The 288,358-nt window shown below is 37.2% G+C and overlaps 3 protein-coding genes across 7 annotated transcripts; all 3 read right to left on the reverse strand.

Annotated features, from left to right (window-relative positions):
• Positions 1–104,707: 104,707 nt before the first annotated feature.
• IFI44 (interferon induced protein 44) lies at positions 104,708–142,767 on the reverse strand. Of its 4 annotated transcripts, none has more exons than XR_012079006.1 (10): positions 142,682–142,767; positions 141,995–142,428; positions 137,986–138,022; positions 137,073–137,268; positions 136,768–136,917; positions 133,326–133,497; positions 132,136–132,236; positions 124,426–124,529; positions 124,252–124,303; positions 104,708–104,729 (listed from the first exon to the last, which is right to left on the reverse strand). XR_012079006.1 is itself a non-coding variant. In XM_072974143.1 (9 exons), exons 2-8 carry the CDS (start codon positions 142,416–142,418, stop codon positions 124,443–124,445), a joined length of 1,167 nt encoding a protein of 388 aa, XP_072830244.1. In that variant the 5' UTR covers positions 142,419–142,428; positions 142,682–142,767; the 3' UTR covers positions 123,345–124,303; positions 124,426–124,442. The 4 variants fall into 4 exon arrangements, 2 of the variants coding, with proteins under 2 accessions (XP_072830244.1, XP_006206041.1); XR_012079007.1 differs by lacking the exon at positions 104,708–104,729 and adding an exon at positions 121,288–121,305; XM_072974143.1 differs by lacking the exon at positions 104,708–104,729 and having other exon boundaries at positions 123,345–124,303.
• A 5,564-nt stretch (positions 142,768–148,331) lies between these two features.
• On the reverse strand, positions 148,332–170,325 carry IFI44L (interferon induced protein 44 like). 2 transcript variants are annotated; one of them, XM_031683528.2, is made up of 9 exons: positions 170,208–170,325; positions 162,055–162,542; positions 161,489–161,537; positions 160,567–160,762; positions 157,176–157,328; positions 155,470–155,641; positions 150,932–151,032; positions 150,437–150,611; positions 148,332–149,741 (listed from the first exon to the last, which is right to left on the reverse strand). In XM_031683528.2, exons 2-8 carry the CDS (start codon positions 162,530–162,532, stop codon positions 150,441–150,443), a joined length of 1,320 nt encoding a protein of 439 aa, XP_031539388.1. In that variant the 5' UTR covers positions 162,533–162,542; positions 170,208–170,325; the 3' UTR covers positions 148,332–149,741; positions 150,437–150,440. The 2 variants fall into 2 exon arrangements, with proteins under 2 accessions (XP_031539388.1, XP_006206042.2); XM_006205980.4 differs by lacking the exon at positions 148,332–149,741 and adding an exon at positions 149,760–150,273.
• Positions 170,326–195,440: 25,115 nt separating this feature from the next.
• PTGFR (prostaglandin F receptor) lies at positions 195,441–239,041 on the reverse strand. The gene is made up of 3 exons (XM_006205953.4): positions 238,733–239,041; positions 236,421–237,290; positions 195,441–199,182 (listed from the first exon to the last, which is right to left on the reverse strand). Exons 2-3 carry the CDS (start codon positions 237,216–237,218, stop codon positions 198,880–198,882), a joined length of 1,101 nt encoding a protein of 366 aa, XP_006206015.2. The 5' UTR covers positions 237,219–237,290; positions 238,733–239,041; the 3' UTR covers positions 195,441–198,879.
• Positions 239,042–288,358: the final 49,317 nt, after the last annotated feature.

Here is a 288,358-nt window from a genome sequence, read left to right on the forward strand (position 1 = left end):
CTTTTGTTATGCCATGTAAATTCCCTTCTTTTTCATCTGATTAAAGAAAGGTTGTGATAAAATGATTAGTTCATTTACATTCACTTGTAGCAATTACATAAGAATCTGAATTTTGTCATGTTTGGGCTTGTTCATTCCTGTGAATGATAGTACAGTTGGGCGAGATTTTCTGTTATGGTGCCCAAACTCACCATTTGGTCCCCTTTAATCTTTGAGGGTTTCAATAAAAATTGGTCATTCAAAAAAAAAAAAGAAGAAGAAAGAAAGAAAAGGAGTATTTCTTATTCTGGGCCTCTTTTACAGGGACAGATCCAGCAGACATCAGCTCAAATCTCACTGACCATAACTGAGTCATATGATCTTGGCTTAGCTGCAGGGATGCTCCAAAGCCTGGTTTGGGAGACAATTCAGTCTCTATGCTGGGAACTTGACTACAGTGACAAAGAGGAAATGAGGGGAGAGAGCGATGACTAACGGAGGGGCCGCCAGTCTGCATTAAGAAGGGTCAGCGTGCTCTTACTGAAATGTAAGTGGTGTGTGTGTATAAATACATCTCTAAACACATTACAGCTGTTTCATAAATGTTTGCAGTTCGTGAGATGGCTCTTACTTTTGTTTATGACATTACCATTGCCAATAGAAACTGAATGTTTTTGTAGGCATCTTTGTCAACCGTTTGCTTTCTAGTTTCTGGCTTTATGTCATGCTTAGAAAAGTCATCCTCTGTCAAAGATTCTGGAATAGTCACTTCTATTTTCTTCAACTGTTGTCAAAATTTACTTTTTAATATTACGTGCATTGCTCTATCTGAAATTGATTTCAGTGAGGTATGGATTTTCATTACATTTTTCCCCCCAAAGGCTAACTAGTTTTCTCAGCACCATTTGTTGAATAGGCCAATTCGCTATCCATGAATTTGAAAGACTACATTAACAAAATGCTAAAAATCCATAAAACTCAGACAGGTCCCAAATTCTAATTTTTTTTTAAATTCACCTATTTCAGTAATGTTGCTTTAGTCTTTGAATTTTAAAATATGAGTGGAAAGCAGAGAAATGATGGAGATTAACTGCTGAGTTCAGTCCAAACTATATGTGGAGGGTTACAGGTTTGCATCTACTTTTCAGATGACCCAAAACCACCTCATGAATAGCCAGGAGACATCTGCAGAAGTGAGAAGACCTGGAGATGCCTTCCTCTGACCATGTCAGCCCCATTCAGCCACAGGCACTGAAGATATTCTGCCTGTAAATTGCAGCCCCCTTCTGCTGAGCAGCCAGAATATTTTTCATCCATAACAAATAGTTATTGATCTCCTACTGTATGCCGCACACTGTTCCAGAAACAGAAGAAAAATAATGGTTGAGACAAAGTCTATGCTTTTACTACACAAGGAAGCAAGTACACAGTACAATTTTACAGGGTGCTAAGTACAAAGAAGAAAAGAAAACAAGTGGGAAGATTGAAAGTGTTGAGAGTCTACTGGGGACTTTTACGTCCGTGTTCAGGGAAAGCTGATCTGAGTGACGGGCTGAAGCCAGCCGGGGAGCCCAGAGGCGGAGCATCTCAGTCAGACGGAGGCAATTTCAAGTGCAAAAGTCTGGGGCTGGAATGAGTTTAGAACTGGGGATACTTGAGCAGAAGGAAAAGCGGGAGTGCAGTGAGAGGGCGTGACGGGGAGAGTGGGAAGCGAGGTTGGAGAGCTAGGCAGGCAAGCACATCAAATAGGACATCGGAGACCATGGTAAGGAGACGATTTCAGACCCACCAGCGGGGAAGGCTTGAAGTGAGCATCTCATACATGTGGGAGGTCCTTGTAACCTCACTGCTGCCATCACGGCCCTCCCGCTAACCTTCCCCTGCATCTGGTCCCACCACATCGTTGGTCGCGATGATCATTGGAGAAATGACTCTGCCAACAAATTTTTTACAGAAAATGCAAACCTGACTTCGTCGCTCTCCTGTTACTTCTGTGGAAGTTTTCCTGATGCTGTTTCTTGTTCTGGTGTCTTGTTTGCACTGTTGTCCTGTTAACAGCAGTGCTTACTATCTATTAAGGTCTACGAGGCACCAGGCAATGCTCTGGGGGTTTCCCATTAGTAACACACTGAATCTTCATAATGATGCTGTGGAGCATGAGCTATCATCATTCCCACTGACAGATGATGGACCTGGAGTGTGGACTCTGCCCTCGGTCACACAGCTAATGTGTAGAGGACCTGGGGTTTGAACACTAGGAGAATGTCTCCAGAGCCCAAAAGCCGAGCTGTTACGTTGTGCTGCGTCCCACAAGCCCTTGTCAGAGGTGCTGTGTATTTGATGGATGCTGAATGTCTTAGAGAACAAGCAGAGGAGAAATAGTTAAGAAGTGCAACTTCCTAGTAACAGAAGCCTATCACTAGGCTTTGTACACATGTTTCTTTCTTAAATACTCACAATGACCCTATGATGCAGGGCTTTCTTCGGTGTGGTGGCATGGCCCGTTTCTGATATCACTGCGCTACTGCTTCTCGGTACCTAGCCGTGCCCTTAGCATCCTCGGACGGGGACTGGGGACAGCGCCTTTATGATCATTCCTTAGGACAGAGGACTGCATGTTTTCACCTTGATGGGTAAATATTCAGTCTGGTCATCAGTCCAGACAGAGGATTACCAGTCCAGTGGTAATTCTTCTGATTAATGGAAAACAATAGATGTCCAGCACCCCTCTCTGATTGGCTCACCTCTTGCTGAAGCTTATTGCTTGAAGGCAACTGTCTGACACACAGGAGATGTTCAATCACATTCACCGAGTAGATGAATAGAGCCCCTCAAACGCTAACAAATTCAGGCTCTCAACCTGTTATTGTTATTTTTTTAGAAACCCAAATATAATTGTGCTCGTTCTCTTCCATTTCCTTGGTTGACTCTTATCTAACTACACATATAGCACGTGCTGTGGGCCGAGCACTGCGTTAGGTACCTAACACGTAATTTGAATCTCTGAAACTCACAACAATCTAATGAGGGAGGCACCACTGTGCCGCCCTTTTGCAGATAAGGAAAATGTGGCATGGAGAGGTTAATTTATGTTTCGAAAGAAACAAAGACGAAACTGGTACATAGTACAGACAGGCTTCCAACACAAGAAGCCTGTTTCCAGCTTCTGAGCTGTCAACCACCTTGGCACTACCTTCATAAGGGCTGCTTTGTCACTGAGAACCTCCTCGTGCCTCACCAGCCCACAGCAAAAGAGAGAGGCCATTTATAGTTATGCTTAGATTATAGTATCTTGAAGCCACTATCCCTTTACTTGTGGTAATTTCCATTTTTTTCCAGAATTCACTCTCCACGTAAGTATTTACACACATCCTCAGAGTGTGTAAATACTTACACTCTGTCCATACATCAGTCCTTTTCAGAGCTCCCCATTTCCACCGGCATCTCTCAAGTCTGAACTCCACAACCAACAGTGTCCCACGCTCGTTCTGGTGGTATCAGTTGTCCCCAGCCTGATAGTTGGCCGCCACAACTGTGGGCCGTCAGTGCTGACAAGAGAGTCAGATATTTAGCGTCTTTGAGAGCCCATTTAAAAGTGCCAGCAGTTATCTCAGATGGCAAACATTCTGTCTCCAAGGATTCATAGGTCAAAGGAAGGGCGTGCTCTCCTCACTCACCTCCAATCAGAGACTAATCACAACAGACTGACCTGGATCTGAAATTATTCTTATTAGTGCATAACATTTTCAATTCACACACCTGTCCATTTCCTTGGAGAAGAACTTGGATCTGAATAGGCTCCCACATCAGCCACACCCCGTGCCCCACACCAGAGCACCCCTCTGATGGGTCAGACCTTGATGGGTCATCCCACATTCTTCCTCTCTTGTGACTGGGCCCTTCTTAGAGCCTTCTTTTGTTCTTTCCAATCCAGGCATTGTCTGGTTTCACCCTAATAGATCAGACTTTTCTTTATACGCTAAACATCAGTGGGGCAAAAGAGGTCAGGGTTCTAGTGATTCCCCATGCTCCACTTTCAGAAGACTTCTTTGACATTTCATGTAAATCCACAGCTCTGTACAGTGGAAAGTGATTCCCCTTTTTATCAAGCAGTTATTCAGAGAAAACTATTGTCATCCAGAGAAGTACTCTTGAAAATTGTCAGTCATCAAAATAAAGAACATCTCAGAAACTCTAACAACCAAGAATGTCCTAAGTAGGCATGGTCACCAAATGTAATGAGGTATTTTGAGGGGGATCTTAGAGGAGAAAAAGAGAAAACTATGGAAAAAATGGATTGTGGTTAATAATAATGTATCATCATTGGTTCATTAATTGTGACAATGAGCATGTGTGATATGAGATGGTGATAAGACAAAAAAACACTGATCTGGGCCACTTGTGAAATCCTGCAGTATCTTTGCACATTCTCTATAAATCTGAAGCAATTTAAAATAAGAATGTATTGAATAACATTTTTATATTTTAACATATGTTATTTTTAAATGGTCTTACTAGAAATGACTAACTTCACCTGTCACCTTGTTCTGTTTTGTTTTTAAAATATAGGATTATGACATAGAGAATAAATAACCCAGAATAATACATAATTTCCAACTTTATAACAACACTTATTTTATATATTTTGTATTAAATGAAAGCACGTATATACTTACTTATTTTATATTATGTTATTTAGAAGTTTGGCGGCATTTTGTGGTGGTGGTTTCACTGGATGGCTGTGTTTGGTGTTCACTCTCTAAAAAGCTTGTCCCCATAGACGTAGGTGAGGATTCAGGCTTTAGTGAGTCTATTTCATTTCATGGTTAAATATATTCAAAACACTGGTTTGTTAAATAATAATAATAATAACAACAACAACATTATAACTAATGTTTAAAAAAAAGAAGTTTATCGCTTAACATTACCGCATAATGGACTCATGGCCATGGCCTTGCCCGTCTGGAACAATTTACTACTACCTTTCGCTTTGAGATTTCCCTGCTCTGCCATGGTGAGTGTTGTCCATCCTCGCTATACTCCAAAATTCAAGATATCAACCAACACAGATATTTTGAAGTATTATGTTCAAATCTATAATTCAATGTCCATAAATTATAGATCTTTTCCCTCAGCCCCTAAGGAAAATCCTTCATTTTTTCAAAATCTTTTTAAGTTCCGATTGTTCCAAAGCCAGTTTCTTATACTTTACTCTTATTATAGCCAAGAACTAACACGATAAATAAAAGATGTGCAAAGCTACCTTTTGTAGCAGTATATATGTGTTTATTCCACCCCAATTATGAAAAGTATACAAGGCAACATTTCCTATAAATAACACTTAGCATTTTAATTATTCACCAGGAAGAGAAAAACTCAACAAGTCTCAATATTACAGTTTCCTCCAACACTCATTGCTTAAGTTTGAGGTTCATATGTACTAGATTCTACATTAAGTCTGAAATTCTAATTCTAAATTAACTCTGAAATTATTTCTCTTCCAGCCACAAACATAGCTCTAAATCTTACAATCGCTTCTTTAAAAGACAGGAACTTTGAAAGAAGTTAATTTCTTGTTTGTGGGGGAAAAGATAGAATTCAGCCGATACCTACAAAACAGCTAATCCAGATGGAGGAAGAGAGAGAGGAGAATGGCTTGCTTACAACTGTCCCTTTCCTGGTTTCCTAAAGGGAAGATTTCATGTGTTTTTTTAACTCTATATCTAGGCTTCCTAGAGATCTGGTGATGGGTCAGCTAGGGTCCCTCCAAATTCATGTCCAACCAGAACCTCATAACGTGACCTTATTTGGAAATAGTGTCTTTGAAGATGTAACTAAATTCAGATAAAGTAATACTGGATTAGGGTGGACCCCAAAGCCAATGACTGGTGTCTCAGTAACAAGAGGAGAGGACACACAGAAGAGCATATGAGATCACATGAAACCAGAGTTATGCGGCTGCAAGTCAAGGTCACCAGAAGCTGGAGAAGACAAGGAAGAATTCTTCCCTGGAGCCTTCAGAGGAATCATGGCCCTGTGACAACTTGATTCCAGACTTCTAGCCTCCAAAAATGTGAAAGAATGCATTTCTTTGATTTTAAGCTACCCAGTTCATGATGCTCTGTTATGGTGGCCCTGGGAAACTGACACACACGGGAGCACTCCTTTAACGCTGCTGCCCTGGATGCTGTGGAACACGAGGTTGAGAAGGCTTGGATAAGTCATTATTGCATCTGGAGCTTTTATCAGTAAGAAGCACAGACTCTGTGCCAGATTTGCCTGGTGGACCAGTCAGCTCAGGCTGCCCTAACAGAACAGAATTCCATAGACTGGGTGGCTTAAGCCACAGAAATGTACCTCTCACAAGCTGGAGACTCAGAAGTCTAAGATCAAGGTGCTGGTGAATTGGTTCCCGGTGACAGCTCTCTTCCTGGCTTGCAGAAGACCACCTTCTTGCTATGTCCTCACGTGGCAGAGAGAAAGAGTGAGAGACAATGCTCTCTGGTGTCTCCTCATGTAAGGACGACAGTCCCATCAGATTAGGGCCCTACTCTTAAGATTTCATTGAACCTCAATTACCTCCTAAAGGACTTACATCCAAATATGGTCACATCGGGGGTTAGGGCTGCAACATCTGAATTTGGGGAAGACACAATTCAGTATGGATGTGTATTAAGCCTCAAGGTTTAGTACAAGTCTTCCACATCTCAGCCATGTAATCCTATATGTATTATTCAACTTCTCTGGCTGTCAGTTTTCTTCTTTGTAAGTGGTAATAATAATAACACCCACTTCACAGGATTGTTGCAATAATTATCCGTATTAATACATCTAATTTATTTTGAATGGTGCCTGACACACACTAAATGCTGCATAAGAATGAGCTATAATTATAATTATCAGGGCATACATAAACCATGATTTGACTCTGTTTTTTTGTTTTTTGGTTTTTTTATTCATCAACCCAATAGAATAAATTGGTTCTTCTTATAATTACAGCCTTTTAGAAGAACAAGGTATTCAACAAAGCCACATTTTTAGATCTTAAGCATGACGTTTCCTTTAGACATTTGTTCATAAACTGACTTCTGCTATCCCTGAAGCTCCCACACTTACAAACATTTGTAATATTTGTACAGCAACCCTGCTTTTATTGCTATTCATCAATATTTTCCATCTTCCATGGGGGCCATAATATCACTGACCACAAGAATATCAGAGGAAAATTCTGCTGGAGATCCTTTCTTTAAAGATAAGTGTTTTTCTTTTCTGAAAAAAACTACACACAAGATGATGATTTAGTGCTTCTAACTGCAGAAGATTCATTTACATGTCCCTCTAAGTGTGGCTTTTCTTTTAGATCCAAGTTTCTTATAAATTATTTACTTCTCTTGTGCACACATGAAGGGCAGAGGGATAGATGCTAATGCTGCCTTTAGTAGAGGAATTTGAGGAATAGTTAAATACTCCAGTTTCATGTTAATGTCATCTGATGCTTTTAACTCCAACAATGATTTGAATTTTTTGTATAATTCAGGATGTAAAAATAAATTTGTTGAAAGTTGGTTATGTAGAAAATTAAATATCTGACTTTTTTATGAATACTTTTCTTCATTCAGTGAGAAAGTTTAGCACTACAGCAACAAAACAAGTACAAATATTGAAGAAGAATAGCATAATTGTACCAATATTCTTATTAAGTTAAAAACAGAGAGATTGTTAAGTTGGTTTATCATGCACATACTATTTTATTTGCATTTAAACAGACAACATTGTTCTTCTATAAATAAAAGCAATAGCTATAATCGGCAAAATTTACAAACATACACACATATACATGTAGAATAACCACAGAATTTTTTTCTGATTAAGCTAATGTTAAGTACAACAAAATGCGTTTCTCTCTGAGACTGTGTAACATTATTTTTGCTACCCACATCAATATTTTGGAAGTGATTGAGTTTTTAAAAAACTACTCTGTCAATCAAGCTAAATGTCCTACAATGGTGTTGAACATTTTTTAAAAGACTCTCTAATGTTGATTTTTTTTCAAAACAAGAAATTAGAAATACGTAAAGTGTTCAACAAGTGAAGCCCCTTCCAAATTTCAGATCTGAAAATTCTAGCAAATTGAAATTATTGACAGCTTGCAAACAAGAACACATTGAAAGTGTCACCACTTTCAAATTAACCATATAGTGCAAATATGAAGAGTTTTTGGAAAAAATTTAAAAATAAAATTAATAAACCTATGGTAAAAGTATATACTTCAAAAAAGTACCAGTAGCATAGTATTAGAAATAAATTTGACTAAACCATAGCTAAAGTATGTGAAAATGTATCAAAAATAATTATTCAAGTTATGTTAACTTTTTAAGTAAGATATTTATTTTTTAAATTTTGCTTTAACAAACATTGTTTTGGAAGAAAATTTTGGTTTTGAAATAATTCTTGAATATGATTATCTTATGTCTACAAATAAAATTAATTTAATTTGTTCATTCACAGTGCATATTTTAAAGTCATATTATCTTGATTAGTTTGAATGTCCTCCTTCACACCTCAAAGTGTTTGGTTTGGAAGATAAATGTATGCTCACCTTACTTATAAACCTTGTAAGGTTTTGGCTTTTACTTTCTGATGAGAATAAAAAAAAAAACATATAGAGCTAAGGAGTGGTATGATACAGCTTACTGATTATTTAGAGAGAACACACACGTTCTTCTATATTCTAGGATCATTTTGTCAGCTACCGTGATCGATTTTAGAAGATGAGGTTTGCTCACAGGAGGTAAAAAGATTGTGAGTCCAGTTTGGAACATTAAAGTTGAGATGCCTATTAAACATCTTAGTGATACTGGCAAGAAAGTAGCTGAATATGTATGAGTGAGGTACAGAAAAGTACTCATCTGGAGATGTAACTGTGAAAATCATTAGGTATTTAGACAGCACTTAAGCCCAGAATATTGGACTAGCTTATCCAGGAATGAATCTATGCAAAGAACAAAAGAAGCTGAGAAACTAAATCTTAAGGCCTCTCCCATTTATAGATAGAAAAGCCAACAAATGAAACTGAAGAGGAGTGACCAGTGTTAACAGCAGGAAAACCAGAGCAGCAGGATGTACGGGAAAGCAAGCAAAGGAAACGTTTCAACGAGGCAAGTGATCAACTTTATGAAATGGCACTGATGAGCCAAGTAAGATGGGAAGTGAGAATTGACCTTGGACTTAGCCATGTAAAGGTCATAGTTGACCTTGACAATAGCTATCAGGGTGAAGTAGTGAAGGCAAAAGATTGACTAGAGAAATAAAATAATATGGTGTCTGAAATTTGCTTTTATGCACTTTAGCTGAAAAAAAAAAGAGAGAGAGAGAAGAGAATTGATGTAGATAGTATGGCAAGTAATTGTTCAATCTAGGTTATAGGAATATAGGATTTCATTATCCTATTCTCTCTACATTTATGTATGTTTCATTTTTTCAAAATAAAAACCTTAAAGGTGAAGGGTAAAAGCATAGAGTCGGAGAAGCAATTATATACAACCTTTCTGCATGTTTAGTTAGAAGCAGGAGACAAAAAACGGAGAGCTCTGGGGTGCTAGCTGGAGAAGTAGAGTCAGGAGAGATTTCTTTCCTAAAACACATGAAAAAATATTACTTATTTGTATAATGATAATAATGACTCAAAAGAGAGAGAAGACTGATGTTTGCAAAAGAAAAGGGGAAGAAAGGCTGGAAAGATACTAAGTGGATAAGATAGGAGGGGATCCAGTGGAGGGTTTAGCTTTAGATAGAAGCACAGCATAATTGTAGGAGGGATGTAGGACCTATGGACACAGTTTAAACTAACTGGTTATGGGGGTGGAAGACGTGTATCGTCTTTATTCCAGTTGTTTCTCTTTTCCTAGAGAAGTAAGCAAGGCTATAGACTGAGAGTGAAGATGATAAGAGTGTTTTAAATTTAAGAAGCAGCGGGAAGTAGCTAGGAGAGCAGACGGCTGGAAGGATTACGAGTTCCGGTGGACTGGGCATATAGTTGTGAGCATTGTTTTCTCCACTGCGGACAGGAGCCCCAGTGTAGGGGATGAGCATGGAGAGAGTTGAATTCATCTAGGGTTCAGAGTTTTGGGACTTGCACCCTACAGGGCAAGACAATGAAGGCTACATGTAAGGCATAAGAAGAAGAGACAGTAAAAAAGGTTATAGATTAAACAGACTGTATGTCTCAGTAGGATGAACAGCATAACAGGGACGAGAATCTGGGTGATGAATGTATTTGTATGTTGACTGCATTACAGTGTAAAAGTCGGTCCATTAAAACATCACAAAAGTGGAAGGAGAGTCTAAAAATTGGAAAAAATATTTAATTTTTGTATTCATGTAGATTTACATACAACACACTGTACAGATGTCTAAAAAAACTCCTAAAAACTATAAGAAACAAGCACAATGCAGTAGCAGTTTATGAGAGGCCAAAAAAAATCACATGAAATGATGGTCCACTTTCCTAGTAATTAAGAAAAAGATTAGAATCACCATAAAATGCCATTTCATAATAGTGAAGTTGGCACAATGTTTAAAGCTGCTATATTAAGCTGTAATATTTCAAACATTGGAAAAGTAGAGAAGCCTCAGGTGCATTTATACATTACTGTAGAATTGGGAATTGGTGTGCTCTCTTGGAAGGATGTGTAAGATAGCATTTTTTGGAAAGAAAGGAAGGAAGAAAGGGAAGGAAGGAAGGAAGAAGGGAAGAGAAAGGAAGGAAAGGAAGGAAGGAAGGAAGAAATGAAGGAAGGAAGGAAGGAAGAAATGAAGGAAGGAAGGAAGGAGGGAAGGAAAGAAGGAAAGAAGGAAAGAAGGAAGGAAGAAAAGAGAAAAGAAGAAAAGAGAAAAAAAAAAAGAGAAGAGAAGAGAGAAAGGAAGGAGGGAAGGAAGGAAGGAAGAGAAACCATTTAAATATCTGTAGCAAGAGAATGGATAAACAAATGTTGGTATATTCATACCATAGAGGAAAGGAATGAATATAGATAAATCTCACAAACATAATGTTGGATAAAAAAAATGAAGTTGCGCATTGAAACCAATCATATAAAGATTGAATTATTCAAAACAACGCTATGTATTACTTAGGGAGACATACATAGTTGGAAAACTATAAAGAAATTCATTACAGTGCTCAATCACAGTGTTAGGATAATGGCTCCTTCTAGGGGAGAGAAGGGCTGTGAACAGGAAAGATCGGGGAAGGAGATGTAACTGTACTGGGAAAGTGTTTTCCTGAGCTTGGTGGTGCATGGGTACTTGACATAATATTCCTGGTATCTTTTTGGATGTATTAAATGTTAAATTTTAAACCTAAAAATCAATACTGTATTGTTCAGCAACATCAGAACTACCATAGTAAGAGAGTCTTTTTTCTTTCTGTTCTTTCTTTGTCTTACCCTCCTACCCCTTCAGCTTTTCCTTCTTGCTCCCTCACTCCGACATCTATGGCTCATTCTCTGCTGGGTTCCAGGTCCTGTGCTTCAGAAATGCACGCATTTCTTTCGTTTTTTTTTTTTAATTAAAGTTTAGTCAGTTTACAATGTTGTGTCAGTTTCTGGTGTACAGCAGGGTGTTTCAGTCATACATGTACATACATACATTCGTTTTTTTAATCTTTTTCATTATAGATTGCTACAAGATATTCAATATAGTTCTCTGTGCTATACAGAAGAGTCTTGTTTATCTATTTTACATATAGTAGTTAATATTTGCAAATCTCAAACTCCCAATTTCTCCTTTCCCTCCCCTTTTCCCTCCAGTAACTGTAAGTTTGCTTACTATGTCTGTGAGTCTGTTTCTGTTTTGTAAGTAAGTTCATTTATTTGTTCTTTTTTGAATGTGCAGCCTTTCACTAGTGTTCTAAATTTTTTAAAGGACCACAGTAAGGAACATGTATATATGGGTAGGTAATTTCCTTGATCTTCAGCATTGAAAAGGGTAAAAATATTAGAGCAATTATTCTCCTTCGAATTCATCTATTTCTATGAAATCTCATTAGTGAAACCCAATAGCCCTTCCATTCCCTGAGGCAAGCCAAAACTCTTACCTTAAATCATATATGAAGTTTGACAGACAGACCAATTTTCTAAAAGTTCAAGGTTTTCTATTAAAATTTCTACTCAGGTGATTTTTTGTTTATTTGTTTATTTCTCTATGAGAAAATGTGCCACTCTAGCTCACAAATATTTGTCATAGGGACCTTAAACTTTCCCTTTCTAATCTCAACTTACCTCCTTCCAAATTATTAGCCAGTGCCTGGGAATCATTTTAGTCACTTCTCTGAGGACCTGCTGGTAATTTTAGCAGCCATAATGGACAATAACACGTAGTTTCCACAAATTTCATTTTCACCTCTACTCTCCCTTTATTTAAACCATCTGTAGGGAGTTCTCTTCTCCTCAGATCAAGTTCATGAATGAATTTGCAGTTGTCATTTTGATTGGCAGTAGAGCCAGTGTTAGGTTATAAATGACTCAGAATAAAATAGATCTCAAATTTACAGAACTCAGGTTTGCTGCATACCCGTGGAAATTTATACAGCACATGTCCTTTGTACTTGATATGCCTCTGTTGCAATTTAAAATGAAAAATAATCATATTGACCTACTAATAAATGCATCTTTCTTTGCCCATTTAATCAGGGTAAGAGATCAGTGTTGCCTCTGTGTAATGTCTAGACATAAGTTTAAATAGGTTAGCAAGTGAATATTTTAAAAAAGAAAGTGTTGAGGTTAAAATTGAATCTCATTTAAGCCATGGAGACAGAGAAGTTTATTGAGAAAGTGCATGTTTTTTCATGAAATAAAATAATAAGATTAGGGCATGAAATCTATGCATAGTGTTCAGGTACAAAGCAATTTTAAACTTGATACTGTTGTGTTCCCGCACTGTGTATCCGCAGGGATTTTCGGGATAATGGTAGTAAATGCTAATGGCAAAGACATAAAGTTTCAAAATACTTTTTAATTGTAAACCAACTATACTTCATTAAAAAACAAACAAAAAACAAAACAAACAAAAATTCTTTTAATAAACTGGAATGAGCAAAAGACTAGAAGCCTAGATTCTAATTTCTTATTTATTTATTCATCGACTCATCAATCATTAATTACACATCTACCATGTGCCAGGAACTTGCTAGGCATTGGGGTGATCAAGGTAAGCAAGACACAGTTGTTGCCGGAAATTGCTGTCATTCGAGTGAAATAAATAAGGTTGCATGACTTTGCCCACAGCAATCTTTCAATGCCTTCTTTTGTAAAACAGAAAATGTAGGCCCTAAACTAGTCTCATTCGTGTGAGGATCACACATGCATGTGAAAGTTCTGCTTAAACTGTTAATCACAAATAGAAACTTCCTGGAAAGGAGACCATGACTTTTTGGATGCCTCCCACGTGGGCAATCCCTTGTAAGCAAAGTAGCTTTGTGCAAGTTAAGACACCCTTCCTGAGAAGGGTCACATGTATGCATAATCAGTGTGTTGCTGCTATTATTATTTTGAATAAACTGTTACTTTATAGATCGATTAAGTATGAGAAAAATCGAAGTGTTTATTCCTTTTCCTATGCTCTTTATGTAGTTATAAATTTTTAACCTATATCATTTTCCTTCTTTCTAAATAACTTATTTTAACATTTCCTGCGATGTCTACTAGCAACAAATTTCCTCAGTTTTTACTTGACAAAGTCTTTATTTATCCTTTACTTTTGAAGGATGATTTCACAGAGTACAGAATTCTAGATTGTATTTTTTCCTCTCAACACTTTCAATATTCCACCCCACTCTCTCCTTGCTTGCATGATTTCTGAGGAAAGCTCAGATGTAAGTCTCATCTTTGCTCCTCTGTAGGGAAGGTTTCTCCTCTGGCTTCTTTCAGGGTATTTTCTTTATCTTTGACTTTCCACCATTTGAAAATGTTGTGCCTATGTTTAGTTCTTCTGGCATTCATCCTGTTTAGTGATCTCTGTGTTTCCTGGATTTGCAGTCTTTTGTCTGATGTTAATTTTGAGAAATTCTGTTATTGTTATTTTAAATATTTCTTCTTCTCCTGCTGGGAAAGGCAGTCTCATGTGCCCAGTCTTCTGACTCCCACTTAGTCACATAAGCTTGGATCTGGGACCTGGAACACTTCCTGGCTGAGAGATAGAGAACCCCCATGGGCTGTGTTAGGCTTAACAGCTCATAGAAGAATATTTTTCCCTGCTTTATGTCAATGTGTGAGTACTTTGAAGGGTGTGAGTCTTACGGCATCTAGTCAACCCCACTGTTACACCTGTCCTCTGTAGAAAAACTGGGGTCCCTCTACTGTGTCATGAGAAGGGCGTGTGTAGGCAAATTGCCCTGAATCCGCTGACAGGAGAGACCAGCTGGTCATGGGGTACTGAAGCTCACTATTGAATCTTGTGCTGTGTCTTCTCTGTGTAAGCAAAGCTTTGTTCCATCCAGTGCTTAATTGTGTTGTGTCTTTCTCAGTGACTCTGATATCAAGATGCAGTGGGCAGAAGTGTTTAGACTTCTACTCCTTGTGGTTGGCATGGTGATGATCTTTGCTGTTCCCCATGTAGTTCGAATCCTCTCCTTGGATTAGTAGTTGGTTCATGATGTTCTGCTCAACATGTTCTTTCTCTGTTAAGACAGACACAGCTAAAATGGAGTAGAATTCTATTGTAAAGGAATATGGGCCTCTGCTAGACAACATTCTATGTGCCTGGCCCTGGACTATGTTATGTGGCATCTCCATGGTCTTATGCATGCCAGTAGCTGCTAGAATGTCTTTCTTTTAAAAGGGAGGAAAAGTTAAATGGCAGGCATTTGTACAATTTCCAGCCCAAGTTGTCTCTCAAATAATAATAAGCAATAGAAAGGGAAAGTAGGAATATAATGTAAGCAATAGAGGAAATACAAAATAAAATTTATTATATACTCTTCATCTTATAAAGAGTAATATATATGGTGCTAATGGACTTACTATAAGACCACGATTTATCATATGATCTCTAAATTTCTTTTAGCTTTTGTTTGTTTTTAAAACAACTTTATTATAGTATAATTTCCGTACAGTAAACTACACATATTTCAAATGTATAATATGATAAATTTTCATAATCAGACGCATACACCTGAGAAATCACCACAATCAAGATACCTATATTCAAATACATAATTTTTCTTGAATTAATTAGGCCTTTGTACTTTATTTGGGGGTCTGGTAGTTAGGTTTATTTATTTGTTTATTTTTAGAGGAGGTCCTGGGGATTGAACCCAGGATCTTGTGTATGCTAAGCATGTGCTCTACCACTTGAGCTATATCCTCCCCCTTTGTTAGCTTTTATTGAATTTTTAAAATCTAGATTTAGCATGGTAAATGTAAGTTTTTGCTAACAGATAAAAATCCCAAGAGAAGGATAAAGTCAGAATTTGTTATCCTCCTACTGAGAGCATTTTGGAAACACTTTTATTTCCATACATATACTAAAATAATTTACTTTCAAGTGAAGATATTTTTTTAAAAGAATAATGATGCCTCCATACTCCTGTAGCTGAGTTCTTACTCTCAGTTCTCTGAGAAAAGGTCATAGTTTCTCATTGAACTGTTAAGTCAATTAGAGAAAAGACAATTCTAAATTAGGTCTCCTCAGAAATGTAAAGGTTGCTGGAAGGAAAAGGATGGTTGTTGCACAGTAGGAGCTAAAGAGGGAGGGGAGGCTGGAGAGGTTCTCAAAAATTGGCTTAAAGTGTCATGATATACTGCAGTTCTAATACTGTTTTACTCTACATGGGAGACTGTCATTAGAGAGGTGATTGATTTGTCTTTAGAGATATATTCATAAGGAAGGGGGAGAAAAAAGGAAGAAAGGAAAGAAGAAAAGAAGAACAAAGGGGAGGGAAAGAAGGAGGGAGGGAGGAAGAGATGGAGGGGAGGGAGAAGAATTGGAAAGGGAAACGAGAGGAGGAACACCTGGAAAGGACTCGCCAGTCTCTGCACTTACCTTGGAGGCTCTGATAATAAGAATACCTTGCACTCAATTAACTCTCCTTCAACAGATTCTCTATTATCTCATTTTCCAATTTACACAGTAATTCAGACAAATAAACCAGGCAAATATATTCTCTGTGCTGAAGAGTTGCCTTGTCAAGCTATTTGCAAGTTAAGACAGAGTTTAGTCAAAGCCAGACAGAGGTCTAGATCTCCTAATCCTCCTTCATTTTTGCAAATTTTTCAAAGGCTTAATATGTAGCAGTTCAGATACATAGGGGTAACTGAATCACTACGCTGCACACCAGAAATGAACACAACACTGTAAGTCAACTATACTTCAAGAAGGAAAGAGAGACTGTGGCAATAATCCAGGAGGAAGATGGTGATGCTCAAACTACAGCAGTAGCAGTGGAGGGAGGGCAGTGCCCAACTTGGAACATATGTTGAAGGTATTTGCCAGAGAAGTCCTGACTGGGCAGAGTATAAACTGGGGGGTTATGTTACTTAAAATTGATGTAACTAAAATTTCCATGAATGAATCAGGAAACAAGGAGATAATTATTGGCTGACTCTAAATCAATAAAGTAAAATATCAACATAATATCTTGAGAGCAGATAAGTACATGTTAGCTATTTAATGAGCATCACTGTCTTGCAGATTTGTTGCACAGAAGCAAACCTTCTTCTGTAATTAAATAAGAATTGTCAATGACAAACACAAAATGACTCATTTTCATAAAAATTCAGCATGCACGTCCAGGGAGGGGGCAGTTGGGAAGGATCATTACTTTTCAGAGACATAAAAAATCGGTACAACAATTGTAAACAAGTTAGAGCTATGAAATAAGTGATAAACTGAAAGCTATATTCAAGGTATTATTGTTTTGGAGCCATGTAAATTTTTTCATCAAAAAAAGTAAATAAAAATTTTTAAAAAACTATTATGACTCTGATACACTCAAATGATAATGATACTTTAATCAAGCCATCTCTACCTGAAAGATGCTCTTTTTCATTCCCCTGAATCAGCTAATTTGCTACTATCTTCCCTGCCCTTTCCCTAATCTTGCATCACTCAATTACTCTCCTTCAAGGCTATGGTTAGCTGTGTTTTTCTTTAAAAACATGCCCTAAAAAAAGCTATTTTTATTACTGCTAGTGATGTTTCCATGACTACACTTTCCAACACTGCTTGTAATTTCTTTCTTTCTCTAACTGTACCTTTTCTCAATCTCATTAGGATTTATTCTTGCATCCAGTTTGGGATCTAAGGGAGAGATTTGAAAGCAGACATCAGTGTCCTTGGTTTAAGAGAAACATCCATAGCATAATTATTTTTCAGAGTCTTAGACAATAATCTTGACCTCAGAGGGTGATATTTAAGTAAAGCTATGTCTATACATATCTCAATTTTCACTGGCAGGCTAAACCTGATGTAAGCCATTAATGGGTCACATAATACAATTGGACAATCACTAGTTCCACTATACTACTTCCAATAGAACTGAATTATTTTCCCAGTTTTAATGCCAAATGCTTTCATGATACTTACCCCGATTCTTAAATCCCCTGTGTTTCTGTGAAAAGAAGCTTATAGTGCTCTCCTTAGATGTAAATAATACCATGTCTTTGAAGAAAACTTTAAAGGCTTAAAGTACATTGTTGATGCATTAAAAATTGCCTCTCTGTTTATTGCAAGAAACAATGGCCTACATACTTTTGTGGGATATTTAATGACATTGAATTTGGGATCATTATCTGTAGAATGAAGATAATAACACCTACCTTAAAGTGCTGTGTGATTATAGGAGATGATGTAGATGAAATCCCATGAATCACAAACATAGAGTAGTTATCATAATAACATGGATTAACTAACAATTGACAGAATAAATATATATACAAACGTTTCTACGGGGATACGTTTTATACAAGGCAGGCATTGGCCCAAGCTTAGGTGCAACATGAAAGCAGATTGAAATAATGAAACAGGCAAAAATGTATGACAATAAGGATAACTAACAAACAGACTGGATGTCATATAGTCTACCTAACAATATTGAAGTTAAAATGTTTTTCAGTTAACAATGCCTAATTAAGACACATACATGGGTCAAATTTGGCCAATGACCTAACAGTAATATCCGAATTAGAGAGATGCCTCTAATTTTGGTTTGGATACTGGTGCACATATAAAGAATGGGCATGGTTGGGATAGTTATTACAACACTTCAAGGTTACCAGAGTGGAAACGACTCAGACTCCAGCAGACAGGAGAGAGTGATGGTGGAGCACTAAGGGCAGAGATTCAGTTGGGCTCAGCAGGCGTCTTAAACAGAAGAGATTTAGTAGGAGGGATTAATTGCCCAAGTGTCAGGTAACTAAAAGAGCACCAAGGGAGTACGGCAGTAATTCGGTGGTTATTACTGCAGAAGCTACCACATTCAGGTCTGAAAGAGCAAAAGGGGAGGTGTGGGGTTACGAGATTCCAGAAGTTGGAGGAAAAGTGCCACAGAGGTGATGCTTAGTGTTTTGAGGAAGTAGGAATGTTTCATTCTTGATGGTACATGAGGTCACAAGGCTGTGTCGGAGTGAAGAAGAAGGCTAGAGGCTGGGAGCACCAACTACTGCTAGAGCAACGCTGATAGGGACAGGACAGCATGAAGAAGGCACCTTCTTCCTCTCTCTAACCTCCAGTCTCTCTCTAGCACCTCCTTCTGCCAAAGCTGAGAGAAAGCCAGGTAGCACGGAAGTCTGGAAATCTAGTTTGCAGAATCTCAGCCCTCCAGTCAGTGACCTTGGGTTGGCTTAGACTGGAACACAGTAGGTAAATAACTGGCCCATGATCTTTTTCTCTGCCAAACTTGATGACTCTTTTTTATGATAGTAGAAACAAATAATCTCACTGGTAAGTTGGGTTAAAGGCGACTGCTCACACTGGACCTGAAGTGTTATGAAGCTCTTTCCTCTGGAACAGCAAAGCTCTGGTTGAAGCACATCTCACTCTCACCCCTGTGGCCTTTTTCAAAAGTCAATTCACCTTGTGGTAAAACTAGAAGGAAACCGCATATACTAGTTTTCCATTGCTTTGGAACCACTTACCTCAAAACAAACTTAAAACCTTAGAACAACGTGAATTTATTGTCTCACAGTTTCCATGGCCAAAAAGTCTGGGTGCTAGTTAGCTGGGTCCTCTGCTCAGGAGCTGGTGAGGCTGAAATCAAGTTGTCAGACACTCTCTGATTCTCACCTGGGGCTCTAGATCCTCTTCCAAGCTCACTGGTTGTTGGAAAAGCTCATTTTCTTGTGATTATAGAGCTAAGGTTCCTGTTTTCTCGACAGCTATTGGCTAGGGACTTCTCTCTGCTGCCAGAACCCACTTCTCTCCGTCAGCAGGTCACAGCACAGCTGCCTGTTTTCTCTGAGTTAAGCTGGATCGTGTCTTTCTGACATCTTCCTCTAATCTTAGCTGGAGAAAGTCTGCCCTTTTGAAGTGCTTTCCTGGTTAGGTCAGGTCTACCCAGGATAATCTCCTTTATGCCATATAATGTTACATAACCAAGACAGTGATGTCTTATCATATTCACAGGTTGTACCCACACTCGAGGGAAGGAGATTATGCTGGACATGTACACCAAAGGGTGGGACTCTTGGGGGCCAACTTCGGATTCTCCCATCACACCCTATTACGATCTTAGGCAAAGACTTGTTCTTTTTAGAAAGTCTTATGATGGAACCCTATGTTTTGACTAACAAAGCTCTTATCCACTTTACATCTTGTGTTTGTTTGTTTGTTTGTTTTGACAGAATAAATTTCTCTTGTTTTAAACCACCTAGGTTGTGGTGACTTGTTTGTTTGTTTTTTAATTGAAGTGTAGTCAGTTTACAATGCTGTGTCAATTTCTGGTGTACAGCCCAATGTTTCAGTCATACATATGCATTCATACATATATCTGTTTTCATATTATTTTTTATTATAGGTTACTACAAGATATTGAATATAGTTCCCTGTGCTATCTTGTCTTTGTTCTTAATCATTCAAAAATATTTAGAAAAGAAGTGAGTGGTTAGACTACCTTGAATAAATAAACCCTACATCCTTAAAGTACACCCCAAACTGGTCTTTCAGGACCCAAATACCAGATTAAGATGTTAGAATTACTAATATGGCTACGACTGAAGATTTCTGTCCTGTGACCAGACTCCGAGCTGTGTAAGATATTAAAGCATTGTTTGTTTCCTCAGACACAAGGCTGTGGCTGTGTTTACAGTAGAAAAGATTCACCTTAACATTTCTCCACAATGTCAAATTATACAAGCAGACAATTAAGGCTTATAAAGATTTACATGCTGAGATCAGAATAGGTGCCCTCAGTTACCACAGAATGGCAGGCAACTTGAATTTCTGACTCCTCACTGCCCCACATAGAGAGGCTAAGCATTTTGCTAGATCCAAAAAAGAGTTGCTGCAAGTTGGACAGCGTCAGTGTACAGGTTCTTGAATTCCATTTGAAACTTTAGGCATAGATGTAATACACACATAAATGAAGCCACTGATTTTCAAAACTACAGAATGCACCATTCACATTGTATTCTATGGAGTTGTCGTCCAGGGGATCCATTCACATGGTAAACAGTGCACATGGCATCTTGGAGTTGGATAATGCAGTGGCCCCAATTTGAAAACATTCAAGCAATACATTTCTTTACAATTAATAATATTTCTCAGTCTCAACCTTCTTAAAGCCTTTGTAATTACTCTGTTATAATCAATTTGTTTAATACCATGAATATTTAAGAAGTATGGTTTAAATACTTTCACACCTTTTTCCTTGCTCATTCAAATACATGCAAACCTACACAAGTTTTAAAACTAATTCATACTGTATGAGCTGTACATATTGCTTTCACTTGCTATTTCCTCTTAATAAACTTTTAAATAACCCATTGGCAAAAAAAAAATCCCAATTAAAATTAGAAAATACTTAGAACCAAATGATAATGAAAATGCAACCTATCCAAAAAAAATGCAACCTACCACATCTTGCATTTATAGCTGCCTTTTTTTTTCCTGAGGTGGCATTCAAAGGGAAATTTATACCCTTAAAAGGATATATTGCAAAATTAAAAAGGCTCAAAATCAACCATTCAAGAAGCTAGAAAAAGAACAGAAAAAGAATTGCAAATTTAGCAGAAGAATAGAAATAATAAAGATTAGAGCAGAAGTTAAAAAAAAATAACAGAAAATAGAGAAACAATAGAAAAATGATTTCCTATCATAATATCTATGATAGTTTCTTTTGCCTAGTATTCACCTTATATGACTTCTTCCATCCTTTTTTAAATTTATTTTTTAATTGAATTATAGTTAATTTACCATATTGTGTTAGTTTCTGGTATATAGTGATCTGCACAGTGATTCAGTGTATGTATTTTTTCATATTATTTTTCAATATAGATTATTATAAGATATTAAATATAGTTCCTTGAGCTACTCAGTATGACCTTATTGTTTATCTATTTTATATGTAGCAGTTCCTTTTATATCCAACATTTTGGTGTCTTCATATTTTTGGTTTGTTGCTTATGAAGCATCTATTGCTGCAACTGTACTTATAAATTCCATCTGACAATTTCTGTATTATAAAAGAAACATTCAGCTTACTTACATTTGACTACTGATATGTTAGATCTTTTCACATCTTTTGTTTATGCTATTATTCTTGCTTTTATGTGTCTTATTTTTCTACTTGGCCTATTTTGGAAGGAATTTTTCAGTTATTTTCACTTGTTAATTATTCTCATTTTTAAAATATACACATATTTGGGTGCCATAATATTATTTTTATTCTTTTATGAGTAACAGTTAAGCACAAGTACCTAATGTAAAAAAAATTAAATATAATTAATATATTAATTCTCCTTTCAAACACCAAGAACTTTGAGTGCTGTATACACCCTAATTTATGAGGTAGTATAAGCCTCTTTTGCCTTTTCTGCTTCTCCCAAATTGTACATGAATATTATTACTATTTTTCACAATTGGCATGTGTGTAGCTTTGCACACATATTTACCAATTTATTTCCTCACTGTTTTTTCTTATATCTCGGACATCCTTCTAGGATCATATTCCTTTTTCTTGAGGTACATTAACTACTTGCAAGTTCTTTTAATAAGGATCTTTTGATAGTAAACTCCATTTGGTTACTCGCAAATTACTTTTATTTTCCTTCACTCATTAAAAAATAGTTGCTGAGTAGATAAACTCTCTTCACGCTTAGATAATCTCCATTATTGTCTGGATTACAGTGTTACTCTTGAAATAACAGTTGTCAGTATAATTACTGTTCATGAGAAGATAATCTGTGGCTTTTTAAAATACGTGGTGTAGTTTTTGTTTGTTTGAGTATGTTACAGTTATTTCACTTTGAAGTATCAAGTTGCGGACTTCTTTTCATTTATTCTATTAGTATTCATAAAGATTTTTGTATCATATAAAATCATGTAAATTTCTTAAAAATATCAAATACCATCTTTTCTAGCATGAACTCTTAGTCATTATTTTTATTTTTTATTTCTTGAACTCCAACTATATTCCTGTTGGATCATCTCCTTTATTCTACACCTACTTTACCTCTTAGTCATGCTAAACGTCTCCTTTTCTCTCTGCTACAAGCTAAGTAATTTCTTAATACATCTTTTAGTTCATGAATATTCTCTACAGATTTATTTAATCTGCTATTTAATCTTCCATTTATTTTAAATACAATTCATTATACTTTCTCACTTTTAATTCTCTTCTTTAATTCAATATCAAATATTTCTGGTGTTTTTGACAGCATCTTGCACATTGTTATTTTTAACACTTTCTAAAATAATTAGTGAATAATTATTGCATATTCTAAATTTTATATTTCTAATATTGGCAGTCCTTGGATGTCTTTATCTATTGTGTTATTTTGCTGGATCTCAAACATAATGTCTTCTTTCTTGAAGTACCCAGTATTTTTTTTAATCTGAGTTAATATTTGACAGAATTTAATCTGTTGGAATCCTGAGGACATTTTCTTGGGTCTGTTTTTCTCCTGATGGTATTTACATGTCATCAGGGGAACTACTAACTTGGGACCAACTTTAAGTTAATTTCTTGGCTTGATATTCTCAGTTGTCATGAGTTATAAACAGCTGAAGTCTGAAGTCACCTGGGACTTATGTTCATAAATTATCAGATAAGGTTATCATTTTGATGATTATCATTTTTATATCATTTTTTTTGTCCTTTTTGAGATGTAGACAAGTATCCTTGTCAGTTCCTTTTGCTATTCAGAAAATTCTTGGTGACCTACACTTTCACTAACATGGAGCATTTTTACTTTTTTGTAATTGAAATACAATCAATTACAATATGTCAACTTCTGGTGTACAGCATAATGTCCCAGTCATGCACATACATACAAATATTCATTTTCATATTCTTTTTTATTAAAAGTTATTACAATATATTGAACACAGTTCCTGTGCTATATTGAAGAAACTTTTTTTTAACATTTTTTATTGATTTATAACCATCCCACAATGTTGTGTCAAATCCCAGCGCCCAGCATGAAGAAACTTTTAAAATCTGTTTTTATATATAGTGGCCAACATTTGTAAATCTCAAACTCCTAAATTTATCCCTTTCCCACCCCCTTTCTCCAGTAACCATAAGATTGTTTACTATGTCTGTGAGTCTGTTTCTGTTTTGTAGATGAATTCATAGTGTCTTTTTTTTTTTTAGATTACACGTATGAGTGATATCATATGGTATTTTTCTTTCTCTTTCTGGCTTACTTCGCTAAAATGACCATCCCTAGGTCCATCCATGTTGCTGCAAATGGCATTATTTTATTCTTTTTTATGGCTGAGTAGTATTCCATTGTATAGGTATACCACAACTTCTTTATCCAGTCATCTGTCAATAGACATTTAGAGTAGGTAGCCCTTTACTCTGGATTTAGGCAGTGGCATCCCTTCATCTCTCTCTAATTCAGTGTGCCTAATTATAATGGCTAACTTCTTACATACTATATCATTTATTTTTAAGACCTACATACTTGATGTGCACATTGCTTTTAAGAACATCTCCAGGCTTTTATTGACTTAACACTCACTGCTTTCGTTTCATCAAACTATTCCTATTTGTGGATCCCTGTTAATTTTTCTTACTTCATCACAAGCTCAGCTGCTCATTTAAACACAAGCATGTTAAAATTTACCCAGGATCAAGTTGTACCAAAGAAAACAAGGGTGTTGATTTGTTTGTTTTCAGAATATCCAATCAATCAGAAAGCTGGAAGCAGGGGTCTCTAGTATAAATGTGGCTCTTTCTCATATTCTTTGATTTTAAATGATTTAAGAGAAGATAGTGTGAGGCCTGAAGTCAAAATTAGGGCAGGGTTTTGTTTTGTTTTCTTTTTTTAATGGAGGTACTGGGGATTGAACCCAGGACCTCCTGCATGCTAAGCATGAGTTCTGCCACTGTGTTATAACCCACTCCCCACTGAAGCCAAAATTAGGGATGATCAGGATATAAAACTGAATATTTTCCAAACTTGGCACTATCCATAATTTAAACATGTTTTATTCCACTTTTTGATTTCATGTCTTCATTCAGAACTAAGAGGCACATGATTTGCTAAATTGTTATTCTACCATAATCGGATTTCAAAGGTCACTAGAATAAGTTAATTCTGGCTTTTTAAATATCATTTCTCCTGAAGCTTAGTAATTAGAAATTGCTTCCAATCTTTGCATGATTAGTAGTCATCAAAATATTATTTAATAGTTATTATGTACATGCACACATGTGTGCATATATATAATTTCAACATGATTTGAAACAATGGAAAATTAACCACTTGTCTTGGTTCAGATGATGCTAAATTAGAAACACTGTCTACAAAGTAACCAATGATATTGGAAAACAGGTGAATATTCTGTCTTTGTGTAATCTCTTTCATTTTCTGAAAAACATTTACTCTTGAGATAAACTCATTCAGCTTAAAAACCCTGAGTGTGTAGTAAATATGGCCATGACTGACTGGAATGCCGAGTCAGGGGCTTACATGGGCTTCTTTTGCAGTTAATAATGCCCTTCTCCTAGGACTGTACGTAATCTCTCCTAGATCCATAGGAAAACTCTGTCCTGTCTCTAACTCAACATGGATAAAGGCAGAAGCAGATTGCTCTGTCACGTAGACAGTTGAGGTCATTGAAATCATTGCACCATTGAAGGATGTCTAAAATAAAAATATGAACAACATTTAACAAAATAGCAAAATAAACAAACTTCATGTTACATGAGCCAAAGAATACTTCAAACTATATGGAGTAATCAGTGATTGGCATTTTTATAATTATCAGATCAAAGGATGCTTTCACTTCTAAAGACATTTTACTTTTAGATGACTGGGTGACTTTGCACTTTCTAGAGTAAAATCAAGCTCTCTATTTGAGTTAGCACAAAGAGGTTTGATTTAGCACAAAGAAACCTCTGTGCTGTAAATTGCTTATCTCTCTTCTGACCTGGTGGCATCCTGACCATGGATCACAATGACCTGCAGATGACAAAAATCACATTCTACACATGTCAAATCTAATGACATATTCAACTGCTGCCTTATGTTTCATCCTTATTCCCAGATGTTATGAGGTTTTACAAAATATCAATTCTAGATAGAAAAATAAAATACTTCCAAAATAAAAACTATCCAAAAAGGTAAATCTTTGTGACATATCAAGTCCTTCAGAAAAAGAAAATGTATTTCTCTTTAAAATATACAACCATAGAAAAAGGAATGTTCTTTTTTTATTTAATGAAAATATAGATATGGGATAATTGTAATTAAATTTTAAGAAATAGCCTTGATTTCACTACACCAACAAAATGTTTATGAGCTCTCATTTTAAAATCACATGGTAATACAAAATTTCATGGTATATTTTCAATTAAATCTCCTACCTACACAAGTTCCTTGTTATAAGATTACGATTTTTCAGAACTAAATAAATCTTATCAATGATCTTACCCAACTCCTTCCTATAAACAAAGGTCTGGAAGCATTAATGTGATTTGACCAAGGTAACAAACTTACAAGGTGGCAAAGTCAAAACTAATATTCCAGTCTCCTGCTTTCCTAATGTCAAAATTTTAATGCAAAATTACTGGAAGAGAAATAAAGCTTCATGTATTGCATATTTCCATAATAGCAAAGGAATTGCACAATATTATAATATTCTAAGAGAAAACTCAGTAGACTATGATTATGGTTTATTTATTCTAGGCTGTATTTTGGCCTTTTGACATTAAAACCTGGCCACAAGATGAAATTATTTTTACCGTGAAATTTAAAGCACAATTATTCAGCAGGGTCCACTAAGAGAAGAAACCCAGAGAACAGCCTGAGGTGATGAACTTCATAGCAGACTGCAATCAGGACATTCACTGTAGACAAGGCATTTATTTTAACATACAAACTTCAAGCCAGTTGATTGTTGTTACAGTTTGGGTTCTGACATGATGGTTAGCAATACACTTTGCCTAAAAATATTTCCTCAAATGTTAAATGGATAAAATATGTGCATGGGATTAGTGACACATTTTATACTAAATTGAACTGGGCTTCCTTGTGGTCATGTAATCATTTCTCTACACTGTCAGCTGTCACTTTTAACTACAATTTCTGTTGATGAGTGATGTGGGGGAGTTGAAAAAAATATGGAATTGGCAGAGAACATGCAAAATTAAGTACAGAGATTAAAAATTATGTGTCACCTTTATCCTCACACAATGACAATTTAAATGCTAGCCACTTTATGAGTAAGTCTTTAACTGTGCACCAATGTCACCAAATACCAAAATCAAAAATAGAAGGTGTTAAAATTACTGATTTTTTAAGCTGTAGTATACTGTAACAAGATATGCTATGCTTAGGAAACATATCTCAGCATCAGAACATATACTTGAGGACATGACAGTAAGTCATTTCCATTCTAATGAGGTATTCAGAAGTCAAAGTAAAAGTCATCTACGATAGCTGCCTTCTTGATTGTTCTAGTGAAAATTTACTATGGTGGCTGGGAGCAATTTTCCTATTCCCATTTTTTGTCCCTAAACATGTGGTGTCACTAAACTATAACTCAGAGTCGTGAACACAGTGAGAGGAGTACCCAGCATTATCTGCTGAATTTTAACAGTCATTAATGTAACTCTATTACCTGAAGAGAATATGTCTGCAACAAATAATATCAGCACGAAAGCCACATTTCTAAAGTGATCATTAAAATGCATTTCCATTTCATATCTGGCAAATTTTGCAATTCAAAACATACTGCTTTCATTCTTACCCATTTATGCTCTGTTCACTCTTATTTTTACTTCTACCACCCCTGCCAAGTACCAGACGCACATTAAATTTATTAAAGTGGGTGATTCACAAATGCTAGCTTTCCTTATCACTAAGGAGAAGGAGCAAATTTTCCCTCACAAGTGTTAAAATAACATCTTGACTTCTAAACGTCTCACCTCAAGATCTTTTGTACTTTTACGGAACACGGTGCTTGCTGCCCTAGTGAGTTTCCTACTGAGGGATAGTCTACTGGGGAGGAGGGGTGCAAATTAATTGCTAATTTCATTTTTGTTTTTTGCTTTTGGATATAGCATATTGGAAAAAAATTAGAAAATATTTGCAAAGGCCTACATAGTTTCCCAGAGTTTGAGGAAGTTGGAGAGGACAGAGTAGCATCCAAGATGAAAGAGACACCGTTTTTGCAGTCTAGAGTTTTATGTTGACACATATCAACATGAGTCATTTGCTGGTTTTTCAAACACCACGGCAAAATGCTAGGACAAATAGGTCCTAATTAATTCCAGATCCATTTGCATAATGTTGCACATATTACTCAATCAAAAATGTTTCTAAATCCGCTCCCTGTAATCACCCCTGAGGTTTTATAAAATTGAAGAAATTAACAAGTCATTGTTTTCCTGGAAATATAGGAAAATGGGGAATCAGATGTGCCTCTGGGCTTTGGAGTCTCCTGTAGCCCATTAATACATAATAAGTGTGGTGTTTGTTGCATGCAAATCATGGGTTGCTGGATATATTTTAGCCTTATACAATCACCTCATTAAGTCAAATAAATAAGGCAAGACTGCAGTATTCCAAACAAATCCAACATTGCTGTGCCTTTTTATTCAGCTTCAGGTCCTGCTGCCGTATTTTGTGCTCAGGAGTGGTAAGGACTAAACATTTTTAATGCCTAAAATTTGACGTGGATATCTTGCTTCAAAAACTGATAGTAGATTCAATTCCACCAGAACTCACACTGTAAGAGGAAGATACGAGGTGACAGAAGTAGTCAAAAGGCAAATCATGGAAGTCATTATAGCCATGGTTTTATGGACTGAATGTGTCTCCACAACAAATTCATAAGTTGTGATCCTAATGCCCAATGTGATGATGTTTGGAGATACGGCCTTTGAGAGGTGATTAAGTCATGAGGGTGGAGCCCTCCTAAATGAGATAAGTGGCCTTATAAAAGGCCTCATTAAACTCTTACCCCTTTGGCCATCTGGGGACACAGCAAGAAGACTATGAACCAGGAAATGTGCCCTCAGTAGACACTGCTTATCTTAATCTTGAACTTCCCAACCTCCAAAACCATAAGAAATAAATTTCTGCTGCTTATAAACCACCCAGTCTGTGGTATTCTATTACTGCAGCCTGAATTGGCTAAGACATGGTAAAATGTTTCATTTTACCTATCAATTGAAAGGTTTTAAGTGGGAGTACGGTATTAGATCCTCACTTAGAAAAACTCTCGTTTCACTGTAAGACAAACATTTGCGGAAGGCAAGCTCATTGGCAGGGAGATCAGTTAAATAAACGCAACTATAGGTAAGAGAGATGGTGTTTGGTTAGAAGGTTAGTGAATGTTGTCAGATGGCCAAGCAGTTCCTGACAAGCAGCCTGGTGGCAGCTGCTAGGCTGTCTTGTCACATTGCTGTAGGTTCAGTCAGCAAAAGACAATGAACCTAAATAGATTCAGATAGTTTATTACTTACACAAAGTAAAGCAGAAGTGAGAACAGCATGGTTTCAGCTCCCTCTGAGTGTAATCCCACAGAATGACAGGAGTTGAGGGGCCAGATGATAACACAATTAGTACATCACTCTGCTGGGGAGGAGCCCCTAGATGTTGGGGTCAGGCAGGTCCCGCACCTCACCACCAACAGGAAGGTAAGTGAGAAGTTGCTTCGTGGTAGCCTCCCTCTAGACAGAGAGCCTCCCACAAGGTAGAAAGGTGGGTGGAAATAGTCTTGTGACCGTTCCTCACAAGACTGCCTATCTTGCTATATTATAGGGAGGATCACAAGGCATTCACTAAGACTTGGTCGGACTAAAAATGAAAAAAAAAATCCAATCATAAATGTGCAAAAGGCATGACAGAAATTTCACTGAAGAGGACGTACAGATCGCAAATAAACACAAAAAGTGCTCAACATCATTAGTCATTAGAAAAATACAAATTAAAGCCACAATGTGATAGACTACACACCTATTAGAATTGCTAAAATGTTTTTAAAGAAGCAATTTATTCGACATGCATAACGATTATAAGTGTGTATTTACCTGGTTATGATTTTAAAATAAATAAAGCAGAATTTTACAGAACTAAAGTAAAATAAAGTTATAATTATAGTTGAAGATTTTAACACCTCTACTTCCTCAGTAATTGATAGAATATATATAAAAGTATATATAAATACATGTAATTTATAAATTTATATAAATATAAAAATTATAAGTATAGAACTTAACGGTTCTTGCTCAAATTTCTCTTTTGGCTAGTCCTAACCAGAAACATAAAGGGAAGGGACTTTCGGAAAATGTTGTTGAGCTTAGTCAAGGTGACACATTACAAAACCCTGTGTTATTGAGATGGCTGTTTAGAGCAGCAATCAGTTTGGGGGAGCATCCTCCTGGAAGCTGTATAAAGTTCATGTCAGGTCAGAACATCTTTGGGGAGAAAGGAAGAAGAATTTACTCCCTGGATCTCACCAGACGTTGGTTGAATATTTGCCTCTCAGATAAACCTGTAGCCTCCATTTTAACTGGCTCCAAAATACATGATGGGGCTTCCCATTTTGTGAGAATACGGTGATCTTGATTCTTCCCACAAAGAGGTGATGCAAGTTTAATAAATTAGAGTTTCCTTCCAGGTAGAAGCCAGCCACACTCTGAAAAATCTTAATTTCCAGAGGATTAGTGAAACTTGCTACAAGCCCCACTGTCGCCACTGACCTTGAGTCTTAACTGAGGCGCCATCTCCCTCCTCCGCCTCCCACTCTTTCAGCCAAGCTGGTCTTGGACACCTGGCCTAGTAGGATGATATAGACCTTTAGTCCAGAGGCATAACTAAAAGGCCCTTAGTTACACTATCTTTGTTGGGTTATCACTGCTGAAACTGTCCACTTGCCACCATCATTGGGAATGAAAGTGCCAAGATGCTTGTGGACCCGTATACACTCACCCTACCCGCATTGTGTAGCAGTATCCCAACATTTTTAAAGTAATCAGAGTTGATTACTTGCACCAGGATTTATTTTTCTACCCTTCGGACTGTTGACATAAAGAGCTCAAAGTGGCCAAGTGGTAGCTGCAACTTCAAGTTCTATGGGCACATTGACCTTTATTATGTCTCCAAAAGAAATGTTCTCTCCCTGAAAACACAAATTCTGTAAGTGGAACACTTAAAGTGATGGCAAGGGGGTCCAATCATACTTCTGGTTCTTGATTTCCAAACTCGTGCATTTTAACTATTGAAACTCTTTACCATATGGAGGTCTTGTACTGCATCCTAAAGGACAGCTGCCCCTCCTCATATGTCATTGACCCCAAGTTGGAATAGTAGCTAAAGTTTCAATGGATATTCGACTGCTCTGGTAGGACCACAGCTCCTGGGTGTTTTTGTTGTCTAGTAGGGCCTTTAAGGTTCTCTCACTTCGTGCTCATCAGTTCCATAAAACATGGTGTCATTGAAATGTTACGGAAATGACAGGCCAGCCAAGAAACAAGCACCACTCGGAGGGTTGGAGTACTCAGATTTATTACACCGGCAGGCTCAGAGGGGCTTCTGCTCCAAAGCTCTGAGCACCTCCAAGACGTGTGCATGAGGTTTTATAGGGATAATTACAAGCTTGGGGTATTTGGCCAATAGGCATGGAACAGCTTTAGCAACATCATTATCACAAAAGTAGAGGCAGGGAGGCAGCAAACCAACATTTCAAGGCCAGATATGTCTCTTTGAAAATCCAGCTGGCTAGCAAAAAAAAAACATGAACAGGGAATCAGCAAACCAACAATAATTAACTCAGATTTACAAGTTAGCCCAGCAGAACTCAGATCAGTAATCCAACACTTGTTAACACTTAGATTTGTGAGTTAGCTTGTCAGCCCAGCTGGGCTTTTCCTTCACAAATAGAGAATACTCAGGGAACTTTTCCAGAAGAATAAAGGCAGTTGAAGTCTCTGAAGACTATTCCATGTTAGAGACCAAGACTGTTCACGTGATTCTAGAGGCCAGACAGCTGCTGTGGTTGATGAGATCCACTGATGAAGGTTATGCTCCTCTTCTGACTAGAAAAGGCTGCATCCAGTTTTCTTAAGGATGTCAACTGTCAGAATGATCTTGCCCACCCTTCTCCTGCATCAGTTTGTTCCAAACCATGCCTGGAGTGACGAGAAACTGTCACCTTTAACTCCCCTCTTTATCTGAAGGTCCTCCACTTTCTTAGGTCTCAAGAAGATATGAAACAAAAACGAGGTTTACTTGGCTTAATCCAACTCTATATTTCTGTATGATGTATCAATTATTTAGTAGAAAAATGGAGTTTCAAGCTGACAGACATAGAAAATAAGGGTTTAATCAGAGTAACATCAGTAGACCCAGCACACATGATCTGTCAAGTTGCCTCTGCTGTTGTAAGTGGAAGGAACAGTTTACAGGTGAGCACAAAAAGATTCGAAGTAGCCCATAATCCTGTGCCAAGGAATCACCACTTTGTTATGAGGTTTTTATCTCTTGGTCACAAAATGATCTTCTGTTAAATGCAAGTACTTTTTTTTTTAATTTCTTCAACATAAATAGTTGTGAATTTACCGCGCACTGGCCTGGACTAGGTGCTGAAGCTCAAAGAGTATCTTAACTGTCAGCCTTCACATGTGTGGCTACCTGTGGATATCTACACTGAAGTTTTAAGAATCGAGTCTTGTAGATACAATAATATTTATAAATATTCTCCATTATTTCCCATACTCTGCCCCTAACTGGCTGTATGACTTTGAGCAAGTTAATGAACATTCCTAGACTCATTATCTTCCATAAAAGGAGCTTTAAAAAGTACCTCTAATATAGGCTTCTGAGACAGTTTAACATACAGCAGTGTAACTGGCACGTGATGTTAGCATTTTCACCCCATTAATAAGGTTGTTTATGCTACTGTCATCCTGGCAAATAACACTTCATCTGGCTTACATAGTCACATTTGTGTGGCAAGATTTGGGAGTCCATTGATATCACTGGCTATAGTGACAGCCATTTTTCTTCTTTTGATTTTCTCTGTAAAGTATATTTATTATATTAAAACCTTGGCCTCATGTAGTTTATTAAATACAAACTAAAAAAGGGTAAAGATATGCGACTCTAAACTAAAAATGCATTTCTCATTTCTTTCTACTCAGAGTTCCCATATATATGCAACCCACAAGTGTGGGAACCTTAGAGCCCCACGGGACAATCCTTTGACAGATAAACTACAGGCGCTTGAGTTGAATGACGAAAACAAATAGAACATAAATGATCTAAGCATTCTTAGGGTGAGTTTATGTTTGAAAGTTCTTTTGCCTTTTTTTAAAGTGGAACAAAGCAGCAGTGTGTACATTGGCATCAGAAGTGAAGTAACCGAGATTCCTTAGGTTATTGGCAATACTATGTATTTTTAAAGTACGTAATGTTTAAAAGTTGACATTTTTTATTTCAAGTTATTTTGAATTCTGTTGATTTTAGAATCTTTAGAATCTTCATGAATTGTCGTTGAGATTTGTTTCTGAGTTAGAAAACAAGCTGAGTTTCAGTTATGTCCCTACAATGTATTGTCTATTTGACCCTTAGTTTTTCCAATCTTGGTTTACATTTCTTCATCTGAAATGGACGGTAATTGTACCTTCTTTACGGATTTTTTTATGATCATTAAATAATATATGCAAAGCACTCAGTAGTGTGTGCAGTCATAGGAAATACTCCATAAATGGTAGTTTTAATTTACTGGAGGACGCAAACTTTGATTTATGAATACTATGAATTTTCATGTATACATAGAGAGAATAAAGAACAGAAGCCATGTGTTATCTTAATTTATGTCAACATTAATTGCAATTTCCTAAGAAATATATATTTAATTAGATAAACTAAATAATATATATTTAATTAAAAAATAAACATGTCATTTATTCTCAGACCCAAATTGTGTCGTCTAATGGAAATTATGTAAGATTCGGAGTTGGAGACCTCCATCCTTGTGTCTGAACTAATGCCTGCTTGCTGAGAGAATTTGCCCAAGCAACTCCTTTTGCCCAAGCAACTCCTTTTGTCCCTCAGTTTCTTCATCTTTTCAGTAGAGACAGTGATCAGTGCTTTCATTTTTATCTCTTTGCCATTTATTAACTGAGTAAACTTAATCATAGAGCTTAACTTCTCTGTGCCTCAGTCTCAACATCTGTGAATTGGGGTAATAATTGTATTCATCATCATGTTATTGAAAGAATTCATTAGACAGAACAGTTGAACTCTTGGCACAGTGTCTGGAGGAAAGCGAGTATTGCATGTGAGCCATTGTGTTTTTTTTTATTACCTATTACACCCCCCAGGATTTCTGTGAGAATCAAATGTAGTTTGTAGGCTAGAAAGCATCTAAACAAATTTTGTTCCTATTTCAATGACACCTAGATCTCAATAATCTTTTGCTGGAATATTAAACAATCTAAATTTACATTAGAACCACTTTTGGAATAAAAGTATAATTTCCTTATTTTTTATACATAGTGTAGCCTTTAGTTTCCAATTCATACTAATAATTGTAGCATCAGAAAACTGTGACTGGAAATTTGTTTAAAAATGTATACATTACAGGTATATTTAATATTCAGAAAAAATGGAAATAATTTGGCTAAAGCAAATAGATACCTGCTTTCCTTGCAACTGTAAAACTATACTGACTTTTAAAAGATTCATATTTATTATAGTTAAGTTTCAAAACAATCATTTGACTGAATATTTCTTTTTAAAGTAAATTTAGACTATTCACAGTAAACTTCACTTTAAAGTAAGGTGATCTGTTTTATTTCTTCTTGTTCTTCTCTTGCTCTTCTGAGTAAACGTAAAATTGTTACAGTTTCCTGAGAAGTGCATGACAGATAACACATTAGAAAGACTGTTGGGTTTAGGAACATTTATAAACATAAAACCTTCAGCATCTTATATGAAAAACTAATAATAGATCTTTAGGAAATTCTTCATGGTAATAAAAATAATGAAATAAGAAACTCTTCTGATATGCTTCTTAAAGTAGAGACTATCAGTTAATGGAAGACAGAACTGACAAAATGGATGTATTACAAAAAATAAATGGCATTGCAATGTAGTGGAAAAGTGATTCTTTTTAATCTTAATTGCAGTTTTTTGGGGGTGTCCACAGAACCAAAAATTATATTAGAGTAAATACTATTTTATCTCTATTAATTATTATAGCTCATTATATTAGAATATATGATATATAATGTTTTCATTATTGAATCTAAAGTATAATGTATGTAGGCATTTTAATATAAGTACGGTTTTCACATTTGCATGTGCTCTTCAGGGAAACAAAAGCACATCCATTATTTAAATCCATACCTCATATTTCATTAAATAGAACTGAACATGCTTGTAATTCTGAAGTTGTATTTTATTTTTGAGAACTTAACTTCCAGAAAGGGACAATTTATGGTTGTAAATATGAAAAGATATTTCTAGTGGACTGCCTCAATAGTATTTGGAAAAGATGGGATGTAAATGAAAAGCAAAGTAGAAATCACTGGCACAGATCTAAAAGCCAGTCTTATTGGGGTGAGAAAACGCATTCAATTTGAAAACTGAAATTACCTTCCTGTACAACTTCTTCAAGCTTTGGAGAAATAATTAAGTTTCATCATACGTTTTGCTAACTCATGCAGACTGTAACTAAGACTGTTATTTTTATTTATTTATTATTTTTCCAATGCAATAGCCTAAATTCTATTTCACACTTTTGCCAGGTAATTCTCAGCTCAAGCCAACCTTGGGCTTGAGGGATTTCTTCTGCTTTGTGCTCAGGGAGACAGCAGAGCATAATTTTGAATGCACAGCAGTTCGTTGCAAGATCCATTCAGTTGTACAAAAACCATGTAACCTCTGATTATTTAATCAACGCATTTCACAAGCAGAAAACAAACACACACAAAAGCAAATAGTTTAGTGCTACTTGATACTTAACATAATTAATATAGTTTTCTGGTTTTGCATTTCCAAGGATTGATACTACATATATATATTCAACAAAGAACAATGATATTCTTATCGCATACTGATACCGATGTGTCCCATCTCGCATTTGCATACGTCTTCACTCACAATTCTGTACTGTGGAGAAATATATGAAAATAGCCCCCTCAGTTTTTGCACCACGAAAGCATTACTTGACTCCGGGAGATATGGAGGATCACAGAGTACTGGTGCCTTATGAACAGAATGTTTCGTGTCTCTATCTGCTCCTGTATCTGTATACAACTACAAGAATAGATCCTTCACTAAATCTTTAAAGAAATGTGTCCAGAGCTCAGGGTTCAATATTTTTCTATCATCCATAAGTCCTTGATGTGAAATAGGTCAGAGTTCCAATCAAGACCGGATCTTTAGAGATTACCTCTTGGGTTAATGTTCGCCTTCACTTGAACTGCTTTTTCTTCTTCTCTTACATCATCACTATAAGATGAAGTGAAATTGTTCAGTGAGTACATAAACAAAGTACTCAGTTAGAACCTAAAAGACCACTTGAAATTCCCTTCCCCCTTATTGGGGCCAGAAGGATCTACATGGGCAGCAGTTTGGTGGATACTCAGGGTTCTCAGGAAAAATTGTGTCAATGCTGCTGTACCACTCTGCAACCTCCAACTTTTATTTTATCGTTTTCCAACAGTATTGTCTTCTTCCTGACAATGCTTCACTTATAAATATCAGTTAATTACTAAATCTTCTATTTCCTGGTAGCAGTAGGGAGTCTGGTTGATTTCAGTGATAGGTTGAGGTGAAGTATCTGCTGAAATAATGGAATGTTGCAGTATTCCATATGGGAATGTCAGTTGTAGCCACAAGGGTTGCATGTATTTCTTGTTTTTCTTCAAAAATTTCATGTAAATTGGACAGTTTCCCACCAATCTCTCTGCTAAAGTACCACAATCAGCAATTTCGAGTTCCCATTGGTTTTCTCAAAAGAACATATTAATAATAATTTCCTCACCTGCTTATAATTCTATAAATTAGTCTGGAAAGATCTGTTACAGTAAGCTTTATTTAAATATATTTTAAAATCTTTGTATGTGTCATTCCAGAACTCTTTCTACAACTATATAAATTCACACCTTATTATTCACATAACTAGAGTCTTAAAAGACTAAGTTAATAGAGAATCCATTTTTCACTTATTGTATTTGAAGACATTAGTAGAGTTTACGGATTTTAGAAAGTACAATATGCATGTGGTCAGGAAATTAAAAATCTAAAAAAAGATCTCAGATTAAAAGGACAAGACTTTTTACCTCATATCAATTCCAGATTTTTTTCCAAAAGACAGCTACAGGTAGTTACTGTATGCCTCTCCAGATAAAGTAAAATGTTAATCTTCCATATACATACACGTCTTTGTTTATCCATGTGTATATCCATGTAATTATATTTTTAACAAATTTTATGAAATAGCTCACTCATGTACATTGTTCTATTCCTTAATTTTTTATATACTAACATTCTTTAGAGAGATGTCGTTCCAGCAAATGCACCACTTCTATCGCATCATCTACGCCCTTTTATGGTTCGCATCAATGGGCTGCCTTACCCTTTGGGTTTAGGTTGGATTTGGCCAATAGGGAACATGGAGAGGAAATCAGAGGGAGGAAGGAGAGTGAAGGGGAGGTATTTAATCTCCCAGACTCTCTGTGCATGGCTGCTTCAGCCTGGCTTTGCCTCTATGCTGAAGGTTGTGGGTTCGTCACCAGTTGTGGGTTCTGGCCAGCAGAAGTCCCACCGAAACGGAATGAATTACTCAAGACTCTGTGGAAAAGTCAAGAGAGCGAGAGGGAGTGGGGAGCCAACTCCAGGAGCCTCTCAAATCTCCCATATTTATTAAGTACAGTCAAAGTAGGAATGCAGAAGTTTAGGGAAGGACAGGGTGGAATCACAGTGAGTACAAAGGCTTTGTTTGTTGTTGGTGTTTGGCTCAAGGTCAGAAGACCCTTTCTGGTGAATCATGTTCATGCTGAGCCTTTCAGCTCATCAGGGCGGAACGTATGAGAATCAGCTGCTTAACAACTTGGACTCAGGCGGCTGTGCCTGTCTTAGGTTGCCCCCCTCTGGGGATCTTATCCGTACTTGGCTAACCAGCCTTCTCACCTCTGAGTCTGCAGCTTTTTTATAAGTTGTTTACCATTCCAGCCCAAGGCTGTTTTGGGGATAGAAGACTAAGAGCAGACACACCCAGCATTTATAGCTGGGGGCCTGGGTCATTGCTAAAACCTCCAGGCAGTTACTAAGCACATCTTCTTTAAGGAGATAAGCAGCTGGGATCTGTTACAATTTGTTAACCCAATCATGGGCTCCCACAGAAGGTCACAGCTCCTGACAGGTAGTCCTCTGTCTCCAGGTTCCAACAAGAGTTTCCTTCCCTCATCCCTTCAGGCTTAGGTATGTTACTGGCCTCTGTTGTCCTTAATCCCACAGGCTGGCTCTGTTCCCACTACACCTTGAAGTTTCTTTTTCACCTTGACCACATCTTTGTAAACAGACCCTTGATCATTTTCAAAAGTCACAAATTTGAATAAGTCATTTGTTTTTCTGTTGCGCTATATTCTACAAAGTAAGAATTTGGTTTTTATATGGATGGCCATGGAGCCTCTAGAGAATTTTGAGTATTTAGGTACTCAATTTTTAACAGCTGTACGGAGAATAAATGATAGAGAGACAAGGTTGGTAGCAGAGAAAGTATCTAGGACGGTATTACAACAGTCCAGATAAGGGATGATGGGGGCTTATATAAAATGGTAGCAGTAGACGGAGGGAAGTGCTTGAACACTAGGTACATTTTGAACAAGTCTGATAGGATCTGATGGATTGATTTTAGGATCTGAGAGAGAAAGAACTCCCCCCCCCAAAAAAAAACAAAAACTTCAGTGTTTTTGTCTGAGCAACTAGAAGAATGGAGGTACCTTTTACTAAAATAAAGAGCAGTAGGTTGTAGGAGAAAATCAAGAATTTGTATTTGGAAAAATTCAAATTGCAGTTATCAGCTAGGCAGCCTGCTAGAGAAATAGAAATCTGGGCTTCTAAGAAGAAAATATGTGAATCATCAATACAGAGATGGTATTTGCTGTAAAAGACAGGATAAGACTGATAACATTGTGTACAAAGAGGGAGAGAACTAAGTCTTGGGACAATGACGTTTGGGGGCAAAGATTGGAGGAAAAGTAAAATCTGGGAAAGAACAAAAAGTCAGAAGTCAATGGAGTGAGAGAATAATCAACAGATTTTAATAAGCTATGTAAAGAAAGTGCTTTGAGAGAGAGAATGATGATGGATTTTGTCAGATGCTGCTTAGAAGGCAAATTAGAATGGACCAATGAATTGGGTTGAAAAGAATCATCACTGGACTTGACAAAAAACTGTTGTTACTGAAATACTTAACTACGAAATGGAAGAAGTAGAAATATAGACAGAAAACGTAAATAGTTCTTTCAAGGGATTCGCATCAAGATCGGCAAGATCAAAAAGGAACAGAAATAGGAAATTGGATAGTGGCTGAAGGAAGATACATACTTGACGTTAGAAGAATGTGAAATTTTTCCTGTGCATTTTTCTACTCTGTTTTTGAAATAAAAAGCAAGATTTTCAGCTGAGAGTAAAGAGGAGAAGGAGTGTTGAAGTTTTGCAGACAGAGAAGAATGTACATAAGAGTTATCTAAGACAGAGGTCAGCAAACTTTTGTCACAAAGAGCCAGGTATTAAATATTTTAGGCTCTATGAAGCATACAGTGTCTATCACAGCCCCTCAAATTCTGTTTTCCAGTGCAAAAGTAGTCATAGACAACACATAGCAAATAAGCATGTCCATGTTTCAATACAATTCTACTTAACAATTGCAGGCAGAGCTGTATTTGTCTCCCAGGAGATAGTTTACTGATCCCCAGTCTAGGAGAGTGAAAAAAAAGTGAATGGACTAGAGAAATACAGTCTACTGTATTTCCAGGAAGCCCTCAGGGCTGATTTGAGGGTATAATCATAAATACAGAGTGGAACACAGTACGCACCCAAAACTACTTTGTTGTTTGTGTCTGTATTTTCAAAACTACTTTTTGAATAAATGAATGAGTTGCATCTGTATTCAGCGCTTTATCTTCCAGAGGAATCCCAATATTTGTGTGCTCCAACTAATTACACTGTCTTACGGGAAACATAATAATCCTTTAAAGACTTTTCACAGGAAGTCAATTTGGAGATTGAAAAAAAATTAAAAATTAAAATACAAAAGAGGAAGGGGGCTGTAGTTTATAAGTCTTAACACATAGATAGAAGCGAGATGTGTAAAGCTTGTTTTGATACTGATTTGAACAAAACCATAAAGCAGAAATTGGGGACACTAGGAGAAATGGCAACACAGACTGGATATTAGGTGATATGAACGATTTCAATTTTGTTAGGTCCATGAAAATGGCATCGTTTTTTTTCTTAAGTCCTTAGTTGTTAGAGAGAAGGTACTGACGTATTTATGGGTAAAATGATATGAGATATAATACCCGGGATTTACTTAAAATATTCCAGGGGAGAAAAAGTAGAGAGAGACCCAATGAGATGAACAAAGTGCTCCTATTTGTTGAAGCTGGGTGATGGTTCATTTATACTTTTCTTTCTCATTTTTATGCTTTTAAAATTTCTATAATAAAATTTTTAAAAACCAATGAAATGAAAGAAGTGCTATGCACAAACTTGTTTACTTTTTAAAAACACTTTCCATGCAAAATCAAAATTATAATAATTTGAAGGGGTGGTTAATTCAGTCATGGTGAGGAAGCATAATGGCAACTGGCCAAAAACTAACTTTGTTCTCTCGTGTAAACTCATCAAGTCACTGGCAACACAACTTGGCATCCCTGTCAACTTTCAGTATCCTGGAGGTCAAAAAAGAAGCAATGTATGTCCCATATTAAAAATTAAATAGTGTCCTGAATACATAAAAAGGCAACTTGGAAATTTTCTGAAAATACCGTCAAGAGCGAATACTTACAGTCTGAAAAATTATAGTGCTTTATATCGATTGTTGAAATTGCATGAAAGGGTGTAAAATCACCCCACTCATTCTTGAAGAGCAAGCTGTCTTGAAATCTGCCATGAAATAGAGGCCCTGTTGAATTGAGGAATTAATCTCTCAAATGACTGAGGTAATTGCGGTAGTAACATTGAGACAGCAAGACTCCTCCTTATGATGTCATGTTGAGCCATTTTATATTATCATTCATATTTTGTAGCTATAGTTTAGAAATGCTCAGAAATGCACCAGCCACAGGGGTCACATTCATTGTGCAATAAGCATAATTATTTAAAAATAAACTAGTAACCTGAGAGATAGAATAAAGGGAAGATACTTCTTATGGAGTGCTGACTTTTTAATATTAACTAATCAAGGGTAATATTCATTCTTTTATTTAACCTATAAATAATTTATTTACATTACAATCTATCAAGCAGAAATTATCCTATAGATAAATTGAGAACCAGAATGTTTCAGGCAATTGTCCCTAGGTTGCACAGTGAATAAGAGAAGGGCTCTGATTAAAGCCCAGATGTATGTGACTGCGAATCTGCTTGCTTAGCCACCGGGGCACATTATGCTACTACACTTACGGAATATCCACTGAGCACTGGAAGAGTTGTACATGTTTTGACAAAGCTGTAGCTTGAGGTTTTAAAAACAAATTTGATTTAGGAATGCTAGCTGTTTGTGTAGGCACAATCCTCAGTACTTTGGGGTATGACAACAAAAATACCATTGATGGGTGATTTAAACAACGAGCACTTACTTCTCACAGTTCTGGAGGCTGGGACATCCACGACCAAGGTGCCAGCAGACTCAGTGTCTGGCGAGAACCTGCTTTCTGATTTGCAGACATTACCTTCTCACTGGGTCCTCATGTGGCAGAGGGGCTACAGAGAGCGCTCTCTGGGGTCTCTTTTATAAAAGCCTTCATCCTATTCGTGAGAACTCCACACTCACAGCTGAGTCATCTCCCAAAGGCCCGTCTCCTAACATCATCGTACGGGGCACTGGGATTTCAACATGAAATCTGGAAAAACAAATATTCAGCCCACAACATAGAGTCAGACCTCATAATGATTCAGGGTTTAGCCCTTCATTGGAAGGTTCATAAAACTGTTTTGTCCCAGCCACCAGAGTTAGTTCGACTCAGGAATCTGGCTCACTGCTTCATGACCACAGACTCAATACCAGTTGGTCCTAGGTTAGCAAATAACTAAAAGATTTCAGACACATAAAATTCCCCACCACCAGTTTACACGAATTTAAATAATAGGATCAGGGACTCAGAACACAGCCAAATAGCAGTCAATTCATCACATGTAAGGCCCCATTTCCAGACCCCCCACCCCCACCCCCACCACCACACAGGCTATGCTCATTGCAAAAGATAAGGTCCAAGTGGCTGAGGGCCACTTCAGTATGGAAAAAAACACCCTCTCTGGTCTCCATCTAGCATTTGTTCTATACTTGTCCCCAGATCCCTTTAAGTGTATTAAAGACAGAATATCTAACTCTTTAGAAGAAAGATACTGCCACAGTCTCTGGATGAGTTCTAAGCTTGTGTTTATACTGAGCTTCATCTTTCCAGAACGAACAAAACACTCTCCAACCTCTGCTTCAATTTTATAATAAATTGTGTACATTTTTCTAAAATTTTGTATATCACATGACTGAAGATGTGCATGTATGAATGTGTATTATATGTATGTGTGTGTATGTATATATCTGTGTGTGTGTGTGTGTGTGTATACATATATATGAAAACCTGTGCCTTTCTGCAATGTAAACTATGGACCTTGGCTGATAATAATGTGTCAGTGTAGGTTCATTGATTTTAACAAAAGTATCACTATGGTGTGAGATGTCCATAGTGGGGAAGGTTGTGGGTGTGTGGAAGTAGGAAATACACGAATTCTCTGTACTTTCCATTCAATTTTGTTGTAAACTTAAAACTATTCTAAAAAAAAAAAAGCTTATTAATTTAAAAAAATCTGTCAATAGATTTTAATCTTTAAAACATAAATAATTAATTGTTAAATTTATTATTCTTCCCTATATTTAATGAACTATTTGTGTATAGATCTGGTCATAACAATAAATTAAAATGGAGTTTAAGGCACTTTACCAAATATTTCTCATCTTTATCAGAAGAAAATATTAATTCCTAAGCTTGTGCTGGTGAATTTTTGTTTCTGAGATAAATACAAATTTTTGTTCTTTCCAGCATAAAGAAACCACTAAAGGAGATGTTTTGACAGTTTTCAGCTTTCCTGTTGTCTCCATAGATTCTATCCAGATGAACTTGTGTAATTCAGAGCAAACCAATTATTTCAGTCTTTTCGTACGCTTCTATTTTAGAATCACATCAGTGAACTGAACTGATTAATGGGTAAGTTCAAAAAGAGATCAAAGTCTTTAATAGATTTCCCAATCAAGAAAACTTCCAGTAGGGTAGACCAAAGAGCTAGATTGAATGCAATTCTATTGAAATTAGTCAAATGCAACTGCAGTCAGTTTAAATAATAACACATCTATTAAACTATAATGCACAGAACAGTTTTATTTTAGCCTCTGTGAAAATAACAAAATTTTATTTAAACCACTTTGTGCTTTTAAGAAATACAAACAATATTGAAACTTTTAAAACATAGAAGTTTGAAATGGGTAGACCTAAGAGTTGCCCCTCTCCAGTTCCAAAATGTATTATTTTTATAACTGTTGGTTGATTTATTTTTCTTAACTAATGAATTGGAGGGCTCTTTGCCATAATTCTTCACCCACAATGGGAATTACTAACCTGTGGGGAACAGGGGTGAGCTGGTGGCAGGGAAGGGAATAGAAGTAAAGTACGTGATTAATTTCTTCTCAAGCCCGTCTCCCTCCCCATTTCCATGATAGAAGGTGGTGAGAATTGTGACTTTGCGTCTAAGCAGACTAAATTTCAAATATGTCACATCTCTTGTGATTTTCCCGGCAATATTGGAGATTATGAAGGATGTGAGTAAGTGCCAAGATTCCTGGTTTTGTGTTCAAGTTCCAAAATCTTTGAATATCAGTAAGCCCAAAAAAAAAACAAATCCTGGAATGTCTGATATATAGATTTTTGAGTTATCTCTTAGATAAAAAAACACATGTTATATTTTTTCTGGGTCAAATAACCACTTGATTTCCATGATCTCTGTCCCCACAGAAAACCAGCATCAGAATCAGTATTGTCTCTGAGATGAACAATTTTATAAAATTTTTAAGTATTTAATTCCACAGGTAAGCTACTTTATTTTTCACATACCTTTTAAGATATTGATATGTACATCATACAATTGAGTGATTATTATTCTCTACCCATTTAAGGTGCCATTCTTGGGAGTGAGCATATGGACTTCGTAAATTGTTTTCCTTATCAACACTGCCAGTTCCAGCGTGTTTTCCAATATTGCAGTAATTTAACAGCTGAGCTGGCAGCAAGACATGGGCCGGAGCTGTAAGGAAAGTGAGAGCCATGGTCTTTCTAGTGGAAGCTAAAATGCTGTTTTTGCATCTCACAATGGTTTTGCAGCTGACATTCATCTAATCCCAGCAGGATGCCTGTGATCAATTCAGCTATTGTCTATTTTTATACATAATCTGGAACCTTTTAACAAAATAAACAGGACTTTCCAATAAGGAGTCAACAATTTAATCTCATGCTAATGGCTCGTCCTACACCTATGTGTGTTCATTGGAATTAGGCAAAATTATTCTGTAGCTTACATAACAATCATTGTCTTAATGAGGCTGAAATAAGTATAGAGTAATCGTGGAGAATGCAAACCAAACAGGGATCTTAGATTGTCAAGATATTCCTTCTCCCCCGTATCCAGTGTAACCTTGTTTGACTGATTTATTTCTTTAAATTGATTTATACAACATAAAATCCACACAACAGGTATTTTCCAACATTGGTATGTTGTTCACAACATATTGCTAAAGAGATCATGAAAACAAAATTAAGTGGAAAGACATTGGATGTGGCCAACTTTTGATACATTAAATTGCTTCCAAATGGAAAACGATTCAGAATATCTTAAAATGCAGTAATTCCAATTAAACAGTCTACAGAGCTGTGCCAACTCCAGTAAAAAAAAGAATAACTTCCACCTGCAAATGTACGCATTTATTCTGTCTCAAAATATTGTTGGCTACACATTAGACATACTCTCAGAAGGGTATATTAGTTATCAGATCATGTAGAGCTTATAAACAGGCTACATCTTTGGACTTCATATTTTACGTTTATAATCTGTTGCTGCATAACCAATTATCTCAAAACCAACTGCTTAAAACAGAAAACATTAACAGTTGTTTCTCATTATTTACAGTAGTTATGTTTTATAAAGTCACTGCAAACACATGCATAGTGAACACTGAACCACTGCTTCCGGGGGAAAATACAGGCTTAGGCACCTGTGAGCCTCTGGTCACAAACTTTTCATCAACCAATCAATATGTAACTTTGTTTCATGTGTGTCACTGCTTAAAAACACCTTGTCTATTTTTTGTATTGAAGTATAGTTAGTTATAATGTGTCAGTTTCTGGTGTACAGCACAATGTTCCAGTCATGCATATACGTAAATATATTCACTTTCATATTCTTTTTCATTAAGGATTATTACAAGATATTGAATATGGTTCCCTGTGCTGTATTAATTCATTAACATTGAACTCGTGGCCAACAGCACTGTAATACATGCCTGAAAGAAGCATATCTAACACATATATTTCCTCCATAAAGCACATCACAGCCTTCTTGTGCTTAGGAACACTAGACAGCACTTCAGCACTTCACTTGGGGCCATTTAAACAGTGAAATCCTCATCAAAGGGCACCAAAATCCAAAAAATGCAGTACCAAAGAGACCATGAAAAGGACACTTGTTTACAGTATGAGAGCTGATACAAGTGGCAAAGCATCGTCTTGTTTGGTCTCAACTGGGAACAGGCACCTTGGGCCACTCAAAGATTTTGCCGCTCTACACATGTCCGTGAATGACTGTAAAAGGGCCATGAGAACTGGTTTTGTGGTTATGAATAATATTTTAGCAAGTAGGCGAGTATGCAAGTACAGAATCTGTGAATAAAGAGGGTAGATTGTATTTCTGCAGTCTCTGAGGGACAGAAATTTGGGAGCAGCTCAGTTAACTTTTATTCCTCAGAACTGAGTTTATATGACACATTCTCTTAGAAGCCTGTCCTAAATAAGCCTGGGATAAGTCCCCTCTTTATGCCTCTTATGTCTGCTTTTATCATCACTTATTAGACTAACCATAATGTGGTAGTAGCTCGTCTCCCTCAATACTCAATTGTAAGCTCCTTCAGGCAAGAACTGTGTCTTACTCATCACTGTGTTTCCAGCATCTTCCACAAGAGTTGGCTTAATGGGACTCTCAATAATTCTTGAACAGCTCAATAAATTAAAATCTAGTATTATGTAATAGTGCAGGTAATGTCAACATGGAAATACCAAAGTACCTCTCAATTAAAAAGAGATATTGTATATTTAATTTTTAGTTATCATTGAAATTAACACACTATGCTCCTTTAAATGCTTGCTCTGAAGATGAATTTGCAGCAAGCAATTTAAAAATACTGTACATGTATTAATAGACTGAGATAGCTGGAAAAGAAAAAAAGCTGGTAAAATAGAAAATGAAGCATTATTAATTTTAAATCAATCAAATTTTGAACTGCTGAAAAATTTGTCCAAGCAACTGTCAGGGACTGTGAGAGTTTTTATCCTTCTTGCAAGCTAACAAGTTAGTTTAAAAATAAATAAAACACATTAAAAATAGAAGTAAGTAAAACTGTCCTAATTTTGAAAATGTCATGATTATGTATGTATAAAACTCTATATAGCCTACCAAAAGTGATTAAGATTAATAAGTGAATTGGTTAGGGTCACAGGGTTCAAAGTAAATATATAAAAATAATTTGTCTTCCTATCTACTAGAATAAACAATGCCATTAAAAGTGGCATTTAAAGTATTAGGATTAACTCTACACTCTGTTTTCCCAATGAAAGATACGCATATCCTGTACACTGAAAAGTAGAAAACATTGTCTTAAGAAATTAATGAAGACCTAAAAGAATAGATTTGCCAAATTTTGTATTGGAAGGTTCAATACTTTTAAGATGTTCATTCTCTCTAAATTGCCCTTTGGATTCAATACAAACCCTAAAAAATTCTCAACAGGGTTTCTAGTAGACATTGGTGAGAAAATTCTGAAAGTCATATGAAAATGTAAGGAACCTAGAAAATCATCTTGAAAAAAAATGCAAGGTTGAAGAAATGACAAGAACTGATTTCAAAACTTGCAATAACGGAGACAGAGAGATTCATGAACAGAACAGAATCCAGAACGACTCACATATCTAGCCATTCGCTTAAAAAATGAAAAGATAAACCACCAGCAGGGAGAAATATTCATAAGGTATGAATATGTCAAAAGTACTGATGGTCAGATTATTTAAAAACTCCTACAATAAACAGTAAAGTTATGAATAATCTAATTTTTAAATGGATAAATTATCATAACAATTTCCAAAATAAGATATTCAAATGGACAGTAAGCACATGAAAAGACAATCAAAATCATTTGTGATAAGGGAAATACAAATTAAAGTGAAAAGCACAAAGAGATATCTTTTCATATATACTACAATGGCAAATAAACAAACTATACTCCATGTACGGCAGAATTTGGAGCAATTGAAACTCACAGTCTTTACTATTGAGAATACAAGTTGGAAACCACTTTGGAGAATTGTTTGCCAATTTCTTATTAAAATTAATATCTACTTTACAACCCATCAATTCCATTCTTTGGCATTTACATGAAAGAAATGAAAATATATATCTGCAAAAAGGCTTGCATAAGAATATTCATAGCAGTGTTATTCATAACACTCAAAACTAGGTAACAACCCAAAAGTCTATCTACAGGAGAGTGGATAAATGAGACAGTTTCATACAATGGAATACTATTCAGCAATGTAAAAGAATGTACTACCAATACACACAATATTCTAAAAAATATTTTGTTAAAGTGTAAACCTCAGACACAGATGAATATGTTTGGGCTGAGTCCATTTATATATAATCTGAGGATTCACAAAACTAACCTAAAGTTATAGAAGTCAGAAAATCATGATCTAGAGAAGGGAAGTTGAAATCAACTGGGAAGGGACATGAGGGAACTCCCTGAGGTGATAAAAATGCCCCAGATATTGTTTTGTGCTGTGAATGCACCTGTGCATAAAATAGCCAAAACATGTCAAATTGAACATTTAAGATTTGTGCATGTTATTATATGCCAATTATGTATCAGTTTAAAAAACACTGAATTTACTTTATCTTTGAACCTGGTTTTACTCTATTTATAGTTTTTCTTCCTTAGTTAATGACCCAACATTCGCTTCAGCCAAAAACCTAGGAATTTTCTTTGAATCTACCTTCCACAACCCTATACCTAGCATGAAATCTCCCTGAATAATCTTATAAATTGTTGTCACCATCATTTGGACTAGTAGCCTCCTAGCTGCCCCCATGCTTTCACTTTTGCCTTGCAGTCTGCTCACCACAATTTATATGATATTTTATAAATACAAGTATATATATACGGAAGCTTTTAAGATTTTCACATCAACCTTATGAAAAGTAAAAAATATTTAATATTGCTAATATTTTCTACAAAGTCATGTATACCTAGAGATTAAACTTGTGTCATAATACTTACTTCTTTGAAGATCAAGTAATAGCCTGACCTCACAGATATATAACAAAAATGTCAGCTTAACACTGACAATTTACTGTCAAAGATGTGTCAGGAGCTCTCCTAGGAGGCATGTACATAATCTCTAATTTCATCAACCTCCAATGAAGAAATGGAAGTTGAGACAGGTTAGTAACTTCCAGAAGGTTAAGTTCACATGTGGTGAAGCTGGAATTTAAACACAGGTCTGTCTGGTTCCAAAGACTGTCTGCTGAATTTCAATGATGTTACTGGGACTTGTGTTCATGGATCTTTGGCTGCATTTAGCTGTGATTTATATGGCTGAGAATGATAATTACAGGATAATTACAGTACTATCAGGGTCAATACCAACCAGTTTTCTTATGATTCTTAGTGATCAGTTCCCAGGAAATAACATGGGCACAGGAACTTCCCAATAACAGGGTCTCCAAGTGTGTCAGTTTATATGTTCTCTTTTGGAAATCAGCATCATAGTAGAAGTAATAATGTAGGGAGGTTGCCAAAGGACAGCAGTTCCACATAATTTATTAGAAGACCACAAAGGATTTTCTTTTCTAAAGTCAAGGAAGAGAGTATAGAAATAGTCCTAATGACCAATTTCTAAGGGAACAATGGGAAAATATTTTTAAAACCCTAAATGAGAATGTAGCATTTTGAGGTCATTGACAGATAAGCATCTGTAGTCCTTCTCTTTAATTCCATAAACTCTACAATAGCATTTAATCCCCACTTCAAGGAAAAAAAAACAAACAAATAGAAAAGAGACCACAATAACAACAGTAATATCCGATACCCATACTAGCAACGTGAGGACATTTGGCAAAATGTGCTTAAAGAAATGCAGTCAGCACCGTGCTCTAATAGTACAGAGAATGGTTTCGTTTTTCAGAACGTTCTGAAAGTAAGAAGCAATTTTCTAATAATAGCCAAATACATCTCCATTATTCAGGGCTTGGAAGGGGGCTTACTTATTTTTCTCATTTATGTTTAATATAAATCTTTGTGAAACGTGAAGTACGGGAAGGAAGAAGGTTAGTGAGATGAGGCTTGAGTTGAGTTGTTGCGTTTCATGTTGTGGCCAAGAGAATGTAGTCAGTCAGGAGACACCGAGGTGTAGAGGGTACCACCAGCAACATGATGATTCAGTGGATCCATGTGCAAACCCTGGAGAGAAATTCAATGTAATACATGTGAAAATAAATCCATTGATACAATCTCACTTTGGCAGACACATAGCCTATAATATCACCTACAATAACTACGCATCTCTACCAGTCCTGATGAGCAAATATTTTAAAGGGTAGATCACAGTAAATCAACAAATGTCTATTGGCACTAAGTTCCTGCCTAACTTCTTCCTTGCTATAATACCTTCAGCTGTGCTATTAGAGTCTTACACTGGTTATCACCAAAAAGTATTCTTCAAAGGGTTTTGTGACAAAAATGAGGAAATATCAACATATATTTTTTTTCAAAAGAAACTGTAATGTTAAACAAATATTATGTTTTTGTTCAAATGTGAGGTTCTATTTCAAGCTGAAGAAATAATTGGTCAGAATTCACCAATCGCATTCCACTGTGAAAGTGTATTTCATTAATAGGATGTAAATATGTCTAATTTTGCACTAAAGATGGTTTCACGAAGCTAGGGACTATTTCTCTGTAAGGTGTAAGTGTACTAGTATAAGCAAATACCATTCAAATTGAATAAACCATTCTCCCATTTATAACAAAATGTGTATACACACAGAGTCAAATGTTTTCAACAAGGTTGAACTATACGGTCTGTTATGGGCTGAATGTTTTTAGCCCCCTAAAATCATATGTTGAGGTCCTAACTCCCAATGTGACTGTATTTGGAGATGGGGCCTCTAAGGAAAAAATGAAGGTTAATGAAGACATAAGGATGAGGCCTTGATCCCATAGGATTAGTGTCCTTATAAGAAGAGACACCAGAGTTCACACTCTCTCTCTCTGCCCCCCCCCACTCCTTGCACACCAAGGAAAGGCCTTCTGAGGACATAGTAAGAAGAGAGTTGCCTATACAAGCCAGGAGGAGAGCCTCACCAGAAACTGAATTTACCAGCACCTTGATCTGGGACTTCGCAGCATCCCAAATGGGGAGAAAATAAACTCCAGTTGTTTACACCAACCAGTCCGTGGGGTTTCGTTAACAGCAGCCCCAACTGACTAAGACACGGTCCTCAATTTCAAGGTGCCACAGTGTTACACAGTGTTATGTATGCAAGAGAAGGTGCTTTCCTAGGAAAGTCGTAAGAAATTCCTTAGTGATGTAGGTCTTTTAAAAGTATTTATTTATTGTTTGTATTTAGTCAAGGTAATTATGAATATAAGCACTTCTTAAAAAGATTTTCAAACAATTGCAATTGAGCATGAAAAATATCACCTCAATTAGACGCCTGCATATGTAGTCTTACCTTCCTTAATGTAATAACTGGAATGCATCATTTCACTATGTCAACATGTTTTCCACTGGTAAATATTTTCTCTTCATTGTGCATAACTCCTTGGTGCTAATGAGGGCTTAAGGGACTGGCATGATCAGCTGAAAAATATCTAAGCTATAGGTAAAAACCAATTTATTTTTTGTAAGAAGGGACTGCTTTCTGGAAATACCCAGGAAAAATACTGATAATTGATCATCGCTTATACACAAATCTGAAAATTACCCTGTGATGATGAAATAGTTTCCCACAAGCATCTCAGAGAACTACACAAAATATATGTAATTTAGATAACAAGAATTTTTTTTTTAATTTAAAGCACCTCTTGGACACTTACAGTAGAGATATGTTGATGTGAATTGAACTAAGTTGATTTGAATTAAATTGAATATCTTATTTCTTCCTGTAAAAAATAAGGTACAGCGAGAACAAGATAGTCACCAAATGTGGTAATTATGTAGTTTTCTTTTTCATGTAATAAATGCCCCCTATAAACCAAATATTTAGTTTTTATCCTAAAAACTAAAGCATAATCACCTTAAGAAGTACAGGGGAAAAAATTATAAGAATGGAGCTCTATTACAAGTAATAGAATTTGCCATCATTTTCTTCCTTTTTTTTTTTTTTTTTTTTTGGCTTCTGTAATGTGACCCAGCCCGTGGGAGACTGCAACTATCTCTTACTTAAGAAGAGCCTCCAGGTGCTTTTGTGATATTAAATGATCTTAAAAGACCTGCATGTCTAGCATACAAATATCAAATGAACACATGTCAACATATGTTAACTGAGGTAATGGGTAAGATGTTATAACCAGTCCAAAGGAGACACCAAAGAACCACAAATTTATATGGAATAAAGAAGGGTTGAAATAACTTGAAGCTTGCGTTTTCCAGAGGGGTTACTTGAGGAGCAGAGAGTGAGGGAAATCAATAAAATTGCTACCTGACACAATGTATTTGTATGTTATTGACAAGAATTATTTCTCATTGTTAACTGTCACTTACAACTTGCAGAGTTCTAAACTGGCTCAAAGGCAAAAACAAAAACAAAAACAAAAACAAAAAACAAAAAATGAAAGACAAACAAAAAGCTAGAATTAGCAGCCCAGGAAGTATGATAGCCTAAATGATGCAAAGTTTCCCATTGCAGACGCCCAATTATTCTTTGTCGTTTATTTCAAATGTCCTAACCTGAGTCTTCCCATGCTATTTACCTGCTAAACTTATTCTGGAGATACGAGTCCAGACTACACCCACGTGCCAGCAATTGTAAGAGTGACTAGAGCAGCTTTGCATACTGGTCAGTGTTTGACCTGTCAGGACGGTAAACTCAATCCTAGAATTTTCCTTTGGAATTTCAGTTAAGGTCTACTGTCCTCATATTACCTAAATCATCAGAGACATGACTACTGTCCAAGAGGACAGATGAATCAAGCACATAATGTCTAGACAGTGTAGGAAAAATTTTGTGCTTTGATGGAAAACTACACATTTTCTCTAAGATGTCCTTCAGGGTTACCTGAATTTGATTCTATGGGAGTTATTGTACAAAACAGTTCTTACCTATCAACATGCAAATAAATTCTGGGAAGAGACAACCCTCTCCTGTGAAAACATAGCCTTCTCTGAAAAGCCAACTTTGCTTCCATTTGTCCATTCATTTCAACATTCCAAATTCAACATAAATTTGTGTTTCTTTGACTTCTCTGAACAGGCTGTAACATCTTCTTTTCCTTACTATTGAGTTAAGTAAAATCTTTACTATGTACTCATTCTTACATCTGTATGAGAATCCTGATTTTACTTTCCTTTGAAAATTATTATTTGACAACAGCAGTGGCAAAAATATATAGCATGATAGCCAACTGAAAACAATGCCTTAATTACAGTCAAAATATACCATATTGTCTTATATTCATTTCAACTAAGTCTAATAAATCACCATTCTCTTTAAAGACAGGAGAGTTGAGTTGGACACTGTCCAGGGAGGTTGACATAAAACTCTTGCTTTGAAATCAGACAACTGTCATAAGACATCTGTACATCTCAATAACTTTTTGAGATGTATAAATTATGTACTTCACCCAGTGTAATGAGGAAATTAACTCTAATTCACTCTATTATATGGGTTGGTAAAAATAAGTTTGCATCCGGATGATAGGGACAGAAGAACAAGAACATACACCAAAAGAAGAAGTTCGCTATTTTAGGAAGTGTGGTTTGTAAAGTATAGATTCAGAAGAAATAATGATGCAATAATAAATTAATTGCCTTTAAACTCTAGTTAATGCCACTATTAAAAATACTAATAACTACATATAATAATTAAGAGTTTTAAATACAGCATCTGTTTCAGCACAGGTTTTATGCACAGACAGTGGAATGTTGACTGCTTAATGGAATTAAATGACCGCTACTTGGTTCCCCAAGTCCAGAGAATTCCCCAACTAAGGCTTAAAATACTATTACGATTTAATTTTTTATTCTTTTAATTAGCCTACTCCTTAGAACTTTCAAAAATCTATTATTTAACTATAATTCTTAAAGAATAATATCTCAAGTCCTCTACGTATCATTACAAATGTATTTATCAGGTCATTTTCCTTCAGTAGCAACAGATACTGGAATAATGTTGATAACATTACACCCCAGTGGCAAAGGTGAGAGAGGAGAAAATGTATTTATGGGGCAATCCAAGAGAGATTAAGGTGTCTGAATCAGAAACAAATGTAAATTAAAAAGTTCTGACACCAATCAATACCAGCCAAATTTGAACAATTTGAAAATCTGTGTATTTATCTTTTAATCTGTTCTGTGAAGTGAAAACCCTTTTCTTGATATTCTACATACTCACAATGTTAAAGAAAATCAGAGCTGGTTGATCATTAAGTAGAAACAGATTTCATTCAAGAGTTATTATAATAGGAGAAAAAAAGATCTCAGTATAGAACTGGGCTCACTTACAAATACAGCACAGAAAAACTAAGAATTTATAGCTCAGGAGTAGGTTCGAGGTCAGTGGATGGGAAATTACGAGAAGGAAACTCAGGGATAATGGGGATTCTGGCTAACTCGACCTGATAGGATTCTTGCTGATGTCAGATCAGGCTAATCAGGTACTAGGAATGGGAGGTAAGGAATCTGACCAGATACTGAGAGTGGCTGGATATCAAGGACAGACATGGAAAGTGGAGGGCTAGAGAGGGACTAGAGGAGCCTGACTACCATTAGGTCAAGAAGACAGTCTGTGTCGACAAAGATGCATCCAATGCTCGTCTTTAAATGGAATATTATAATTGGGTCAAGAGAAAGGGGTTTGAGTGGGTGGGAGTTTCTCCAAATGGAATTTATACATGCTTTTAAATGATTCAATTTAAATAAACAGTTCCAGATGGCCAGGAAGTTCTTTCTATAAAGCTTGAGCAGAGGAGTCACTCACTAAGATGCCTAAGTTTGCTTCTGCCACGTAGTCTCTCTAGAGAATAGGGTTTTTTTTTTTTCTTTCTCTTTTTTTTTTTTTTTGGAATATGATACTGGCAAATTCTACTTCTACTGCCAATCCTGATGGAACTAGCTATTAATCTAACTCAAAGTGCAATGAGGGACATGTAAAGCCATATCTCATTCCTCAATTCTACCAGAGCAGAAAGAAGTAAGTTGAAAGAACATCCAACCTGAGGACAGGCAAGTGTTTCTGAGGTTAGATGTGACTTTATTGCATTTCACTTTAATGTTTTAGCAGCTATTACTGCATTCCTGGATATCATCTCGTTGTAACTTAGTCTCTGATAAAACACTTCACCATCTGCCCTAGTTCTTCCCAACACCTTTACCACTTTTGCCAAACTGAGAGCAGAAGAGAGTCACTGGTTTCATTTATTGATCTCCTTTTTCACATCACATTGAGTGATTCCAATTTAATACAGCTCATGAGCTGTTACTACAGAGTGTGAAGGAATGCAAATGATCTGGCTGGTACTGTCGGAGAAAACATTGTAATTGCCATGAAATGAACAAAGGGCCTCTAATTATACACGTTAATAGGACAAAGATGCACAGTGTTCTGTTTAATGATATCAGTTTTATGGTTGAGTTTTCCAGCACTTCTCATATTATGCTGTATGTCTTATTAGGCAATTAGTAAATTGATTCAAACTGCACAGGGTGGTTTTAAAATCCAACAATACTTGTGCTTATATATGTTTCCTTTTCTTTTTACACTTTCTCATGACAGGAGTTGCCCTTCAATACTTAGTAAATTAGTAAGACAGACAGGTATCAGTTTTCCATCAGAACACTCCTAACATCTTGGTATTGATGTGTTTCTCCTCAGATGACACTGGATTTAAAATATGGATTAAATCTTTTTGTTGCAGTCCATCCTCTAAAATAAATAGAGATACACACTTAACAAAGGCTAGAGATGCTTATGAAAATGTATCCAATCAAATGCGACATTTACAAGACACATATGAGAAATAATATCAAAAAATAGTAGGAAAAAAGTAAAGCAGGAAAATTTGTTTTGAGCTATTTATACTTAAAGTGAGAACAATGTTATGCCACTGCTATAACTGAGAAGCAATATCCACAAAATGACTGAAAAGTAATATCTACAAATAATAATTTCACAGCTGTATATGCAAAGTTATTTGGACAAAAACTTTTCTTTATTGTATTTGATAAACATTTATTCCAAAAGGAATAGAAATTTGAAAAACACATATGGCAATTTTTTCTGTCCCTTTTTAGATAGTTTGAGTCATGGCATAAGTTTTCTTTATGTTTTTTTTCCCCAAATAAAATTGTTTTATCTGCAAAACCAAGTGATTTTATGACCTCTAGAAGCATTTTCTCCAGGTGCAGTTCATAAGATAATCTCAATATTTCAGATTTTTCTTTTTTTATAATTTCAGGCATTTGGAGAACCTGAGGGGAATCTCTTAACAGTCAAGAAGGTCATTAGGAGTTGACAGTACAGCTTTATAGTCCAGTGATATAAACTATTATTCTTTTCAAGCATTCAAAAATCATGCCAACCTCCATTGGACTGCCATTAGAAAGGAGTGTCTGTTACACTTTTGCAAATTGGACACTGTAAGCATAGCTTACATGATTGTATCTTGTAGTACAGCATTTAAAGCACTGAATCATTGTGATTACTTTATTATAACTGAAGCCCAGATTTCGCCAGTGCTTGTGAGGTATTAGACTAAGTGCTGTGATGGATACAATGAATAAGGAGTATCTCTTTAGGACTGCATGTGAAAAGATAGTTGATGGTGGGAGGGAGAAAAAGACTTGAAATGGATTGGTGCTCTGCCACTAGCTGTGTGACATTGGCCAAATCCTCAACATTTCTGAATCCAAATTCCCCAGGTTAACAGAAAACCAAGTGCAACCAAGCAGGACACTATGGGACCTTCCCAGGACAGACCCCTCCCCCATACACTCTGCTGCAGCTCCCCTCTGAAGTACACAGATAATAGTATCTCATGCATATTTCCTGACTTCTTTAGATGCTAAAAAACACCACCAAAGTTAAGAAATTAACTACTTGATGATCATGAGCACGTAGCCCCCCAGACCTTCTAGTGCCTAGGGGCTGACAGTGTTGATGCCCTGTTACCTCAGCATCAACCAGCCAGGGAACTGTGCACGAGCCGATCACGTACCCTATGACCCCCACCTCACCTGGACCTTAAATGTGCTTTGCTGAAACCCTCTGGGGAGTTTGGGTTTTTTTCTTGGCACCACATACCCCTTTCTTGGCCCTGCAATAAAACTTTCTCTGCTCCAAACCCTGACGCTTCGGTTTGTTTGGCCTCGTGGTGCATCGGGCACACAAACTTTCATGAGGTAACACAGGGACCCACACAGGGCTGTGGTAAAGATACACTAATGCTATATAAGGTAGTGTGTTATCTGGGGACACATTTTTGCTTTTAATGTGATGGAAAGGGGTAATGTAAAGAGGCTGAAGAAACAAGAAATAAGAGAATGGATGAATCAACATTAAGGAAGATCTTAGAAAGGGTAGGCTTTAAGAACAAATTGGGGATCAGTCTCAGCCAAAGAGACTGAGGAAAAGAAAACGACTCTAGAAGCAAACACAGACATGCTTACAGGCAGACAGGGACTAGTATAAAAGTTCATGCTCAACACTGGTGTATACAGTTCTCTCTTTGAAACAAAAGTCGAGGTCATCTCTAAAGTTGCAGGAGAACACAGGCAGGTGCATGATGTACAGCGGAAGAACTGATGCAGGAAAAACCGACGTGGGGTGTGAGGAGGGCCGTGTCCCAGGCCTTGGTTGAGCCCCCGGCACGTGTCCTGCCATGTGGGTCCTTGGCTTCACACAGGAAAGAATTCAAGAGCGAGCCACAATTGAGTAAAGATAGATTTATTTAGAGAGATACATCGAAAGGCAAGAGAAAGGCCACAAGGTGTGGGGGTTGGGTGCTCAAATTAGAGTAAAAGTAGGTACACACTCCATAGATGCTGGTCTTCTCCAAAGAGGAGGGAGCAAGAGAGGCAGCCATGAGGTGGGCACACTGTTGCCAGTGTTTATGAGTTCCTTAGCTTCCTATGCTAATAAATGGAAGGACCAGTCTAACTAGCCTGGGGAAGGGACTGGGATTCCCAGGAAGTTGGCCATTTCCCACTCTTTGACCTTTTGTGGCTAGCCTTGGAGTTGTCATGGAGCCTGCGGGCATGTTATTCACCATGCTGATATGTTACAGTGAGCATATAATGAAGCTCAAAGAAGTTAAATCTCCCACCATCTTGAGCCTCAAGGCCTACTGGGGGTTGAATCTTTCGCCATTCTGGTGTTAACTGCTGTGTTATTCCTTGAATGGCTGTGCCCTGCCCCCTTCCTTTCTCAGAATCAGGAGAGTTGTTGAAATGAATCAGAGAACAGCTGTTGAATTGTGCGATGGCCTCCAGTCACACAGACATGTAGTGAAGGAGAAGGCAATTTTTACTGTTTTTTATTTACAAGAGGATTATAGTGGACCACAGAGGTCAGTCAGGCAAAGGAATTGAGGCTGTTAGCCAAAGGAGCCTGGATGTGAACTGAGAATTTAGAAAAGGAAGGACCACCTCAAGAAGCCCAGAGACTAGAAGAGTTGGATGTCAAGAAAATGAAAGTTTCAACAAGATCAAAAAGCAAGAGTGTGGAGAATACTGGCACAACGACTGAAAAGAAATGATGCTGGAATCAGAAAGGAAGACCATGGAGCCTAAGCTTCTGAAAAGGTTCAGAATAAGCCTCCCCAAAATGTGCCACTTTCACATGAAGATTATTTTGAGCTAAAAGCAGTCAAGACCCTGCGGACCCAAGAGAAACTTCTGCTCCTCCGTAACTACCTAGAAGAATTTAAATTGGTGCTCTTTCCAGAATGAAAATTATTATCAGAGAGAAATTTTATCTGAGTGACCCATCGGTATTGCAGAGCAAACATCTAATTACCGAACATCTGCTCTTCTTCTGGACGCCCCTGGCCCCTTTCCCAGTCCTCAGCGCTGGATGGCATCTCTGCCTCTCTTCAGCCTTCTGTCTTTGAACCTCTCATGTATGTGGGAGTTCCTGTACAACAGAATTAAAATTTGATTTTCTCCTGTTAATCTGGTCTCACGCCTGTTTGATTAAACCATCCAAGAACTGTTAAAGGGTAAAGGAAAAAGCTTCCTTCCTGACACTGTCTAATCCTAGCGTGTGGAGGCTCATTTCAGATGACGGCAAAGTCCAGGGTACGGTAATGGAGATAAGTTACTCAAAAGAAATACAAGAGAAAGACATGGATGTAGAGGACATAAGGGGCCAGGAGATTCAGGATATTTGGGGTGATTTAAACAGCGAAATCACAGGATAATAGAAGGTGAATGGGAGAGGATGACTGTGAGAGGAGCCATTGTCCCCAGTCAGTGTCTGAAATGTGAATGAAAATTGACATTTTTATATTTATGTAAATTTATGCAACTTTATATAAATGTAAATGAAAAGTAAATGAGGAAAAGAAGTATACCCGACAGGAGAGCAAATGGTTCCACTTTCATGTTGAAAGGTCTCTGAGTATTAAAGTCTTAGGAAAATGACAACAGTCACAGTCTCAGAAAACGTGAGAAGCCCTGGAGAATGAGACGTTCCACTGAACAGACCTACAGAAGACATTATGTTTCCTGGGGAATAAGCAGTTTTCTGATCGTTCCCAGAAATGGCCATCCTTTTACAATAAAATATAGATTATATAGATAGCCTTCTATAGTATGATATAATATAATATAATATAATATAATATAATATAATATAATATAATATAATACAATATAATATAATATTTGTAATTCTGAAAATCTTATTTCTAGTCATAGATAATTAAATATTATAGAGCCTGATAAAGTACTTGTTGACTTAGGAATTCAAATAAGTATTGAATCTCATCAAATTACAGTAACTAAACATTAATTGCATTAATTTTTAGCACTAATATTTGCCTTTTTTAAGTTCCCCCCCTTTGCCTAGTTGAGACATTTGTTCCATGAACTAAATTAATTCTTAAGTAATTTTTTTTGTTGTTTTGCATTAAGGCCCTTGTCAAACAGTTTTGCCTCTATTGTCCATCATGTTTTTGACATTTGGATTTGAAATGTACATTAGTATGATAGACTGTTGCCCCTGCCATTTTCCCATGAGCTGCTTCTCATTTAGTTAAATACCTCTTCAGGGGGCTGAGACTCCATTGATTTCAAAGTGAAATCAGCATGCAGATGAGAATTTTTTCAGACCATACTGAATAATGAAAAATTGGACTCTACATTATCTTCCCCAAGAGGGGAAGGCTGTATTCAGCAGAGCCAGGGAAAGAAAACACAAATGAGAAACTATAGAAAGCAAGGGAACAGCAGGTAGGAAAATTAGTCATGGTTTGCTCTGGAGTAAAAAATTTTACCTCCAATATACTGCCAAAAATACTGAATGATTTCATGCAACGTGTTATTCTAGCTTTTACAAAAAAAGGGTTTCTGAGATTTTCTTTCTTTTATGCCTTTATATTTTCTTGACTTTTTTTTTTTAACCTGGTTCCAGTTTCCTTGGATATTTTCAGAGGATAGCCTTCTTAGAGCAGTTGCCAAAACTTACCTACGTTGGCCTACTGACCTATTGACCTATTGATCTTGATCAAGGCCACAAGGCAAAATCCCCAGTCTTCCACTTTGCAAATTAACTTGGTATTTTTAGGCTTACTTTCATCTGGTTTTGCTATTCCACAGATGAGAATTATTTCTCTGAGAGGTTTGATTTACTTCTATTAATTATTATTCAAAAATATACTCTGTGAAACAATTGCAACCAAATACCAGACAAATGAAAACAGATGGCAGTGTAATAATCTAGAGAAAGAATTTTGCCCAGAGGTGGGGGGAGGAGTGGGGTGGAAGTTACAGTGTAGACAGACTTTCTTACATTGCTCTCAGAAAGGCAGCCTTAAAAGTGACTAAAACTAGTTTTACTGGTATCTCTTTCCATTTTAGACATGTTTATATTTCTAAGGTAAAGATCTGTCAGAACAATCCAGACCTTAAACAGCTAAAATAAATTACTTTGTTTCATGGTCCCTCAATTACAACTTTTGAGTTCATGTTAGATGAAAGACAAGATTTACCAACTAAATTTAGAAAATACCACATCTGAATGATAAAAGTCAGTTTGAGAATTACACAATAATTTGAATAACATTAAAAATTTCCCTCAGTCTTTAGGAAGTTTATGTCTCTTGTTGTTCTATTGTTATCATTGTAGACTTTATCCACCCAAGATCTAAACAGTTGGTCAGTTTCATCAGCTCCTTTAAACAGTGCTTCTGCACAGCGACCAGGTGTCTGAACATCTGAAGACAATACCTTTCACCAGGTGAGGAGGAGGTCCTTTGATCTCATTAACATCCACAAAAGGATGCTGAAGTGAGAGTCTGCTCTGGAAAAGCAGGCTTCCGGGGCACAAGATGAAGATGTGAAGTCAGGTTTACCAGATATTAATCAGCCAAAAGTGCTTCTGCCTGAAAAGCCTAGTCCAGGATCCCCATGAGGTGATGTACTTAACACCTCCCAAACTCCCTTTTCAGCACAGACTACCCACTACACTTACAGCGCCAGATGGAACCTTGAAAAAGTGTTGCAATGTAATCAGGCGTCAAAGTTAAAATGAATTTTACGAACAGCACTGAGGCTAACTACGTTTCCAAACCACTTTTGGCATGTTTCTTTGGTCTCCTCCATTCATTTTGCCAGCAGCCGTTGATTTAAAAGGTTATATGAATGTGTGTATTTTTTTTTCCTAATGTAACATTTACAGAGAAAGCACTTATGTAAATAAACCTTTGGAAAATGAGGCTGTTATGATTAAAGCACAAATGTAGGCATATGCCGTGGAAAATACTGTTCTTTTTCTTTAATACTATGTTAAGGAAAAGTTATTTAAATACATTTCAAGTAAACACTTTACACATACATTCACTATTATAGACACTCAATTTTCCACAATATTATAAAAGTGTATATGAGTGCTTTTAAACTGGAAACGTCTATCATACTTCTGGTGCGAAGACCTTAAGGAGCACGTGCGCTCATATCTTTGCGTTATAAATATATGTATATATACATTAACATATATATATATATATATATATATATATATATATATATATGTTAAAGCACCAGAGCCAACTCCGGCTGCCTATTTTTGCTACTCTGTATAATTCCACAGGTATTGACATATATCACCTGTGATGTGGCTACATTTGGCCAACGTTGCACTCACCAGGGAAGAATCAATCTCCAGCTTTCATTAAGTGGTGGAAATAGACCATTGGCATACAAAAATTGTTTTTAAAAATAAATAAGAGAATTTTCTGCCTAGGGACTACCCTACTACTGTTCTCCAGTAATTTGAATTATTGAATGGGCTAAATAAAAGACATTTCTTTTCTTCTTCTTTTGCCAGACGAACCACCTGAAATGTAAGTTGATTTTTTTTTTTAAATTCTTTCATCCCCTCAGCTTGGTAGGATTTATCCTTGAATGTTCTGTTCTGCACACTCTGCATGGGGTGCTGCCACGTACTTATCCAGCAATCTCTAAAAAATAAGAGAGCTTTAAAGAAAATAAAGACTATAAAGCCCATAATATTTGCCAAACTATTAACCATGATGTGCAATTGTGAGATTGCTTGACAGGGAACTCCACAGAAAGCTGAAACTTTTCATTTCTAGTAAATCCTTTTTAATCAATGGCTTCAAAGTTGTTCTCGCTGCATCTGCGTGAACACGGGAAAAATACATGTAGCGATTTTAATCCGATTGAATTCTACCAGTGTTTCTTAAGCGTCTACTATGTGCAGGAACATGGTTTGGTGGGACTGTGAACTACAATATCCATTTGCTCATCAGTCAGTGAGGTTTAGTCTCAACACTAAAACCTCAGCTCAGCATCAAGAATTCCTAAATGTTTTTCTTGTCTCCCACCTTCCCCGTCACCAAGTAGATTCAGTGCACTTTCTGGTTCTATGATGTTTGCTTCCATGTCATTGCACTGACCCCACAGGATTGTAATAGTTTGTTGTAATTATCTCCCACCCTAGAAGGTTTTTCCTGCGGTCAAGAACTCTCTTATTCAATGTTGTGCAGAGATTCACACAATGCCAGTGAGTTGAGTGAACAAATGAGAGAAATAAGAAACAGTCAAGAAGTTGATAATCCCATAATGCAGATAAGTACAAAGATTATAATAATATAAGGTAGAATTTAATAAATAGCTGAAAAGAGTGAACGTGCTATAGAGTAGTTTAGAGGAGTAAAAAAGGCCAACCTATAGTTCTGTGACCTGGGGCAAGTTGCCTAACGTCTCCATTACTTCCTTTTTTTTTTTTTCTTTTCTTCTGGTTATAAAATGAGGATAATATCTCACAGAGTTATTGTGAAAATTAAATGGGTCTATAAATGTGAAATGCTTGACACATTCGAAAAACTAATACTAATTTTAATTCATCACAAAGAGCCCCATCTCACTGTTGTGAAAACTTTCTGCAGGGAAACAAAGGGCAGTAGACCTTGAAGTGGCTGTGGTCACACTATGGAGAGTGTAAAACCCCAGAATTGAGTTTGCACTTCATTTGTAACACAATAGGGAGAGAAGTGGTTTTACTATGTCTCAATTTAGTGCAGTTACACATGCATACCTGACTCACAGATTGTGTCTTGTCTTTCAAATAAATAAGGAATCCCTGAAGACACAGACTACGTTACTTTGTGCACTACACAGCATAGCATCTAGAATTTTTTAAATGCCAAATAAATCATTAAGTAATTGATTCCCAGACCAAAGAGATATCTTTAGACTGCCACGCTGGAGAGTTAAACAGCTGATAAAACATTTCCGCCCCTTATTCAGAGGTATTAATAAAAAACACTCCCAGACTCAAACTTCGTTTTGCACTGGGAATTGACCAGAGCACTGGTAAAATCAAAAGACAAAACAAGAATTCCCAGAGAAATGCAAATCAAAACTACAATGAGGTATCACCTCACACCAGTCAGAATGGCCATCATTCAAAAGTCCACAAATGACAAATGCTAGGGAGGCTGTGGAGAAAGGGGAACCCTCCTACACTGCTGGTGGGAATGCAGTTTGGTGCAGCCACTATGGAAAACAGTGTGGAGATTCCTCAAAAGACTAGGAATAGACTTACCATATGACCCAGGAATCCCACTCCTGGGCTTGTATCCAGAAGGAAATCTACTTCAGGATGACACCTGCACCCCAATGTTCATAGCAGCACTATTTACAATAGCCAAGACATGGAAACAGCCTAAATGTCCATCAACAGATGACTGGATAAAGAAGAAGTGGTATATTTATACAATGGAATACTATTCAGCCATAAAAACCAACAACATAACGCCATTTGCAGCAACATGGATGCTCCTGGAGAATGTCATTCTAAGTGAAGTAAGCCAGAAAGAGAAAGAAAAATACCATATGAGATCGCTCATATGTGGAATCTAAAAAACAAAAACAAAAACAAAAGCATAAATACAAAACAGAATTAGACTCATAGACATAGAATACAAACTTGTGGTTGCCAAGGGGGTGGAGGGTGGGAAGGGATAGACAGGATTTCAAAATTGTAGAATAGATAAACAAGATTATACTGTATAGCACAGGGAAATATACACAAGCTCTTACGGTAGCTCACAGAGAAAAAAATGTGACAATGAATATATGCATGTTCATGTATAACTGAAAAATTGTGCTCTACGCTGGAATTTGACACAACATTGCAAAATGATTATAAATCAATAAAAAATGTAAAAAAAAAAGAAAAGAGACAAAACAAGAGCTTTCCGCTCAATGTTTTTACAGACAAATTTATTCCCGATAAAAGTGATGTGTAATAGATAACAGTCATCTATATGCATATATAAGGAATGTTATTTAACTGTAAATTAATCCATGATACATTTAACCCTATCTTAACAAGTTATTTGCCCTGAAGTATTTAAGTATATTCACATATTAAACCATTGAAGGCAGAGAAAAATCATTATAAAATATTTTAAAGTATCCAAAAAGTAACTAAATAAATAAGCAAAAAACACATATATATGAAATAAGAAATGACATAGCCAATTCAAATTAATTTCCAACATACACTGAGTTTGGATGGTGAGATATTTGCTGTTCTTTGGCAAGAGTGCTTGATAGCTGGTATTAACATCAATGCTGTAGGACTTAAGCATATCCTGCTCTCAAAATACTGCAACTTCATCATCTATCAACATGGCTAATTATTGAGACTACTGGAATTCAACTTCCTGAGAACAGTCTTCTATCTCCAATTAGAGGCATATTCGTAAACGAAAATATTAAAATAAATGTAATGGGATTTTATCGTACATATTCCTCTGGAAATGAACATAAGTATACATTCAAATGAGAAACAATATTGATCATTTTGGCACTTTGTTTTGGTCCTATTTTCTTTAATTTTTTTGCTTCGATTTTCAGAAATGAGAGTTTCAAAGTAGGGAAATCATATTCAGAAGTCGATGACTTTTACTAACTCATAGTAAAATCTACTTAATCACTGAAATTTAGTAAAAGCTTCCTTCCTCTCTGCTTGAATTATACTATTACCTGAAATAATTAGCGATACAAGATCTTTTGCATATTTGGCCCACAACTATTTGAAAAGCCACTTCAGTCATTATGAGACTTTTCTGTTTGGTTTAACACAAATTCCCAAGATGGCTTTAAAGTTGTTTGGAATTGTTCTTTTCAACATAATTGCAAGTTTGTTCATGGAAATGGGGATTATTTTTTTACTCTGCTTGGAAAAGGGACTTCTCAGAAACAGGATTTATCAGTAGAAAGAGCATTTATCGTACTTCCTCTCTGAAATATTCCAGGAATTCTTATCAGATCATAGAACAGGCAATTGAGGGCATTGAGTCTTGATGGGAGACTATGGGGATTAGTTGAAAGCATCAGTTTTTTATCTACTTTGAACCAAACTATCATCTAGTCCTAGACCCCTGAGTCTATTTTCCAAGTAACAGCTGTTACGAAGTTCTGTCCTCTTTCTTCACATGTGTGCATCTCTCCTACAACTATCAGTGTCACCATCCTCTTGAGCTAGTTGCTCAAGGTGAATTTAGACGTAGGCTATTAAAAGAAATTTTTTTTTTAATTTTGTTTTTTATTGAATTGTAATTGATTTACAGTGTTAGTTTCAGGTGTACAGCAAAGCAATTCAGTTATACACACACTTTTTTTTTCAGGTTCTTTTCCATTATATGTTATTACAAGAAATCGAATATAGTTCCCTGTGCTATACAGTAGGTGTTTGTTGTTTATCTTTTTTATATATAGTAATGTGTATCTGTTAATCCCAAACTCGTAATTTATCCTCCCCCCACCACCACCCTTTCCCCTTTGGTAACCATAGTTTGTTTCTTATGCCCATGAATCTGTTTTTGGTATGTAAATAAGATTTGTATCATTTCTTAAGTAAAGTAAGTCAGACAGAGAAAGACAAATATCATATGATATCACTTATATGTGGCATCTAAAAAGAATTGTATGAAAGAAATCTTCACTTTCTAGTCAATGTCCAGAGAGGATCCAGCACCTCCTCCTCTTACTTATTTTTATTGCCTCACATGTGCCCACTTTAAATGTAGAAGATGTACCACACACCAAAAATTGTCTAGAATTCTATTTAAATACAGAATGTACATGAACCGACTCCCCAAACTGACTCATGTTGCTTTCTTATTTGTGACTAACTAGAACAGATGTTAACAAGTTGAAGTGATTATCCAACAGGCCTAGTCAGATAAGCTAGGCGCTACCTTAGAATTATACAGTGCATTTATAAAAATTAGTTTTTGTTTTTAATCCCCCTAGGGAGAGGGTTACCAGATTTAGCAAACAAAACATAAGACACCCAGGTAAATTTAAATAAATTGAAAACTTGGAAAAATCAAATTTGAATATACAATTTTTGGGGGGTATCTGGCCCAAATATTATGTCTTATATTTTTATCTGGCAGTTCTACACAGAAAGGTGATCAATTTGCCGAAGAAACACAATGTCTTTGGATTTTTCAAACCCAGTGTCATTTTATAAAGCAAGTGTTTAACTCCATAATACTATGAAGAAAAAAATTAATCCATTTAAACAACTTCTTAATATTATGGAGTTGGTAGTTTAAATTTTCTTCTAAGTTGTTATTTTGAATTTTTCAGGACTAATCATTCATATTTATTTGACAACTCCTCTGGTCTGGAGAAAGCTAGGAATGATAACAAATGAAAGAACCTTACAGTTTAAAAAGATCTCTGACCTTAGGGTGAATTAGTCAAGTCACTATTTATAAGACTGTTAACTTGAAAGTGCTAATTAGATAACGCAGGCGTATGTGACAAGAGCCCAGATGGCTAGGGCAGAGGTCTGGGAGCCCATACATACACAAAACTTTTGCAAAAAAGAAAAAGAAAATCAAACAAACAAACCAAAATATCAAACAAAATAGTAGACACTTCACATAGTGATTCTAACTTAGTATGTTCAAAATACTGCATTCCTATAGCACTCAGTTTGCAACACCTCAGCCCTATAGAATAATCATTTCTGTGCCATTTATCTATAAACATAAGTTAATAGTCCTTTGTGCATTACAAAAGCATGATGGACCGAACATGTTGACCAAGTGTTGATTTCATTAGCTTAATCAAGTATTTGCTACCTTAAAATAACCACTCCAAACAGAAAATTTTGAATTGTATCAATATGTAGAAAATCCACTGGAGTAAGTTCTTAAAATATTATTCACTAACTTAGCGTGGATAAGTTCTGTAGAGTGGATTTGATAGCCAAGAACTAGAAATACCAGCATCATTTTTAACTAGAAAAAGATAATTTTATCAAGGAAAAATGCAGCTTTATCTCATTTATGAATATAGATGCAAATATTCAAACAACAAATATATAAACTGAATCCAAAATAACATTTAAAAGTACACCATGACCAAGTTGGACATATTTTAGGAATATAAATTTGCTTTAACATTGAAAATCTATTAAACCACAAACACATATGTATTACAGGGGGAAAAGCACAAGGTCATCTAAGAGATGTAGAAGTTTTATAAAATTCCACCTGTCTTCACTTAAAGAACCAACAGAAGACTAAGAATAAAAGGGAGCTTCTTAGCCTGATAAAAGATACGTTCCAAAAAGTCTGCCACACATATCCTGTAATGTTGAGTCATTAAAAGTATTCCCTTCAAAATCAGGAATGAATCAAGGATGCACATGTCACTACTTTTATTCCAATTTTATTGGGGATCGTTTCCAGTAGAGTAAGAAACTCAAAAATAAATTAAAGGCCTAAGTACTTGAAGAATACTTTAAGAAAGAAAATGTTAAATGGGTGATATATTTGAGCACACAAAATACCCAAAATGATCTATAAACAAATCACTAGAACTAATAAGAATTTAGCTGGGTGGCTTGTTATGAGTTTATTATAGAAAAATAAATAGTATCATGATACACAAGTAACCAACTGAAACAATGTTTAAAGCACAGAGAGCCAGTGCTAGAGAGAGAGAGAATATTTACAATAACAACAGAAATGAAATATGTAGAGATATGTGTGTAGAAAGTTTTAACATTACTGAGAGACATTAAAGAAGATCTAAACAGAGAGATATCCATGTTCAAGGATACACTCATCCAATCTTTTAAAAGTGTGTACTCTCCCCAGTTTTCACCACCTCCACTTATATCATGCTGGTCCAACCCCCATCATCTTTTCCCATTTTCCTAACCTCCAAACTGGCCTCCACCCTTCTATGTGTGGCCTCAGAACCTGTAAATTCTGTGCTCAAAAATCTTCACTAGATTCACATTTCATCATATAAATGCTAAAATCCCTGAAATCGCCTATGAGATACTTGGTGAGCTGGCCCCACACTTACCTTTCAATCTTTTCTATCACTCTCTTCACTCAACTTGCTCCCGATGTAAAGGCCTCCTGGCTATTCTTCAAACATCCCAGGATCCTTCCTGCCCTGGGTGTTCCCTCTGCATCACTAAGGGCCTCACCTATGTCAAGTCCTTGCTGAAATTCTCTCTCAGAGATATCCACCCTAGCTACCTTATTTAAAACTGCAGCCAGCCAGCCCTCTACCCCCAGATTACCCATCTCATTTTATTTTTCTCAGTGGCACTTGTTATCTCCTTATGGACTATATGTTTCACTTATTTATTATGCTCATTTTCAGTCTCTTCCCAGTTAAAACTTAACTTCCATGAGGGCAGGGATTTTTTTTTTTCCTGTTTTGTTTATTGCCACACCCCCAGCACAGTCAGCAGGTACTTAGCACTCAATACATTTTTGTTAAATGCTGCAATAAATGAAATGTAATTTTGACTGCAATAAGATAGGGATTCTTAACGGATTAACTTAATTATCTGTAATTATTACATATACCCATTAGAACACCAAAAAGTTAAGAAATATCACATTCTGGGAGGATGTAGATCAGCAGGAACTCTTACACATTTCTGGTGGGACAGCAATTTTGGACTCATTTCAGAAAACCTATTGACACTATCTTGCAAAGTTAAACAAACATCCATTTGTCCTGCAAACCAACTGTTCTGCCCTTATGTACAAGAAAATGTGTTTCATATGTGTTGGCAGATGCAAAATTACTCATAACAGCAATATTCCTATCAATAAAGTGCTGGAAGGTACCCGTGTCCTTTGACAAAGGAATGGATAAATAAATGATGTTATCACTACTGAATCAAAATATTACAAAGCAATTTAGATGTATGAAACACAACTATTCACATCTTAAAATATAATGCATCTTAAAATATAATGTTAACTAGAACTGTCCTATAAGACTACATCAAATATGGAACTATTTTTACAAATCTCAACACAAATACATCTAGACCATATATTGCCTTTGACTAACATACATATGTCAAAATAACTACATATATAGTTAGTTTTCTATACTAGTGTAGAAACCACTCGTCTAGAGCCACTGAAGCACTCTGCAGCAGTGTCCTCCAGCGGAAAGCAGGGGACAGTCAAGCGTACACAGGTAGATGCAAGCCGTGTTAGTATCTGCGTTCTTAGGTCGCATAATGGCTTCACCAGTGTTCATTACACTGTTTTGCTAGTGTACGTGTTACGTATATTTTAAATATCTCTACATATATTTTAAATATCTCAAATATAATTTATGCATACTTTAAAATATTTAATATAAAAGATAAATGGAAAAGGAATCATGAAGTGTCCATAGCACTGTATGGCTCGCTTTAAAAATGAATTTAGGCATTAGTGATATCAAACAATTGTCTGTTCAGCCACTGTTTCAACATTCTCAGAGATCCTTCGGCACCCAGCTTTATGGGCACTGATTAATCTTAAATTCTGCGCTTTGGAAGATGTTTTACTCCAAGTTTTGATCTTTCAAGCTTCTGAAAGAAGTCCTTCAATTCATCTTTGAAATCCAAATTTTCTACTTTGGTGTTTCATGTTTCCATTTTTATTCACTGACAGAACCTTTCTGAATTATCATGACATAGACAAAAGAGGAAAAAGGGAAAATTAACCTAAAGAGATGTTTTTCCTGACCAGCGCAACCCATGCCACAGTCTTACAAATAACTCAACTGGGTTTACTTTCAAACAAAACCTTTTTGTTATTCTAATAAGGGATAGCTGTTCTTTAAACTTATGTCATATTGTCTGATCCACATCAATTGCCTAGATGGGGCTAAGAATGCGGCTACAGTTATAGGTGGCCAGGAAGGTTTTGTGAGAAATGTTTTCTTCCCCAAGGCAGACAAAATGCTTGGATGAAGGTTTAAAAAAAAAGAAAAACTTATTTCCACTGCATTACATATTTTGATGTATGCTTAATGTATTCCTTTTCGAAATATTCCTTTGCTGAAGTGGAGGCAAAGACAGAATGAGCAACAGTTGTTGTTCTATGCACACCAAGTACCCATTTTTAAAACTCTTAAAAATGCAGCAGAGCAATTTAAAAGAGCAAGTGGCATGGTTACTTTTTTTAAAAATATATATTCTCTGTAGCTACATTTACCAGACTCAAAACATGCAAATTGTACAATGCCTGAATTTGGATATGGCTAGTTTCCCTCAAGACTGGTTAATACGGAGATATTAAATCCATCTATTTATGTCTTAAATGCAGATTTCTTAAAACAGAGCCAACATTTCTTTTGAAGCGATTCAACAGCATGGCATTTAACATCAAGACATACTTAAGATGTTGAAAAGATTCCACTCAACAATATTCCTTGAATCAACAATAGTTTTATTAATTATTAATCAGATACATTTTTCTTCACTTTAAGTCCTCTCCTTGACTTTCTGTAAGTACCTTATAAATTTCTGAGTAAAGTGTGAATTTACTTTGCCTGTTGAAGTCAAGTTATTTTGTGTGTTTGAATTACAAGTTGAAGGAGGCTGTGGTTTTGTTAACTCCATATTTATACTCAAATGCAAAGGATATTGAAATTATTCTATGCCTGTGTTCTGTGACTGTTTCCTTCGAGTCCCATTCACCTCTTCTTTTGAAGTCATTGTTACCTCGAGATGAAAAAACATATATGTTCTATTAGCTGAATCAATATTTCTATTCAAGAAAAAGGTTTAAATTAAAAAAAATAAAAAATAAAAAACTCTTCCAGCATAAAAATAAATCATCTCCAGCAATTTAGTTTCTAAATGAGTTTGCCTTTCATGCTTATGCAAGACTGACTTCTTGCTAATCCTTCACTCCAAGGCATTTCATAATGGAGATCCCTGGTGTTTGGCCTTGTCATTTTACAGGATTAATTTGATCCACTGTCATCCAGCTAAACTGCCTTGTGTCTCTTGTTAGTGTGCAGCCCATCACTAAGCCCTAGTATTTGTTCTTTAGACTTTATAGAATGACTCTTCGTTCACTTTCAGGATATACCATTCATCACATATTCAATGACTGCAGAAAATGTGCTGTCTCTTTATGGCATTTTTAATGCTCTAAAAAAATTATTTGTTAAAGGAGGGTTGAAGGAAGTATTGTCCTTCAAGCTGAAAGTTTATAGTTTTTCAACACTTAGTATGAAAAGAGCATATTCACACCCAGATTTTTTAAAAAGGTAAAAGAATAGAATAGCTAGTCTGAATACTTGAAAGGTAAATGAATACAATATTTAGTCTGAAAGCTTAAAAGGAAGTTGAGAGGTGGCAGCAGGAAGACAAAAGAAAAATGGGAAAGCCAAGGTAATAAGAAAGAAAAGAAAAACTCAAAGGTGAACTGCAGTAGAGAGAAGTGTTTATCATCTTTCTCAGAATATATACATTTCTCTTTTTGTACCAAAATATTAAGTCCTTTGAAATGTTCCAAAAAGACCAGAATCTAAAATGGATTCTCACTCTTGTATTCAAAGATTAGCATTTCATGAGCTTCTGCCCCCTCTTGTTGAAACTTTCCTTACTCACATTAGTTATCAAGACACTTGGCATTTTTTCACAGCATGCATGAGTCACAACACAGACACCTCTATCCTCAAAATAAATGGATGTTGAACTTTGAATAAAACATGCCTCTTTCATCTTAATCTCAAATTTGTGAGTGTGCGCCTCCTCCCTCTTAGTCTGTTGTTCGATTGCCTTGCAATAACACTTCTTTCTGTTGTACAATCGAGGTTGAAAAATGATGCTCCAAGGACGTACCTTGGGGATCAGCTGTCCGTGAATGGGAAAGAATTGAGGAAGGGGTAACATTTGATGCACTGGGGTTTTTCCAGGGCTTCAAGTCTCTCATTAGGCTATACTTCTAAGAGATACTAGGTTCTAAGAGTTTACAAAATATACTTGGCTGATGACAATAGAATTAAATTTTTTTAAATAAAATTATTTTTATCTCTAAAATTTTTTATTTCTAAAAGAGAATACAGAAATACCTTAGTCAAATAAAAAATATGCCTCATTTTTTAGTTTACCAGCTATTGTAATACATTAAAGTCTTACATATCTGCTGTCTTGTTTCTATACAAGAAAGTGTCTACACTGTAAGGTGGATAGAATGGGTATTTTCATCTCATTTTATAGATTAAGAAATTGAAATGGGGCATCATTTATTACATTACATTGAAAGTCACTGGAACAACCACAGCAAGGACGTGGGTCTTCTGACTTTTTGCCCTGGATTATGTTATTTATTTATTCATCCACTGATTGAGTTCCTATTATGTGCCGGATACTGCACTGGGCTCCAGGAATAACAACACCAGGCTGCCTTTTAACCTATTGCTATAGCTACATGTAAACGTATCTGTGTGTAATATAGAAATATTACATATATAAATTAAAAATATACTACTAGAAGGCAAAATATTGCAAGTGAATCTGAAGCTATCAATATTACAGACCCATTTTCATTATTGTCTATCATTATTGTTGACTCAATTTGCCAAAATAACAAATCCAATTTTAATTATAATTGACAATAAGCTCCACAAAAACTGGAACTACTATCCTCTTCTTCATTATCTGGCATCTCACAAAATTTCTAGCAAATAGTAGGCACCTCAAAAATGCATTTGGAGAGAATCAAGTAGTAGTTTTTCTGTACTCACTGATACTTACCTGCTGTACTCCAGATCAACACTCCACTCAGAGCTGACACTCGACGTGATTAAAAAATAGATAAAAATCCTCACTGGCATCTTCCTTCCATCTCCCGTCTGACACAGCCCTTATAGATCCCCCCTTCTTCAGGCCTGTATACTGAGTCCATGATCACTAGAGCCTTTCTCAGGCTAAATCTTAAATGACACTAGTACTTATAATACAGGACTATTTTAATTGTATTTTGTTGTATGGCTCTTAAAAAGTTCCAGGATCAATGGAGTAAATCCCTAAAGTCAATATTTCAAATAAAAGCTGAGTATATGTGTCTGAGAAAAGAACACCCACCCTCACCCCCTGTTCAATGGAAACCACAATTTACAACACACTGTCTTTTGATTCATCTGACTTCAGTCCTCTGCTGAACATCTGTGTGAGAAAACCATTTGGAAATCAATGCTGCACTAATTCTAAAATTAAATGGTCTCTTAAAAAACAAATCGATTTTTCAAAGAAAAAAATATTCCCTTAAAAGAATTAATTCTCACCTGGAAGCTCTCCTTATCAGATTGTTCCATAATTTTGAAAATTCTTAAAAGTAAAGACCTAATAAATTGGCTGTAAATGAGAACCCATCACTTCAGCATATGTCAAGGATGCTTGAGACATACAAATCTAATGGACAGCCAAACATTCCCTTCCATTGTGCAGAGTTGTTACTGGAATGACTGCCAGTCAATGGACTACATTTCCCAGGCCTCTTTGCACGTCACTGGAACCATGGGATGCTTCCTGTTGCTGGTGTCAGTAGAAGTACTATGAACCCCTTGTCAGCCAAACTGACAAAGAAGTGAGTAAGCCTTCTTCACTTTCTCCTAACCTATCTATGAGCAAAATTCACGAGCAAACCCGCAGCTCTAGAGGAGGACAGAGCCACAAGATGGAAGGTGCCTGGGTCCCTAAGTGTGGAAAGCTGCCTGCCAATCAAGAACACCCAAGTGGGATTCCACGCAACAGAAAGAAACCTCCATTTTTTTAACCCATTGAGATTTTAAGCTGATTCATTACAGCAGCTAGCATTTTCTTCAGTAACAAAACGCTCGACTATAAAACGAAATTGAAACAGATACTCATTTGTTAACGGTGCATCTTAGTCTGTTTGTAACATAATACCACAGACTGGGTGACTTATAAAAACAGAAATCTCTTCTTCACAATTCTGGAGGCTGGGAAGTCCAAGAGCAACGCTCCAGAAATTTGATGTCTGGTGAGAGCCTGCTTCCTGGTTCACAAAAGTCCATCTTTACACTGTCTCCTCACCTGGAAGGGACCCATCACAAGGGTTCCACCCTTGTTACCTAATCAGCTACCAAAGGCCACACCTCCTAGTACCACCACACTGGGGTTGGGATTTCAACGTGTGAATTTGGGAAGAACACAAACAGTAGTCTACAGCTCTGTGGAAGCAGGTGAGGTATCAGATGGGGTCTGCAAATGGCATTTTTCTTTCATCCATGTTGTCCTTTCTAAACATTAATAATGCTTAGTCTGGTGTTTGAACATTTATATAAAAGGAAATGTTACAGAGCAAATACACGAATGGAATCTTCCCAAGAATCAAAGGTGCGGCAGGCTGAATAGCAGCTCCAGGACATCCAGTCCAGCTCAGTAAGTTTTGCGAGGACTCCTACAGTCAGTTTGCAGTGTCTTAGTTTCTGTGGGTGCTATGGCGTTAAAGCCCAGAATACAGATGACGCTTTCCTGAGAAGATTTCATCAAATAGATTGACCATCCTCCAGAATGAAGAGAAGTCACATTTTAACTGGACCTCTTCCTTTGTGCCTCCAAGGGCAGCTACGCTTTAAATCTATCATCACTGTGGAACATTGCATGAGGGAGCATCAGCTTTTGTTGCCAAGAACGTACCGGCCACAAGTGCACAATTAAAACAAGGCTACACTAGCTGGTGTCCACAATGTGGGCCAAAAGGTATTTGGACTTAAAAATCTTTCAAATGAATTCAAGGTGAGCTGGAGAAGTTTACAAAGTCTTATTCATTCGGTTTTCGACACCGTTGAGGAAATAATTAAAATGTGTTTACTGAATCTCTGAAAGTGAATCTGTTTCTTAATTAATGGGAAAATGCTTTGCACCAAACAATGATGCAAATCTCTTGAGAAATTCTGTAATTTTATAAACTATGATAACAAAGCAATGGTTGTTTACCACTCCCCATGCTATGTACTTTCTTGTTTGATTACTCCGGTTCATAAACAAAGAATTAAAGAACAGAGAGATATGTCAGCCTTCTCAACCCTTGTAAACAACTCTTTTGATAAATGAAGGGCAAATTCAGTAGTAAGAAAATAACTCTGTCTGGTAGAAAGACAGGGTTTCTTTTATATTTTTCAAATGTGCTCTTTCTTGTTTTTAAAGCTACCTTATCAAAGGACCGTGAAAAAGGAAGATGTCTCTTTAGACAATTTGCTTGGAGCGTTTCTAATATTTAGTACACTCAAAGTAAAAAAGCCCTATCAAGACATTATGCTGAAAAAGGAGCAGGTCGATTGCTTTTGCCTACTGTGAGTATTAGAAATAGGATTTAGAATTCAGTCTGTTACAACGGCTTGAAGGAATTTTTTTTTTAACTTTGGTATTAAAAAGAAACAAAGATTCATTAAGAATGGCTGAATTCAAAGCAATAATTTAAAAATGTATACAGTTCTCTCAAGATTTAACTTAAATATTTTATATATTCATTAAGTTTCAAATAACATTTTTCTGGAATTAACTTCCTATCATGGGATAGGGTAAGACAGATCTAAATCTTTAATTTTGGGGAGGAGTGGAGCAAGGGTTGTCTGACTATGCCCTTGGCCTTTGACATTCACCTCATCTTCCTTGGAAAGTTTGCTTCCTTCCACAATTGCTTCAATTGTAAGTTATAAAGAATTCTTTCCCTCTGCGCATGGTAATTCAGGCATAGACTTTAGGTTAAATAGCTTTCTGACGTGCTGTGTGATCTAAATGTTCATCAGCATGGTCAGACATCAGTGCTCACAATGTGAAATCTCCTTAATGGTTTCTTCCCTTCTTCTCGACGTCTGATGTTGGCATGCCTGGGCATGGTTCCTTGACCTCTTCTCCTCCTATTTCCTCTACCTCTATCTGCCTTCCTTGATGATCACATCTGCCCACCTGGAGTTACATACCATCAAAAGGCAGAGGACTCCTAAATTCCTATCTCCAGTTCTTACAGAACTCCAGACACAAATGGCTAATACCTATTTGGAATCTCCACTTGAATGTCAAATAAGCTTCTCAAATTTTGCATGGTTGAAATACAACTTTTGATGTCTCCTGGGGCCAAAAAAGAGACCTCACTCAGACTCTTATCTCAGTTAATGGAGCCACCAATACTCACTCTCTCCTCATACATTGTAGACTTTCTGACTTTGCTTTAAAACATTTTCTAAATGTTAACTGTTTCTGAATGTATCCATGAATATCACCATAGTCCAATCATGTAATTTCTTCTAGAATGTTAAAAGAGCCTCTTCACATTATCCGTGCTATCACTCTGTGCCTCAGCACGCTGTAGTCTTCCCACAGTAGCCAGTGCACTCCAGCCAGACTTGCCTATCGCTGGTCCTCAAACACACGAAGCCCACTCTTTCCCCACGTCTCCACACTTCCGTCCCCTATGCCTGGAACGCTTATCACAGATCTTTGCATAACTGGCTCCTTCATTTTGTCCACTGCTGTCCAAATGTCACCTCTTTGAGGGACTGTCTTTGAATCATGCCTTCAAAACAGTTGTCACTGTATCTTCTTCCTCTGCTTTCCAGGCAGGGTTGGCCTCCACCTGCAGTTGTATTATTTATAATTTGTGTCCCTCACAAGAATGCAGGCACTTTGGCTTGTATTAGCTATCTGTGGTGCCCAGAACAGTGACTAACACTTGGACATTCAGTAATATTTGCTGAATGAATGAGTAAGTGATAAATAGCCTTCTTTGCTAAGATTTTAAGGACTTCACAAGACTGAGGCAGAAAACGCCCCTGGTCACCTACTCTGGCCCAACCTGTCTGCCTTGGAAAATTGCATGTGTGTGCATGCACACACGCATGTAAACTGAGATAGCTTTGTCTCTAAGGGGCTATGGCACCAGAAGTCCAGGTCAGGCTTTGTCAGACATGACCATGACTGATTTTAACACCAGAGGAGAGAGACTTCCCTTCTCTCTGCCAAAGCCCAGGTCTCTGGAAAAGCTGTTGGGCTGGCAGTGGTGGTTCAGGTTACGCTCCTGGGTGTTGAAACTGGAAGATGCCACTAAATGCAAGTCCACCAGGGATGCTGTGAACTTAGAAAGAGGTTAGCATAGCTTGTAAGCAACTAAATTTATCTTTTACAACACATATGATTCTAGCCCCTACATCCTCAAGTCCCACACTAGCCTACTGTTTGCAAGGATCCATGTTAACGAACACCCTGGGAGTGAGCTCAAACTACTGCTTCTGGTTAGACTGAAACCAAAACATTGCAGATAAAATTTAATCAGATTTTATTAGGGTTTTTGTTTATTCTAAATAGGGATGTTTCTTCTTCCCAACCACAGCTTCCAGGCTGAAAGCACTGCCTCGCAACTCAATGACCCCCAGCAACTATTTTCCATCCATGTGTTAATATAACCACAGTAACCAGCAAGGAGATTCTGCAAGGCCAAGTGTCATCTTCTTCACTTGAATGAAGAAGTTTGTGCATTGATTCAACTTTGTTCTGTTGCTGAGATGCCAAATGGGCTATTTGAGACAAAGAAATATGTGTGTTCGCTATAACATAAGATTTCAGTTTTGCATAATTTGCAGATGTAATCCAGTTCAGCGTGACTTTATAGGGTTCAGGGGAAGAAAACAGACACCAGACAGCATGGATGGTTGTAGCTGCAACAACAGTTTAACAACAGTGGCAGCGACACTGATAGCTCTGGTAACAATTTTACATGTGAAGTTATTACTTTTTTATTTTTTAATGAAACAGGAACGACCTTAGAGAAATGCATTTTCTGGAGTAAACAATGGAAAGGAGCTATTAACCTCACCCTATAGGAAATATATTGACCACCGTTACAAATATATTCTTTTCAGAATGCAACGCCCAGAGTTTACTTACTGGTCCTAGTATCTCTTTGTAAAGCTAAAGAGAGAAAAAAGTCTAGAAAACAAAAGGTCATGTTTGGATTGTTGATGGGCCTTGCAAAGACAGCAGACTGAAAATGCACTGAAAAGTATTCATCTGTGACTGTGGATTATGTGTGATTTTATATGATAAGGCTCCTAAATATCCTTGTCCTTTTTAGGTGTCTCAGAGTAGGTAAAGGGAGTAAAATATTCAATTACTATTTAATATCTCAAAATCACTCTCAGCAAAGTGAAATCAATGCAGTTGCCGAGAGCCCTCTTCATAGGATCAGCTGCATTAAGTCGAGATATGTCTCCCTCCCTCAGGTAGCGTTAGTTGGAACATTGTTTACTAAGCTGAAGCCTTGGTAGGGGCTGCCTACCATGCTTTGAAGAATGAATAAGAAATTGAACACTTAATGATGGGCAGCAGAGATGTATCAAGTTCTGCGACAGGCAGTTAAAAGGCTGCTACAAGATTATCAATTCAAGCTAAAAAGTGATATCCACAATTTCATATCCTCCAATCCTGCCTTAAGGTACAGGTAAAGTGATTCAGACCTAGAGGAGACCAGTTAGTGCTGGCGTACCCCAGTGGTCTAACACATCCACCTGGAGGCAGGAGAATAGAACAGAGCTGTGATCACCTTTTCATAAGATTCACTGTGAACTGATTTCACAGTAGATAAATTACGGCCAAAATAGTGGTCACGGTCAGGCTTGACTCAGGCGGGCACTGAATGGCTGGCCTATACAAAGTCTGTCCTCTAGGCGTTTTTTCCGGATTTAATTAGCGTGACGGGAGCTACCTCACTTCCGGGCATCACTGGCATTTTCTCAATACGCTTGTCAGAGGCACTCAGGCTCTGACAGTCCTTCAGAGCTGCACACGATCCAGATTACCTCAACTATACTGCCGTGTAGATCCAAGCTACCTCTTGGGCTGTATGTTGATTGGCAAGATACAGTAAAGAAGTTATTCAGATTGCACAATATAAAGGCCAGTTTTGCTTCAGCTCTTCATTTTGTATGTTTAATATCACCTTGAGGAGAAATCTGCCATCAGGACCCAGGGAGAAATTGAAATAAGCACATTCTCTATTTATGAGTTGCACAAAAGACCTTTCCAGTGAAGTTAGGTTAGCAGCTAGGATGACCTTCACGCGATGGAGAAAACTCCTTTGTGTATATTTTTTCAAAGGGGTCTCTTGCAGAACCAGCATAACACCAGACAAAGCGTACTCACCTAAAGGCAAACAATAACAACTTCCTGGTAATCACCAGATTTATGAACTTACTTGAAGAAAAAGAAAATAAAAATAGTTTTAACTGTCGTATAGTATTAAGCCAAAAAGTTTCTGGCACTATCTGCGGATTTTGACTTCAAGGTTTAATTCAAGGTGAAAATTGCACTGGGACACATCCTGGGAGAAGTAGTTATGGTTTCGTACATTCTTTCCCCCTAAACAGGAAATTGCTTTTCTGAGTCTACGCTATTTTAACAGCGGCATAAATGCAGCTCATTTCTCTGAATTCAGATGTCATAACCTCTAATGAAACGGGGGTGTGAGGGAGAAAGCAGGTCATACTCCAGACTGAGGTGAGTAAAATAGACAAACAATAGCAATGTATGCAAATCCATCCCTGAGTGATTAGATGCCATAAAAAATATCCAACAGTGCTTTTAAAAGTCAAGTGTTGGATTTAGAGGGCAAGCGATCGCTCTGCTATATGTCTTTCGGAGGGCATACTGAATGTGTTAACATGTTAGAGATACCTACGAATATTAGCTGTACACTGAAAAATCAAACAATTTTAATGGCTTCAAACGCATTTATACACTACTGGCCTGAAGTAGATATTTGAAATATCACCAGACTTTGCTGAATCTCAAAGATGATAAAAATTACAATTGTAACTAGAGACAGATACATTGATAACTCTGCATCTTTTTATTACAACCACTTTGGCGTGATTAACTTCTGCCTTAAACTACACACTCATGACAAGGAGAGTATTTTTTAAGTGAAACTGACCTGATCACTAGTAGAGGAATATAGCGCATTAATGAGGCTCATCTTTCCTCCCTAAATGGAAGATTGATTGTTTACGTCAATATTAACTCAACAGCAGTTTTCCTTCCCATTGTTGGCATGGGGAAGTTGAAGGACAACGATCTTTAGGGTCAGGTTCAAATCCAAACTCCATCATTCAGACCAAATATGTGCAGGTGGCTTATTTAACTCCTTCTGATCTCACTTCCATCCACTATAAAAGAGATACAATAATCTGTGTCTTTAGGGGCACCGGGAGGATTCAGTGACATGAACGTAAGTGAGGAGTTGACTGGTGAAGCCTACGGCACATAATAGGCACTCAGCAAGTGTCAGTTCTCTAGAAACACACGTCGGCTCTGTGGACTTAGGCTTGTTTTTATAGCAAGGGAAACTGAAGTGGATAGAGATTAAGTGGCTGATACAAAATCAGTGACCTATTTAGAGACAGAGCTGGACCTAGACTCTGATCTCCTAATACATTAGTTAACACATATGGTGGGTACCAGGAAGGCTGGAGATCGCAGGAATAACAACTTTGGGGTCAGACCTAAACTCTGACCCGATGCCTCAGACCAGCAAGTCTTTAACATCTCTGAGCCTCAGTTTCCCCAGCTAGAAAGTGGAGAAGATAGCTCCCTCACAAAGTTACCATCAGAATTAATTGACGTGTTAGATATGTATACAACGTAGCAGAATCTAGCAGGTAATACTTAAAGCTCAACAAATGATAGTTATCATTATTAAATTCTTATTGTGTGTTGGGCACCGTGGAAAATACTGTGAGATGCCCCGAAATGACAGATGTCTTGCCCTTGAAGAGCTGTTTGGGAAAATAACACAGGGAAAAACTATTATGGACATTAAGCCATGTTTAAATGATAAGTAAGTGATACATATAAAAGGCTAATGAGGTAAAATGGTGGAGAAATAGATCATTTTTTTGCTGATGTAGCCAGAGAAAGCCTCACAGAGGAGATGGAACTGAAGTCAAGGCCAAAAGTAGATCCACTGAACGAAAGTTTAGTTATCTTCCCTTCTTTTCCTGTAGGAAAGTTGAAAAATGGCATCGCATGTCAGAATTAAGGAAGAGAAGCCAAATTCTCATTGGGGAGTTGTTACAGAATACAATTTTCTGCTCAAGGCTGATAGACAAATATTCTATCATGAATATCAAAAAGGTAGTCACAGCTTAAGTTTCCTGTGTACGCAATTGTGCACACGCATGCATGTGGGGACACACAAGCTTGTTCACAAGTTTTCGTGAGTTTGTTCACTTAAGCTCTAAATACAGGCATTGTTTTCTAAACCAGCTGAATGTACATCTTAAGAGTTCGCTTTTCTGAAGCACAGCAGAAAAAGAGTCTCATCGAGTTATTTCTCAGAAGCGTCTCCACGGACAATGGACACGCCCATTAAAAACGCTGGCACTGTGTGTCTGGTTTGGTCACTGCTCTGATGTGCTTTCTAATAGTGCTGCTTGCCTTTGGCAATACTTGTAATTCAATTTGTGCATCTACAAAATCATCCAATCCTATTGCCTATGCAAGTTTCACAAACTATCCTTTCTGGCAAATCAGCCTTACACTGTATGTTTTCTATTACCTAGATTTCACTGCGTCGCCCAATAACTTTCAAGCTGAATGGATCTGCATTCCAGAAAGTAAACACATTAGAAATAAAGTGACCAACTTTGAGCAGATGGCAGGAGATGCCACTCATAAAAATGGTGATTTGGCTCTGCTATAAAAATTGATTGTGTGTGTGTGTGTGTGTGTGTGTGTGTGTATTGTTCTCTGGATAAAGAGGATATTTCAAATTTTTAACTCTATAAAAATATGTCTATGGTAACAGTCTAAAATAATTTTACTTTTATTTCATATATATATATGAATATATATATATATATTACTGGCAAATAAAAGCACAAATTAACCTCAAAAAATAATTTTATGCATTTTTATGCATATTATATTATATTAATAATTTTTATGCATATGTATTTCATTTTTATACAGACTTTGAAATGTGTTTGAAAATGTTTCTCAAGGCAAGTGGTACATACATAACCACTTTGTCGAGTAGGCTCAATATTGAGAAGTATAAACATGAAATAACTTTTTTCTCTCATCACTGCTCTCAGTTATGTTCTGTATAATCTTCCTGCATTTTGATGTTATCTTGGGCCAGTTCTAACTCTTTTGGTATTTAAAAGTTTAATTCAAACTCTTTTAGGATTTTATGTGTTGCCAACTGTTTGCCAGAAACTTGAGCTGGAATCCTGGCTTTTTAGCTTCAGCAGATAAAGACAGACATGATCCTTTTGAGTCATCTCTTCCCAGAACCCCTTTTAATACCAACTCCATCACGGTGGAAGCAGAGAGAAGGCAGAAGAAAAGAGACCAAGGTCTCTTTCCTTATCTGGGCTGTCTTGATATTTCTTCATTGGTTTTGCCCCTTCAGTAAATCTAACTTGTTGGTCATCAATGCCCAGAGTGTGTCTGAGTCCAAAAGGTAATTCTCCTGCGGCATAAAACATGGCTACACAAAATGCGGTCTTTTGGACTGGCAGCGCTGGCATCACCTAGAAGATTGTTAGAACCTCAGCGCCCATACCTGCTCAATCAGAATCTGAATTTTAACAAGATCCTCAGGTGATCTGTATGCACATTAAAGTTTAAGCTATTGTGGTTAAGAGCAGCTTTTTAAAATTTCCCTCCTGCCACAGACTGATAGACTTTTCAAGCATAATGAAGATAGATGGCTAAAGAAAATATTTTTTAAAATAGCAAAGACATGCAAAGCACAAGCCAAAGTTTTGTTATGCGATTCAACAGACAGACCATGATGGAATTAGCACTAGACCTGCCCTCACACCAGAAATACCTGTGAAGATTTAGACAACGGGCAGCACTGGACTTTGATCCTTAATAGAAGGAAAACAAACCCTATGAACCTTAGTAAGCTAGGGAGTTGCCAGCTTTTTGTCTAGAGGCATGGCGCAGGACGGAGGAGCCAAAGCAGAGAGCAGGCTGAGGAAACTGAGGAGTCAGACGCCACAGCTCAGCGAGGTTGGAGTGGCTTGGTTTTGTGGGCAAAGTCCCGGAAAGGAGGTGGTGAGGACGGGAAAGAGCACAGGAAATCTCCTTGACTTTGCTGCTGAATTCATAGCACGAACAGTGCATTAAGCTGGAACTCCATGAGGCTGGGGAAGACTCATCAGGGCCTATAAACTGAGCAAACCAGAAACTCACACAGGGCTGGGAGGCACTTCCTTTCCAATCTTTTCTAGATTTCCCCCCTTAAACTCAGACATACTATTTCCAGATTAACTCAGTGAAAATTAAGGGAAAAAAGCTTTCAAAAAATTCTAAAAGACAGGTTTCTCTCCTTCTAGACCAGGAACAATTGTATTTTAACCAAATGAAACCGTAAGAAATCATTAAAGTTTAGTTTAAACAATAGGAGAAAATAATTACCAATCAGATAGAATATAATGGAATTTGTATTAGAAGAGCTGAAAGCAGAAAGAGGTTATTTTGGAATGATCTTTTGGAATCTTTGTACCATCCTCCATAAACCACAGTTTTTATCCAGAAACCTGGGAAAATCCTATTCCCGGACAAGGCATTAGGTGTGGACGAGACCCTTCACTTCAGTGCGAGGGTCTCCTGGTACTGTTTGAAGTGATCTTCCCTAGCCTGGGTGACAGTTCTTCACCTGAACTATAAGTGACCAGGGGCCAGAAAAAACTTGTCAAAACTGGTCTCTAACTAGCCACTAAGAAGGTGAAAAGCCTGGCCAGGTCCCAGTCTCAGGCAGGGTGTACTTAAAGCACATGAAAGTGCTCTGTAAGTTAAAAACTTAAATATCAGAAAACCGATGTATACGTCACAAGACAATCCCAGGAGTAAAGTGAATCCAGCTATTGAGTTGGCAAACACAAAACAAAACAAAGCCTCTACATGTGGACCTCGAAAATTTGGATTTGAGTTGCAAAATGTCAGTTAATAGTTCTTTGATCTAGGAGGAGTAATGAGATGTATTTTCTTGAAATTTATATACTCTAAAATAATGAAAGCATTAAATAAAGTAGCTCGTATAAGAGTGGTATGTAAAATATAAAATGCCATGAGAGTGTTATATACACACTTATATAAATTTTTTTAAATAAGCACGCTCATATACAACTTAATACACACTCAGCACTGGTCTGTGCATCTCTTTATTTATTTATTTATTTATTTATTTATTTATTTATTTATGCAAGTATTAACTCATTTAAGTCCCATTTTACAGATAAGGAAATTGAGTCTGGGTCAGGAAGTTAAATAACTTGCCCAAGGTCACACAGAGTTAATGAATGGTAGAAGTGGGGTTAGAATCCAGAAAGCCTGATTGCAGAGTCTCTGTGCTAACCCGTATTTTCTCTGGCCTTTGAGAGCAGAGAAGTCAGCTTCATTGACAGGCTTTTGGATCTCCCCGGCTTGCACTTACCAATGACTTTCTTGAGTCATTATTTTGCTTGATGTGGCCTAAACATACCTTCAGGGTGCCAGTGAGGGATTGAAGAGAAAAAAGACCCATAGAAACTAAACCTTGGAGTCAAATTATTCTAAACTCATGGACTTAGTTGTAAAAGGTAACATTTACAAAGGGTTGTTTGGAAACCGGGCGGACCATCCATTACAACAGGCTAGTAATTTTCAAAGTTTATCCTGAGGTCCACTGTTTGGCTTTGATGGCCTCCGGCAAAGCCACGGATTGATCCAGAAATGTAAGACCTTTCTTTAATTCTTGAGAGTGGAAGACATAAAATCCTGAGGACTTTTATTTTCATATTATTAAAGGAATTTAGTAGAAACTGTACAATATGACATTTATATACCAACGTAAGTATATCCTTAAAATTTACTATTTATTATTTTAGGATTTTAATAAGAAATCCAAGTAAATTTTTCCTGTGCCTACACATGTGCACCTAATTAGAATTTCACAGAACCACTAGCACAGGGCAAGATATGCAAGCTACGGGATGGGGGGGTCTGCCCCACTGAAGTGTGCTATGATTAAAACATCTGAGATCCAGGCACTTCCAAACTGGGATATGTAAAAACTTTCCAAAGAGTAATATGCACAGAAAACTTGAAAGGAATCAATTTCTACATCTTTAATTTCTGTACAAAATGTTCCCTCCTAAAATTGCTTTTTCCCAAAAGAATGATTTTGGCCCAAGTTTTTCTTTCCTACTTTCCTTTCACAATTGTCTTCTCATTTTATAAAAGACCAGGGTTTACTTCACTTGTCTTATAATCAATGGGGAAAAGCCCCACCTTTCTCATTAAGAGATGTATTTTACTTTTATGCTTAATAGATATTCATATAATTTAAGCCTGTATCTGTAAGTTTTTTAATAGTCATTACCATAAAATCTCAATTTGGTAGAAAGTCTCACCATTTAAAGTTTATGATCAAGGAATTTAAAAAATAAAATTATCTGTATACATATTTTTGTTGTAGAGAAATATGAGTGATCATTAGAAACTTTCAGGGAAAAAAATTTGCTTTAGAATTAAATTCTATGGGAGAGGTGGAATAGAATTAAAAGTTCAAGGGTTATCAGTGTAAAATGATGTAAAATTTCTGTCAAAAGGAGCTTATATTGTTTGTATATTTGGATGATGGTATGTTTCATATTATTGTGAATAGATTCCAGTGAATAAATGTGAAAGGATAATGAAATATTTATTTTAAATGTCAACATTCACAGTAAATTTCAAATTAAAGAAATTTCGAACTTAGTAACAATTTAAACAAGAAGGAAAACTCAAATTCAACCTAAAGATGAGAAAGAAGGTAGATCTTTTTTTTCAACATTCTTCTAGGCTCAAAGACCCAGATGAGACCATCTTTTTGCTCTTCCTGAGCCACAAGGAGGTTGTACACTCAAAGCACGTTATTATGGCCTCTTGTAGAATTGCTTTCCCTGAATTTCATTTTAGCATTGTCTCAGCTTTTACAGAAAGTCATTACAGGAAACAGCCATGTGGAATCCATCACTCCAGAGCAATGCTATTAAAGGTAGTATATACCACGTCACAAAATGCCCTCTAAACAAAGTTCCACATGAAAAATTTCTTTTGGAATTCAGCTCTAGGAAAAGCTTCGCTTCCCTTGAGTAGTTGCTGTGCTTCTTCCTTTCCTGTCATAAGACTTACAACGGTGGTTATATCTTCCTTTTTCGCTTTGACTCCCTGGAAGTTTGCTACTCAGCCTGAGGTTAGAGCAAAAGAATCATTTCAGTCCTAACGGAGGGCACACGTTCTGTTGCAGTCCCGTCAATCTATTCTTACTTGTAACTTCTTCCTTCTAAGTTTTTCTTCTTAATTCTATTTGCTGTAATTTTTATGACGTGTATTTGTGAAACCACCCACCCATATCTTTGGTGGAGGCAGGACGTGAATAAATGTGAATGTAAATAGCAAAAGATAAAAAATTTAAAAATGTACTAGACATCAAGCTGCAGTGCTGGGAGTACAGACAATATGGTAGCAAACAAGATAGAAAAAATGCCTTCAAGGAGTTTATAATGGAGAATATTCCAGGGACAAGAAGAAGATTAATGAACATAGGAGGCATTTCCATCAGGAATTGAATTTGCTCCTCATTTCTCTCCCCACTGGTTTCTTCTGTAAGCCCTGTTTAATATTGTATCATATCACATCACTTCCCAGGCCTCACACTTTTCCTGCTGTTCTGGTATGTAAATAAACCTCATCATCTCACACACACACACACACACATACACACACACACCCCCCACAAACATGCAACATGGACTTGTATATAGGATCATACAAACAGCTTCTCTAAGGGGATATTCAATGTGACACATGTTTGTCACACAGAAATTTCTTACTTAAACTGGTAACGTAATTATTTGGGATTAGAGTTAAGTGATCACTTAGTCATAACAATAGTTCCTAACTAGGGGATCTTTTAGATCCATATGATTATGGTAAAGGGAACCCAAGCAGGTCCTTGAGATATATTCAGTAAGTAATAAAGTGGATGGAATTTAATACACCAAATTTTCTTCGACATTGAATTTTTGAAGATAAATGTATGAAAATATCACATTGGTGTGTTCCTCCAAAGGAAGGATTAGGTAATAAACAGTGACAGCTACTGCCTCCTAAGAGTGTGGGTCCAGGCAGCTGGTGGAATGATGGGTTTCATTGACTCCTGCGTGGAAGTTTGAGTAGATAAATTTAAACTCAGGGGCTGGGAAAAGCTGAATTGCTGTGCAATCCCAAAGGAAAGCATTGAACTGAAAAATAGTGAAGCCAGGAGTCTGTGTGGGTAATAGATGAGGGAAAGGGGCTACAGACAGCCCTCTGCCCCCATCTTCACCCCATTATTCTTCCCATTGGTTCACCTTGCCAAGCAGTGAATTTAGAAAGAATGGCTATTTAAAACTGTTTGCTTTATTGTGATGGATTTAAATCCACCACCATTGCATCTCCCCTACAAATAGTGGAGTTAATTCGCAATAGAAAATGGATGTACAGGGAAATATACACAAAATGTTATGATAACTCACAGAGAAAAAGATGTGACAATGAGTGTGTATATGTCCATGAATGACTGAAAAATTGTGCTAAACACTGGAATTTGACACAACATTGTAAAATGATTATAAATCAATAAAAAATGTTAAAAAAATTAAATTAAATTAAATTAAAAAAAAGAAAATGGATGTTAAATATCCTCGGAAAATAACAATCTTCAGAAAAAATAAAACCAAACTCCATCAATTTGTTTATAGCCCAATGATTTCGATAAATTAGGCAATGATATGATAAGAAATTAGAATGTTTAGTTCTTAAATCCTGTTACTGTTACTGTATTCTATATGTATCATGTCACACATTAAGAAGACCCAAAAGGTGCTAACCTTACAATCATAATGACCACTTGCATGTACACAAAAGCAAGTGGACAGGAAGACAGCGGACCTTTAGTATACTGACGGGGTTCAGAAAATACTACCCCAAAACATCGCACCTTGGCACAGTAAGTATCTTATGCTGTAGGAGTTTGAGAAAATAGCAGAAACAAAAAGTTTACTCTGACCTCCTGGCCTCACCCTTCTTCCCTGAAACAGATCTTCCAACTCTGTGTGAAAAATACCCTCCCTGTGCCTGGAGGAAAGAAGACATTCATTATCACCAAAGACGGAATTGGGGGCCAGGAAATCTGTACAAATGAAACTTGTTAAACTAAGCCTTGTCTTCCTAGTTTCTTCACCATATACCTTCACCTCTACCCCAAGCCCCTCTATCTTGTCAATTTTTCACAAATTTGTGTTTCTTTCTCTAAGAGATATAAAAGCTTCCTGTTCCGGTCACTCCTTGGGTCTTCATTCTCTTGGGAAGGCTCCCATGCACGTGTAAAAATGTAATAAAATCTGTATGCTTTTCTCCTATTTATCTGTCTTTGTCCATTTAATTCCCAGACCTAGCCAGGGACCCTAAGAGGGTCAAGAATACTTTTTCCCTCCTTACGGTATGAAAGTCAAAACTCTCAGTTGAACTGGCCCTCTGCCTTCATCCTAGCCTCATTTTAAAAGAAGATACATGAAAGTACTTTGCTGTGACTGGAGATGCATCAATTCACGGTAACCGTGTTATCTCTGACCGTTCAGATGGTCCGATCTGCAGGTGTCCACATACCTTTGCCTTTGCCTGGGCCGTCATCTCTTCTACTATTGCTCAGATGGCCTTCATCTCCTGGCTCCTGGGAGCATGCAAAGCAGTATCCATTTTTTCCCTGCCAGCCAACCCGGTCAATGCCAACACATTCGACAGGACGCAGCTTAAATACAATCTCCTTGTCAGGAGACTTTCTTCATCCTTCTAAGTTAAGGTGGTTAAAATATCGCTGTTGGTACATGTTTTTCTAATTACAAAATTACAAGATTTTAAGAAATTTTCAAATTGTCTCATCAATCTACCAGTCCTTTAGTTTCTTAAAGGATAAGTCCACTGCTTAGTTATTTCTTAGAGCTTGACAATTTTAGGAAGTATGCATTTGTTGAAAGAATATGAATAAATAGCAGGTGAACACCAACTGGGTTCAAAACAGAAGGACCAAGGTACTTACTTGATCCATCATAAACATTAAGCTGGTTTAATAATTACTTTAAAAAACCTGTTTATGGCCATAAATTTACATTTATTACCAGAGCTGTAAAATTCATAATATGAACACATGCATACATAATAGTAGAAATGAAAATCAACCACACTGCACCAGTCAAAAGCTATAGAGTCCGCTTTTCATTAATGAACTAAAACCCTTTATTCATTATTTTGCAGAGTTAATGATTATAAGCATTAATTTCAGTTCTATACCATTAAGCCTTTAAACCATACAATTTCCAGACAGTTGTAGAATGCTTTCATCAAGCATATTGATTTTATTCAGAATCTTGAGTGTAAAATTAAGCCCCCTAGCTCAAAGGCATTTATAAAATTTTTCTAGATGTTAAAAGTACAATTAGAACTATTTAATTTGTTGGAAATATAGTCTATGAACTAACATTAGTACTTCCTCTTATTTTAGAAAATAAAAATATATTTTGCTTCATTAAATCACCATTTAACTTTGAAATCACCATTTAACTTTGAATGTCAGTCTGGTATTGATTGGTGATTCTGAAGATGAAGATTGATGTATTTTTATTATATCTCCTACCAAAAAGGACTTTGAAGATACTTAATTAAACCATACATTACTATCATTTGTAAGGTAGTGAGAGTCTCTTAGACCATTCTATATTTATTTATAAATAATCTTCTCTTGCAAATAAAGGCTCACTTCTAAAATGTAATTATTTCCAAGTGTGTTTTCACATATTAATTCTCTATAATTCCACACTTAGTGCTTTAAAACTCTAAGGTCTTTTTTCTTTCCTTAGGACATGAGCTTCCTGTTGGTATGCTAGAGTCAATGTGCCATAAAAGGACAGAGTCCGTCTCTATCCACCTGAATTATAACACAAGACAACATCCATTTAAAATTTTAATGCACTTAAAGCTTCTCATATATATTCTGACTGGTATTGTCCATCTGTGTTTGTTCATAAATGTCAAAGAAAGGAAGTATATTCACTAGCTTGTAGTAACCTATAATGAAAAAGAATATGAAAATGAGTATATGTGTGTATATGTATGACTGAAACATTATGCTGTACACCAGAAAGTGACACAACATTGTACACTGACTAGACTTCAATAAAGAAGGAAAATCTAAAATTTTTTATCACATTGATTATTAATCATCTGCTAAATCACAAAAAAAAACCCAGCTGTGTGTGTGAGGTGAGAAAAGATATTGTTGCCCAACGATCTTAACAAGGGGAGATCATGAGAAAGATCTGTAACCATTTCTAAAAATACGGAGGTCCGCATCAACCCTCTGAAATTCAGTTATTCAGATATGAATTCACAGCTGAGAATCACTGTTTTAGGCAGAGACAATAGGAAATGCGAACATAGATGTAGAGTAAATAAAGGAAGGAATATGAATATGAATATACAAAAGGAATCAGTACATTTTTAGATTTTACTTCTATAATATGAGCAACTGAGATATTGAGTGATGTCCTAATAAACAATGATATAAATTTTAATTCTTCCTGATTGTTAATGTTGTTCTTCTGTATCCTTAATGTTTGTGCAAATGAATTTCATCATTAATTCTTCCATTAAGACTTCTGGATCTCCTACCGCATGCCAAGAACACCTTAGGTGCCGGGGTTTTAAAGAAAGACGAGATGAGGCTCCCCTTTCAAGGGGAGACATGTTTTTACTTGAGAAACATGAAGAACAATCATTTTAACTCCATGCTTTCATGATATGTTTGACTTAATTTGCCCAGAGTTTGTGTAGTTTTGAAATTCTTTTTTTTATTGAAATATAGTTGATTTACAATATTGTGTCACGGTCTCAAATAATAAGAAAGTAGATTCTGAATGATTTTATTTCATCTTCTCCACTCTTCTAAAAATAATCAAAAATTTAAAAATTTCAAGGTTAACAAAAGGTAAATAATCTTTTATCTTCCTAGAAACATAAAATAAGAAATTCATTCGCCAATGTTTTAAATGGTCTTGTAAAAATAATACGATTATTCAAATTTTTATTTATTCACTTAAGCTTTTTTTTTATTTCTAGAAAAGAGGAGTTTGTGAATTTCTGATTAAGCATCTTCCTAACTCTCCAAGTAAAATAAAAACACAAGTTTGAGAATTGTGACTGCTAGTATTTTTCCAAAAATGTCCGCACCCTTACATAGGACATTCCACGTACTCTTCTGAACAACCTGATGTTCACGCCCCTCCAGGGAGAGGTGAGGTCTATACATCTTCCCCTTTGATCTGGGTGGACCTCTGTAACTGCTTCCATCAACAGAGGGCAGCAGAAACGATGCTACGTGACTTCCTAAGCCAGTCTACAAAAGACAATTCAGCCTCTGTTTCTTTCTTGAGACTCACACCTTTGAAGCCCTGGACCACTCTGTAACAGACCAGCTATATTGAAGATTTAATTCAGCAGAGATCACATTGAGAGACGGAGGAACGCCCAAGGAGCCCCAGCTATGCTAGCAATCTGGGCAATCTGAGTCTTCTGAACGCAGCCTTCGGGTGCATGAGTCACAGGTCTTCAGAGGATTCCAGCTCCCAGACATTGGACTGCTTCAGCCATGCTGAGTGGAAAGGAAATTAGACGTCCTCACCAAGCCTGGCCCAGACTCCCGATGCTTGTTATGTAAGCAAAATAAAAGATGTTGTTTCAAATCATTAAGCTGTGGTTTTGTTATAGTCATAGTCCTGGAACAGAGATGTCCTCTCTACACAATCACCCTGGGTTGAGCAAACATAGCAAAGAACATCATGAATGTAGCAAAGCTACATCATTCATTCATTCACACGTTTCCATAAATGTACATTAACATGTGCCAGTCACTAGGCTAGGCACTGGCTGTATGTTAGTAAGTGAAGCACGTAGTATTGGCCCCCAAGGAATTCAGAGCATTGGAAATGTGCTGACAACAGGCAGGCTTATGAACAATCTGATGTCCTGTAACAGTGGGCATTATTAGAAGGATCTACAAAAAAATTATTGCTATAGAAGTGGTGATGGAAGTAGCTGACATCTTTCCTTGTCAATGGTGACATGTATGCGTACCTCCAACCTCAGTCAGAGCTGACACTGAATAATAGCAGTGAAGAAGAGCAGGTGGATGCAATCATTCAGAACCTGGCAATCAGGGTTTTCAAGACATCTCTTTCTTTGCATTGCATTGTGTGTAACAGACACCACATTGGGATAATATGACTTTCTATGGTGTTTTGAAACCTGTGGGTCAGATTGGTTAGAAAAGTGTAATTCTAAGATGACCTTAATATTGTCTGATTTCAGCAAATAGGTGGTACTGAGAGTTCCAACTCAAATTTACAGTGTAATTTGGATTGTTTTAAACTGTTTAAAACATTCTTTATATGCAATATACATCTCATAAATAGCAAAGCCAGGAAACAAAATTAGAGAAGCTTTGCACATTCCAGTTATGCAAACTTAATCCAAGTAGAGGTGCTAATACTCATCTCTGTACCGTGATAAACCCCCAACAGCTGAGAATTTTTATTGGGAGGATGAATCATATTATCCCATTTAGATTATTTCAGCATTAAAGGATATGGCTTGTTCCTGCCGCAGATGATAAAGCCGTGTGGTCAGGTTAATGCTAAAACCGACAAAAGCTATGCCAGCTTTGAGAATATATGGGAAATTTTAATTAGAAGTTTATAAAAGTCTGAAAAACCTCCAAAGGGTTTCTCCCTAAGAATGAACTTAAAACAAATTTAGAGCTAGTATATTAGCTAATATGCAGGCAGTGATTAAGGGAAAACAGGTGGCTGGTGCAAAATTTGCACAACGGTGTCCTTTTTAAGGTTGGCTCTGGTTGCTTGCCGAGTTTGTTTGTTCTCAGCAAAGAGCAATCAGGAGCGTGCTTCCCTTTGCAGAGAACATGACACACTCTCAAACTTCATGCTACCTTTGTTGGACTCTACCTTTAACTCTACCTCTGCAAACTATTTTTAGATCTGTTTATTTCTCTTACTATTAATTTATAAGCATTTTATTTTCTTTGCCTATTTTTCAGTGAACTCAACTGTCTAGGAGATTACAGGAGAAAAAGAAGCATTGTTCGAGGGAAAAGGGGGACATGGGGAGAACCAGAGATGCTGATTATTTTAATTGTGTGTGCTTCAGTGACCTTTTTCCCCTTGAATAGTATCTTACAAGTTACTCTAAGATGCTAAACCACTATTACCACCGACTAACACCCCAGCTATAAAGGGGTTATAACAGATGCAGTAAAACATTTTAAAAATATGTTCTAAAAGAAAGATAAATCCATTGCAATTCATATAAAGCCTAATGCATTATGTGCAGTCTTGCTTAATAAATGCATTACTCATAAAATATACATCCACACGTCCCCCTTTCTTATCAATAAAGCAATCAAGCTGAGCATAAGATTATCCAGGAATTCCGCTCCATCCTATCCAAAATTATAATCACATTATTCCCTTTTTAAATCATGCTTAGATGAAAAGAAACAAGAAATGGTTACCTTTAATATTTCATTGTATAAAGCATTTCATAGTTAGCCTGCTGAAAATACTGCATGCATTTTTTTTCTTTCATGTTTCCCAGCACAGAAGAGAAAAAAAAATTGATGCTTTTTACTCCTAACCCAGGAACTAATCTTAAAGTATAATACAGATCAGCAACTGAGACTGGTTAGAGTTACCCTGAAGCATTCAGGGACTTTCTGTACTACAAAGACCGTATTTTGATTATCCGTAAATGGACATAATGCTAGTTCCTGATCTCTAAAGGAATTTGGCTCTGTGTTTGTTTCTTTTAATATTCTTCTCCATTTGTCAGACTGAACAACCCAGAGCCCCTGTGTGATGTTAGGCATCCAAATCACATTTCTCCCGCAGAGTTTGCCCAAAGCATTTCTTCAGCTGAGATCAAGACTCTGTCTTCAGAATGAAGATTAAACTGGATGCTGGCAATGTGGTCCCCTCTGATCTACTACTCTTCATCTGGACAAATGACCCCTTAATTGCTAAGTGTCCTGTATTTTTATTTTTTATTTTCATTTTATTTTTTTATTGAAGTATATATATTCAGTGACAATGTGTCAATTTCTGATGTACAGCATAATGTCCCAGTCATGCATATATATGCATATATTCATTTTCATATTCTTATACCCCTGTATTTTGAAAGCCCAGTTCTATTAATAAACAATTAAAAAGCAAGTTAAGTCGACCATGGTTCACTCTAGTATATAGACAGACTCTATAGAATGCCTGAAATGTTGGTGGCATTCCTGCAGTCAAAATTATGGTTTATTACTGTGGGAATAAGACAATCTTTAGAAAGACAAAATAATGCACCATAGCTTTTAATTCCTTCTACCCCCATTTCACTGCACCCCAACTTCAGCTCTTTTATGATTATTTGCTACACACCAGCAGACCCTGTGTCTCTCTCCAGCACCTGCTAAAGCATCTTTGTACACTTTACTAGCAAACATGTCATTTGGAAAGGCAAGCACCAATTTACATGAGGCAGGACTTTGTGTATCTCTCCCATTCCTTTTTCTCTCTGACAAGCAAAAAAATCGTAGGTCTCATTTTCCATGCCTTATTAAAAAGTGTGATCGTGATTGTTTGGAAGGCTCGTTAGTGGCATTGCTCTGTGATGGACTGCACATCTTTATAAGAAAGACAGAATGCATGGACGCCTCAGTACGCAGGCATAATGAAACCCAAATGTGTCCTGCACAAGCCTCAAAATTTAGATCTTCATTTGCTTTTGTGAAAAATGAGAGTCAAGACCATGGGCATTTGAAAACACAGCTAGTTCCTTGTCTTCCCAGTAATAGGAGTGCCCCACTATTGCATACACGACCTTCAGGGAAAGTAAAAGAAACAGTTAACTATGCAATGCTTTGTGACTGGAGCTGAGACCAAGCAAAAAGCATGTTTGGCAGAGGGGCATTAGTGATGGATTAAGACCATACACAGGAATAAACTCAGAGACTTGCCCTCATCAGCAGTGAAGCGCTGGTCTTGGGTGATGGTGTCAAGGGCATTTAATTTTCTCTACTTTTCAACTTCCCTTCCAAAAATATTAGTCATAGAGTGTCTGTCTAGATCACAAACTGCCAGAAGTTAAGTTAAATGAAAGATTTTTTTACAAAGTGAAGAAAATCATGGACATAACCTTATCAATAATTAAACAATTATCACAGGTCTGAATCTTGGGGGAAATGAAGCAAAATGTTGATACGGCATGAGTAATCCAGAGCTCTTTTTGATTTTTTTTAAACAGATGTGTTTCTCCACTAGACTTTAATGAGCTCTGTGTATGTGTGCCCCCCATTCCTAACGTGCTCTCAGAGGAGGACACACTGTCTTGTAGGCCTAGAGCTTACTTTGCCTCAGAGCCTGTCTCTTACTCACTGGGTGACAAAGATGAATCATTAATCCCCAATGGGTGGTTTACCTACCCATTGGGTAGGAACTTTACCTACCTCATGGAGTTGCTATTTTAACAAATGTTTCAAAATAAAATATGGGCAGGGGATTTCTGGAAGTAATTGGACGTTAGAGACCATCTAAATCAATCTTTTTATTTTTTCATGAGCAAAGTTAAGCAAAAGGAAGGTGAGTAACTTTACCAAGGGCACCTGATATTTAAGTACGAAAAATTAAACTAATGATAAGTTATGATCTAATAAGATAACCTGTATATTATTTTATGATTCATGTAGTTACATAAATTAAGACTAAAAATTAGTATTTATCCCAATTAAACAAAAGTTCAAACACTTAAATGAGTGTATATAATAAATAGCATATATAACATATATCATCTATCTCCTGATAGTGACCTTGAAAGATCCTGACTAAATAAACAATGTTATTTTCTAGGATTACTCTATGTATTTTTTCCAATATTTTAGAAATACAAAAGAGGGTTGGGACATTATACATAAAGAATCCAGTTGGACTGATGAGATTTAAAATCAAAACTGTCTAATTTCTTATAATTTTATTACCTAATTTATCAAAATCTTGTGTTATAAGCAAATTGATAGAGTTTTGTTTTATTTTTTCTGGAAATTTATACTTCATGATGATTTTTTTAAAAAAATAGAAATAACTAAATGCAATATGGTATCTTTCTTTGGATCTTGTAATAGAAAAATTATACTTATGGAAAAACTGTGGGGGGGATCCAAATAGAGCCTTTAGTTTAGATAATAATGACATCCTAATGTTAATTTCTTAGTTTGAATAAATGTTCCATGATGAGGTAGGATGCAAACTTTAGGGAAAACTAGGTAAAGGGCAAGTGGGAAATTCTCTTTGCTATCTTTGCAACTTTTCTATAAATCTAAAATTATTCCAGAATAAAAAAGTTTATTTTTAATATAGAAATAAAATTGAGAACTATCAGTAATATTTGAGGGGCATACTGGGCCAATCAGAACAATCTTACAGTGAGATCACTCATATGTGAAATCTAAAAAAAACAAAACAAAAACAAAAATACAAAACAGAAACAGACTCATAGACATAGAATACAAACTTGTGGTTGCCAAGGGGGTGGGGGATGGGAAGGGACAGACTGGAATTTCCAAATGTAGAATAGATAAACAAGATTATACCGTATAGCACAGGGAAATATATACAAGATCTTGTGTAGCTCACAGCAAAAAAGAATGTGACAATGAATATATGCGTGTTCATGTATAACTGGAAAATTGTGCTCTACACTGGAATTTGACACAACATTGTAAAATGACTATAACTCAATAAAAAAATGTTAAAAAAAATAAAGATCATCTTTATTGGAAAAAAATCTTACAAATTGATCAGGAAAACTGATGGAAGATGGTAATTTCAAATAAAGGAAAGAACAAGGAAAGGAAGAAAGGAAGGAAGAAAAGAAGGAAGGAAGGAGGAAGAGAGGGAAGGAAGAAGAAGGAAAGTCGTTCTAACTCCTTATAACCATAGAAACACGGGGCCGTATTTTCCCTAAAACCACAGATGGCCCAGTTCCTACATTTACTAATTTAATCCCAACAAAACAATGAAGTAGTTGTCTTTACTACCCCATTTTAGAGATGAGTAAACTGAGTCGCAGAAATTTTAATTACTTGCCCAAGGTCACACAGCTAAACACATTGTGGGGATAGGACTTAAACTGGTGTCTCTTAAACACTTGTCTTAGCAAGAGAATGACTTACTTTCCTTTCTACAAAACTGATGGGCTTGTGCCTTGTGATGATTTACAGTGCTAAGAAACATTTTTCTTTCAGTTTTTCCTTGCAGCCTTTTTAGTCTCCATCTTCAGGCAAGAGGCAGAGCACAGGATGGACCTCCATGAAAACTGTTAAGTTTTACTCACAATTCTGGCTTTGAGCGTTGTCTAAGGTGAAGTTGGGCTGCTCCAGGCAGAAATTGAGAGACCACCCCTTTCTGCGTATTTTACCACCCAAGATCTAAAGCAAAAATCTCACAGAGTTCCTCCCAGGAGAAGCTCTCTCCAGTTTTTTCATTACAGCTCTCTTTTTCTACGGCTCAGAATTAGGCAAAGGGGCAGGACCAGGTAACAAACTACTTGATAATGAATTCTCTCCATCTTACTGTTTGCTTCATCCCGTTCCGTTTTCCTGTCTCTCCTACTTCTACCTCCAGATTTTTCACAAAGTTTCTTTCGCAGAAGCTGCCTGCTGTATCCTCTATCAACTCAGGCAACATGGAACCAGCCGAGGATGTGTGGACCAACATGGCAACTGACCAGCCACTCCAAATCTAGGATTTGGCTCCGCTGGGACACCCAGCTTTATAAACCAGTGGGCAAGCATAAAGTAGAGAAGAAAGGCTGTTATTCCTGTGAATTTAAATAGCTGTGCTTTTTACGTAGAATCCTTGAAGTTTTTTGAGAGGCTGTTTCTATGACTAGAAGCATCTTCCCATGCATTTGGCAAAGCTTCAGTAAATATCCACTGCTATTTAGCAATTTCAAATTTACAAATAAAAAAGAATTATGTTTGAAAAGGTGCAGCCTTTTCCCTTGGGTGGCTCCAGCTGCCTGGATACCCATACTTCCTAACCCTCCTAAAGTGACAGTCCCAGGAGACACAGCTCATTAAGTGACAAAATAAAGTCACACTTCCACAGCTGCAGATGAGCACAACCCCAGAGGGTCATTGTGAGCATTAAATGAGATGATGTTGTGAAAATACTGGAAAACCCTGAGAAATCTAACCACTGTAAACCATTATTGTTGTGAAAGTATAATTTTCTCATCTCCTAAAACCACTGCGATGGGATGATACAGTGAGGTAGTAACTGGCAGGTTTTTCTCTCCCTGCCTTTCTGCCTTGTGGTCACCTTTCTTTAAGTAGCTCATCATCTCCAGGGCAAGTAGTATTGGAGAAGAAAAACATCAAATTCTTAGCTTTAAAGATCAGAAAGCCCAGTCCTTTGATAAATTTGTGGAAAAGAGTAGAAACATTTAAAATAATATGGGGAAATATTTTTCCCTCGGCCTCCATTCCCCACTTAATAAAGATCACCTAAGCTTGGAAGAAACAAGAATTGGAGAAGAAAGGGCCTTAGTTACTAACCAGGTGGCCTATCCCCTTCCTCTTGCCTCAGAGTCCCTCGAGAGGGAGGAGCAAAGGCCAGGATAAAGTTGGGGACCTCTGGACTGAGAGCTATGTGTCTCGTTACCCTTCTGGAGTCGTGAGGGTTCCACAGGGGAATAGAGAGAGCAGCTCCACAGAAATGCCCAAAAAGAACACTCTCGACAGCCTCACAGAGCTCCAGCATGCCCCAGCAGGATGCTGAGAATTGCCTAAATCATTTGCTTGCTTTCATTTCTTCTGTGTGGCATGAATTTGCAGATATGAGCTACGTCAAACTAAGGATGCCCAGAGTTGAAATGGGAGAATTTATCTACAGACGAATATGGCACCCTTGAGTTCCAAACTCAGATTCCACAAAGGGATTAACACCATCTGAAGCCCCAGCAGATGGTTTGAACACTTCAATGGATGTCAGAACAGTTCAGGATCTCTGTCCACTGACACCACGGCAGCAGGTCATTGTCCCAGGACTGAGAACTATAATCAAAGAGAAGAAAGAGGAATAGGGGAAAAAACCCTTAATTTTCTTTTAATTTAAACTTGAAATGACCTTCAAAAAATTCCTGAGTTGGACTTACACCTGTAAGTGTGAGGTAGAAAATAAAAACCTTCCCTGCCTTCAGGTGGGAATATGGCTTGAAATAGAAATTAAGATCAGTTGTTGAAAAAGTTATATGTTTGGACAAATAATTGTATAGTTTGTGAAAATTAATATTTACTAGACTGTTATTTCTGATAAGCCCACATTATATAAAATGGGATGGTAAAGTTTCACTGAAAAGTTCTTGCATGCATCTGTCTTCTCTGGGCCCATGAGCACCACGTCAAATGCTTTACCTGAATACTATCAAGTCCATGAATATTATCAAATCAATTGATGAAATTTTAAAAAGAAAGAAACAATAAAATCATTATAGGGAAATTTTCCATGGTGTCTATTTAATTAATATTTTGAAAGCCTTGTTTTTCATTTATTCTCAGTACTCCATCTCCCCAGTTTTAAAAATTCCTCCCCAAATGAATTTATTGGAACTCTCCTTTCTGGAAGTACCAAAATATCAAATGGAAACATATATATATTAATTAATTTATATATCTATATTAATTAATTAATTCTGCTTTTAATCTTATCATTAACAGAGCTATTTTACTTCTCTGCCCCACTTCAGGAAAAGCCACACAGCCTGCTTTGACCAACAGGATGTTAGCAGCTGTGACAGAAAAGGAGGCTGGGCGGGCAGTCGGGAAATTGGTTTCACTCTCTCGTGCCTCTGACATCAGCATGTGAAGAGCTTCCCCAGAGTAGCTGCTGCCCCTTCAGCCTGGGCCCAGAGTAAACACGCAGGGAGCAGATCTGATCTCTCCAAGAGGAGCCAGCTCCAGCGGGATCCACCATTTGAAGCAGAGCCACCCTGTTGCAGTCACCCTAGATCCATCCACCCCAAACTGCCCAAGGGCACATGGGCAGGAATAAATCGGTTGTCGCCTTGGCACCCACATTTCGGATTGGTTTGTTGAGCAGCAATAACAAATGACATGAGACCTTAATGTTACTGGATTCTCAACCCTTGACTTGTACTAATAGTAACTTTGCCCAGAGTGGTTGGGGAACTTGTCCACATTCACCTGTCACGATAGTGGCAGAGCTAAACTCTTTGCACACACAGACCGATGTGTGCTCACGAAATCACATTGCCCTGAACTGCTTGGACATGCTTTGCTTTAGAAAATCATAAGCAATGGAGAATCATGTTTCATTTCCCCCCAACACTGTGCATGGGCCTGGAGCCAGCGCCCCTCCTAAAGATGGATCCACAGCCAACCACAATCCCTAGGGTCTTCCTATATGATGCTCAGCAACTGCCAGAGATGGGATACTTTCTCCTACAATGAAGACTATTCATGCCTTTGCTTTAACTAACAAGATGAGAGTGTCCAGTCCTCTCAATAGTGAGCACTGAGCCCTTACCAGGGGAATAAGGAAAGAGAGAGAGAGAAAGAGAAAGGAAGGAGGGAAGGAAAAGGGAAGGGGGAAAAAGGAAAGGAACAGAAAAGAAAAAAAGAAAGGAAAGGAAAGGAAGGAGGGAAGACACCTAAGGGATGCTGACAAGACATCTAATAAGTTACCATTCTCCAGCTCTACTGCTTTGATGGCAAATGAAATAGACCAAACCCAGGATGGTCATTATGGTATCTTGGCACCGTGCATGTGGTTGTGCCCATGTAACAGGAGCCATCTAGTTGCAAGGGTTCGTTAAGAGGAGTCAGGAGGTGGGGGTGTGGAAGGACGGGTGGCTGGAACAGTGAGTGGGTAGCTGGGAGGAGAAGGGATTTCACCTTCTTTCTAACATGTCTCATATCCCAGAGCCAAATGTGTCATGAAATGTGGGGAAAGAAATCTGTACATTCTGTGAAGATTATTCTCTTGAACTTAAATCTATCTTCAAACAGGCACAACTTATAATTCTCTTGGGAATATGATTCTATACTGACTTTTTTCAAAAATAATAAACGTTCTAAGCAGAGCTGTAGTAACTTTATGTATGCTTTCTAACAGAAAATAGAATATTAAGAATAGGAAGAAAATGTGTGTGATGCAGCATCCAGTCACACTATAAAGGATGGAAGTTTTAGAAACATTCAAGAAAATAGCAATTTTCCCTTTGCTATAGATAAGGAATTCCCATGGGTATCAGTGGAATTTTACATAAAAATCGATGGCAAATTACGGTCCTTAATGAAAGAGGAAATTATAATTACAGCGCTGCTGGTAGCATCACCAGAGTTAAGGCTGAGCAGTCTTCTCCATTATCACTTATCAGGATTTAATAGCTCAGCTGTTCCGAATTTTACTTGGCTGAAACGTGATACACAACTCACCAGGCTGGGTGGTGTAATTAGTTATTGTTATTGTTACTACACAAATCTTTTAGTTATTAAAGCATTTTTTTAAGTTATGAAGCTTAAAGAGAGTATTTTTTCCTAGTGACAGGTGCAGGGGTGGGGAAGGAGAGAGAAAAAGGGAAACATGCTTAAGAGGAGGTAAATCGAACGTTGGCAGGTCCCTCACCTGGAATAACTCACTTTCTGTGGCCTGCGGCATCCGTGGGACCTGCTATGAAACTGAATCCCTGGGGGAAGCAGCTCTGTAGAAAACTTGGGGAAGGCCATTCCCTGGCTTCTCACAACCCATCTTTCTGCCGTGGGGGTAAGCCCCTGTGCAATGCAGTTAAATAGCGACACACTACGGGCTTCTCAGATTCCCACTGGCCAATGCCAGTCTTACACTACTGGGTCAAAGGGCATCATCTTTGGCTTGTACATGCTCTCTTGTCATTCATTGTGGAAATGTGCGTCTTAGATATGTATAAACCTTAGGTCAGAACATTTTGATAGGTCCCAAGGAGTGTATTCAGGATATGATGCAAATATCCTCCCATTTAGGTGGGTGGCCCCCGGAGATCAAGAAAGAAACCTTTATGCTTATTGCCCATCAGGCACAGGTGAGGAAACTAGAGCCGCAAAGTCTTTCATTTTTTTTGCAGTTTCTGTACTCACAGCCCCAGAAGTTCCTGGAACTTGCAAAGGCCACGTGTGGTTCTTTACATCAGAAACGTTCATTCCCTGAAGAAGGGGTGAATCAAGGGAACAGAATGTGAGAGGGAAAAGTAAATGACACTTGTGTCTATTACATACGTAATGCACTCTGCATACATTGCTTCGTTCAATCCTCGTAACTACCCTCACGTGCAGCACTTTATCCCCGATTTACAGAAAAAAAAAAGAAATTCACAGAAATGATTTTTCCCAGGTGGTTCAGTGGTACTTGGCAGAGATCAACTTCAGTCTCAGGTCTTCTGAGGCAAGTGCAGTGCTCATCCTATGTTCCATACCTTCATTCTCTTCTCAATACTGTCCTCGGGGACTTCCAGCCTCTTCTCTTAGAGAAACTGCTCTTGGCAGGCCCATGGACCACCTCTGTTGCCAAATTCAGTGACCACTGTCTGTCTTCATTCTGCATGTCTTCTTGTCAGCATCCAAAGCAATCAGCCTCATTCCTCCTGGACACTGTCTCCGATCTCCACTTCCAAAATGACTGCTGTCCTGAGCCAAGTGTTCTTCCTACCTCCCTAGAAGCTTCTTCTTGGTGCACTTTGATGGCTCCTCGTCCTCTGCTCAGCCTCTAAATGTCCCAAGGCTGAATCCTGGGCCCTCTTCTTCTCTCTTCTCTTGCTCATTCTTACCCTAATAGCTTCTATTCAGCCCCATGGTTTTTCTTCCACCTCTATGCTGACGACACCACACCAACCTACATTCTCCACTGAGATGTGGGCTTGTGTCTATAACCACTTATTCAGTGATTCCATGCATTTCTAATAAGCATCTTGAACGCCTCAGTCCCAAAATAAACTCTTGCCTCCCTGCCCTCAGACAAAGACTCCATGCTTTCTCTATTTTTCCCACCTAAGTGAATTGCACCACGCCCTTGTTTTTATTGAAACTGAAAAATTTTGTGTCATCCTGTCTTTCTCTTGCCTTGTATTTATTATCTATCAACAAATCCTGACTATTCTGTGTCTAAATCACTTCTGAAATCTACTCACACTTTCCAGCATCGATATTACTGCTCTGCAATTGCCTACTGACTAGGTTTCCAGCTTCCACTCCATTTAGTAGCAATGTGATTGTTTTAAAACATAAATCAGATCAAGTTACTTTCAGGATTTAAGGTGTTCCAAAGAAATACAAAGTTACACACACACACACACACACACTCCAAAATCTTCCCACAACCCTTAGGATAAAATCCAAGTTCCTTTCCATATTCTTGCCATGACCTTACCCACCTCATTATCCCTCCTGATTTCCTACATCTCACACTCCCACACCAGACTCTGAACCAAACACACTGGGCTGTTGTTGGGTGCCCCCCGTCCCCCGCATGCTGGATCCCACCTCCACCACCTTGAGGACTTTGCACTTACTGTTTACTCTGCCAGGAACACCTTGAGTTTTGCATAATTGGATCTTGCTCATGATTGATTTCTCCGCCAACTGTCACCTCAGAAAGGCACTCCAGAATAAGCCCTGTAATGCTGGCCTGGCACACAAGCCTAAAATATTTATTATCTGCGTCTTTGCATTAGTCAGCTCGGGCTGCCATAACGAAGTATCGTGGACTGAATGCCTTAAACAACAGCTATGTGTTTTCTCACAGATCTGAAGGCTGGCAGTCTCAGATCAGGGTGCCAGGAGGTCAGGCTCCGGTGGGGGCCCTCCTCCTGGCTCGCAGAAGGCTGCCTTCCTGCCGGGTCCTCGCCTGCTGGAGAGTGCCCTCAGCTGTCTCCTCCTCTTCCAATAAGAGCACCAGTTCTAAAGAATCAGGATTCCACCTTTATGCTCTCTTTCAACTTTAATTATCTCCTTAAATCTCCTGTGTCCATGACAGTCACGTGGAGGGTTAGGGCTTCAACACAAATCTGGAGGAGACACAATTCAGTTCATAGCAGCCTTTATACCAAAGAATACAGTCTTTCCCCTCCACCATTTTGCCCATCTGTCTGGCAAAGGTACTTCACCAGTGTTTAATGCCGCAGAGTGCATACGCATTTCCATTAAAAATTGTTATATATTTAGAGCGGAGTAAGATTAGGCATAGCCATAATGTTGGTTATAAAACACCAACCAGTTATTTTAATTCTGTAACATCTTCATTTTTGTTCTGTCTTCAAAATACATTGTTGGAACAAGAGAAAGTAAATCTGAGTGGAATGAATGTAAATATCTCCTTGGTTTTTATACCTACACTTGGTAAAAATGGAAAAATTAGTCATCATGAGAATCAGAAAGCCCTTCTAGAAGCCTTAAAGAAACAGAGCTGATCTGCAGCGGAGGACCGATAATGCTTTTCCCAACACCTTGTTTCCTCAGTTTTATTCACTGCTTATCCCATTTTTAGAAGCTATTGTACAAAAATGTATGTTTTCTAAAGTTTGACCATGTCCTAAGAAAAAGAAAGAGAAAGTAGATTACCCCCAGATAAGCAAGGTTTAGCTTTGCCCATCACTAGAGGAATAGCCTGTCAAAATATAGCAGGTGCATGCCAAGGAATAATGACAGATAGCAGTTAGAAGTAACAGCAACTTGCACATTCCTTAGGAACATAGTATTGAGTGGAAAAAAATAAGAGACAAAAATCAATAGTGTAATACTATGCATAAAAATTAAAAATATGCACATGCACAAAACATACATATTTTACAAGTGTACATACACTGTCAAGGTAGACATCAAATACACGGGCCTGAGTACCTATGGAGAGACTGACTTGGAAGTCCAGGAAAAGAGGAAAGCATTCCGAAAAAAAGAACAAGAGAGGAGTTTGCAACCTGTGATGATGGTGAGCGGACTATGAGTGGCTCAGATATTCGTACTTGAGGTGCGGAAGGAGGGAAGGCGGAAAGAATAAAGATAGGGGAAAGGAGGGAGGAAGAGGGGGAAATGAGCATGGGGTGGAAGCAGGAAAAAAATAATGGTGAATAGAACTCTCTTCGGATCACGTCCGTTCATTGCGTTTTTGGTCCCAAGCCCCTCGGGGTGTACTCATGGACCGTTGCTGAGTGTGGACCAAAGTTGAAGTCGTAGCTCAGAGTGTCAAAGAGCATCAGAGAAGCAAATAATGCAAGCTCGGATAGAAGGGTTAGACATGAAAGGCGCTGCCAAATGGCCCTTTTTCTTTCCTTGAGCCTCCGAGTCTATCCTGACTTATGGGTGCCATCTGCTGGTCCTTTCAGTTAATCGCCTCTCCAAAACACTGCTTGACTTGGCCTTCACAGTTATTTGGAAGCCAGTACTGAGAGCCTTGTCACTCAGATACTCCATTTCTTGCTACAGGTGTCATCTCTGAGGCAACCTCTTTCCCCCATACTGGTAGGTTCCATCTTAAGCGTTTTCTTTGTTAGCAAACCTCCGCAGAGTTCATTCCTCTGTTAAAAGTACTTTTTCAGGGGGAAAACAGAATGTAGCTTCTGACAGAGGCAAGGAAACTATTTCCCAGTTTTCTCTAAACATCAGCTTTGATTTTCCTTTTCCAAAGCTGGAAACATGCCTTGGACCTGAGCTGTCCTTACATACACCTAAACTGCACTTGTAACACTTTCCCATTTGAATTAAAAAGATTTCCATAAACTGATTTGCATACAGTCCTGGAGAGAGATTTCTAAGGTTTTTTTTTTTAACTTCAGTGTAGATTTCCCAACTATCTTACTCACCGTTGGATGTGTATTATCAAATGCCCTTATTATCTTACTGTCATTTCCCATCTTTCTGTTTTAATTTTCTCATTTATCAGACTCTGGCTCGATTCAGAAAAAGGATAAATGTCAGCATGTGTAATGCTGTTTCAGCCAGACAGCCGGTCACTCACTTCATTACTGATGGTCTCTCTGAACATGTGGAGGAATCTAGTCAAGTCTTGTACTTGTTCATAAGTAGAAGCCGTTCGTTAACAATTGCAACATTTCGACAACAACCCCCAAAAATCCTGTCTCATTCCACATTCCCTTCTTGACAGAACAGTGCATCATGTTGAATCACTTCTCATTCATGTTTAGTCTTTGTTACTTGAAAAAGGAGGGAAAAACTCAAGCAAGTTATTTCTGGAGCAAACACCGAGAATAACCATGAAACTGACACGCCATCTTCCCTCCCTTGATGGTGTGGCTATTAAGCGGCAGGAGTTGATTCTAGGAACAGATTGTCCTCAGACTATTTCCCTCAAATCCCATATGACTATAATGCTGTTGTTATGGGGAAAGACGAGGGAATCTCCTGAGGATCTTGAACACCATGGAGGACATGAGGCCCTGAGACAGGGATCAGGACACAACCCACCCACCACTGTGCTCATATGGCCTGTAAGTGAAGAATGTTCTTCACGTTTTACATGGTGGAAGAAAATGTCAAAAGAAGAATAATATTTCATGATACATGAAAACTATATGAAATTTAAATTTCAGTATCCATAAATAAAATGCTATTGGAGCACAGCCATTCTCATGTATGCACTTCTTGTCCCTGGCTGCTTTTGTAATACAACAGTAGAGTTCTGTAGTTGAAACAGAGACCACATGATCCACTAAGCTGAACATATTTACCAACTGGTCTCTCCAGGAAAAGGTCACCAATTTTGACCTTAAGGCAGAATTCAGAATGAGAGTTGAGGGCTACAATGTCCTCTGTAGAGTCTCCAGCCAGAGACCCCAGTGAATGGGTTTCCAGGGAAAACATGGGAACCAGTGCAGCCAGCCCCTTACTCTCAGAATCTATTGCTCTTCTTTCCTCATCCATTTAGTCTTTTTATCGTCTGACACTGGTCTCAAGAATCTTGAGGTTACCCTGCCAAATTCAAAAGGTTCTAAACTCATTTGGCAAAAAGGGGTCCTTTTTTTTTTCTAGAGCCACTCCATTCCCATCCAGAGGGTTAGTCAAAATTCTCAAGTCTTTGTATATCCAACCAGAAGTGTCCCATGCATCTAAAAGCAAGTGTGCACTTTTTCAGAAATGCACTGAAGATTGCTAACTACAAAAAAAAAAAAAGAGAGAGAGAGAGAGAATATTGAGGTTCCCTTATCGCTGTGTCCAAGGTGTGCTAGTTCACCTTGGACTACACACGCACACAAAGGAAGGGCTTGTGCTGGGCAATTCCCTTAGAAACCTCAATTTCTGGTGGCCTGTGGAGACTAGGTATAAATAAAGAGTTAAAAAGCTCCAGGTATCTACACCAAAAACAGGTTCAGTTTCTCCAGAGTAGGGTCCTTCTTCATTTTATACTATAAAATGAGGGCAGAAGCCAAGCAGACAGATGGTCCACTTCCTTATGGTTCGTTTCCTTCAGGACCTTGCCCGTGAAGTGATGAGTTCTTTGGTACTGCTGAATTCCTATTTTATATCATTAGCCCAGTGAGACTAAAGCAAGTTTTAAGCCTCCGCTTTTGTTAGCTTTTAACCTTCAAGGCTGTGCCTTAAAGGGTAAAAGTTTCAGAGAAAGAAGAGCTCACCTTGGTATATATATTTTTTTCTTGTTTCTGGTTATCTTGGTTTCTCTCTAGTGCCCTTAAGTAGCTGTTATTACTGACTGATTCTTTTTTTTAAAAATTGAATCCTGTTTTTATTGTTTGTTCTGAGACAGGAAGTTTGTTCTGATGCAAGATACTCTCTTAAAACCAGAGATGGAACTATTTTTTTTCTTTCTTTTTATAGTAAATAGGGATGGCAAGTCTTTTTCTACTAGGATTGTCAGATGATAAAGTTGTCTGCTTCCTTCCAACAAAGAGTGACTTTAGGCTGGAAATCCTGGGAGATGCCTTTAGAGAATACAGTATATTTTCACCGAGTGTCCAAGGGATGCACTTTACAACAGGAGAGATAATGTAACTGTGCGCCACGGAAGAGTCCACACGATGACCTACAGAACAGAAATTTGTCCCAAGGACATCTTCAGAAGGTGAGATGCCATTGAGAGATTATAACTGTACGATGACTACTCATGTCTGTGCTGCCACTGGAAACCCCCACTTGTCCCTTCCGTCACGGTTTCATGCAGGTACTGAGCCCAAGACAGAGTGCTCAGAACTGAATTACCTCTGTCATTCTCTCTTCACTATTGCCTTGTCTCTCAGTGAACTTAAGTATTTATTTCCCCAAATTGTAGAAGTGGAGAATGACAACATGTGGTTAACTGATTTCTTAAAAGCAGGCCTTGCTGTAAGCTAGTCATAGGCAGTGCAGTGTTTTTCATTCATGGAAATTCTGGAAATGCTTTAATTAACCTTATAGAAACGTTGTTAACTTGAAACAGATTCTGCAACAAGTTATACTTCCTAGATTCACATTTTAAATGGTGGAAGAAAATATCAAAAGAACAGAGCATGAATCAATCAAACGGAAAACAGGAAAGCAATAGAGAAAATCAGTGGAACCAAAGTTTATTCTTTGTAATGATCAAGTAAGTTGATAAAATTGATTAAAACCTAGTTAGACTGATCAAAAAGAAAAGGAAAAATTTAAAAAGAGACATCACTGTAGATCTTACTTTCATTTAAAAAATAATAAGGAAATATTATGAACAGCTTTACGCTAATAAATTTGGCATATGGACAATATGCTTGAAAGATATGAATTATGAAAAGATATCCAAAATAAAATAGAAAATATAAATAGTCCTACAGCAATTACTGAATTAGAATTTCTAATCAAAATCTTTACCACAAAGAAATTTCCAGGCTCAGAAAGATTCAATGGTAAATTCCATCAAACATCTAAGGAAAAATAATATGAATCCTACACAAAGTATTTCAAAAAAATAAAAGAGGACACTTTCAATTCATGTAACCAAAATCAAAGACACCTCCAGGAAAAAAAAAAACTATACTAAATTCCCGTAAACACAGACACAACTTCATAAATATATAGACACAAAAACACATGAAGGCCAAGAATGGCTTATACAGATGATAAATGATCAGTTCAACATTCAAAAATAAATCATTCCCCATATAAATAAAACAGGAAAAACCCATATGATCATCACAATAGATGCAGAAGAAAAGTGAACAAAATTAAATTCCCATTTATGATAAAATCTTTGAAAACTAGGAATAAAAAGGAACTCTAACATGATGAAAGGCATCTGGAAAAACCTACAGCTAGATTGAAAAAGACAAATTTATTTTGTATCGCACAGGGAACTATACTCAATATCTTGTAATAACCTTAATGGTAAAGAATATGAAAACTTATATGGATGAGTGGGGCATTACAGGATACACCAGAAATTGATACACTGTAACTGACAGTACTTCAATTAAAAAAAAATTTTTAAAGAAAACCCCACAGCTAATATCACTCTTGAAAGTGAAAGGCTCAAAACTTTCTAACTAAGATCACAAATAAGAAAAGAATGTCTGTCTCGCTCCTTCTGTTCAACCTTGGGATGGAGGTCTTAACTAGCCAGTTTAACAAGGCAAATATAGATAGATAGATAGATAGATAGATAGATAGATAGATAGATAGATAGATAGATGATTGATAAAGTCAAGGAATAAATATTGGAAAGAAAAACTAACACTGACTTTGTCTTCCCAGGACATTGTCATGTGCACAGAAAATCCTAATGAATTTATACAAAATCTACTAGAACTAATAAAAAAAAATTCAGCAAGTTCACAGGATACAGTCAATAATACAAAAATCAATTCTACTGCTGTATCATCACAATTAAAATTTTAAAATAAATTTAGAAACTAACATCATTTATGAGAAAACCAAGAGATGAAATATTTAGGAATAAGTTTAGCAAAGAGGGGCCAAATTTGTGCAATGAAGACTAACACATTGCAAAGGAGAATTAAAGGAGATATAAATAGATACACTGAGATAGTGGCAAAATATTGCTCTTTAATTTTACTGTTTACCTTTGACAGATTTTGAAATTAATTTCGTGATGACCTCATGAAATAAGTTTGGAGGTGTTCTGGGTTCCCATTTTATCTATTCTGTGTGTAAAATATGTAAGATATTTTGAAGAATTTACTTGGGAATAAGCTTTTCTTTGTGGATGGGTTTATTTTTTAATTTGAATATTTCATAGCTTAATTAAGGATTCTGTTAGGCAGAGAGAGCAAATCCCTCCTTCTGCCATCTTTTTATTCTATTGAGGCCCTCAACAGATTGGGTGATGGCCACCCGTACTGGGGAGGGCAATGCACTTCATTCAATCTCTTGATTCAAATGCTGGAAACATCCTCACAGACGTAGCCGGAAATAATGCCTAACCAGACATCTGGACATTCCATGATCCAATCAGATCCTAAAATTAATTCTTAGATATGGCTATGCTATAAATACCACAATTTGTTTATTCATTCATCAGCTGGTGGGCATCTGGGTTATTTATAGGTTTTGCTATTATAAGTAATGCTGCAATAAGCATGAATGCACAAGTCTTTGAATGGATATATTTTGTCATTTCCATTAGATAAATACTTAGAGTGGGATTGCTGGATCAGATAATCTTAAGTTTGTAAGACACTGTCAAACTATCTTCCTAAATTAATGTGCTATTTTGAATTTCCACAGCAAAGTATGAGAGTTTCAGTTGCTTCACGTCTTGATCAGAAGTATTGTCCATCTTCCTGACTTGAGCCACTTGGGTGAGTGCCTATTGGTATCTCTTGGAAGTTATCGTCTGCATCTTCCTGATGACTACTGATGTCTAGCATCCTTTGTGATTATTGGCCACTTTTGTGAAGTGCCGGTCAAACTGTTGCCCATTAAAAAATGTTTTTTTCTTATCTTTGAGTAAGAGTCCTTTTTATGCTCTGGATAAGGTCTTTGTTTACTTTTCTGGATATCAGCTTTTTGTTGATCCAGTTTCAATTTTTTTCTCCCAGTCTGTGGCTTTCTTGACTATGTGTTTCAAAATGAAAATGTTTTAAATTTTCATCTAATCCATTTTCAATTTTTTTTCTTAGGTAGTTTTTAATATTAAGAAATCTACCTAACTCAATGTCAAAAAAAAACACCTTGTCTTAAGTTTGCGTTTAGAAATTTAATAATTTGAGCTCTTCTATTTAACTTTATGACATGTTTTGAGTTATTGTTTGTCTATGGGGTGAGGTAAGGGTTAGAGGGTTTTTTTACCCTATGCATTTGTTTATCTATTTGTTCCAGCACTTTTTAAAAGGTTATCTTTTCCTATTAAATGATTTTGTCACTTTGATTGGAAATCAATCGAACATTTAAGCATGAATGTCCCTTCTGATGCATTTTCACAGCCCCTGTAAGAAAACACCACATTAGAACAGAGTCACTTATTTGAGCCCCGGCGGGACCCCTCCTAATGAGTCATTTGTGGGAAGGACTCTCAAAGATGGAGTTAGTTTCTGTTAATGACTTGTACAGCCAAGATGCTACCTGATTCTCCACCTGCTTGCATATCCAGGTAATTTCTGGTAGGCACCTGAGAAGAGTGAAATAAACAACGTTTTTCTTTAGATATTTTAAACTTAGTCTTACTGTGCACTGAAGGCTTTCCTTCTTTTTGATTTTGGTGAGGGGATTTGATTATCCCTGAGGTGTCATACAAATTAATAAATAATGATGTAAAAGAGTGGATGGATGACAATTAGCCCTTGTGAGTCTTTGTCTCAAAATCCTGTATAATATCCTTAATTTCTGCAATATATTTGTAACAATTGGCATTAAGGGAAAGCAATAATAATAAATGTGCAGGGAAAATAGTGTAGTTAATATTTTGTGGTTTGATGATGTATACTGGTTCTAATGCAAGCGATTCATTTTGTGATGAATAGTAAAAAAGAGAAAACATGAAATTAGCAGGTGAACAGAACCACCTTGCCATCATCCTGGCCAGTGATCACTGCTGAAGCTCCCAGTGAGCTCCAAGATCATTCTTTCTCAGTGCAGTCATGTTCCCAGTTTATCCAGTCCTCTCTCCCACTGCTCTTCCTTCTTCTCACTATCTGCATGGACCGTCACTCTCCTCTCCTCCCCCTGCCCAGGTCTCATCGCCAGTTATGAACTTGTCTCTTCTTGGTCCCGGACTTAACCTGGTTGAAGTAATGAAGTGATATTCTCGCTTCTCTGGGCATACAGGGTAGTCATTTGAGCTCACAAATGGCAAACTGGGACCAATTACAGATATTTGGTGCATCATTTGGTAATTTTAAATGAAGTATGAAAACAGAATAAACATAGATTGATTTTTATATCTTACTTTGATTCTACTTGGGGGCGGATTGTGAAAAAACTTGTTATGAATAGAAAACTACGAAAAGGTGAGATAAAAGTCACAGAAAGAAAGTTTGTAACTTAAGGGCACCAGTGTCTTAAGGATTTATCCCACCGCTTGCACAACAAAGATACCTTTCAAAACTTAGTTCTATCACTTGGAATCTCATGTGTTAGAAGGATTTACTTCATAGAGTTTTTACTGCCTGTCCCATACATGCAAATATTTACATTGGGACTTTGATAGTTATAATATCCTAGAATTTCAGACCTGGAAATCAGCTTAATTAATCTTGTGAAGTCCAAGCTCCTAACTTTACAAATAAAACCCCTAAATCTTACAGAAGGAAAGAAATTAACCTCCAATCATAGTGCTACTTAGCAATAGAGCAAAATGTGGAATCTCTGCTGCCAGAGTCTCATTTAATGCTGTATCCCTCAGACTCTAGAATCTAGAACAATACCTTCCCTACACAGTGGACATTCCCATGAATAATAATCATAAAGGTTGGAAGGAATGCTTTTTCTTGAATGCAAAGAGGAGTTCATTGTTATAACTTAGGATTCACGTGACTTTCAGGATATACATTCTTTCCGTGCATATGGAATGCATAGAAAATGTAGCCCAGGTGAATGCTAAATGTTTTTAACAACAAAATATGCTTGGAAAAGGAGCAAAATTAGCACACTAAAGGAGTGAGTCTCAAAAACCCATATGCTGAGACTCTTGAAGAAAATCTCAAGTTTGTAGAGATTACAGAATAACTGCAAGTTTCTAGATATTGAGCTCTTGGAATGACTGACGACTGTATGTCGAAATGCATGCCCTTGGCCCTGCAATGATGCAGTTAGATTGTCTCATTGTAAACCAAGCTGGGCCCTCAACAGCCCCCATCCACATCCCTGAACGGAACTACCTCACCATCCAGTTCTCACTGTGACCAAACTTTGTGCAGAATGTCCTTCCTAAGACACTTGCATAGTTTGTGGCTCAATCAAGAATGTTGCTAAACAGGTGAATTATCTCCCCCCAGGATGCTGGGAAGTTTGTAGCTTGATGCACCACTGGGGAGTATGCTGTTTGAAGCTATAGGTACTGCACACACACTGACCAACCCTAACATTTGTGTTAATAAATCACAACCACTGGTAAAGGAAAAGCATGCTGGCCACAACTGTCACCCTCTGTAGCCTTGTCTTGCAAAAGAGATAGAAACCTTTTCTGTATTTAGAAGAACAAGACTATCTTTTAAAAAATTCAGTAGCTTTTCTTTTTTCTAAATGAATTAGACTCATGCCAATGATGGTGAATTCTCCAAAGAGTGAGGCGAAAATCTTGACATCTATTTTAGCTTCACCCTCCCCATGCCTCAGGGAGACAGTTCTTTCCTTACTATCTCTGAGCTAAAAGAAGTCCTCCCTGGTGTCCACAGAGAGATACTGTGCTCCACAGTCCCTGGGCTGTGAGTGGAGACTGACCATTCAGGTAATGACCTCACAGCGCACAGTCTACACTAATTATGGCACTAAAGAAAGTGTTAAATCTGTGGGGATTTTTAGTCAAGCAATAGCCAAATGTGTTTTTAATATTAGGAGAAAAGGACATATACATAAATCACTATACTGTAAGGCAAAAATTACTGCTACCAGAGACGCATGATCAAAGTACTATAAAGTACCGATGGAACACTTTACTTCACTGATAGTGTGGGAAAAGTTATAAAATGGCGTGGCATTCAAATTGGGCTTTGAACAATTGGTTAAATTCTAATAGGGAAAAAACGTAGAGACTGTGTTCTGTGCCGCAGGAGTAGTGAAGGCATGAACATTTATCCTATGTTCAGGAATGGACAGAAAACCGGAGGTTGTAATGTAAGTTGTGGGGAAGAGAAGAAGTTACGGGATGGTCGACTGGACTTTTGCCTTCAGACGTGTTTCTCAGGCTGGCATCCAATTCCATTCTATATCATAGCAAAGCCTGCCCCTACAGCTTGCTTTTTCCAGGCTCCCACCTCAGCCAGTTGGCGGCTGGGTTTGGCCAGTGGGAGATACCAGCTAGAGACTAGAGGGCAGTGGTGCGGAGATCCAGGGGCTGTCTGCTCCTCTCTCACTCTTGGGTGTGACTCCCAGCAGCAACTCTTGTCTTCTTCATGGCTCCACCGTCCACGGGCCACTCCCACCCTGTACGGTGTCACTGCGCACCAGGAAACCCCACCCCCCATACTTGGAGTTTCAGCCAAAGATCTCTGGCTTCTTGGTTCTGTTAACACCATCTCATCGCCTTTCTCTCTGCCTCAAGGGCAGTAGCAGCTTCCTCTTTCAGCTGAAGGAACTCAGAATGTGTCGCCCCAAAATACGCCTCCCTGATATAAAAATGATTTTGAACTGAAGACATCTAAGAAGAAGGACGAGCTCTCTCTACCTTCCCCTCTTCTGCCTAAAGGCTGGGTATAAATTCTCCCTTCACTGAAAATTCTTGTCAGCCCACAAATAGTGCCAGAACAACCTGCTGAAAACCTCATTCCATTAGTTCCTGCCCAAATATTTACTGTCCCACAGTTTGTCATCCTTGGAAGCCTAAAGCTGCTTTCCTTTGTCCTGTCATTTCTCTACAGATGCATTGTTCCTTGTTGAAGATGCTATATAAGCTGGAGTTCTAAGCCACAGCTTTGAGTTACTATTTGTTGAGGTTTCTCCTCCATGATGCACACTCCAAGTGTAAATAAATGATTTTTCTCTTGTTAATCTTTTTGTTAAAGAACCCCAGTTGACAGCTTAAGATTGGCAGAGATAGCGTTTTGGCTCCCCTACATAGCTAAACTACAACTTGCTTCTCTAGCTTTCATTTGGCTTCTCAGCTTTTCCACCACTTTGTTTAAAAGACCTGGAGTTGCTTCTGGTTTCTACCAGGAACCTGTGAGTACAGATGGCCATTAAGACTGACCAATAAAAGAAATAATGGCTTCAGATCCACCTCTCTTTGCCTTTTCCTACCTTAGTCCTCTATATTTGAAAATATAGTTGACCCTTGAACAATGCAGGGGTTAAGGGTACCTATCCTTTACGCACAATCAAAAATCAAGTACAATTTTTTTAACATTTTTTATTGATTTATAATCATTTTACAATGTTGTGTCAAATTCCAGTGTTCAGCACAATTTTTCAGTCATTCATGGACATATACACACTCATTGTCACATTTTTTTCTCTGTGATTTATCATAACATTTTGTGTATATTTCCCTGTGCTATACAGTGTAATCTTGTTTAAAAATCAAGTACAATTTTTGACTCAAAACTTAACTATTCATAGCTCACTGTTAGTGAGAAGTCTTACCAATAACATAAACAGCCAATAACACATATTTTGTATGTTATAGGTATTATATACTGTATTTGTACAATAAAGTAAGCCAGAGAGAAGGAAATTTTATGAAGAAAATCATAAGGAAGAAAAAATACACTTGCAGTACTGTTATTGTATTTATCAATACTGTAAGTTTACATCATGTGTTTACAAGATGAATCATCTGTCTGTCAGTATCTACATCAATATTGCCTCACATAATACAAAACACTATAGATGTTCTACATAGTACTAACACTAGACCAAAATGAAAAGATAATGTGAAAAATAAATTCATATGTATTTCCAAGTATGATGATTCATGCATTGATAATGGGAGGCAGCAATACAATTGATTCAGGGTAGCCTAGCCTATATACTAGTGAATGAATCAGTATAAAATTTTAGGGCATACAGTAAGTATGGCAGTCATATTAATAATATAGTATTAGAAACACTGCTGAATTTTTTAGAAACCACTTACCCATAATGATAGGCTGATACACAGTTTCTCCAGTTATGAAAGAGGTATACTGTACGGTAATGCAATTCTTTGAAAGCAAAGTTATAAAACAGTAAGGAAACTAACACATTATTAATTTTATATTAAATATCACTCACCTTATGCCTATATAAGATAGGCTGTCCATTTCAATACAAGCCTTGTGCACAATGTCTTACAAGATAAGCACCTCGGTGATGATGATGATGATGGCACAAGAATGTCTCCTATGGTTCTTGCCATACAGTTACTAGATTTTCACACAAAGACAGACATACACAAAAGATAAGTTTATCAACTATGGAGCATGATGATCATTTACTGTTTATTAAGTGGAAGTGGATCATCATAAAGGTCTTCGTCTTCATCTTCACATTGAGTAGGCTGCAGAGGAGGTGGAAGAGGATGGGTTGGTCTCACTGTCTCAGGGGTGGCAGAGGTGGACGAGGTGGAGGAGGCAGAAGGAAAGACAGGAGAGGCAGGCACACTCAGTGTGACTTCACAAAAACACATCATAATTTCTGTCTGACATTTTTGCTTTTCTTTCTCTAAAAACATTTCCATATGGAATTTCTTCTTCTACCGTTCACTTTAGTTTCAATGCTCCTATCATAGAAGGGTCCATCCTTGTCACAAAAGCAGTCTGGAAACTTTGGAACCTTTCTGTCAGATTATCTAATGTCAGTTTGTTTCTGGCACTGTTTCTCTACATCTTCTTCCTCACCCTCTGGCACTGGTTTGGAAGAACTCAGTCATCTTCTGTTAGTTCCTCTGGCGTAGTGTCTGTTAGCTCTTGAATTTCTCCAAGAGCCATAGATTGAAGCCCCTCACCCCCTACCTTTTTTGCCATACTCACAGTCTCTCTCATGATGTCCTTGATTGGCTCTGTGGTAAATCCTGTGAAGTCACGCACAACATCTGGACATAGTTTTCTCCAGGAGGAATTTCTTGTTTTAGGCTTGGTGACTTTCACAGGTTTTTCTATAATAATAATGGCATCTTCAGTGGTGTAACTCTTCCAGACTTTCATGATGTTCACTCTATCAGAGTTCTCTTCCATAGCGTTGACAATCATTTTTCTAGAGTACCGTGTGTGATGAGCCTTAAAGCTCTTTATGACCCCCTGATCTAGAGGCTGAATTAGAAGCATTATGTTTGGGGGCAAGGAGAGCATTTCAGTGCCTTTGGTGTTGAGCTCATGGAGTTCTGTGTGGCCAGAGACATTGTCCAATATCAAAAGAACCTTTAAAGTTTATCTGTTACTGGTGAGGTGTTTCCTGACTTCAGGGACAAAGCAGCAATGGAACCAGTCTAGAAAAAGAATTCTCATTGTCCAGGCCTTCTTGCTGTACAACCAGAAGACTGGCAGTTGGCGTTTATCTTTTCCCTTCAAGGCTCAGAGGTTAGCAGTTTTACAGATCATAAACCCAACTGCATTTGCACAAAACAGTGCAGTGAGCCTATCCCTTCCTGCTTTAAATCCTGGTGCTTGTTTCTCTTCCTTGCTAATGAATGTCCTTCGTGGCTTTTTATTTCCCCCAGAATAGGGCACTCTAATCTGCATTAAAAACCCGTTCAAGGGCTATCCTTTCTCCTCAATGATTTTGTTAATAGCATCTGGGAATTCATCTCCTGCCTCTTGGTGGCCAGAAGCTGCTTCTCCTATTACCTTGACCTTTTTTTAAGCCAAACCTCTTTGTGAAAGTATCAAACCATCCTTTGCTGGCATTGAATTCTCTGGCTTTAGGTCCTTCACCTTCCTTTTGCTTTAAGTTGACATATAATGACTTTGTTTTATTTTCTTCAAGTCATATTAAACCCTGAAGACATGCCCACACGCACATAAAAGCTGCATTTTCAATACAAGATAAAAAAGGATTTCACAAAACGTGCAAACTTTTCCTGCCTGCTGATGTAGCTGCAGCAATGGCTTCATGAATTTCCTTTTCTACTTTTCAGTGGTCCTTACGCTGGATTCATTTATCTTGAAATGGCAGGCAATAGCACTGCAAACCTCAGTCTAGGGGACATAACAAGCAATTCAACTTCTCCTTGTAACGCCGTGACTTTTCTCTGCTTCTTGGGAGCACTTCCAGCCCCACTAGTGGCACTTTATGTGGGTCCCATGGTGTTATTCAAGGTTTACAGTATTGCTCTAAGCATGACAAAGACCACACGAGACCTGGGAGAGTTTGCTTTTTACTGTGATACTCAGTTTACTGGAGAGAGGAACTGCTCACGCAGAGCTGATAAGCATCACTTGGCATTTTAAAGAGATACTCGCAACACTTGAGCTCACCACAACAGCAGCAGGGGGCGGCCGTGGCGTTATTGCAGTAGAACAGTATGTACTAAAGTTAATTTTATGCAGCTATGATTTAATATTGCATCTTTACATTTGTTTACGTTTCTCTCAGCTGTGCATGGCGCCAAGTACGGCCTTTAAGTGTTTGCATGCATAAGTCTTGATAAATTTTAACTTTTTATAATAAATTTGTGCATATTTTATAGTTATAAATGATCAGACTAGTATTTACATATGTTTTATGCATTCACCTAACTTTTTCTTCATTTTTTTGGATATTTTTAGACTATATGTTTGTCTGCAAGTTTTTTCAAATTGTTGCAAATCTCCAATCTATTTTTCCAACATATTTACTGAAAAAGATCTGCATATAAGTGAACTCATGCAGTTCAAACCCGTGTCATTAAAGGATCAACTGTAGTTGTTATGTTCTTGTCACAATTGGCTTTTCATGAATTGTGTTCACATCCTATCATATGTCTTCTTTTTTCTTTTTTTTTTTTTTTGCAAGTTCATGTTTTATTTCCAATACATTTGGAGATTTTTTTTAATTGAACTACAGTCAGTTACAATGTGTCAGTTTCTGGTGTACAGCACAATGTCCCAGTCATGCATATACATACACATATTCATTTTCATATTCTTTTTCATTATAGGTTATTACAAGATATTGAATATAGTTCCCTGTGCTATACAGAAGAAACTTGTTTTTTTAATCTATTTCTCATATGTTTTCTGATCACTTCATTTAATCTCCCAAAACATTATTGAACATCTATTATATGCAGAAACTTTACTAACTGAACTGCCCACGAAAAGCGGTATGCCAGGTACACAGCCATGCAGCTAAGTCGGTAACATACAGTGTGCTAATGCTGAAAGATCATCTACAAAGAGTCAGCAGAATGCAACTGACGGAGAAATCAACCCTTGATTGGCAGGTGATAGAGAGGTGCAGGGGAAAGAATGTTACCGAAGGAAGGTCAGGGAAAGACGAACAATAATAGGCATTTATTTACTGCCTACTGTGTTTCTGACACTTCTCAAAATGTACTTTATATATATGCTCTCATTTAATCCTCAAAACAGCTCTCAGTTGTTTCTGTACTATAATTATTCCCATTTACCAGATGAGAAAACAAGGTAAACAGAAATTTAGTAACTGCCCCAAAGTGTGAACAAAGGCATGGAGAAAGGACAATGCATAAAATAGTCAGAAAGAGGAAGTCATTCTGTGGCGCTCTTGTTTTATCATTTGAGATCAAACATGTCCAGATTAGGAAAACTGTCCCAAGAAGTTTGAACATAATACTATGTGGATGAAAGGAATTCATTGTCAGTCTTTGTGAAGGAAGCATCAGCAGAGAATCAGGACACAGTGTCGTGTTTCTATAGCAATGGACTATAGTAACTAATTTGCAAACTCTTGGTTCATTTAGAATAATTCTACTTCAAATATAAATTAAAATTGAAGGAACATGGCACTTTGAAGCATAATGTTTCTTCTGTTCTCCAGGAGTGTAATTTGTCTGCACAAATTAGCTCATGTATAAGTGAGGTTCAGACTTCATTATCCAAAAGTAATGTAATTGGGGATAACATTTATGAAAAGCAAAAAGCAAAAGGACCATTTTACATGTTCTTTGATCACCATAAACCTTGAGTACTATATATTAAAGTTTCTATTCTGTGGGTTGACAAACACACTAAAATAGATTCATTAATGATAGCTTAAAATGTAAATACGTACGAATACTGGGTCTGAGATGATGCCAGGAATAACAAAATGTAACACAGAACACAGCATTTCCAAATACTATCACATATTCAACATCAAAAGAAAATTATCTTTCAGTTAAATGTTGCAGACCTTCAATAAAATTACACTTTTTAAATGTTTTCTGTTGTAATCTTTTTTTTTAAGAATTAGAAGCCTGAATTTTCAACCTTCAGCGCCCTCTTCATTTAGTAGAGCATTGACCACAAGGGGGCAGACATCACCAAGCCATTTAATATGTTTCTATTTGCTAGTTTAGATTTTGAACCTGAGATAAAGTATGCTCTTGAAGCCAAAGGTTTATTTTCTTTAAAACTGTATATTCAAACAAGCAAAAAAAAAAAGAAACAATCTTATAGTTGAATTTTAAGTTTCTTTCATTTTCTTATGAGCTACCAAGTCCAAGTCTTACCTTTGTTTTCAACTACAAAAAATTAAATTTATAATAGACTGATAATTATCAGTTTGTTGTTGTCTAAGATTGACAATGTCCTTCAGAACCTGGATTTGTGTTTCCAAGTGCCTACACTAATAATTTAGTGATGTATATAATCTAATTTAATTTTTACGACGTGTCTGTGAATAAACTATTCTCATCCTCATCTGTAAGCTGGGGGAATTAAAGATTTTTAAAAAATCACCAATTATGTGGCATAATGGGGATTTAGACCCAGTTCTGTCTAACTCTGTTTATGTATGATATTACTTCTTTTGTTCTGTATGAGATATACAGTACATGTGAAAAAGTAAGTAAAATAAATGTATACAACTTAAAGATAATTATAAAGCAAATATCTAAACTGAATAAGGAAAAATAAATAACTTAAATAAAGCAAATACCCATCTCACTACCATCCTGACTGAAACAAAGGACATTTTGAGCTCCTGCAGTTGCAGCAAGTGAGCTGCTCACTCTCCACAAAGCCCCTCCACCTTGGAAGCTAATCACCATCTTCATTTTTATGGTCATCATTCCATAAAAAATTTCTTTTATTTAGAACATTTGTGAGTTTTATATAAGTCCATTCATAGTGTATAGATTCATTCATGTCCTTGTCCTTTTGGTCAATATCCTATTTGTAATATTTATCTATACTGTCATATATAGTTATTTTTCTTTAATTTTCATTGCTACATGAAATGAAATGCTCTATGCAATATACCACAATTTATTATCTGTTCTTCTATTTATAGGCATGGAGGTTGTTCCCAATTTGTTACTATTATAAACAATGCTACTCCAAAAATTTTCACACATTTATTTTGATGTACATATAAAAAATTGTCCCTAAGATATATATCTGAGAGTCAAATTGCTAGCTCTGTACATCTGTCTGCATATTTTCAACTTTATTGGAAACCATCCAAAAGTCTACTGACAGGTGAATAAAGAAAGAAATGTGGTACATCCATACAATGGAATACTACTCAGCAATAAAAGGAAGGAACTGTTGATACATGCGACAATATGGATGCACCAGGTGGACTATTTTATTCCTTCTTTATCCACTATTACTTGTAATACAATATTATTATATTGATAGATATTGCATATATAACTTTTCCAAAATGAAGTTTGCTTCTTCCTCTGGCCAGTTAGTTTCCATGGGTAATACACCACATTGGGGTGGGGGGATCATTTCGTCTTGGAGGTTTATTATTTTCATAAATTTATTTTCATTTACATCTATAAATGAGCCTGTAAATTCTTTATGACACTAAACAGTTATGGTAGAGTTTTAAATGATGCATAGCACACAACACCTCAGTAATACTACTGTGACATTTTACCACCTTTTCTAGTAAAAATGCCATTTTCTGTATGCCATATATTTTCCTGCAACTGGGGTAGTCACCAGAGGTTATTGCTCTGTAAATTTTGGGTGCCTTCCAATCTGGATGGTCAGCCATCAAAAACTAAGTTTTGGCTGATAGGGATTCCTAGGGACACAATGCTCCCCATAACGAGGGAGGGTTGATCCCAGACCTGCCCAATCTCAACCAGTTTTACTCAGGGCAATGTGATCTTGTTTTTAAGTTGGGCACTCCGGTTATGAGGAAGCAGCAATGAAAGACTGCATTCTCAGGGACGGCCTGCCGTATTAGGTTGACCTTAGTGTTTCCAGAGCCTAAGCCTCCATTTCACCCAGCACCTGCTTTCTCTCTCGCCCCCCCCCTTTTTCTTTCTCTTTCAATTTCAGGTAGCTTTCAAATAGCTGGAAAGATATTGTCTTTCCAGATGACCTACCAGCAAGACAAGCTTCCTGAGAGAGAACTCCAGTGTCCCTAACTGGGTTAAGATTCCTCTCAGCATGGTGGTGAGCCCCCTGAAAAGCCATCTGCATTTAACTGAACACACCAAGTCCAATCCCCAAGGCTCTCAGTCTCTCTTGTCATGCTGGGGCCAGTTTTAGTTAATCCACCACAAGCATTGTTGCCACGAACTGCTGGTGCTGTGAATGTTATTCACACAGGTAGTGGGCACCTAAAATATTGGTATTCCAGGAGATGGTCAGTTGAACATGTTGACCCCTCGATGCTGTTCGATTTAATAGGAATAGGCTTTTCATAATCATCCTTTTCAAAGTTTCAGAGGCAAACCCCATCAGTGATATTTGTTCACTGTATCAGGCATAATTCACTCTCTTGGACACCATTTTGATTTCCTGAATGCCCTGCTGACTTACTGTCCCTTCCACATGCATATGTGATTTAGTCCAAAGAGAAAAGGAGACTCCAGGACCTACTGGAAATGCTGTAGTGGCACCTCTCCCTTCATACTCATGCCCCGCTCAGAGGCACAGCACATCCCGCTCAGTTCAAAGGAAGGCTCTCTCTCCAGGTACAACAAAATCAGTATGATACATGTAGTCAACAAAATGTGACTCAGATGGAAATTCCAACCATCTAATATTGAGGTGGTTCATCAAGGGCAATTGACGTCTTTTCGGTAAGTAACTAAGTCAGGGTTCTTAGGTCAGTCTTGCAGTTTGACTTCAGTGTCATTCTCTTTCCCAGAAGAAAAAAAAAAAAAAGTCCAGGATCTTCTCTCTGAGTTAGCAATTACTTGGCATTATATCTGAGAGAAATAGTTAAGAGTGTTTTTCTCTGGCTCTGAAATACTCTCTCAGGAAAAGAGTGATGCATCATTACACATTGTCTGTGCTTTGTTTCCATCTGCCACGATCCCCCTTTTGCTCGCCATTTGTTCCTTGCTTATTACCAGATTATATTCCCTGGGTGTGTCTCCTTACTGTTTACCTGATTGGCAGGTAGCTGGAATAGTGGCCAAGGCTTCCCCTTCTGTTCACTCCTGGGAAGAAGGGAAGGCAAATAGTGATGGGACCATCCTATCTGTAGTCAACAGGGCAGCACTTAACAGTCCTAGGTAAGGGAACATGAGGGGAGTCACTATCAAGTCCATTGTTTTCTTACCAGTATGCAAGTCAAATTCAAAGAAACTGAAGTTGTTTCCCGAGTTGCAAATCCTCCCTCTGCTGGGAGAAGCTGTTGTAGTCTTGAACACAGCACAGTTGAATCTAGCAAGATAAAACAAATGTTCTTTTGGATGCTTGCTTCGGCAGCACATATACCAAAACTGGAACAAGACAGAGATTAATGTGGCCCCTGTGCAAACGCTAGTAGGCAAACAGGTGAAGCGCTCCATATTAAATAAAAGCAAAGGAAAGAAATCTTCAGAGAGTTGTGTGATCGCACCATCACTCATCTTTACCCCTACATCCACATACCAACCCTGCCAAATGATTTTTCTACTTTATGTTTCTACTTTATTGACCCAGTCAAGCCAGCCAGTCCTTGATGATCAATAGATATTTTAATTACCCATCTCAGGTCTTTATCAAACTGCTGCTACATGAGTGATATGGAATTTGGTAAGTCCACATGATGTTAAGTCTCTTAGCTCATTTTTGTACATAGGCAACAGTGAAATGTTTAATTTGATAAAATATAACCTAGGAGACTGAGTTACTTCACATTCTGCTATTCCAAATCTTTAATGTTATCTTCAGCCACAGCCAAAGGGTAAACAAAGTCAAAGTCTAACTTGAGTTTGTTCTAGTCAGGACCCAGTTGAAGCCACATGGGGCTATCAGTAAGGGTCCTACATTGTCGACCTGTCATTCCTTGCCCTTGAGGAACCTGACCCAAAATCATCTTTTGGCAATTATTTTCCCATTCACAATCCATATAGCATATTCTCACATAATCAATTTCCATAGCAGAGTATGTCATGGTTTCCACCCAATATTTAATTGGGAAGCTTAAGTAATAATATCCCCATTTATTTTATATATCCAAGTAGATACATCCAAGAAATAGACCAAAGCATAAGCCTTTGTCTTCTAATCCCAGGTTTTATCTGATGATTACTGACATGGCCCATTTTAATTCTTCTACAGAATTTCCACACATTTCCATAATTTACTTCTCCTCACACTAGTATTCTTAACTGTCCACTATAAAGTGTTATTTTATTAGGATGAAAATCACAGGTTCACACTTCACAATAACAGAAACTAACCATTCTTCTGGTGGTTCTTTCATCTGTCCCAAGGGCAGGGCTGCAACCTGCTCATGGATACAATGTACTTTCCCAGAGTCGCATCTGGTTACTATTCCATTTCTATGTTATCCGTCATTGGAGCTGATCTGTCATCATTGGAATAGCTCTCTGACATTACCTAATAATATAATACGTATTTTAGATCTTAGACTTACTTGATGTCTTTCTACAATGGGAGCTATCTCCACCAAAGCCCAGTTTCAGGACAACAGCGGTCTCTTGGAATGACTACATGTAGCTACTGCCATCAGGTTACTTGCAAATCTAAGTCTCCCAGTGGTCACCAAGTGGAAACAGTTGTAGACTTCTTCCAGGGAATTTAGCCTGCATATGTCCAGATAGTAAATACTTCCAAAACAATTTATGTAACAGCATCACATTGTCTTGATTTTGCTGCTTGAGCTATAGTGCTTCCTTTAAAATTCTAAGTCTCTTTTGTTCCAGATCCCATTCAAACTCACATTTCTCTTTGGTCACTTGATGTATAAAAGATAATAATACATTGGGTGCAATATATTTACCCTCCAAGATTCAAATAGCCCTAGAATCCACTGAGCCTCATTCTAATTAGTATGGTCTGGCAAATGTTATGTACTGTCTCTGGAAAGACTCCTATACTTCCAGCCCATGTTTTTCACTCAAAATTGACACGAATGAGTTATCACAATTCTCATTTTCCCCTGGCTTTGTTTTCTAATAAATTATCATAATGGTATCATTGTTATGAATCAGCTGACTTTTGATAATGATCAAGCATAAATCTGTCTTATTAGGTTATGACAGTGTACCAGAGAATGTAAGTATTTTTGAGGGTGGATGGAGAATGTATACTGTTGCTCCCATGAGAACGTAAGTTAAGCCTGGCTTTCTTTTGATATGGGAATGGAAAACAAAGCATAAGAAGGAAATTGTATAATTTGTTACTCTCTCTATGTAGTTTATTATAATATATATGTATATAATAGATAGACATATACATACATTATTATTGGTCTCAATTCTTCACTCCTTTCTGCAATCACTAACCCGCCATGACCTCATTGTTGCAGAGGCTGAATTTTTTAGCCCCTTGGTTTTGGTTTACCCATATGACTTGCTTTGGCCAATGGCAGGTGGGCAGAAGTGATGATGTGCTAGTTGCACACCTAGGCTTTAAGGCACATTGCATGACTCCCCCACCTTCCTGCAATTCTGCTGCACAAGAGGAACCTCCCCCAGGAGGCTCCTGTCTCAGCAGTTTCAGAAAGCACACACCTGGAGTAGAGCAGCCCTGTCAGCCTACCCCAATAGCCACAGCTTGAAGCATAGCCCTTCAGCTGAGCCCAAGCTGGGATAACAAAACTTCAGCCAACCCTCAGATGCAGGGAATAATAAATGATTCCTCTTCAAGGCACTAAATTTTGAAGTAGTTTCTCAGGCAGCAAGAGTTAACCAAACATGAAGTACTAATAGGTCAAATTTCTTGTATCTCTCATTTTAAATGCCCTAATCAAGTGCTTAATTTGAACTTGTGGATTTAAGTTGAAATCTTAGTAAATGTTTGTCATATATTGGGAAATGTAGAATAACTTTAGATTTACTATGATTTTAAGGTCAAGATATTAGATCTGTAAGAATCTTTTAGTACTTGGGAAGGTCTAGTCAAACAACTGAACTGCTAAAATAAGAAATTAAATATATTAAATTTTGAGATGGAGTTTTAAAATTTTGGAAGGTTTGAGTCACTGAATTTTTAAATAAAACCAAAATATATTTAAATGCCTTTAAAAAGGGATTAGTATTATCTATTAAAGCTAAGCATGTACATACATAGTAATTCTGTCCTAACTATATACACCCAATGGAAATATTTCCCTTTGTTCTCCAAAAGGCACATACTGGAATGCTTATACTAGCACTGTTTGTAATAGTCCCAAACTGAAAACTGCCCAACTGCCCATCAAATAGATGAGAATAAATGATCTTTATCTTTGTGCTATTATATGAATCAAACAAACAAATGCATTATCACATGAAAGAAGTCAGACCCAAAAGAGTAAATAGTTTATAAGACTAGTTATGTAAGGGATAAAAAAAGACCACTCTATGCAATTAAAAGTCAGAACAGTGGCTATCCTAGATAACTAGCCTGGGCGTAACGGGGACTTACAGGATACTGATGATGTTCTGTTTCTTATCTGAGTTCGAATTTCATGGGTTTGTAATGTTTGTCAAAATGTATCTCGCTATGTATTATACTTAAGAACCATGCACTTTTTAGGTGCATATGATACTTTAGCTTAAAAAGCTTTTTATTAAAGTTTAAAACCTTTTGTAAAGGTGAGCCAGTTTAAACTAATTAATAAGAATTTTAGCAAACTTTTTTATCTGAATGAGGAACTAGATATGAAACTTCCCAAATCTATAAGGGAACATATTATAGTGCCCCTCCAGCTCAGTTAATCCAATAGTAGTAGCCCTGTCCATGATTAACTTTCTTTTTCAAATAATAAATCACTCTTCCTGAGCAGATATGACCTACAATGTGCTGATCACCCTTCCTTGTTCTTCTAGATAAAGTAATTATTCCTGGGGGGTAGGGGTACGACTTGAGCTAGATCAATTGAGGTCCTTTTCTGTATTATTTCACAATGAAACTGGGAAATAAAAATCCTGTTTCACTTCAGGTCACAAGACTGAATTAATGTCAGCCTGAAGCTTGGACTCAGAAGATGTAGATTTATCATGATTGCTATCCTGAAAAATACAATATGATATCACTCATATGTGAAATCTGAAAAAAAAAAGACAAATGAACTCATAAATAAAACAGAAACAGACTCTCAGACATAGAATATAGACCTGTTACTGCCAGGACAGAGTGGGGTGGGAAGGGATAAACTGGGAGTTCGAGATTTGCAGATACTGACTGGTATATATAAAATAGGTAAACAAGTTTATGCTGTATAACACAGGGAAGTATATTCAATATCTTGTAGTAGCTCATGGTGAAAAAGAATATGAAAATGAATATATGTATATTCATGTATGACTGAAGCATTGTGCTGTGCACCGGAAGTTGACACAACATTGTAAGCTGACTATACCTCAATAAAAAGAAAAAGATTGCTAGCCTGAGAGAATGACAACAATATACAGAAAGAAGGGATCAAAAGGCTGTGTGTGTGTGTGTGTGTTTGTTTAAGGGAGAGAGAAAGAAACAGAATAGTTCTGGAATCCCTGAATTCAACCACTTATGAGGACAATTCAGTCCAATCCCAGCCTTTCCCATGGTATGATTACTTGGCCCATTACTACAGTCTTCTTTTCTAATCACGCAGTTCAGGTTGAGTTTTGTCACTTGTAACTAAAATAGTCGTAACTTACAGAGTAATCATACTACAGTCCCTTTCAATTTTGGTCTTCTGGAACTCACTAACTGCCACATCCTGGAAGAAGTGTTCAGATATTAAAGTAAAAATGGATTTAGGTTAAAGAATACAACATTAACTGGGACACAAAGAGAGCAAAATCAAGCACTTTAGAAATAAAATAAGAAGGCAAATTAAAATGACTTGAGTGAAGAGCAGAAGATGCTGGCAAATCATATTAAAATAAGCTTTGCCAAAATCACACACACACGCACCCATGTTAGACTCGGGTTTTATAAAAAGAAACTTTAATTTTTCACAGATACAAAACATAAATTCAAAAGGAATTACGATTGTTTTCACAATTAATGACTTTAAATTGTGCTGTTCTTATTTATAGGTGATATGATTTTGTATGTGTAACTTCATTCCAGATAAAAATAAAATAGGTTCAGTTTCCACTACTTCTCTCCTTCCTGTGTTTTCTCATGTCTTAATTTTCATTCCTCCATGATGAGATAAAAATACACATATATTAATGTAAAACATTCACTTACTCATTGTCTTTACTCATACACTTAATAATCCTTTCCTCTCATCTCTGAATAAAGAGAAAAAAAATATTCTTGATGGACTATTTAGGGAAAAGCAACTAGCAGGAGGAAAACCCACTGGGCTCCTGGAGGTCTAAGCCAACCCTGGCTTTGAGAGTGCCTGCACCATGAGGAAGAGAAAGAATGGAGAAACCAAGACTGCAGAGTCAGGACAGCAAAGGCAGTAGAATGAGGGTTTCCCAGTAGTTTGCAGTGAGAGAGAACTAGAGATGTTATGATACCCTAATTTGACTTCCCACAAACTAAAGTAAGATTTGAGTTTAGACTGAAACGTGTCTGATCTCTGGTTGGAACGGTAAAGCGAGTAGTGCGCACACGTTGACAACAGAAAATACATGGAACCCTAAAATCTGAGGCTGTCAACACCGCTACCCAGAACTGATCACACTGCCTTAAGAGAGACTCTGACGAGGAGAGGTGTCGAAAAGCCAAGCTAAAAAGGGCAAAGAAGCATCAGGTCCCAGAAAAGGACCAACAGTCAAAGACCATATCGGATCAGGAACAACGGCGAGCCAAGCCCTTTCTGGGTCTCACGCAATGAAGCCCATTTTGACAGAAGAGGGCAAAGATGCAGCTGGGAATGTTCAGTGGGAAAGGCACGGGTGGGTCATGTCAAGAATTTCATTTTAAAAAGAGACGAAGGGTTAGAGAAGTAGTGCAGATCCTCCAGGAGGGACACAAACCGGAAGTCCCCGCGGAGCTCACACGTTCGCGCTTCTGCGTCACCAAACACATCTGTCTGTTTCTTCAAAGGGCAGATCCTCTAAGAAGTCGTCTGCAGCCCACAGCATCTGCCTCAGCGCAGAGAGGACCAGAACGTCCACGACAGGCTCCAGCTCCCACTCTGAGGTGTAATTTCTAACCACGAAGATGTTAGAAGGAGGAAATCCAAGTTCTCGGTGAACTGCCTCCAACTGCAACACCGACATTAAAACCCAGAAATCTTAAGACAGTGAAAAATACAATTTTACGTCAACATGAATCATGAAAGCAGTAACAAAACGTAGGAGCTTGGCAGTACTTTCCCTGTTGGAGGACGGGGGACAGAGATTTAGCCCCATAAAGTTCTTTTCTTCAAGACCTTGGCAAGTCAAGATCTATTATCACTGCTCGTTTTCAACTTAGCATACATGTAGTAGATTCAATATGAATTAGAAATAAAAAAACAACTAATAGTTCCATATGAACTGCTTTGAAATTGAAGCATTTTTAATGCCCTTACACTAGAGTCCATAATTTGCCTGTTTCCTTTTAAAGGTTATTCTCAGGATAAGCCATTTTACTAGACTAGTTTAATGTCAATGCTTCATTCGTGCTTAGACTAGTTTATTCGTGGAGCCGCACTGCCTGGATTCAAAACAGGGCTCTGTCACTTCTTAGCACTATCAATAAACTGGCAAATGCTTTTACTCTGTCTCCTTTTGTTTCTGTATCTATCAAATGTGGTCGTAACAGTACCTGTCTCACAGGGTTGTAAGTATTCAGTAGGAAAATTTCTCACATACTTAGTGTTCAACAAATATTAGTTATCATTATGTCTTCCCAACTGGTGTTCCCACCTCCAGGTTCCTTTTGACTCCAATCTATTCTGCACGTGGGTGGCAGATTAATTTTTCTGAAGCTCAACTTTGGTCACGACAATATTCTTTCCAAAAATTTTTATGATTCCCCATATGCACCTAATGAATTAAATCACCTCATGCAAATGAAACTTTCTCACTTCCTCCCCCGCTCCAAGGATCCAAACCTCCACTAAATTAACGGCTCCATGATTCCCTCACATGCTGCCTTTTCCTTCACTGATGTATTATTGACTTATGCTGTTCCTAGAGCTTGAAATTGGTTTTTCCTCCCCATTTTTGTCCCTTCATTTCCTGAAATACTTTCTTCTCCTTGAAAGTCATCTCCCAGTGCCACCTCAGTAATAAAATCTTCCCCATCCCTGTAATACAATTTTGTCTTCTCTAAACATTAAATACTTTTCATTTTTAATCATTTCATGACACTTATCATACTCAATCACATCACATTCTTTTGTCAATTTCCTCTTATCTTACTTCCCCAACCTCTCACCTCTATTGATAAAATTATAAGCTTTTTAGTGCAGGGAACTTGTTTTCATCATCTGATAAATACTGGTTGAATTGAACCTAATTAAATTAAATTGTAATGGATGGAATTATCTGTATCAGCATAATGATGAACATATATTTAATTTTTAAAACTTGGGAAATGAGTCTGAATTATCCCAAGCAATGGTTTTAACTCTTCTTTTTTTTAACATTTTTTATTGAGTTATAGTCATTTTACAATGTTGTGTCAAATTCCAGTGTAGAGCACAACTTTTCAGTTATACATGAACATATGTATATTCATTGTCACTTTTTTTTTTACTGTGAGCTACCGCAAAATCTTGTATATATTTCCCTGTGCTATACAGTACAATCTTGTTTATTTATTCTACATTTTGAAATCCCAGTGGTTTTAATTCTTCTTAAACTCAGGAGATGTTTATTTTATTTTCATACACAGTAATATCATGTGAACATAGTGACGTACCCCAGAAAATGTGTTTATAAATGGCATCGCCCATTACCTTGAGTTTCACAGGCAGACAGCTGTATATGTCCACAAGGTCACCTTTCATAATCATATCCAAGGTATCCACATGAGTGAGCAAAACCACATGTACCACACCTATGCCAAACAGATAGATTTTTTTAACGTTTTTTCATTACATTTTTATGATGTATTTATCAGTCTAGACAACCTCAGGATTTCTCAGTTAATCAGCTAGCTCTCAGCTATGCAATAGGTTATCTATGGAGCAACTTCAGAGATTTGGGAAGGTTCCTACTCCCTCACAGTAAATCCCCCTTAACTACTCACTGGTGCCTGGAATTCCTCTGAAACAGGAAATTCCTTCATTGCCTTCCATGGTAAAAGAGGACGCTTCAAGTGAACCACCTCTTGGAAGAGGGAAGTCACATTTATGCTACAATTTTACTTAATGATTTCATATCCTGTCCAAACAGCTGTGTTTTTATGGAGACTAAAGAAAAGATCAAAAGGACTCTAACAAACAAGACGGGAGAGAAGAGGCCTCAGGAAGGAGATGGAATTTATCAAGGCATCACAAATACAGTGCTCCCATGTCACAGTGTTAACAAGCACCTCCCGGCACACCACCCTTGCAAGCTTTTAAATTTCAGCGAGACGGTCAGTAATCCCTCCCTGCTTCTAACTTAACCAGAGTGTGACAAACTGGCTCATTCCCAAACACGATGTGGATAACAAAGCCAAGAAAAGCCAGCGTGAGGCCCCCTGGTTCCCAACCCTATTTACCTTCGCCGAAGTCTTTATGCTACCTCTTCTATCCAAAATCTTACTTTGCTGCCTCTTTTTCATACTGAAATGTTCTTTCCCACTTTCTAATCCTTTAAGACTCAAGGGGAAATGTAAGAATCTTGATAAAAAAATGCATGCCAGGATGCCGTGGTAGCAGGTAGTGAGGACTGTATTAAGCTCTTCATCTCTATTAATTTGTTTAACCCTTACAATAAATCTCTGAGGTACATGCTGTTATGATGCTAAATTGAGGCTCAGAGAGTTTGAGTCACTTGCACAAAGTCACACAGCTAGTGAGTGCTCCGTTTGACTGAATAACATTAAGATGCCAGGGAATAGTCACAAATGCAGTTTCCTAAGTTCTTCCTCCTGTCCCGAAGCCACCCAACAATACAGTCAAATCAGTTGCCCTCAGTACTTAAGTGGAATGAGACTCACCACACTTTATCAACTCCCTTTGAATTCTTTTGATCTTTGACACCATTTCTTTAGAGAGATGTTCAACAGAGTTGGCATTGAACACGAATGCCACACAATGGATTCTGTCCTTCAGCAACGGGGAGCCTATATAGTTATCATGGCCTGGTGTGATTGGTTTCGTGCAATCAAACTGTAAGGTAAAAGTAAAGCAACATGTTAATTCGATGAATATTTATGAGTGCGCACATACGAGCACAGACCCTGTGTAAGTGACTGGAACGGTGAACAAAACAGGCAGGTCTCTAACATTAAGGGGACAGCAATCTGGTGGAGAAGACAGTCGGTATGCATGTAGCTAGCTGTCCCTTCACGTTGTCAGGTAAAGCTCTTGTAAGGAAGGGGCATATACTCTGAAAGCTGAAAAATAGGAGTTCATCTGATACAGGGAATGAGGAAATAGCAGAAAGTGTTCTAGATAAAAGAAGCAAAGTTAGCAAAGATGGAGGTGAGAGCATCCAGAAAGAAATCTGGTTATCATCAGGCAGAATGCAAAGGGCGAAAGCGGTTCTCAGTAGGATGCACTTACTCTTTTTTTTTTTTTAATTGAAGTCTAGTCAGTTTACAATGTTGTGTCAGTTTCTGGTGTACAGCATAGTGCATCAGTCATACATGAACATACATATGTTCGTTTTCATACTCTTTTCCACCATAGGCTACTACAAGATACTGAACATAGTTCCCTGTGCTATACTCTTAACTAGCAATCCTTCTGCTGGGAACCTGTCCCACTGAAGCACTAGCAAAAATACAAAACGGTGTATGGACAAGGCTATTAACTTCAGCACTACTTGCAGTGGCAAAAGTCCAATTTATCCATAATGTATAGTATTCTATCATTTCTCTAAGAAAATGAAGCACATATCTTGCCTTTCCTACATAAACTGTACCACTAAGTAATCAAGTAGGCAATAAGGGGAAGTTTCTCTTTCGTATGTGAAATGAAGAAGGAATGATAGAAATAGAATATTACTGCTTTTAGACTCTAATAAATAAATTGATCTAGTCATTGAACGTTAATGAATACTTACATTAGAAAAATGAGAAAACCCAAAGTTGTGTGGCTCTTCATGAAAGAACACGACACCATCTATGAAGCAAAAGCTGAATCTGAAGGTGACTCTAGGTTCAACTACCAATTTTTAGGATACACAGAAAACAGAGGACCATGGAAAACTACATCGAGTGATGACAACAGCAGAGCTCAGACTGTGGGGAAGTCTACAGGCCAAACAATCAGATTTCTGAAAGAAACGAATTTCAAGGAAAAATACCAGAAGACACAGAGGCAGAACATGCAAATTAAAAGAAGCTGGATAGATTTCTGGGTTCTCTATTCTGTTGTATTTGATCCATGTGTCTGTTTTTGTGCTAATATCACCTTGTTTTGATTACTGTAGCTCTGCAATATTGTTTGAAGCCCAGAAGGGTTATTCCTCCAGCTGTATATGTATGACTGACACATTATGCTGTACACCCCAAATTGGCACAACATTGTAAACTGACTATACTTCAATAAAGGAATGGAAAAAAATAAAATAAATTTTTTAAAAGTTACCACCAAAAAAAGAGACTGAATAGATTTATTTACTAATAAATAGATCTATTTATTAATGTTATAAAACATTATTTTATAATGTTTCAAACAGACTGTGATATTTAATAAATTAAGAGCAGCTAGTAATTTTAAATGTGATAAGCATATTATGGTTACATTTAATAAAAGACATATATGCCCCTGTGTGTGTGTGTGTGTGTGTGTGTGTGTGTATATATATTTAAATGCATATTCATTTATGTATGAAATGTTATGACTTCTTAGATTTTCTTCCAAATAATACGAGAGGAGAAAGTGGGTAGTCATAGATGAAACAAGTTTGTCTATCAGTCAAAAATTGTCAAAGCTATGTAAATACAAATTGATTAAATTGCTTTGTCTGCTTTTGCATAGATTTAACATGCTCTATAGTAAATGTTTCTTTTAAAGAATATTTTAAAATAAGCTTAATTACCTCTACAAGATAACTTTATACTAAAGAATGAAAGAACCTTGCATGAATAGAAAAATAAAACATGCTCTGTTTCTAAATAAAAACACTGGATATGTAAAGATGTATATCAACTTTTGATACAAAATTTTAATGTAATTTCCATCAAAGGACTAATAAATCAAGCACAAACACAAGCAATCAAAAAAAACACAAACAAGCTCATTTGAAAACGTGTATGTGTGAAATGGTCAAGAAAAACAAATGTCAGACATGAATAATGAATATGACTTGTCCAGTGGGTTATCAGGACATAATTGATTGCTATGGTAATAAAAACATTAAACAACATAGTAATGCAAACAATATCATAAAGGAGTTAATAAATACATTAATAGAATGAGTTATAGGATATAAAAATAAATCCCATACTTAGAAGGAAAAAGATGCAAAAGGCATTCAATGAAAGATATTGGCACATGGACTATTTATTAGGAACAAGGTAAATTAACAATTAATTTAAGATCTAAATGTTTATAAAAAGGAATAGCAAAGTTAAAAAAAGAAAGGCAGACTAATCTGCCTTCTCTGTAATCTCTTCCTTCCTCTGACAGTGCTTAGCATGAACATCTTAAGAACATAAAGATGAAAGACACATATCCTAGTCAGCTTGGGCTGTTATAATGCATTACCCTATTCGGTGATTTAAACAACAAACTTTTATTTATCATAGTTCTAGAAGCTAGGAAGTTCAAGATCAGGGTGCTGGTACATTTTGTGTATGGTGAGAGCCTTAGTCCTGGTCTGTAGACAGCACCTTCTTGTTGTGTCCTCATAGGGCTGAGAGAGAGGTCAGCTCTCTTGTGTCTTTTCTTACAAGGGCACTGATTGCATTCACGGGGGCTTCACCATCATGACCTAATCACCTCCTGCAGGCTCTACCTCCAAATATCATCACCTTGTGCACTGGGACTTCAACATCTGAATATGGAGGGGTGGGTGAGATTTCATCATAGCATCCCAGGCTGAGGGTCTCAGAACAGAAAGCCAGAAGGATCCTTGAAAATTGATAACCTGTCACACTGGCCCAAAGCTGCCTATCTTCAGACTTTCTGTTACATAGAAAAATTACCCATGTGAGTAAATTAACATAGTTGGATTTCTGTTTCACAGAGCCAAAAGCAATTGAATGTATAACAACATTCAGAGTTGCTATGACAGCTATGACAGAAGAATCCTTCAGGTGTTTTAATTCTCTGTAAAATAAAATATCAAAAAGCAGCAAAGGATTTTGAACAAGTGTAATTTAAAAAAAAATCAATGTCAATGCACTAGAGTCTGATATTGTTGAGAGTGGGCAAAAATAAACATTTTAAATATCAATTATACTTTCTCAATAAGTAACTAAATCATACCTTGTATCTGTCAGGAATGTGGCCTTTTAAGATGTAGGGTATGTCACCCATGCAGAGCCCTTCTTCTGTCTCACTCAGCCCCAATGAGTCACACAGAATAAATGGCAAGGTGTCAGCATTCTTTCCATCGTTTATAAAATATGTTCTGTACTGTATAGGGAAAAAAAAACTTGAAGAGTTCATTTTTTAAAAAACTGTAAATTGAAATAGAGTTTATCTGTAATGAAGTTGATCAGCAAAAGCCTGTTCAAATCTAAGTGACTTGAGCAAAGACACAAAGGCTGAGTGACCTAGAATGGACTCACCTTATCAGAGGTCCCACATGTATAAGAACCCACCAAAGCCTGGTTTGTTACATGACCTCGGAAAATAGACTTTACTGAGTTGAGAAAGCTGGACTTGCCAGCTCCAATTGGACCCAGAAGCAGAATTCGTGTTTGGTGAACCAAGTCTCCATATGGTTTGTAAGTTCTTATGGCAGACAACAACTTGTCCTTGAGCCTGTTTAGACAAGACAATTTTAAAAGTTGACTAAGGATAGGTCACAAGGCCTTACCATAAACTTTCCTAGAATTCAGTTTCTTTTCTTATAGGTTATTATTTATTTTTGATTAGCAACTCATGTAAAAAGACATGAAACTATCCTATCTCCAAATCCTATTGTTAAAGAAGTAAAAGCAAACATAGCACTTTTAACTAAAGCAAATCAGACATGAAACTTTTCAGATTTAAGCAACCAGGTCATATACACCCCTGAATAAATATCAACTATGTTGAACATGAAGATAAATTATCAGCAATAAACTTCAAAAACCACAACATAATATGTGACTTCTGAAGTATATGGAAGTAGACAATTTCTAACATGTTCTTGGAGTTCATGATGGGTGTTCCCTACCTGCCAACCACCCCTTCCCTAAAGTAGCTGGAACTGGAACTGTAAGAATTCTAAGTAAAAATGTAGACAGATGTATTCAGCCAAATAATCATTTTGCTTCAACTACATAAAAACATTAGAAATATCTTCCATCTACTCAGTGTCCTTTTTGTTTTAACACTACTATTACCAAATATTTTATGATTATAGATATAGTTTGTTCTGGATGATCCACAAGTTTTCTATGATAATTTGTACTACCAATTTTATTGACAGAAACTGTAACAGAATAAGCCTACGATAACGAACAGAATGATAGAACATTAAAAACATTGACTTACTCTATGACCCCTTCCATCCTCCTTTTGTCCAATAAATCTAGAGAAATAATCAAATAACAATGACGATTACAAGCTGTTGAATGATGGACACTAAATGAATGTCAATGAATTCACTATGGAAAAAATGCATAAATAGCCTTTCGGTAGGAATAGTGCAGGATAGTGAAAAGCAAATGTAGAAAGTTATGGGAAATCTTCTTAACATCATCACATTTGAAGAGTCTAGAGCTAGAGTCAAGGTGGGCACTGAAAGACTATAGTGTCAGCAGATTTTTCTCCCCAAATTACCGAGCAGTAGTGTGTGACTCACTCCAACATGGGAGATGAGGGCGGGGTCCTCTGTAAATCACAGAAGCAAGGTCTAGAAACATGGACAGACTAGGGAAAGACAGGAAATACTCTAAAATATTTTCTCCTCCATAATCCAACAGATCTGAAAGGGATAATGTGCAAAGACACACAAACAAAAACAATCACAAGCACTAGATTTTCTCCAAAATCTACTATTAATAATTGCGCCTCCTGGAACTTCCAATCCAATTGATATTCTTCTTGCTGCTTTCAAGAGAATGTAGAACTTCTGCCTAGCCAATCAAAGAGCAGTGAGCAATTCAGGGGTGGGCTTAGGTCTTCATTTGAACCAATGAGACTCAGGCCCAGAATTCTTTCCTTTCTTGAAAAGAGACACTCTTTTATGATGCATTTAAAACTGAAAGGATTAGGTGTAGTAATGCTGGTAATTCTCTAAACAACAAAAGAATAATAACTGTGTGTAACATTTATAAATATAGCTATCTGTATGATTACAAAGAAAGCCTCTTTAAATGACCAAAAGTAGAAATAGTCAAGACTATGTTCAATGACTACAATAAAGCTAGAAAAGGAGTGTAAACAAAGGGAAAGGCAACCTCTTAAATAGCTTTAACACCCAAAAGGAAATTAAAAAAATCACAATTGTAAATATACAGAAAATAACAATAATACAAATACTTTATACAAACCTTGTGATAAAAGTACCTTTCATGACAAACAAGAAAGAAGGAAATAGAAAACAGAAACAGAAAAGAATGAAAGGGAACAAACCTTAGAAATATCAGAATATAACAGAAATACAAATCCATAAATCGAAAAAAGGATAAATTAACATAGTAATTAATTAATTAAAAATGTGAAATAAATAAATTGCTAACTAGTCTAATGAAAGAAAGCCAAATTCACAAAAGGTCACACCATAGCTCACATACCAGAATGGTTACATATTGTAAAACCAGTAATAAAAAACGTGGGGAAAGATTCGGAGTGGCAGAAAGTCTCGTACACTGCTTGTGGTAGTGGAAATGGGTATGACAGTGTTGGAAAACTTTGTCAGTCTCCACTGAAGCTGAACATACACATACTCGATGACCCAGAAATTTCATACTTATATTCTTCAAAAAATATGAACATACATGAACCAAAAGACATGCACAAGAATATTTATAGCAATATTATTTGTGATAGTCCCAAACTGGAAGACCCAAATGTTCACCAAAAGTGATTTGATTTTTTCTTTTAATATGATAGAATCATTGCAATGGAATAGTATATGAAAGTTAACAGGAAAAAATACTACTACAGATAATACTATGGCTGAATCACTAAGGAGGTAGAAATTGAAACAACTGGTCTGTGATACATTCGCTCGCTTTACCAGGTAACACTTTCAGGGGAAAAAATGTGACTGGGCTCCATTTTCTTATAAATATGCTAATAATCTTATCTCCTGGTAAATAGACTAATGATATTTGCTACAAGGACAGTACTTATCTCTTGAATGTCCTTGGCAGGAGGTCCCTGGCTAAGTATTATTTATAGTAAATAAATCTAGATTCTCTGGGTTTATGGGGCATCACTTTCTAGAAATGTCACATAAGCTAATTGTGTCAGTCTGCTCAGGCTGCTGTGCAGATTAGCTTAGACTGGGTGATTTAAACAGCAGACATTTACTTCCCACAGTTCTGGAGGCGAAGTCCCACACCAAGATCAAGGTGTGGGCAAGGTGGATTTCCTTCTGAGGCCTTTTCTCTTGGCTTGCAGGTGGCTGCCATCTTGCTGTCTGCTCACAAGACCTCTTTTTGTGGATTCGAGGAGAGGGAAAAAGTTCCCTGTTGTCCCTTCTTATATAGAAATGTATCCTATCCCTATCAGATTACAGCGCCACTATTATGACCTCACTTAACCTTAATTATTTCCTTTGGGGGCCCCATCTCCATGTATAGTCACACTGGGTGTTAGGACTTTAACATATGAATTTGGGGAAGACACAATCCGGTCCATAGCACCAGCATGTAAATGTTCCATAACCTAACCACTCTTTGATATATAAGGCGGCCCACAAACTTAGTTTTGAATCCCTGCATGTTGTTCTTAGCCAGAAAGCATATGTCAAATACGGAAAGGAAGAACCTAGGAGCCACACAGAATATCCTAGTACTTTTTCTGCCTTCTCTGAGATTTTTGATTGGCTTTATTCTTGAAATTATTAGTAAAACTTGATTCTGGGTATGACATTTGATTTGTAGAGCTCTGGTTTTACAATCCAATCCCCTTATATTAGCCCAATCTTTCACACACAGTATTGAAGGAAAGAAGTCAGACATAAAAGAGCATATACTTTGCTGTGGTTCCATCTATATAAAATTCAAAAATAATAAGTATTAATGTTAATATGAGCCAGAAAGATGGTTACCTTTGGTTAGTAATAACTGAGAAGAGTCTTAAAGGAGTCTTCTGAAATGATGGTAATAATCTATTTCTTCATCCAGGCAGTGGTTATGTCAGTGTATCCAATTTATAAAAGTTTGTCATTTGATATACTGATCAATTATGCATTTCCTTTAATGTATTATACTTCAATAAACAGTTTACTTAACTGGTTGAGGATGGTCAACACCATGACATATCCAAGTAAATTTACCAGACTTCAACAACAAGAAGTTTTTAGTTGTTTGGGACAGTGAGGAAGAAAGATTAAATCACTCAAGGAGAAACAGTTAAAAATACTACAAATAAATACGCCTAACCTGAGGTTTTCGACAATTGTAATGTTTCCATCAGTGCTGTTGAAACATTACAATATTCCCCCAAATAAAGTGTGCTCCATGAAATATGTATTCTGATAGTCGTTTATGTATAAAAAGCACAATTAGTTTGGAACATGCAAATGCTCAGGGAATACTATTCCCAGGAGCCCTGCTTTTAAATGGATAGTTATAAGAAACTATTTCATAGAAGAAATATAAATGGCCAATACACAGAGACCTGTTAGTGATCAGGGATACGCAAATAAAATGAGAAACCATCTTTTGACCATGAAATTGATAAATATTCTAAATATTAATAATAGTAAAGACTGGCAAGGATACAGGGAAAGAGGTATTTCTGTAACAGTCCTGGGGATAACAAAGACCACTGAAGCTTTGTTGTCTAATGAAATGCAAAAGCACATAATTCTTAAAACAGCGATTCCACAACTGGGAAGTTACCAAAAAGAAGTAATTTTGTGCACAGATATATGCATGCATGTATCACAGAAGCATGGATTATAACAGCAAATATAGGAAACAATTGAAATGTCCTTTAATAGAAAAATAAGGAAATTAATTTTGGCCTTTTGATATAATGGATAGAATGGGAAACTGCAGTAGAAAGGGTCCAGTGCTAATCAAGAGAAGTTCAAACTCTGATTTCTTTCTGAGAATCTGACAATCTTCAAGTTGTTGCTTTCTCTCTCTTCCTTCCACCTTACCTCCTAATCTCCCACCCCTTCCCCAACAAACTCCAGAAAACCCTATATGCTTCTTTCGACTGTAGTTGTGTTATAGAAAACAGATTGTGGCCAGATTTCAGTCTGGGCCGGCTGGAGATGAGGACAAGTAAAAAAGTCACTGTTTCTTACAGGGATGAGCCAGCTAGAACCATTCACACATAAAGACAAAAATTCTGTGTAGGATGATCTGGGTAAACCTACCTTCACATCGAAAAACTTCACATTCCTGGAAGGAAATATATCCACATACTCCAAGTTTTTCCTTTGTTTCTGGGCTAATATACATCCTTTTTTTCTCTAGATTTACACAAAATTTACAATTATCTTGAAACACCATAGATAGCTGGAATGGTCCTATTTTGCATTCTGAAATTTCAGTCTCTTGAAAGACAAAAAGGGTGATGAAAACATATTCCTCTTTGTCGTTCTGCGCATACGCCCCAACAATGTAATCTCCAGTGTAAATCACTGTTATAGTAGGTCCTTGATTAGAGCATCTCTCAAGCAAGCCTTTACTGGAGAAGTCATGGACACTGGCCTTATAGAGAAGGCTAAACTGCTTTTCTCCAAAATAATTTTGCAGCACTTTTTCTTGCATCCACGTTAAACAAGTTGTCACTGCCATACTTCTCAATCTAGTGGAAAAGCAAACACAGTTTCCATTAAATATTGAAAAACAGATTACATGCACTGTCACAAAGCTTGCATTTATGCCCCTTATTTACCTCTCAATTGTACATGAAATGAGTAAACAGAGGGTGAATAGATAGCAAGAAAAATCATTAGCTAGTTTTTCATTCTAAATGATTACTTTCTGATTTAAAAAAAAGGAAGAAAAACCATTATTTGCAAGTGGCTAGGAAGAGGGGAAAGGAGCAAGTCATTTACCCGTTTGTAGAATCTCTACAAGGGCTGAAGCTGAGACTAGCTGCTGCGTCTGGACAGCGAGGCAGGCACAAAGTGAAAGCTGAAAATTTCTCAGCAATGAGGCTTCCAAGACTCAGGGAAGAGGAAACTGAAACTCAGTGTGACCCAGCCCAACTGGCTCTGTGCCAGCTTCCCTCCAGTGAGCAAGTAAAAACTGCTCCAGCTAATTTTAGATAGTCAAGTCACGTAAAAATAAGACGGCGAGAATCAAGGAATGGAAGTCCGAAGGAATCAAACTATGATAGAAGAAATTTTCCTGTATTGAGCTATAGGGAAGTTATTCTGGCTTATACATGAGTTAACTGGAATTTTATGCTAACTGAACAGCCTGTTTGCAGCCTATCAAACATGCATTGTACATCTGCTTTAATTATTAAAGAAAAGAGCACACTGACCAGAAGTAAAGAATGTTCATGTTAAAAATAAAGATTTAACGCCTCCGTTCCTGGGGCACCAATGCTGGTCCTCCCTAGAGGATAAGGCTCCCTTTCCAGGGCCAAGGCCGTGCTGACTCGCTCTGTACACGCTGATCTGTGTTTTTGTGTTTTTTTATTTTTTTTATTTTTTGAAACCTTGAAGAAATGTTTTCCTGACTTACTTAATGTTCTGTGTTCTGACAAGATACAAAACTGTGCTGGAATCCATGCTTCTCCAGAGCAGTGCCTCAGAGTCATGTGGGACGTGGGCTTCCAGGCTAGTCCTCAGTTTGGCTCAAATAAAACTCTTTTCTCTTCTTATTATTGATTATTGATTATTTTTGTTGACCAAAGCTTAGAGCTCACTACTGTCTTTAAGTGACTTTTAAAAAAATTTTTAAGAAAAATTCAGTTTCTGTGTATGTACAGTAAAAGTACAGTCCATTCTAATCCAGAATGCGTCTCAGATTCGTTCACTGCTCTTGATCCCGGCTATCGCTAAGTCCTAAACCAACGTCTGTCCTTCTGGAGACTGTTGACATAGTCTCCTAGTTGGTTCCTCTGCTTTTCTGCTTTCCTCTCTCCAGTTCTTTCTCTTCAGCACAGCCAGCATCAACTTGATTTGTAAAACGTTTACTAAATCACATCAATTTCACACTAAAACACACTTCTCTGACTTTATGTTGCTGGGAGCGAGGGGCACAAACGTGACCTACAGACTGAACACAACCTGCAGACTTAGAGGGCCAACATGATTCTTTTTCTTCTTTTTTTTCTTTCTTTCTTTTTGTTTTTTCTTTCTTTCTTTCTTTCTTTCTTTCTTTCTTTCTTTCTTTCTTTCTTTCTTTCTTTCTTTCCTTCTTTCTTTCTTCCCTTCTTTCTTCCTTTCTTTTCTTCCTTTCTTCCTTTCTACCTTCCTTTCTTTCTTTCTTGCTTGCTTGCTTGCTTGCTTGCTTTCATTTTTTCAGGGGGGAGTGTGGGCATTTTAAATTTGAGTGCTTTTATATCATTCCAGTTCCCAATTATCCTCACAAATCCCCTATTCTTGGTTCTGACAAATTTAAATTAGCTTCCTGGATCAGAAAGAAATTCAAGTTTTTGACACTATTAAAAAACAAAAGCAATATTGAATAAAAATATTTTAAGCAGTTTTAGGTATTATTTACTTAGTTAAAAAAGTGCCAGAACTTATTATATGCTTATTATTTGCCAAGCTGTTTCCATGTATCTCATTTATTCATTTCAATAACCTTATGAGAAAGATATTAATATTTCCTCCAGTTTTCAGATCAATAAACAAAATACTGGAATTAAATAATTTGCTAAACTTCATTCTGCTACTGAATTTAAAGCCAAGATTTGAGCTATAATCTAAGTGAAAATAGCATGATAATGGCTTCATAAGTACATATATTTACCCAAACTGGTCCAATTATATACTTTCAGTAATTTAATGATCTCGGTTATACCTCATTATAGTTATTTTTAAAAGTCCAAAATTTCCAAACAGTATATTACCTTGGTTTTCCCTGTTTTGTAAGAAAGTTTGTAGTACTATTAAACTGCCTGGCCACAGTTTAAGGGCAATGACATACATAAATATACTTAGATAATGCATTTCATTGATATGAAAATAAAAGTAAAAAAATAACATCTAAGAGATCACTGATCTTCCGCTGAATTGATGCTCTTTTCAAAAGTCATTCATTGTCTGCTTACTCTAATGTCTCTAGCTGTGCAAGGTAAGCTTCCTATTTGCGTTCTGAACTAAGAGTCTTTCCTTCATTCTTTCCTCCAGAAAATATTTACCAGACACCGACCATGTGCCCCCACTGTTCTGAAGCCTAAGGATGCAGCAGGCAAGACAGATGAAGTTCCTGCCCCCATAAAGCTACATTCTTCCCTGGAAGGCAGACAATCAACACAAGCGTCATCCAGAGAAAAGCACTGTGAGGAGAACAAATGAGAACAAGAGGAAAAGGAATGATGTGAGAAGGTGTCTGCCCTTTACACCACGTGATCAGGGAAGGTCTGAGGAGATGACCTTGAAAAAAAAAGACCTGAATGAAGGGGCCACAGTACCATGGACATGTCTAGAGGAAGGGCACTGTGGGCAGAGAAGGGCAAGCACAGACAAACTTGGGTGGCAGTAAGGCCAGTATGGCTGGAGTCAGGTAGATATGGAAGAGAAGGAAGTCAGTGATCACTCTGGTAAGAGAACGAGCGTAGGGCACCTAGGAGGCTATTGCAATATCAGGTGAAAGATCAAGGTCACGTAGACTAGTGGCAGTGGGGGAAGCAATGTAAAGTGGTCGGAATCTGGATGCCTTTAAGGATTAAAAAAAAAAAAAACAAGAGAACTTGTTGTTGGACTGGACACGGGGAGTAGGGAGTAGGAATGAAGGAAAAAGAAGAATTTAGTCTGATCCCAAGGATTTTGGCTTGAGCACTGAGTAGATGGTGGAAGCATTGATTGAGATGAATATACTAGAAGACTTCTTGAGGGGAAACTAGGTAGTCTGTCTTCCACTGAAACCTAGAATTGCATACGTAATATAGGGAGTTGGGTGCATGAGATCAGAGACCAGGAAAGTGGTCAAGGTTAGACTTTGAATTTGAGAATCATCAGCGTATAGATAAATTTAAAGCTAAGAGTGAGTTTAAATGAATAAGGGCAGCCCTATGGACCAAGACCTGCCCCTCTCCCCACCATCTACAGCTCATAATGATTAGAAGGGTCTATCCAAGAAAAGTAAAGAAAAGTAAAGAAAATCTAGAAGAGTAAGTTATCCCAGGAGCCATGTAAAGGAGAAAGTGATCAGCTGCATCCAATGGTGGAGCTCTTTCCTTCAAAGCCTCTTCCACTTATACATCAAGAAAGACTCATTCTCTTCCTGAGGAGCTGGGAGCTTGAGGGATGGTCTTGTCTCACTGTGGGGAGAGGGCATTTGGGTAGTGGTGACTACCTCCAGCTAGGGAAATCCTGGGCAGTGCTAGACATGAGAATGTGACTCGACTGTGAAAAAGAGAGTGAAGCTGCAGAGAAGCTGTCTCCACAGAGCTGAGCGATGCGCTGTGGTCCGTGCTAGCAACTGGGAGGGAGGTGTCCTGCCCTGGCCACCGTGAATGGACCTTCAAGGATGAGTGTTTTCCATTTCCCTATTTTCATGCTCAGTGAAGAGGGTCTCTTGCCAAATGGGCCAATCAACTGAGGGTCTTAATGTATTGGAGTCCACTGCTTTATGTGCTGCTGGTGACATAAGACTAAAGCTGATTCCAGCAAGGAAACATAGTAAGGTTTCTGAAAAGCTGTGATGGGAGGAGCAGCCTCAGGCAGAGAACATTGAGTAATACAAAAGGGTTTGTTGATGGGGATGGTATGTCTTAGAGGTAGAGCCCGTGCTTAGCATACACAAGGTCATGGGATCAATCCCCACTTTCTACAATCAGGTTCCACTGCTCCCTGGAAGGCTCAAAAGAGCAAGAGGTCTTTTTCCATTTTGAAGACAGCTTCAAGAACTCAGACTGGAGCCAGAGGGTCTAACATCACCTGAGAAACAGCTGTCAGTTCAATTAGAAAGTGGGAATCTTAGGGTAATATTTGACACAGTCTCTGTATCGTCAATAGAATGGAAATAAATAAGGCTTAGCTCCTTAATAATAAAGAAACAAGACATGCAGATGGGAAGAGAGATCATTTAGTAGTCTGGACTTACCTCAAATTCTTTTAAGAGATACTGTGCAATCAGCATTTATCAAGATGTAGTTTCAAACCTGCTCCCCACCTCCCCTCCAACATACATACAAATAACCCAAGACTTAGGTAGCTCTTAAATCATGTCATTTGAATGGACCAGCTCCTTCAAGAAATTGATATTCCCAGTTTTTCTATCCCAAAGTCTTTGGAAAACATAGATGCTCTCTAGGAGATCAGAGGTGTGATAAGCCCTATCTAAAATCCTGTGTTGGGGTTCCCTCTTGCACATCTCCACTGGACCTTTTAGTGTCAAGGATCCACTATATATGTTGGGAGCATTCCAAGTGTCTCAAGCCTTTATAAAGGGGATGCACTCCGACTGTTCAGACAGCCTCAGCTAAATTTCAGGACAGAGGTGTGTCCTTCTGTTATATAATCTGTAGATGACAGTCATGCCATTATTCTTGAAAGGCCCACAGGCCACATTGATAAGACTGACAGATAACATTTCTTCTTTATCATGTGAAGTATAGGGCTTTGTCAGATGGGAATGAAGACTTCGGACATGTTGCTTCCAGTCAGTGTCCTTGACCCTCACGTGGTACTGAGAAGCTCCCCTTTGCTGACCACACCCTTCCTCTTGGTCCCTCCAATTCTGTCCCTCTTTCATACTTCCCCCAGAGTTATGGCCAGTTTCTCTTCCCTCTTTCCTCTGGATGGGTGACCACCTTGTAGTTTCTACAGAACTGGGTTCCTCTATTACTTTTTTAATCCATAACGATTTCCTAAATTCTGTGTTCAGATTCTTTCATGGCCTGGACTCCCAAGGGTCCACTATGGATGTTAAAATATCTGAACATGGTTTTAGGATTTTTTTTTTCACTCTCCAGATTAAAAAATCTTAATTTTCAGGAGGACTCAGGAGTTACTCAGTGAGTAACTCTGGGAAATGGAGAAAGAACCATATACAAGGAAGTAAAGAAAAAAATTACAAAAGTTGCTATTTTAAGAGGTTATTTAGCTACACGTGGTGCCCATTTGAAATCTCTGACGTCCTATCATGTAGATGAATCACTTTTTTTTCCTCCCTGGACTCTTCAGTCTTAGGGACTTGACAATCTCCCCTCTCTAAGTCTACACTGAGAACAGAACCACCAATTTCCAACCAGGCAGAACAGGGTCTGACACACTCAGAATGCCACGAATGTATTTGTTTTAGTGCACTTATTTAAATTGTAGTAGTCCATTCACTTATGAATTACTTCCACAGCACCTCATCAAATGGGAGACAAATGAAGTCAAAAGCTTAAATATATTTCCTTGCATTTTTTTATTAATGTCAGACATGCACTGTGATGAAATATGCCAAAGAAATCAATTGTTCAAAAACCTATTAAACGTTACAATGATTTACCCCCCACTGCTGAGCACAGCTTGTTAGTCTTCTTCCCCACCCCCTCTCCAACTCCTGCAATCTGCCCTTGCAGTTTTGCTTACACTGACATTCCTGTCCTGGAGCCTGGAACAGCTTGCATCTACCTGTGTAAGGGACGTGACACGCAGCTGGATTTTGGCTATAATCCTAACTCTCTCTCCTGCTGACCCCAGTGGACTACATCTTCTCCAACATCAGAAAAAAACTGTGCAAGGGTTTGCAACTTGTAGGCAAGATTCCTGCTTGTTTAGATTGACAGCAAAAATCAGATGTACTTAACCTACTGTCCTCCATAAACTGGCCCAAAGACTCATCACATTAGGGATGGAATTTAGGGACCTCCAGATTCCCACAGTTTGGGGAATACCTGAAGACTTTGATCAGCCTTGCTATCAAGTGGCTACTTTAGCATCCGATGGGGTTTTGTCCCTACAAGATGCTTACTTATCTGCTGGTCTCTGAAGTACCTGGGACTTACTTGAGTCCCCCAGTCGATTTTATCAAATTAGTTATGAGCCTGCTTTTTTAATGAAGAAGCAACATGATAATCTTTAAAATTAGTTTTCTAGAGAAGACAAGGGCTTACACATCACCCTCCGTAACCACTCCTCTTTGGTATTTTATTAAGGTGGATTCTGGGTGAATTTGGACAATGCTACAAATTTCTCTCAGAAAGAGTCACTTTTGTTTTTACTTTTTGTCAAGCTTTATTAAGATATAATTAATATATAACATTATGTAATTTTAAGGTATTCAACATGATGACTTAATACACATATATGTTGTAAACTGATTACCATAATAAAGTAAGTTAACACTTCCATCCCCTCAAGCCATTACCTTTTTTTGTATGTGAGGTGAGAACATTTCAGAGCTACTCTCTTAGCAATTTTCAAGTATACAATACTGGACTGTTAACTATAGTCACCATGCTGTACATTAGATCCCCAGAGCTCATTCATCTTACAACTGGAAATTTGTACTCTTTAGCCAGCATCCCCTGTATTTTCCCCACCCCTCAGCCCCTGGCAACCACCATTCCACTATCTGTTTCTATGAGTTTGGCTTTTTTAGATCCCACGTATAAATGATATCATACAGTATTAGTCTTTCCTGTTTGACCCATTCCACTTAGCATAATGTCCTAGTCCATCCATTTTTGTCTAAAATGACAGGATTTCCTTCCTTTTAGGGCTGAATAATATTCCATTTTCTTTGACTTGCACTAGTAATCTTATTTGATCATTCTACTTTGGAAACATGGCTAGGATGGTTTGGAATTCAATTAATGAAAATCAGGCCTGAGTTCATTAAAGGAAAAACTATTTTTTTTTTGGAGAAACAAGATGTAAGTCCTTGAGAAATACTTGTTCTTTTCAATTAACTTCAATTCATATTTTCATCCAGAGATAAGTGAAACATTCTCCCTCCTTTATTTCTCTCCAGCATTTCATTCTGTCCAAGTCTTCTCTCCTATAAGGAGAAAACTTTAAATACATGTTATTGCTCTGGGAAGGTTGGGAGGGATGCTTAATAACAGGTGTGCTTACTCCCTGACAGGCACGGTGCTAATTTCTGTGAATACAAAGATAAGCCAAATCCAAATCCTGCTTCTCAAAAACACAATTTATTTAGAGCAACAGATATCTACGTTAATCGTTTTATAGTCAATGTGATTAGTGCTCACATAGATTTTTCATTGTAAGGGAATAGCTGATTTTGCTGAGGAGATTTAGAAAGGTGTCATAGGGATTAAACTGTAAATAGTGAAGAAATACAGAGAGTGGTTTGCAGTAGGGTCCACCACTGCTCAGGGTTGGCCTCTGCACCTGAGGTATGACTGATTTTAGAAGGAACCATCAGGAAGATATTGTCGGGGACAGAGGCGAAACTGTGAATGAAAGCAGAGTCTCAAGAAGATTGTCAGCAACCCCAGTTTGGGCCAAGTGTCTGAATCAAGGCAACTGATACTGCTTGCAGAGCTGGACCATTCCCACAACTGCATCTGAAAACAAAACATAAAAAGGGTAAAAACAAAGCACATATAGAAACATGGCTGACAGAACTGGAACAGGCAGATGGACGCCAGCCCTCCAACTGAGATATAGTTTAGAGTTTGTCAAAAAGCACCAGTGCTTTTGGAGAGGAGCAGAAAGGGGCCAGAGCACCTGTTTATTCAAGAGGCAGATCCTCTAAGAAGTCATCTGCAGCTCTCAACATCTGCTTCAGCGCAGACAGGATCAGAATGTCCTTTACGGGGTCCATCTCCTGCTCTGAAGCATAATTTTCAACCACGAAGATTTTAGAAACAGGAATGCCTAGCAGCTCGCTGGCAATTATTATCTGTGGAAAAAATGAATTTAATAAGCATAAGCCTTATATCTAAAATTTGGCTGAATTGAAATATAATTCAAGAAACAGAAAAAGTAATAGCTTAATAAATTATTTTCTGAGTATAATTATAATTCACATGATTCTTATTTTAAAGTGGGGTATAAACTTGAATCAACCAGGCAGTTGATCCATGTCTTCATTTACCTGTGAGTATACAGTGTGAGCACACACACACACACACACACACACACACACACACATATGAGTGCACGAGCACACGCACACACACACTATTTCAATATTGTCTAGTTGCAAAAAGTATTCTTTACCTGGCTTTGAGAAATCATAGATTTACTCATCTTTGAGAAGTTGTTTTCAAGAACTTCATTGCTGTTTTTCACTTTAGTAAGCAAGGCTACCTGTGCGACACCTAAATCAAGTAGATAAATCAGTTATTTTATGTCATGAAAGTGATGTGTCATTTTAATAGCTCTGTAACAATTTTCAGATTGAATTTGTGGTTTTAAAAACTCCTGAAAAAGAAATCTGCAGGCCCAGATGGTTTTATTGGAAAATTCTACCAGATATTCAAAGAGAAATTAATACCAATTTTACATCATTTCTTCCAGAAATGAAAGCAGAAGGAACATTCCCCAACTCATTTTACAAAACAAGTTCCTTCCTCTTTAACTGACAGCAGTGCAAGAGAAATTCAATGGACAAATGATGATCTTTTCAGCAAATGGTGCTGGAGCAATTGGATATTCACAGGCTAAAATAAAATAAAATAAATGAACATTGACCTATAACTCACGTCTCATATCAAAAGTGATTCAAAATGAGTCATATATTTAAATATAAAACGTAAGACTATAAAACTTTTTGAAGAAAACACAGAAAAAAATCTGGGGACCTAAAGCTTGGTGAAGAGTTTTAGACACAAAATGAAAAACATGACTCATAAAAGAAAAAATTGACAAACTGGAGCTCACCAAAATTTAAAAAATTTTTTTCTGTGAAAGGTTTTGTTAAGATAATGAGAAGACAACTGAGCAGTCGGAGAAACTATTTGCAAATCATGTATCTGAAAATTGACTCCTATCTAGAATGTGTAGATCTCTTAAAACTCAGCAGCAAAAAGCCAAAGAGTCAAAATAGAAAACAGGCCAATGACAGAAGAGATATTTCACTGAAGAAGACATACACAAACAAATAAGTACATTAAAAGATGTTCAGTGTATTTAGTCATCAGGGTAAAGCAAATAAAGGCCATGATTAGCTATCACTATATAACTATTAGAAAAGTTAAATTTTTAAAAAATATCAATAATGCCAAACAGTAGCAAGAATGCAGAGAAACTGGTACTCTCATATATTGCTGGTAAAAATATTAAATGTGTAGTAATGTTGAAGAATGGTTTGGTGATTCTTAAAAAATTAAACACATCTAGCATAGGAGCCAGCAATCACACTCTTGGGGAATTATCCCAGAAGAATAAAAATTTATGTCCACATAGAAACCTATTCATTAATATTTAAATGAACTTTATTTGCAGTACCCAAAAACAAGAAGTAATCAAAAAGTCCTTTGATAAAGAATGACTCAAGAAAACTATAGAGTATCTATACCATGGATATCACTGGGTATTTTTTACTCGACAATAAGGAGTGGACAATACCAAAACCAGGCAAAGGCACTACCAAAAAAGAGATTATAGGCCAATATCACTGATGAACATAGACGCCAAAATCCTCACCAAAATATCAGCAAATAGAATCCAACAACATATAAAAAAAGATTATACATCATGACCAAGTGGGGTTCATCCCAGGGACACAAGGGTGGTTCAACATACACAAATCAATCAATGTAATACATCACATCAACAAGAGAAAGGACAAAAACCACATGATCATCTCAATCGATGCAGAAAAAGCATTTGATAAAATTCAACACCCATTTATGATAAAAACTCTCACCAAAGTGGGTACAGAGGGAACGTATCTCAACATAATAAAAGCTATATATGACAAACCTACAGCCAGCATAGTTCTCAACGGTGAAAAACTCAAAAGCTTCCCTCTAAAATCTGGGACAAGACAAGGATGCCGACTATCACCACTCCTATTTAACATCGTCTTGGAAGTCCTAGCCACAGCAATCAGGCAAGAGAGAGAAATAAAAGGGATCCAAATTGGAAAAGAAGAGGTAAAAGTGTCATATATGCAGACGACATGTTACTATATATATAGAAGACCCTAAAAGGTCCACACAAAAACTACTAGAGCTGATTGAAGAATTCAGCAAGGTAACAGGTTACAAAATTAATGTTCAAAAATCAGTGGCATTTCTTTACACTAACGATGAATCAACAGAAAAAGAAAGTAAAGAAACAATCCCCTTTAAAATAGCACCCAAAGTAATAAAATATCTGGGAATAAATCTAACCAAGGAGGCGAAAGAATTATACACAGAAAACTATAAACCATTGATGAAGGAAATTAAAGAAAACTTTAAAAGATGGAAAGATATCCCATGCTCTTGGATTGGAAGAATCAATATTGTTAAAATGTTCACACTGCCCAAGGCAATCTACAGATTTAATGCAATCCCTATCCAATTACCCAGGACATATTTCACAGAACTAGAACAAACCATAATAAAATTTATATGGAACTATCAAAGACCTAGAATTGCCAAAGCATTACTGAAGAGAAAGAAAGAGGCTGGAGAAATCACTCTCCCAGACTTCAGGCAATACTATAAAGCTACAGTCATCAAGACAGCATGGTATTGGTACCAAAACAGACATACAGACCAATGGAACAGAATAGAGAGAACAGAAATGAACCCACAAACTTTTGGTCAACTCATCTTCGACAAAGGAGGCAAGAATATACAATGGAATATACAGTCTCTTCAGCAAATGCTGTTGGGAAAACTGGACAGCAGCATGTAAAACAATGAAGCTAGAACACTCCCTTACACCATATACAAAAATCAACTCAAAATGGATCAAAGACTTAAACATAAGTCTTTGATAACTTAACATAAACCTCCTAGAGGAAAATATAGGCAAAACATTATCTGACATACACCTCAAAAATTTTCTCCTAGAAGAAATAAAACCAAGAATAAACAAATGGGACCTAATGAAATTTACAAGCTTCTGCACAGCAAAGGAAACCAGAAGTAAAACAAAAAGACAACCTACGGAATGGGAAAAAATTTTTGCAAATGAAACCAACAAAGGCTTGATCTCCAGAATATACAAGCAGCTCATACGTCTCAATAAGGAAAAAATAAGCAACCCAAGCCAAAAATGGGCAGAAGACCTAAACAAGCAATTCTCCAAGGAAGACATACAAATGATCAATAGGCATATGAAAAAATGCTCAATATCACTAATTATCAGAGAAATGCAAATCAAAACTACAATGAGGTATCACCCCACACCGGTCAGAATGGCCATCGTTCAAAAATCCACAAATGACAAACGCTGGTGAGGCTGTGCAGAAAAGGGAACCCTCCTTCACTGCTGGTGGGAATGCAGTTTGGTGCAGCCACTGCAGAAAACAGTATGGAGATTCCTCAAAAGACTAGGAATAGACTTACTGTATGACCCAGGAATCCCACTCCTGGGCCTATATCCAGAAGGAACCCTACTTCAGGATGATACTTGCACCCCAATGTTCATAGCAGCATTATTTACAATAGCCAAGACATGGAAACAGCCTAAATGTCCATCAACAGATGACTGGATAAAGAAGAAGTGGTATATTTATACAATGGAATACTACTCAGCCATAAAAACTGACAACATAACGCCATTTGCAGCAACATGGATGCTCCTGGAGAATGTCATTCTAAGTGAAGTAAGCCAGAAAGAGGAAGAAAAATACCATAAGAGATCGCTCATATGTGGAATCTAAAACAAACAAACAAACAAAGCATAAATACAGGACAGAAATAGACTCACAGACATAGAATATAAACTTGTGGTTGCCAAGAGGGTGGGGGGTGGGAAGAGATAGACTGGGATTTCAAAATTGTAGAACAGATAAACAAGATTATACTGTATAGCACAGGGAAATATATACAAGATCTTATGGTAGCTCACAGAGAAAGGAATGTGACAATGAATATATATATGTTCATGTATAACTGAAAAATTGTGCTCTACACTGGAATTTGACACACATTGTAAAATGATTATAGATCAATAAAAAATGTTAAAAAAAAAAAAGAAGGAGTGGACAACTGATACCCATAACAACTTTGATGGAACTCGAAGGATATTAGACTGAAGGAAAAAAAGCCAGTCTCAAATCAGACATACTGTTTGACTCCATTTGTGTAACATTCTCAAAATAACAAAGTTATGGAGATGCAGAAGAGATTAGTTGCTGGCAAAAATTAAGCATTGTGAAGGATTAGCAGGTACCATGAGAAAAACTTTTGTGATGATGGAGTAGTTCTGTGTCTTGCTTCTAGTGGTTGTTACATGAATCTACACATGTGACAAAATGACAGAGCAAGACCCACCTTATAAGAGTATTAGTCTCCTGGTTTTAATTTTTCTGGTCTAGTCACATAATATGAGGCGGTGACTCCCTATCAAGCCACAGAAAAATCACACATGATGAAAATCTATGGCTACTCTAGTCTTCAATGACCAAAGACTAAGCTCTAGAGCCTTTCTTTGCGTAAAGCCTGTAGATGATCTCCGACTGCCGCTGCCAGCAACCAACCCAGGGCTCAGGAACTGGATGAAAAGGACATGAGACCTGTACTCTTTCTACAATGTCCTGGAAATATATTATCCTCTCAAAATGAATTTTTTTTGATAAGTACAGTGAGACTTACCGTGGTTCAATACTTCTTTCTGAACTTGTATGAGCTTTGCCCGCATTTCAAAGGAGAGATTGTCCATAGAGTTGATGTCAAAGACATAAGCCACACAGTGAATTCCGTCTTTTAGTGATGGAGAGGTGATGAATGCAGGATGCTTGGGTGTAATTGGTTTATGAGGACTAAACTGTTACAGAAACAAAAGGTAACATTTAGAGAGTCTACTGAATTCTTTCAGATACAATTCATGATTCAAACATGACCACCACTAACCTCCAAGCCAAAACTTTCACTTCTCTCAGATACTCCTTCCTCAGGTTAGTTAGCAGTATCTCTCTTTCATACTTCCTCTCCACTGTCAGCATAATGCCATTGTATCTTTTTAGAAAACCCCCACTTCATTGCTTTAGCAAAAATGACAACTATCCATAATTTACATTATTCATAATGAAAATATTTCAGAAAAGTATAAACAATGATTTTTGTAAAAAAGCTAATTTCCAATCCCAGTCTCTAGTACAAACTACTATTACTGTTTGTCACATACCATTTAAGACTCCTCCCCAAGCATTTTGTATACTTAGATGGACTAATGGATAGAGATAAAAGGAGAGAGAAAAACATATCGAAAGTATTATTTTAACTAAAATACTATAATTTAATTTTACAGAAGAAAAAAACTAAAATGAAACAGAAGGAATACTAAATTTCAAGTTAACATCTCCTTACTCAAGACAGTAATCTTTCCAGGATTAGTAAAATAATTACAAAACATAATACAAGGATGGATTCATTATATTTTTTAACTGTATGTTTCAGTGTTGGACTGAACTGATTGACTTTCTGCTGTGAAAAATGAATATGATCATATGTTCATGATTTTTCTTATTTTTCTGCCCAGCTCCTCCTCCCTGTATCTATGTCTTTTTTTTAGATTGTGAGCTCCTTGAGAATAAAGATTATGTTTATTCAACTGTATGTTTCCAGTAACTAGAATAGTATCTGGCTCAAATTAGGTTTTAAATAAATGAGTGCATAGTTAAGGTTTCTAATCAAGCACAATTGAGAGGCAAAGGAAGACACTCTTTAAAAATTGAGGCTGATTTTATCATACTCACTACCTAAGAGAAGGTTGATAATGATGGCTAAGTTTTTGAGAGCTTCAAGTATACTATCTTGTTTAATCTTCTTAGCCATCCTATGAGATGAGCATTATTATTAGCTACATTTCACACATGAAAAAACTAAGATTTACAGAGGCAAGATGTAACTTGCTTATGGATACACATCTAATTAGTGGCAGAGCCAACTTTGAATCTGGGTATTTAAGTAGTCAGTATTTAAGCAGTGAAGCCTACGCACTTTCAGTATAACCTCACACTTCCACAAAAAGTGGTTGTTTCAATGGTTTGTCTAAGGGATCAAAAAAGGGCAAGAGATTAAACTACTACTTTCCTAAGATTTTTACATCATTGCAAAGAGTGATATAAATAACTCCTCTTGACATTTTCCTGGAATCTACATGAGTAGAATCCTACCTTTAGGCTACATTTCTTAATGTATATACTTTCCTTACACGAATATGTATTCATCTAAAGTAAAAATGTTGGCTGGTGTTGAAGCCACTCTTCCACAGTGAAAAATGCCTCAAGGGGTCAAGATTCAACAAAAGGCATTAGTGAAAATGATTTGAAATATTTTAAAGATTGGAGAATTCTTACCTGATATCTGTCGGGCACGCAGCCTTTTAAGATGTGCGGTATGTCATCCACACACAATCCTACTCCCTCTTTCTCGCCCAGCCCCATGGAGTCACACAACTTAAATGGCAGAGATTCACCATCTATTCCATATTTAATAGAATATATCCTGTACTGTGAAACAAAACACATCAAGTTTAAAAATTCACTCTTCAAGGAGCCTTTAAGACATGATGATAGGAAAAACAGAGACTGGTTAATATTTTAAAACTGTGGTCCTCAAACATTTTGGTCTCAGGGTCAACTTACACTCTTAAAAATTATTGAGGATTCCAAAGATATTTTATTTATGTGGGTTATGTCCACAGATATCTAACATAGTAGAAAGTAAAGCAAAAAGTTTGAATATTCCTTAAATCATTTAAAAATACAATCATGAATCTGTTACATGTTAACCTAACTAACAACTTGATGAAAAAAAGATTTTCCAAAACAACTATAGGAAAGGGTGGGATTGATTTACTTTTTGTAATTCTCTTTAATGTCTAAATTAATAGAAAACAGCTGGATTCTTATATTTGCCTCTGCACTCAGTCGGTTGTGATGTTTTGGTTAAAGTATGAAGAAAATCTGGCCTCACACATATACATACAGTGGAATAGGAAGGAGTATTTAACATAACAGCTTTCACAGGATTGTGGACTTTCATCATTAATAATACATCAAAGCTGAACAAGTGATAATTTCTCAAAAGCTAGTGGCAATGTGAAATCTGTGACATTTTCATACTCTGTTGCATTAAACTCATTGATCTATCTTACAATTTGAAGATATCTTTTATCCATCCATGGTTTTGTAACCTGATGCAATAGTCATTTGAAAATATTGGTTCACTGGCTTATCTAGATCTTTCAGATACTGGCACATTTCATTATACAACATTAAAACATATTTGTTAAGATCAGCATTCATCACATCAGATAAGTCTTTAGGTACTGGAATGTTATCAAGCTCAAAGTGATGGCAACAAGTTTCCCAAAGTTCTCATTTTTTCTCAAAAAATCAGTGTTGTCATTGGCAACAAGCATTGTTGATTATTTCCCTTGGAGTAATAAGCTCACTTTGTGCATTTTCCAAAAAAAAAGGTCTACCAAATAGCCAAGAATGAAAAACTAAGTCTGTCCATTGTCTTCTCAATTAAAAATGATTTGATGTGAGTAAAGTTCAGCTCATGACTCAACCACACTGGAGGCTTTGCTGGACAACCATATTTGGACCTGCAGGAGGAGCACTTTATGTGCACTTCTCATTTCATCGCACAAAACTTCAAAATCGCATGTATTCAAAAGTTCAGTCTAAATAAAACCAATAATTGTTCTGAATTCATCAAGGACATTCTGAAGTGAAAATGGCATTTTTTTGTTTTGTTTTCACTGCGAGCTCATTGGCAAGGAACATTACAGTGAATATAGTAGTATTTGGTGTCACTGCCTGATTCACGCTAAGGTGTCAACAGATAAAAGTATGTTTGTCTGACCAGTCCAAATGTTAACACACGAGGAAGGGCAAAAAAGCATCTTAGTATTATTATAAAAATAGTTCTAAACTCACAGATCCCCTAGAAGAGTCTCAGGGATTCTCAGGGTCCACAAATCTCACTTAAGGTGCACTACTTTAACAAATCTTTTTTTTCTAGACACACTCAATCTGATCCCAAGAACATTTTTCAGGACAGCTTTGGAAAACATGTATTCATTGGTCAACTACACTTCCAACACAGGTACAACTATGGAAGATTTAGGAAACTCACAAAAAAAAAATCAGTTTCTCAGAAACACTAGACAATACTTTCATCACAATTTTCCCACTCCAAACCAGGAAGTGGAGGATCCATTTAAAATAACCTATTGTAATTTGTCATGGAGTCAAAAGCTCCCATCACTCCATAAAATGTCTTGGAGCAATCCTACTGGAGGTTTTGATTTAAGTGAATGAGGTTTACTGCTACCTCAATATAGAATGAATTACCTGAAATATTAGAGTTATATACTTAAGTATATAATAATAAAATATAAAATAATAAAATTTTAAGATCAATAGGCACATTCATAGTTCCATTAATCATTAACCTGTTTCCTTTACAACTTCATTTCCTCAAAGAGAGGGGTCTCTGAGCAATAAGGTATTCCATTTCCTTAAACAAATATTCTGTCTTGTTTTCCTTCAGTGTGTATAGTATTTACATTCCATTTGGAGTTCAAGATCTACATCTTCTCTTAAAACAATGCCTTTGGCATTTTCAACATGAAACAAAGGCAGAGAAAAACCTGTCCTGATCAGTACTTCTGGTATAGCGTCTTTCACACTGAATAGTACTTATTTGTTTATTGGTTTGTTTGTTGCAACACAATATTTAGCAAAGATAAACATTTCAATCAATTCTTAACATAGTGAATTGCTGTAGTATCTTGCCTTGGCTCCTAAGGCTAGGCTGATATATCATAATAAAGTCACTGAAGTGGAAAACTCCAGCCAACATCAAGAAATAAGATGTGACTCTTGAAAGTCCTAGAAAATACTTTCAGTTATTGAATGTGAACACAAAACTAAAATGAGCCATTACTGTCTTATGCTAAATTTTGCATTGATAATATACAGAATATTCCCAACCAGAAGATGACAGTATTAGATTGGGGCAATCATAGAAAAACATAGCTTGATTATGAAATTTTCTATTCATCCCCTTTTTTTGCTTTGTGTAATAACATTGACAGGCGGAGAATGGAAGAAAATTTCTAGATAAATATTGCACTGTAATTTGTAGATCTTTAGAGTAACAGTTTTAAAAATGGTATTAGTACTTATTTCCTTAAATATATTTGTTTACAAATAAGATACTCTTTATAGGAGCATTAATGGATTCACTTACACTTTGAAGGTTAACCCACCAAAGTGAATTGCTGTTTCACTTTTCATGGTCATTTCTAATAAAATGGTTTGTATGATGTAAAAGTATTGCAATACATAATTCTCATTATTTTATTACAAAAAAGAGTAAAGAATATCAATCCAGGCAAAACCATGTGGGACATGAGTAAAAATATATATCAAATAAAATAGACAAAGATTTCCACAAAGTTTTTAAAAATGTATTTTTTTTACAAATACCAAACAACATTCTTCTTATAACTGTTTTTTGCATCCATAAAAACTGAAATCCTCTCTGTATAATATAACTTAATGAAGACAATTCTGATTCAATTTTTATTCCTGTTTTACATTTATTTTGGCACTTAATTGTTCATAGATTAGGTGGCAGTTAATTTATTGAGAAAATAGCAAAGAAATGAGCAAACCTAATAATTTTGTAATCCAGAAAACAAAATCCTCAGGAAATCCTGAAATAACTTACCTGTTCAGTAATGCTAGTGATGTCAGAACCCACGATGGCTTGGCGACTCAAACGGCCTTGGAAAATAGACTTCACTGAATTGAAAAAACTAGATTTTCCAGACCCAACTGGACCCAACAAAAGAATACGGATTTCTGATACCAAGTCTGCATAGGGCTTGTAGTCTCTGAGGTCTTCTAGGAGACTATTTCTGTGCCTGTTAAAATACAGTAGTTAAAATACAACAGCCAGACATCCGTAAGGAACAATACCATTCGATTCACCTGGAGCCTCTTGTCTTTCCTCTAAAAAGTATAGTTTAATTACTTACTTATCATTTGATAGTAATGTCTTCTATCATATGACTTGAAAGGGTCTAAAGTTATACATTTTGTGCTTGAGAAAATGCACTTATCTATATGAGACTAATTTAACATTAGCCAGCAACCAAATCATTGTTAAACTATTAGCCTTAGACCATATAAATCTAATGAGAAGTAACAATAATAATGAAGATGAATTTTCAGAAATAATATATTAAGGAGAAATAAAAATAAAATATATGTAATGCAAGTATTTATCTGTAAACTTGGGGAAAAGTGACTTTGTTTTTAAAATTTTCTGAAGTTCCCCCAAAACTTTCTTCTCAAGAAAAAGATTCAGAGAAATTATCTGAAATGGTCTTCTCAACTCTGTCTGGAAAACTTTGAATCTAACAGGGCCAAAGTCAAATCGTCATTAGGTGGATCTTAAAAATTTCAGTTGGTAGTGGTTTTGTTTTTGTTGTTATTCTAACTTGTCGTGAACACATTATTTTAAGAACATTATAACTGATTTTTGACATTCCAAGTGGTATGATTTTTTAATCTTAATATTTGTCAGTGCCATTTATATGGTTAGTCTAAATGAAATGAGTAGCAAATAGTCCAAGAAACTAACTTACTGTGTGGCTTCTGTTATCCTGCTTATGTAGCCTGCATCATCCTTAATTCCTAAAGGAAACAAACATAGCATCATAATTTTTAAACTTGCCTGGTGAAGCGTGGCCAAGTCTACCTTCTAAACAGGGCATTGAGTCTGCTTGCATAACCCAGCTGAGCTACTCAGTAAGAGTTAGAGTTGGCAGCATAATGAGATGAAGGGGCGTGAGACATATCTTCTTTGCACTGTAACTCACTCTGGAAACGCTCACATAACTGTGCCCAAAGGTCCTAGGGCTGACGAAAGACGTGTCACGTGTCAAAGTAGGTCTGCTCTGATAGTGAGGCCTCTCTCTCTGTCTCTCTCTCTCTGTCTCTCTCTTTCCGTCACTTCACTTACACTTCTCAACTTACTTTGATCAAAGCTGCCTATTCTTTCTGGGTAATAACCTCATAACCTCTATGCCTCCCAGGTTTCACTCTGGAGTTTATGAAAGAGAAATTTGGTGGCATGAACCTCAATTGTTTGTCTCATTTTCCCAAACACAAAGACTAGAACCAGAATGTAGGATTATCTCATTTAACATACCTTCAACTCGAAAAACTTCACATTCCGAATATCTGCAGGAAAGGTCAGATGGAAGTCCTAATTCTTCCTCTAAAAACTTAGGTATACAAATATTTTTATTTCTTGATAATATATGCAAACTCCAAAATTCAGCAAAATCAAATCTCAGTTCTTCACTAGTAATTTTTAATGTTGAGTTTAAAAATGCAGTTGTCATTTTCATTGTTTCATTCTTTCGAAATGAAAAAAAGAAGGAATTATTTGGCTCTTTAAAGTTTTTACCCATTTCAGGATAATGCCCAAGAATAAAGATCCCAAAAGTATATTCAGGAAGATAAATCATTGTTATAGTGGGTCCTTGACCAATGCACTTATTATTCATATTTTGAATGTTATTTCCATGGACACTAGACTTATAAAGAAGTCTCAAGGAAATATTTCCAAGTAGCTTTTGCAGACTCCTTTCCTCCTTCCATGTCAGTTTGGTTGTCACTGCCATTGTTCTGTATCTAGGGGGAGAAAAAATAATCATTTGAGAGAGTAGTATCACATCACAGTTTAAAGCACGGATTTCTTCTTCTAGTTCCAGGGAGTTATTTTTATCTCTGGCCCAATTAAAACATGTTGCTTGGATTACAATGCTATATATATATATATATACACACACATATATACATATATATATACACACATATATACACATATATAAATGTGGCAATAATAAAGATGCTTAATGATCTCAGGAAAATTGTGCATGAACAAAATGAAAATTTCCACAAACAGAAATTATTCTTTTTTAAAATATAAATTTTAGAGCTAAAGAATATAATAACTGAACAGTAAATTTACTATGTTTCAACAGCAGACTTGATTAAGCAGAAGAATAAGTGAATTGAAGACAGTTCACTTGAAATTATCCAGTCAGAGGAACAAAAAGAAAAACAAATAATGAAAAGGAGGAAAGAAAGCCTGAGGGGGTTAAGAAACATCATAACATAAATCAATATATGCATTATGAGGGGCCCAGGAGCAGTGAAACGGGGTTACAAAAAGCTTATTTAGAGAAATAGTTGGCTTAAAACTTCCCAAATATGGGGAAGGAAACAGATACCCAGATTCAAAAAGGCCAAGAGTCTCCATATAGGATTTAAAAAATCCACACAAAGATGTAATAGTATTTAATTATCAAAAGTTAAAAACAAAAAGAGAATTTTGAAAGCAGCAATAAAGAAGTAATTCATCACATACAGGGAATCTCCCTAGGACAACTAATGGATTTCCTAGCAGAAACCTTGCAGGTCAGAAGGGAGTGGAATAACATACTCAACATGTTAAAAGAAAATAATGCCAATGAAGAATACTATTTCTGGCAAGATATTCCTTCAAAAATGAAGGAGGGATAAAGACTTTCCCAGATAAACAAAAGCTGAAAAAGTTTATCACTTCTAGACCTGGCAAAATAAATTATAATGAGAGTTCTTCAAGTTGAATGAAATGATACTAATGAGAAACAGGAAAGCTAAGAAAAGCATGAAGATCTCTGGTAAAAGTAAATATATATAAACAAATACATAATATTTTAATATTGTAGTGGTGATGTATAAGTCACTTCTAATTCAGGTACAGAAGTTAAAACAAGCAAAAGTATAAAAATAACTATGCAAAAATATTAGTGGATACACAATATATAAAGTTATGACAGAAATACTGTAAGTCAAGAAAGTAAAAGTATAGAGTTTTTGTATGTGATTGATGTTAAAATAGATCATTATAATTATAAAATGTGTAAGGTAACCACAAAGAAAATATCTGTAGAAGGTACACCAAAAAAATAAAAATAAAAAGGAATGAAAGCATGTGACTACAAAAAAAGCTAAAAAATCACAAAAGGAAACTGAAAGATATTAATTGAGGGACAAAAGAGCTAAAAGACAGACAGAAAAAAATTAACAAATGGTGGTAGTCAATCTTACCCTGTCAACAATTACTTTAAATGTAAATGGACTAAACTTCCCAATTAAAACACTGAGAGGCTAAATGGATAAAAAGATCAACTATATACTGTCTACAGGAGACTCATTTTAGATTTAAGGACATAGATAGAATGAAAGTAGAAAGATAGTAAAAAATAATTCCACTCAAATGTAAAATAAAAGGCAGCCTGATATTTATATCAGGCAAAATAGACTTTAAATCAAAATCTGTCCCAAGAGTCAAAGAAAGACATTATATTAACAATAAAAGGATCAACTCACCAAGAATATAACAATTAAAAATATATATGTATTCAAAATCAGAGCAGCTGAATAAATGAAACATTGACAGCAACACAATAATAATAGATTTAAACTTTCATTAGGAGAGTCAGTACTTTCAAAACATGGATAGCAACTTTGATATGCACTGAGAAACCAAAAAAATCCATGTGATTCACTTTATTGTGAGATTCACTTTATTGTATTGCTCTGGAACAAAACCTGCAATATATCCAAGGTATGCCTGTATAAATGTAATCTACCATATTAACAGATTCAAGGGAAAGAAAAACTTATGCTTCTCTCAGTAGAGAGATTTTCACATGACAGTACATGGATAACTTCCTGACAATTAATTTGATCTCCACAGAGGTGGAAACAATGAATTTTATGGCTCAGGAAAAAAAATGTATAGCATATCTAAAGAATAACAAGGAAACAGAGTACTTCAGCAACATTACAGATCAAATGAACCTGACAGAGATATACATAAGAGTCCATCCAACAACAACAGAAGATACATTTTTCTCAAGCACACAGGGAACATTCTCTATGACAGACCACAAGTCAGGTCACAAAACAAATATTAACAAATTTAAGAAGATTCAAATCATACTAAGTATCTTTTCTAAACACAATGATATGAAACTAGAAATCAACAGCAGAAGGAAATCCAGAAAACATGAGAATTAACCAAAACACTCTTGAATAACTAATAGGGCAAAGAAATAATCAAAAAAGGAAATTAGATAATATTTTGAAACAAATGAAAATTTAGAACACAACATACCAAAAATAATAGGATGCAGCAAAAGCAGTAACAAGAGGGAATTTTATCATGATAAGTGACTACATTAAAAAGAACACCTTAAGTAAATAATCTAGCTTTAAAGCTCAAGCAGCCAAAGAAGGGGGGGGAAACATACAAAGTTAGTGGGAGGCAGAAAATTTAAAAAGATTAGAAAAGAAATAAATGAAATAAAGGATAGACAAAAACAAATAAAACTGAGGGTCTTTTTAATTAACAAAATGACAAATGTCTAGCTAGACAAAAGACTAAAAGGAACAAAATCAGAAATGAAAGAAGAGATATTACAACTTATGCCACAGAAATAAAAAGGATTGAGACTATCATGAATAATTATACATCAACAAATTGGACAACCTAGAAGAAATGAATACATTCCTCAAAACATAGAACCTACCAAAACTGAATCATGAAGACAGAGAAAATCTAAAACAAATTAATAACCAATAAAGGGATTAAATCAGCCATCAAAACCTCCCAATAAACAAAAGCCCAGAATCAGATAGCTTCACTGGTAAATTCTATCAAATATTTAAAGAAGAATCAATCCCAATTGTTTAAATCTTCCAAAAACTTGAAATAGAGGTGGGAACACTTCCAAACTTACTTTATGAAGCCCATATTTCCCTTATACCAAAGACAGACAAAGATACTATAAGAAAAAAAAGAAAAAGATAGACCAATTTCCTTGATGATTATAAAGGCAAAAATCCTCAACAAAATACCATCAAACCAAATTCAGATCACATTAAAAGGATAATACACTGTGACCAAGTGGGATTTATCCCTGGGATGCAAAGATGGTTCAACATACAAAAATCAATAAATGTAATACAGCAATAACAGAATGAAGGATAAATATCACCTCATTATCTCAATAGATGCAGAGAAAGCATGTGACAAAATTCAACACCATTTTACCATAAAAATTCTCAACAAAGAACAGAAGGAAATTAGTTCAACATAGTAAGTTCATATATTAAAGCATATAACTCTTCCTCTCTTCCTCTGAGATCTGGAATAAGGCAAGATTGTTCACTCATACTACTTCTATTCAACACAGTACTACAAGTCCTAACCAGAGCAATTAGGCATGAAAAATAATAATAAAAACTATCCAAATCAGACAGGAAGAAATAAAATTATGTCTATTCACAGATGACATGATCTTCAATGTGAAAAGCCCTAAGGATTACACACACACACACACACACAAACTTGTTAGAACTAATAAGTAGGTTCAATCAAGTTGCAGGATACAAATCAACATACAAAAATCAGTTGCATTTCTGCACACTAAAAATATACTGACTGAAAATGTAATTAGGAAAACAATTCCCATTTACAATAGCACTAAAATTAATAAAACACTTAGAAACAATAAGGAGGCAAAAAGACTTGTACTGAAAACTATAAAACACTGTGGAAAGAAACTAACAAAGATAAAGGAAAGACATCATATGTTAATGGACTGGAAGACTTAAAATTGTTAAAATATCCATACTACCAAAAGTGATATACAGTTTCAATGTGAACTCTATCAAAATCCCAATAGCATAGAATAAACAATCTTAAAATTCATATGAGACCACAAAGGATCTCAAATAGACAAAACACACTTGAGAAAGAAGATAAAAGCCAGAATCCTCACATTTCTTATTTCTAAACATATTACAAAACTATAGCAATTCGAAAGGTATGATACTTGGCATAAAGACAAATATATAAATGAACAAAACAGAATAAAGATCCCCAAAGAAACCCATGCATATACACTCAATACTGATCTTTAACAAGGGTGCCAGGAATACAAAATTGAGAAAGGACAGTCCCTTTAACAAATGGTGTTAGGAAAACTAGACAGCCAGATGAAAAAGAATAAAATTGAATTCTTATCTTAGACCACACACAAATAGCTCAAAATTGATTAACGGCTTAAATGTAAGACCTAAAACTATAAAAATCCTAGAAGAAAACAGAGGAAGAAAGCTTCATAACACTGTTCTAAGCAATGGTTTCATAGATATGACACCAAAGCACAGGTAACAAAACCAGAAATAGACAAGAGGAACTAGATCAAAGTAAAAACTTTCTGCACAGCAAAGGAAACAATCAGTAGAGTGAAAAGTCAACCTAAGGAATCGGAGAATATATTTGCAAACCATGTATCCCATAAGGGCTTAATACCCAAAATATATAAAGAACTCATACAACTCAACAGCAAACAGAACGAAACCTGGTAAAAAAAAAAAAAAACAAGCAAAGGACTTGAATAGACATTTCTCCAAAGACATACAGATGGCCCACAGGTATATAAAGAGATGGTAAACATCACTAATCATCAGAGAAATGTAAATCAAACCACAGTAAGATATCGCCTCACATCTGTTAGGATGACTGTTGAAAGAAAGAAAGAGAGAGAAGAAAGAGAAAGAAAGAAAGAAAGAAAAGAAAGAAAGAAAAGAAAGAAGGAAAGAAAGAAAGAAAGAAAGAAAGAAAGAAAGAAAGAAAGAAAGAAAGAAAGAAAGAAAGAAAGAAAGAAAGAAAGAAAGAAAAAGGAAGGAAGGAAGGAAGGAAGGAAGGAAGGAAGGAAGGAAGGGAAAGGAAAGAAAGAAGGAAGAAAGAAAGAAAGGAAAGGAAAGGAAAGAAAGGAGGGAGGAAGAAAAAGGAAGGAGGGAGGAAGTAAAAGGAAGGAGGGGGGAAGGAAGGACATAAAATTTATTTGGGTTTTTTGTTTTTGTTTTTGTATTTCACAGTTGAGTTGTAGGAGTTCCTTATATATTTTGAGTATTAGCTCATTATCAGAAATATGCTTTGCAGTCAAGAATGCACAAGTGTTCCAAGGATGTGGAGAAATCAGAACACTGGTTCCCTGTTGGAGGGAAGGTAAAATGTTCCACTCACTTTGGAAATAGTATGGAAGTTCTGCAGAAAATTAAACTAACATATAATACAGCAACCCCACTTCTGGGTACTTATCCTTAAAAAATTAAGGTTTCCAAAGAGATATTTACACTTCCATGTTCACTGAAGTGCTATTCACAACAACCAAGATGTGGAAACAATCTATGTCCACAAATAGATCGATGGTTTTTTTCAATGTAAGAGAGACATAAAGATATATAGATAAAAAGATCGATATATACTTACACAAAGGGATGTTAGTCATTAAAAATAAAAAGAAATTCTGCCATTTGCAACAATATCAATGGACTTTGAGGATTTTATGATAAGTGAAATAAGTCATACAGAGAAAGACAAATACTACACGGTCTCATTCATATGTGGAATCTAGAAAAACCAAACTCACAGAAATAAAAAACAGGACAGAAATAGACTCATGGACAGAGAATACAGACTTGTGGTTGCCAGGGGGGTGGAGGGTGGGAAGGGATAGACTGGGATTTCAAAATAGATAAACAAAATTACACTGTATAACACAGGGAAATATACACAAAATGTTATGATAACTCACAGAGAAAAAAAGGGGACAATGAGTGTGTATATGTCCATGAATGACTGAAAAATTGTGCTGAACACTGGAATTTGACACAACATTGTTAAGTGATTATAAATCAATAAAAAATGTTAAAAAAAACAAAAAAACACAAAAATACTTCAGTAATACCATTTAGAAAATAGTTTTGTATGTTAATAGGAATACCTAGAGGATCTTAAAGAAAAATAAAATTTTTACAGAAGGGAAAAAAAAAGAAAGAAAAAACAGATGGTTGTTGCCAGAGTAGGGGGTGGGGGTGGTAAATGGTTGAAGGTGGTCAAAAGGTACAAACCTCCATTTGTAAGATAAGTAAGTTCTGATGCTGTAATGCACAGCCTGGTGACACAACTGATTACGCAGTCTTGAGGACAAGTGAATAGTGCTATAGAAAAATTTAATTAAATCATAACATCTTCATAATCTCATAATAGCCTCAAAACTAAATTCCAGTTGATGTGAAGCCCTAAATGTGAAAAGTATTAGAAGGAAATACTGAAGAGTATCATTATGACCTTTGAATTGGGAAAGATTTCTAAAATAAGATACTAAAAGTACAAACTATAAAGGAAAGAAGGATAAATTTGACTACATTAAGAAATTTAAGAAAACTTAAATTTTTCTTACAATAGAAGATACAACAAATGCATACAAATACAAATAAATGCAGTTTAAAAATCCATATATCCTACAAAGATTATCCAACATACGTAAAGAGTTTCTATTAAAAAATAAGGAAACCACAAACAACCTAATAGAAAAGTAGTCAAAGTATGTGCTGAGGAAATTCACAGATGAAGTAACTCAAATGTGCTATAAACATATGAAAAAATGTTCAACCATGCTAGTGACAAGGAACTGTATGTGAAACAATATTGGGGTATCATTTCATAACAAACAAAAATCCAGTGATACTAACAGTTGACTAGAACATAGAGATTCAAGAACATTTCCATTGTCCTGGTAGGCATGCATCATTTCGGAGCAAATATATTCATAACCTCATTGTTTATGGTGACATTAGAAGATTCGATACACAAATTTTGGCATATTACAATTTGTATATCATACAATGAAATACTAAAGAGCATTGAAATGGCTAAACTAGGCTTATTTGTATCAATGTGAATACAACTCAAAGAATTAATCTTGACTGGAAAAAAAGCAAGTTGAGAGTGAGACTCTTGGTGAAGTACCATTTATAAATAGTTAACACAGATAGCAACACTAGAGTTCATATTTAGAGACATACATAGAGTAAAAGCATAAAATAAGCATTTTCTGGATAGTGTTTCCCTCCAGAAAAGAAGGAAGAAAAGAGAAAAGAAGGTAAGAGAGACTCAGATCATTTCAACATTATCCAAAATGCTTTTGTTCTTAAGGAAAGAAATCATTTCAAAAATCTGATAGAACTGCATAAGATTACCCACAGTTCATTTATTCTCCATAGTTCCCTGTGAAATATTGAAATCCTCATTAAAAAACAAAACCAATGAAAGAGAGAAGTATGATCATTAGCAGGATTTGCACACTGCAACTCTTTTTAAGAGAAAGAAAACCAGGCAAGTTTCTTCACATGCAGCTAGGAAACACTGGATGGCAGGAAGTCACTTACCAGTTTTTAAGATTTGGATGGGACTTAAGTGGAGTATTCAGCTGCTCTGTCTGATTTGTGAAACAGCCACAGTTTGGAGACAGAAAGTTCTGCCGAGATCAGTGGCTTCCCATCAGAAAGAAAGGAAAGTGAAACTGAAATCCAAAGCCGCAATCAGGAAACAGCAATTTGATTGCTGTTAAGTTTCTTTTTCCTTACAGTCATTAAGTTTCTTTTTCCATAGGAAAAAAGAGAGAAAACAAGACAAGAGAGATTCCTGCTGAGCACATGAAAATCATCTTTGGTCTTCTCAATATCCGACATCTAGACACGTGTGAAATGGCAATTATTAATTTAAAATTACAATAAAACTAACAGCTAACATTTCTTGTGCAGTTAACTATGTATTTGGCACTGTGCAACTACATGCATTTTCCTAGTTTCTGCTCAAAGCAATCTCATACAGTCAACAGTATTAGTAAGTAGCCTTATTTCTCAAAGTGTGAAAATGAAACTTAAGGACATTAAGAGACTTTGCCCAGAGCAATTCAGCTGATAGAGTGATGTAGTTAGCTGCTATTCAAAACCCAGTCTTTCCACCCTGGAACAAACAGATGGTGATTTGACTTTTCCTGAAAGGGCAGTGCACAGCATCTTTCTCATTTATACATTCATTTATTCAACATTGGCTTAGACCCTGGGGAAGATAACACTGAGTAAGATAAAATCACTGCCCTCAGGGACCATGCCATGTACTCATGGAGACGATACACAGACATGTTAGTGTGCTAAGTGCTACAAGAGGAAGAATAACAAGATTCTCTGGGGACCAGGATAACTGTGACCTCACCCAAGCTTAGGGCACTTAGCTTGCCAAAAGATTGACATTTAGACTGAGACGTGAATTACAAGGAAGATGTGGAGCAGGAGAAAGTAGAGTGTTATCAGAGAACTTCCAAGAGTTTTAGTCTGACCGGAAGGGAGTGACAGTATCAGACTGGCAGGCAGTGAGGCTAGGGAGGTGACCAGGATTTTTTAAATCTTATTTAAGCTGGATTTGTATCAGGAAGACAATATTAACACTCTAAAAGCAGGGGAATGGCATGATCCAAACTGAATTATCTTAGAAAGAAAAGTACATTTGTATTTTCTTGTTTTGTAACAAATACCATAAACTTAGAGACTTTAAAACAACCCATATTTATTATTGCATAGTTTCCAGAAATCAGAAGACCAAGGGAGGGGGCAGGTAGGTATAGCTCAGTGGTAGAGTATGTGTTAGCATGTGTGAGGTCCTGGGTTCAATCCCCAGTACCTCCATTAAAAAAGAGAGAGAAAGGAGGCTAGCATGGCTCAACTGGATTCTCTGCTCAGGGAACCTTACTCAAGGGGGTTGGCCTGCGATGGTCTCATCCTTCTCTGGGAGAGCTCTTTCAAATAATGGCGAAATTCAGTTCCATGCAAGTATAACACTGAGGTCCCCACAGAATAGAGTGCCCAGGAATGAACCCACAAACTTCTGGTCAACTCATCTTCGACAAAGGAGGCAAGAACAGACAATGGAATAAAGACAGTCTCTTCAGCAAGTGGTGTTGGGAAAACTGGACAGCAGCATGTAAAGCAATGAAGTTAGAATGCTCCCTCACACCATACACAAAAGTAAACTCAGAAAGGCTTAAAGAGTTAAACGTAAGACAAGACGCTATAAACCTCTTAGAAGAAAACATAGGCAAACATTATCTGACATAAATCTCAACAGTGCTCTCCTAGGGCAGTCTACCCAGGCAATAGAAATAAAAGCAACAATTAACAGATGGGACCTAACTAAACTTATAAGGGATAAAATGAGAGTTCAAGATTTGCAGATACTGACTAACATATATAAAATAGATAAACAACAAATTCATACTGTACAGCACAGGGAACTGTATTCAATATCTTGTGGTAACTTATGGTGAAAAAGAATACGAAAACAAATAGATGTATGTTCATGTATGACTGATGCCTTACGCTGTACACCAGAAACTGACACAACATTGTAAACTGACTATACTTCAATAAATACATATTAAAAAAAAAAAAAAGACTGAGGTCCCCTTTCCTTTGCTGGCTGCCAGCTACTCTCAGCTCCAAGAACTGCTCCCCATTTCTTGCCCATAATCTTCTCACTCATCTGAGGCTTACACAACATGGCCACAAAAGAATCCTCCAAGACCAGCAGCAGAACCTCCCTTGTGCCAAATCTTCTTCAGAAAAAAGCCCCTTTCTTTTAAGGGTTTACTGGTTGCATCAAGCCCATTGAAGATAATCTCTCTTTTAAAGCCAATAAATTAATCATGGACGTGTTCTCTCATCATTTTCACTTGACGGGGGGGAGTTGCATAAGGATGTAGGTCATGGCAGTGGGGACGGGGTGACCATCATAGACTTCTATCACAAAGGGCAAGACTGAGATCAAAGAGACCACTTTTTAGCCTTTTCCATTTAGTTATTTATTCAGCCATTCACGTATCTATCCTTTCTTTCTTTCTTTGGACATATAGTTGATCTACAATACTGTGGTAGTTTCAGGTGCACAATATAGTGATTCAGTATTTTTACAAATTATAATCTATTGTAGGTTATTTTAAGATAATGGGCGTAATTCCCTGTGCTGTACAGTAAATCCTTGTTGTATATCTATTTGTTACATAGTAGTTTGTATCTGTTAATCCCATACCCTGAATTTGTCCGTCCCCCTACCCTCTCCCCTGTGGTCTCCTTTTTCACGCTTCCAGTTCGTCTGTAGCCTTTTCCTGGTACAGACACAGGAGGGACTCTTTTTTCGCTGTACTGTCTGGCTTTGAACACTTTATTTTCTTTCCACTCATTTTGCTTTTTCTCATCACATGTTTCCTTTCTTTTCGATTTTCTGTCTCCTCAACGTTTTTCCTTCCTTGACTTTCTTCCTTGCTCTCTGGGGTTTGCCTCCACTTTTGTTTGTTATTCCTTAGCTGCTTAATATACATTTGAAGAATGAATTAAATGAAACAGATGAATGGGGTCTTAGAAACCCCAGCATTAAAGAAGAGCCTGGTCATGACCATTTTGACCCATTTTCTAAAGAGAAAGTAGAACATATTCAAAGAAAAATGTCTCTGAGAAAATAAAAGTAACGCAAAAAAAATTTTCCTTATGATTAAGTAATTTTCTTTCCTTATGGTTAAACATTTAACTTCATTTATTGATTTCTTATTATCTTTATTGTAGATGAACAGTGAATTAATTTAAACATGATACTCAGGAAGAACAGCCTACAATACTGAATGTAATTCCAAATTTGGGCTACGATCCACTCCTCTAGGCATCTACCAGGAAGATATGCTTCCAACAGTGCAAAAATACACATCCACAGGGTTATTCACTGCAGCATTCTTTATAATTGTGAAATGTTGGAAACAACGTCAATGCCTATATATAGGAGATCAGCTGAAGAAACTGTACATTACACAATGGAGAAATACGCAGCTATAAAAAGATCTCTGTGAACCAATATAAAGTAATTTCCAGAATATACTATTATGTGAGGGAAGTAAGTGCAAAAGTGAGTATCTATAGTCATGTGCCTTTCATGTAAGAAAAAATATAAGAAAATATACATGTATCCACTCATTCACGCAAAAGAAATGCTGTCAGCCTTCCATATGCAGAGGTTCCACATCCGCAGATTCAACCAAATGCAGATTGAAAATATTCAGGAAAAAAATTCCAGAGAGTTCCAAAAAACAAAACTTGAATTCACCACACACCAGAAACATGGTGTTTACATTGTTATTTACTACTATTTACATAGCATTTACATGGTATTGGGTATTATAAAGAATCAAGATAAGATTAAAGTATTTGGGAGAATGTGCATAGGTAATATACAAATACTATTCCATTTTATATACGGGACATGAGCATCCGTGGATTTTGGTACCTACATGTGGTCTTGGAACCAATCCCCCCAGGGATACCAAGGGATGGCTGCACAAGAATGATAAACCAGAAACTCAAGTGATTGGTTACTGACTAGTGAGAAAGGAGTAGGGTAAAATGGGGACAGAGAAAGGAGGAGTAGGTTGAGGAGGGCACATCACTTCTCTAAGTATATCCTTTTGAATGGATAAAACATACTCTCAGAACTATAATGTTTCATGTACCAGAACAAATAAATAAACAATTCAAATCAATCAAGAGGCAGGAAGAACCCAGAATGCAGTACAGACAGCAGCAAATGAACCTAACCTAGCCGTGCGCCCAGAAACGATGCAACTACATTGAAGGTGAAGGATGGGGAAGAAAAGGACCAGCCTAAGTAATGAGTACTTTGACTACATTCTCCAAGGGTAAAGACAAAAAGAAGTGTAAAACACCATACTTTAGTTAAGAAATGTGTTCGCAATGGGGGTTGGATTAGCAATTTTGAAATAAATTCATGTTTGTTTCAACTGGAATTGAAGAAAAAAGCAAGTATATTTACATAATAAGAGTTAGGCTTCTCTTTGCTAAAGAAATTACAAATAAGAAGTGGAAGAGGGTTAGCAGGAATTTTGTAGTGCAGGATTGGAACTGCAGCAATTGGCCTGAGCACATATACAGATAGATGGATAAAGAAATAAATATAGATGTGTGTGTGTGTGGATTAGTATGCAAACATATATTCCTAGATCTGTCCAGTAAGAAAGGACTATCTTGTGATGTCAGAAAATAAGAAGGTGCTCAAAAAAATGTCTAAAAGATACAAGACGGCCAAAAGGGAAATAATTTGAAAAACAAAATAAATACTAGTATTAAATTACAACCTTAAGAATAAAATAAATAGCTGTGAGCCCATCCTGATATAAATAATTTAATAAGTAAATAAATGAGAAAGTACAGCTCTGAATTCCAATTCATAAATGTAGTAAATATAAGGGAAATAAAAAATCAATATTAGTTAAATTCCGTAAGATTCATCAACAATGTATGCTAAAATTAAAGAGTGTAAATTTAAGGAGAAATAGGATATTTACGAAGTTTCAAAATATCTCTCACAAGATATTTACTAATTTTGAAGGAAATGTTGCTCATGTAAAGAAGAGAAATTCGACAGACACCACCTTGACTAAGTAATTGAGGTTAACATGACCAGGATAGACATATTGATATTACGTACTCCTAGTTATCATGTCCTGAGGAAAACATAAATTTTGTGCTATTCTTGCTAAAATGTATAACTTTCATCTACTCATAAGAAAACATAAAACAAATGGATAGATATTTTATAAAAAGAAACTGAACAGAAATTTTCAAAAGTGTCAAGGTCATAAAAGACAAAGAAAGAATGAGGAACTGTCACAAACGGAAGGAGACTAAGACAACTAAATACAATATAGAATCTTGGATGGCTCCTGGGACAGAGGTATTAGCAGAAAAACTGATAAAAGTTTGAATGACGTCTGTAATTTAGTTAGTGGTATAACACCAATGTTAATTTCCTAGTTTTGATCATTGTATTATAGTTATGGAAGACGTTAATATTAAGTTAAGTTGGGTCAAGGGTATGTGGGAACTCTTTGTACTATGTCTGCAACTTTTCAGTAAGTCTAAAATTATTGCAAAATAAACATTTAAAGAAAAGCCTGCTTACAAAGAAAATCCTAAACACAGGTGGTACTGCTAGAATTTTTTTAAATATTAGAGAAACAAATAACACAAACCTCACACAAAATCTTCAAGAATACATCCCAAACCTTGAGATCAGTTAACCTGGGTACAAACCTTGAGATCAGGATAACCCACATGTAAAACTTGACAAGGACATTGTAAGACAAGAAAGGAAAACTACAAACCAATGTCAAGATATGTACAAAAATCTTAAATGGGATTTAGGAAATTGAATCTATCAGTGAATAAAAGGAATAGTACAGCCCAATGACTTCAGTTCATTGCAGTAATATACTGTGTCTTTACATTAGAAAAGCAACATAATTTGACATATAAATAAACAAAAAATTTAAAGTGATACAAGGAGAAAATACTGAATAAAATTTGACACCCACTCATGATTTTAAAAATAATAATAAAATCCTAATCCTTAGGAATAGAAGGAATCTTTCTTAATCTAATAAAGAGTCTCTGACAAATAAGTAAATAAATAAATACAGCATGCATCACTCTTAATGGTATAATACTAAAATTTTTTCTAAGAAAAAGAGTATTTGCTATTACCAGTTCATTTCAATCACATACTGAAAGTGTTAACTCTAAATATGCAATAGTTTAAGGCATAGAAATAAAAGGCATAAGAATTAGAAAGGAAAAAATAAACCCAGTAATTTGCATAAGTGTAAGTGTGTATGTGGAAAATACAGAAAACTATACAGGCACACTGTTAGCATTAATGTGTGAATTTAGCAAGTTCAGTGAATAAAAGGTAAATTGCCAAAAATCAGTTAGATTCTTATATAACAATAACAAAATTAATAATAAAACCTAAAAGGTACCATGTACAATAACATCAATGTATGGTTAGTCATAAATCTATCACATGAAGTACAGGAATAGAACTAACTAAATGGAAAAACATACCATGCTCAAACTGGAAGACTTCATTATAAAGATGTTATATCAGCCTGGCTATCAGAAGAAAGAAATCACATTGTAATTTAATCTGGGGAAGTTTAATATAAATAACTATGTATAGTAACAGAGGATTGGCACAATGAGAGACTGCCTAGAAGTAAAAACTAAAAACTATGTAAATAGCAGATATAAGGAGCAGTCATATCCTTAGGGCGAATTACAACACACAAGAAGAGGTCCCAGTAGGGTGAAGAACCAGACCTTAGGTATGGCCGTGGCTCACTAGATGGCAAAGAAATGTCTGTTGTGTGCACTGGTGAAAACTGCAAGACATTCGCTTTCTAGGGTGCTGGGGAGGGCTACTCAGAGAGCAGTGTCTTCCTAGAGTCATGCTGCTACAAAACTACTCAAGGAGGGATATTGCAGTGCTGCTGGCCGCCATGCACTGCAGGGGTCTGGTCCTGGAAAAGCTAGGCGTGCGTGCTGCAGGGCTGGACCCTGGAGGAGCCACAACACTTCAGAATTGGATGAACCAGGAAGCAAAGCCCTTCTCTTCCAATGTCTTTCTAGTGTTGTCTACTAACAAAGCTGAAAACTTCATGCCAGCTGGCAAAGGAAAACATTTAAAAGGATGATCTTCATTCAGAGACTGGGCAATAAGGAGTGAATTTAGAGCCAAGAGGCAATAAATTGATGACTGGAACAGGAGAAGAATAACAACAAAACTGGAGGAATCACTATGATAAATGTTGTTAAACCATCATAAATAAGATAGTGTTTGATTGATGAAAGATAGACAAACTGACCAGTCAAACAGAAGAGATTCCAGACAGATTCACACTTCCACAGTCACCTGATTAACCCCAAACACCTACCGCTATACAGTGAAGAAATGATGGCTCATTCAATAAATGATTTTGCATCAGCTGGACAGCCAAACAAAAAAATTAATTTTGATCCATATGCAAAAATTGATTCTAAATGGATGGCAAATCTGAATGTGAAAGATAAAACAATCATATTTTTGGAAGAAAATTAAACGGAACATTTCCGAATTTGGAGTCAATAAAGCATTCTTCAATAGGGTGCAGAGATCTGATAAGGTGAAAAATGTTAAAATTAAGGATTTCTTATCAAAAGACACACCACTAGGAATGAAAATACATCCCACAGATTTGGAGAGGAGATGGCCAATGTGTATATTCAACAGAGAACTCATATCCAGAATATTTCAAGAACACCTACAGATCAGGATAGACAGACCAACAGAAAAATGAGTACTTCATAAATGGTCACAGACACATGCAAAGGTATTCAACTTCATCAGTCATCAAGAAAATACAAATTAAAACTACAATGAGATATCCTATTGACCTACCAGGCTGACTAAAATGAAAAAGGCCAACCAAGTATTGGCTAGAATGCAGCACAATGGCCATTCTGGCTGTGGAATGATAAACTGGTACAACCACTTTAAAAACTAGTAGGTAATACCAACGAAAGCTGAGCTTAAGGGCATTTTACACTTAGCAATTTTACCACCTGTGCATTCCCATATGCATATTTATCATAGGACACGCACAAGAATGTTCTAGCAACACTGTTTGTAATAGTCCCAGACTGCAAAGTACTCAAACGCCTACTAGCAGTAGAATAAATAAATATGCTATGGTATAATCACAAACTGAAATGCTGTACCGCAGTGAGAGCAAAAGAATGACATCTTCAAAAAATTTAACTGGATGAATCCTACAAACAATGTTAAGTGAAAGATGCCAGGTAGAAAAAGAATACATAATGTATGATTTATCAATGTTCAAGCATAATCAAGACCTACCTATGGTGTTAAAAATCACAATAGTGGCTGTGCTGGCAAGAGTAATGACCAGAAGCAGGAACAGAAGAAGTGTTCTGGGTGCTAGTAACATATTTATTCATGATCTGGCTTCTGGTTACATAGGTATGTGCAATTAGTGATTTATTGGGCTATACACTTGTGATTTTTGTATACTTTTCTGTGTGCCGTAAACGTCAATAAGTTGCTTTTAAAAGGGAGAAAAGAAGGAAGGAAACAAAAACAAACATAAAGACATCAAATCAATGAATATGGTAAAAAAAAAAGTGACTCATAATTCAAATGTCTTGGGTATAAGATAAGAAAAACCTAACTAGTTCTAGTTATAATGTTCATTTAGGATAAATATTCTCCTGCCACAAGGGGGTTCCCTTGCTACACTCCTTTACTTAGGACACTATATTTTCCAGATTCTCTTGGTGTTCTGATGCATTTTACCTATTTATCTTTGAAGGATTCAAGAAGGTGCACTCTTTGCTGAAAATCTGTAAATCTGTAGAATATAATATAAAGCATGAAGCTTCTCCACAATTTACTCTCAAGTCGTCATCCAACTAGTGGAATATATTTCTTCAAACTCTTAAACCTGATTGCTAGAAAGTACATCCTAATCTAATATTTAAATCTATTCTTTGTCAATCCCAGCCTTTGGTCTTGCTCTGTTTCTCAGGACTGAATTTCCCTATTTGGGAGAGATGATATGCTTTTATTAAGGTAACTGAGGTATTTTTATCAGCCATGTCCTATCTCTAACTTCTTAAATGGACAGCTGGATAACACCCACAGATTTCTTTTTTTCTGGGTGTTGTCACGCTTAAATCTTTTATACAAGCCCATTGCAGGACTCTTGTTAATCCTTATATTAATCCTTATTAACTGTCTGTTAAGTTTTGACAATCATGTCAACCTATCATGATATTATTAATCTAATTTGGCTCTCAAACTAGATTCCACAAATCTTGTGTTATACACAAATGTACTGAATGCCTCATACCTCGTGAGGTGTCTAGCATATAGTAGTAATTCAGTAATATCCATTTAGTTCAATTTGGTGAAATAGCAGATTCAAGAAAAAAGCCACGTGAACCCAAATAATTATAAAGTAAACTTACATTTCTCTATCCTACCTACGTGTATTTTATATTTTTCTCTTTTCCCCAAAATCCATATATCCTATGTTTATAGCATTACCCAAGTTCTAGGTCAAGCAAACCTGCTTCACAAAGAGAATTAGGTTATTCTGCCAAGCTCTGCTTTTGACAAATTTATGATGGTACCTAATGTTCATTACTTCCCTCTATAATTTTGCTCATTCATGCATTCAATCATTCATTCACCAAGCACATATGGAGGGCCTGCAAGGTGCTAGGCACTTTCATGATTTGTTCATCCTTTTATCTCCCCCTCGCTTCTCTCTCTCTGTGAGCTGATTCGTGGGAAGTCCGGTAGAACTCCAGTAGGTTGTATTTAGAGAATGTTTAATGATTCATTCCTCTGCCCCACAGCTTAATATGCCCCCAAATAGCCGTCACTTAAAACAGAGTGCAGCTTAACTTCTGCCTTACATGTTGCAGAAAGTTGTTGGCAAACAAGAACTATTTCTTGTTGCTGGGGATCAGAAACTGGTTTTTGTCCTTTTTTGTATTACCTGAACCAGTGCGCTAGTGTTTATATAAAACAGATTACTTAATAGAAGTTATGTATACAAAATGGTATCACTTAAAAAACACTTTCTAAGCCAGCTCAAAGACCAGAACTTGGACTTTTTTTTTTAATAAGGCAGATACCCAATGTTTGTCTAACTTAAGTTTATTTTCTCCAGTAACCTGAGAGGTCAACCCAATCTTAGCACCCAAACCAGTTTGGCAAAATAGATGGAGATTTACCTAAACTGGAAGTAGACACTGTTAAATATCATTCTTACCAGATGATTTCACTTTCTGATTTAAATACTGCTTCTGAAAATCCACAGGGACTCCTTCCTCGTTGCCCTCTGAACACCAGTATCACTGAGTCCCGGTAACCTGCCTCCTAACGACTGGCTCTCTGTTCTGTCCCCTCTCCTTCGCAGCCCCGTCCCTGCTGGAATCACCGGCGGGCTCACTGCCGTTGACTACAGGAAGGCAACAGTCCCTCCGACACGTTCTGCTCACTGCCGTAGGAGGGTTCTTTCTAAAATGCAAATCTTACGTGACTTGCCATGTAGAATAGTTTGGTGACTCTTCACGGCTTTTAGGGCTCCAGTAAGGCTCAGGCGGTAGCGGACTCTCAGAGTCATCTCTGACATCTCACCCTCAGCTCCAATGATACACTACTTCAAACACACTCTGCTTTGACAAATGGGTTTAGCTTTGAATATACTGTCCCTCACACCTGGACTAAGCTTCCTCTATTGTTCATTCTGATCCTCTCCTGGACTACCAGACAACTGCAAGACTCAGTTCAGATGTCACCAATGGAAACGGTGGGCACATTAATGATGGTAATACATTATTATATTATTATCTATTAAAATATTAAGCAACCCCAGGAGACGAATAATGTAATTGACACTTTATATATGAGAAAAAAATGGTTCAGAAGAGTTAAATGATGTGCTTGAGCCGAGAATTCAAAGAAAGGTATAGTTGTATTATGTTCATTAATGAGCTTCATGTTTTATAAAAAGCCAAGGACTAATTCTCTTATGTTTATAACTACTAGGTGTTATTCAATTAATACCCAATATAGACTTCAAATTCCCATTGAGTTTTTCATTTTTATGAAAATAATATTGACCACTCAGTTCCACAAGCTTAATGATTAATATATAGTTTCAATACATGGCTTTTAAAATTAGGAGCTATTGAAAGGAGTTTAACAAATATTTGTTAAGATGGAAGGAAGGATCAGCATTCCCCATGAAGATGATATAATGTTACAGTGTACAGAGAGTTATTAGCACAGGAAAATTAAGCACCTGTTTTGAAGAACATAAAGTGCAGAGATGAGGATCCAACAGATGTTGCCTCTATTAATGTACAAAGAGCCTGATTATTTCCTAATGCTCCGCTCCACTGCCGTGCCTTTATTCCTGATGACTTCATTGGAAATACTAAGAAGGCACAGTTCATCTTTCATATTTATGACCTTAGGAAAGCTGAGATGAAATGAAGCAAGGGCTTCTCACTGAGCTTCTTTAGTTGAACCCAGATATCCAGCTGATGCACTGAGGCATCATGCATTTGGGGGAAGATGTATGAGCACACAAATTTATGCTGATGCTTTGGTACCTACTGGAAAAAGCATGTATTTTGGTGTTTAAAATGAGACTCCAAATTGTCTTCAACTTAGGAGCTAGTAAATTGCTTCTAGGAGATTTGCAAGATTTAACAAATATTGGAGGGTTTATGTATATAACATTCTATGAAAGAAAAGATTAATGATAGATGAAAATAAGAAAAAAAGGAAAAAACATAGATGAAAGATAGATAAATTATCCAATAGATAGGTAGCTAGAGATGTAGCATATAAAATTATTATTAGAGAAAGGGCATGGAGACAAAACAAGTGATAGATCAACGTTTTGACAACAGTAAAACAGCAATAGAAGTCTACAAGAGACTAACTGAATACTGTTCTTTTTATTTTTAGCTTCATTGAGGTATAATATATACACAAAAATACTACACACATTTGAAGTATGCAAACTCTTGATGCATTAGGAAATAATGCAAAGTTTCTGCTCTGCAAGATGAGTAAGTTGTAGAGATCTGCTACATAACATAGTACCTGTAGTTAACAAGGCTGTATCGTGCACTGAAAAATGCTGTTCATTTATTTACAATGTATGTTGAAGTGGGAGAAACAGGGATGAACAGAAATAACCAACTTTATCTAATTTTTTAATATTGTAAGCATGGAATTGTGTGTAATATTTCTTAAATTTTTAAAATAATTTAGACATGTGTTCCTATATTTAGTTTCTCATTATTGATTTTAGTAATTTCCTCTTTATTTCAATTACGTTTGCCAGGCTTATCAAGAACATTAGATTGTTGGGTTTGCACCTCTCAGATGAGAAACCAATTCTCAGGTTTTGTCGGTTTCCCTGTTGTTTTCTGAGTTACTAATTTCTTATTTGCTCCATACTCTGTATCATTTTTGATATTGGGATCATTCTCTGAGTTTTTAGTATGATATTAGTTTTACCTTCTCTACATATTTTCCCTTTAGTTCATAGTGCTTTCAAAACTTTTTTAATCTTCATCTTCAAATACACTGAATAAATGTTTAATTCAATTATTTTTAAATTTCATTGAGCAATGAAATATCTAAGGCTTCGAATTTGCTCTTGAGTAACTCTTTGGATGTATTTCATGTTTTAATATGAAAGAAAGGTCTCATTTTTACTTTCTCTAAATAGTATGAAGTTGAGTTTGGATTTTATTTTACATCCAATAGTAATTTATGTGATTGTGGATAATAATTTATTTTTATAATGTATACAAATTTTAAAATGATTGACTTTGTTATTGAAATATCTGGTCTCTGAGTATCATTTGTTTAGTTAGCTGAATGTTTTATAATACTCCAAAATTATTGATTCTATCCAGTTATCTGTATATTTCTAACACAATTTTATGTAAAATATTTCAAGGTTATTCACTGAAACATTCTTTGTAATTGTGATATGTTGGAAACAACATAAATGCCTATATATAGGAGATCAGTTGAAGAAATTGTACATTACACAATGGAGAAATATGCAGCTATAAAAAGATCTTTGTGAACCAATATAAAGTAATTTCCAGAATATACTATTATGTGAGAGAAGTAAGTGCAAAAGTGAGTATCTATAGTCATGTACCTTTCATGTAAGAAAGAATATAAGAAAATACAAAAGAAATGCTGTCGACCTTCCATATGCAGGGGTTCCACATCCACAGATTCAACCAAATGCAGATTGAAAATATTCAGGAAAAAAATTCCAGAGAGTTCCAAAAAACAAAACTTGAATTCACCACACACCAGAAACATGGTGTTTACATTGTTATTTACTACTATTTACATAGCATTTACATGGTATTGGGTATTATAAAGAATCAAGATATGATTAAAGTATTTGGGAGAATATGCATAGGTAATATACAAATACTACTCCATTTTATATACGGGACATGAGCATCCGTGGATTTTGGTACCTACATGTGGTCTTGGAACCAATCCCCCCAGGGATACCAAGGGATGGCTGCACAAGAATGATAAACCAGAAACTCAAGTGATTGGTTACTAACTAGTGAGAAAGGAGTAGGGTAAAATGGGGACAGAGAAAGGAGGAGTAGGTTGAGGAGGGCACATCACTTTTCTAAGTATATCCTTTTGAATGGATAAAACATACTCTCAGAACTATAATGTTTCATGTACCAGAACAAATAAATAAACAATTCAAATCAATCAAGATGTAGGAAGAACTCACGGCTGTTCTTGTCTACATTACTAGACAAGACACTCTAATGTCTACATTACAATAAATTATATAAAAGTCTATTTGTATTTATAGTCTGAAAAATACTCTGAACCAGATGAAACTTAGCTTTGCCTGTTCATTGTTAAATTTTATACTAGCTCTTATTGTAATATTTAATATTCACAATTTAAATTGAAGCAAAAGTCCATTCACACAGAATTAGTCTGGGACAGCTCATCCTATGAATCAGATAACATTAATAAACATACAAAGTCATTTTTAAAATTATTGTTTTAAAAAAAATTTTTACATCAATTTCTAAACTATGTTCTTCTTCTACAATGATATGGAATTATTTAAAGGTGCAAAATTTAGTTCAAAATGCATTTATATTTATTGCTTAATATTTGCCTTTAAGATTGCAAGATTTTACTTTAGCTAATAAACACTTTAAAATCTGTTTTCACTTGTGAAATTCTCTTTGATGTATGACTTAATAAAATATCCAATACACACGTACTTCTGCATATTAATTTTTTATATTGCAAGCTCTAAAAAACTGGCAAATTATATTTTATTTGGGGATTTTTTAAGGAATTTTCGCCATTCTCAAGTAGCCAACAAAGGGAATGTACAAATGTCGCCAATGGGTGAAACGTAGGATTCTTTCTATACTTTACAGTATGTATGGTATATGTGGCAAATCTATTATTCTTGATATAACAAACACCACGTTAGGTTTTTTTTTTAACATTTCACTAACTGATTGGTTTGTTTTATTTAACTCACATACTGGGCAAAGCTGAGGGTGAAATGTAATATTTTAATATCTCAACCCTTCATCCTCCCCAGAGGTGGATGCTTTATTAAGATTCTTCAAAGAAAGTGAATTATTTCATTAAAACTTGATGTACAGCAGGCCTTCCCTGAGGTTTACAAAGGTCCGCAGGGCAGAATGTAATCTACTACCATTTACAGGCTGCTGGATGTTCTCTAAAATCAAAACAGAGGGAGACAAGACAGTAATTGGTCATGTTATCAAACAATAAAACAAATTAGTTTTTTGTTGGTCTATTCCCTCTGTTAGAACTTCCCTAGATTTCAGAGTCAGGGGAAATAAAATCGCTCTAGCCATCAAACAAACAGCCTGTTGAGAAAAACAACTACTCATGACAGCAAAAAGCAAAATAAAAGGTTCTTCCAATTTGGAGAGACCTCTTCTCTGGGGACAGCGCTTCACCAAAACCATTCCTGATCAAAAGATAGCCCTTATGTTTTTAAAGATATTCACAGAAGTAAATTTCATCACTACTCTTGGGAAGACATTTTCTGTTAATAAAATACCAATCCAGCAATATTACTTCCTCTATCTAGTAAGGAGTGTTTTGTGTTCTCTGTCTTCTATTTCTGAAGTCGCTGTCTTCAGACAGTTGGAAAAAAACAAGCACAGGAATATGTAAGTGGAAAAGTATAAAATTGAAACTTACTCCAAATCCTGAAGATCTAACAAATTGCACATGTGTCTATTAGACAAATTCAATTGCTAGCATAGGTACAACTCTGGTAAGTACTCAAGCAGTATTTGTGAAAAATAAATGTCATAAAATCTTCATGACATGACCATAATATAGATATCAGCATTATTCTTCATATGAGAAAGTTATGTACAGCAACAAACCAGGATAGAAATTGTAAAGTGCAATCTATTTTACTTCACCTTATAATCAAAAAGGTACATTAAATCTGAAATAACTGCTATTTTTCATATTTTAAGCTTTTGGAAATGATGCATTAAGACAGTATAATTATTGCAACTGGTTTTTCTTTTGCCATTGAATTCTTTTTCAATTTTTAACTCAGTAAGTATTCAAAATAACAGTGTGGTAGACAACAAGGGCATAGAGTCTGAGGTGCCTGGAGCATGGGTGCTGATGAACTGTTGCTCTATGTGTGTATACATTCTTTTGGCAAAAAGTGCATAAGGATTAATAATGTATTAAAAATCAGTATTTGAGGTCTATTTCTGACTCTTAATAAACTTGCTATCATTTTGACCTCCTTGGACCTCCGTTTGTAAAATGCAGTAATAATAATACCACAGAACTCTTACGTTGATAAAATGAGATCATGTATGAAAACATAATTAGTGGTCATCATTAACATTAATTGAATGTGTGATATGTTCCAGGCACTATGCTGAATTCTTTTCATGCATTATCTCATTTTCAGTGTTTAAGAGACTATAAAGAGTAGTTATCATTTTTATTCTCCTGTGATATAGCACACCTTTTGCCTTACAGTAGCTTTACAGTAAGTCTTAAAGTAAATTTAAAATCTGCAAAATAGAAACTATTAATGATGTCCGGCTTATCAATTATTTCTTTCAAAGATTATGTCTTTCATGTTATATCTAAAAAGGCATCACCATCTTCAGGATTATGTAGGTTTTCATATATGTTACCCTCCAGAAGTTTTATAGTTTTCCGTTTTATATTTAGGTCTGTGATCCAATTTGTTAAAGGTATAAGGTCTATATCTAGATTCATTTGAGTGTTTGAATATCCGTTTTTCCAGCACCATTTGTTGAAAAGACTATCTTAACTTCATTGTATTGTTTTTGTTCCCTTGTCAAAGATCAGTTGACTATATTTGTGGGAATCTATTCCTGGGTTCTCTATTCTATTCTATTGGTCCATTTGTCTAGGCTTTTGCCAGTACCATACTGTCTTGATTACTATAGACTTATAGTAAATGCTGAAGTAAACATCAGTTCTCCAGCTTTGTTCTCCTTCAATTTTGTGTTGGCTATTCTGTATCTTTTCCCCTCTCCATATAAACTTCAGAATCAGTTTGTTAATATTCACAAAATAACTTGCTGGGATTTAGACTGAGATTGCACTGAATCTCTAGATCAAATTGGGAGGAACTAATATCTTGACCGTATTGAGTCTTCCTATCCATGAACATGGAATATCTCTCCATTTAATTAGTGCTTCTTTGATTTCAGTTGTCATAGTTTTGTAGTTTTCTTCATACAGAACTTGTTCATATTCTGTGAGTTGTATACCTAAGTATTTCATTTCGGAGGGCGTTAAAGTAAATAGTACTGTGTTTTTAATTTCAAATTACACGTGTTCATTGTTGGTTTAACATGCAAAAGAAATTGACTTTTGTATTATGTAACCTTGCAGCTTATTAGTTCCAGGAAGGTTTTTTGTTGTTGTTGTTGTTGTTTTTGTTGTTGTTGTTGTTGTTTTCTTTCATATCATCTAACATAGACAGCCATGTCATCTGTTAACAAAGACAGTTTTACATCTCCCTTCTCGATCTGTGTGTCTTTTACATCATTTTATTGCCTATTGCATTAGCAAGGACTTCCCGTATGAAGTCAGGCTCTTTGTCGGTTCTCTTTGAGTTTTCTTCCCCGATTTAGAAAAATAAGCACCTCAGGAAATGGAGAATAATCTTGGATTGGTTTACACTTTCCTCATTCCTGCCTTTCACTGTAGTCTTAAATATCACACAACTTGGCAAAAATCCTTGGATTAATATAACCCCTGACACTGGCTGGGAATGAAGTGCTCTCCTTCCCCGCTTCACTCCCATTTCTCCCACCTTCATTAATCTGGAAGGGTCTGGACTACCCTCCCAAAGAACAGCTACACTGACATATTTAACCTGTCCAATTTGTGGTCTCCTCCATGTGTTTGAATTTGGTAGATTTCTATGTTAATTTTCTCACATCAGAAGTAGCTCCAATTTTAGGTTCCCAGACTCAGGATTCTAAGCCAAAATGTCAAAACAGCTTGAGTTTATCTCAATTGCAACAGCATCCTTGACCTAATCTGTTAAATAATTATTATTCTTTACTTCTCACTTATTTTATCAATATGCAAGACTCCAGAATTATAAATAAAAAGCACATTTAAAATGTATTTGCTGCCTTCATGTCCACTTTTAAGGTTTCCCATGTTGACTTCTAAAGTGCTCAGTACAATATTCTTCACCTAGCAAGTTCTGTAATGCATGGATGATTAAGAGATATCAAAAAAGTACACACCAACAAGATTGAGTTTTATAAGTGATTGGTTTTATTAGTGATTAATGTATTTGAATACTGTATAAAGGGTAAGACTTTCGGGACCCTGGTTTTTTTAAAACATCATAGTCAATATCTCAAAAATATCAACCACTTTGATTCTAGAAATATATTACTAAAACATTCAAGAGATGAATGGCCAATGATTAAAACCCCTTAGCAAAAGATTTTCCATAATGGGTTTTATTTTGCCAATTCCAGGATGAGGTTGGGGAAGAGGGGGAGGAAATCCTCTATTTGCCAAAGGCATTTATAAAATCAGTTGCTTTACAGGCTAATGATAAAAACTATAATAGCAAAGCAGATCTCCTTGGAGTATTACTTGAAGGATAAATAAGCTATAGAGTAAAAAAAACATATTTAGCCACAGAATTCACCTTTTTTTTTTCTTCCAGCAGCATACATAATCTGAAAATTGAACCAAGATTAAAGAAAGGCATTTTAGCAAAAAAGAAGGAGAAAAAAGAGGAAAGACACAGAGAAAGAACAACAAAGCATTTTTGGTTTTCTTCCTAAAAGAGAGGAGGAGGCAAGAAACACCGACAAAGAGGGTGGAAACCTGGAAATCAGTAACGGACAGACCAAGGTCACTGGGTGGGAAAACTTTTCTCCATCTTCAGCTGTCGCTAGAGAAATGAACCCCCTTCTGATTGGAAACTCTTAGTGCCGTGGCCTCACCCATCAACATGACGATGACACTGCATTCATTCCTTTCTCTTTCTGCTTCAACTTCGTGAAGAAGAGTCAAAAGAAATGAGAAAAAGCGGCACCCGTTTCTAGAAAAGAGTGCAGATATTTATTTGTTAACTGCACAAATCAGATTTATTTATTTATTCCTTCAAAAACTTCAACTGGTGTAATAGTCTGAAATCAGCCATTCTGCTTCACCAAGTGGTTGGCAATAACAAGTCACCGAAACTATGACATTATAGTTGAGATGAAGATTTTATTTTGGCTGGTCTAGATTATTTTCACTTGCGTCTGACATCCTATTAATCATCAATTTGCAATATTTCCATATCCTAAAAGAAATCAAACAGGCAATGAAGAGAAGCCAACTAGTTAGTCTGAAAGAAACATACCCAAATTACTTTCCCCACTTTGTTTGATTTTCTATTTTATGGATAAATAAATAAATATCACTTAATACACTGCCTTTCCACCGGGTTACCTTTGAGAACAACTAATCCTGGGAAACTGATTTCATGGACTAATTGTACATATTTCTCACTACTAGCTAATCCTGGGATTTGCTTCATTTGCTGCAGGAAGAGCAATTGAAAGAATCGAGAATAGCTAAGAGAGGACCATGGACAGTACAAATTTGGTATTAGATAATGGTTTTCTCCAGGCCAGAAGAAATTTCCTAAATCCATGTCAGAGAATGGTAGTTTTCCTTCACAACTAGTTTCCATTTAACACCTTCTCACTGAGTTAACAACTGTCTCGGACATTCAAGGAGGAAACCACATCAAACACATCTTCGGAATGTGAGAACAAGAAAGAGATTTCTCTTAAGGAACGAATGACGAAACACTGGAAAATGAAGCAAAAATTGAAGTGTTACTTCATCTTGTCCCCTCAGTAACTTTATTTGAGCCTTCCTGTTTATCTTCCTTTTTGATGAATGTGAATGTTCAGGGGTCAGTAAGCCATCTTGATTTAGTCTCTCAAAGATCAAGTATACATAATAGTATTGATGATTCTTGGAATTTTTTGTTATTTTATGGCTTTCAGACCTATAGTTTTCCCTTAGCATCTAAAATAGTAGTACTCAGAAAAAAGGTCACAAATTATAGCTAAGAGCAACAGGAAACTGCTCTGCCTATCAAGAATTTCACTCCCCAAAATGATGTTAAGGGATTGCAGCAAGTACACCAAGCAAGAAGTTTTCACTCCAGCTAAGACATTTTTCAAACCATTAAACAAATTAAACAGGTTTTTATCCTCTTGTGAATTTAAACACGCCCTGGTAAAGACTTAGAATCAGTTTCTCAAATGTAATTTGACCAAGGAAGTCTTCGTTTAAACAACATCAATTAACAGTTAATCTTTGATGCCTTACCCTTTTGAACACGCTAGTATATGAATATAGAAACCCTGAAGGCACAGGGCACCAAAGTCAAAAAGAAACCATGAATGTTGCACCATAGCCTTTCCTAGTGCACGAGAAAGTTTCCAGATCTTTAGCACTGAGTGATTCCTTCAATGGTATCTTATGCTTCTGCCCCCAAATGCTGACCTAATCAATTCTTTGTGATTTTCCTTTAGGTAACCTTCATCTGCACCGGCGAAAGAAAGTGGTGCAAATAATTTTTAAAACTGGGGCCTTGCAAGCTCCCAGCATCACACTTGTCTGTCCTAGTTTAGTAATTCCAAAAGTAAAATCATTTAACATTCCCATGACAAAAATTAAACATAGATGAGATTGGCTATCTTAGATTTTCTCTTGTTCTGCTAACCACCACTTTATCAATGCAATTTTTCTAACAGTTTTTTGTTTTTGGTTTTGGTTTTGGTTTTGGTTTTGGTTTTGGTTTCTTGCAGAGGGGTAGGGGATTACTAACATAATTCTCTACACTATTACCTTTAATGGTAGTGTTATGATGTGATGTGATGAATGCACAAAGCCTTTTAGAAATCTACAAATTGCATTTTCTTAACTTCAGTTTCACTGAAAATAGTGACAATAATACATGTCTCATGGAGTTTTCTTGAAGATTAAGAAATGTGCATCAAATACAATGACTCAAAAAAGGTATGCCCCACCACTCTGCTCCCGACGCACACACGTTATTCCCCCTTTCCCAGCTGTCCTCTTGAAATTGGTGCAGAAGTATATGGACATTAGTAATGTCAAGGGACTTTATTGCCCCTCAAATTTCTAAGAACCAATTATCAACCAGAAATGAATATTTCTTTTTAAAAAGATACATTCTGTACATAAATTAAAAGAATTTATTCTACTTTTAAGAAGAATAAGTAATATTCATGTATTATATATACTTAACAATGCAGATTAAAAGTGGCCATGTGTATTTCTAGGAAAAAAACAAAAAAAGTAATGAGTAGTATTAAGAGTATATATGCTAAACAGAGAAACTTTTAATTACTTTTAGATAACATCAGACTAATGGAATTTTTATGGATGGTTCCAATGTCCAGTCCTATTAATTAGGTAATTCATGTTCCTCTTTAATTTTACCACCACGTTCAAAGTTATTTTTCACAGCAGCTGTGTGACCTTAATCTTAAAAGACTGGTGTTTTTAATCATTTCTCTGTGCTTTTAAACAAATAGTGTAAAAGTCTTCCCAAGTTTTCCCAAGAAATAAATTTTTGCCTATTTAAAGTGACATCATAGTATAGTGGAATAATAATACCAAGTAAGGATCAAATTAGATCACTGAGAAGCTTATGAATCCAAAATTCCAGGCAAGAGAATCTGATTTTCCCAACTTGACAAAGAGGCCTGCTTGTCATCGAATTCCGTTAGTTTACCAGAGTTATTGGTAAACACCTCTGAAAATGACAGGAGACTCAGTAATCTCAGAGAAGGGAGTGTAGTGTATAGAATTGCCCAGACTTTCCAGAAAGGATTCACTACAGACAAGATAATAAAGAGCTTTGTTTGTCACGCTAAGTAATTTGGACCAAATTTGAAGACAATGAAAAATGGAAATAATTTGCAAGCAGGTAGGTAAAATAGTCATAATTCTTCTTTAGGAAGAAAATTCCACATTCTAATGGTCAAAGTGGTGATTCTTGGGGAAACAAAGTAATTAAAAAAATTAATTAAAAAAAAAAGAAAGAAAGAAAACCCCAGCTAGGCAGCTATAGATGAGGTAAAACATGATACTTGACTTGCCATGGTGATTGCAATGGGGAGAAAAATTTAAAAGCTTTTATGTTGGGACTAAACAGCCATCTACCCTCTCTCAATCAACAGCACAAAGAATGACTTGTATCCATAAAGAAATGTGTCATTAGGCAAGTGAAGGTTGAACTACACAGGCTCAGATGATATTAATAGTTACAAATTTAATAATGACACTTACCTACTTGCAAAATTTACTCAAAATTACAACTGAAATGTTGAATTTCATGGGGTGGTCATAATCTTGTAATGAATTACTGGCAATGCTTATGAGAGCTGAAATACTTCCTTGAGCAGTGTTGTAATGTGATGGTAGATCATCGTCCATTCTTGAAATCTGCAGAAGTTTTTCTTCAGAGGCTAGAGACATTAAAATCATTCTCTTCCCCTCCGTGCTTACTCTGCACAAATCAAAATTCTGGCAAGTTTCTAAACACATACAGGTGAACGACAGCAATGCCAGCCCATAAGTAAGTGGTTCATGCTGCTTCATTAAGTCAGAATGAATTACCGTCTCAATTTTAAATGGAATCTCAACCCGTGACAGATTCTCTTGACATGTAAAGCCAAACTGGTCCAAAATATATATTTATATTTTAGTTGGTCATAAACTACAATGGGCTTAAACCAGTAGAGGATCAACAATTTATCATCAAAGGCATGGAGGATGGGGTAGCACATTTAGAAAAAGCCAGTTGATAATTTTATTTTGGCACAAAACCACAGCCACCACACAAATCCACACTCCTTTCACCTCAAGGGCTTGGCACATGGGGTTCTTCTTGGAAGACTCTTCCCGATCTTCGTAAGTTTCTGATTAGTGCAGTTAATAAGGGTTGGGAGGTGTGTACCACAAACCAAACAGAGGGTAAGATCGACAGCAGCCAGAGCTAAATCTTCTGGAGAATTCGACCTCATGGGAAATGCCGTTATTTCTTAAGCCATCGCTAAAAGCATCACTAAAGGACAATTTTAATATCTGCCTAACCACAATTTGGAAAGCAAATAGCTATATAGTGCTTCTAATTTTAGCTTCTTTAATTCTTGGGACATTTTTAAGCCCTTTGTTTTGCATTTTCTTTTGAGCATTGCTCTGAGGAAATCACTAATCTTATAAAACCCAAATCATAAAGTGATGACAAATGTCACAATCGTCAGGAAATTATGTCCAGTTGCTGTTTTCCATTCTTTTAATAGTTCAAGTTTTATGAATTAGTGTATTTGGCACTGAGACTTGAGAATAACTATTTAAAGAAGTGGCTACTTAAAATGTTTTTATCTGTGCTTACGTTTTATACAGTTTGTAAGTTTCCCCGTAGCCAACGATACATTATTCCTAAGAGGGAGAACTTTCATAGGTGGAGCTGTGTCTTAAAAGAGCACAGCCTGGGCTTTGGCGTCTGTGGCTTTTTTTCCCTTTACCATAGAAATACTGCTAATTTGAATGTTTATAAAAGTCCTCGTATTTCAGTGCCTTTAGGATGTCATTTTGTGTCCAAGTATTTTTATTTAGTTTTGGTCCATTTTATTGTCTACTGTTATTCTCATTGTTTTTAATAAAATCCACTATAATAATTGACTTGTCCCAAAAGTATTTGTATTATATTTTATTTGGAAACTGAAAAAGTTTCAGTGCCCCTCTGAAAAGCCAAAAACTGACTAAAGATTTATTTTACCGGAGCAGGAAATTATTTTACGATCAGCTGGATTCAAACAGGAGTGGAAAATGCAAGGATCAAAGAAGATTATAAACATTCAAAGTGTGGGGAAGAAAATGTAAAATTTATCCAAATAGCCTTGTAAAAGGCTTTTGGTTAGGATTATAAAATGAGAGCAATATTTTCAGACTACTGTGGGAGTTCTGCCTGCCTACAGCATTACACAAAAATCCTTTTGACACCAAGCAGAAATGTACAACCAGCTAAACCATGGCCTCACTTACGTCTGCTTTGTCTTTTCTGTATGATTATTTACGTCAATCTGTATCAGCCCGTGTTCTTCCAGCCCCTTTCTGTATAGATTTTTGATTACATAAAAGCCTTCAAACTACTTTTTCAGAATTGTGTATCATATCTTCATCATACTACTTTCCGTTGATATTTCTGCAGGGCAGAAAGACAGCTCTACCACAAATTGTTTGCAGTGACTCCCTATAGAAGCTTTAAACAGAATATTTGGTATATAAGAACTGACATCTCAAGATTACTAAAATTTGAATTTAGCCAAGCTTTGGGTTTACTTCATATGCCGTCATGTTTCGGTTCAAAATGAAGACACTGTTGTCACTTGGAGAAAAAGGAAAGAAACGTAGTTTAGTCTCGCTCTAGTGCTGCTATTACTACGTTGGTTTGTCTAACAGTTTGATAAAATTCAATGGCGAGGAGTATATCAAGGTATCACGATATTCTATTATAAGGAAACTGAAAATGCAAAGGCAAAAATATATTTCAGGCACTCTCATTTATTAGAAAAGCAACTGGGCAACTCTTGGGCATCATACAGAAATGCCCCACTCCCTACACTTTTAAGAACCAAGGTTTTCACTTTTTATTCCATAGTGTCTTTTTGTCATCTAAAGTTTCTGTAATTGCAGAAAGCATGTGGAATATACATGACCTTCATTCTACCTTATCTTTGTACATTGTGAGACACTTAGAGGAATGAGACCTAAATATTTTCATCCCATGATGTTTATAATTTTTTTCTTAAGTTTTAAACCTGGTTCCATTTTGAATGCTGTTAGGAAGCAAGGATGGAAAAAAAGTTACCTAAAGTGGAAATCAGCTGTGCTGTCCAGCAGTTATTTTCAGTTCTCCTCCTGGGCACATCATAGTCTTGCACTTACCTGCCCCATGTGAAGTTAGTAGGGCCGTATCACCTGCACTGGCCAGAGACGTTTGAGCAAAGGTAATATGCATCACCTCCAGGGGGATGCTCTAAGCCAGTGAGTGACCACTGTACTGTTCCTGCCCTTTGGCACGGCAAACAGCAACACGTAAGATGGTGGCCACATTGTCAGCTGAGGTCTCTGAGTGGTTGTAATGAGCAAAGCTCCCCTTCTGAGTGAACAGAAGCCATCAGTGAGACACAAATCTTTCTGGGTTCATGGCCCTGAGATTTGGAGGTTGTTTGTTAGCGAAGACATATCTGGGTCACTGTGGGAAATGATCAGATTCCCATCGGAATTATGACCTACCTACGTAAGGTGAGGCACAGGAGAAAGTAAGCAAGCAGGTGTCACAGAAGAGGGGGCAGGAGAGGGACTGCACAAGGTAATAATGCAAAATACGCTGAAATTCTTCCCATCTCAGAGCAGACAAGAACGGCAGTTTAGGTTCAAAAGTTCCAAGTTTTTTATGACCTTCCTTAAAATAACCACTCTTGATAAACATTGGTCCAAGTTTATTTTTGAAAAATCATCTCATGTTTTAAACTAGTTCAAGCACTAAAATTACATGAGTTGCACACTGATGCAAGCAACAAAATATACACATCACTATTTACTCTTATACAATCCAACAAGCACGAAGAGCACAAAATATACTCATTCAGGTAACACATTTCATCGGCTGTTAAATATCAAGATGTCAACAGCAAGTTGAAGTCCAACGCTATTTACCAGATGGTAAAATATTTTTTGACTCTCAGACAAAGAAGTAAGAAAATATATACTCTCATCCTTTATATTCCGACCTTAGACAATTAATTTGGAGCAATGATGGTGATACAGGTGATGTTAAAGTGAGTTTCACAAAAAAGTTCACTTTATGTATTTAACAAATGATCTTCTCTGGATTCTAAACTCAGGCACAGAACTAAAGCAGGGTTTTTTTTTCCAAGACTGAAAATGAGCGAACAAGACCATTTGTTATACAAGACAGATACATCTCTATATATGTGTGCGTGTGTGTGTAACTTTGAAGTATTTTCCACTACAGCAATACAGATAATCAGAAGCGACTTTCTGCTTTCAAAAAAAAAATGTTCTAAGAATGTATTTCTATCACTTAGTTAAATCCATCAGTAAAAAGTCTGATATTTTGGGATACATCTGCAGCTAATTATGAATCAGTATTACCTGTCTCTATATTCATAACATTAAAGACCCATGTGCTATTGGTTTTTTGGTCCCATTTATTTTAATGTTCGCTAACATCATTTAAAAATTGGCATTTTCAAGTATTTAGCCTAGAGTAACATAATTCTCCAGAAACAATGTGATCAAATTGTGTGCGAAGTTGCCTAGATACTACTTTATCCAACGAGAAGGGAAATTCAGTTACTCTGATTTTCTAATGATACATTTGAAAACTGAGCATAAATCTTCAAAATTGGTAGACTTGCTAAACACTATTTGTACTATTTATTTCCAGTAATTTGAACAAATGTGCTTTCACTCTGAACATTTATATGAAAATTATTGGTGGATGTTCCACTTTGTTATTCATTATACACTGAATGGCCAAACTACACTAAAATGCATATAGTAACAGAAACACAATTCTGCAGTCAGCTATGCATATTGTTGGGTTCACTTTGTTTCATCTTCCTGGGGCAAAAAGCCTAAAACAATGTAAACACACATTCTTTAACAAATTTTTTTTTACCAATTTTCAGTGTCTTCTTCTTGGGATTCACATCATCATAAAACCAATTTAGTTGCCCTAAACCTTTGCTCAGAGAATGTACATAACCCTTCCAGGATACACAGAGACTCACCACCCTGCCATTCCCCCAGATCTTGCATGCTAAGATCATACATTCCCACACATGGTCGTGTCACAATATCTCAACACAGATACACAGTCCCAGGGTGACATCATGGCAACAGAGCAACAATTCTGTCATTTGATTAGAAGCCTCAAGAAGAAGAGGTCTAAAACCCTGGATGAGGGTTTCTCCTCCATGGCTCTCCCTGATCAGGACCCACGGGAGTGTTTGCATCCTATCCGGTGATGGGAGAAAGAACGGAGCTTCGGTTCTTTGTGCCTCAGTTTATACAACGCCAACACTCTCTCAAGCAACTATGGGAAATAAATATCTCCTCTAAACCACCTAAAAGTTCTTTTAGACTTTAAGTGTTTCTAAAACACATGAGAACCTTTATGTAATATAACAGCAATCACAAATTGCAGTGGCTTTTTTAAAAGCATATACACTGGTAATATACATGTACCGCAAAATAACCCAATATGTAATTGTCAGTTTAAATTAAAAATGTACAAAACCTTTTTTGCACATCCATGCTCATTTTGCACCAAGAAATTCTTGCCAGTGATTCAATTTTGCAACTATTGAGCATCTACTATGTGCTCTATACATAAGAATGGTCTAAATGTGTGTGATTAATCATTCACCGGTCATACATAAAGAATATCCCATGCCAGTGTGTGGATATGTCTGTTGCCCTACTTTAAATTCACTAGAAAATAATAGTTGTCTTTAAATCTTCAGTGAGGCTATTTGCTGAGTTTTTTTTCATTTATTCCTAAGAATTTATCAAAATTCACCAAAGTTAACAATGACATCCAATGTAAATTACCAGCCAAAAGCAAAAATTTGTGAAAATACTAATTTAAGCCTAATTGAACTGCACAGATTTCCTAGAGGATCTACCATCAGTCTCCAGGGTAAGAGTAATTCTTAAAGACACCAGTTAACAAAGGCAAAGAACTCTTTTTTACAGAAATGCAATTTCACTACTATAAGGCAGAACTAGCTACCCTATGCTCTGATAGACTCAGGACATTTGGGATGATTATGAAAACTCTTTGGGTTAAATTATACAAACAAGCAAAGAAAACGTTTACAGTAGTATGGGGAAATGGGGAGAGAATTGTATCCCTTGCTCTCTTGGTTCCCCATTATCAGGGTCTCCAAATGCCTGGCTAATTGCCAGCCCTCCCCTTGACACTGGTAGTCTAGGCTCTTTAGAAGATGCCATCTTACAGATTTAATGAGACCTCTTTCAACTGAAATTTCTCATATACTGTGTATGTGTGTGTGTGTGTAAATGGAAAGCAGAAACACACTAGCTGCATGGTGGTCTTTGAATATCATACTCTAGAGGTTGTGTTTCTTTTGCTGTCTGACACAGAAACGACAGCTTAAGGTACAGCGCCTTTGCCAACATTCTACGCACCTGTCACTTGGGACATAAGTCCTGCTTGTTTGCATCATCTACAGCAGAGCTTCTCAGGAACCGTCATGTAATGCAAGTCATCTATGCATGTGCTGACAGATCCTTTGTTTCTCTAAAAATTATTGACTATGCACTAGAATTTTCAGAGGCAAGGGTGGTGACTAGGAAACTGCACAAATCTATGACAAAAAGAATATCTTCAAACAGCAATTGACCTTCATAATAATAAGTGAAGGCAGTCAGATCTGTCAAATATGACAAGAATGGGCTCATTCTAACCAGGCTTCCAAGGTCAGGCAAGCTGACAGCCACACCTCACGTATATTGAGGTCATTGTAAGAAGCCACAGTGAATCCCTGTGATGTGACTTGGCAAACAGGCCATGTACATGCTACAGGGTTCCACAGAGTCACTCACTCCAAAAGTATCAACACCACAGATAAGCCCAATATTGCTTTCAGTTTGACTCCCATGGCGTTATTTCATCACGTTTACAGTTGACAAAAACATGGAAAGATGTGCAACTATACAGTTAATTGAACAAATGTCAAAAGCCAAATCTGACAAACGTGCCCCCCAACTGCCTGTTCAGGGCTGATTTTTCCAGTTGGGCTTTACATATTTATATAATGAACTGAGATACTGCCAAAACTGTTTCTAATTCCGTCCTAGATCCATGCTGACTTACTGTCCCGCTGAACCAGGCACTTGCTGAGCTCCTTTCTCTGCGATGGGAGACTCAGAAACAGCAGCAACCTTCAGGGAATTTTTAATGGAGCTAAGCTCCCAAACATGCAGGCTGATGACGTTCACCCCACAGCAGCGCCTGGCGAGCTTGTAGAGGTTCTTGAGGACAGCCTTCCGCAGAAGAATATACACCCAGGGATCTAAGATTTGATTCCACGTCGCCATTCGAAGAGTAAAAAGGATTGCTTCACAGGCCTGCTGAAAACCATTTCCGTTTATTCCAATGTTGGCCATTGTCATCTGCAAAACAAACAAAATAGGGAATTTGGTTGGTTGATAGACATTTTCTCAGTCCTACAGTGTTTTTACCTAAACTAGTTATGCTACGTGGTAGTCACTTCACTTTCTACAAAGTGAGGTTCTCTTGCAGAGCACTGACAAAAAGACACCAACAGTAGCAGAAACATGGATGTAGACATCTGAATCCTTCGCATTCAAATTGACATCAGAACTCCAAAGACGATAATTTATTTGGTAAGTCAGATGTGCACAAATAGAATGACCCAAGAGAGAACAAGCACTGATCCTAGTAACTGATCTTTTCTTCACTTCCGGGAATAGTACGTTCAAAGCCAACACATATTTGTATATTTCAGTGAAAAAAACTAAAGTTTACTTATGTAAATAAATTAAAGTATAGATAAGCTAAACTATAGATGAGAGGTTTTAAAAATTAATTTAGAGCATCTGATATTAATTTGCACATTGTATGTTATATTGTTCTGGAATGTCACTTTTAGAATTTTCTGCTTGGCAAGTACAATGATACCGATATCTTCTCTTTCATATATCCTTTTCTTCATCTCTTACCTTAGCCTTAATTTGGCTCAAATATTCCAAAAGTGCAATGGAATTTCCTATGAGCTTTGAGGAAATGAGTTCCCCACCCCGCTTCATTACCTTTGAGATGTAACAATAACAATGTACATTTGGGTCTCTTGGGTCCATTTCCTGACCACTCATGATGTTAAAGACCATTTTGTAGAAATAAGTTCCATACGTGGTCCCAGCTATATGCTAGAAATAGTCTAATCACTGAGCCCAGCTCTAACTTTTAACTAAACAGTTGCAAAACAGACAAACAAGACATCTTTGAAAACACCTTGGATATAAAACCAAAGAACCAATAAACAAACAAAAGGTAAAACTGAAAAATTAAGAGAGACAGACTATTATGCCACCAGAATTAAGAGAAGATGTAACAAATTCTAAAACCCAAATGAAAAGAAAATCAAGTACTCCTTGGTCTTCTTAATAGACCATCATCTAAAGGAAATGTCTTAATCTGATCTGGTGATACTAATGGCTGAAGGAAAAATATTCTTTACCAAAACCTTCATTATCTACACCACAAAGTACAAACTCCTGACTTGGCTCCTTGATGATGCATCTAAAGTTCACCTCTACAACTTCATGTCCCCTCCAAGTACCCTCTGCTTCAACCATTGTGAGGCCTCACCTGTCCCAGGTACACCATGCCCTTCTGAGCTTTGGCTTGTTTGACTCTCTTTGTTTTGAACTTCTACTCTCCTTTTCTCTGCCTGACGAACTCCTATCCATCCTTCAAATCCCATGAAAAATGGGCTCACCTCCAGGAAACTTTCCCCAACTTTACTGAAATGAATCAGCAAGTTGTTCACTTAGCACACTGCATGATAAGTATATATTTACCTGTGTGTGTGTGTATATATATATATCCCTCCCTTTCTTTTTATTTCTAATATCCAGTAGAAAGCTGATACCTAAGATGTTCTCAATAATTACAAAAATGAACAAAGCTGTAATTTTTTTAATTTCTTGAGGCTATTTTGAGACACACACAACTAGTCATCAGAGAATCATCTGATCATCAATCACAGTGGTCTAATATTTTGAGGCTTAGAATATCTCTAAAAGTTTTAACCCAACAGCATCCACTAGTGAAGGATTTCAGGGTGGTCTGTTGCCACTAAAAGGAACAAGATCTTGAGTCCATGCAGATCCTTTGGGAAACGGTTCTTTCCTTTACAGTTCATTGCCTAGTGGAACAATGTATCAAACTGTGGACCTAAAGATTCTCTAGCTGAATAAAGCCAACAAGTTTCAACACAGAGAAAACTAGTCCCCACACAATAGTACCTGGGTCAGGGACAGACTCCTATCACTGCGCCTCAAGTTGGCCAACAGGACTGAAGAAGTAAGCCTAGTTGAGCCTTGTTTCTCTTAGAAGCAAGCAGGGCCAAGACTCAGTTGACTGTTAGATTAAGATATTTTAACTTTATGCTTTTTGTTTACTCATTAAATATCTATTGATTATCTGCTATGTGCCAGGCAATGTGCTAGGCACTGAGGACACAACGGCAAACAAAGCAGACATTGCCTATCCTCGTGGAACTTATAATCAATCTGCTGAGCTTTTGCGGGGATTTTTGGTTCAAGGATGAAGGAATGAATCTTTTTCTTGCCTCATGAATATTAAGTGAATGCATTTCCCATTAACGACTAGGAGTGTTCCTAGAGATCTGAAAGTCCATCCAACACACTGCTTTGTGTAGTTGGGAACAAAGATGCTCGGTGTAACTGCATGGAACAGTTGGGCCAAGTTTAGAAACATGCAAATTTAAAACGTCTGAGTTACATGGCACGTACTTCTCCGACCCTCCTCCCTCCCTTGCAGGCAGCAGTGTTGTCACCAGCCGTGAATAAACACTGAGTCCTCTGCTGAGGGCAGCCAGCCATTGAGTGCTCTGCTGAGGCTTCTCTCCAGAACACCAGGGCAGTGCCCAGGACTCACCCGCAGCCCCGGCCTGGAAGAGAGGTTGCTCTGGGGTCCAGCTTGGGAGAAGCACCAACCACTTAGCCACCAATAAAGACGTGGATGGAATATTTACATAAAACAAAGATCATTAGTGTATCATTGATAACAGAATATGACTGAAAGTTCAGGAAGACCCAAGTATCCAACAATAGATAAATTATGGTAATTTCATGTAATGGAAAAAATATGTAAGTATTAACGTGTATGATTCAGTGTTAATTGTTAAAAAGCAAGTTACCAAACTGAATTGACTGTGTGATCCCAATTTTGAAAAAAATCCAAACACGTGATTCATAATGCATAGGAAAAAAGGGGGGATGTATTTCACTGTTTTCATTAGTTAACTCTAGATAGTAGAACTACAGAGGATTTTTATTTTCTCCTTTGTTTGTCTCTAATTTACTAATGTGTTAGGTAGATCATGCATTGCTTCTGTAATCTGTACTTTTTTCCCAAGTAATCTGTTGAAATACACACGCATACCTCGCTATATTGAGCTTTGCTTTATTGTGTTTGTAGATATTGGACTTTTTACAAATTGAAGGTTTGTGGCAACCTTGTGTCGTCAGATAATGGTTAGCATCTTTTAGCAATGAAGTATTTTTAAATTAATGTATGCACATTTTTTTCAGACATAAAGATATTACACACACTTAATAGCCTACCATATAGTGTAAACATAACTTTTAGATGCCCTAGGAAACCAAAAACTTTGTGTGACTTGCTTTATTGTGATATTTGCTTTATTGCGGTGGTCTGGAACCAAACCCACATCTCCAAGGTGGGCAGGTACTATTGTACTAATGGATCAGAACTGTTAATTATTTATGAATGCCCACGGGTATGAGAGTGAGGTGCTGCAGGACTGCTCGGAATTTCAGCCCTGATGAGACGGGTAGACGTCTGGGAGTTGGAGTAAGGACTGGAATGTCTACCATTTTCCCTGGGCTCCGCCAACAGTCATTTCACAGACATTGAAAGCACTGTTCTCCAGCCAGCCCACCCGAACTTGGATTCCAGACAGTTGTGCACAGATTCTCATCACATCCACAGCCTTTCATCTCGTTTCCAGGAGCTACCTGACACAAGGATCTATGATGTGTTACTTTCTAAAATCTCTTCCTTTAGAAGCTTAGTAGGTTACAGTTGGTCAACTTCATTAATTACTAGAATTCTAACTGAGAAGTGGACAGGGCCAAGTGTTTGGAATATTCTATGGAAAAATCAATTAACTGACCTGGTATTTCTCACACCACTCAACATTAAGATGAGAGAGGAATAATGAAATCAAAGAAGTGTATGGGCAGGAGTGTTTATGTTCATTGTTAGTTACAAAGAGCAAAAGTGATAGACGATACAATAAAAATCTCCATTCATTTTGGGCCACATAATACAATTATATTAACTGTTAAGGTCACTGAATTAATGAATCTGCCAGGCTACTTTACTCACAGATAACAGAGCTCAGATTCACTACAGTCGTATTCTGGAAGTTACTCCATCATCCCCTACCCTAAGTCTGTATATCTGTTGACTGGTGCCAGGACTCCAGGGGCTGTTCACAATCAAAAGCAACAGTAAATTCAAGAGTTATGCTTCTTCCGCCCCTCTGAGTAGTCACGAAAGTAAATCAACCCAGCAGTGAGTCGTTTATCAGTGTCTGCTCTGTCCAGGCATGGTGCTAGGTGCTAATGACACACAGAGTGATATTTAGAGAAATCCCAACATATGACATATTTTGCTTATTTATCTAGTTTTTACTTCTAGTATCTGACACAGAAGTACAAACTTTAAGGCATATCTTTTTGTCTGACGGGTTCTCTGCTGTATCCTCAGCACCTGGCAGTCGATCTCTGCTGACTGAGTTAAGTGAATGAAGTCCCTATGAGAAGAGACTGACAAGACAGCAGACAGTTATAATTTGTAAGTAAGGTAATAAAGACATATAAAAGGTGCCACAAGCAGAGCTACTTAGACGGGAACATGATCACAAATGTGGTCATTAAAAGCTGAGTTTTTGCAATTTTTCCAGTATATCAAACTTCATTTACTCAGACTTGACCAATTTTGAGTATACGATGATTCTGCTACAGTTTGTATTTCCCCTTGGCACCCTTTTAAGGACATTTAAATAAAAACATAGTCAAAAAATCATTTCTGGTAGAATGTCCAACATTTTTAGATCCCAAACCATTTTCTAGAAATTTGTCAGCATCTATTTTCATGTGAACAATGTCTATGACAATGACACGTGGTTCTCATCGAGTCACTGAAGCAGGTATTTTCACACAGTTATCTTATTCCAGGAAGCAGACCATTCCTTTCCTCCTGTTTGTCATCACAGAAGAGTTGGTTCAGGAACACTTTCTTGGTACAATTTATTGATTTGCAAGTTATTGTCCCTTATAACATTGTCATCCAAAGACTGATCCTTATGTTTGGCCCTTGAATAACCACAGAGATCAGGGGCTAATTGTGATTATGTGATTACAATCCAGGCTTACCAGATGATGAAAAAGGTCCGTCTGGAAGCTTTACCAACATTACGTCTCCATGTTTGAGAAGTTACATCTATACGTTAATTTGGATAACTAGGGACTAAAGAACCATGTATAGATGGTTGATTTTTAAATGTCACTGCCAGCACCTATGAGTATTTGCAAATTAGAAATTTCATCTTAATTTAACCTCAATAGCAATTTTGAAAAAGGTACATTACATAGATCACTGGATTAATCTCAATACAACAGGTAACTTTTAGAGTTGAATATATTTGTGGTGACTGAACTATATATCATTTATTCTTAGAATATTTTATCTTTGCAATAGTGACTATAAAAACCTTGGGAAAAAATAATTTAGTGCAACTCTCAAATAATAGACTTTTTTTTAAAGCAGTAAATTGAAATATAGAGGCTGTGACAGGACTGATGTTTCAATTATGAGACTTTTCCAAACCTCAACTATAAATCTCTGCATTATTGAATATAGAAGGTAATATTTTAATCATTTCCCATTTGTTGAAGAAGCATTAAATTAAGATAGTATTTGTACATGGTGAATGATTTGGAGAAAAGACAGAAATATTATAGTGGTGGGAAAAAAGAACAAAAACACACGGTATTTCTTATACCACAACTCTGGAACAGCTGTGAAATGTTGCCTGCCCCCAAGGTATGCGTCAGTGCTGCAACATACAAACACTTGTGCTGATTCATTTTTTTTTCTGTTTGATTTGTTGATAGAGAATTAACCAACAGCCCAACTGACAGCGCATTTTTGTCTCTGCCTAAAGATTTGGAGAGTTACAAAGAAGTGAGAAAGCAGGGTATGTTGTATCAAGACAGCGCCCTCCAGAGTGGGATAACCCCAAATCCTAATACTTTTCATGCATCTTTGGTCCTTCACGCCAGCCCGGAAAATGCTGTGCAAAATGAACAGTGGGGAAAAAAACTTAACAGAACAGTACACAAAGAAGAAAAGAAGCATAATGCCTGAAAGCCAAAACACTAATTTTTCAAAGAAGGGTCATTTGTATATTCCATATACTTTCGTTTTTTTTTATTCCAGGATCTTCTCCCAGGCTTGCACTCTTTTTGAGTCTGTTTAGGGAGAATATGTATGCCAGAACTCCTACGAATAATTGTCCATATGGTCCCCTGCTGCTAATCCTCACCAAAAAGTTGTAATTTCTTCTTTGGACATTTTTCCAAGGAATGAAATACAGTCATTTATCCCAGAATACCAAATAGAACAAAATTTTTTAATAAATAAAATGTATATATAACATATATATATGACACGTGATCATTACGTTAAGGAAAAAAATATAGGAAATGTGAAATGAATACAATCAAAAGATAACGTCCTAAAAACCAAACAGAGATTGTCTTGAGCTGCAGTGAGAGTAACTTATTCATAACTGATTGAGAACAAACTGTACTGTTAAGAGAATATCTTTATTACAAACTGTAGACTCTATCAGAGAACTGGACCACTATCAAAACACAGGCTAGCATCAGTCCAGGGAACTGGTCATTCTAGCAGCCATGGGATCCTAAACCATGGCAAAAAGTCTCCTGGAAACCAGAGAGGTGTGCTATGCCACCTAAGAGTGAGAGATACAGTCATGAATAATAACAACAAACATTAGAACTATTTCCCTGGGCTGGAAACCTCTTTTTGGGTATTAGGTCAAATAATCCTCACAACAACCCTATGACATGTGTGCTGCTTTATCTACACTTGGCAGATAAGAAAACTATGGTTCAATAAGATAAAGGACCTGTCCATGTTAAGTGTCAGTACCTGAACAAAGGCATGTCCAGGGTCCGTCCTTCTGATTAAGAAGCTGGACGCCTAAGGGCCCTACAATTTACTTGCTCAATGTTCTTACCAAACTTCTCCCAGGAGAGCGGAGAAAGTTTCCCCAGGAATGGGAGACACTGAGATAGGCACTTGCCTGAGGGGACAGAGCTCTCACAGCGACTAGATCTAGGGAAGGCAGTGGTGGGGATGGAGGAGAAAATATTGCAGAACTGAAGCCCTGCGCCAGCTGTAAAAATGCATGAGGAAGCCCTTCTCTTCCTCCCTTCAGATTAAAACAGATATATCTACCTTGCCCTTGAGAGAGGTCAAGAAGAAGGCAGAGGCCACGAAACAAGGTTTAGGATTGACGTCGCTGAGTCAGAGAGGTCCAGGGAATAATGTGAAAGTTTCTCTGCCTGAGTCAAGTTCTGATCTACAGCAAATGATTATGTGTTCTTGGGATCACCATCACTAAGACCCACATTCGTGTTGTAGACAGGAAAGCAAAAAGAGAATTTAATTGATCCTGAGAGCAGGGAAAACAAAACCTACTTCCTTCATTATGTACACACAGAACTGTCTACATCACTTCCCATGAGAAGACAGAGTCACAAAATCTTAGAAAACACAGGAGAGTTTCCTTTATCTAGCCCCGTCTTCTTCACAAAGCAGAAATTTCACACAGGTGCTGGTAAGTGGAGAAGACTCAGCAAGACTCGTGAAAGAATCTCTTCTGTAATTGCGTGAGTGGCTGAACGTTCTCTCTAATTACAAACTAAAATTTCCTCTGTGTATCTTAATTTTTGCTCTCCAAAGCATCATGGAATAAGTCCATTTGCTAAGTGTCAGCCTTTCACATACTTTAAAAATAACACTAGCCTTATCACTTGCTTCATTTCTTCAACTGCTCCTCATACAACATAGTTTACAAACCCCTGGCTGTTCACCTTTTGTACCCTAGTCTCTTAAAAAATGCACTTGTCAGAAATAAAATTAACACTTTATATATGATCCAATTAGTACGAAGCTCAATGGGCAATCATTTCCTGTGATCTGGACAAACTACTGACCTGTGCCTCCAGGATTATGTCAGTTTCTCTTTCCCTTCAGGCTGTGCATTGATTCTAACTCCTAGGACATTTCAGGAAATAAGCTGCTTACGAATTAACTGTACTCTTATGAATACGTAGGGTAAGATGCCCTTCACTTTTCCTTGCTTGTTTCCAAATTATTCAGACTTAGATGTATGAATATATAAATATTTAAACATAAATATGCAGAGTTAGAGTCACACGTTTGTGACTGTATTATTGATGGAGTTACATCATGGTACAAATATCTAGTTCTAGAACCTTGGATATCGAACCTGAGGCAGCACCAACGCACATGCCCTTTGACCCACTTTGATAATGCCCCCCACACCCACATCCTGCCCCTCTTTAGTGTCTTATCACTTTAAAAACAGACCATTATGTATATTACAGGCTCCTAACTGGTCTTCTAGACCCAGTTACCTATTTATTCATTTATCTTATTTCAATTTGTTTAGTCTATTTATCAAATATCTCATAAATGCCGAAAACATGTCATTTTCCCTGTCCTTCTCTCACTGGGAATGTCTGTGGAAATCCTGCCACCGCTCCTACCCCATCTTCTCCAGGACTCCCTGTGGCCCGGTCATCTCTCAGTCTCCATTCCCATCACGTGAGGCACTGCTTCGTGAGCACGGACAGACAGAGTGACAGCAGAGTGTGAAAAAGATACCACAATGAGATGATGTCATATGAGTACAATAGCCCTTCAATTATATTACAGGTGCCTTGAGAGTTGGAATTATGTCTTTAACTTTCTCAAATCCTTCTCCTCCACCTTACACATAAGAGGGAAAAGACTCCCCAGTGTGTGTGAAAGAGACGAGAAGAAACAGGCAGTTTGAAGTACGGAAGTTCAGAGACTTAAGCAGAAAGCAGGTCTGGCAACCCCAAATCCCAAGCCAAGGGTTTCAGGTGAAAACCAACAGAAGTAAAAGAAACCCTACATGGACGTGTGTTTCAAAGAGTGCCTCAGCCCTTCGGAACTGTTCATCCCTGGTCTGCCCAGAGTGCCTGTTTACTTAAAGGAACCTGGTTCAGTTAAAGTGAGTTTTCCATTTCTTTTTAAGTGATAAACATCTCCCCGGAAGCTTTTACTGTCCTTAGGAAAAGGCCATAGTCTTGTCAAAACTGAGAACCATTTGGGAGGGTGAAGAGGAGAGATACAGATGCAGAGATTCCCACGTGGCCAGATGCCAGAAGGATCTGGGCGCTTGGAGATGGGGGGATGGGGCAGGGCTGGTCCCTTCCAGGGGCTACAACAGAGGCTTCTCTGCCTTAGAGGTCATCATCTGAGTTAAAAGGCTTGTGCCATCCCTGCACCTTCTGCGTAGGTTGTGAGAACCAACCACTGTTAAATCAAACTCACTGGCTAATCGATGAGCTTGATTTAACTTCAGCGAAGCCGCTCACTGCTGGCCACTGGATGCTCCTTTCAGTATCTGACGCCTCCAGTCACAGGAGCGGTGCAGGAGGACCAGGTCCACTGGGGGGGGGGGCTTGGGCCCAGGAGGAATAATGGAATTCTTTTATCCCAATCTGTCTTCAGTCAAAGGTAGAAAGGGAACATCATGTTGGCATCTTATACACATTAACAAAACTCCCAAGGGTAGTTACTATTTTTCTGATACTACAGATAAATCAGTAGGCAAAATTTTTAGGTCTTGGAAGAAGAAAACATGTGTATGAAAATGCATATGTCCTGCCTTGTTATAAAAGCAGTTTGAGGCATTTGAGGCATTTTACTTTGAACTATGCTTCTAACAGCATTGTAAACTCTGGCTTTTTCCAGCTATGATTATCTATCTCAAACCCATAGTTGTGCTAAAACAAAATATGATTATGCTCTAAACATTAGCAATGGTAGAGGTATAAGATAGTTGCATTCTAATCAAGAAATGTTTACCTAAAATTCATGACTAAAGTAATTATTAGCAACTCACCTATGATTTAAAGAGAGAATAACTAGTTGGAAGTCAGTTGAAGTATTGGAGATGCACTGTTTCGGGAACAAAAACTACGTTGACTGTCGGCAACACTTTTAACAGCAAAAGCAGACTGTAGCAGGAAGGTGTTTCAGGACGGATGTTAAGGTGTTTCGGTAAAACATCCACCCTGAGACGCATTATGTTTTTCCAAAGAGAAATTCCCAACTTGCAAAGTAGGTTTATTATTACAGAAATTTGGAAAGATTTTCTAAAGCCTTCTTTAGGGTCTAGCAATAATTTATTATTTAATGGGAATTTTTAATAAGTCTTCCTTTAAAGAGAGAAGGCATCCATAATTTTTAAGAGGAACATCAATCATTGAAAAAGCTGACCTAAGCCCACAGACCAAACGCAAAGGCTCTCAGTAACCTTATGGGTAAGGATTGTTACATCCTCGTTACACGTGAACAAATTGAGACACCGAACACAGGGATCGGGGTCAAGATTATGAGCAATGTCTATTTAACTCTAAAGCACAATCTGAGTACAGTTCAAGGTGAAATCAGCATACACTTCTGGTCATGAAAAAGATCTGACCTTGCAGATTATCCAGTCAATTTAATTAAAAATAATTCCGTTTCATGGTGGCACTTCAGTCAACCTGGTTGTCTGGTCACAAACGTGAGACAATTTGTTAATCATTGACATTTTTTTTTTTTTACTTTCTGAACTTACTTCTCTGGGGTTATGTAGTTACACTTTTAATTTTAATTTGGGGTATCTAAGTAGCAAGCTGAAATTCATCTTTAGTTGTAAGTAGTGTATACTCTAGCATTCTCCAGACAACAGCCTACTAGCCTAAATCCAATCAAATTCCCATGTGGATTTTCAACACTTTGAATACATATCTTATCTCATGGCCCAAATTACTAGCCAGAAAGCTCTGTTCCTAGTCCATTTCCTCTATGAAACAATCTAGTGCAACTGTTATACTCCACGTGGTTCTTTCTCCTGACACTTTGGTATTCATCATCCAATCTTCAACTGTTTCAGAAACATACACTATGGCGCCACTAAACCATAAACTCTATTAAGGAAAAGACTTTGTCTTGTGGACTACTTTGTCCTCAGTGCCTGGCTCAATGTGTGGTGCAATAAATACCAAATGAAAGAATGAATGAGAAGAAATTTTAGGGTCCACGGAAGCCACAAACCGTGACTCTTACTTTACACTACACTGGGCACATAGTGAGTGCCTAAAGGTTAACTGGCATACAGCCTTCTCTGTAACACACAAAACTGTCCCAATTTGCTTCAATGGCTGCATCATCACCATCAATAAATGAATGGCCAACATTCGTCAAGTTCATGATATTATTATGTTCAAGATCCAACAGAAGGCTGAGTTAATGGGTTGTGGGGTTTTAGGAGACGGGATCTTTTTTATTTTATTTTACTTATTTTCGGCAGGAGACAAAAGTTATTAGAAGTGGTAAACTTGGGCCTTGAAAGTTTAGCATGAGCAAGTCACTTTGGTACGATCTCAGGGGTGCAACTGCAATGACGTTTTTGCATTCCATGAATGATTACTTCCCTAAGAACTTAGAAGGGCTGTCATTTACTCGTGTATTAGCATCATCATTATTATCATCAAAAACTGCAGTAACTTATTTTGTTGGCTTAAGATACAGTTAACTATATATAAAAATAGACTTTAAAAAGTTTCCTCAGTCTAGTACAGGGAACAATGTTCAATATCTTGTAATAACCTTTAATAGAAAAGAATATGAAAATGAATATATGTATGTATATGCATGACTGGGGCATTGTGCTGTGCACCAGAAATTGACACATTATAACTGACTACACATCAATTAAAAAATAAATAAAAATAAAAATAAAATTTAAAAAATACAGTTAAGACTCAGAGACCAGCAATCATTATCTAAAAGTCAAACCATTTTACTATAATATGAAAACCCACTGCCCTGATACCATTTAAACTTTTAATCCCATAGCTTTTTTGGAAATCCAACTTTTGAAGAAAAAAACAAAACTTCACGATGCAGTATGTACAGTGATCAGGTTGAGCTGATGTTCTTTCTAAAACAAAGTACTAATTGCCAGATTTCTGTCTGTCTTTTATGAAGCATTTTATCTTACCTAAAACCTCATAGTTGATTATATGAATTACACCTGCTGCCTTTGCGGCGGAAGTCTACAGCTTGTGGTACAGAGTAAGAAGAACACCTTGAGAATTTGCCAAAGTGGTCCACTGGCAAGGAAACATCAGCCGTGCCATCCTTTATCCTTAACAAGAGCTATACAGCCTTACAAGATCCGCCCTTTATGAAGCAGATTGATTCATAATCCACCTGTTTCACGGATAAGTCATGTTTAGCTCCACAGTGAGCACAAGCGCATTGTATCCCTTTTACTGAGTGACTGCAGCCCGTCCCGGGAACGTCTCCTTGACTCACTGTTGACCCCAAACTTTTGCTCTGCTGGAGGCACTTCATTCCCAGCCCTCTCACGTAGCCCAGTGTCTGCAGTGACTACTTCCTCCCCGAGCTACTGACTGAAGTGGTGATGACTGCCTCACTTGTCGCTCACTAAATAGTGACACACATGGTGATCCCATTCTTGTTATCCATCCAGAATGAGGACCTATATTGTAAAGAGTACACAGAAATGCTGGTGACCTGGCTGCGTTCCAATAAAATCCCTGGTGCCCCTGTCCTGTCCCTCAGTGTTCAGCAGGATCTACAGGTGAAACTGTTTGGGACCCTGTAGGGCTCTCCAGGTCACCTCTGCTCTGTCCACTTACATCACACATTTCTGTCATTCCTTGCTGACAAATGACACCAAACAAAGCAAAAGACAAGAGCACTAGGTCACACCTAGCAGGATTTAATCAGCTCATTTAAGACCGTCTATGCTTTTAACGGAGGTTCAGAAAAGTTCCTGCTTTCCCTACTCTCAGTGTGGTGTTAAACTCGATGCCACATCAACCCTATCCTTCAGCAGCCTCTCAGAAGAGAAGTGTTGGTTAGCTTCGACTTTTTATCACTGAGTAGCACACCACTTTGAAATAAGGATCTAGCAATTTTTTAGTTCCAGTGAATAACTTAAATTGCATATAGTTCTTGCAGGATGGGGCAGGATGGGATTTTTCATTGTTGACTTTTGTTTTTAAGGGTATATTGTCGATCTAGCGTAAATAAGTCTTCGTAACAGACCAAAATCAACGGCAGTTCTCCTTGGTGTGATCCTTGTGTGAAGAATTATTACATAAGCATATTACTAATTTCAGAAGATTGCTTCCAATTTATAACCAGTGACTTGGAGCAGTTTCTAAGATCTCAAACCAACAAACAAAATATTGTAATATCACCTTTAGATCCTGGAATATAAAAAGAATTTCAGTGGCCATTGTCTCCTGGTTCCTAGGAAGAAGCCCCTAAGCCCTTGGAAATTCCAAAATGATAGGTGTGTCTCTGTCATTCACAGTAGGCCCCTGGAATCAAGCCGAAGTTTATGCTAATGAGGTGACTCATGATGGACCCCCTAAATAATTTCAGGATGGGGACAGACCATGCTGAAAAGAGCACTCATGTAATTAGTAGGTTGAATCACTAAGCCACAGGCAATCAGCCTGACCTCCTGGGGACTGAAAAGGTCGATGATTCAATCAATCGTGACAGGTAATAAAATTTGATAAAAACTCTGGACACAGAAAGCTTGAGTGAGCCATCCTGCTTGGTGCTGCACAGTGATGGACTGGGAGGGTGAAACCTCCTGAAGACAGACAAGCTTGGTGTTTGAGACCCTCCCAGATCTTGCCCTATGAGTCTCTTCTTTTGGCTCACCTGATTTGTATCCTCTACAATAAAACAATGAGCAGAAGTACAATACTTTCCTGAGATCTGTGAGTCACTCTAGAGAATTATCAAACCTGACAAGGTGGGGGGAACACCTGAATTTATTTCCAGTTGGTCAGAAATGCAGGTGGCCTGAGAATCCCCAAACTTGTGGTTAGTGTCGGAAGTGAGGGCAGTCTTGCAGGGGACTGTGCCCTTAATCTGTAAAATCTGAAATAACTCTGGGCAGTTAGCTTCAGAATTGCATTTCAGGTCCCTTGTTACATCTTAGAGCACGAAAGCGTGATAAAGGCTAAGTAAGGCTGGAAATACTATAATAGCCCTGGACTGCTTCAGTTCAGGCATCTTGATATTGATCTTACATGCTGGAACTGGTGACTGGGTTACCATTTTCATACCATTACAAAGCAGTTGGAGGATGTACATGAACTTTTCAATTAAGCCATGGTGGTTATCCTAGGCATAGCTAGTAGCAAAAAAAAAAAAAATCCTTGCACTTGTTCAAAGTGTAGAGTTTTGAATGAAGTTATTAAGAGCCCCCTCTGACTGACGTAAAACAAATACTTCATGATAGGAAAGTATAAGCGGTTGAAACTGGAAAGAACCTCCAACATCACATAGCCTAATTTTATTCATTTCATGGGGAAGAAAATAACTGAGGCCAAGGAGAGAAGTGGTTTGCCCAACAACTGTTCAGCGTCTGGGCTAGGACCAGGTTAGACCTACACAACTCAAAATGCAGTGTGCTCCCTAAGCTCTTTGTGGTAAAGCACGTTCAGTTACTGAGGCAGGTGTATTGTGAGGGGACCTTCATTCCTCAAAAAAAAATAAGTGCAGCTGTATAACTCTGATGACTAAGGCCACGACAGAGCATGGAAAAGAAAGCTGAGGATATCATGGGTGGGTCTTCTCTGGCTGACTAAGGACTGTGGCCATTATTCTATAAGCATGTCAAGCCATTAAAGGATTTTAAATAAAACAAAACAAAAACCAGAAAGCAAAACAAAACTTCCCTATTGCATACATGGGATATGACCTTGCCAACTCGCTTGAAGCTCTCAACAGAAACGCTTCCTTATCTTGTTGCTTTTCTTTCTACCCAACTCAGCAACAACAATGGTCCTCTATTATAGAAGTCTTGTGAGGAAGAAGGTAGAACGGAGTCTTTGCCTGAATAGTTAAACTCAGATCTGTAATTCCTGGCTCAAGTGAGGTCCAGGAAGGAACTTGAACTAGCCAGAGAGTAAAGGAATCAGGGACCTACTGATTCTAAGTACATTCGAGAGCCCCCACTGCGTCACCAGAGTGCTGTCTGGGGGAAAGCAGGGAAGAGATTTCTGGCTGCAGAAGTCCCTCCAGCATGATTTCTCCAATTCTATAAGGAACAGAGGGAGGAATGCTGCCCCCTGTATAATCCTTGTGTAGCTCCTCAGTCTTCCAGGGACTAAAAGTGATACAGTCCACCGACCCAGGCACACATATATAAATTAATTATACAAAAATTAATTCAATCTTTGTTAACAGGTTTAGCAGTTAAGGTTATCAGTTTACTATCAGGAGGCAAAGCTAAATTGAGGTGCAACCTACAAAACAATGACAAGAATTCTTCAAAAGTGTCAAGGTCATAAAAGACAAGGAAGGACTAAGAAATTGTCCCAGAGTCTAAGGGGTCATGACAATGTAATGCTGTATCTCGGACTGGACCCTGGAACAGAAAAAGGTCATAAGTAGAAAAGCTGGTCACTCAAAGAGAATCTGTAATTAAGTACAGTAAAGCAAGATGTTAACAGTAGGCGAAGCTGGGTGAGGGCTATATATACACATATATACAGATATGTGTGTATATACATACACACACACACATACATATACATATATATATGAAATTTCCTTGACATTTTTGAAACTATTTAGTAAACTTAAATTTTAAAAAAAACCATTTCCTACTGAAACTATCAATTCTATGTCTATGAATTTATTCTAAGGACATAAATAGGAATGTGTGCAAAACTCCACAGGATGTTCACCTCAGTGTTGTTTATAAAACAGAAAAACAGTAGCAGCCTCCAACAATCAGAGACTTGTAAAATAGGTTATCGTATACCTACACAATGGAATAGTCTGCAGCCATTAAAATGATGTGGCCTAAGAATGCTTACAGGTGACATGAAATGTTTATATTGTAGTTAAGAAAATAAAGATTATAAAATAATAGCATTTCAGTTTGATTACTATAGTAATAATTACAATAGTTGAAACTTACTGCATAATTACTACGTACCTTCTGAAATAGGTCTACTAATAGGTCCTACTCGCATTTTAATGAGAAGGAAAAAAAGACCAAATATGGTTAATTAACTTACACAAGGTCAAACAGTAAAGATAGTCTGGCTCCCAAAATCACACCCTTAATACATCCTCTCTAATACATGTGTGTATGGTTTGAGCAATGCATGGAAGAACATCAACAGAAATGTAACAGGACTTAGCAGAGGCTGGGTATGTACTCGTGGTAAGCAGGCTTTCTAGAATGGCCCCCTGAAGATGTCCCAACCTAATCCTTGAATAAAAGAGCGATGCCCCTCATGATCATGCTATACTACAAGGCACAGCTGACCTTAACACAGTGAGATTATCGAATCACAAGAGCTTCTTTAAAAGCAGAGAACTTTCTTCAACAGGTAGCACAAGCAGCCAGTGAGCTTCCAAGTGTGAGGAGGATTCAGAGCATTGTTTCTGCTTTGTTGATGGAGGAGACTGTGTGAGAAAGGAGGTCTCCCAGCTGCCTGTAGGACCAGAGAGCGCCCCAGCTGACAGCCAACCAGACCTCACATCTACAGCTGCAAGGAACTGCAGTCCGACAACAACCTGAACCAGCTTTGCAGAGGATTCTTCCCCCGAGCCTCCACGTTGGAGCCCAGCCTCACCCTTACCTCGATCTCAGTTCCCTGAGCGGAGAACTCAGTTGAACCCGCCCCGACTTCTGACCTACAGAACTGTGAGATAATAAAGTGGGCAGTTTCACGCTGCTAAGTTCGTGGGAATTTGTTACAAAACAACAGAAAACTAATACAGCACTTAAGAGGGACTTAGAATTAGGAGACAGCAAAATTTATATGTGAAAACCTACAACAGCATCACACTTGATAGAGAAAATATAGAAGTATTTTACAATCTGGAACAAGATAAGGACATCTATTACTACTACCACTGCTTAAGTTTGGATTCTAATTCCTGACCAATGCTATATTTAAAAATGAGGATATAAGAATTAGAAGAAAACATTTGTTATCTAAAGTGATTAGAATCAATAGATGATGAAACCAATAAAAGAGTTCAGTAAGTTGTTGAACACATGACCAACTTAAAAAAGTCAAAAACACTTCTCTACACTAACATTATCAACCACAGAATATAAGAAAAAATACCATTCAAAATAGCATAGAAATGATAAACTATCTAGGAATTTAATTAATCAAGAAATAAACAAGCCCTTTAAAGCGGCTTATATTTTTCACTTCTTTTTCTGTACTTCTCAAACTTTATTTAATGAATATATATTAGTTTGCTAATAAAAATGTACCATATCAATAGTGATATTCAAAATAGTTAGAGCATTGGCACCAATCAATCAGAACAACAAGGCAATAAAGTAGTTCAGATGTACAGGTATGTGCCTAGTGAAAAAGAGCTTTATGCCTTATACTTGTTAATTAAGTGATTATTGTATTTCTGTCCTTCAGCCTTCCACTTTCTTCAAAGAATTTCTCAATCAATTATTTTTCCCTGTAGTTAGAAAACAAGTGAAAAGAGAGCAATTAGCTCAACAAGGCAAGCTGGCTTACTGAAAAGATTGCCAGAAACGAAAAACAGAGCTGGCTGGGAGGAGGATGTGTCCACGGAGATAGAGAATGACAAAGTAAGAAAGCAAAACCAGCGCATGTGGCCGGCAGGTGACCAGCAGGCTGGCCATCCCATCCTGCCTGAGGGGGCAGAGTGAAAACATGTGGCTCAGATTACAACTCCCTGCATGAACTCAGCTGTTCGGAGAATGCAAACAGTGGTGACCTGCTTTCAAATTATGAAATGACAAGGTTAAAAATCCTCGGAGCTTGATTTTCAGACCCTGGGGGTAAGCAAAAGATAGTCATTAAAGCACACGGACATACCAAATAAGCACTTCTACAAAATCCCCCAGAGCGGTAAGTAAATTTAACATAAAAAGCAACCTAAGAGGTCAAATTGTTTTCGCTGTGTAAACACGTTCAAGGAAGGCAATAGAGCACCGTCTATACAATTTAACCATGATTGACCCCAAACTGAAAGCAGTTTGTTGCCAAATTGCACTGATGATTCATTCATATCGCTAAGAAAGGTGCAATAGGTCTGAAAACGACCACCAAAGGCATCAAGACTCTTCTTCCCTTGGGAGATTGTCAGCAAATGCTCCAGAAATTTCTCCCTTGCACTGCCATAAAACTGGTTCCAATGCCACTCCCTTCTTTCCAGTATATAAACTCCTGTCATTTTTTCCATCAAGCTACCAAGTTTTGTGGTATTATTTGCAATACCAGAAAGCCAGGCCCTTCCTCTGTGGGTATATAGAAGACATTGTATTTCTAAGAGGTTTTGCAAATAATACCACAAAAATGGCCTCGCTTAAAAGAACATGACTTTTCCCAGAAATAAACAAGAGGGGATGAACATATGAAATCAACAAGAAGCTGGGCATTGTATTCAGGTAAGTGATTTGATAAAGAAGGGCTGAACTCGCCTTCGGATTTCCCTGCTTGGCTTAACCAGTGAAAGATACAAGATCCAAAACCCTAAATTGCAGAAGTCCAAAATCCCAAAAAGGTAAAATGGTGTCTGGTTGGCATCTTCGAGCAGAATTGACCTTATTAAACACATTCATATTAAGAAGCACCTCATGAAAAGAAAGGAGGCAGTACAAACCTAAAATTGGCTTTTACTGCAAGTTTATGGAAAAGAAATCAGGGTGAGGAAAAGATGAGATCATTTAACCCAAAGAAGAAAGGAAAATGGAAAGTTTACAGATCGATGATTGAATCAAAAAAAAACCCCAAGAATTGCATTTCTAGAAGAGAACTCAGTCTCACGATTGGTATTTAAGAGCCGACCTCACTAAATCCAGTGACCACCAGAGACAACATAATCCTGAATTCAAGGGTGCTTTGGTCAAGCACGCTACCCTCCATAGCTTGGTGTAGAGTAAACAGACAGGAAGTTTCCAGCAAAGCTCCTCCTTGGAAGGTCATGGGCACCAGCTCGCAGGGTTCTGTTGTAATAGAGCGAGTTCTGCTCATGCCTCCCCACATAAGCTCTAAGTTCCTTTGAAGTGAGGATCCCATTTTATTCATGCTTATATAGCCATGTAGCACATGCGCAAATGCCCACGGTAGGCACCTAGGGAGCGCTTTTCAAACTACCACTGAGTTTTACTAGAGTATCATATGGAATCATGGGCATAACAGTAACAAAAAGAATCACACAGCACCTTTTACTGGATGCTCACCAGCTGTCATATGACAACTCACAGGTTACTTGATTAAATGAGTGATACAGTCAGTGAAGTTATCCATATTTTACAGGACTTAAAATTGAAGCCCACAAAGGAGGCGTGGTGAGTACGTGCAAACTTGGGTAGTGAGAAATGTCTGCGCACTGTGAGAGGCCACAGGACTCACCTAATTAGAAGCAGAGATTCAAGTACAGCCTAAGGATATTGAGTTGAGCCATCTGTTGTGGAGTCAGGGCTGACAAAGATGCTTAGTGGTGGGAGACAACATAAAAATCAGGACGTCTTTGCCTATAGAAGATGCCTGCTAAACGTTTGGTAAGTGAATGCAGAGCTGGAGGGGGAAACTCAACCACCTTCCCCAGTCAGGGAGTCCTATGAGGTCCTAACTCTGGCATTCAGCTGGGGATGAACGCTGATCCTTTCTTCCCACCAATGGAAACTGGAGAATATTTAAGCACCTTGACTCAGAACACACTGCCTCTTCTCCAGTCAGAATTTGCTGAGGCTTGTTATGGTAGGGCCTGCTCTTCCTCTGCCCTTAAATATTTTAAGGCCCTGCAGAAAAACTCTGTGAAATAAAATGATAAGATGTTGTACACAGTTTAAACGGTGTCAACTATGATATTCAAATCATAGCAAAAAAAAAAAAGTTTCTTATGCCAGAGTCAATGCCTAAAAACTCCAGACAAGGGATGTGTAAATTCCTGACCCACAATTCATCTGTTAAGTATTACACACCGTCCTAGAAATGTAGGTATGTGTGTGTGTGTCCTTCATAATGTAATCACAAACACAGTCATGGTCGGATATTTCTCTTCTATAGCAAAATAATTATTAGGGAATACCAAAGCTGAATTCTCTAGAGTCAAGAAACAGAAAACCATTTGTCACTGAAGCATGGAAATATCTAATTTGTGTGTCTCTGTGTGTGCATAGCTGTGCAAAACTGAAATCAAAAAAATTATAATAATACATAACAATAAAGAGAATTAAAAGAGAGACAAATAACCTCATCTCAAAAGCAAAATAAGCTAACTACTATACATAAAATAGATAAAAAATAAGGTCCTACTGTATAGCACAGAGAAGTATATTCAATACCTCGTAATAGCCTATAATGAGAATGAATATATATATGTATGTACAACTGAGTCACTATGCTATACACCAGAAATTAACACATTGTAAACCAACTACAGTTCAACTTAAAAAGGAAAATAAGATGGATAATTGCATATTCTCAAATGAGTGTTCATCAAAATGCTCTTTGCTAAGTCAGCAGAGAAGATATACTGAGGTTATTAACCAAGTAGAATAGATAAGATAGAACTAAATATTCCCGTTAAAATTTGTGCCACACTATATAATTGTATCTTAAGCCTTAAGAAAATATCGTTTTGAAAGTGTTTCCTTTGATACTCACAAGTGAATCCGTATTTAATAGTGATCTATCATTTGCCTTACTTCCCAATATAAGTTCTAAAAAAGTGATGTGTTCATTACTGAAGTTTCAAATGAAATTTCAAACAACTTTCTGCTATATTCCTGTTCTGTTGTAATCCACTAGCAGCCAAAATTATCTTTTAAAACTATGTATCAGATCATATCCTTCTCTTGTTAAAAAGACATTCCAACTGAATTGAATCCAAACTCACAGTGACCCACGAGGTCGTAGACAATCTGACCCTTGCCTCCCTCTCATCCTCAAATCCTACCAGCCTCACCTGGGCTCCCCTTGCTCCAGGTAACGGCCTTTGTTTTGTCTCTCATTACAAGAAGCTCATCCCCACCACTGGGTTTTTTTTTTTAATCATTATTATTACTGAACTATAGTCAGTTTACAACATTGTGTCAGTTTCTGGTGTACAGCATAATGTTTCAGTCATACATATACATTTGTATATTCATTTTCATATTCTTTTCCATTATAAGTTACTACAAGATATTGAATATAGTTCCCTGTGCTGTGCAGCAGGACTTTGTCGTTTATCCATTTTATACATAGTAGTTAGTATCTGCACATCTCAAACTCCCAATTTAACCCTTCCCACCCTCTTCCCACCACAGGGCTTTTGTGCTGGCTGTTCCCTCTATCCAACCACCCTGTCCATATGTCTTCCCATGGCTGGCTCCTTTTAGTCACCCAGGCTAACTTCATCCTGAGGCCATCCTTGACCATTCAACCTAAAACAGCCCCAAGTCCCACCGTCAGTCATAGCATTTACTGCCCTTTGAAATCATTCTGTTAATCTCTTTGTTTACTTATTCTCTCTCTCTTTCTCTCTCTCTCTCCAAACAGCCTCTACCTCTGGCAACCATCACCCTCAGAAGAATGAAATCTCCAGGAAAGTGGGGCTGAGGCCTGTCTTGTCCAGCACAATAGTCCTGGAAGACAGGAGTGTCCAATACATGGAAGGCACTGAGAAAAATACTTGTTGAATTAATAAGCAGTCTTCTAATAATGAAATCTATTCTATTTCTGGATGTGTTTTAGTTGCTTTTTTACAGTGGATTCTCACTGAGGAGCCATATCTTTGGCTCTCTTTAAAAATCAGGACTATGGCTTCCTCCAGCTGCAAACACACCTGGTATGATGGCAAGACATTTGGAATAAACAGGCTGTTCAGTGAGAGATGAACACATTCTCAAGATAAAAGTTTGTTTTGTTGCAATCAGAATTCTGAAACTGGCTCCTCATGGCATCCTCTGGTTCCAATCAAGCCTCCCTGGTCCTTCCAGACATTCAGCAAGGACTCTCTCCCCTGGATGAGGTGTTAAATTTCAATGACAGAAGAGAAGAGAAAAACACTCTCAAAGTGTAAAAACATTCTGTACAATACCTAGGTTATCTTTAATATTCAATACCAACTAACAGACCTGCCTTTTTTTTTTTAATTTACCCAAGTAAATTAGAACCCACTTACACTGGGGACAGAGGAAGGTAGGAGACTAAGGGCGTCATCCACGTTCTAGAAGGGAGAAGAGAAGCAATCTTTTTCTAATTTATTGAAGGCAGACTTTTTAGTAAATTTGTTCAAAGATTTACTCCCGATCAAGCCTACGTCAGTAAACAGCAGAGTACAAAAATAATCCTGGTTTTAATCCTGTTCATCTTCCTCCACAAATCACAACCAACACAATGTCTTTGAGCTGTCTTCACATGTGAGCTGCTCCCCATGAGTCTGGACTTCATTCTGATGATTCAACCTCATGATGCTAAATGCAAGTGATGTCCAGCCTTATGTAACTGTATCCTTTGGGTAAACCTTCTGAACATGTAGAGTCATAAATATTTTCCATGTCTGAAGAAATATACAACTGAAGAGGTAATAGGGAGTCAGCGGGTTAAACTGTAAAGTGCTGACAGCATGGCCAGGCATATGGTAGGAGCTACAAATGAGGGGCTTTAATTAATTAGCTCTTATACAACAAAACAAAGCTTCTAAGCAAAAACTTGACATTTAAGATAATCATAATTCCAGGTTCTAGTTATACTTCAAAACCTTACTCCTTTTTTTCAAAAATAACATTTAAAAATAAAACCCTTGTGTGACATCATATGCATTTAATAACCATCATTATAAGAATGTTGTTTCATTCATTAATTTCATTTCACTTATATAGAATTAAATGCTATGCTTTATCCATAAAAAGAGACATAAATGTGGGCTAGGATAATGAGAGCAGGTTTCATGAAGAAAATTATTACAAATGTAAATAAAAACAAATCAAGACTTTCAGAATTATAATTCCTCTAGTAAAAAGAAAACCAAATTTTCATCAGTGTACTGTGCTATAGTAACATCTTTTTAGAGAGCTGATATTTAGCCACTGGCCTTATATACATATTTGACTGTACTTCATGCTAAACCATGCAATTTTGGCATCCTATTTATGAAACATTGGCCTTTCTTCCAGAAATTTTGGAGAGGAAAATACTTAGTTACTTAACCGACATTCATACATGAATGCTCTGACTTTAATTATCAAAGCAATACTTAATGAACTGTATTCACCAGTTCTTAAAGTCATGCTGCCATGTTAACTTCTCCCTCCCCTCCTCAGGCTGGGTGGTAGGTCTGTCACTGAGGGAAGTTTGATCTTGGGCCTCCTGGTGGTCTTCAATGGACAGGGAAAATGAAGTTAATTCCAAAATACAGAACTTCTTCCCTCAAGCAGAAACAGTTCTGAGTGTTTGGCCATGGGGTAGGGGTAAGAGAAATTTCTCAGGACTCCCTGGCTTCTATCACTTTGCTCAGGATCTGAATACGCAGAGCATCCTCCAGAAATCATCGTGATGCATGATTTTTAATTGACTGTCTGCTTGTGTCATTATTGTGTTTAGCAGATAAATAATCTCTGGGTGACTTGAATTGATGTGAACTTGAGTTTTTGGCAATCATGTGAAACAAACCAAGAAGTCCAAGAGAAAGGCAATACCCATGCTGTGGTTACAGCATATGCCAGTTAATACTCAACGGAGGTATTCAAGACAAGGGCACTCCTACAGGTAAAGCAGGTCATTCATTCATCTCAACAGCCCAATATTAAGCAGCTTGCTAAGGTGACCATGAAATCCACATCAACCCAAAACTGCCTAAACAAGCAGACTGTCTTTTGTATTATTACCACTTATCTTAGACAGACAAACCCAAAGTGGGCAATCAGGAGAGGCACAATGACACACAATGGAAATCGCCCCTAGACAGACAGACTGCTGTCTTCTCCAGCTTCCAGGAAAGCTTTCAGCAAGCTGGTTTTGATATCCATATCTACAGATCAGCCTGCTATGAACTTAGACAGATGAACTAAAAGGACAAAGATCTCCAGGAATCCCACTCCTGGGCAGATAGCCAGAGAAAATTCTAATTCAAAAAGATACATGTGTCCTCATGTTCACAGCAGCACTGTTTACAATAGCCAAGACCTGGAAGCAACCTAAATGTTCATGGACAGGTGACTGGACAAAGAAAATGTGGTATATATATATGTACATATACACACTACTCAGCCATAAAAAACAATGAAATTATGCCATTTGCAGCAACATGGATGGACCTAGAGATTATCATACTAAGTGAAGTCAGTCAGAGAAAGAGAAATGTCATAGGGTATCATTTATATGTGGAATCTTAAAAAATGATACAAATGAGCTTATTTACAAAACAGAAATAGACTCACAGACATAGAAAACACACTTACGGTTACCAAAGGGGAAAGGGAGGGGGATAAATTAGGAGTTTGGGATTAGCACATACACACTACTATATATAAAATAGGTAAACAAGGTCCTAATGTATAGCACAGGGAACTAGGTTCAATATCTTGTAATGACATATAATGAAAATAAATATATATATGTGTAACTGATCACTATGCTGTACACTAGAAACTAACATTGTAAATCAACTAAACGTCAATAAAGAAGGGCAAAGATCTCCTCTAAGTGCCACGCATTTAGAACTACTTAGTATTTCTTTCTTAACTGAAAACAGTTTGTTTGAAATAAGAAACAGTCTGCTTGAGTTGTCTTTGGATTTTAAGTGGAGAAAAGGATCGCCCTACATCCTGTAAGAGCTTCAAAAACACATCATGCTATCAAAGTTTATAAAGACCATGAAATTTTTTTTAGTTCTTTGGTACGTCAGGTAGTTTTTGGATCCATAAATACTATATGAGAGATATATTGTCTCAAAAATGTCATTATAGAAGCATATAAAGATTAAGCTGTATCAGACACTAATTCTCTGTTCACCACGCTATACACAAGCACAATGACAGAGATATCCGTTGTCATTTGGCGTTGCAGTTTGGAACCAAGCTTTCATACGAGGAACTGAGGAATAAGAAGGCATTCACACAGTTCGTTCTTTCTATGTGCAATTCCAGTCTGGCTTTTCCCCTAAAGAGTTCATTTCTAATTGAAGCAGATCCATAGGATATGCTGGGTTGGAGGAATATTCTCAGAAGTTTCTTCCTAGTGCACAGGTCTTGGGCAATTCCACACTAAATCCTGGAGCAGGACTGGGCAAGGAACAGGCCAGTTACAAGTGCTGAGGTCCACTGTGGTCTGCAGCAAATTCGTGGGACTAGGCAGAACTGATGTGCTTTCTAAACTAGGAATTAGCCATGCTCTTCCCTTCATTGACCCTCTTCCGATTTAACTTCATACATCCTAAGTTGGCAGAACTAAAGCATCTCCCAGAATACAGGCCATGGAATATGAGGACAGGTTCCTCCCCATGATTTATTTTTTTCAATTTCAGAATTCTGGAGCCCAACCAAGAGGTACCAAGGGGCATGGCTGAGAAGGAAAGAAAAGCTCTGCTAGTTTTGTTTGAATGCTACGATGATGCTGCGCTCCGTTGATAAGAATGGAGCTGAAGTGTCTTAGACTATCTCAATAATTAACAAATGTAGAAATAAAATCCAAAATACTGAAAAAGTCTACCGCTGTTATTGCGATGATCATGCTAAGCGTCAGTATAAGATAAAGAAGATACCAAGGAAAAATGTTTTAAAACATCAGAGAGGGAAGTTTTGTTTATATTTATAAAAGGAACAATTTATAACAAAGATATAACAGACATGAATTAGCCCCTGATGACATGACACTGAAATCTAAGTCATCAAAATCCAATGAAATACAAATATAAGCTAACAAAACACAAATAGAATAAAATTCTAAGTTCTTATATACACACACTGTCTGACAGAACAATTAGAAAAATAAGAAAATAAGATTCTATAACTAATAATTATGATTCAACAGTTACATGTTGAACTTTGTAACTTAAAAAAAGAGAGAGAATGTAGATTCTTTTCAAATTCCCATGGGCTATTAACAAAATCTGACAATAAAAAGTTAACTAACTTGAAAACAGTAAGATTTGTAAGTTGCTATAAGACATTTTAAAACTATTAAGCTAAACAACCCTTTGGAAAGACTAATTTTAAAAGAAAAAATACAAATGATTCACAAAATATTGGTAAAATAAACATATATTAATGTATACATTTATAATTTGTATATGTATAATATATAAATTAATAGAGAAGAATCTTTATAAGCAAATTCTCAGTACAAAAGTTTGCTACTAAATTTATACTCTTAAAAACTGATTAAATTCTACTAAAATGTACCAATGTGGGATTAAGAAAAAGTAGAAAACTCAAACCAACAGCCAGAAAAAAAAACTAAAGTTCTATTTAAAAAACTATTGAAATGGTGTCAAACCATCACAAAAAAGCTGACATCTAAATTACTTCAATTATTTCAGTACATAGAAAAAAATTTCCCTACTGTCTTTTAAAACTAGTATAATTCCAGTATTAAAAGCAGAAGAATAAAAGAAAAGAAAATTAGAGAACTTTTCTAAAAACAAAAACATGCATGAAAGTTTCTCCAAAAATGTATACAAGTGCCCAACAACCACATGAAAAGATGTTCAGCATCATTAGTCACCAAGGAAATGCAACTCAAAAGCAGAATGAGCTACCACTGAACATGAACTAGAAAAGCCATAACAAAATGTTGTTAAAGAAACTAAGTTTTGGTGAAAATATGGAGACATTGGAACCCTCATCCATTGCCATTACATGGAAGAACCTTGAAAATCTCATGTTAAGTGAAAGAAGTCAGACACAAAAGGCCGCATATGGTAAGATTCCATTTATATGAAATATCTAGAATAGGCAAATCTGTAAGGCCAGAGGATGGAGCAGTGATTGCAAGGGACCGCAGAGAGCAGGGAATGAGGAACAAGTGGTTAGTGGGCATGGGATTTCCCTTTGTGGGGGGTGAGAATGTTCCGGAAAAGACAGGGGTGATGGTTACCCAGCACTGTGAATGCACTGAATGTCACTCAATTGTACCCTTTAAAATTACTTAAATAGTTAATTTTATGTTATGTGAATTTTGTCACACTAAAAATAAAAAATAAATGTATCAAGATCAGTGCTTTCTTATACACGTGTATGAAAAATAAGAGAAAATAATAAAATTTGATTGACAATAGAAAAAAATGTTTTCAAATCTTAGAATAAAAATGATGTGAAGCACTGTTATGAAGAAACTATGAAATTAATATTCAAAACATGATTCTGATCGCGAAAGAGAACACTCTATATTGTAACTGACAAACTGAACACAAGTCTAAATAAAATCTGAGGAAAATGTTAACTATAAGCAAACCTAAAGTTAGATCAAAATAAAGGGTATAGAAAGATCCAGACACATTTAAGAATTTTACATATAATAAAGGTAGGAATTTAAAACAGTCGCAAAAAGATCATTTAATAAATGATTTGGGGATAACTCGCTAACCAGTCAAAAGAAAATTCATGTTATTAACCTGCAAACTAACCAAACCAACGTAAATTACATATGTTTTAAAAACACAGATACAAAAAAGGAAAAGCAAAAGTGCTAGAAGAAAAAAGAAATGAACACCAGTATCATCTTAGCCTGAGAAAGTACTTCTTAACATGAAACAGAAAGCAGTAACTACAAAAGAAATTATTGATTCATTCGCCACATGTATAATTAAGATGCTAAATTAAAAGGCTAACAATGAACCTGGCAAAACAACTACTTTCATAACCATTGATTGCATAATGATTTTTATTTACTAGCATTATCTGTTCTTTGTTACTCACAGAGTCCTTGAAAATACCCACACATTCACCAGAAAAGGAGATAATGCCCAATACTAAACAACAAAAAAGTTTAACTACTTTGCGAACCAAAGAAATTAAACTAATATTCATTCTGTCTCAGGTGGGTAAAAGGATGCACCCAGAATGCTGAGTGTTTATCTCTGGGTAGTGAGATTTGGATGATTGTTTTTAATTTTAATTTGTAGTTTACTATATTTTCTTATAATAAAATTTTATAGTTAAAGAAAACATTTCATTTTTCAAAGCAGCTTGAGGGAACATAATAACATGAAATTTAATAGGTTCCCCAATAAGGAGAAGATGTCCGTGGAAACAAAGGGAGATCTTTCCAACGGAGTTCCTAAAGCATGAGAGCGCCCTCTCCACCCTCACACCTACACATGCCAGCTTCCCGGGGCCTCTGCTGCCTCGTCCTGGCTCCTACATTGTCTCTCTCTGTCATTCATGCGGTTTTTATTTTCTTTGTCTTCTGGTCCTCTGCCCTGACCATAAATGCAAGAAGCCAAATAAAGGAAGATGGAATCATAGTAAGAACAGTAACAATTACTGTTGCTGCTCCAGCTACAGCGTTATTATTTAATACTTAACTAACGCACCGCTGGGCCCAGAGTTCTCCACTATTACTGAAGCAGTTAACCTTCTGCCCTGCTCCCAGGCAAGGCCAGAAAAATATAAGTGGTCATATTTATGTCTTGTTAAAAGAGGAAAGAGAAGGAATAGGACGATGCACGTAACAGATTGGAGGAGCGAGTGCAAAGATCGTGAATAAGTTAAAGGAGCTAGAAAGGACGGTTTCTAGAATCTAGGTCGGGAGTACTTCCCCTGGTCATGTTTCTGTGTCTGCTTTTCTCTCCGCCTGGAGAGACACCCAGCCTCTTTGTTCAGCAAGAGCCTGCCGAGAGAATAAACCGATGAGTAAATAAATTAACAAGCAGATTAAAGCATAAGTGATTTTTAATTGTCTTCATTTACATTATTAATGTTCCCAGCCTTGCTTTTCTTTATTTTCAGTCCTTTCTAACACTTTCTTAGCCTAAATTCTTGGAAACAGTTAGTGGTTTTTGTAACCTTCGTTTTACCAACATTTATTTCTCTTTTATGTCCTGAATCACTTTCCTTGTCAAAAGATAGTATAAACTATTAATCTGAATTTTTAAATTTATGTTATCTAACAATTTTTCTTCTACTCATGTTTCATTACTTGAAAAACCTTCTAGCTTTTAATATTAACTTCTTACAACCTGCTATATTCTGATCTTGTTCTAACCTTGCTCAGACCTGTCCAAAACACTAGTTTCTTATCTGCAGCTTTTTATCACTCTAGAAATTATATACATTATTATCTCTTTTCTCCTTGGTTTTACATTACAATTTACATTACTTGACTTTGGATCACATTTATTTCCAGTAATTTTTCCCTCCAAATCATATACTACAGATATTTATATGTTATCAAAAATAATCTCATCCATTACATTCATGACGAATACCGGCTATTCTATTATAAAGTATAATCGAATATCATCATATTTCCATTTTCTATACATGTCCTCTCTTCTCCTTTTCAATAAGTCCTGTTGATTAAGGCCATAGATATTGTGACCAATTAAATCAAAGAGACTGTTATTCTGTATCTAGAACACCGCCCAGCAGTTGGTAGGTGCTCAATAAATCTGTCAATTAAATAAACCAGTAATTACTTGCAGACCACCAAATCAGAAGTAATAGCTTCCTACTCCAGTGCCATCATTCATTTAATAACTAATTAAAAAGTGCCTTTGATCATTGCGTTGACAGACGATCTCTCGTTGGCTTTTATGGATTGGCAGCATTAATATTTAATAGTAACAGACAATAATGATAATAGTATGACTGAAGCATATGGTACTGTGTCAGGCACTATTTTAACTTACATACGTTAATTTATTTAGTTCTCACAGCAACCCAGTGAAATAAGTACTATGACCCTACCAAGTCTACACGTGAGGAAACTGAGGCAAAAAGTGGTTAGGGACATCTGGAAAGTGGAAGAAACAGGACTTGAGCCCAGACTCTTCTATTGCCTCTTCAAGAGCATATTACCTCTTACTCTATTTCTTTTACTCCAACTAAGTTATAGGCTCTTTGGGGAAAGAGCTTTATCTTTTACTCCCTGGAAACAGTCACAGCCCCAAGAGAAATGCCTTATGCATAACATTCTCAATATTTTTTGCTGATGTTAACTTCATTCAAAAATGATTAATACCTCATAAGTTATTATAATGATAAATTATTAGAATATTCGAACTCCAATAAGATGCAAAAGATCAGCACAAAACATCTTTACTTCTCGTGAGGCCGTGAAATAGGGAGCAATAATCTGAACCTTCAAGTGGAAAATGCCCAAGAACGTTTTCTGGAGCTATGAGCTCCCCCGTCCCTTTCCAGTGCAACCAAACCTTCTCAACAGAGGACTGAAATGGAAAACATCTGAACAGATGACTGTTTCTAATTGAGATGCTGGGTGGCAATGCCTGCAATGGCTTTTTGAGGATTTGGAGATTGTGTTGAGCATTTACTCTGTGCCAATCCCTGTGTCTCGAGAAAAATTGCAAGGGCAGATTATATTTTCTGCCCCTTTTAAGTGCTTTTAAGTGAGTACTGTTATTATAATCAGTCCACAGATGCACAAAATTGGCTGAGAGTAACTCCAGGTCACTCCAGGTGGGGTTGGGACCCTGCCCCCTGCCTGAGCTTGAATAATTACAGTATTCTAAAAGAAAGGCTTGATTTGGGTACAACTAAAATAACTAAAGAGAATCCTACGAAATCCAATTGTCTCCGTCTCCTTTGCCATCACACCGCAGCCACACTCCATTTTAGCATTTCACAATCTGAATTTAATTTGGGGATTCAGTAGCTCAGGAGGAGTGAGCGAAACCACCTCCTTTTCTGTATAAAGCGACAACTGTACCCACACCTCGGGGGCATTGCCATCCTGACACCCAGCACAGAGGATGGGCAGAATGACAAATTTACACAAGCTTTGAAAGGTAGTATGTGCAAATATCCAGAGACAAATTTCTCCTATTGAGTGAAATCCTCTGTAGATACAGAGCAGTAGCATTGCTATACCAGGTAAAATATATCTGGTGTGGCTGTAAGCACCTTCCAAAGCAGGTGTAAATGGAATGCATTTTATATACCTCCTGTAAGTGTAAGACTAAGCAAATAAAGTTACAATGGGCAACCCAGAGAGATTCTGGACACATCAACATCTTGAATTGTTCTTCAAATGTTTGGGAGTTTAATAAAAACCCCAAAACACATTAAGCCAGAAGAGTTTTAGATCCATGAGGGTATAAATTTAATCCACATGTTTCTGATTCATTTACACTTGAATCATTCAAGCAATGTTTTGTAAGTGCTGTCTCAAACGTCTATGATATCTTTGGCCATTTTTATGTCTTTCTCCTTAAAAGCAGGAAGTCATATTTTGCCAAGAGTAAATAAACTTAAAATACCAAAGTATTCCAGACCACCATGCACATCTCAAGCAACAGATTTTTGTGTAAAGTCTCGACCTAGCAGTGTCTTTTTTTTTTTAATTGATTGACTTTTGCTGGTCCAGTTTTACCCCATACAGTTCCATGAAGGGAGACAAAATACTCAAAGGAGTTCAATTCCAAAGGCCTATACATAGCTCAATATATACCAGATCACACTGTAAACCTATGTGTAATATAATGTATATTGAGATACTGTGTGAATAGAAGATCGCCCCAAGCTGGCTGGATTCTGCAGGAAACAGACTTAGAGACAGAGATCTTACATGCAGGAATTGTTCTGGAGAGTGTGAGGCGATGAGGAAAGCAGGATTTCAGAGAGGGAGAAGCAGGTCTGGAATGCAGTTACAAGCTCTGAAGCACGGATGACCCTTCAGAAGTGTCCGACATGAGGCAATGAGGTCAACCGATTGAGTCCTGATCTCATCAGCATAGTTTCAAAGTGGAAATGAGGACCGTCACCCACTGAGCCCTCCTTCACATGACATTCATTTAGCAAAGGAATTAAGCCCAATTCTGTGCCAGACGTCGGTCCCTTTCTTCAAGGAGCTTACATGCCAGAGGCAGAAGCCAAACAACCTCGAAATAAACACAGTTAAAGGTACCCCGAGTTGTCAGATCCTGCTAAGTGCTACGGGAGAAATAAAGCCAAGGAATGGAAGAGAGAGAGAAAGGGTACCTTTGAAAACAGCCCAGCTAGACAGCATGACATTAAAGAGAGGAGTCAGGGGAGAGCCACATGGATGTCAGGAGGAAAGCACTCCAGGTAAGAGGACGCCGAGGCTTCAGGGACAGGGATGTGTCCCCAAATCTCTTTGAAGGTCCTGTCGCTGACCTCACACCATGTACTCCGTGCCCACCCAAACATGAGAGCAGCCCGAATTCTTATCATGTAAAAATACATTAATATATCTCTAAAGCATACCTTTTCTCTTCTGGATATAAATTTTGAGTTACTTAAGAATGTTTACACATTGTTCACATTTTCTTTTCACTTGAAGCATATAAATGTACCTCTGTCCACCATCCTTTTGGTGCAGAGACAGGTGCACAGACCCATACACGGAGTTCCATTACACAGTTCTTAATTACGATCCTGAGAGCCAACCTTTCAAAGAACGCAATCCTCCCCAATAGCTGAAATGTCCTCTTTTGCTGTGTTGTTCCGTCATTTGCCACTCGCTCTGTGAGACCTGGTCATTCTGATGCCAACGCCTTTAGCAATTCGGTAAAATTCAATTAACCATTCAGTTCTTTGATTTATATCTGACAAATATCTTCGTGACCAAATGTTTGACTCTATTGACTAGAAATACTAGCATAAAATTAGCAACCTCAGGAAACTCAAATTCAAACTCTGCTCATGCAAGAAAACACATTTCCTGGGTAAACTCACCTACGTAAGATACCATTTTTCTCTGCAGATATTTTATACTTCTTTTCCCAATTCAAAATGATCCTCTGCTCTTGAAGAGAAGAAAAACACCTGAATGGCCTTCCAGGAACAGATCGCTGAAGTTTAATTGTATTATAGAGTGACAACTGCTGACTTAGGGAACAGATTAAAAACAACCATTTGGTTTCAACATCTGCTCAAGTAACTCTCATGTACAAAACTCAGAATCCACATTCTGGTCAATCATTTCCAATCTCCTGACATTCATACTACTTAAGTTACAGTCAACCAGTCAACAAGTATTTACTGCTCTGCCGAACTAGTGAAACAAGCACAGCGATAATAAAAAATCCCTTTTAGGATTACATATTCTAGAAATGGAACATTAAAAAGAACCATTACCCACAGAACGACAGAAACAAACAATATTTTTTAAAATGTTATCTGAAAGTGCTGGTAAATGTCTTCTTTTCCCCCTCACTCTAGAAACATCAAAAGAATACCTTCAAGATTGATTTATTAAGAAGTGATTCACTTAGGATGCCCAGAAGACAATTTTATAATTGCCATTTGGCCATCAAGGATATTTGTATTAACTTGTTCCTAAATGGAACTGTAAGCTAAGTGCCTATTGTATTTTCCCTGTATTTTTCAGTTGGGATTGTAATGAAATGAATTTATATGAGTTAACCGTGTTTAAAACTATAAAATTCAGATATTGTAAAGTTTTAAAGGTCCTTAACAAGTTATATTTTCAACTAATATTATGATTTTCTATATTTCTGAATCTCAGTTCCTGAAAGCACACATACACTTCCTACTTTGTGAAAATAAAAAAAAAAATTAAATTAAAAAAAAATCACCAGAGGGGATTTACAGGGTAGTGAAAGTATTCCATATGATGCAGTAATGGTGGACGCATCTGTCAAACCCCACACACTGTACAACACAAAGAGAGAACCCTAATGTAAACTGTAAACTTCAGTCAGTAATAATGTATTCATATTGGCTCATCAACTGTAGCAAATGTCCCACCTCAATGCCAGATGTTAATAATAAGGATGTCTGGGGCAGGAGGGGTGGAGACACAAGAAGGTATATGTGGACTCTGCTTTCCACTCATTTTTCTGTAAACCTGAAACTACCCAAGAAAAATAAAGTCTATCAAAAGCGAGAGAGGGAGATTTCATGATCACTTTCCCTTTGTATTAGTTAAAACTGATCATCTAAATGAATAAAGTATCCCCTTTTGCATCAGCTACGAGTTGAAATAGTTTTAGAAATGATGCCACTATTGGTAAGTTTTGATGCAATAAACCCTGCCAAGCCCAGGCATCATTGTCGGCACGACCCACCGCCTCCCTTTAGGGTGTGCTCCTGGACCCTTCTTCCAGTTTGACACTTGAAAGTGACAGTGAACACAGGAGTCAAAGAGTGTGTACACACGTTCATTCCAATTACAAATTCAACATTTCATACGTATCAACCACAGAGAGAAGGTACGTGTATAATGGAGGGCATTGATCTGGGAGCTGTCACAATTACAGTGCATCTGTAGGCACTGAGAAGCTTGGTTTCAGAGATACGTTAAAAGTCAAGAAGTTTTTAAAGGAGGGTGGACTGGTGAATGGGGAGGGTGTAGCTCAGTGGTGGAGCTCATGCTTAGCATGCACGAGGTCCTGGGTTCAATCTCCAGTACTTCCATTAAAAATAAGTAAGTAAATGTAAATAAATAAACCTAATTTATCTCCCCCACAAAAGAAATAAAAAATTTAAAAAATAAAACAGGGTGGAGAACAATGGCTCAGTCTTTTACACCCATGCAGTCCCTCCTGGGCATTTAGGGGAAACAGGAGAAATGTTTCAACTGAGGAGTGAGTACTGGCTGTTATTGTGGCATTCCCAAGCCTGACTTTTACACTCTGGTTCCCTTTAGAGCTGTCTGATGACCTCAACCTAACATGCCAGGCACTTGTGTCCAGACCACAAGTTATAAATCCTTTAGCCAGAACTTGCCATGAAGACCCAAGTCTCCACAAGAGGAAGAATGCCAGGAACAACTCAAAACATCAGCCCCCAAGGAGTATCTGTGGGAGACCTACTACGCAACCAACGCAGAAATAATGTTTACCCTAAAAAGCGTTTTAGAAGCATTGACATATTGGCGTCACAGATGTAGCAATAATTCTTTAAGAGAATGCAGATCTCAGAAAATGTTCCACAAAAACATAAAATTATGTTTCCACTAGGAAATATGTTTAGAATATGGATTAAATTGTAACATCTATTTTAACAGTAAAGAAAGCCAAAAATTCAGGAAAAGAAACTAGAGAAAAACATAAATTCAAAATATCCACGGCGAGAATAAAATTTCGCTACTGTCCATCATCTTACAGTAGTTGACCTATAACTCCTATTTCTCACCATCAAAAGGCAGAACTGAGCAGACTTTTAAAGATGACCCAGAACAAACTAAAAACTGAAACACCAGTGATTACTCCAGTTGTCCAGATTATCTGTCTCTCACTGAGTTCACTATTTCACGGTTTCTGGGTTTTCTCCAGAGCTCTGATCTTCATTTTAAATTTTTCATTAAATATTTTCAGCTACCTCTTTTCTCCCCTTCTCAGTATTCCCTTTCTAGCCCTCAAATTCATCTCATTTTTTTTTCTCAGACACACTTTTTTATTTTGAAAAGCTACTCTATCTCAAAGTTGAAGGAAAAAAAAGGAGCATTGTCTAAGGGAATTCCCTTTGTCAAGCAGTATAAATTAAACTCTCCAAGGATGAACACTGAAATGATTCCAAGTGTTGATAGAACTGGTCTCTCCTATTTAGATTCAAACAACCAAACCATGAGCTCAGATCAGACCCCTACATGGGTTCACCTAAGGCCTCCTAAACTGACAATAAGCAGGCCTCAGAAGGTTGACTTCCCATTGACAGATGGAGCCCAGTCTCTCCTAGGTTGGGCACCGAGGACCAATTCCAGGACATCATAGGAAAAAAGAATATTTAAATGATACAATTCAAGGAGCTAAATTCCAATTGTGAGAAAATACATTGGAAAAGAAATCAGGAAACATTTAAAAAGTAGAAGTCATTTTGCAGAATAAAATTGACTGCCATAGGATCTGTCCACAAAAGCCCAAAAAGCAGCTCTCAGAAACTTTTCTGTTCCCCAGGACCATCAGGATTGTCTATGAAAACTTCACTGGCAACAATTTTTGGACAATGGGCCTGTGGGGACCTAGAAAAACTGCATTAGTAACTAACAAGCCCCTTCATACTACTACGCGATGTATGACCACGACCTCGGTGTCATGTCTGCCAGCATCTCACCTGCGTATTTTTACCTTACTTCTACCTGCGTATCTACCATTTGGATACTGGCCTGTTTCCCCACTGGTACAGAAAAGGGAATGAAAATAATCTTTGCTGCCCTGAGAAGCTACCTACACAAGGATGTTTCCTCTTTCATATGTTGTCACTTTTTCCATCATAAACTGCTGGAGAGAGTTACGGTCATATTTATCAATCATAAGTATTTTTCGTCTTCCACCTAGAAAGTCATATAAATGATTTATGTTTGTGGCTAATTCTTTAACTTTACCTTTCTGCCTTCACTTCCAAATAGAAATAACAAGATGTTAAATATAGCTGCAGGCTAAATTAAAAAAGAGGAAGGATTGAAATGAAGAGAATCCCAGGCTCTCCTGCCAATCATACCTCTCCCTGCCTTCCTCGCAGCCTGGGTTAGTGAATTAGTGATTTCTTTACCTGATCTACCCATTGAGCTCACCTGAACCATCCAACTATCTCAACTCAGCACCTCCCTTTGCAGGCTGAGATTCGGTCCTTGTGTGTTGAGAAGAACCCAGTCTATAAGTTAAATGTCTATGAGAATTGCTACCAAGGCTTACTGGAGTCCATTCCAATATTGTTTCATAGTTGGTCGTTTTCTTTCACATTTTAGAAACTAATCGTATTCAGTGCATGTAAACTATGTCACTTTTACTAAAGTTACTTGATACCACCCTGCAAGCAGGTCACACTACAGTTAGAACTGTTTAGCAAGATATATCTTTTAATTCAGGGCTTACAGGGAAATAACCATCTGTGTCATAAATAGCTTAAATCTAAAGCTATTTAGAGTGCTAAAATAAGTTCTGAGTAGGGGTAAATTCCAGCATTTAAAAGATGAAACAGCACTGCCCATCAAGGCTAACAACTTTGAAAAACTCAGCAAAGACTGTACTGAATGTAGATTGACTGAAGAAAGCAGAAATTGTCAAAACCATAGGTCCTTACCAGAAACGGACTCCAGCAAACACAGGAGACACACATGATAGCGAGGAGCTGGATGACCATTTCAAAGTGATGAGACTTGCCTTGTCTGTGCTGCTGACTTTTAAATGTAACTCTTAAAAGTGAAATGCCTGTGATGGCATTGCACAAGAGTGAAATACCAAGGGCTAGGAGCCCCAGAAAAGAAAAGAGTAGAAGATAAAACCTATCTTCCCAGTCTTTGATGTGCTCTGTTTTGTAGAAACACCACGTCCTTGACGCCTGAATTTTATAGTCACGATGCCCAAGGATGGGTAGCAAAGCGATGAAAACGGCAAAAAAGCACACGCCACTCAACATCATTTTAACATGTTTGGATGTAAGTTTCGTAGAGTGAAATATTGGTTTGGTGACACCAATACATCGCTCAATGGCCATCACACTGCCTAGAAAAAGTGGGCACAGACCAGAGAATACCAGGCAGATACCAAAAATACTGCAAAGGACGTTTGATTGGTCAAAGTGGATCCAGTCTTTATCAGAAGCATATACAAAGACTGCTATAGCTCCATTGATGAGGTGGCCAAAAAAATCTGTGATTACCAGAGCACTTGCCAAAAGCAAAAACGATGCCTTGTACTTCTGTCTAAATCTCTGGTATGCCTTCATGAGAATCGCGATGGCAAGGCTGTTTGATAATATTCCCACTGTCATGAAGATTATTGAAAAAGATATTGAAGTCCCTTTTTCTGTCTGGCAAGTCGTATTTGACAGGAGCCCAGCTGCAGGAGACACTGGCTGTTTGGAATTGTTCATGGACATTGTTGTGGAGATAAAAGCCGTCCACTCAAGTCATCTCCCTCTCAAGACAGTGCAAGCTTGCAGTCCAGAGATCTGTAGTATGAAGACAGAGAAATCATGAGCACTGGACTGCTGTTCGTCTGACATTTAAGGTCAAAGCACCCCAGCACCCTGCGGTGGGAATCAGATTTATCTGGCCTATCACGAGCAAGATTACATCATCCAGAAAACAGCACACATCTGCCTGCGGTTCCACATTTCATTTTCAAGGTAAAGAAGCTACCAGAATTGAGACCCCCGCCCCCTTGGTTAACCTCTGTGGCTAACTCTGCAAATGGGCACCTCCTACATCTCCTCCCAACACGTCACTGACACCTTAAAACCCTGAAGGTTTACAAAGTCACTAACAAGATTAGATTTAAACCCAATCGAGTTTTTAAAAGCATAATAGCCTATTTTAATAACCGGATGACCTTCTAAAGTTTCTGCTTTTTTTTCTGATGGGTTTTGTCGCCAGAGTGCAGATTATTCCTTTAGGAACTGTGTCTGCTTGTCAGGCAGACAAAATACTCTCCAAACTTTGGGAGGGAGCAGAATTCACTGACGCTGAATGGGGTTTCTCTGAATAAATTCTAAAACTATTTGATCTCGATCAAATAGCAACAAACCACACGTATCAGTGGCCCAGGAGACGGGTCGGTGTTGAGTCTCTAGGGGGGGCTTTCTGGTCCAGCTACCACCTGTGCAGAAATCCCGGGTCCTGACGGGAAGGGTTGGCTGCGCTCGCTGTGAGCACATCTGCCTGGTGCTGCTGATTAAGCCAGTTTCGGGGCAGCAGCATGCAATGTGAATTATTTATTTGTCGCTCTTTCCCTCGTGAGTCGAGAACTGAGTCACAGACCCTCTATACCCACCACCACTGCCACCCCGCCCCGAGTTAATTCGCCTGGCGTTTCCCGAGCAGCTTTCCGGGAGGCTAGAACTCCGGAGCCAGCCTTTCCTGGGACCGGCCCAAGCGGGGCCGCCCCGGTTGCCTGGAGGGCCGCCGCCTCCTTCGGGTCTTACTCACAGCTTTCACCCACAACTACCCCGCCGCCCCCAGGCCTCTGCTTGCAACATCCTTCCCAAACCTCTTAACTTGCTGAAACTTTCAGCGATTGCTCAAACGCCAGAGGGCCGGCTTCCCTCCCACCCGGGGGTGCGCCAAAGGCCTGGGCCGGCCTCGGTGCCGGAGTGGGGCGGGCAGGGAACCAAGGGGGCATTTACGCATTTCCTTCTCCGAGACCCTTTCTACCCGGTCCCCGTGAGCGCAGCTCAGAATCCGGATGGGTGAGCAAGGATACCCTGTTCTCCGCGGGCCTCCCCAGCTTGGGCATCTGGTCCAAACTTGTTGCCAAGCGCAGGCAAAGGTGCGCTCTAGCGCTGCCGGCTGCAGCCGCCGAGCGCCCGGGGGTGAGGTGGCTAGACCTCAGTGGGGTCTGAGCATCCGAAGGCCGGCTCGTGGGAATCCAGCCACTAGAGGGGTGATTGGTTACCTTGTGATCCCGGGCCGCGGGCAGGGCTCTCGGAGGAGCAGAAGAGCGCGCCGGGCCGTGGGCCATCCCGCCCCAGCTTCGCTCCTCAGCCGCCGCAGGTCCCGCCGGCGCCGCGCCGCGCCGCGCCGCGCTCTGGCCCCGGCTCCGGCTCCGGCTCCGGCTGGATGGAGTTCAGTCTAGCGGCGGGTCCCCCCGCGCGCTCTGCCCGCACGGAACCTGCCCGGCGCGCTCGGCTTCTCCGATTTCCTAGCACCTAGAGGCGCTCGCCTCCTGGGCGGGGTGGAGGGCGTGGGTGACCTCCGCCCCTTCCTCCCTTCTCTCCTCTCCGCCCCTTTTGCCTTTAGCCCAGAGCCGGACCAGGAGAGAGTTGAGCACCGCGCTGGGATGCTCCGGCCCCCGCATCAGCATCGGAGCTGCCCTCTCAACAGCCCGACCGCTTAGGGGAAAGTTTTGTTTCTAACTCATTTTCCAGCCAAAGTCGCCATCTCTACGGCTGAAAAATAGGAATCTGGGGAGCTGAGGAACGTCTTCGGACCGCTGTCGTGACAGCGTGTTGAACTGTCAGATTGCAGTTTGCAGACAATTCATCCAGGTAGAAAGAAAGAGACGATGTATTTGGGGAAGGGTTAGTGGCCGATATCCTTAGGAAGTTAAAAACGGGTGTTCAGCCCAAGTGTTGTCAATAAGAAAGTCACTGCCTTAGGATTCACTGTGGCTTAGAGGACTGGACTGTTTCTTGCTTTCTAAAGAATGAGAGAAGGGTTAGGGTTAGGTTTAGGCGAAAAGTATTCTCAAACACCTGCAGATAAGGCATTAGTAACGTTTTAATGATTTTAAAAGCCCAATGGTGAGAGAATTTCTAGTGGTATGTTTACCCAAAGAGATATGAATCTAACAAATTTTGTGGAGATCATTTCATGATCAAGTTTTAAAATATCCACTACTTCACCAGGTTAAAATTGAGCCATTTTAATCCTGTAACTGCTTTTTGCCAGCATTGTTTTGATCCATACCTCTTAACTGTATCTCATTTTTATATCTAAACACTCATGGGAATCTGCTACTGACCTTTGCTCTTTATTAGTAAAATGTTGCCACCACATATGTGAAAAACCAATGTCACAAGAAAACAACCCCTCTTTTCTCCATTCTAAAATCAGAAGGGGCCTCTAAATTCCTGGCAATTGAAAAGGATCATAAAATACTAGAGGGAGAGAAAATAAATTAGCCATTTACTATAGAAAAGAATGGTTGCAGAGTTTTCCCCTGTGGCAGATACTGAGATGTTTTTAATGATATGATCATAACTTATAAAATAAACTGTTACTGAGGTATGGGGAGAATTGAAAATTTTGGTTGATCAAATATTCTGGTTAGCAGAGAAATGTTACATCTGGATGATCAGTATCCGTAAAAACAACTATGTAATAAACCAGACTGAAAACGTGAGTGACACAGAGCACTGGTCTTTCCTTTAATGATTAATAGCACTTAATTACATTATATGCAATTATCCATTTACTTATGTCTCTCCCACTGAACTAAACGCCTACAGAGGTCTTAGTCATCTCTCCATCCTCACCCAGGACTATCCTGACCACTTAGCAAATGCTGTTAGAATTCATCAGTGTTACAGTCAGCATTTCCTGTATTGTATCTCAAGATCTTAAAAAGTCTCATCTCTCATTGGTGCATCTTACTAACATCAACTGCTGTCTACAGGGTAAAAGAGGAAAAATCTCATTCATGCCATTTCAAATTGTAACATTTATTATGTGATCTGTTCAAAACAATATTAATTTACTTTTCAAAAATACTAGATAAATCCTAATTTTTGAAAAGATATCTTCTTTGCATGTATTCTTGGAGTTCCTTTTTTAGAATCCATTTCTTAATCAAGACACATTTCACCTGAGTATCAATAAAAGATTCTAAAGCACTTACATTGCTTCTCAACATGGAAAGAATATATTAGTATTAGTAGAGCAAACAGCCAATTTACATGGAAGATTAAACACCTAACTACTCTTAAAAGAAAAAAGATGTATGTGTCTGGCTTGTAAGACCCAAGTCCGATCCCCTATTCAAAGTTCCCCATGGCAGCCTCTGACTGCATATATAAGGAAGAAGAGCTGGTGAATCCGCAGATGAGGGAAACAAACAGATCAAAAATTAGCAGGGGGTGAGGGGTGGCTGATAAACTCTTCTGAAAAGTGGTAATTGGTATTAATAATGCTGAGAAGTGGGCGTGCTTAAAACTCTTATTTTATACATTCCTTCAGCAAATTTCTTGAGCACCTACTTTGTGTCAGACACTGTTTCTAGGAGGCAGAGTTACAGCTAGGTGAACAAAGCATACAAGCCCCTGCTCTGTCTGGCTTCTGGACTGGAGGAGGACACTTATTTCTGTGGCATGTGTGCCCAGAACCTGGACGTGATTGTGTGCATTCCATTTGGGTTAATGGAGATAAAGCTGATGTCAGACTGTGTACAAGGAGCTAATATACCATAACAGGTGTGTGCCTGGCAAACACCTTCACTCATTAGATGGAGAACACTTTGCTCAGAAGAGTGTACAGGCTATAATTAAAGTCAGAGAAACCGGGACTCAGTGACACTGAGGCTGAAATAAAAATGCCATAAAAATCAAAGAGTGTGTTGGAAGTTGATTTTTATAGTTTTAATAAAACTGTCTTGGGAAGCTTTTCTGATATTTACCATCAACATTAATGCTAGGAAATATGCCTCAGTTTGGTAGTAATGAAAATAATAACAACTTCTTTTGCCTTTTTATTTTCATTATGTAACTGTTTGAAATACAGAAAGTAACATGTGCAAGGCATTTGTAAGTTGTGAATCATAATATAAAATGAACACCCATGCACCTACCACCTAATGTAAGGACTGCATTCATTTCCTAGCGCTGCTGTGACAAAGTACCACAAACTGAGTGGCTTAAACAGCGGAAATGTATTGTCTTACAGTCTGGACGTTAGAAGTCTGAAATCAAGGTTTTGGCAGGGTTAGTTCCTTCCGAGGGCTCTGAGGGAGACTGTTCCACGTCCCTGTCCTTGCTTCTGGCAGTCTTGAGCGCTCCTTGGCTTATAGATGCATCACACCAATCTCTGCCTTCACCTTCACATGCCATTCTCTCCGTGTCTGTCCTCACATGGCCATCTTCTTATAAAGAGCCCAGTCTTATTGGATTAGGGATCCACCCTCCTCCAGTACAACCTGGTCTTAATTGATTATATCTGCAACAACCCTATTTCCTAATAGGATCGCATTCTGTGATACTGGGGGTTAGGATTGAGACATATCTTTGGAGGGGGGTTAATTCACTCCATAGCAAGGACTATACTAGAACATTACTAATATTGTTACATCTCTCTGCATATTTCTGCCTCCATTTCATTCCTCCGTATCCCTCCCCGAGAAGTAACAGAGATAACCATGGTCCTGAATTGTGTGTCTGTCATCATTTTCTTGCATTTTATTGTTTTATACATAAATATGCAGATGAACCAATATATTATTTAACTTTCCTTGTTTTGTAATGTTAACCTTCTGTCACTTGCTTTTTCTTAATGCAAGAGTTATAGGGTGCATGCATGTTGTTGTATGCAATGGTAGTTATTCATTTATAAAATTCTGTAATAACTCAATGATCACATAATGAAATTTTTAAAATACCATTCTGTTAATAACCATTGGGACTATTTCCAGTTTGGGGTTCTTAGGGAATAATCTACCATGAATAATCTTCTATTCATCGTTTTGTGTAGGAGTGTCTGTAGGATCTATACCTAGATGAAATTACTGGGTCATAGGGTATGAGAATGTCCAACGTTCCAAGACAAGACTAAAATCTTGTGTTGACTCGCAGTCCTTCAAACTGTGCATAAGAGTTGTCTTCAGCCACATTTGTGCTAATTCTTGGAATTGTCTCTCTTTTTAATTATTACCAACCAGGTGATTGCAAAATGGTATCACCTTGTGGGACTAAATTATATTTCCCTTTGCATTCCTGTTTCTTCTTCTGTGAAATATCTGTTTGCCTCTTTTGTCCAAATGTTATTAGGTTATTTGCCTTCTTACTAATAATTCTTCATGTGTTCTAGATGCTAATCCTCTACCAATTATAGAGGAAACAACTTTTTCCATATCACAGCTTACCTTTTCATTCTCTTTGTGCTGTCATTTTTGTTACAAACAGTTCTTAATTCAATGTGATCAAATTTAAATATTTTAGGTCTTATTTTTTGTCATGCTGTTTAGCTTTTTTGGTGTCATATTCTAAAAGACCTTCTAGAACCCCAATTATAAAGATCTGCTATATATTTTCTAAACATTTTGACATTTTTTTCCTTCCACATTTAAGTCTTTAATCCTTCAGGTAATGACTTTGAGCATTTGTGAGGTAGGAAGCCAGGGGTTTTCTCCATATGGATAATCAATATTAGTGGTGCCATTATTAAATAATCCCACTATTATGGGTTGCATTGTGTCCCCCAATATGTCTATATTGAAGCCCTAAGCCCCAGAACCTTAGAAAATGACCTTATGTTGAGACAAAGTCTTTACAGAGTAATCAAGTTTAAAATGAGGCCATGAGGATGGGTCCTAATCCCACACGATTAGTGTCCTTATAAAAATGGGAAATTTAGAGACAGACATATATCCAGGGAGCACAATACATTCTAGCCGTGTAACCCACCCAGTTTGTGGTGCTTTGTTATGGCAGCCCCAGCATATGTATCCATCCTCCCTTCCCCATTAATCTGAACTATGGATCTCTCATAGACCCAGTTTCCATATATGATGGGGACATTATTATTCGCCGTAGAATCAAACCTGCACTAGGCACTTTCATCATGGTATAATGCTTAATCCTCTAAACAAATGTGTGAAGTCCAGCTGACCATCATCTCTTACCCGAATTATGGTGACAACCTCCTCCCAATTGTCTCCAGTCTTGTTTGACTCCAGTCAACAGCCGCCCGCCGTCAGATTGTTCTGTTCAGTATAGGCTCCCAGGCCAGACTGGCCAAATTCATGTTCAAGGCCCTCCACTTATAACTAGTTCCATAACCTTAGGAAATTACCTAAATCTTGCGTGCCTTGGTTTCCTTATTTTGACAATGCAAAAAAATAATAGTACCTACCTCCCGGACTTGTTACAAGACTCACACTAGTTAAGCACATTGAAAGTACCTGGTGTTCCATGTGTGGTAGATGTCATTATGTCTTTCTAAAATGCCAATACGGTTTTCATGTTGGACCCCAATATAACTATATCGGCTCATCACTTCCCCCAAGCAGGTTCTTTGGGACCTGAGTTCCTATGAGGTAAATTTTTTTTTCAAACATTAATTAGGTATGGGAAAGCCATTAAACAAATGGTATATGGAATTCTTTAATCGAAGAATGTTAAGAGATACTCATGTGCATTGTGAATCTTCTGGAAGGGAGAGAATGCTCACTGGGTCCTACTGGCCTCTAGTCCCTCTGGGAAGAACTATTTGGGAAATGCTACTGTCACACTGAGGATAAACTCTGAATTCTTTAAGGATTGTTTCAGGCTCTTCCTAATCCATCACCCTGCTTCTGCCCCAAGGCTTACCTCTCATTTGTCACCCTGAGAACTCTGTGCTTCGGCCACACAGACATCCTCAGCTCCTGGGACCTGACCCTGAGCCTCCTGCCACCTCCGTCTTTAGCCCTCCTCCTTCAGCCCTTCACACATTGCCTGAGTCCTTGTCAGGCTTCAGGGCTCAGCACAAATTTGTACGCTTTCTGGACATCATGCAAACTGCACACCTGTCATCACCGTGGTGTTTCCAGTACCTTTTTTTTTTCATCTGTAGAAGCAAATTTTTAATGGCTGCTTAATTATATCACTACATTTTTATTGCTGTATAGTACTCATTTAAGCACTTAAAAATAGGAAATGTACAAAGATTAAATTAAGAGACAGTAAAGTGACAACACATTTGGCCTTTATATAAGAAAAGGTCATAACCACGTTGTTGACATGTAACAGTTTTAATACAACAGTTAAAATTGTGAGTCTACAGCAGAAGTCATCTGTAGTTAAACAATGTTGGAAAAGACCATGTTAAAACAAATGCTGTGGAGGTGCTCAGGAAGGGAGGAAGGAAGGAAGGAAGGAAGGAAGGAAGGGAGGGAGGGAGGGAGGGACGGAGGGAGGAGACATACTACAGATGTGGAAATCCAAGCACAAAGAAGTTAAGTAACTTGCCTGATTAGAGTGGCAAGTACATGTGACAAAACCAAGTCTGTCTGACCACAAAACCCTTACTCTCACCAACTCTTCGTATTGCCTCTGGGATTAAAAAAACAAAAAGTGCTGTCCTTTCTGCAAACAGTTTGTTGCTACTGAGTCTACCACCAGAAGGACAGATGCCCAGATTGTTTTTCTTTCAGTGCAAAAAAATTTTGCAATAATCCATCTATATTCTTTCATAACATCCAAGACCAACAGTGCCACTTTTTTAGCACTAGTATTTTTGTTAACTCTTGAAGATAGGCAGAATTGAAAGTCTACGGGGTTGAAAGAAGGGAAAGGTTGGAAAGAGGCAGAATTGAAAGATAGTGTTTATTGATTTCCTGCCCTGTACCCAGAACTGTGACAGGTTATTTTTTTTTTAATACAGTTGATTTACAATGTTGTGTTTGTTTCTGGTGTACAGCACAGTTATACATATGTATTCTTTTTCATATTCTTTTTCATTATAGATTATCATAAGATGCTAAACATACTTCCTTGTGCTATACAGTAGGATTTTGTTATTTGTCTATTTTATATGTAGTAGTTAGTATCTCCGAATCCAGAACTCCTAATTTACCCCTCCTACCCCTTTGCTCTTCAGTAACCATGTTTGTTTTCTATGTTTGTGAGTCTGTTCCTGTCTTGTAAATATGTTTATTTGTGTCATTTTAGATTCCACATATACGGTATTTACCTTTGACATAACTTCACTTAGTATGACAATCTCTAGGTCCATCCATGTTGCTGAAAATGGCTTTATTTCATTCTTTGCTATGGCTGAGTGGTATTCCATTGTCTTTATCTAGTCATCTGTGTGATAGCTCTTCGCATGCACACATCAGGTGACCAGGTGTTCATTTTATCCTCATTATACCAAGGAGAGATGAAGAAACCAAAGCCGAGAGAACATAAATTCTTTGCCCGAGATCACACAGCTGTGTTGAAAGTAAGCTACAACACAAACCATGAAGTGCTCAGCAATTTCTGTTTCATTCAGGGAACGGGGACAAGTGCAGATCTTAAACCTCCTGTCTATTCCCACACATCCCCACCAGCCAGGACCCTGCTCCTGGCTACTCCCTCTGGAGCCTGGGGTGCCTATGACTATTCACTATTTATTCTACAAATTTATTGGACTCAAAGTGACCAAAGAGCTCTGCTAAGGACTTTTGAGATGCAGAGATCATGCTGCCCCAGCCCCTGTCCTCAAGAAACTTAAAATCTAGAGTGGCATGTCAGTACTTGTCAGTGATCCCCTATTTTCTTTCACTTCTCTTTCCACTTCACCTTCATCCTTTTCCAGGCTCCCCATATGCCCTTTTGATGCTTTTCTTCCTGACTTTCCTGACTTCAATATTTGATGTCGGTATCTTGGATCCAACTAAGGAACAAATTTAACCCAGTAAAATAATATTTTTAAGTAGCCTTAAGCAGGGGGGACAAGACATATAGCATTTGACAAAAGTGAAAGTGACAAGTAAGAGTCTGCATCATGGGAGGGAATGGACCAGCTGCAGCATCATGGAAGGCACTGGGGTCCCCAGTACAGGGGCCAAAAAGAAGGACAATATTGTGTGAAGAAATGTTGCCTTTCTCACTTTTTTCTTGCATGCTCACGTATGAAAAGATATAGAATTTATATGTATTGAGAATTGACTGGGTCTCCAGGTCATGCTAAACACTTTACATATATATTCAATTAACATTACCAGGAACTCTTTAAAAAAAAAAAGGCAAAACCATGATCATTTTGCACATGCAGGAACTGAAGCACAGAAAGATTAAGTAGTTAAATCACACAACGGTAGAGGAAGAACTCAGTCCCAGATCTGGTCAACTCCTGAGCCCCTTGACCTAAGCCCTGGCCCATCCTGCCTCCCTAAAAATGATCAGCAGGCAAGACTCCCCTGCCCTTTGTGGTTGGACACACAGGGTTGTCCCTGAACTGGCAGCTGTCACAGAATGTTCTTTTGTGGCTAAGTGGTTATCAGGGATCATCTCAATTCCTTATCTGCATTCAATACTTGTCCACAGTTTTCACGTGACTTTGCTTTAGTGACATTTCCAAACACCAGCATCCAAATCCAAAGCAAATCTGAAACCACCATGAAGGGGGATGAGGCCGTCCTTGGAAAAGGAAAGAAAACCACCCCTTAAAAAAATTTAAAATTAGTCCCTTGAACAGTAATTCAAGTAAAGAGAACTTGAAAAAGAAAATTTTGATAGGTTCACTGTTCCTCCAACTCAGCACAAAGGGGAAACTGCCTTCCCTGAAAGCTGGAGCCATCACAGCTGTGGAAACCTTATCAAAAAGCTGAATTCCATTTGTAGATACTGACAGGCATATGCAGAATAGATAAACAAGATAATACTGTACAGCACAGGGAAATATACACAAGATCTTGTGGTAGCTCACAGCAAAACAAAATGCAACAATGAATATATGCATGTTCACGTATAACTGAAAAATTGTGCTCCACACTGGAAATTGACACAACATTGTAAACTGACTATAACTCAATAAAAAATGTTAAAAACAAACAAACAAAAAAACAAACAAACAAACAAACAAAAGCTGAGCTCCAGAGTAGGACTGGCTTCTTGGCCATGCAACCAGCTCAACCTTGAAATTCCTCAGTTATTTTATCTTTGAACTTGTGTATTTAAGCGAAGTCCAATGGGACAATGGAGCCTGCATCAGGGGCTTAGACCTCCAGCTCCCACACAATCCCACCTGGCCTGGGACAGGTCCTCAGCCACCCATTCCCTTGTCCCAAACTTCAGCCAGCCTCCCCTCAGCAGCCACGCCAGGTGACTGCTGCCACTCTGCACCTAGGAAGCGGCCTGGTCACAGCTTGGGTAGGGTGGGGTAGACACACACCCTGAGGCATCTCAGGGCCAAGCATGACTATGGCTGCTCCCATTCCAGGTGAGACTTGTCTGGGCCAGGGCAGGGGCAAGCCTCTCGTCCCCCTAATCAGGTGCTGAGCACATCCTGACACAGAGGTTTAAGATCTTTAATAGTCACCCATTCTACTGTGAATTGGGACTGTGGTCCCATGTAAATAGGGGACCCTCTGGCTCAACGCCTTTGACCCAAGCTCCCTGCTGGGACACTGCACATGAGTCCCTTGGCTGATAAGAGGAGGGACCCACTAGCCATCAGGCCTCAGGAAACACACGCTCAACCCAAATCACGCAGAGGGACCCTTGGGTACCTGTGGAGGGTTGGCGCTGACTCCTACGCCCCAAGTACCCCTCAGCCAGCTCCAGGCTGGGGGATTTTCTCTTCTTCCTTCCAGTCTTCCTTATTCTGGGTTGACTTTGCCTCTGACCAGCTAGAGGTACCCTCAAAGGACAAGCCACAAAATACAAATTGTGTAATTTCGGTGATTCCACACCCCAGTGAAATGTGATATTTGTGTTTGCACTGGCGTTGCACAATATAGAGAACAGTAAAATTCATGCTAGTAATGTAGCGTTTTAGTTTTTATTTTCTTTGGACATCAAACAGCGAATAAACAAAACCATGACAAATCCAGAGAGAGCCCACACACAAAAAAGCTTTATATTTTAATACTTTTAACAGCTTTTTTCCCCTGCTTTTTGCATTTCTTTCTCCACTTCTACACACCCAGCACTGCATCCTAGTCGTCCGTGTATGGTGCCCAGGCTCTAACACACAGTCAATAAACATTTGGTAAATGAATGAATAAGTTCCTACAACAATTTCTCCCTTCCAGTTGGCACTAAACACTTTCTACCTGCTAAACTGACCAAGAGGCTGTGTCCTCTGTGTTTTCGCATCTTCCATAAAACTTAGCACAGTTCCTTTGTTGATGCTCATTACTGTGGAAGGAATAACCACATACATTTGTGTTTTCCCTTCTCTCAGTCAATGTAGCTCTCTAGACAATGTAAAGTGGGGATATAAATTATAGACTGAATAAATTAAAGCAAAAAATACTCTCAAGGCAGGGGAAAAAATTGAGGGGAAAAGTCGTTCTCAGACAGAATTGTGCAACCAATTCGCCTCGTTCTCCACACCACGTTTCACAGTGAGGCAGAGTTGAAGCATCACGTATCATTTTCTGGAAAGCCAGTTACAACTTATTCTAACACAGTCAACATTGTTTCTCGTATCATAAAATTTTTAAAAATCAAGTTGAAAGTTAAAAGCTCTGTATTGTCACGAATTTTTTTTTAAGTTCAAAAAAACGAAAACCTTGGCTTTCAGAATGTGACTCCTCTGCCAGGAAGCGGCGCTCATCTTGTGAAAGTGACAGCAGAGCCAGTCACCGCTCATCAGAGGGAAAACGCTGCCGTCAGAAGTCGTGTCCTCGGCAACTGTTAGCTTTGCTTTTTTTCACGAGTTGGGCGTTTGGTCTTTCACGTCATCATAACTGAGAATAATATTCTTCAGGGGATAATCATCTGACAGAAATGTCTCCCTTTCCAGAGCACATTCCAGAGCGTTCCAGAACACGTCTCCTGCACATTTGAATCCCTTCTGCATCTCTGCTGCTGCTGATGGTTCAATCACAATTGAAAGAGTAAAACTTGGTCTCAAAATGTGAACCTTCTCCTGCCATCTCCTTTCCTTTCAGCAGTCCCAGGTATCCAGTGGGTCACTATATTAGGCATCTTTGATGCCCTTTCTCCCCCTACCCAACCCAGAGCTCAGTATGCCAGCTCAGTCACCAATGAGCTGATTATCTTGGACACGTCACTTGAGCCCTCTGATCTTCAGACGTCCCATCCACACACTGGAGAACAGGCAAAGGAAAGAAAAAGAGAGATGGTTAGACTAGAATGGTCTTTAGGATTCTTTATAAGTCAAGGTTCTCCAGCAAAACAGAATCAGTAAGATGTGCATGTGTGTTCATGTGTGTGTGTTCACATATACACTACAGACATTACATCTATATGCATTATGTGTATTACATATGTGCCCTATACGTAAAATATATACTATATATATATACATTATAAATAGCTATATGTATATAGAAAAGACATACTACATGACTGTTCAGACCACAGGCAGAGACCCTGAAGAACCATGTCCAGCTCCAGTCCACATGTAGACTGCTGGAGAATTCCCTCTCGCTTGGGGAAGGCTTTTTGTTCTAGGCAAGGGTTCAGTGTATGTACATAGACACACATCTTATTGGTTCTGTTTCTCTGGAGACCCCTGGAAATGTTGCTGGAAAGTGTGTTGCAGCTCAGTATCAGAGCTCAGTGTTACAGCTCAGTTGTGACAGCAACCTGGATCCCAGAGAGAGACCAAGCAGCACTCAGAGAGTTAGAGATCTCAGATTTATTATGCCAGCAGGCCCAGAGGAGTTAACACTCCAAGCTCTGGACCCCGTCTGTACGTTTACACAGGCTTTTATAGGCTGCCAGTTTACACTTTTCAACATTTTATGCAAATAAGGTAGAACAGACGTTGACTAATTAAGAACAAGCTTTGTAGAAATGGACCAATCAGGGGGGAGAGAAATGGACCAATCAGGAGTGAGGGAAATGGACCAATCAGGAGTGAGAGAAATAACCAATCAGGAGTGAGCTCCATGCAAATGAAGCACTACAAATGGACCGATCAGGAGTGAGCTCAGGGAAACAATAGAATTTTAGAGGTAAGTTCCACTTTCCTAGAAGTAAGCCGTTTCAGAGGCAAAAAGTGAGATAAAGCTGCTGGGCCAGGGAACTGGATGGTCCTGGCAGGAGAGTAGTGGTACTGCCTGGGGGTCCTGCTGGTCTTTTTTATGGGGCTTCCAACCTCAATACAAATCCTAATCTTACTCCTCATCCTACTAAATGAAACTGGCCCTCTCATGCACCATGCAGGTGATCAGGGCAGCAGCCAGCCGAGTAGCATTCCAGACAGAGAACCAGCCACACAAGGAACTAGAGGATAGAATAAGAATAGGGAGAAACCAGTTTGTAGGGAGCAGGTGAATCCCAGGCCCCCAGATGCAAGGTCTGCTCCAGCTCCCTTTGGCTTGTGGTTTGAGTTCACTGATACATCTCCATCAGAACGGGCCCTGGAATCTGCCAAGGAAGGCAGAGACAGACACTCCCTGCTAATTCTACTGCTGGTTTATTCATTTATTCAACATTTATTTGTTTGGCATGAACAAAATTCTGGGTGCAGTGATTTTAGACTTTCTGGAGTGAGTTTACCATCAAGTTATACAGCTGAAATTTAAGTGGGCAAGAGATCTTTAATAGAATTGGCATGGTGGACATAGTCCAAATACATTGAAGAGGAGATGGCAGTGGAGTTCATAGTCATACCACGTCTGCAGGTGATTTTAGAATTTAAACCACATCAGGGTGCAGGAAGGAAAACACACTGGGTAAACCATGCTGCCACTGAAAGCCTGAAAGTGCTTAGAATATGAAATGAACCCCTGGGCCAGGACTAGGCTGGCAATCACTATGTTGTTATGCCTTTCATTTGCCAAGACATGTGCTCAGAGTGGTCAGTCCAGGCTGCTCTGTCATGAGGACCTCCTGAGACTGACCTATCTGACTAAAATTTAGTTACTATTCCTTGACACATTTCGTACAGAATCTGACAGTTTCAGATACATTGAATCCAGGGATAAACTCCACCAAAAGCACCCACTATAAACCAAACCTATATAACAAAAGAAGAAAAAAAATTAAGAAGAAATTATTTCATAAAAATTATTGTTTGACCTTAAAATAATCAATCAAAAATTTATAAAATAAAAGGAGGCAGTGATATCTGCTGAAACTCAGTTGATTTCAAGTACAGTCCTATATTTTCACTCAGAAGAAATGGAGAACATTTGTCTCACGCATCTCATCAGCTGATTGAGTTCACTCTTCCACACCTCTTGGTGTTTTAAAACTAATTTAGAAATGTCTCTGTGTCTACAGTTAGCTCCTGATTTACCGTATCAATAATTTTTTTCAATTGAAGCCTATTTAACTTTATTGAACAGATATTTATTATCGTCTAGAGAATAACTTGTAGTAAGTCTGTGAAAGTCTCCTCTTTCTAGCTGCAGGCTTTACAGTGGCTTACATATCAGCCTGCAAGTTGCCTCTCGAATTATGCATCTTCCCCACTCCCCATAACCACCCTGGCTCTTTTCCTGCCTTGGAGCACGTGTACTGTTGTTATCTCTGCCTGGAATCATTTTCCCACAGATACGCACTTAGCAAACTCCTTTACCAACTTCAGGTCTTTGTTCAGATCTCACCTTCCCAGTGAGGTCTCTTCCTGGTTATACTGTAAACTGTTCCCCACAAGCCTCACCAGCACCCCTGCAGGAACCAAACCCTCTCCATCCCTCTTACCCTGTGCTAATTTTCTGCTTTCCCATAGGACTTACTACTTTCTAACATAATACATGATTTCTTTTCCATTTACTTTTATTTTTTATTTTTTTAACTTTTTTATTGAGTTATAGTCAGTTTATAATGTTGTATCAATTTCCAGTGTAGAGCACAATTTTTCAGTTACATACGAACATACATATATATTCATTGTCACATTCTTTTTTGCTGTGAGCTACCACAAGATCTTGTGCATATTTCCCTGTGCTATACAGTATAATCTTGTTTATCTATTCTACATATGCCTGTCAGTATCTACAAATTTCGAACTCCCAGTCTTTCCCTTCCCACCCTCCTCACCCTTGGGACCCACAAGTTTGTATTCTATGTCTATGAGTCTGTTTCTGTTTTGTATTTATGGTTTTTTTTTCCGATTCTATATATGAGCGATCTCATATGGTATTTTTCTTTCTCTTTCTGGCTTACTTCACTTACAATGACATTCTCCAGGGACATCCATGTTGATGCAAGTGGCATTATGTTGTCATTTTTATGGCTGAATAGTATTCCATCATATAAATATACCACATCGTCTTTATCCAGTCATCTGTCAGTGGACATTTAGGCTGTTTCCATGTCTTGGCTATTGTAAATAGTGCTGCTATGAACATTGGGGTGCAGGTGTCTTTTTGAAATAGGGTTCCAAGCAATAGAAATAAAAGCAAGAATAAACAAATGGGACCTAATTAAACTTATAAGCTTCTGCACAGCAAAGGAAACCATAAACAAAACAAAACAACAAACTATGGAAGGGGAGAAAATTTTTGCAAAAGATGAAACTGACAAAGGCTTGATCTCCAAAATACATAAGCAGCTCATACAACTTAATAAGAAAAAAACAAACAACCCAATTCAAAAATGGGCAGAAAACCTAAACAAGCAATTTTCCAAGGAAGAAATACAAATGATCAATAGGCACATGAAAAAATCCTCAGGATCACTAATTATCAGAGAAATACAATGATACAATGAGGTATCAACTCACACCAGCCAGAATGGCCATCATTCAAAAGTCCACAAGTGACAAATGCTGGAGAGGCTGTGGAGAAAAGGGAACCCTCCTACACTGCTGGTGGGAATGCAGTTTGGTGCAGCCACTGTGGAAAACAGTATGGAGATTCCTCAAAAGACTAAAAATAGACTTACCGTATGACCCAGGAATCCCACTCCTGGGCATATATCCAGAATACTTGATTTCTTTATTCATTGTCATTGTTCTTTGCTGTCTGTCTGCTCTTCTCATATGGAATCTGCATGAAGGCATTCGTGTCCCATGGCTGCAACACCAAATTACCACAGACTTGGTGGTTTGAACAACATAAATGTGTTCTCTTATGACTCTGGAGGTCAGAAGTGAGAAATCAGTTTCCCTGGACCATCGGCCTGGTAGCTCCGATGGGCAGATCCATTTCCTTCTCTTTTTCAGCTTTAAGAAGCCACCCTCATTTCTTGGCTGGCGGTTCCTCCCCATACCTTCAAAAATGCATCACTCCACTCTCTGCCGTCTCCTCTTCTGAAGGAAATCCCTCTCTGCCTTCTGCTTGTAAAGACACTGTAACGACATTCAGGGCTCACCGGGATGATCCAGGCTAACCTCCCATCTCAAGATCCTTAACTTAATCAGATTACCAGCAAAGTCCCTTTTGCCACAGAAAACAACATATTCACAAGTTCCTGGGACTATGATGTCGACACCCTTGGTGGGCATTTCTCAGCCTACCCCGGTGAGGATAGGAATTTTGTCTGTCTTGTTCCCTCAGGTTATCTCTACCCAAACCCGGAACAGAGTAAGGACTCAATAAACACCAGATTAGTAAAGTTAAACTGCTGTATATGGTAAAATCATACAACTCGTTTAAAATACTTAGATCAGAATTTGAATGCATCATATCTGATCTTGAGAATCATTCACAGAGAATTTCACAGTCTGGTAAACGTATCCAAAGGAGCCATACTGCCGAGTGTTATGCACATCATTAATTTACCTCTGCCATCTCGTAGGACATTTCTCTCCGTGAAAGAAATGAATTTCTCTATTGAAATGAATCTCCCCTGAATGATTAAATTGAAATATGATCTCCTTTTGTTTCCTTTTTAAAAAATTATTCCACTTTTTTGTTTTGTCTGTGTGCTGTACAATCTCTGTGAAGGGCTGCTTCTCAGGACGCACACTAATTCAGAATGCTTAGCTAGCCAGTCAGCAGTTACCAAGCGCATATTAGTCTTGGCATGCTCTTAAAGATGTTTATTACCTCACAGAAAAGAATGACAACTCCAGACGATAACCCACAATGTTGACTCTCAGAAATGAATATTCTACCATTTGGCTATTAGAGATTCATAAACCTCATGGGGATAACTAGGAGCAATAGTCACACTCAGCTAATAACTACTGGATCTGTAATCCACCCTGTTAAGCGATTTATCAGGCTATGGATATAGACTTCATTCATTCATTCATTCATTTGTCTTTTTCCACAAAAGATCTGACTTTGGCTTAAAGGGCGTTGTTTTAATAAACTGATGGTTAGATTAAAATACAAGTTTAGAATTCAAAATCAAAGCTGGGCAAAATACAAATGAGAGAGAAGGACATTAATACTAGGGAAGCTTAAATGTGCCATTTACCAGCATGAAAGAACTACTATGCTTGAGTCTAACATTTAGATCTAAGCTTATCAGTAGGCCCCGTGTAAAGGAAGAACAGTCGTATGGTTGCTGCAAATGCCAGTTCTTTGGGGAGGGAGGGTAGGTTCCTAGCACATGAATGAGAGCTGCCATGATGGAATAAGCATAACATGAGGTGACAGGTAATGTGCAAAGGTGACCGAGAACACTGGAGTCATGACAATCTGGATTTGAAAACTGGCCCAACTGCTTAACCTCTGTAAGCCTCGGTTTTTTCATCTGTTAATAGGGCTTTAAAAAGTACCTACTTAATGGTATTATTGCAAAGAGTAAGTTATGCTGTGGGGCGAGAATCTGGCTCAGTGGTAGAGTGTGCGCATGAGGTCCTGGGTTCAATCTCCAGTCCCTCTATTAACAGATACACACTACTATATACAAAATAGACAAACAACAAAGACCTACTGTATAGCCCAGAGAACTATTTTCAATTTCTTGTAATAACATATAATGGAAAACAATCTGAAAATATATATATGTGTATATATGTATAATTGAAATGCTTCGCTGTACACCTGAAACTAACATTGTAAATCAACTACACTTGAATAAAACTCAAAAATTTTAAATAGATAAATAAACTTTATTCTCTCTGCTGACCCAAAAGATTTTTTTTAAAAAAGACTAAATTGTATGATCTACGCCAAGCCATTGAATGTGGATAGTAAATATCTATCTACCTTAAAGGACTGCTGTGCAGAGGAAGCGACGCATCACCGTCAGGCACAGGAAAAGGCGTGTGCCAAGAGAGTCAAGCAAAGCAGGCCATTACTAACATTCACTAACGGTTCACATCTGAAACTAATGAGCTGCATGCGGGCCTAACCAGAAGCATAAAGTTCAACGTGAGGCTCTGGTGTGCTCTTTTGTATAAATCACAATGAGATGGGGTTAATTTGACAATTTCTTAATACATTGCCAACTTTGTCATAAAGGACAGTAATATCTGATATTAGTGAGCGCCTGCCATAGAGCCAGACGTCGTTCCCAGGAGCTCACACATAACATGTCCCCGAATATTCACTGCAACCTCACGAGGGAAATACTGTTCTGGTCTTCATCATACAAAGAAACGGGAGTTCCAAGAGTCTGAGTTGCTTGCCTAACCAAGCCCAGCAGGTAAGTACCTGATAACCCTAGGTCTCTCCAAATTTGATTGAACGAATTGTCATGATCTTATTATAATAGCAGACTGGAAAGTTCAATTAGGGACCATAATGTACCTCCTCATTTAAAGGTCGGGAAACAAATCCCAGAAGAGGTGGGAACTTGTCCAGGTAATTGTGGCAAAATTAATGCGAAAAGCTTACCCCTCTGTGGGGACGGTGGCGGGATGTAGCCAATGACTCTCTGTGGCTGAGAGAGCTGTGGTTGACGGTGCATTAAATTTATGACGAGAGTGGTTCCAGGGCTGCTCTGCTGCAGCATAGACTTAACATTCAAAAACGATTCACTGAAAAGAATTCATTAAAATTAATGTTTGACTGAATCTGATGACTCTGTTCTGGTGGCTCACTTGATCACCTCATTAAACAGAGTTATTGTCTTATTCTCCCCATGAACTTAGTAATGAAGCACAGCCTTGATCACTGGGAGCCCAGTAAGCCAGGCCCCTGTCTTGCCACTTTGTCTGGATCTCCCACTCTGCAATTAACAAGATGACTAGATCTCATTCAATGAGAGCAGGCTCTTTATTTCTCTCAGTCGTTCATCAGACATCTAATAACGGTTCTTACAGAGCATTGCACACTTTGAAAATTCTTGACATTGCCTATTTTCAAGAACTTTAGTTGGTCATCTGCATACTTGGACTTTCAGGAGTAATCAACATTTCTGAGCATTTTCTATGGTCCCAAGAACTCTCTTAAATACATTACCTATATTAATTCACTAATGCATTTTATTCTCAGGTCAGGACTATGAGGCAGGTACTATTATTAACCTAATTTTGCAGCTGAGGAAATTTATAAGGAGGCTAAGTAATGGGTCCAGGGTCTCAAAGTTAGTAGGTGGTAAATTGAGACTCAAATTCAGGCAGTTGACGATCCAGAGCCCACATTCTGAATCAAATTCCATTGACTGACCTCACAGGAAAGATGTCAAAGGAAACTGGAATATCCTGTGTCTGTCATTTTGTTCTAACAAAACTGAAGTGATCAAAAGAGAAAAGCAATATATAAATATGGAACTCTTCTAAGAATTGGTACATTGCCTGTGCCCTGAAAGGTTAGCCTATCTGCCTCTGCATTCACCCCAAATTTTCAAATATTTGTATTTGGAACTAATATTTATAGAGCACCCACCAGCTAGATAATGTGCTAAACATGGAACATGAGCTTGTCCTCTTGTAACCAAGGAGACTGCAAGCTGGGGCATTGCTTGGTCCTCACTCAGATCTTGACCCCCCTATACAGCAGCCATACTCTCATCCTCTCTAATAAAACCAACATGGGATCAAGGCTGAAATAATATATAGTCACGAATAGTGAGAATTAAAGGGTCTAACAAAACTCAGAGCACAGTCATTGCATGTTGTTACCCATTTCATGATATACAACACTGCATGAATTCATAATATTTTTCTCACATTACAATTTTAATGATCTAATATATAAAAGGTATATTTACAATACACATATTTCTATTGAATACACTTTGTATATTTATAACATTTCTCACATTACAATTTCATTAAATACTTTAATAATCTTTTCTCATTTCTTCTTAAATCAATCTGTTTCCTTATGAAATATGGACTTACATTAATAGTTTTCCACACTTTTGCAAACTAAAACAATATATACCAGACACATTCTATTGCAATGTTCTCCTCCATGGTTTCTGAAGGTCATTTCACAACTGAGTTCCTTATGGAGGTCATTTGGGGTAGAGAAACAAGCAGCCTGGATGTCCATTTTACAGTCCATTGGTCTCCCTTCTGCTCAATCCCTACACTGTTTTTGAAGCATAACATAAGCGGAACGCTAATTATTAGAGAAGTGCAAATCAGAACCACAATGAGGTATCACCTCAAACTGGTCAGAAAGGCCATTATCAAAAAGTTTACAAATAACGAATGCTGGAGAGACTGTGGAGAAAAGGGAACCCTTCTACACTATTGGTGGGAATGTAGTTTGGTGCAGCCACTATGAAGAACAGTATGAAAATTCCTTAAAAAACTAAAAATAAACTTACTATATGATCCAGCAGTCCCACTCCTGGGCATATATCCAGAGAAAACTCTAATTTGAAAAGTTACAAGCACTTCAATGTTCATAGCAGCACTATTTACAATAGCCAAGACATGGAAGCAACTTAAATGTCCGTCGACAGAAGACTAGATAAAGAAGATGTGGTATGTGTATATATATACAGTGGATTACTACTCAGCCATAAAAAATAATAAAATAATGCCATTTGCAGCATCATGGATGGATCTGGAGGTGATTATACTAAGTGAAGTAAGCCAGAAAGAGAAAGAAAAATACTATATGATATCACTTACATCTAAAAGAAGGGACACAAATGAACTTATTTACAAAACAGAGATAGACTCACAGACATAGAAAACAAACTTATGTTTACTAGAGAGCAAAGGGGATAAGGAGGGATAAAATAGGAGTTTGGGGTTTGCAGATACTAACTACTATAAATAAAATAGATAAACAATAAGGTCCTACTGTATAGTACAGGAAGTTCTATCCAATACCTTGTAATAGCCTATAATGAGAAAGAATATGAAAAGAAATATATATAATATGTATAACTGAATCATGATGCTGTACACCAGAAATTAGCACAACATTGTAAATCAACTATACTTCAGTTTAAAAAATAATAAACTAAATAAAAATATTAATAACAGAAAAAATAAAATAAAATGATTTTCCTCTACAGTCCAACAAGAACTTAAATAGTAAGAGCTCTTTAACACCATTAGAAAATATAAGTTTTAAAATACTAATTCGGAAAGGATTTTTTAAAATATTGGGTTGAATATTTGAGCAAAAAAAAAAGTTGAATTGTATAGATCAATCCTTAAAAACATTTTATTTGAAAATTACATGAAAAAACTGTATTTATAAGTTGACGCCTTTTTCTTTCTCCTAATGCTTCCCAGGGATCTAAAATCAAAACAAACTTTGCAGCTGTGTGTGTGCATCCAGTGAGGAGATGAGGTAGGCTGAAACCAGGGCAGGCCAAAATAACCAGGTACAAATTAGAAGCAACAACCAATGGCTCAAGTGAATTCACCTTTTTAAAACCAAATAACAATTAAGAGAAAGATTTTTCATTACTGATGCAGTAACAATCTTAACTGTGAAACTATGCATGTGCCCACCGGCACTTTTTCTCTCTCTATAATAATTGAAGAGAGGTTTTATGACTCATACTTCTCAAGACTCATCCTTGGTATTTTTATGAGGTTAAAGATGATTTTATGAAAACTAAAACCTAGATTTTCTGGACATCATCCAGAAGAGAAACATTTAGGGATAATGTGAAAATTAATGTTAGCCATCCCCCAGCATCTCTGGAAAACTCAGGAAGGTAGACTGAGTGATTCAGAGGGACAGAAAGCAGAGGTCCAAAGACTGTTGGGGAGGACCCCCTAATCCAGGCTACTCCCAGCAGCCGCAGGCAGCTGGCCTGGCAGGCTAAAGTCTGGCACTGAAGCATCCTCTTCTCTCCAGTGCAACGCCTTCGGGAAGGAGTGAGTATAAAACTATTCTGAACTGACTGGTCAGGAGATTCCAAATAAATGCTTGAGGCTAACTATTGTGTCTCTCATTAAAAAGAGGAAGAGATTAAAAGTTCCACTTGAAAAAATCATCATTTTCTATTATTTATCAAAGGAAAACCTGAAAATATGTATGACTCCAATTAGATTTTCTTTTTTGCTGGTTAAAATACACAGTTTATCAATGGCTAATTGAAACTTATGGGTTTAAACTAATAACAATGCCTTTTTCTTATCATTTTTAAACGGAAGTTCAAAAAATTTTCTAAATAAACATATACATTATGATCAGATTGAAAATATTTCCCAAGAAATGACAAGATAAATGTTCGTGAAGGAAAAAACATGTTCATGGAGATAAGTTTTTGTAATTTTTTCTATTATGTTTTATTGAACATTACAAATCTTAATATGCACACTTAAGAATAAAATATCAAGTTGCAAAAAAAGTTGGATCACAAAATATTACTCCCCTATTCCCCTTTCCTTCCCTTTTTGAAGTGAAAAAAAAAGTCTATGAAAAGACCTTAGAAATATAAAGGCATAACTAGAAGGTGGAATAAAAAAGAACAAGAGAGTCAAGGCAGGGAGAAGTTATAGTAACAAAATCAATTTGCAGAATTTTTATAATTCTATAAAAAATAGTATACCAGCAATTCATAGGTTCCCTGTCATGAGATATCATTAAAAGTGAAAATTTGTTTACTTAACAAACAATTTTTGATGCATTGCCTTGGCATTGGATGACCCTGTGAACGTGTTGCAGTAAACAAAACACCAAGATCCCTTCCCTCTCAGAGCTTACGTTGTAATGGGAGGAGACACTGGGCTCTGGCACTTAGCTCTTCCCTCTGCCATGACTGCTCTTATCTTGTTCTCTCTTGACTCTCACTCTTTCTTCAGGACTCCAGTTAGCAGGTAACCAGACTAGCCCAGGAAGTATATGATGGTGGCTTGGACCAAGTTATGGAAATGTGAAAAATGATTGAACATATTTTGAAGGTGGAGTTGATAAGATTAACTGATTTGACATGGGATGGAAAGAAGAGAAGAGTCAAAGGTGCCTCCAAGATCTCGGCCAAAGCAACTAAAAGGATAGAGTTCCTATTAGCTGAGAAGGCTAAGACTCGGGGTAGAGAAGATAGGAATTCAGCTGCAGATATGGTAAGTTTCAGATGCCTGTTAGAAATACAAGTAGGAGGTTTATAGTGTCTTGTCTTATATTTAAGTCTTTAAGCCATTTTGAGTTTATTGTTGTATATGGTGTGAAGGAATGTTCTAACTTCATTGATTTACATGCTGCTGTCCAGGTTTCCCAACACCACTTGCTGAAGAGACTATCTCTTCTCCACTACATATCTTTACCTCCTTTGTTGAAGATTAATTGACTGTAGGCCAGTGGGTTTATTTCTGGGCTCTCTAGTCTGTTCGATTGATCCATATTGTTGTTTTGATTACTGTAGCTCTTTAGTGTTGTCTGAAGCCTTAGAGGGTTATTCCTCCAGCTTTGCTCTTTTTCTTAAGTATTGCTTTGGCAATTCTGGATCTTTTGTGAGTCCATATAAATTTTAGGATTACTTGTTCCAGTTCTGTGAAAAATGTCCTAGGTAATTTGATAGGGCTCACATTAAATCTGTAGACTGCCTTGGGCAGTATGGCCATTTTACCAATATTAATTCTTCCATTCCAAGAGCATGAGATATCTTTCTGTTTCTTTACATTCTCTGACATAAATCTTAGCAATGTTCTGCCAGGGTAGCCTACCCAGGCAATAGAAATAAAAGCAAAAATAAACAAGTGAGACCTAATTAAACTTACAAGCTTTTGCACAGCAAAGGAAACCATAAGGAAAATAAAATGACAACCTATAGAATGGGAGAAAATACTTGCAAATGATGTGACTGACAAAGGCTTAATTTCCAGAATATATAAACAGCTCATATAGCTTAATAACAAAAAAAATTCAAAAATGGGCAGAAGGCCTAAGCAACCAATTCTCCAATGAAAACATACAAATGGCCAATAGGCACATGAAAAAAGTGCTCAATATTGCTAATTATCAGAGGAATGCAAATCAAAACTACAGTGAGGTATCAGCTCACACCAGTCAGAATGGCCATCATTAAAAGTCCACAAACGATATGTGCTGGAGAGGGCGTGGAGAAAAGGGAACCCTCCTGCACTGCTGGTGGGGATGCAGTTTGGTGCAGCTGTTATGGAAAACAGTATGGAGACTCCTCAAAAAACTAAAAATAGACCTACCATATGATCCGGCAATCCCACTCCTGGCCATATATCTGAGGGATCTCTAAATCAAAAAGATACATACACCCCAATGTTCATAGCAACACTATATACAATAACTAAGACATGGAAACAACCAAAATGTCCATCGACAGATGACTGGATAAAGAAGCTGTGGTACATTTATACAATGTATTACTACTCAGCCATATAAGTAAAATAATGCCTTTTGCAGCAACATGGATGGATCTAGAGATCATCATTCTAAGTGAAGTGAGCCAGAAAGAGAAAGAAAAATACCATATGATAACACTTATATGTGGAATCTAAAAAAGAAAAAGGAGGACTCTAATGAACTTCTCCACAAAACAGAAACAGACTCGCAGATATAGTAAACAATCTTATGGTTACCAGGGGAAAGGGGGTGGGAAGCGATAAATTTGGGAGTTTGAGATTTACAAATGCTAGCCACTATATATAAAAATAGATAAACAAGAAATTTCTGTATAGCACAGGGAACTATATTCAATGTCTTGTAATAACCTTAAATGAAAAAGAAGATGAAAACAAATATATGTATATATATGCATGACTGAGACATCAAGCTGTACACCAGAAATTGACACATTGCAACTGATTATTCTTTAACTAATTAACTAATTAATTAATTAATTAATTTTTAAAAAAGAAATACAAGTAGACGTATCGATCAGACAATTGCATACAATTTTATACCTAAGCCTGGAGATCAGACTGAAGATGTAATTTTGGGAATTGTCTACCTCTAGATGATTTCGTGTTCAAAAACAGATATTTATAATTGAGGACTGAAGTGTCAATCAATTCATCAAAAACACACTCATCACTTCCTATGTAATTAACATACACCTGTTCTCAGCTAGCTGAACCCACTTGGCTAGTAAGTACATTGATACAATGATGAACCAAACATCAATGCTGTGTGTAATCTACATAGTATTTGCTGATACTTCCATGTAGGACAGTGGAAAAAGCTATTTGCAAGGCTATTATAAACTCGTTTTGAAATATTCAATTCTAGTTTATTTTCCAGGTGGTTTTAAAGCTGTGAAAGTTTTAAATGTTTCAACACTCTTTCATTTATTTACTCTTTTATCATCTGATTACTTCAAAACCACATACATTAGGTTATTTTATAAATTTGCAGGTGAAGAAGATATAAAATATGTCATACCACACTGTGAAGAGTAAATGATTCCTTCACTATGCTGTACGCCAGAAACTAATGCAATACTGTAAGTCAACTATACTTCAATTTTTTAAAAAATAGTTTTACCTTCAAAAAAAAAAGAGCAAATTATTCTTATATCTTGACATTTCAAGTTGGATTTCAAGAGCTGTACAACTGAGTGTTTTATTTCCATTCCCATGTTTTTGAGAATAATTTCCTTCAGTATTAAGCTGTTTCAGCAATTATCACACTACAATATGTCTTTTCTTCTACATCAATCAAAATCTTAAAGGTCCTTTATTAAATAAATCTGTAAATTTTTACATTTTCCTTGCATTGTTCTAATGCTTTTCCTGACCTTTTAATTTTACCGCAAGATTTTTCCATGAGTTAAAGTCAGTCAAATTCTTAAGATTCATGTTCGGTTTTTATACTGCATTGCTTCCCAAATTCTCCACAAGTGATTTACTACCGGGCTGACAAACTAGAAAATTCTTAGGAATTTATGTGTCCTTGTAAATATTCTCTGTCATATACGATGTGGGTATTCAACTCCACTAACAATAATATACGTATGCATACATATCAATATACATAGTAATATTATTATCATTAGTGCAATGTTCTCTGACACTTACTTGGAAATAACAAGTATACTTTCTCAGAAAATAATTCAAAATAGAATTCATGAGAGTCTAAACTCTGAATCAAGGTAGAGCAATACAATTGCTATGTTTTACTTATATACATATGGAATAAGCTATATATCAATTACATATAATTACACTTATTTATTTTCAAATTAATGTATTTAATTATATTAATAAATTTAAACCAAATTAATATATATTAATGATAATCTATAATTATATATTTATGTATACATTGCTGATAGAATAGAGCAATTATATTGTTCCACCTTGATTTAGATTTCAGACTCTTACAATTCTGTACTTTCCAAGAATATTTATTATTTCCAAAGAGGTGTCAGAGAATGTGGTGGCTCTATGTAAACAGAATGTTGTTGAGCAGCCAGAGCTCTGCATCTTCCTTAATGGGAGATGATGTCAGAATTTATCAGTCAGTTCAACAGCAACTGAGCTCCTTCTAATGCTGGAGAATCCACCATAACAAAGGTCTCTAACGTAGATTCACTGTCATGCTCACATCGTTTATTGAACAACATGCTCCTGAGATTATGCTCACCAGATCAAGGGTAATTCTGTAACTCAGCTGAGAACTGGCAAGGGATCTCAATCATCTTTGCAATCCCAGTTCTTGGCGCACAACCTATCCCACAAATATTTGTGGAATGAATAAGGATAATGAATAAGAAGACAGGGTTAATAGTGTCTCTAATACTTCGTTATAATTCTGTACCTCCTTGCCATCATCTGAATAGTTTGAAAGTCTCTCAGTTTCCTTAATTCTTCTAACTCTTCAATTCCTTTTAACTAATTCGTTGAAAACTTAGTTGGTCCCACTTCCAAGATAAATCCTGACTCCATCTATTCTGCTCTTTGCTGCCCCACAACATAGCCCAAGCCACACTCTAAGTGTCACCTAGAATGCTGCACTAGTCAGCTCACAAGTCTCCCTGCTTCCACGTCTGTCTGCCTACAATCTTTCGTACAACTTCCAGAACAGTTTTTTAGAAATATAAATCTAATTAACGCCACTGACTTGCCTAATATGCACCAACAACTTCCCAGCATGACTTTTGGGTTTGTTTTTTGTTTGGTTGGCTTTTTGAGCTTTTTTTTTTTTTTAATTGAAGTACAGTCAGTTACAATGTGTCAATTTCTGGTGTACAGCATAATGTCCCAGTCATGCATATATACACATATATTCATTTTCATAATTTTTTCATTAAAGGTTATGAGTCAACCTCTTTACTCCAGAAATTCTTCATGATCCAGGCCCTATCTACCTCCCAGCCTCCTCTTCTGCCATTCTTCCCCCAGCCCATACACTTTCAAGCACATGAGCCGAGCTGTAGTTTCCAGATATGCAAAGATCTTCAAGGCCTGCACACATGCTTTTTCCTCTGCTGCTTTGAAAATATAAGACAAAAAGTCTTCCATGACAAGGCTTGATTATTTCATGTCAGGGAAGATCACTGGACATTTTCTGGTGGAATGTTTAAATTCCATAGTTGTAAAGAAAATGCCACATGCTTACAAAAATAACTTTATAAAAAATTAGCCCCAAATGAAAGAGAATCAAACAGGTGTTAGGTTTCCATCCTATATTATTAAGCATAAGAATTTAAAAAGTAGATCCTTCAGTAGCTACCGGAAAAAAATAGAATTCTGTGAATAAGATTTGTGACCTCAGAAATATTTGTCAGATCAAGTAGAGAAAAATTAAATAAAGTAACAAGGGATTAGAATAACCTGATAAGCTTGATTTATTAATATGTAGAATTTTGTACCAAATAAAATACTCATTCTTTTCAGATACCATGAAATTATCTTCAAAATTAATGATATAGTAAATCATGAAAGAAGTTATAATAAGTTCCAAAAAAGTATAAATATTACAGTGTATTTCGCTGACTACACTGCCATAAAAGCAAGTACTATTAACAGACATCGTCCACATCCCCACTCTCCAGCTAACCAGTTGCAACTTTTAAAATCTTCCTCCAAATAATTTGGGTTAAATAGAAATTAATTCTGAAATTATAGAACTTTAAAAGGAAGGACAATGATAACACATTCAAAGTGTAAGACAAAGTCAAGGAGCATGGAATAAAAATATTATAGCCCCAAATGTACTTATTAGAAAATAAGATACATCAGACAAGTTAATTCCTCATTCTTTCAAAGGAGCTAGTGAAGAAATAAGTAAGCCGAAAGGGAGTCAAAAGGAGGAATTCATAGAGATAAAGGAGAAATTAATAAACTAGAAATGTAATATTTCCAGAAATTGCAAAATGGCATTGAAATGTTTTCTAGCACGAATAAGACAAATATCTAGCAAGTCTGAATAAGAACAACAAAGAAAAAGAACAAATAATGTGAAAAATTAACAACAAGAAGGCCAATATAATCACAGACGCAGATGAAATTGAAAATCTGCATAAAATAGGTGATAATCCAGAAAAAAAAATTAAAAATTTTTAATTGAACCAGAAGAGGTAGATAACCGGAAAGGGCTAATCCTAAAAAATGACATTTAAAAGTTGTCAAATTTGTACCATCCTAAATGCCACCAGGCTTCAACAGCTACCATTATTAGTATTCAACCTAAGGATGAGGTACTGTGAGCAGGTAGCACTTTTCAGGCACTGTCCTGAGCACTTTACAGCACTCTGTTAAGTAACTACTACCTTCCTCCATTTTATAAGCAAAGAAACGGAGACAAACAAAGTAACTTGTCAGCTTTCACACGGCTAATAAGGGGCAGGCCAGGTACAGGAACACAGACTGTGCACAGAGACCACGGGAGCCTAACTTCTTAACCTCCAGATTACATGCAAGAGTGATTTCACATGAAAACAGGGTGTTGAGAGATACAGAAGAAAAACTGATTATTTCAGAAAGAGTCAAAAAAGCTTTGATAAGAGGCAATATCAATTCTTGAGGTTAAAGAAAATAGAAACACCCAACTTCCTTTACAGGATAGAAAAGTATTTCTCAGAAGCCAACAGCAGACACAGCGCTCAAAGGGAAAACCAGAGAACAGAGCTCCTCAAACTGGTATTGAGGGAGGAGATGCCCACAGGTATGTTTAGAATAAAATAGCTTTCCCTGAACAAATAAGTTTGTTTGACTAGGTATTACGCAAATTAAACTGATTTCTTTTACACTGGGGCATTTCTCAGGGACTTTAATATGCTAGTTTGCTTGTTTCGTTGACTCCCCTGGAAGGGAATTCGCTGTGCTGTTTCCCTGAAACTTCTTGTGAACCCTTTGTTCTTCCCTCTGGGAACTAGTGTCCACACCTACACAGCTTAGAAAAGGCTGCTCTGAAGCCTGATGGTGCTGAAGACCTCTGCACTAAAATTACTAACAAGGTGAAGATGGCCATTCGGATGCCTGCTGCTCACCATTACTCCAAATGACCTAGCCAACACATAAGAGGAAAAGGATAAGAGGTAAATATTGGTCAAGAAGAAAAAATAGTATTTGTAAATGATATGGTTGCCTACATAGAAAATTCAAGATCAAGATAGTCAATTAAAACCTTAAAAAGATAATTAACGTAGATTTTCAGGTACAAAATAATTCATGTGTATAAACCAGTCTTTGTACTCCATGAGCTCACAATTCACCCAGACAGATTTATGTGTAGTCAGAAGGCGGTGCAGAAGAAGGATGAGAGAGAAAAAAAATCATTGAACATACATAAATCAGTTTATAATTTCCCCATCTTATCTCAAGAGTAGCAGTCAGATTAAAGGAAAAGCACATTTCCCTTGTTCTGAACGTCTGTATTCATAGAAAACCGTATCAGTCCACATGATAGTGGATAATACAATTAGAAGTAAATCTGCTTACAATTAGCTTACGAGGTAGCTTTCTGAGGTCCAAGATTTGGTAGAGTCTCAGGATTAAGAAGAAAATTACAAATCATCTAATATGGATCAAAAGCCTTATAAATATTTACCTCGATACAGTGTCCACTTCAGAGCATTTATCATGAGAAAGAAGTCAAAAATATGCACAATAATGTTCACATCACTTTTTGAGAATGCAACACTGCAAACAACTCCAATGCACACAAAAGTCTATTGTTTAAAGAAATTACAGTACTTCCATACTAGGGACTTAAATTGTGTATACTAAGCTGATCTTGAAAATCCCATGACCACGTGAAAATGTTTACGATGTGGTCGAAGAGAAAAGAGACGTACTAAAAAGTGTACAGTGTGATCCCAGCTTTGCAAACACACACATTTAGGGTCTCACTTGCTCCCTTTGCTGGGCACCATTGAGCAGAAAATAACCTAAACAGTTATAGAGGATGCCCTGCTGATCAAATATTACTAGTGCTTATCTCCACATACTAAGATACATAGATGATTTGTGTTTTCCTTGCAGGCTTCCCATGTCTGCAAAATCTGCACAATTCTTTGTAAACATTCTTTGTAAACAAACAAAAAAAATTTTTTTAATACATGGTATTTTAACTTATCTAGGTTAACCACAAAACCTGTTCTTGGGCCTCCTGAATAATACTCCTGCCAGCGCATTTTTCCATTCCATACTCAGAGGTCTCCAATGACGTGACCTAAGGATCCGCAGGAAGACCTCTCAGCTGTTAGAAAATGTGTTCTCATGTTTGGCTGTAATCTGAGTCCCAATAAACTTCCATTCGGTGGTCATGGAGAATAAGTTTATTCCTGTGAAAAACCACTGTCCTTCAAAAGTTTTTAAGATGTCAAGCACGTAGCCTGGATTCTTCTTTTCTCCAGATAAAATATCTCTCAGTGCTTTATGTCACTTCGCTCAGTGGTATAGATTTGTAATATTTCCCTCAACATGCGAAAAGATCCCTTAACTTAGAGCGGGAAAGAGGTGGCTCTAGTCTTGGCCAGTTTCTCAGCCTGGAGTATCATTTTTTTATGTAGTATTCATGCTACACTGCCTTTGCTAATTCAAAACAGCCATGTTTTTAAAACATGTTATTCAAATTATTCATCTATTTTTGAAAGAATCAGTGCCAGTCTCTCAAGTATGTAACCTGGGGTTTAGCGGAAGTCACAGCCTGAAAGTTATTCAAGCACCAAATACTGTATTTCTCGTCATTTGCTCTGTTGTTCAAGAGCTCTCCTCATGATTCCATCTACTGGGTAAGGAGTCGGCAAAAGAGAACTGGCCCAACCACTTCTACACGGGCGATGAGAGAGAGAAAGAATGAAGCCCATTATTAATGAGAAATTTCTCAGCCCCAAGAATTTATAAAGGTTCCTAGTAACAGAATATCTTAACCGAAAGAATTCCAATAAAAGCAAACAAAATTACATAAATCATCTACACAGGCTTGTAAGACCTACTTAGTCATACAAGCAGATTTACAGTATAAAATAAGTAGACAGGACACAGAACTATGGAATTGAAATATAGGATGGAGAAAAACATAGCCATGTTCAAGTGTGATACAGGCTGAAAGATACCACCATAGTTATGTCTCTGGACAAAGGGTTGGATGGGAGCGTTGGAGGAGAGAGGAAGAGAGCACAGCCATCCTCCCTCACCCTGAAGCCCTTGACTCTGCTTATACACACCTGGGTGTATAAGGAAGATGACCCCACAAAGCGATGTCTCAAATTGTTTTCAGGTCCCTGTGATAATTTTTCAGCTGGGAGACTGACACAGGAATCTCCCCCAAACATTGTTCCTGCAATTAGCCCCATGTCCTGCATCCTAAGTCTCCCCGCTCTGTTCAGTCCTCCTGAAGCTTTCAGACCTGCTCTAAAGTCTTCCTTCCTGGACTCCGCACACCCTCAGCTACTATCCCATATCCCTGCTCCACTTCACAACAAAGCCGAGCAAAAAGTCTCACCATAATCTGTCGCCACTTCTCTACCCTCCAGTCCCTTTTCTTTTCAACACTTTATTAGTTTTTGATTAAATAAATAATAGTCACTGTACCTCGTGAAAAAAATGCAATGGTATAAGGATGTTTTATGTAAGATAACCTAAGTTAATAATGTGGTTTGTATTTGTCCGCACCCCCTATGGGTGCAAATATATGTACATTAGAGAGGTGCTTTGCTATTGTTGTTTGTTCTTACTAAATGAAATTGTATAGCATAAAGTATTTGCAATTTGCTTTATTGATTTAATAATTCATGATAGAATCCACATCAGTCTGGCACCTGTCCTACGTGCCCCTGAAACCGCCCGTCAATATAAGTACATTACCTCTGTGTTACTGACCACCTCCACGCTGTGAAGGACAGTGATCACTTTTGTAGTTTTCCCCTTTCTCCAGCTCCCAGCAGAGTGTGAGAGGTGACTGCCTCTACCTTCTTAAAATCCATTTCATTCAAATCATTGAAATAAGGAAAAAAATGAATTTCAAGAAAAGCAGTTTTCTAAAAGGTCGTAGAGAGAGTTGAATATACAAGAGTTTAGCCATGTCAGAGTTGAGAAATTTGGCTTCTCCTTGAGAAAACAATGCTAAGTACACAAGAAAATATTCTCCCTTTGCAGAGGAAAGTTCAGCGACCTAGAAAACAGGCTAGACAAAGAGTGTCTAAACTCCAGAAACACAAAAGACAAGGCAGCTCATGAAATCAGGTTGAATAGTGTGGGAGCTAAGCGCCGGGGCCCCTGAGACAGAGGTCCCGGGTTTGACTCCACTGTCTATTATGCTGTGTGGCTTTGGGCAAGTTATCAGGCCTCGCAGTGCCTCATCCTCCCTGGCTGCACATTAAAACTAGGTCAGTAATATCCCCTGTGATACAGATTTATTTTGAAGCTTAAATTAAGGAATCTACTTGAAATGCTTAGCTGAGCTCCTGGCACAGAGGCAAGATCCAAACATTTTCTGTGGTTACTAGGTTTCTGAAGAATTCATACTTTCATTTCTCACATATTTATGGAGTCCACCAAGTAGATGATACTCAGCCTGAGCTGTCACTGAGGAAACATTGGCAGAACAAAATTGACAAGATCCCTGCCCACAATGGGTTCACAATTGGCAGGAGAGAGAAAAAACTAATAGGTGATCACAATGTAATGTGAACATAGAAGAGGAATAGAGAATGATATATGAGTCCCATAAAAATGATAAAAACTAAAAAAATTCAGTCAAACACTGGATTGACTGACCTCTAGTTACTAAACCTACTGAATAGTTGGGCAAATTGAGTTTGTCATCTGTTTCAGGACCCTAACAAGTCATGACAGCTCTCTAAGGTAAGGCAGAGACACCAAGAAGAAAGCAGAGTGAAGAATGCCGGGCAGTGGGAACAAGGTTGCTCAAAAGAGTCCGTAGAGAGCTGGCTCCATCCTTCCTGTAAAGAAAAAAAGCAAGTATGAGTTCTCGTCTCTCTACTTTATCCGTCTCTGACTTCACCTAGAATAGGAGTTTGCAAATTAAAAAGTTGATACTATGTTAAGGTGGAATCAGTCTAAATAAGCAAACATCTGAATTAAAGAAATTTTAATTATACTTTTACTACTTTTAAGCATATAAAATAATGAAGCTATTTCACAGGCACCAGGAAGGATATACATCTTGAAAGCAGGAAGGACATGTATGTTGAAATATATGTATAAAGTCATATGTAAATATGAAATCATGTACATATGAATACATATAAATAAATACATGTATATAAATAAAATCACAATTCCTGCTTTCAAGATGCTCAAAATCTAAGGAAATCAGGCTACCACAATTGTGTCTAACTTTGCCTCTGCTCTTGCTGCCTGCCAATCCATCCTGGAGCCAGGGTGAACTTTCTAACATCCAGACTTTGTCAAGACCCTCTTCTGCTTAAAAGTCTGCGTTGCTGCTAGAATAAAATGCAAACTGCTGGGCTTGCTACAAGCCCAGCCTAACCTAGCTCCTGCTATTTCTGCAGCTTCATCCTTTGTCATCACCTCACCATCCTCCTCTTCCTCCCTTCCTCCCGGACCCTGCACACCCAGTCACATTGAGTGGCATTCATTTCCTTGAAAGTGCCTGGCTTCCCCAGTATTCATATGCTTATTTTCTCATTTTTATTTATTTATTTTTTAGTGGAGGGACTGGGGATTGGACCCAGCACGTTGTGCATGCTAAGGATGCCCACTACCACTGATTTATACTCACCTCCTCAAAAATTCATCTGTTTAAAGACTAACTCCCAGTACCTCAGAATGTGACTACATTTGGAAGTATGGCTTTTTAAAAGAGATAATTCAACTAGAATTTGTATCTTTTTTTTGCATTCCACATATAAGTGATATCATATGATATTTGTCTCTGTCTGACTTACTTCGGTTAGTATGATAATCTCTAGGTCCATCCATGTTGCTGCAAATGGCATTATTTCATTCTTTCTTATAGCTGAGTAATAGTCCATTGTGTATATGTATGTGTATATGTATATATATACCATATCTTCTTTATCCAGTCATCTGTTGATGGACAACAACAAGATCCTATTGTATAGCATAGGGAACAATATTCAATTTCTCATAATAACATAAAATGGAAAAGAATCTGAAAAGAAAAACATACATATATGTATGTATATGTATAACTGAGTCACTTTGCTGTAGACCTGAAACTAACACTGTAAATCAACTACACATCAATAATTTTTTTAAAAAGGTAATTAAATGAAAACAAGGCCATGAGGATGGTCCCTAATCCAGTCTGACAGGTGTCCTTGTAAAAGGATGAGATTAAGACACAAAGAGACATCAGGGACACACAGGGAAAGACCATATGAGGGCACAGTGAGAAGGCAGCTCTTTTCATGCTCAGGAAAGAGGACCCAAGAGAAACCAAACCTGCTGACACCTTGACCTTTGACCCCAAGCCTCCAGAACTGCGAGAAAATAAACTCCTGCTATTTAAGCCACCCAGTCCACACATTCTGTAATAGTTTGTTATGACAACCCTAGTAAACTCCCACACATGCCCAGAAGTTTTTTTAAAGAAAAAAAAACAAAAAACAAACTGACCACAAACTAAAAAATCACACAGAACAGGCTTATGGGAGATCTAAATTTTGGAATTAGAAAAAATATTTTGAAATAATTGTTATTGATACATTCAGAGATTAAATAAAAATGGAAATTCTCATAAGGACAGTGAAAAGAATGAAAAAGAAAGAACAGACATTCCAGAATTTTTGAAAATACAATCATTGAAATTAAGATGAGGTTAACAGCACATGAGACACAGCTGAAGAGAAAATGTATGGACTGGAAGATTAACCAAAAGAAAATATCTATACTGATGCAAAGTGAAACACATTGACATGATGTGAGAGTCTAACACACACGTGATTGGGGCTCCAAAAGGAAAAGGAGGAGAAAGAACTGAGAAGAAGTAATATTTAAAGAGAAAATAGCTGATAATTTTCCCAAACTGATAAAAGACATCAAGCCATAGATTCAAGACTCTCCACAAACCACAAGCAGGATAAATACAATGGAAAGCACACCTAGGCACCTAGACATTGGACAATTGCTGGAGATCAAAAACAAAGAGAAAATCTTCAAAACTTCCAGAGATTATTGCTGATGTCTCAAAAAAATATGGGATAATATATACAAAGTATAGACAGAAAATAACTGTCAACCTAGAAATTTATATTCAGCAAAAATGTTCTCTGAAAACAAATATGAAATAAGGATATTTTCATAAAAGCAAAAATCAAAAGAATTCATCACCAGCACACTAAAGAATTGATTGCCTACATTAAAGAAAATACTGAAGAAAATTCTCTGGGCAGAGGAAAATTATTCTAGGTGAAAAATCCAGTCATTCCACAAGAAATAGCAATAATAAAGAGTAAATACAAGGGTAAATCTAAATGAATATTGGTCATATAAAACAATAATTTCTTATGGGGTTAAAAATACATTGAACTAAAACGCATGACAATAGTAGCACAGACGGAAAGAAGTGAGTAAATGGGGTTAAAGTGTTCTAAGATCCAGAAAAGTGATTTAAGTTTCAACAAACTAAAAATGCAACATGTCAGGTTGCCACTAATACTATAGTAAAACATTGTGTAACTAACAGATAATTCAGAGAGGAATTATCTTAAACAATTCTTTAATTATCCTCAAAAAAAAGGGTAAAAAACAGAGAAGAAAGAACAGAACAGGTAGGACTAACAGAAAGTAAATTACAAGATGACTGAATTAAAGAATTTTAACTGCTATATAACAATACTTACATTAAATATACCAAAATTCTCCAAATAAAAGATTACCAAACCAGATTTTAAAAAAAATAACATTGTTACAGGACACACATCTTAAGTAAGGGTATATGGCTGATTTTTATACCCACGAGACTAGATGAGATCACCAAGGTAGTAAGTCTGGTTAGAGAGGAGATCTAAGGATGGAGCCTTGGAGCACTCCAAAGTTAAGACATTGAGAGGATGGGGAGAAACAAGCCAGAGGAGTCTGAGAGTGGCGGGGGAAAGAGGAAAACCAGGGGAGTGTGATGTCCAAGAATTCAAGTCCAGCAAGGCTTTGAAAGATGAGACAGTGACCAACTATGTCAATTGGTCCTAACAAATCAACAAAGATGAGCATTAAGAAATGACTATCAGATTTGGCAACACGGTGGTCCTCTGGTAACCTCTGACGAGAGCAGTCTGGGTGGGCTGATGAGAGTAAAAGCGTGACTGCAGTGGGTTCAAAAAAGAAAGGGACAGCACGCAGCAAAGACTACACGTATACAGACAGCTATTTCAAGCATCCTTACTCTACCGGAGAATGTGGGAATGAGGCAATAGCCAAAGAGGAAGTGAGATCAGGAGGTGCCTTTTCATTTGTTTTGTTTTTATTAAGGTAGGAAGGGACGTAGCAGCCCAGCTCTGTGCTACTGAGAATGACCCATTAAAGAGAGAAGCGCAAATTGCCCAAGTGATGTCTCCTCGTGTACAAGAGGAGAGATTATCCTTAGATAGGAGCAGATCCACAGCAACACAGGGGACAGAGTCTAGGTGTGCAGATATGCCTAGGTGGGTGAATGAAATGGAAGCTCGGGGATGTTTTCTGCAGAATGCTTCTATTTTCTTAGCAATATAGAAAGTAAGGCCATTACCTAAGTGTCAGGGTGAAGGAGGAAATTTTTCAAAGTTTGAAGGAAGAGGATAATGAAATAATTGTTTAGGAAAGTAAGAGAGTAGGCTACAGAAATAAGGGGTGATTGCTGAGCAGCACTGAGCATTCCAAATAAAGTCATCCTTCAAGGGCACAGAGGGAATATTAATCTAGCTACGGTAAGAAGTGGGGAGGGAGGGAGCATGAACACACATAAGCTGCTTCCCCGTCGTTAGACTCAGGACCTTGTCTGGAGTCTCTTCACCAATTTTGTTGTCTCTCAAATCCATGCCTATGATTATATTTCTTTTGCCTAAAATACCCTTGCTTCTCTCTTTTTCCTGGCAGAACTCTTTTCGTATTCTGTGGCTTTCCCTGATCCACAGAAAGTCATTGTATTTTTCCATCCTTCATGTCCGTTGTCCCTAGCACCCACTTCTATGATTGTACTCAGCACAATGCAGTGTGATATTTCTAATAGTCTTCCTAACAAACTATGGGCATCTTTAGAGCAAAGATTATCTTAAGCATTTCTGTGTTCTCACCTAACACACTAAGTATCCATCAAATGTCTATATGAGGAACTGAATCGATAATGTCCTACCTTTAGAGAGAATATAGGAACATTTCTAAATCTCTTTTCTCAACAAGGAAAATTAAAACCTGCACAAATTTTTGACAAGATTTTTTGCATAGACTGTGTAATTATTCATAGGTGTGATATGACAAGAAGCATTATTATCTCCTTTCTCTTTATTCGTCTCTACTAGCTTGCAGTGCCTGATAAAATCTACATTAGAAATCCATCCTTTCAGGTAAATAATATATACATAAGATAACCCTAATTTTCTCTATCAAGAAAATTATCACTTAAATGTGAGCAATGCTTGCTCGCAGTGTGTCTCTTTGGGGTTGTCCCCCAACCCCTCTCTATCCGAGCACCAACTTCCCTCACATCATCTCAGCCCCGTTCGCATGATGAAAAGAATGGTTTCCAGAGGTCATGGTTGTACCTATGACTTTTATCCCTTAGCCAAAATAAGTACCTTAACCAAGCTTGACCAGTAAGAGTTCCGCCCCTAAATTTTAGAATTTGGAACAAAAGAAAAATTTAGTCTTTATTCTGATGGCTGAACTTGTCGCAAGTAAACACAGAAACTGTATTAGCCATGTTTTTCCATGTAGACCAAAGGAGTAGAAGACTGTCTGTAGGAGAGAAAAAAGATGCAGGCTCATTCAAAGAGTAATTAATGAGAGACACACAAAAAAAACCTGATAGTATTACAGCCCCTGGTTCTACATGTAACTACTGCTCAGTCCTTGGGCACCAGGAGCTATCCATGCATCCTCTTTCTGTTTTAAACTAGCTCAAATGAAATTCCATCTCCTGTACCAGAAGAGCCATAAGAGAAATTTATTAGAAACTCTCCAACTAAAGTCTAATGCCATCCTTCCTCTTCAACAAAGTAATGTGAGCAACTGTAATTAAATAATACAAGACATTTCCAACATCCCTCTCCCCAGTGCGGTGCTGGGGTCAACTTTGAACACAAGATGGTCTGAGGACTCCACAGGGGTGGATTTAAATAATTCTTGTGGCTGAGAGGATAGAGTAGGCACAGCTACAGAACACTAGGCACCTGGAGAGAAGCTAAGGAAAGTAAAGGAGAAATAGGTTTGCTGGAAAGGAAGGGGTCTAGGGTTGACCTTTGTCTACTTTGCAATTCCATCACGGAACCAAGGATATTATTATTGAGATATACCCGAGAAAAACAATAAAATACCAAAGGAAGAGCAAGAGAAGTAGAAAGAGGATGAGAAGGAGAAGAGGAGGAGGAATGAGGGGGAGGACAAGGAAGGTGAGGAAAAGGAGGACAAGGAGGCAGGGAATGATCAAGAGACAGATGGGATGAACTCTCAAGTTCTCTTCAAACTTTAAGAAGATACATGAGCTGTGAATGGAGAGAGGCCAGTTCTTGACTTATTATAGCTCAAATGTAATGTGCTGCTGCAGATATTTAAAAACAAGCAAACAACATGCCTGGTAAATTATTGGGTTTTCAAATTCTAGCGATTCACTGGAAAAAGAAAATATGATCTCCCTTGAATTTCTCATGATTGAATTTTTTTCTTTAGTCAAAGAAATAAATGATCAATCATCAGATATCATCACAATAAAAAGTTTGTAAGGAATGGGCTAACTTAGGAATACTTTGGGTTTGGTGATTATTTCAAGATACTTTTCAAATGTCTGTGGCTTTACCAAACCCCAAACACGTTTTGTCTCTCACCAAACCCCAAGTAAGTTTTGCCAAGTATTTTTTTACATTTAATTTTTTAAGCCACGTGTATTTTATATGAAATTTAGTTCATATGTTTCTAATTTATTTATACACAAATAATCAAAATTCTGTTTTGTAAGAACTATTTGATGTCCACAGAGGCATTCTACAAACTGAAATATTTTAATAATTTTAAAGCCTTTTTTTCCCTAGAAATAGATAATTTTTTTCTTTGAATTTACTTAAAGTTTCTCCTTATTCCCCAGACTTGGGCCCCAAAAGAAATTAAAACATAAAAGCTAGCAATATTTTTGTTCTAATTAAAATTAAGTTCCATATTTTTCCTAGTAATCTGAAGGTAGAAAATTGGGGAGAGTTTCTTGCTAATCTCTTCCTGGTTTTTTTCACTATCCTTTTATTTTCTTTTTTCTATGTGTTATTAGTGAAGAAGATTAAGTATGTTTAATGGAAGAATTTAGTGCAAAAAATTTGATCTCCAAGAAAAAGTGGCAAATTTGGTAAATCCATGTAACAAAAGCAAAGACAAACAATAATTTAGTAAAGAAATAGCAGTGCAGCTCCATATTCTCCCTGATAATGCTAAAACCAAAAAGACACTAGGCAAAATTGATGAAAAGTTATTGTTGATGGCAAGTTCTTTAAAATAAGATGTAATCAAGGGAGCTACTTAAAATATGTTTATGCATCCTTTGCCCTTCCATTCTCTCCTTCACTTGCCCTGTCACTCACACACTCACACACACATATTTTTAAATTGAGACATTAAAATGTACCATTTGACAGCATGGTATGATCCTTTTCACCCTTTCTTCCGAATGACCTGGAAGAACTTAATGTACCAGATACTACCAGGTTCATCTCATTTAATCCTCACAACAATCCTGTTTGCCTAAACTAACTTTGCTCCTTTGGAGAGGCTCTTCGCCACTCCGTAATATAAATACCAACAATAATAACATTTGCCTATTTTACTTGAATATTTAATTCCATAAAATTACTTCCATTCCCACATTAATAGTTTAGCCCTTTAATATTTTGTTCCTCTGATGAGAATTCCTCCACTTCCTGCACAACTAAAGTTCAACTCCTTAACTTTCCATCCCTTTGACAAAATATTTCATTCTTAGTTTAAAATAATGTTAGGCATTCTTCCAGGTTCTAAGGATACATATGTGACCAAAACTTACAAAAAATCTCTGTCCTTAGGGAGCTTATGTTCCAAAATATGCTAGTATCATAAACTTAACTAGACAGAAAGGGTAGGTAGTGGTTTGATAACTTAAAATTAAGTGTATAACACATAGAACTATATTCAGTAGTTTGTAATAACCTATAATGAAAAAGAAGATGTATATATACATATAACTGATTCACTGTGTGTACACCAGAAACTGACACTGTAAACCAACTATGCTTCAGTCTAGAAAATATTTTAAACACTAAATGTTATAATTAAGGATATACTTCGGTGAATTAACCATGGCCTAACCATCACTTTTGTCATCAAAAGTGTTTCATCCTTAAGCTCTTTACAGTTTCACCTGGTATTTAGGCACCTTCTCTAATGTTTTCATCAAAAAAATCACAAACAGATATTAGAACTAAAAACCACAGCCCTGACAGCTGTATGAATATGCAATTACTCACATTTCTGTCTGAGTAGCATGCCATTCAATTAGAGCAAGAAACTCTCTAACGGATTCTACCTGCAAGGCTTACAGAAATTACACTGTCCTCATAAGATCACAAAATTCCCAAATTAGGGTCACATTCACTACACAAAGTTTGAGGTGTCAGATTTCCTCCAACTTCGTCTCCATAGATACAAATTTGGAATTACTTTGCAGTGGGAAAACACAGTTTGCCTGCAACATTCAGCTAACAAAGAGGAAATTAAGCAATTTGTAAAACATGGTACTTCAAGTGTAGAAGAAGCATAAAAATGCATTTCTCCCACTAACTGCAAATTGTTCCTGAGAATAGATTTTGTTTAACAGTAATAGACTTTTGCTTGAAATGTCTGGCCCAAGATTCCTCTTATCACAAGTGTCACAGACAATTATTCAGCAAATGGACTATTTTGTAGTCATACGGTGCGGCAGCAGGAGCGAGGGCTGCGGGGTCAGTTCTGCATGAGAACCATCACGACTACTTTCTGGCTCTGTGACATTGGCTGGGTCACTTTAACCTTGTCAAGATTTATAGGGTTGTTGTGAGAATTAAATGTGCCAGATACTGCCAGTTTCATCTCATTTAATCCTGACAACAATCCTGTAATAATTCAATAAGTAACGCCCTGTAATAATTTAGCAGGTATTTGAGAGCTGAAGAAACAATTTAAATAAAATGTCTACCTTAGAACTCGGTCCATAATAAACACTCATATGTTAGTTTCCTTCCCCTACTTTATGTGTAAAGAAAAAAATGTGTATACATACAGCTGTTTAGTTACTTAACATTTGTTTGGTCTTACCAAACTGTTCATCCTGTTTACAATCAGTTCTTTCTTTTTTTTTTTTTTTAATTCAAGTAGAGTCAGTTCCAATGTGTCAATCTCTGGTGCACAGCACAATGTCCTAGTCATGCATATACATACATATATTCATTTTCATATTCTTTTTCATTAAAGGTTATTACAAGATATTGAATATAGTTCCCCGAGCTATACAAAAGAACTTTGTTTTTATCTAGTTTTATATATAAGGTTAACTTCTGCCAATCTCAAACTCTCAAATTTATCCCTTCCCACTCCCTTCTCCCCAGTAATCATAAAATTGTTTACTACGTCTGCAAGTCTATTTCTGTTTTGTAGATGAGTTCATTGCATCACTAAGAGATGGCTGTGAAGTGTAGGTCCCTAACTTTCTACTACTTCAGACTAGCTTTTTCTATCCTTTTACAAGTCAAAATCAGCAAGGCTTATTGTAAAGACTAAAGACCAACGAGCTTTGTTATCTCACATTCCAGTGGATTCCTTTCCTTTTTTGTTGTTGTGTCTTCAGGGAGAAAGAAGGGTCAGTATTTAAGAGTACCATCTCTCGTAAAGAAGGATGGGTGGGCTTGTCATTCCCACTTCTTTTCCCCTTCCAATATTTTCTATATTTTCTATTGTTCCTTTGGTTTAAAGCTTGAAGGAGAATGGGTGACTGTCTACATTCTTTTCCTTTTATGCAAAAGGGAAACGCACACAATAATTTGGTTGGTTAGGAACTGAAGAAAACTCCCTGAAGAGGAGATAAAAGGAACCTTCCCCTGGCTAGCAGACTGGAACTTTCCTGAAAGGAGCGAGGAGAACACTGATGAACATGCCTGGTGATATTTAATTGTGGTTACTCTTACTGTCTTCTTTTCTGTGCAGCACTGAATTCTGAGTCACTGGCTCACAACATAAACAAATGTGCCCACAGGAGAACCCCGAAGGATCAGAGTGTTAGGACAACTCTCTTCACCTTGCTCTCTGGTCCTCTCTGAAGTTTTAAGTCTTTAGTGCTGTAAAGTTTTTAGGGGCTGTTTCCATTCTGACTCCATGACCCATGGGATCCACTGCACGGTTTTTCTTTTTCGCTTTCTGTAGGCTTTTCTTCCTATGGTTACAATACTCATACATCGGGTTAGATGGTTTCTCTGGCTAAACAATCATATTTGTACTCTAAGTTTAATCTCCTTCTGTTTGGCAACCTATTTGTATACTTACAAAACTCTCCTTTTCTGAGGATTTGGAGAAAAGGGGACCCTCCTACACTGTTGTGGGAATGTAAATTGGTGCAGCCACTATGAAGGACAGTATGGAGGTCCCTTAAAAAACTGAAAATAGATTTACTATGTGATTCAGCAGTCCCAATCCTGGGCATATACCTGGAGAAAAGTGTACTTCAAAAAGACACATGCACCCCAATGTTCACAGCAGCCCAATTTACAATAGTCAAGTTATGGAAACAACTTAAATGTCCATCAACAGATGAATGGATAAAGAAGATGTGGGGTGTGTGTTCATATATAATATACAGGAATATTATTCAGCCATAAAAAAGAATGAAATGGCACCATTTGCAGCAACATAGATGGACTAGAGATTATCATACTAAGTGAAGTAAGTCAGACAGAGAAAGACAAATATCATATGATGTCACTTATATGTGGAATCTAAAAAAAAGATACAAATTTTATTTACAAACCAGAAATAGACTCATGGCATACAAGACAAATTGTGGTTACTGGTTGGGGAGGAAGAAGGAGGGATAGATTAGGAGCTTGGATTAACAGATACACATTACCATATATAAAATTGATAAACAACAAGGATCTACTGTATAGCACAGGGAACTATATTCAATTTATTGTAATGAGCTGAAATGAAAGACAATCTAAAAAATATGTATAGGTATGTATATGTAGAACTGAATCACTTTACTGTATACCTGAAACTAACATTGTAAACCAACTACACTTCAACAAAAAATTAGAAATCTTTTTAAAAATTCTCCTTTTCTGTAAAGAATTGCCTTAATATTTATAAAATATTTTTATTTCTTAAGACCCACAGTAACTTCTAATTCATTAATATAATGTGACTCTTCTATCTTTCTCTTAAAAATACTTGATTTCAGACCTGTTAATAACATTTTTAAAGTGCATTCACAATGACAATGACCATGTGTCAGACATATTTTCAAGTTTTAACCTTTATTAAGCTGTCTAAATAGTCGCTGGCTATATATTTACTGAAACTCAAGAAACATCAAACTTCTAAATGTGCATGGCATTGTTCTAAGTACTAAAATGTGATACTATGTTTAAGATTTAAACCGAAGTAACTGCAGCCATATCCAGCCATGTATTATTAACACCAATAATAATAGAATCTCTTAGGAATATAATTGACTATAATATAATAATTACTTCTCCCCTACATTAATAGTTTTTAAACCCTTTAATAAAATCCTTTCTATTTCTGCAAGATTTTACTCTTTAATAGTTTAACTCTTTAATAGTCTGTCTTTGTGTCCAGGATACAAATTAATTTGCTAAAGAAAAAAGCAAAATGTGAACACAATCTTATTTTTAAGTGGTGACCCTGTCTCCCACTCCTCTAGAATATATTATGACTACTTAATAAGTGCCTGTTTTCAGCCGTATGCTTTTCTTCAAGCAGCTGAGTAACCAGCTTGTTTTTATGTTTAACACTAAATGGTCCAACAGTTTATTACCCATATGAAGCTTAGCCATAAAATTTACCTCATCTTCATAGCAGGGTCCAGCTCCCCGGCAAAAGCCACAACCATATTAGAATTTTACAATTTACAGAAAACTTACAATAGTTCTCCAAATAAACAGCCCTAGCTTGTTTTCCTAGAGGAGTATTTTAACTTTCTCTCTAACTTGAGGAAAAAGCAGCTAATTGCTCAGTTCCCCGCATCCCTTCATACAGACAAGGTCCGATTCCTCCAGCTGCACGGTAGGTACAGTGCTATTTATTGCTCACCTATCTGGGCACAGAGTGAAAAATCTATGAGTTGGTGTTTGAAAGTAATGAGGGCCTTAAAGAAAAGATAAGGTAACTCCCAGATGGCATCACATCACCAGAAATGAAATGGAAAGGGGTGCTGAGAAGCTGTCACTAGATTTTATTCCCTCTCACCGGAGCCAGAGACTGTCAAGCTGGCCGTCCTCTCCTACGCTTCTTGGTTCCGGACATTCTATACGACCCTACACATTTTCACAAATTAGTGAGCTGGGTTGTCTGGTGGAATTCATTTTATAATTCTGGGGGAGACTTAGATTTTCATTTACGAAGTCTTTGTTCTTAATGATTGGGGAAAAGAGAGCCATAAATATTTTTTTTGCATACATGTTTTGTTTCCTGTTGTTTATATACGGAAGACTATAACCCATAGCCCTATTCTATTTATTATAGAAAGATTAAAGCATACCAACTGAGCATTCCAACGGTAAAGCATACCGTTCACCAACTGAATGATGACAACAGGTACCAACACCAGAATGTAGCAGGATTCTGGAAACTGAAGGCTGTTTTCCCATTGTGATGCTGATGGCTAAACAACTGGAAGGATATTATGTGACATACGGGTCACCAGAGTAACTATACTCAGCTTCAATGCAGATGTTGAGAGAACACTGACAAGGTGGCAGATCCTCAATGCCCCAGAGACATCACCTAACCGCAGACATAAAACTTGTGGAAATTGTCATGATCTCACTTGTCTCCTGTACACCAGAAGTTAAAAGAGGGGGACCTTTGGAATCAAGACAAGGCAATGATACAAATATTTATTAGCTCTTTCTACAGATTCCATCAGTCCAAAGATGTGGATTGATTGCTCAAAGGGACCAATGTAAACAAAACTTCATTTCCTAGGCCCCACTCCGGACTGCTGTCTTTCTGAATCATTCTCTCCTTAGAGTTGATCTTTAACTTTCTCAACCCTCCTCGGATTCTTTTTTTTCCCATAATGGGAGAGTTAAGGTAAAGTCTAGGAAGTTTTCCAAGAGCTCTTGAATCTGCTTTTCCCAGAATGACTTTATTGAAAGAGTTAAGAACCTCAGATACACCTGTACACAAATCCATGTCAAAGTCAAATAAAACAATTTTTAATTGTCTTCATCACTTCTGAATTAACAGGCATAATCATGCTCGGCAAAATAATGACTACAGAAGTCGGTCAGATTTGGACACTGCTAGTGGTTAGCAAGCTAACAGGCCTCTAGAAACTTGTTTCTTGTTTTGTAAAATGAGTAGAATAATGGCCTCCTGTCAAGAAAACTGAAAAGTAATATAACTTAAGTGCCTAATATATAACAAGTACACAATGAATATGAACCCTTCTTCTTCTTAACTTGCTATGGAATTATCCACAGGACCCTGATTCCTGGGCCATCCTCCTGAGAACTTGCTTGGCCAAGTTACCCACATTCTGTTTCCCGTCTTCATCTAATAAAACGTCAGAGTGGTCCAGAGACAATGCCTCTCGGCCACGTTGTATGCTTTTTCTCGGCAGGCCGTTGCTTTACTGATTGCCCAGTGCTCATCGCACTCCGTTATTAAATCACCCCTTCAGGTCACTGGACGCGGTCTTTCTCCCTGCACAGTTTCGGCCCCACTGCGCTACCTGTAAGGCACACTTTATAAACCCACTGTTCTCCTTCCTCTTCTTCTTTTTTCCCTTTCCTTTTCCTTCTTGAACCATTCAATCCAAACTCGTTTAAGGGGGGCAGAGCAAGGTAAGCGTCAGCACAGGGGCTGTGGGCACACGGTGGCATCCCGATGGAAAACCGGAGCCCAAGCAGGACGAGGACGTTCACCTAGGGAAGCAGTGACGTGGCAGCCCAGGTGGGGGTGACGGAGCCCCGGGATGGGTGAAGAGAATGTCCTTACCAGGAGATAGCCCAGAGTGGGCTGTCAGAGCCTGAGCAGGGTAAGCCAGGTATCCATGCAGAGGGTCGGCCAGGTGCAAGGGGCCAGAGCCAAAAGGAGTCAGGAGGGTCTCCACGTATGTGACAGCATGTAGTGTCAAAGCCCAAGAGAGTGAGACGTCTTGTTTCAAAGCCTAAGCAAGGTTAATAGAGCATCAGTGCAAGGGGGTTGGCAGTGAGAGATTGGTTATAGACGGGGGATTGAGCAAATAAACATGTTGAGGGTATTGGGAGCCAGATTCCTCACAGTTAGCGAAGAGACTTACAAATATAGAAAGAGAAAAAGCTAGAATGAATCTCATGGTATTAGATTAGAGTTGGAGAGATCTCTGTAAACTTATAGTTTCAACATTCAGATAGAAAGAGAAAAAAATACAGATGTAAAAAACGTATATTTATTTATTGCTGGGAAGTATATAATTATAATATTACATATTCTTATTTGTTGTTACATATAATTATATATGATCATTATAATAACTACGTGTTCCCCAGCTTTGTCCACTCAAGGGGTCTGGGAGCACCAATACTACAATAGCAGCAGCGAGCTTACCTACCCTAAGATCTTGGTTTCTAACTACCATTCTCCAATAAAAGGAATCAGAGGTCCTTGGAGAAATGGATGATTCCAAGACTGAGGCAGGAAAAATACAAAATGAACCCGGAACCTCTTCTTGTGCCAGAAAGTACAGATGTGTTCGAAGGATAATGGGGTATGTCAAAAGGACGTAATAGCCAGCTTAAAGAGGATTCCCCTGATCAAATAAGGGGAAAATTTAAGTTCAAAATAAATAGTGATAGAAATAGATTATAAATTTTGAATAAAATAGGAATTCACGAGTCCATACTGAAAGAGAGAGAGAAAGAGATGATGGGTAGATAGACAGACAGACAGACAGATAGACATGCAGACATATCAAGGGAAAGGAAGGGGGAAGGAAAGGAAAGAAGAGAGAAAGGGTGAGAGAAAGGAATAAGGGAAGGAAGGAAGGAAGCTTGTTAAGGAATGGGATGTTTAGCTATTCTCAAAGGAGCTCTTTACAAAACAGTCATTAATTACAAAGAGTAATTACAAAAATAAACCAGCAGACATCACCTTAATCAACTATAAAAGATCATTAAATGATTGATGATGACATCATCAATAATGCAACAAACAGAAATCTTAATGAGGTTCAGTGAGATGAACCCAGCACCACTTATTCTTGCCAAAGACGCATAAACTGAATCTAATCAATAGAAAACAAGAAAAATACACATTGAAGACTTTGCACAAAATAACTGCTCTATAATTTTCAAGGTCATGAAGGTCCAAAAAGAAGAGTAAGGAAATTCTGAAGGAGACTGAAGAGGCACATATGACAACTGAATGCAATGTGCGATTTTGACCTGGATCATTCTGCTATGAAGGGCGTTTTCAAAATAGTTTACAAATAAATGAATGATGGTTGGGGATTAGATGGCAGTAATGTATCAGTATTCATGTCTTAATCTTGATGGTTTTATTGCGGTTCCTTAGGAGAGTGTTGGCAGTAGTAGGAAATATACTAAAATGTCCAGGGGTGGTAGGCAACTTGTTGTCAAATAGTTTAGGGGAAAAAATTCTTTGTACTCTTTTTGCAATTTTTTTGTTTGATATTGCTTCAAAGTAAAACACCTTTTCATAAATAAACACACTGATATAAATGCACTGAAGTACCAGAACTTCAGCACATCATGAAAAGAGAGCAGCAGAGCTCTCAGAGCAAGTCAGAGCTTCCTGCAAGCTACCTGACAAGTTTCATGCAAAGGTATGTAAAGCAAAATCTGCTTTATTGTTCATTGCACAGCCATTGCATTTCTGCCTGGCTGGCTGCTGCTACCAACGTTGGTCCTGCCACTGCTTTACAAGTGGAGACTCAGAGTGGGCACTGGAGCAGAAATGCGACTCTGTCTCTAGTAAGAGCACAGTGAGTTCCCAAGACAGCTTGGAATGCTGGAATCCACCAGGGCAGCTCATGTCTTTGTTTACCTACTGGCATGGGAAACCCTTCTTGCCATCGTGGTTTCATATCCAAGCCAATATTTAAAAACCAAAATTGGCACTCAGTGGGTCTGTTTCAGTACCAGACAGCCTGTGACACGTGTGATTTTAGGAATGTGCATTGAAGAGATGGCAGGTACCCTAAACTAAGGTGGCTGACAAGTTGATGGCAAGAAGCAGTAAATACACAGCCTAAGGAGGCATATAATAGACAACGCTGGTTGACATTACTTACAGTGTGCAATATCCCACAGTGTTAAAAAAAAAACACAAACAAAAAATTATTGGGCTAGTGTCTCTGATCATCTGAGAGTTTTCATATATAAAAGTGTTCTAAATTAATCTAATTCATGACCTGATACAAGACACATTTTTCAAACATAAGCTAGGTTTGGACTCTTCCAAATATGAATCTATAGGTAGCAACCACACAGATGTATTCGTATCTATTTAAAAAACAGAAACAGAGGTACAGATACAGAAAACAAACTTCCGGTTACCACAGGAGGAAGGGGAGGGTGGAGGGATAAACTGGTAGTTTAGGATTTGCAAATACTAAATACTATATATAAAACAGATAAATAACAAGATCCTACCGTGTAGCAGAGGGAACTATATTCAATATTTTGTAATAGCCTATAATAAAAAAGAATATGTAAAGGAATATATATATATACACATATATTTATATGTATAACTGAATCTCTAGCTGTACACCAGAAATTAATACAACGTTGTAAATCAACTATACTTCAGTTAAAAAAAAAAAACCACCTCAGAAGGTTCTGCTTCCATCAAAGATTCCCAACTCCAGCGGGAAGTTCGTAACACATCCCAGGTAAAGGCAACCTCAGTCATTTTCAAAATTATGTTTTTGCTATTCTGGCTTACATCTTAATCAAGTTCTCCACACTACAGGATATATTCATTTTACTTTTACTTCAATGGTATCTCCTCTATATACTTATTTTGGTCTGTTTTTTTCTTCCTTTAGCAGCATACTAAAATATTATAATTCTTTCTCATGTCAAGAAACATTTTTCAGAACCTGGCTGCATAGAATTCTACTAAATAGATGTGCTTTTTTTAACCATGTTGGTTGACATATAGTTGACAAAAGTTGATGCTTTTTATCGGAGTCTCTGATTATTTCCTTTCCATAATTCCCTAAAAGTGAAATCACTGAGCCAAAATGTGTACACGCATTAAGGCTTTGATAGCATTAACAAATTGCCCTCCAAAAAGGCGCTAACAATTTTTCGTCCCATGAACCTCTTCTCTTCCCCTCTGCCAGCACTAAATATTATCACACTTCAGTGAAATAAGTTGAATTTTTTTTCACATTTTCAATATTACATTTATTCTTGGGTATTTTTCTTGTTACTATTATTTTTTAACATTTTTTATTGAGTTATAGTCATTTTACAACGTTGTGTCAAATTCCAGTGTAGAGCACAATTTTTCAGTTATACGTGAATAATTTTTTAAAAATTAAATAATTGTACCTAGTTGGGTAGGCCACTGCTTGGGAAAGAAATACTGCTTATTGAGTCAACATCTTCCAGGCTCCACAGGGTTTTTG

Source organism: Vicugna pacos, chromosome 13 (genome assembly GCF_048564905.1).
Source record: "Vicugna pacos chromosome 13, VicPac4, whole genome shotgun sequence".
NCBI classification, from domain to species: domain Eukaryota; kingdom Metazoa; phylum Chordata; class Mammalia; order Artiodactyla; family Camelidae; genus Vicugna; species Vicugna pacos.

Excerpts from the sequence above, each read along its gene's own strand:
- IFI44 (XM_006205979.4), bottom strand. The coding sequence starts at position 142,418 with ATGGCAGTGACAACTTGTTTAACGTGGATGCAAGAAAAAGTGCTGCAA. Across the intron at positions 137,269-137,985 it reads AGGATGGAAGGGGTCATAGA|GCTCAAGGACAAGTTGTTGT; the intron begins GTAAGTCAATGT and ends TTGTCTAAACAG. Across the intron at positions 136,918-137,072 it reads CATGTGGGACCTCTGATAAG|TACAGAACATATTTTATAAA; the intron begins GTGAGTCCATTC and ends TTCCCTATACAG.
- IFI44L (XM_031683528.2), bottom strand. The coding sequence starts at position 162,532 with ATGGCAGTGACAACCAAACTGACATGGAAGGAGGAAAGGAGTCTGCAA. Across the intron at positions 161,538-162,054 it reads TGAAGTTTTTCGAGTTGAAG|GAATTAAGGATGATGCAGGC; the intron begins GTATGTTAAATG and ends TGTTTCCTTTAG. Across the intron at positions 155,642-157,175 it reads GCGTGCCCGACAGATATCAG|TTTAGTCCTCATAAACCAAT; the intron begins GTAAGAATTCTC and ends TTTCTGTAACAG.
- PTGFR (XM_006205953.4), bottom strand. The coding sequence starts at position 237,218 with ATGTCCATGAACAATTCCAAACAGCCAGTGTCTCCTGCAGCTGGGCTC. Across the intron at positions 199,183-236,420 it reads TTTGCTGGAGTCCGTTTCTG|ATGACAATGGCCAACATTGG; the intron begins GTAAGGACCTAT and ends TTTGTTTTGCAG.